The 288,358-nt window shown below is 47.0% G+C and overlaps 3 protein-coding genes across 3 annotated transcripts; all 3 read left to right on the top strand.

The window, feature by feature from the left end:
* The first annotated feature begins 184,447 nt into the window (after positions 1 to 184,447).
* On the top strand, positions 184,448 to 185,593 carry LOC141022813 (uncharacterized). Its single transcript, XM_073499083.1, has one exon. It carries the CDS (start codon positions 184,448 to 184,450, stop codon positions 185,591 to 185,593), a length of 1,146 nt encoding a protein of 381 aa, XP_073355184.1.
* Positions 185,594 to 197,845: 12,252 nt separating this feature from the next.
* On the top strand, positions 197,846 to 198,307 carry LOC141022812 (uncharacterized). Its single transcript, XM_073499082.1, has one exon. It carries the CDS (start codon positions 197,846 to 197,848, stop codon positions 198,305 to 198,307), a length of 462 nt encoding a protein of 153 aa, XP_073355183.1.
* A 293-nt stretch (positions 198,308 to 198,600) lies between these two features.
* Positions 198,601 to 200,633, top strand: LOC109759131 (F-box protein At3g57590). The gene is made up of 3 exons (XM_020317964.4): positions 198,601 to 198,806; positions 198,913 to 199,187; positions 199,276 to 200,633. The coding sequence occupies exon 3, from the start codon at positions 199,335 to 199,337 to the stop codon at positions 200,469 to 200,471; it is 1,137 nt and encodes a 378-aa protein (XP_020173553.1). The 5' UTR covers positions 198,601 to 198,806; positions 198,913 to 199,187; positions 199,276 to 199,334; the 3' UTR covers positions 200,472 to 200,633.
* The last annotated feature ends 87,725 nt before the right edge of the window (positions 200,634 to 288,358 follow it).

Raw genomic sequence — 288,358 nt, 5'->3', positions numbered from 1 at the left:
ACTGCCTTTGAGGATTTGAAGAAGCAGCTGGCAGAGCCCCCAGTCCTTGCTGCTCCGGTTGATAAGGAGCCCTTATTGCTGTACGTGGCTGCTAACGCACGAGCCGTCAGTGTGGCCGTGGTGGTGGAGTGCAAGGAAGAGGGTAAGGAGCATCCGGTTCAGCGGCCGGTTTATTATGTCAGCGAAGTGCTCATTGAGTCCAAGCAGCGGTATCCACATTGGCAGAAGCTTGTTTACGGTGTGTTCATGGCAAGCCGGAAACTTAAGCATTATTTCCAGGGTCATCCCATCACTGTGGTCAGTGCTGCCCCTCTTGGTGATATCATTAAAAACAGAGAGGCCACAGGAAGAGTGGCTAAGTGGGCTATAGAACTCGGACCCCATGGTCTGAAATACGTACCACGCACTGCCGTTAAGTGTCAGGCCTTGGTGGATTTCATCAATGATTGGACAGAGTCACAAGTGCCCGAGCAAAAGCCGGATAACACATCTTGGACTATTCACTTTGATGGGTCCAGGCAGTTGGAGGGCTCGGGGGCTGGAGTCGTGTTAGCTTCCCCTAAGGGGGATAAGTTCCATTATGTGCTACAATTGATGTTTCCTTGTACCAACAACGCAGCTGAGTATGAGGCCTTGCTCCATGGTCTTCGGATGGCTAAGGAGATGAGCTTGAGCCGGGTAAGGTGTTTCACTGACTCAGACTTAGTGGCTCAACAAGTATCAGGCAAGTGGGACTCTAAGGACCCTCTTATGGCGGCTTATCGTCACGAAGTTGATGCCATTGCTGGGCACTTTCAAGGCTACCAAGTAGAGCACATTGATCGCAGGAAGAACGAGGCAGCTGATGCCCTAAGCCGGCTGGGCTCTCAGCGAAAGCCGGTGCCGCCTAATACTTTCCTGGATGTCCTGTATAACCCTTCTGTTAAGTTGCCTACAGAGGAAGACTTGGCTGTCCCTGACCCGGAGGCACGACTGGTGGCGGCTCTCCATATCATACCGGACTGGACAATGCCCTATCTGGCTTACATGACCCGGGGAGAATTACCTGAGGATGAAACTTTGGCCAGACAAATAACCCGGCGAGTTAAGTCAATGATTGTTATCAATGGCGAGTTGCATCACCGCAGTGTTTCAGGAGCATTTCAGCGTTGTGTTTCCCCTGAGGAAGGTCAAGAGATCTTGCGTGAGATTCATGAAGGGGATTGTGGCCATCACGCCGGCTCAAAGTCTCTTGTGGCCAAGGCTTTTCGTCATTGTTTTTATTGGCTGACGGCTCATGCTGATGCGGAGGACTTGGTCAGTAAATGTGATGGTTGCCAAAGGTTCTCACGACGGGCTCATGTGCCGGCTCAAGAGCTGAGGATGATCCCAATTACTTGGCCCTTTGCGGTCTGGGGGCTGGATATGGTTGGGCCTTTTAAAAGGTCCAAGGATAAGAAGACCCACCTTTTGGTGGCAGTTGACAAATTTACCAAGTGGGTTGAAGCAGAGCCAGTTAGCAAGTGTGATGCAGCCACGGCAGTTCAGTTTATGAAAAAGGTGATCTTTCGCTTTGGTTTTCCACACATCATTATAACTGACAATGGCACCAATTTATCCAAAGGCGCCATGGAGGAGTTTTGTCAACGAGAGCATATCCGACCTGATGTTTCGTCGGTGGCTCATCCTCAATCCAATGGTCAAGCTGAGAGAGATAATCAGGAGATTCTGAAGGACATCAAGCCCCGGCTTTTGGTCCCTTTGCAACGGACGCCGGGTTGTTGGGTGGAGGAGTTACCCTCCGTGTTATGGAGCATCAATACTACTCCTAACAGGTCTACGGGATTCACCCCTTTCTTCATGGTTTATGGAGCAGAAAAAGTCCTCCCCAGTGACATTCGTCATGACTCGCCTCGAGTGGCGGCTTATATCGAAGCGGATAATGAACAGGCGCGCCAAGATGCTCTTGACTTGTTGGACGAACAGCGTGATGTGGCAGCAGCTCGATCAACGATTTACCAACAAGACCTGCGTCGTTATCACAGTCGCCGGGTTAAGTCCCGGGTCTGACTCGGAGCTGTCGCTTAGTTGCATCAGCTCCGAAGCAGTTGGCCTACTTCCCTTCTTACGGGGAGCGGCTTTCTTGGCGGCTTTCTTCGCCTTTCTGGCCTTCTTGGCCGCCTCATGGTCATATTTGACCCGCCAGAACTTGTCGTCAGCCTGAAAAATACAATGATGATTTTCTTAAAACGATTCAGATGAAAGTTATATACAGAAGAAGATAAGATGTTCAGATTGGCGGCTTACCACTGGGGCTGGGTTGGTCTTGCAGAAGGGGGCTAACCCGGTCCTTCCGCAGTCTGCCAGGCTCTTGTTTAAAAGAGCCTTGGTCATCTCCTCTGCAACATCTTCAGGAAGATCGTTGCGGCTGTGTCTCTGAGGGTCATCCTTTCGGCCCGTGTACTCGCACATTAAGCCGGGGCGGCGGCTCAATGGGATCACCCACCAGGAGATCCAGACCCGGACCAGATCGATTCCGTTGAGACCATTGCCCAGGAGAGCCTTGATCTTGTTTATGGTGGGGAGCAGAGGCTGGCGCTCCGCTTGAGTCAGCTTGTCTGAAAGTGGGTGTGTTGACTCCAGACGCGATGGGCGAAAGCCGGGCAGCGGACTTTCATCAGCCGGTGACGTGTCTTGGCAATAGAACCAAGTCATGTTCCAGTCCTTTGGGTGACTCGGCGGCTCGGCATAAGGGAAAAGACAGTCTCTCCGTCTCTGAATGGAGATGCCACCTAGCTCCAGACTTGGCCCGTTGGCGCACTCGTTCTGGCGATTCAAGTAAAAAAGCTCTCTGAAGAGCAGCAGACTAGGTTCTTCTCCAAGATCGAAGAAATTCAGAACGTCTCTGAAAAACTTTGAGCCGGGCGGTGCGAAGCCCCGGCTCATGTGATCCGGAAAAATGATCACCTCCCCGTCCTTTGGCTGTGGTCTCTCTTCTGACGGGTCAGGGGCACGGTAGGACATGACATCCTTCTTTGGCAGGTGGCCTGACTTGACAAACTCTACTAGCGTCTCGTTGGTGACATTGGACCTCATCCAATTGCAAGTGATAGAGGCTTTAGGAGCTTTGGGAGGCATGGTGAAAGTTGGCAGCCTATGATAAAAGGAAACGTCTGGTTTAAGTATAAGCCGGAGGAAAGTTGTATTTCAGTGTTAAGTGGCGGCTTACGGAGGGGACTAATGACATATATCTAAGTGCACCGGGTTATTAAGCCGCCCGAGGTATTGAGAGTAACTCGATTGTCTACGGCCTTATCACAGATGAGCCGGAAAAATTCTACGGCGCATGGTCTCCTTTGAGTCGGAAGATTCTACGACGCGTGGTTTCTTTAAACCGGAAATGTAACCCGCCATGAGTCCATTAGTGCAGTTTTTTACTAAGTGTGGTGAAAACAGATTTCACACATTGCGGTAAATATTTTGGATCAAAATGGTCGGGCAAAAGAAAGGTTTCTAGACCTAAAAACAGACGCAGTGGAGTTCTTGAGCTCGAACGAGGCCTTTATGCAGTGAAAAGAGACCTACTTACATTTGGAATGAATACTAAACAGCCGCCGCACTAGTTCTATACTGTACTAAGATCAAAAGGAGGCAGTAAGAATCAAATCTACTGAAGGCCACGATGAACTACGAAGAACAGAGGAAGAACTACGGAGCCCTAGTACGGATCTGCCCTATGGAGTGGCAAGTACTCACCGGTGCTGGAGAGTCGCAGAGGTCGTCGCGTTTTCTCTGGTCAAATCAGGGTGATGCAGCGGCCTGAGCTGGTGACGACGAGAAGACCCGCGGCGGCGACTGCGGCGGAGCTCGAGCAGCACGGGAACAGTGAGAGGAAGGAGACGACAGAGAAGAGAGGAGTGGCTGAAGGCCCGTCGGGCCGGCCTATTTATAAGGGCGAGCTCATAAGTGGGCGCGAGAATCAAGGAAACCACGGTGTGGTTATCTCCCCATGAAACGCCTCGATTTTTGGGATGGCAGTAAAGATAAGATCCGTTGCGGATCTGGTGGAGTAAAAAACGGGCTTAATGGAAGATGACGTCACGGCGGATTACCCGGAGTCCAGAGAATGACGTCACGCCAGGTTATGGCCTTCACACAAATGGTAAGCCGGAGATTTTTTCTGTCGAAAGAATTGAAGATTGACATGAGCCGGCTCAAATCAATCTGGGGCCTAATGTTGAGGATATAGACCTTAGAGTCACCCGCCAGGAGGGGCCGGGTTACTCATATGGTCACTGCCAGAAGCCCGGCGCCAAGCAAGAAGACGGTGGGCCAAAGATGGGTTTAAGACCCGGATATGGCTTAAGGCCCGTAGTCACAATCATCATTATGGTAGAACTTGTAGTGCAAGGCAAGAATAGTTGAGAGTCCGAGCCGGACACTTTTATGAGCCGGCCGGGACTCTGAGAGCTGTTGGGCGTCAGCCTCCCTATATAAAGGGACGACCCGGCAGCGGTTTAGGGACAAGCAAGATCTCATCGAGAGCCAGGCATAGCAGTTTAGCTCCCTGGTCATCGAAACCCTAATCAATACCACCTCAACTGGACGTAGGCTTTTACCTTCACCGTAAGGGGCCGAACCAGTATAAACCCTCGTGTTCCTTGTCCCGCTTAACCCCTTCAAGCTTCCTAGCTGCGATGGCTCCACGACTAAGTCCGAGCTCAAGGACAGCTGCCGTGACAATTCCACGACACATTGGCTACGTTGCCATGCCGAAGACTACACGTCATCGAGCTAGCGTATTAATGTATCTCAGGAAAGCTGGCTACGACATCAAGCTTGTCGACAGCGACGGCTTCACGCGGGCCATGTCACAGGTTAAGTGGTCCATCCCCAACCCCTCTGGTTCAACCGTCGTCGATCTCTTCGACGGCCCTGCGACTGATCTCCTCCGCCACGCGATCAAGGATTTGCGATCCTTGTACGCCATCGAGCCCATTTTGTCATTTCTGAAGGACATGTTCTATGGCGGCGGCTTGGGATCCTCAATTGCCAAGTCAGATCTCATCAACCACGACCACGAGGAGGGCACCCACAAAGGTTCTTCCAAGGTGAAACAACTCATCTGTGACATCAGAGAGCGCACCATGGGTATGTGCTCTTCCAACTGGAAGGATCTCGTCCATGACATGTGAGGCATCATCCTATCAGCAAATCTTACCTTTTCTAGCTTGCCAACCCGTACCCTTTGTTATACTAGATTTTGCCATTAAGTGTTTAACTGTGCTGTGTTTAATTATTTTAGTTATGCAAAAATGTAATGTTCAATAGGGCTATGTGATGTTTAAGTATGAATTGTCCACTTCAATTTCACGAATGGCTATATTTGGTTGTTTATAGTGAGTAGATGCCTTGTTTATCTGTATTTGGTTGTTAGGTTGGTTGTAGTGAGCATTTGTCCAGTTATCAAGCAGATGCCTTGTTTATCTCTATTTGGTTGTTAGGTTGGTTGCAGTGAGCATTTGTCCAGTTATCAAGTAGATGCCTTGTTTATCTGTATTTGGTTGTTAGGTTGGTTGCAGTGAGCATTTGTCTAGTTTTCAAGCAGACACCTTGTTTATCTGTATGTGCTTGTTAGGTTGGTTGCAGTGAGCATTTGTCCAGTTTTCTAGCATATGCCCTATTTATCTGTATTTCCTTGTTAGGATGTTTACGGTTAGACCCTGTCCAGTTTTCAATAGCTATATTTGGTTGTTTAACTGATCATTTATGCCTGGTTTATTTCATTCATGCATAATGTGATGTTCATTTTGTGCAAGTCAGAACTGTGCCGCTTGATTTCATCAATACCAGTTTGAACGGCTATATTTGGTTCCAGTTATGCCTGGTGTAGTTAACACATGCCCTTCATTTCAGTTTTACACATTTATCTAGTGTGATGTTTAAGCATGACCTACGTTCTATTCATTTTCAACAATACTAGTTTGAATTGCAATATTTGATGGCTGTTAAGCCTGTTGTAGGTAACATTCCATTCCATTTTATATCTGCTTTTAACAACATGCTGAAAACAACACATTCAAGCTATCATTTGGAGATGATGTTGTTTACCTTTGCTATATTTGTTTGATGTTAAGGTTGTTGTGCTCATCCTGCCTTTCCACTGCTTATGCGGGACAACAATGGGAGTGGCCAGCATTTTCCGATGAGGTTAGTTTCATCACTCGGCTTGTACTCCCCTCGTCGTTCCATAATGTAGTGCATATAGATCCAGACATAGACACTTGTTAGCTTCTAATATTGACTTGTTGCTTGTAGGTACATATCCCCTTGGCAAAGATCCACGCATCGACCCTTTTTGCGTATGGGGCAATGAGATATTCATGAACAAGCATCAAGTGAGGAAACTGATAAGGATTATTAGCAAAAAGATACGAATAGTGGCAACAATTTATTTGTTTATGCTCTATCCAACACAACAGTGAGCTGTAGGATGGTAACTACAAACTCTGTAGCCTTCTCTTTTTACTGCCCATAATGAGTTGTTAGACAACAATGTCTGAATCCTTTTCGTTTGCAGTGGTTCCCGAAGCAGTTTACTCAAGATTACCTCGCAAATTACATGATTGGTGGACACGCAATGAAGGTTAAAGTATTTCATCCAGGCTACAATGAGCATCGAGAAGTTCTAATGAAGACATTGAAGGATGGACGGGCAACCATCACAAGGGGTTGGCCTAGAGCCGTGCGCGCATTATGCATGGAGGAGGGCACAATATGGGCATTCCGCTTTACCTTCTCCAACAACCAGAATGCCTTTCGCCTCTCTCTTTACAGTCTTTAATACAACTGTGGTTCATCATTCTTTACTTGGTGCTTCCGTAGTTCTTCAGTATATGTACATGTGCATCGAATTATGCACTCGTGGTTGAACCTATATTTGTAATAAACATGGTTCGATACAAAATAAGTGATTGCATACTTTCAAATTCAAAGTCTGTGATTTTTAAATTAGGGACTAAATTAGGGATAAATTAGGGATTACACTTGTCACGCCCAATATGCGACCCTATCCGAGAGGAACTCGAAGGTCCCACCAAGGATAGACCCGCATATTGAAACGCTTTTGCAAGGTGGATATCATTACATCAACATTACATAATAGATGGGGAAACATACAAAAGGCACAAACGCCCCAAGAATACATCATACATAAGATCAACATCCGACTACGGATGAAACACAAACAGAAACTCAAACGACATCCACCCTGCTAGCCCAGGCTGCCGACCAGGAACCTAACCCCTGATCAAAGAAGAAGCAGAAGAAGAACTCCAAAACAAGTAACATCGCTCTCGCGTCATGATCATCGCAAAACCTGTACCTGCAACTAGTGTTGTAGTAATCTGTGAGCCACGAGGACTCAGCAATCCCATTACCATGGGTATCAAGACTAGCAAAGCTTAATGGGTATGGAAAGGATAAGTGGTGAGGTTGCAGCAGCGACTAAGCATGTATGGTGGCTAACATACACAAATAAGAGCGAGAAGAGAAGCAACGGAACGGTCGTGAAACTAGCAATGATCAAGAAGTGATCCTGAACTCCTACTTACGTCAAACATAACCCAGAAACCGTCTTCTCTTCCCGGACTCCGTCGAGAAGAGACCATGACGGCTACACACGCGGTTGATGCGTTTTAATTAAGTCAAGTGTCAAGTTCTCTACAACCGGACATTAACAAATTCCCATCTGCCACATAACCGCGGGCACGGCTCTCGAAAGTTCATACCCTGCAGGGGTGTCCCAACTTAGCCCATTATAAGCTCCCACGGTCAACGAAGGATATTCCTTCTCCCGGGAAGACCCGATCAGTCTCGGAATCCCGGTTTACAAGACTTTTCGACAATGATGAAACAAGACCAGCAAGACCGCCCGGATGTGCCGACAAATCCCGATAGGAGCTGCACATATCTCTTTCTCAGGGCAAACCGGATGAGCCAGGCGTCGGGTTGGCATAGACCATGGTTGCCCAGGGGGCGCCAGACATCGCTCGGTTTGGACCAGCACTTGGAGAAGCACTGGCCCGGGGGGGTTAAAATAAAGATGACCCTCGGGAGCACGACTCCCAAGGGAAAAGAAGTAGGTGATAGGCAAATGGTAAAACCAAGGTTGGGCCTTGCTGGAGGAGTTTTATTCAAAGCAAACTGTCAAGGGGTCCCCATAACACCGAACCGCGTTAGGAACGCAAAATCAAGCAACATAACACCGGTATGTCGGAAACTAGGGCGGCAAGAGTGGAACAAAACACCAGGCATAAGGCCGAGCCTTCCACCCTTTACCAAGTATATAGATGCATTAATTAAATAATAGATATTGTGATATCCCAACAAAGTTCATGATATCCATGTTCCAAAATGGAACAAACTTCTTCATCTTCACCTGCAACTAGCAACACTATAAGAGGGGCTGAGCAAAAGCGGTAACATAGCCAAACAACGGTTTGCTAGGAAGGGTGAAAAAGGTTAGAGGCTGACATGGCAATTTGGGAGGCTTGAAGAGCAAGTGATAGGTAGCGCAGCATAGCGATAGAACGAAGCAACTAGCATAGCAATGATAGTAGTGAGATCCAGGGTAACGGTCATCTTGCCTGAAATCCCGCTAGGAAGAAGAACGACTCTATGAAGAAGATGAAGCCACGAAGACGAACCAAGCGTAGAAGAACGAATCCTCACGATCGCAACGAAACGGGAACTATCGAGAAGAAGCACACAACATGGTAAACACACCACACATGAACAAGGCATGATGCTCAACCAAGTATGATGCATGACAAGGCTACAAGAGGCTCCTCATGGCAAGAGATGGTGCATACAAGAGCAACACATCAAAGCAAGTTTAAATGAGGCCGGAAACAACATATAACAATTCCGGTAAGTCCTCATATGCAAGTTTCGAAATTGGTCCAGATCTGAATAAGCCTTATGTTCAAGTTGTTAAACAGCAAGTTAAGATGCACCAAGATGATCTACACGAAATTCTAGTCAAGTTACATATAAAATTCGTTTAATTCGGAGCTACGGCCTAGAAGATATGAGCAAAACAAGTTAAACATGGCATTGATGCAAAATGCATTCAAACATCAAGCAAACACCTCAAAACAAGGATGCAACAAGGTAAGATGAAACTACATGCAATTCTAAGCAAGTTTCAAATAGAGCATGCTAAAAACGGAGCAACGGTGCAACACATACACTCCAAACAAGATATAGCAACAATCTGTCCAAAACAGCAACTAGGCATCTTGCAAGCATCAAAACATATGCTACAACATCCTAACATGAGAGGAAAAGGCATGGACGTGATGTACAGGTAAAACATGACAAAACATGAACACTGAGCTATCTCCAGAAACCACCAGAACATGCTCAGAAGGACATGGCAAGATTGCAAATAATAACAGTTTCACAGACTTGGCAGAAATCACTGGACATGGCAGAAATAACATCAGGTTGAAAAGTTTAGAGCTATCAAACAACATTCCACAGGAACATATCATAGCAAAAAAAGGCATGGCATGAATCTACTAATTGCATAGAACAAAAATCCCTTACTGATCATGACCCAAAAAGGCATAGAAGATATGATGACAGCCATGTAAACATAGCAAGTTTCATAAACAGATTCAGACTTAGCAGAAAAACTGAGCATGGCAGGAACAACGATAAGTAGGCATGTTGGTGAGCTTGTACCACTCACCACAGAGAATTACATGATATGTGAAGGCAACCAGCAGTAAGATGGCATGTTCAGGAAGCTAAGAATGGCAATATCAAGTTCATAGGGTGCATGGATCACTAGCAAAACACATGGCAAAACTGAACTTAATGTTAACAGGCTGACAGCAACATTATTTAGCAAGTTGAGATCAAGATAACAACAAGCTATAGTAGGCTATGAATGGAAACAAAGGCATGGATGGATAGATCATAACATTTATAACACAACATCCTTAGTGAACATCTCCAGATTATGCGTAGAACTCATGGTGGCAGCATGGCAACATAGCAACAAAATATGACAGACTCAGACTTAGCAGAAATGACACAGAAATCAGCAACATCATGGAGGCTACTTTTCATGCTTGTTCTAGTCACCACATAGATCACAAAAATACAGGACAAGCACCCCTGTAAAGATGGCATGATGTAGTTCAAAACACATGTAGAGCTCATGCTAATAGAATGCACACTCAAAATGCAATGAAAAAGACAAATCCCCAAGTTCTGTTAATAGGCAGCAGTTAACATCATATCGCACTCTTGCAACGATGATAGAGGCATCAAGATGGACTCTAACAGGCATGACCCAATGGAACAAAATGAATAGCATCAGATGATTAACATTTTAATATATTACACGCACGAAACAGAGCAGCACACACAAAGTTATAGCATGATGAATAGTGCACCAGAATGTATTAAAAAGACTTGGGAAAATTCGGGGGGGGGGGGGGGGCGACCTGCGGATCTGGATCTGGATCCAGATCGGGCCGGCGTTGGAGCTCACCGGAAAGGAAGAGGAAGGCGGGCGGAGGCTGCCGGCGACGAGGCGGCGACGGCCGGGGGCGCCGCCGGGTGGGCGACGAGGCGGCGAAGGGCGGCGGCGACCGGCGTGGAGGCGGCGGCGGAGGGGCTCTCGGGTGCGGGGGAGGCACGGTCGGCGGTCGGGCCTCGCGGGCTCGCTGCGGGCTCGCGGGCCGGCGGCGCGGGGTGGCCGCGGTCACCACGTGGCGCGCCCCGATTGGTGCTGTCGGCGGCGGGGGCTTTGTCCGGTGAGGCCGGACGTGTCCGGCGGCGGAGTGGGGGCGATGGCTAGGGTTTACCTGCGAATTTGAAAGGGGATGCCTATTTATAGGTAGAGGGAGTTAGGAGTGTCCAAATGAGGTGCGGTTTTCGCCCACACGATCGTGATCCAACGACGGAGAGCATGGAGGGGGCTTAGATGGGCTAGGTGGGCTGATTTGGAGGGGTGTTGGGCTGCAAGACAAAAGGGGTTTTCGGGGTACGCGGTTAGCCGTTGGGGCATCAAACGATCTCCAAATGGAACGAAATTTGATGGGCGGCCTGCCGGTGATATACCAAGGCCACTCGGCAAATCTCGGCCCATTCCGAGAACGTTTTTCTCCCGCTCACGAAACAAGGTCTGAGAGGGGCGACGGGCGCGTGCGAGAGTGTCGGATCGCGAAACGGACAACGGGGAAAAGGACCGGATGCATGTTTTGAAAAACATGATGATGCAATGCATATGATGACATGGCAAAATGCAACACGCAAGCAAATGACATGGCAACGACGGCGAATAACTGAATGACACCTGGCGCATCGAATCCGGGGCTTTACAACACTACACACGGTTTGCGAAAGAGAAACGTCTGCGATAGACGTGGAGATCAGACACGTTTCTCAGATCCACTACGTGTGCGATCAATCTCTACTGCACACACGATCAGCCAAGAAAAAATGTGTGCGATTAAAAAAGCATCTCATACAGTTCCTTCTTATTAAATGTTTGCGAAAGACACCTTATCACACATGCTTGGCAATTATGGACTGTTTATGATGTTGTGCGCATCGCAAACATTTGGTCATAGAAGAACGTGTGTGATAGGTCTTCATCCGACACGGCTACGACAGATGAATCATGTGGGATGTATTCAAGCTTCACATACAGTTTTATAGGGACAACTGTATGCGCTCTTAGATTGAATCGCATACAGTCGAGGAAAAGTAAATGTGTGTGATTGTCTGCTTATCGTACACGTTCTATAATCGTGAACTGTTTGTGATGGGTCGCGCATCGTAAACGTAGCACCACAGAATACCGACTGCGATGGCAATGCGAGCACAAACGATTTGCAAGGATGAAGCATTTGGGATAGTCGAGATATCAGAAACAGTTTTATAGGGACAATTGTATGCATGAAGGCTCCCTATCCCTGACGGTTTCTGGGTCATGTGGGAAGGACCCCCCTATCGCACACACTCATTTGGCGACGGTTCAAAATGCCGTCGCAAAAGGGGTTAAAAACCGTTTGTATAGCACCTCGTTGTACTAGTATAAATCAATCTAGGTGGCCAAACCAAGTCAATAGATCATAGAGAAATACGAAGCTGTAGTAATCATGCATAAAAGAGTTGAGAGAAAACTCAAATAATAGTCATGGATAGATCTGATCATAAACTCACAATTCATTGGATCCCAACAAACACACCGCAAAAAGTGATTACATCGGATAGAACTCCAAGAACACCAAGGGGAACATTGTATTGAAGATCAAATAGAGAGAAGAAGCCATCTAGCTACTAACTATGGACCTGTAGGTTTGTGGTAAAATACTCACGCATCATCGGAAGGGCAGCAAGGATGATGTAGAGCCCCTCCGTGATCAAATCCCTCTCCGGCAGAGTGCCGGAAAAGGCCTCCAGATGGGATCTCATGGTTCTGGAACTTGCGGCAGTGGAAAATGTATTTCATGGAATCCTCTGTTGGTTTCCCGATTTTAGAGAATTCATAGAGGCGGATTAGGTCGAACGGAGCCGCGTGGGCCCTACAAGCCACCAGGGCACGCCCTATCCCCCTAGGCGCGCCCTCGTGCCTCGTGGGACACTGCTCCATCTTCGTGTCCCCTCCCAAAGCTTCCAGGGTCTCTTATGTCCTAAAAAATCACCAAAAAGTTTTGTGGCATTTGGACTTCGTTTGGTGCTGATATTATGAAAAACCAAAAACAAGCAAAAAAACTAGCAACTCGCACTGGACAGTAAGTTAATAGGTTAGTCCCAAAAAATGATATATAATTGCTTGTAAATGTATATAAAACATCCAAGATTGGTATTATAATAGCATGGAACAATAAAAAATAATAGATACGTTGGAGAGGTATCACAACTTTGATTTGTTCAGTGGGTCTAGGTGTTCTAATATTACTTTTAGCTTTAGCATGTTCCTTAATTCTAATGGGAAAAGGAGGTTTCTCAATATAAGTAGTAGGCACAAGTGGATCAACATCGTAAATGATTGTTTCGTCTTTAGCTATAACGGGTCCTCAATTATTTCATCAATAGGTGGATGATATTTAAACCACTTCTCCTTAGGGAGATCAACATGAGTAGCAAAAGATTCACAAAATGTAGCGACTATCTCAGAGTCAAGTCCATATTTAGTACTAAACTTATGAAAAGCATTAGTTTCCATAAAAGATTTAACACAATCAAAATCAAGATTTATACCTGACTCGTTATCTTTGTCGAATTCCCAGTCTTCAGAGTTGTGTTTAATTCTTTCCAAGAGATTCCACTTGAATTCAATAGTTTTCTTCATAAAAGAACCAATAGAAGAAGAATCAAGCATGGATCGATCATTATCAGAAAGCCGAGCATAAAAATTATGAATAATAATTTCTCTTGAGAGCTCATAATTGGGGCATGTGCGCATCATGTACTTAATCCTCCCCCAAGCTTCAGCGATACTTTCTCCTTCACGAGGCCAATATATATATATATATATAATTCCGATCACGATGAACTAGATGCATAGGATAAAATTTCTGATGAAATTCCAATTTCAGCCGGTTCCAAACCCATGTTCCAGTATCATCCAATAGCTTATACCATGTCAAGGACTTTCCCTCCAAAGATAAAGGGAATACCTTCTTCTTAACTCCATCCTCGGATAAACCTACAAGCTTAAACAAACCGCAAATTTCATCTATATATATCAAGTGCATATCAGGATGTACCGAACAAACACGAAGAAATCCCATAATAAATATTTTCAGTAGGTTCAGTTTCTAGGAGCAACCCTTATTTCTTCCGGTTAAGGTGAAGATACCCTGAACAAACCCCTCAAAGGATTACTTTCCATAGTGACAAGTGATAGTAAATTTCAGCATGTAACACAAAATGTTTCCTTACCAAAGGCGCTTCACTCCCCAGCAACAGCGCCAGAAAAGAGTCTTGATAACCAACAAGTATAGGGGATCAATCGTAGTCATTTCAATAATTAAGAGTGTCGAACCCAACAAGGAGCACAAGTAAATACCACTAAAGGAAGCAACAACATACATATCATCAAAATATCGAAGGAATACCAAATTCACACGATTACTTATAACTAGACTTCTCCCATGTCCTCAAGAACAAAAGTAACTACTCACAAATCATATTCATGTGCAAGATCAGAGGGGTATTGAATATCATTCAGGATCTGAACATATAATCTTCCACAAAATAAACCAACCAGCATCAACTACAAGATGTAATCAACACTACTAGCAACCCATAGGTACCAATCTGAGGGTTTGCGACAAAGATTGTATACACGACATGAACTAGGATTCAAGATGAGATGGTGCTGGTAAAGATGTTCATGAATATTGGTCCTCCCACGATGAGAGGATCATTGGTGATGTCGATGGCTTCGATTTCCCCCTCCCAGAGGGAAGTTTTCCCTGGCAGAATTGCTCGTCGTAAAGCAAAAGTGCTCCTACCCAAGTTCCACCCCGAGACGGCGGCGCTTCGTCCCGAAACCTTCTTCTTTATTTTTTTTCTAGGTCAAATGGAATCATATAGCAGAAGATAGGCTTCGGAGGCCTGCCAGGGACCCCACAAGCTCGGGAGGGCGCCCTGGGAGGTAGTGCGTGCCCCAGGCTTCTGGTTGTCTGGTGGGTCCCCCTCTGGTAATTCTTTCGCCAATATTTTTTATATAATCCAAAATAAATCTCCATAAAATTTTAGGTCATTTGGAGTTGTGCAGAATAGCTATCTCTCTTGCACCCCTTTCTGGACCAGAAATCCAGCTGCCGACAATCTGCCTCTTCATGTGAAACCTGCAAAATAAGAGAGAAAAGGCATAAAAATAGTATCATAAAGTGAAATAACAGTCCAAATTGCAACGAATATCAACAAGAAAACATGATGCAAAATGGACGTATCAGTGGCGTCCTTGGTAACGCCACCGCCACCCCTAGCAAACGGTTAGATCCAACCCCATACCCCTTTTACTCTGCCATCTGCATTTACGCACGCCAGCTAGCTCCTCACTGGACTGGGTCAGGCTCACCCCTCTATTATTTTCCCTGTGTTTATGGGGGGAATTCCACGACTCTGGAAGGTCCTCTATGAGTGGTACTTTGAGATGTTTGGCATACCCAATGCGTACTTGGTGTCCATGGCCTCATTCAATTTTTTGGGGCCAACCTCGGTCTGGCTGCAGTTAATTCAGAAAAACTCGCTGAATTCAATTTGGACTCTTTAACGACACTACTCTATACTCGTTTTGGGCGAGACCGCCACCAACTGTTAATTCGACAATTCTACACCATACATCAGACCTCTACTGTTACCGATTACATAGAAAAATTTGAAGTGATTATTAACAATTTGAATTCCTATTCAGATTCTATACATCCATATTACTTCCTTCCTCATTTTGTGGAAGGTTTGCGTTTGGACATCCGGGCGGTGGTTCTGGTGCAGCCCCCGCTGGATTTGGAAACAGCCTGTTCTGTGGCGTTGCTCTAGGACGAGGTGATCCATGGTGCGTTTGGCGACGCGCGGCTGCCATCTTCATCTCAGCCTCTAGATCCTCTGCCATGAGGGGGACCCGCGTTGCCACTACCACCTCCACCACTGAGGCCGGCGGCATCCACTATAGCTACTAATCATTGTGGCATCGAAGGCGCGCGCGCCGACACCACGCACGGCAGCGACACACGTGTGGACTCGGCCAAGATAAAGGCGCTCCGCGACTACTGTCGTGCTCGCGGTCTCTACTTGAAATTTGAAGAGCATCGGGGGCATGATCACATATGTACACCTCAGTTCAGCTCCATGTTGTGGAGCAACGTCTGGAGCTCTTCGGGATCAACACTGTTTTCGACAGCAATGAGCAAGTACCAGGACCAGAAATCACTGAGGAAGTTTGCACGATCTCGCGACCGACTCTTACTGGAGGCGTGTCTTCTAAAGCTTTCCAGCTGAGAGCATGCACTGGTATGCGTCGGTCCTATACAAACGGTTTTTAACCCCTTTCCGCGACGGCATTTGAGACCGTCGCCATGTGAGTGAGTGCGATAGGGTGTCCCTTCCACACGACCCAGAAACCGTTGGGCATATGGAGCAGTGATCCAGAGGCCTTCCAAAATGTAATCGTGTGCGATGCAGCACACACTAAATTCTTTCGCACGTGTGGTGTCGGTGATTAAGCGTTTCTAATGACTCGGTGAAACCATACGGTCTGTCGTAATGAACCGTTTGGGAAACAGTATGTAAGGCACACGGGCCAACATATGAACTGTGTGCGATTTGTGCCCCATCACACACGAGTTTTCTGCGTAACCCGTCTGCCATGCTAGACTCCATCACACGCGTTTTCCTACAATTACCGTCTGCGATAATGTTCTATCACAAATGGTTCAGGAGCCCCTTAGCACACATACAAGTGTTGCAGACCGTTTGTGATTTGTTCGGTATCACCGACGGTTGCCGCAAGAGTGACGTGTGCTTTTCATTTGGGATCCCACACGTTTCCTGAAAAAATTACGTCTGGGATTGTATTTTGCATTAGGCACGGTTTACTCCCAGTTCCCGTGTGCGATAACTTGGTATGACAAACGGTTCCGGAGACCCTACGCACACGTAGTAGTGCTACAAATCGTTTGCGATCTGCTGTGTATCACCGACGGTTCCGCTATGATTGACGTATGCTTTCCGATGTGGATCGCACACACTCATTTAGTTGAACCGTGTGCGGAGCAATTGCCAGGTTAAAACAAAAATATCCCATTTTGAATCGGCACGCAAAAAGAAAATTCGCCACAATATTCAATTGAACAAATAAACAAAAATATCCAATGTTGAATCGGCACGCAAAAAGAAAATTCGCCACAATATTCAATTGAAAAAATAGTGTCCACAGGAAGAACATTCATCAGATTTCACAACAATTGCAATTGAACATATGGTAGCTAAATTCCAATGATTTGTCCACACATATATGCATTACATAATTAATCATAGTGTACGAAATACGAAGACCTCATCAGATGGAAAACAATGGATCCATGCGTCATATGTTTAGCGGCTAACTCTTACTCAATGTTTCAGGAGAACACATGCTGAAATCTTCATTATCACCAGTGGGATTGATGTAGTAATATGGGAAGAAGTCGTTGATAAATCTCCGAACCATCAGCAATTCACCAGCCGGGAGCGGTTTAGGGGTCCTCGGTTGAGCTGCAGTATTTTTAAGATCAGAATGTACCATATGAGTGGAGTAGAAGATATTAATTTAGATAGACTTACTAGTACTAATTCGCGAGGATCGTCACAACTACACTACAAAAAAAGACAATTCCGTGATGATACGTGTTTGTCACAGTAGGTCACGTTTTCTGTCATGCATGTACATCCATGACAAATTTATGACAGAATCAAGATAGTCAAACCTGTCCTATCGTAGAAGTGTTCCATGACATTACCAAAATTATCATCACAGAAGTGTCCACTTCCATGACGATAAATCACGCGTCATAGAAGTGCTTTTGTCAAGGGTGACCGACACGTGGCATCCACCGTAACGGGACGCCGTTAAGCTATCGGGTCCGGTTTTGGATCCGATAACCCGTTAACAGCCTGGACCAATGGGAATTTTCCACGTGTAAAGTTCTCATTGCCGGAGGAAACACGTGTCGGCTCAACGTTTGGACATATGTCATCCACTCATTGGACAGGAGGCGCCTATGATACGTCGACACGTGGCACGGCCCAACAGAGGCCCATTCCGGTGAAAAGGTCGACCCGTTTGACTTGGTCAAAAGGTAACGGGCTAGCCCACGGAAAGCCTGTTAACGACCTGTTCGTATAGAGCCCATTTACGGCCCGCTTACACCGGCCAGTTACGGCCTATCAGAATTAAGCCTAGTAGCTTCATCTGGGCCATCCAATATGATTCCAGCCCATTGTAACTTCCGGCCCATGTATGGCCCATGATGTCTTTCGGCCCATGTGAGGCCCTTTGTAACTCTTGGCCCATTAAAGGCCCGAGATGAAACTGGCCCATAATGAACAGTGTATCGCTTCATACCCATTAACGGCCCATTATTCCGTCGGCTGTTTCCAGCCCGTGTTAACTTTCGGCCTTCTAAGGGGCCATTTATTCTTGGGCTCATTTCTAGAATTCGGTTAGATACGGTCCGTTACTGGCCTGTTCCGTTTGTGGGCCAAATACAGCAAGTGGTTACATTCGGCCTGTTTGTGGCCCGTTAACCCGTGGGCTGTTTTCATAGCGTTATCAAATACGGCCTATTAACGGCCCGTAGAAGGCCCATGGATCATACGGCCCGTAGAATGTCCATGGATCCTACGGCCCGTAAAAGGCCCATGGTTCCTACGGCCCGTAGAAGGCCCACGGATCCTACGGCCCGCAGGAGGCCCATGCTTACAACAGTCCGTGTGTTGTCGTGATTATTGTGGCCTAGTTACGAAAACTAGGATATTGTGGCCACTAAAAAAACGCGGAAAAAGAACTGCAGTGACTACAAGCAAACAACTAAACAAGACAATAAGGAAATAAATAAGCAAGCAACTAACGCTAGCCTGTTACAGCTATTACACATATTACATCCACTGGGCATCAAAGTTCGCCACCAGTGCAAATATAGGGATCAAAGCAGCATATTACATACACTGGCCGTCAAAATTGGCCACCGGTGCAAAAAAACGCAGCAGCAAAACAAGTCCGTAACTGAAACAACTTCAGAAGAGCTCAAGAAACGTTATCCTGGGTATTAACCATGTTGGCAATAAGCTTAGCAAGCTTATTAGCTTTGTCCTGTTTGGCGCTAAAATCCTCCAATGCTTGTTGTTGCACCTGAAAGTATGCATCTAAATGCTCCAGGGACTTCCGCAGTCCTTCCGCTTCTTGTCGCAGCACAGCTGATCGATGTCTTTCAGCTTGTAGTTGAGACTCAAGAAACCGAACTGATTCAGACAGTGAGTTTGAATAGCTTGTGCAAGCGGTAGTGGCCAGTAACTCGAACAGTAAACCAAGACAGGACTTTGGGGTTGCCTCACTGTCTTCAAGATAGTTTTCCTTAGCTGTTTTATCAGCTTTGTTGGAGACCAACAAGGATGTCTCACGATCCTGAACCTTATCTGCATTACTTCCTTTATCATTGCTTAATAAGGCACTCTTCCCCAATATTCTATCAGCATTCTAAAAGAAGAAACAAGCAGACACATAACAGGTTTGGCATGTACTAGTATATGAAACTCATTTCGGTGAACCAATTCATTAGTAAGGTGGACAAGATTAAACTACCAAGTCTTCTATTGCCAAGTAGTACATTATAAAAGCATCAAACAAACATATATCTATGTCCTATGGTCACTTCATTGTCTTGCCAAATCAAAATAGGGACACGGTTCAAATCATACCAGTTCAAGAGAAAGCAGCACTGAAAGAATACAAAGCGTGGGAAACTAAACGACACAACAGATTTCAGATGGGTACCATGGGTCTACATGCATAACAACACTATTCGCCCTGTTATGATGCTAGTAATGTGCATGATATGAGAAGTCAACTATATACACAATTGAAATTCAAATCAACAGAGCTATTTATAGGAGCAAACCTATTAAAGAAACATGCGTAAACATACCTGTTGTGCCATTGGAGTTTCCATTGGATAGTTAAATTTAAAAATAAGTTTGTATGAGTAAATACAGTGATACAAGAGCAAAGCAGTATGCACGATAGCAATGGAATCTTAAATGAGAACAATTGTTCTTCAGGTTTAAGCACTTGTTCTACATGAACAGAGTACAATAAGACGCAAGCATATAGTACTTAAAATAAAATGAGCTCATAGACCTTACCACATTCTTGGTTCGGGACTAGTAAAGAACAAGGCGTTCCCAGTCATCGTCCAGTAAATGTGTTTCAGGAGAACGTAAGGGAATTTGATGAGTTTCTTTGCCAGTGAAGTATGTTTCCTTTAGGTAATTCCGATACTGCCACCAAGCATTCTTGAAGATAGCAGAGGTATTAGCACAGGTTACCTCATCCTGAGTTTCCAAATCGGTCCTTCTCTATAGAGAAAAATGGGAAAATTGTTGTATTATAACCATCATGGAGGTAGGATGTATGGGACAAAGCAAAGTAATTGCCAGGAATAACATTACTTACACATAACTCCTGGACAAACACCTGCAACTGGCATTTTCCTTCATCTTGAGAATAATATTTCCATGATGGGAAGATACGCACATATGATTTAGAAACAACAAATGTGATAGATGCTAAATTATGAATGGCTGGTTGTGCTTCCTCCACAGGAATAGGTGTACTAACTGGTGGAGTTGGGGTTCGCCGTGGTAGTACTGGCGCTTTGGGCACTGGAGCTGCCTTACTAACTGCTCTTGTTTGGGAGCTCTGTGGTGGATATGGTGTTGTATCAACAGGAACTGGGTTACTATCTGCTGGGGTTGGGGTTAGATTGGGTGAAGCTGGTTCTCTATCCATCGCAGTAGGGGTAAAATCTGCGAGAGTCTAGGTTATGTGTGGTAGGGCTGCTTCTCGTGCATGTACAACCGGGGTGCTATCTCCCCCAAGAGGTGAAGGAAATATGCCCTAGAGGCAATAATAAAGTTTTTATTTATATTTCCTTATATCATGATAAATGTTTATTATTCATGCTAGAATTGTATTAACCGGAAACTTAGTACATGTGTGGACACATAGACAAACAGAATGTCACTAGTATGCCTCTACTTGACTAGCTCGTTGAATCAAAGATGGTTAAGTTTCCTAGCCATAGACATGAGTTGTCATTTGATTAATGGGATCACGTCATTAGAGAATGAGCTGATTGACTTGGCCCATTCCGTTAGCTTAGTATTTGATCGTTTAGTATATTTCTATTGCTTTCTTCATGACTTATACATGTTCCATTGACTATGAGATTATGCAACTCCCGAATATCGGAGGAACACTTTGTGTGCTACCAAACGTCACAACGTAACTGGGTGATTATAAAGGTGCTCTACAGGTGTCTCCGATGGTACTTGTTGAGTTGGCATAGATCAAGATTAGGATTTGTCACTCCGATTGTCGGAGAGGTATCTCTGGGCCCTCTCGGTAATGCACATCACTATAAGCCTTGCCAGCGATGAAACTAATGAGTTAGTTGTGGGATGATGCATTACGGAACGAGTAAAGAGACTTGCCTGTAACGAGATTGAACTAGGTATTGAGATACCGACGATCGAATCTTGGGCATGTAACATACTGATGACAAAGGGAACAACGTATGTTGTTATGCGGTTTGACCGATAAAGATCTTCGTAGAATAGTAGGAGCCAATATGAGCATTCAGGTTCCGCTATTGGTTATTGACCGGAGATGAGTCTCGGTCATGTCTACATAGTTCTCGAACCCGTAGGGTCCGCACGCTTAACGTTCGTTGACGGTCGGTATTATGAGTTTATGTGTTTTGATGTATCGAAGGTTGTTTGGAGTCCCGGATGAGATCAGGGACATGATGAGGAGTCTCTAAATGTTCGAGACGTAAAGATTGATATATTGGAAGGCTATATTCGGACATCGGAAAGGTTAGGAGTGGTTCGGGTATTTATCGGAGTACCGGAGAGTTACGGGAATTCGCCGGGGAGTATATGGGCCTTATTGGGCTTTAGGGGAGAGAGAGGGGCTGCCTAGGGCAGGCCACGCGCCCCCCAAGGCCTAGTCCGAATTGGACTAGGGGAAGGAACGGCGCTCCCTCCTTCCTTCTCTGCTCTCTTCCCCTTCCTTCTCTCCTACTCCTACTACTTGGAAGGGGGGAAACCTACTCCCGGTGCGAGTAGGACTCCCCAGGGCGCGCCATAGTAGAGGGCCGGCCCTCCCCCTCCTCCACTCCTTTATATACGGGGGAGGGGGCATCCCATAGACACACAAGTTGATCAGTTGATCTTTTAGCCGTGTGCGGTGCCCCCTCCACCATAATCCACCTCGGTTATATCGTAGCGGTGCTTAGGCGAAGCCCTGCGTCGGTACCATCATCATCACCATCATCACAATGTCGTGCAGACGGTACTCTCCCTCGAAGCTCTACTAGATCGTGAGTTCGTGGGATGTCACCGAGCTCAACGTGTGCAGATGAGGTGCCGTACGTTCGGTACTAGGATCGGTCGATCGTGAAGACGTACGACTACATAAACCACGTTTTCATAACGCTTCCACTTTCGGCCCACGAGGGTACGTGGACGACACTCTCCCCTATCGTTGCTATGCATCACCATGATCTTGCGTGTGCGTAGGAAAATTTTGAAATTACTACATTCCCTAACAGTGGCATCCGAGCCAGGTTTATGCATAGATGTTATATGCACGAGTAGAACACAAGTGACTTGTGCGCAATACTAGTCATACTTCTTACGAGCATGTCATACTTTGATTCGGCGGTATTGTTGGATGAAGCGGCCTGGACCGACATTGCGCGTACGCTTACGCGAGATTGGTTCTACCGACGTGCTTCGCACACAAGTGGCTGGCGGGTGTCAGTTTCTCCAACTTTAGTTGAATCGAGTGTAGCTACGCCTGGTCCTTGTCAAGGTTAAAACATCACATACTTGACGAAATATCATTGTGGTTTTGATGCGTAGGTAAGAACAGTTCTTTCTTAGCTCGTAGCAGCCACGTAAAACTTGCAACAACAAAGTAGAGGACGTCTAAGTTGTTTTTGCAGGGCATGCTGTGATGTGATATGGTCAAGACATGATGCTAAATTTTATTGTATGAGATGATCATGTTTTGTAACGAAGTTATCGACAACTGGTAGGAGCCATATGGTTGTCACTTTATTGTATGAAATGCAATCGCCATGTAATTGCTTTACTTTATCACTAAGCGGTAGCGATAGTCGTAGAAGCAATAGTTGGCGAGATGACAACGATGCTACGATGGAGATCAAGGTGTCGCGCCGGTGACGATGGTGATCATGACGGTGCTTTGGAGATGGAGATCAAAGGCACAAGATGATGATGGCCATATCATATCACGTATATTGATTGCATGTGATGTTTATCCTTTATGCATCTTATTTTGCTTAGTTCCGCGGTAGCATTATAAGATGAGCTCTCACTAAATTTCAAGGTACAAGTGTTCTCTCTGAGTATGCACCGTTGCGAAATTTTGTCATGCCGAGACACCACATGATGATCGGGTGTGATAAGCTCTACGTTCACATACAACAGGTGCAAGCCAGTTTTGCACACGCAGAATACTCGGGTTAAACTTGACGAGCCTAGCATACGCAGATATGGCCTCGGAACACTGGAGACCGAAAGTTCGAGCGTGAATTATATAGAAGAGATGCAGACGTTATGAATGTTTGGCAAGCTCGATATGATGACTTCTTGATAGTTTAGTGCACCATGATTTATGGCTTAGAATCGGGGCTTCAAAGACGTTTTTGAAATGCCACGGAGCATATGAGATGTTCCAAGAGTTGAAATTAGTATTTTAGACTCATGCCCATGTCGAAAGGTATGAGGCCTTTGACAAGTACTTTGCCTACAGAATGGAGGAGAATAGCTCAGCTAGTGAGCATGTGCTCAGAATGTCTGAGTACTACAATCACTTGAATCAAGTGGGAGTTAATCTTCCAGATAAGATAGTGGTTGACAGAGTTCTCTAGTCACTATCACCAAGTTACTAGAACTTCGTGATGAACTATAATATGCAAGGGATAACGAAAACGATTCCCAAGTTCTTCGTGATGCTGAAATCGACGAAGGTAGAAATCAAGAAAAGCATCAAGTGTTGATGGTTGACAAGACCACTAGTTTCAAGAAAAGGGCACTGGGAAGAAGGTGAACTTCAAAAAGAACGGCAAACAAGTTGCTGCTCAAGTGAAGAAGCCCAAGTCTGGACCTAAGCCTGAGACTAAGTGCTTCTACTGCAAACGGACTGGTCACATGAAGCGGAACTGCCCCAAGTATTTGGCGGATAAGAAGGATGGCAATGTGAACAAACGTATATTTGATATACTTCTTATTGATGTGTACTTTACTAGTGTTTATAACAACCCCTCAGTATTTGATACTAGTTCAGTTGCTAAGATTAGTAACTCGAAACGGGAGTTGCGGAATGAACATAGACTAGTTAAGGGTGAAGTGACAATGTGTGTTGGAAGTGGTTCCAAGATTGATATGATCATCATCGCACACTCCCTATACTTTCGGGATTAGTGTTGAACATAAATAAATGTTATTTGGTGTTTGCGTTGAGCATGAATATGATTTGATCATGTTTATTGCAATACGGTTATTCATTTAAGTCAAAGAATAATTGTTATTCTGTTTACGTGAATAAAACCTTCTGTGGTCATACACCCAAGGTGCATGGTTTATTGAATCTCGATCTAGTGATACACATATTCATAATATTGATGCCAAAACATGCAAAGTTAATAATGATAGTGCAACTTATTTGTGCCACTGCCGTTTAGGTCATATTGGTGTAAAACGCATGAAGAAACTCCATACTGATGGGTTTTTGGAATCACTTGATTATGAATCACTTAATGGTTGCGAACCATGCCTCGTGGGGAAGATGACCAAGACTCCGTTCTCCGGAAAAATGGAGCGAGCAACTGACTTATTGGAAAGAATACATACTGATGTATGCGATCCGATGAGTGTTGAGGCTCACGGCGGGTATCGTTATTTTTTGACCTTCACAGATGATTTGAGCAGATATGGGTATATCTACTTGATGAAGCATAAGTCTGAAACATTTCAAAAGTTCAAAGAATTTCAGAGTGGAGTGGAAAATCATCATAACAAGAAAATAGAGTTTCTACGATCTGATCGCGGAGACGAATATTTGAAGTTACGAGTTTGGTCTTCATTTGAAACAATGCGGAATAGTTTCGCAACTCACGCCACCTGGAACACCACAGCGTAATGGTGTGTCCGAACGTCATAACCATACTTTATTAGATATGGTAAGATCTATGATGTCTCTTACCGATTTACCACTATCGTTTTGGGGTTATGCATTAGAGACAGCTGCATTCACGTTAAATAGGGCACCATCTAAATCCGTTGAGACGACACCATATGAACTATGGTTTGGCAAGAAACCAAAGTTGTCGTTTCTTAAAGTTTGGGGCTGCGATGCTTATGTGAAAAAGCTTCAACCTGATAAGCTCGAACCCAAATTGGAGAAATGTGTCTTCATAGGATACCCAAAGGAGACTGTTGGGTGACATTTTATCACGGATCCGAAGGCAAGATATTCGCTGCTAAGAATGGATCCTTTCTGGAGAAGGAGTTTCTCTCGAAAGAAGTGAGTGGGAGGAAAGTAGAACTTGATGAGGTAATTGTACCTTCTCCCGAATTGGAAAGTAGTTAATCACATAAATCAATTCCAGTGATTCCTACACCATTTAGTGAGGAAGCTAATGATGATGATCATGAAACTTCTAATCAAGTTACTACCGAACCTTGTAGGTCAACCAGAGTAAGATCCGCACCAGAGTAGTATGGTAATCCTGTTCTGAAGGTCATGTTACTTGACCAAGACGAACCTACTGTCGGTGTCAAAACCGGCGGATCTCGGGTAGGGGGTCCCGAACTGTGCGTCTAAGGTCGATGGTAACAGGAGACAGGGGACACGATGTTTACCCAGGTTCGGGCCCTCTCTATGGAGGTAATACCCTACTTCCTGCTTGATTGATCTTGATGAATATGAGTATTACAAGAGTTGGTCTACCACGAGATCGTAATGGCTAAACCCTAGAAGTCTAGCCTGTATGACTATGATAATGAATATATCTCCCTCCGGACTAAGTCCTCCGGTTTATATAGACACCGGGAGGACCTAGGGTTACACAAGGTCGGTTACAAAGAAAGGAATCTACATATTTGGTCGCCAAGCTTGCCTTCCACGCCAAGGAGAGTCCCATCCGGACACGGGTGCAGTCTTCGGTCTTCGTATCTTCACAGCCCATCAGTCCGGCCCATGGCTAACAGGCCGAACGCCCGAGGACCCCTTAGTCTAGGACTCCCTCAGTAGCCCCCGAACCAGTCTTCAATGATGAGGTGTTCGGCGCATAGATTGTCTTCGGCATTGCAAGGCAGGTTCCTCCATCGATGACTCCCAAGTAGTATGTTCGGCCTTCCATTTAATGTTGCTCCCCTCGGCTTCTGTGTATCAACAACTTCAGTTTCCACGTGTCGAGCGAATGCGAGAGGTCAGGGTATTTTTGCACATAACACCCCAGCCATGCGAGGGACAACGTCTACTTAACGAGATTGGATCCTAGATCCATTCAACATCTCGCGGAGAAAATCCTCAAAGGTTGCTAGGAAAGAACACTCCAGCATGTCTAGCTTCCCCAGCATCTCCTCCCGTCCCTGCGGCCCAGAGAGAGGCAAGTGGGAGAAGTGCTCCGTATCCCATGGTCAACTGGAGAAGCTGCAAACGCATGGGTTTCTCCCCCTCTGGATCTGGTCCCTGTTCGAGCAGGGTTGGCTTCCTTCAACGGCAAAACCCACGCGGAGGATTTCCCCAATCCATCTGCGGGGGAACGAGTGTGCTTCGTCCCCTATCTGCTAAGGGGCGTGGGATTTCCAATTCACCCATTCCTCCGAGGGCTTATTTAATATTATGGCCTCCAGCTGCACAACTTTACCCCAGCCTCCATCCTGCATATTGCGAGTTATGTCGCTTTATGCGAACTATTCCTGGGTTGTGAGCCCCATTTTGACCTGTGTAGAAGGTTATTTTGTCTTGTCCCGCGTAACCACGAGGGGTCGATATTTGAAGTGGGCGGAGCCGAAATATGGCGCATTGCTGAGACCGGATACCTATCCGGCACACCGAAGAAAGCTTCCGAAGAGTGGACCACTGAGTGGTTTTATATCGAGGACGTCGTACTTCCAGATCCAGTCCAGAGGGGTCTCCCCGAGTTTACAAGTGTTCCTCTGAAGAAACGCCACAGCTGGCGTCCTCGGAGCCTCGAGGAGGAAGATAGTGCGGAAGTCCGCCAACTCCTGAGCAAGATCAGGACGCTTGCCCAGTCCGGATATACGATAGTCGAAGTGATGGCGACCTCCATAGTGCGGGCGGTCCAGCCACTCCAATACAGAGGACTTCCCATGTGGAACCACAATGGGGAAGATGACACCTCCCACTGCGGCAGGAAAGGTCAGGACACCCCTGCCGCCCTAGCCCAAATATTGGCCAAAATGTTCAAGGGTGAGGAAGGGGAGTTCCTGCGCATCACGCACAGAGAAGGATATTCCATGTACAGTCCTCCTAGCTGGGTAAGCCCCCAGCTCTCCTGCTCTACTCATTCCACTCCCTAAGCTTCGTTCAGTGAATATTAACCCGTCCATTTATAACAGCACTAGCGAAAGATTTCCGAGGGGCTTCACAGCCCAGCCCCGCAGCCCGAGGGCCACAATCGAGACCTTGACCCCGGATTCAAAGAGGATCCAGATATATTTGTGGTGCTCGAGAATGGGATGTTTTACCAAATGAGCTATGATGGCACAAAGGTGGCCATCATCGCCGACTATCCCGGTCTTCTCCCCACTTCACATGTAAGTAATCAGGAGACACTTTGTCCAAGAGGGTTTTTCTCATTCTTCCTCACCCATCGCACCATCCTGTGCTCAGAAGGGGAGGCGTTCGGCGCGTCGTGCTGCCCCAGGGCCATCTCCAAAGAGAGCGGCTCCCACGCCGGGCAGGCCTTCGAAGAGGAAGACAAACAGAGATACGGTCGGGCCTTCCTTGAAGAGGTATGGGTTCGCAACTATGCTCTTTTAGCAATCGCGTCCGACTATGACTCCTATGTTCGTCTTGTATCAGGGAAAAGGTTTGACGGACTGTGCCCGGGGACCCGGCCAGTCGTACTCCTAATAGCCAGGATTCGGTCCCAGGCGAAGAGACGGGGCCCTATATGGGAGTGGCGCCGGACTGTCCTTCTGCCGAGGGTTCGGAAAATATGTCTGTCACCAATTCGGAAGTGGAGAGCGCCATGAATCACTGGCGCTGGAGGGTCGTTTTACGAAATCCTCGCTTCTCAAAAGAGGCATTCGGTGCCTTCAGCTCGGCTGATGCATACATCCGGGCTGCTCGAGATGGGCTTAACAGAGCCACAGAGCAGCATTTGAAAGATGTGCGGGTAAGTTTACCTTGTCCGAATTTGATAACCATGTGCTAGTAGCCCCCGAGACTTGAAGCAGTTGGGACAAATGTTTTAAGGATCATTGTATAACCAGGTTCTTACGGAGAAGAACAACCTGCTAGCCCAAGAGCTGGAGCAGTGCCGGACACAGCTAACTGCTGCTACCACCGAACTGGAAAAGTTCAAGAAGCCGTCCTCTGGTAATATGTCCCTCCATCGAGAAACAAAAATGATATGCCAGCTATGTTGAAACTGATGCTTGTCTCATAACAGGATCATCGGACCAACTGGAAGAGAAACTGAAGGCCGCTCAAACGAGCGAAAAAGAGGCGAAGAGACAACATGCTGCAGGCGAGCGCGTTCTGACCCGAGTGAGAGAGGAGAAAAATAAACTCCAGGATTCCAACACCAAACTGGGCGAAGAACTGAAAGATGTGCGAGCCCAGCTAGCCGACTCCGTGAAGGAGAACAAAAAGTTGCGACGGGGCATATTCAGTACGTGGCCGAATTTACCTTATACTAGTTTGGAGGTAAAAGTAGCTGATATATCTATGATTGCAGGTATGTTGATGGGCCGTCCCGAAGAGGAGGTGTCTGGATCATCAAGTGATCTTCTGCAAGGGCTATCGCAATTGCACGAGCAAGCTCGGTAGGCAATGCAGAGTGTAGCCAAGGCCTTATGGCCATCCGCCTCCCCTCCAGGGAGTATGGAGGAGCTTGTAGAGCTGTTCAAGTGAGCGCGGTGGCGTACCCGACTATGGAAGATATCGGCCTGCCGAGAGGGTGTGCGAGAGGCCTGGGCCATGGTGAAAACGCGGTAAACCATGCTGGATCCAAATCACATGGCCCGGGTCAGACCGCTAGGGTCAAATGGGGAAGAAATTCCTGTTAGTTTAGTATATGACCAAGTAGAGGTGGCCACTAGATATTCCCAACAGGATTGTAAGTTAGACCGCCTGTTGGACGGTATAGAGGAGGAAGTTTTTGAGTCCTAAGTGACTATGTACTTTCCTTCTAGCTGGATTGTAAAATGATTGTCATGGCCGACCTTTTCGCTTCGACCTCTCGACCCGAAGGTGCGGAGTGTTTTCCAAATACCTGAGCGGCAAAATAAACCGGGGTATGCGGGAAAACAAGGCGTAGGGGTCATAGTTTCTTAAACAGACAAGTTGTATCCGGCTAGTTATGTTATATTACATTAAAATTGTAAGAAACATCTTCCAGAGAGAATAGTTTCATTAAGGGTTCCTTTCCCTGGGTGTGCATGCATCGATGTGCATGTCCGGACTGTGATGAAGAAATCACAATGTGTATAGCTTCTGGGGGTTCACGATGGAACGAATGCAAAAACACCTTTAGTTCACCGACCGAATATTACCTTAAGAACGCTAGCTTTCGGCTTCACCCAGTCTGAGGTACACGTCCGGATGACCCGGCAGTAACAATCGCAGAGGTGCTCCCTTTATTCCCTAGCCGAACTAGTGGGAACGTAGGGCATAAGCACAGGAGCGAGGCAACCCAGCTTGGCCAATACTTAAGTCATATCGATGCATGTAATGGCGAAGAAAAGGTACATATGGGAGAAAACGCATATGTGATGAGCTTGATGCTCGGAAAATAATAATAGCAAGCTTCTGACCAAGAAGCCCCTAGGTATGATAGACGTACATACTTGAAGATGTATGCGTCGGGGGTGCGTGGTCAAACCGCACGAAAGCTTTCAAGGCTAAAGAGAAAAAACGAAAAGAGAAAAAATGATGGAAACAATAGGGGGAAGGAGACGAACAAAGAGTTCGGCGCTAGGCATAGAATCTTCGGAGTCTGGCCACGTTCCAGGGGTTCGGCTCTAGTCGATTGTCTGACGCATCACGCAAGCGGTACGCCCCTCCGGTGGGAACTTCATCGATGATGAAGGGACCCTCGCACTTGGGCTTGAGTTTGTCCTTTTTCTTCTCCGGCAGGCGTAGAAGGAGTTCGCCGATGTTATAAGTTTTGGCCCGCACTTCTCTGCTTTCATACCTGCGAGCCTGCTGTTGATAAAATGCAAAACGGGCTTTTGCGACATTGCGCTCCTCCTCCAGGGCATCTAAGTTGTCCTGCCGGTCGAGCTCGGCCTCTCTCTCTTCGTACATGCGCACTCGAGGTGAGTCATGAATAATGTCGCAGGGTAGCACTGCCTCTGTGCCGTACACCATGAAGAAATGTGTGTATCCGGTAGTGCGATTGGGCATGGTCCGTCGCCCCCAGAGTACAGAGTCGAGCTCCTCAACCCAGTGCTTGTCTGATTCTTTCAAAAAACGCACTAGTCTAGGCTTAATGCCGCTCATAATAAGACCATTGGCTCTTTCGACTTGACCGTTTGTCTGTGGATGATAGACAGAGGCGTAATCGAGCTTGATGCCCAGATTAGCGCACCAGGTTTTCACTTTGTCGGCTGTGAATTTGGAGCCGTTATCAGTGATGATGCTGTGTGGAACACCATAACGGTGTACGACGCCGGATATAAAGTCTATTACTGGCCCGGACTCGGCCGTTTTAACTGGTTTGGCCTCTATCCACTTAGTGAATTTATCCACCATGACCAGCAGATATATTTTCTTATGGCTTCCTCCTTTAAGGGGTCCAACCATATCCAGTCCCCAGACCGCAAAAGGCCAAGTGATGGGGATTGTTTGTAGGGCGGTGGGGGGCATATGGCTTTGGTTGGCAAAGAGTTGGCATCTGACGCAACGTTGGACAAGGTCTTGTGCATCTGCTTGGGCCATCGGCCAATAGAACCCTGTACGGAAGGCCTTGCTAACAAGGGCCTGAGCTGCGGCGTGGTGCCCGCCAAGACCAGCATGAATCTCAGCCAGGAGCTGCTGCCCCTCCTCCTCGGAGATACATCTTTGAAGGACTCCGGTAGCGCTTTTCTTATAGAGCTCTCCGTCGTGAACCTTGTAGGCCTTCGAACGCCGTACAGCGCAGCGGGCCTCATTCCGATCCTCAGGAAGTTCCTTCCTGTTGAGGTAGGCCAAGAAGGGTTCGGTCCATTGGGCAATGACTGCCATAATGAGATGCGCCGACGGTGTTATTTCGGTGGCTGAGCCTCCGATGATATCGCTGTGTTCCGAATCTGGGGTTGTGTTCGGATCCGGACTAGTGTTGCCGCTTTCCCCCCGCCACACCACGGATGGCTTAAAAAGCCTTTCCAAAAAGATATTAGGTGGGACGGGGTCGCGCTTGGCGCTGATACGAGCAAGAACGTCCGCCGCTTGATTACTTTCTCGAGCCACGTGATGGAATCGAGCCCCTCGAACCGAGCCGACATTTTTAGGACGACATTACGATAAGCTGCCATCTTCGGATCTTTGGCATCAAAATCTCCATTTATTTGAGATATTGCAAGGTTTGAGTCCCCGCGCACTTCTAGGTGATATATGCCCATGGAGACAGCCATCCGTAGACCGTGCAATAAGGCCTCGTATTCGGCTGCCTTATTGGAGTCTGTGTATAGTATTTGGAGTACGTACTGAACAACATCTCCAGTGGGGGACGTTAAAACGACGCCCGCTCCTAGCCCTGCCAGCATTTTGGAGCCATCGAAATACATAACCCAATTGGAATATGTGCCGTACTCTTTAGGGAGTTCGGCCTCTGTCCATTCGGCGACGAAGTCGGCCAGTACTTGGGATTTAATAGCTCGACGTGGTTTGTATGTAATATCAAATGGAAGGAGCTCAATGGCCCATTTGGCAATCCGGCCCGTGGCATCGCGGTTTTCTATTATGTCATTGAGTGGTACTTCGGAAGCCACCGTGATCGAACACTCCAGGAAGTAGTGTCGTAGCTTTCGGGATGCCATGAAGACCGCGTATGCTATCTTTTGATAATGGGGGTACCGGGATTTGCATGGTGTAAGGACAGTGGATACGTAGTATACTGGCTTCCGAAGCGGGAATTTGTGTCTATCCTGTTCTCGTTCAACGACGAGTACGGCGCTCACCACCTGATGTGTTGCCGATATGTATAGTAACATGGGTTCGCCGACGTTTGGCGCGGCCATGATTGGGTTACTCGCTAGGAGGGTTTTTATTTCTTCTAGTCCGGCTGTTGGCGCGTCCGTCCACTCGAAGTGATCAGTCCGCCGTAGAACGCGATAGAGTGGCAGTGCCTTTTCTCCCAATCTGGAGATAAAGCGGCTTAGAGCTGCCACGCAACCCGCGAGTTTTTGGACTTGTTTGAGGTCTGTTGGCGTAGAAAATTATGACAGGCTCGGATTTTTGCTGGATTTGCTTCAATTCCTCTATTGGAAATGATGAAGCCCAGCAGCTTTCCTGCGGGGACGCCAAAAACACACTTTTCCAGATTGAGCTTAATGTCATATGCGCCGAGATTGTCAAACGTGAGACGTAAGTCATCTATTAGTGTTTCGATGTGCTTTATTTTGATTATGACGTCGTCCACATAGGCTTCAACTGTTTTCCGATCTGTTTCTCCAGGCATATTTGGATCATGCGTTAGTAGGTGGCGTCGGCGTTCTTGAGCCCGAAGGGCATGGTGTTGAAGCAGAATGGCCCATATGGGGTGATGAATGTTGTTGCAGCTTGATCAGATTCCTTCATTTTGATTTGATGGTATCCAGAATATTTGTCGAGGAAACACAGTGAGTCGTGTCCTGCGGTAGCGTCAATGATTTGATCAATGCGGGGGAGGGGGAAGGGATCCTTAGGGCAAGCCTTATTGAGGTCCTTAAAATTGACGCACACGCGCCAGGATTTATCCTTTTTTGGTCCATCACCAGGTTTGCCAGCCAGTCCGGATGTTTTATTTCTCTAATGAATCCGGCCTCGATTAGCTTGGCTAGCTCCTCTCCCATGGCATGGCGTTTGGGTTCGGAAAGCGCCGCAGTGTTTGTTTGACCGGTTTATATCCCTTTAATATGTTGAGGCTGTGTTCGGCCAGCTTGCGCGGGATTCCTCGCATGTCAGAAGGGTGCGAGGCGAATATATCCCAGTTTTCGCAAAGAAAATCACGTAGCGCGGCGTCGACCGTTGGGTCTAGTTGTGCCCCAATAGATGTTGTCTTCTTGGGGTCCGCTGGATGGACCTGGAATTTGACTATTTCTTCCGCTGGCTTGAAGGAGGTGGATTTGGGGCGTTTGTCTAAGATCACATCGTCCCTGTCCACCGTGGAGCGCAGTGCGGTTAACTCTTTGGTCGTGAGGGCTCCAGATAATGCCTCAAGGGCCTGGGATGCGGTTTTACTTTCGATGCGGAGTGCTATGTCCGGATCACTGGCGAGAGTGATTATGCCATTGGGCCTGGGTATCTTAAGCTTCATGTACCCGTAATGAGGTACAGCTTGGAAGCATGTGAATGCCTCTCGCCCCAAGAGGGCGTGATATCCGCTGTTGAAAGAGGCCACTTGGAAGGTTATTTCTTCGGACCGATAATTCTCCGGCGTGCCGAATACCACGTCGAGTGTTATCTTTCCCACACACCGCGCCTCCCGACTAGGAATGATTCCTCGGAAGGTCGTGCTGCTTTGCTCGATGCGGCTCCTGTCTATCTCCATTTTGTGGAGTGTATCTTCATAGATGAGTTTTAGTCCGCTGCCGCCGTCCATGAGGACCTTGGTGAGCCGAAAGCTGTCCACGATTGGACTGAGGACCTAGACGGCTGGTGCTCGGACTCTCCTGTATTTTGGTTCGTCACCGGCATTAAAAGTTGTAGCCGTGTCGTTCCAAGGGTTTATTGCTGCTATTTGACAGACCTTGGCGAGTCCGCAGAGTGCCCTTTTGCGCCTATTGTTTGAGGCGAATGTCTCGAAGACCGTTAGTACTTTGGGGTCGTCGTCTTCTGTGGGGGGTGTTGTTCTGGGGTATTCTTGATGAGGATATCCTCGCCACTCTTGGCCACTTGCCGGAGTATCCAACATGCTCTAAGGCTATGTGTTGGTATGTTATCCGGTGTTGCGTGTATTTTGCATGGCCCATCGAGCCATCTTTCCAGAACGGTTCTGCGCCCCGTAATGGACTTATATTTCTTTACTATTAGACCGGGCTTGTTACAAGGGTGCGCCCTTTTCGCCTGAATGAGGGGTTGAGTGGGGACCGATGGTTCCCAACGGGCTGCCTGAGTTTTCCAGGCGCTTTCCATTGCGCTGTACTTCTGTACGATAGTTGCCAAGTCAGCGAAGTGTGATATGTGACGGCGGTTGATGGCGTTGAGGATTCCTTCATCCATGCAATTATTGCAGAACGCTGAGATCTCTTCCTCGTCGCGACAATCTTTAATCTTGTCTTGACAAGAAGGAATCTGGCCCAGAAGTGGTGGACCGTTTCCTGAGATTGCTGTTGTATACTCATGAGAGCGCTTATATTTGGGTGGGTGGGTGGTTTTGAATCCGAACCCTGACCCAATTTTGGATCCAGAGTCTGAAGGTCCTGCGAATTTAAAAGATCGGGCTCCGAGATATCCATCGATTTCTTAGGCCCGTCGTCCGATTCTATGTTCGGAGGGCAGGGTACATCTCCTCGCAGGTGGGTGTCCGGCTCTTCGAAACTGGAGATCCGGATATAGTCCGTCCTTAGTATGGGGGAAGAGTCATCGTTTTGCTCCTCGACTACCGCTATCTGTTGGGTGCTCGGTGGAGATTTGATTTCACTATGATCGGGTTTAAGCCCAACTCGATCGTAGTCTGTAGCAACCCCCGGGGTGGCGATGCGATCTAGGAGCTCGATTAAAGACGAAAGCTCTGCTGGATCCATCTGCTTGGAGTGTCGGAGTTGATACGAAGGGGATTTTCGATGACCCGGGAGGTCATCGTCGGCTCGACAACCGAATGGGCGGTCACGGTAAAGGCGCCTAGCCGGAGGGTTTGGCCTGGGGCCAGTGCTCCTCCAGCGGTGATGTTGTCCTTGAGAACAAGGCGAGCCATCGATGCTGTTGTCGACGTCATAGTGGAACTCTCAATGAAAGCACCAATGTCGGTGTCAAAACCGGCGGATCTCGGGTAGGGGGTCTCGAACTGTGCGTCTAAGGTTGATGGTAACAGGAGACAAGGGACACGATGTTTAGCCAGGTTCGGGCCCTCTCTATGCAGGTAATACCCTACTTCCTGCTTGATTGATCTTGATGAATATGAGTATTACAAGAGTTGATCTACCACGAGATCGTAATGGCTAAACCCTGTAAGTCTAGCCTGTATGACTATGATAATGAATATATCTCCCTCCGGACTAAGTCCTCCGGTTTATATAGACACCGGGAGGACCTAGGGTTACAGAAGGTCGGTTACAAAAATGGAATCTACATATTTGGTCGCCAAGCTTGCCTTCCACGCCAAGGAGAGTCCCATCCGGACATGGGTGCAGTCTTCGGTCTTCGTATCTTCACAGCCCATCAGTCCAGCCCATGGTTAATAGGCCGGACGCCCGAGGACCCCTTAGTCCAGGACTCCCTCACCTACGAACTATGAGGAAGCGATGATGAGCCCAGATTCCACAAAATGGCTTAAGGCCAAGAAATCTGAGATGGGATCCATGTATGAGAACAAAGTATGGACTTTGATTGACTTGCCCGATGATCGGCAAGCCATTGAGAATAAATGGATCTTCAAGAGGAAGACGGACGCTGATAGTAGTGTTACTATCTACAAAGCACGAATTGTCGAAAAAGGTTTTCAACATGTTCAAGGTGTTGACTACGATAAGATTTTCTCACTCGTAGCGATGCTTAAGTCTGTCCGAATCATGTTAGCAATTGCCACATTTTATGAAATCTAGCAAATGGATGTCAAAACTACATTCCTTACCGGATATCTTAAAGAAGAATTGTATATGATACAACAAGAAGGTTTTGTCGATCCAAAAGGTGCTAACAAAGTGTGCAAGCTCCAGCAATCCATTTATAGACTGGTACAAGCCTCTCGGAGTTGGAATATACGCTTTGATAGTGTGATCAAAGCATATGGTTTTATATAGACTTTTGGAGAAGTCTGTATTTACAAGAAAGTGAGTGGGAGCACTACAGCCGTTCTGATAAGTATATGTAAATGACATATTGTCAATCGGAAATGATGTAGAATTTTCTGGAAAGCATAATGGAGTGTTTGAAAGGAGTTTTTCAACGAAAGACCTCGGTGAAGCTGCTTACATATTGAGCATCAAGATCTATAGAGATAGATCAAGACGCTTGATAAGTTTTTTCAATGAGTACATACCTTGACAAGTTTTTGAAGTAGTTCAAAATGGAACAGTCAAATAAACAGTTCTTGCCTGTGTTGCAAGGTGTGAAGTTGAGTAAGACTCAAAGCCCGACCACGGCAAAAAATAGAAAGAGAATGAAAGTCATTCCCTATGCCTCAGCCATAGGTTCTATAAAGTATGCCATGTTGTGTACTTGGCCTATTGTATACCCTGCCCTGAGTTTGGCAAGAAAGTACAATTTTGATCTAGGAGTAGATCACTGGACAACGGTCAAAAATTATCCTTAGAGGACTAAGGAAATATTTCTCGGTTATGGAGGTGATAAGGAGTTTGTCGCAAAGAGTTACGTCGATGCAAGCTTTGACACCAATCTGGATGACTCTAAGTCACAATCCAGATACATATTGAAAGTGGGAGCAATTAGCTAAAGTAGCTCCGTGCAGAGCATTGTAGACATAGAAATTTGCAAAATACATACGGATCTGAATTTGACAGACCCGTTGACTAAACTTCTCTCACAAGCAAAACATGATCACACCTTAGTACTCTTTGAGTGTTAATCACATGGCGATGTAAACTAGATTACTGACTCTAGTAAACCCTTTGAGTGTTGGTCACATGGCGATGTGAACTATGGGTGTTAATCACATGGTAATGTGAACTATTCGTGTTAAATCACGTGGCAATGTGAACTAGATTATTGACTCTAGTGCAAGTGGGAGACTGAAGGAAATATGCCCTAGAGGCAATAATAAAGTTGTTATTTATATTTCCTTATATCAGGATAAATGTTTACTATTCATGCTAGAATTGTATTAACCGGAAACTTAGTAAATGTGTGTGGATACATAGACAAATAGAGTGTCACTAGTATGCCTCTACTTGACTAGCTCGTTGAATCAAAGATGGTTAAGTTTCCTAGCCATAGACATGAGTTGTCATTTGATTAACGGGATCACATCATTAGAGAATGATGTGATTGACTTGACCCATTCTGTTAGCTTAGCATTTGATCGTTTAGTATATTGCTATTGCTTTCTTCATGACTTATACATGTTCCTATGACTGAGATTATGCAACTCCCGAATACCGGAGGAACACTTTGTGTGCTACAAAACGTCACAATGTAACTGGGTGATTATAAAGGTGCTCTACAGGTGTCTCCGATGATACTTGTTGAGTTGGCATAGATCAAGATTAGGATTTGTCACTCCGATTGTCGGAGAGGTATCTCTGGGCCCTCTCGGTAATGCACATCACTATAAGACTTGCAAGAAGTGAAACTAATGAGTGGGATGATGCATTACGGAACGAGTAAAGAGACTTGTCGGTAACGAGATTGAACTAGGTATTGAGATACCGATGATCGAATCTCGGGCATGTAACATACCGATGACAAAGGGAACAACGTATGTTGTTATGCGGTTTGACCGATAAAGATCTTCGTAGAATATGTAGGAGCCAATATGAGCATCCAGGTTCCGATGTTGGTTATTGACCGGAGATGAGTCTCGGTCAAGTCTACATAGTTCTCGAACCCGTAGGGTCCGCACGCTTAACGTTCGGTGACGATCGGTATTATCAGTTTATGTGTTTTGCTATACCGAAGTTTGTTCAGAGTCCCAGATGAGATCAGGTACATGACGAGGAGTCTCGAAATGTTTGAGACGTAAAGATCGATATATTGGAAGGCTATATTCGGACATCGGAAAGGTTCTGAGTGGTTATGAGTTAAGGGAATTCGCTGGGGAGTATATGGGCCTTATTGGGCTTTAGGGGTGAGAGAGAGGGGCTGCCTAGGGCAGGCCACGCGCCCCCCAAGGCCTAGTCCGAATTGGACTAGGGGGAGGTGCGGTGCCCCCACCTTCGTTCTCTTCTCTCTTCCCCTTCCTTCTCTCCTACTCCTACTACTTGGAAGGGGGGAATCCTACTCCCGGTGGGAGTAGGAGGCCAGGGCGCGCCATAGTAGATAGTCGGCCCTCCCCCTCCTCCACTCCTTTATATACGGGGGAGGGGGCACCCCATAGACACACAAGTTTATCAGTTGATCTTTTAGCCGTGTGCGGTGCCCCCCTCCACCATAATCCACCTCGGTTATATCATAGCGGAGCTTAGGCGAAGCCCTGCGTCGGTAGCACCATCATCACCGTCACGCCGTCGTGCTGACGGAGCTCTCCCTCAAAGCTCTACTAGATCGTGAGTTCGTGGGACTTTACCGAGCTGAACGTGTGTAGATCGCGGAGGTGCGGTACGTTCGGTACTAGGATCGGTCGATCGTGAAGACGTACGACTACATCAACCGCGTTGTCATAACGCTTCCGCTTTCGGTCCACGAGGGTACGTGGACGACACTCTCCCCTGTCATTGCTATGCATCACCATGATCTTGCGTGTGCGTAGGAATTTTTTTGAAATTACTACGTTCCCCAACAAGAGGTAGCACTGTTTTATTTGAAGACTGTGTTTTTACTCTGCTAGATACTGCCATCACCCGCTCCAATTCAAATAGCTGATAAACGGGAAACATAATTAAATGTACAGACATTGTATGAGAGACAGATGCAATAGATAGTGTGGAAAAAAGAGGGATTTAAATAATTGACATGTATATTGTTTAACTAAAACGGATAGCATGACATAATTTCACATATATGATGTCTATCTAAACTCGATAGCATAGCATAACATAATTCAAAGATATGATGACTAACTAAATAAGATCGCATGACATAATTCACATACATGTTATCTAAGTAACCAGGATCGCATGAATTAATTCACATATGTGATTTATATGCTAAGCGGAGGGCATTCGCACATATGATGTCTGAACTAAGAACAGGGTGTTGAATAATGTGTATATGATGTCTAAACTATGCAATGTAAGACACCATATGCATGATATGAGCAATATAACCGTGCCAAGTTGGAGCATACACCTCGGTGGGGAAATAGGACTGGTCATCTCTCTCTGAATCCATGTCTGAGGAGCTATCGGGACCCAGCAAGAGATCTGCTTTGACAGGTAGCACTGTCTGCTCCGAAGGCCTTGTTTTCGCTCCAGATTTTTCCATCACCCACTCAAATGGCTGATTCATAGGAAGAGTAGTTTAATGTACAAACATTGTCGACAAATGGAAATTTAATGAAGAAAAGGATGTGCCAGATATCATTCAAATATATGATGCCTGGTTAAATAGGATGGCATTGCATAATTCCCATATATGATATTGAAACTAAACAGGTGGCATTACAGAATATGTCTAAACTAAGCAGATGACATATATGATGTCGAAAGTAGGCATTGCAAGGAAACATATGCATGATATGACTAACATCATCATGCCAAGTTAGAGAAAACACCTTGGGGGGTAAATAGGAGTGGTCAGCTGCGTCTGAATCCGCCTCAGAACAGATATCTTCCTCTGGATTAGAATCTGGAGAGGGGGGTTTGCCATTGAACCTACCATGGAGCGATGTCTGCATGACATTGTATTGCCACGCAAAACTCTTCTCTTTTTCTCTACATGTTCAGCATGACTGTGTACAATATCTGACATCCATACAAAAAAATGTAGTGAGATTATGTAAGGAGAGCATGCAGAAATCTAGAGTAATGGTAACAACAAGTGGATGGATCCAAAAATAATGGTAACAGGCTGATGATTGCTTTAATTTAATAAAAAAATAGATGATGATTGGTTTACTATTTGTTTCCTACCCAAGATGAACAACATAGGCATACCCCGGGTGAACCAGATATTAGACGGAGATACTATTCATTGCTGCCTCGATATGTGCCCCACAACTAATTTAGAACTCAAGTTTGAACATAAATTTGGACCTGACTTGGAGTCTAAGAGGTGAACATGACAATAAAGTAGCAGGTAATATTAAGCAATGCATAACATAAGCAGAAACAAAAGAGTGCGACCTCTCTTGTGGACCCGTGCTCCTCAGGTTCATGTGCTGAGTTGATGATGGTGATGCCGTTGCGGTGGGTGCCGGTGGCAAGGAAGGAGATCTGAGGCGGCGAAAGACAGACATGAGTCATGATGTCTGGTTTGGTGGATGCTTCTGTCGATGGAGCATCTCAGGTGAGGTGGACGACGTCGTGGCAGGAGCAGGACAAACCACACAAAGTTTTCTTCGACACCTACCTGTAACTGAAGTAATTCTGTAAGGGCTCATTTGGCTTGCATGATTCTTAAAACGCAGGGATAGGACGAAAAACATCGGAATAGGATAGGAATGCACATGGGAAACAGAGCATTTGTGAATACAGGATTTTTGTCAACTTGGGTGTTTGGTTCACAGGAAAAGGAGGAGCAGAGGAATGCAAAGAAACATCGCCAAAATAAAGTGAAACCATATGAAAGCGTGTACAGTTAGAATGTTATTCTGCCACTAACGCACTGGGTCTTGTTTTCATGCATAGGATTTTGAAAAGTAGGTCCAGGTGGATGTTTTGCTCCATTCCTTTCAACAAAATGCATGAATAATTGAATAGTAGAGTGCCACAGGAAAATTTCCTATTGCTATGTTTTTCCGTTGAACCACAATAGCCCTAATGGATCGACATGAATGTAGAGTAATAAGTGATGCAACAAGTGTACAACATCTTTGCCGTAGCTGTGTCGACCTCAGCATCATTGGGTTGGTCGCTGAGGAAGTTGAGGTAGAGGTGGCAGTCGGAGGTGTGGAGGAAGATCTGAGGAATCTGTAGATGGCGTCCAGGGCACTGCTCTGTTGTGATGGATTGTTCCATCCTTGGAGCAGCTCCGGTGAGCCGTAAGACGTCAAGCCTGAAGCAGCACAAGACAGACATCGTTAATCTCAAGTGGGATTCTAATAGCATCTCCAATAGATGATGTAAAATGCATTACCAAAAAGTGATAGATGTAAAATTTACATCACCAAAAACCACCTGACTACAACAGATGAGGTAAAAAATGTTGATTCTGAACTTAACTGTTGAAACTGAGCTTTACTGTGGAATCTAAATGTTACTGTTGAAACTGAACACAATGGTAGCAGAGAGGCACTTCAGTTCATCTTCAGCCTGCACCCCCCTGAGCCGCCAGCCACCACCGGCCGAACCCCGCGCCGCCTCGCCGCCCCGAAACAACTCCCCACCGCCGGTGCACCGCCGCCTCGCCGCCCCGAAACAACTCCCCAACGATGGTCCACCGCCGCCTCGCCGCCCAGAAACAACTCCCCACCGTCGGTCCGCCGCCGCCCCGGCCAGCCCTCTAGCCCCCCCCCCCCCCCCGCGCCAAGCTTTTTCTCCGGTGATCCCCACGCCACCACCGCGCCCCCACCGCCGGCGAGCAGCGCCCCACCCAGAACCCTAAGATAGATAGTGGGGTACCTCTCCGGCGAGCCCCCCTCTCCGCTGCGGGTGGTTCTTCCTTAACTCCGGCGAGACCCACCACCCCCTGAAAATCGACTGACCCAATAGTTGATTCAGTCGACTAAAGTGTAGCTAAATCGGAGCAGAGCAGCAGCACGAGTGAAGGGGAGAGCCGCAGCGCGAGTGAGCGAGCGAGAGCCGGAGCAGCAGCAACAGTGCGAGCGAGTTAGAGCCGGAGTAGCAACAGCAGTAGCGCAAGCGACCGAGCGACAGCCGGAGCAGCAGCAGCAGATCCGGCTGGTATGGACAGTGCCGCCGAAGGGGCCGCCGTGGAGATGTCGCCCGCGGCGCTGGCTTCGAGGTAGCCGCTCCATGGGGGTGCGGGATGGAGCACCGTTGGCGTCGGGAGGTTGAGTTAAGGAGAAGGTGCGATGCGATGAGTGTAAAACCTCTTTGGTGGCACCGAGTAGGCCTCGGCTTCGTCCGAGGAGTCGGTGAGGATGCTGCAGTTCTGGTGGAGCAGGTTAAGGCGGCGCTGTAGGGATGGAGCAGCCGCGATAGACGAGGCGATTTTCGGAGCAGCTCCTTGGAGGTGGAGGACGGGGCGGCTGAACCGGCGGGACGACAGGATGGACGACGGATCATCATCCGGGGAAGCGGATGAGGGACGTCGAGCTGTTGCGGTGGACAACGTCGTCGGGGAAGAGGCTCCGGCTGGGCAGCGGTGAGGTGGCGGACGGAGGAGGGTGGGGTTCGCGGCTGGAGCGGAGAGGTTATGGCAGCCAGATTTGGAATGGCGAAAAGGAATCGATGGGAGGGGGAACCATGACTTAGGGACACGCTTGTCAAAAATGTAGGGTGTGTTACAAAAGTACCCCCACCGATTTGAACTAGCGGCCCTTTCGGCTCACGGTTAGAAGGAGGATTTCGCGTGTCAGGATTTGGCAGCTGGAGGGAGTTTTTGCGCGCGTTGTAATTTCGGGATAGCAAGGCGCGGGTTGTGAAGGCGCCAGTTTTGGGAGCACGATATCAGAATTTTCGGGATATAACAAGGCGCGGGTTGAATTTTAGGGACAAGCCTAACGTGTAATATTGTACTTGTACGTACCAAATCAATTCGCACTTCCCTCAACAACAAAAAACGAAAAAAAATAAAACTATTACACCACACAAAGAGAGAGTCTTGTCCCGTTTTACTATACAAATGCTATTCAAAGCTACACAAAGAGAGAGTATGAATCTATGTTAGCAATTAAATTTTTTCGATGGCTGTATAATGCATGTAACCTACTCACACCAACATTTTAGTGCATTCCAAATGTTTATACTACCGCTGCAATTCGAACTGAATTTGAATTCGTTTCTCTATTTCAATAAGAATCTACAATCATGATTGTTGCCAACTTCAACCATCATTCGGGTATTACCTTAACAACACACCACATGATTACTATTGAGATAGATATGAACTATGTGTACTATATGAACTCGAATTCAATCTTTTGAATACACTTGATGTTGATTCCAAATAATAGTACATTTGATGTGCTAACTATATATTCATAATCTAAACCATGTTCCATACGTACACCGTGTTTATCACACAAAGTATAGTGCCCCGCCCCCTACATTATGACAAGTATTTAGCTTTGAGCTGCAAAAGCCACACATTAGCCCAAATTATAATCAATGTTCTATATATTATATGTAGTGCTAGCAAGATGCCCATGCGTTCCATGGAACATCAACATGATCAAGGGGAGGCCTTATTTGCAAATATGAAGAGGGGTGTGGGTATCTTTTTTCAAAAATGTCATAGTTTCCTTCCTATCCGTCAGATATAAATAGGACGACCTATATTGCAGGATGGCAGGCACACCATCATCAACAACTCTGTTTTTTATAAGAGTAGAGATAAAATATATTATATGTAGTATAACATGTTCATAACCACACCATGTGTATGACCGTTATATATATATATTCACGCATGTGTTGGTTTAAAACACTATGATAAATTCTTCAAATATCCGAATTCGCTTTTTATAATGAATTATGATCTCTATTCGTCTTTAACACCCACACAATCCTCTTATCTTTGTAGCTAGCGCTAACTTTCTCTCGTGCATGCACACGCCCACATCCCTCTCACCCTCCCTCAGCATTCTCTAGCTCCATCAGGAAAATTCGTCTTTTCACTTTAGGTCGTTCACCCATGGTGTGTGTAGGCCCCCCAGCTCCTTCTTTACGGCACACATCGATTGATATGCCTCTCTAGCCAGGTGTGCCTACCACAAACACAAGCTTCCCCTCTTCTCTTCTCACCGTCCATGCCTCACTCCCACCACTCTATTCATCGATCTCGTACTCGCACACTCCTTCCCCCTCGATATAGTATGCCTCTCGCACCACCTCTTAGATGCATCCCTCTCTCTCTATCCTTCTCCCCTGACCTTACTTGCTTCTAACACATACATGCATGTATACCGATCGATCTCCCTATATATACCTAGGTCGACTTTAACTATTTTTCCCCCACCAATTGATCGACGTACCTCACAAGTTATGTCTCTCCTTTCTCTGACAGAGGATGATTGGTCTTCCTATGTAGTTATGTCTACTTACCACAGCCATATCGTCCCCCCTCATCATTCGTGCATGCCTCCTGACCCACCTCTCACACATACGCGCACAGACAAGCAGCCATCCCCTCTCTTATTGATATTGCAGGGGTGCCCTCCGTTTGTCTAGCAAGCCTCTCCCACAATTTGTTAGAAGCAACTCCACTACCACCCCCTCCAACACTCTAGCTCTGTCTCTCTCCCAACCTTATTCCTCTCCTACACATATGGATGGATGCCGATCGATCTCCCTTAATACATAAGGTAGGCCTCTCTCCTCCTCCACACATATACCAGCCATTGTACCTCTATAGTTTATAAGGCCTCCCCCCACCACACACCGATAGTCGAGCGTTGTAGGTAGGTATCCATGCCACAGAGACAAATTGCACCTGTCCCCTCTCACGTTCCAGTAGGCCAGCCACCCTATATCTTTGACGTGGGCACACACAAATTCGATGGCACTCTTTATCGATCGCGCGCGCACACACACACACACATCATCCCTCTCTTCGATTCTATGGATACCTCAAGCCGATGATACCTCCACTCTCTTCTCGTGATCGCCCCCTCTATATATATGATACATCCAGGACTCTATTTTCACACACATTGCATATGTTACATTTTTCATTGACACCCCCCCCCAAAAACACTCACGAACCCACACACTATATCTCTCTACGTTTGTATCTCTCTCACACACCCCCACGTAGGTGGTGTATGTACATGAATAGAATAGGTGCACGTACTCACGCTTCGTGCCCAGCCACACCCGCGTGGGTACATGGTGGGGCTCATTTCTGTACGAAATGGCAGCCCACGTGCTAATTTGAACGTGTGTAGCGGTTGTTTACCTGCAGAGGTCGTGTACCATGCGTGCACGAAACAAAGTTCGACTTGATGCGTTGGCCCGTTATTTTTAGATAAAGTTATATCGCTCAATGGCACGTACACAGAATATAAAACGATTTTTATGGAGAAAAAAGGTAGTCCGCTCCACTATATACAATGGAGCCTACCTGCCTGGGTTTGTCTCTCTTCAGAGTATCTCACACAAGGCGCGGTGGCCTCTCTCTCTCTCACCGTTGGTCACGGATCCGGCCGCATCCCGTCCACCAGCGGAAAGGGAGGATGTGCGTCATTTCTCCGTTCGACGGCGCCGAGGCAGCATGTCCCGATCTGCGGTACCCGCCATTTGCTCTAACCAAGCTCCGGCGCGGTAGGGCCTACGCCACCTGCTCGCTGCCGCAGTATGGGCAGATCCCACCCGCCGTCGGTCACCTAGTTACATCCCGAAGACCCCCAGGTATCTCCTCCGGCCTTGCTCCACTATCCGTCTTCCCACGTCGCTGCATGTGGATCTAACATAGTTCTTTGCCCAAAACGTAGCTCGTCCGATGTACTTTCCATATTGCAATCTCGTCCTCACACCGCTTTAGACAAACACAACCGGGTTGTTATCTTCCCTTAGGACATGGAATATGCTTCTTTTTTGTCGTCGCATCTGTCATCAACTGTTATTGGCCAGTAATTGTTTCCTTTCTACCACGTTTTTGCAAACAGGGCTATCCATTTCACCTCATTGTTATTGCGACGTTTTGGTGAACAGCACAAATCACTTTTTCTTAAGAGTATTTTGTGCAGTTGTACCAAAATGTCAAATGGGCAACGTCTACATTTCAGTGCGACTGCACAAAGGGAGATTGGTTTTGCTCTATCCTCCTCATCCAACTCCGAGCCTAATCTTCTCCAACTATTTGCTTAATCTTCTCCAACTAGTTAGTCTTAAGAGAGACTGCAAAGGTGACCGGCTTCTATTTGTGTGTTTATTGTTTCATCAGCAGTCCTCTATTATCGTAATCACACTTAATATCTTTGGAACAGGGACGCTCAGCTCTATTTTAGTGGAACTGCACAAAATGATCGGAATGTTTTATGCTCAAGACATCTACTTTTTTCCCAACATGCCTTGTTGATTTAGACAGAGATGGGGGGACGTTCCTATGAAAGCATGGATCAATTTTAATTTAACACCTTCTCACAACTTTGTCTTCAGTTGTGATGTAAATATTAGCTCTGATCTGCTAATCATTGGATGCATTAGCAAGGAAGTTAGTTTTTTATTGTTTCCGAAAGAGCATCGATGGCAAGACAGACGAAACAAAAGCTGAAAGCTCAGAGCATTGTACAACTTCATGTCGCTGGAAAATTATTTGTATGGTACGTCAATTATGTAAACAAATGCTGGAATCTTGATAGGTTTGCCCGAAGCCTCTTCAGCATCCGAGCCCATGTGCCATGCACAAAATTATACTTCCTCCGTTCCTAAATATTTTTCTTTTTACAAATTTCAAATGGACATATTTTAGAGTGTAAATTCACTCAGTTTGCTTCGTATGTAGTCACTCGTTGAAATCTCAAGAAAGACAAATACTCCATAGTATACTTAAGAACGGAGGGAGTAGTGCACAACCGCATGGGAGACTCAGCCCGGTTGTTGCGCCGCACTAATAGTGAATAGTAATGAGCAGTCAAATCATAAGCCCCACCTTTCCCACTATAAGTTGCTCGGAACAAGCAACCATCAATACGCTCTAAAGTCTCGCTGGTGCTGGAAATGCATGGAGAGAAATGCATCAAAATGAAGTGCGCCCTCTAAACTGTGACGGAGGGAGGAGTAGTATGAGGCCCTGTTTGGATCACCATTTCTATTTTGAATACACTTGTAAAAAATAAACACCTGCGCCCATCGTTTCAATTCCGGCTGGAATTTGCACAACGGCCAGTAACTTACAGGTGTAAGTTATACGCCTCCGTATTGAAGTACAACCATTCCAAGCATGGCCTGAAGGTGCAAAACCAAGTACGCGTATGGCCAGTCGGTCAATGCACTTCCTCTTGGCATATCACTGACATGTGGGACCGGAGTGTGAGCAAACCGGTCTCAATTGACGGCAAAATGGCCAACCCGCCGTTCCTTGAGAGAGACGAGGAGCGAGAACACACAGACGGGCTCGCACGGAGGCCAAGATATATTCGAGCATGGTTGGTCGATATCATCATTACATGTTCGATGTTTTTTAACACTACCATTGGTTGCCGTATTCCGCCCTTCTCCCGAATAAATGTGTACTTTATCAGAGATTAAAATAAAATAAGAGTACAGACGCTCCACCATGCGGTTCTAGTAGTAGTACTACTTGTACAACTATAAACCTTGCGCTTGGCTCTTCGCCTCTTGTGAAGTCGAACAATGATGGTACTCCGCATGTTGGGTACTACAGTGTATGCCTGTGGAAATCTGACACCGAACGAACTGCTACATGTCCACCGCCTGGGCGAGGGTAGGTTGCATTAGTCAGAAGGCGTAAGCGAGCTTCACCTTGTCCAGCAAGCTTCTCCTTGTTCTGCGAGTTGACGGGACACACCAAAAAGTAGTGCTAGTCCATACTCCCTCCTGAAGGAAATATGTCCTAGAGGCAATAATAAAGTTGTTATTTATATTTCCTTATATCATGATAAATGTCTATTATTCATGCTAGAATTGTATTAACCGGAAACATAGTACATGTGTGAATACATAGACAAACAGAGTGTCACTAGTATGCCTCTACTTGACTAGCTCGTTGCATCAAAGATGGTTAAGTTTCCTAGCCATAGACATGAGTTGTCATTTGATTAATGGGATCACATCATTAGAGAATGATGTGATTGACTTGACCCATTCCGTTACCTTAGCACTTGATAGTTTAGTATGTTCTATTGCTTTCTTCATGACTTATACATATTCCTATGACTATGAGATTGTGAAACTCCCGAATACCGGAGGAACACTTAGTGTGCTACCAAACGTCACAACATAACTGGGTGCTGATAAAGGTGCTCTACAGGTGTCTCCAATGGTACTTGTTGAGTTGGCATAGATCGAGATTAGGATTTGTCACTCCGATTGCCGGAGAGGTATCTCTGGGCCCTCTCGGTAATGCACATCACTATAAGCCTTGCAAGCAATTTGACTAATGAATTAGTTGCGTGATGATGCATTACGGAACGAGTAAAGAGACTTGCCGGTAATGAGATTGAACTAGGTATTGAGATACCGACGATCGAATCTCGGGCAAGTAACATACCGATGACAAAGGGAACAACGTATGTTGTTATGCGGTTTAAACAATAAAGATCTTTGTAGAATATGTGGGAGCCAATATGAGCATCCAGGTTCCGCTATTGGTTATTGATCGGAGACGTGTCTCGGTTATGTCTACATAGTTCTTGAACCCATAGGGTCCGCATGCTTAACGTTCGATGACGATCGGTATTATGAGTTTATGTGTTTAGATGTACCGAAGGTAGTTCGAAGTCCCGGATATGATCACGGACATGACGAGGAGTCTCGAAATGGTCGAGACATGAAGATCGATATATTGGATGACTATGTTTGGACATCGGAAAGGTTTTGAGAGAGTTCGGGCAGATACCGGAGTACCGGGGGGTTATCGGAACCCCCCGGGAAGTCAATGGGCGTTAATGGGCCATAGTGGAAAGGACGAGGAGGCGGGCAAGGTGGGGGCGCCCCCCCATCAAGCCCAATCCGAATTGGGAGGGGGTCGGCCCCCCTTTCCTTCTCTTCTTCTCCCCCTTCCTTCCCTCTCCTACTCCAACTAGGGAAGGGGGAATCCTACTCCCACCGGGAGTAGGACTCCCCCCTTGGGCGCGCCTAGGAGGCCGGCCCTCTCCCCCTCCTCCACTCCTTTATATACGGGGGAGGGGGCACCCCATAGACACAAGTTGATCATTGATCTCTTAGCCGTGTGCGGTGCCCCCTACACCATAATCCACTGTCGGCGTTCTGGGAACGGGTGTCCACAGACTTGCCTGCCTGCGGCCCACGGCGTGGCTATGCCAGCAGGCCGTACGGCCCATCTGCATCAACAAGGCATCCGAGACCCTCGCGAGGGTCCAAGCCTCGCGAAGCGGACGACGCAAGACCTCCTCTGGAGTGGCCTATCCAGACAAGCTCAGGAGGAGCGGAGATATCAAGGCGGGGCAAACCTCACGAGGCTCTCGTGACGTGAGCCATGACGAATGACACCAGGCGGGCGCCAGCGCGTGCAGCGTCCTTATTTCCTCTTTGGTGCTAAGCAGGCCAGCGCAGGAGAAGAGTACCGAGTAATCAAGCAAAGGTTGCTATATTGGTGCAACGAGACCAAGACCAGGAGGACGGCAAGACGGGGGTCATCGTGGAGCCCAAGACGGCGTCACCACCAGAGCTTTTCGCAGGCGAAGACCACTTTTGTCAGGATAGCTTGTACTAGCTCCCTTCCCGCTCGATATTTGGGAAGAGGACCAGTGCCTATATAAGTAGAGCTAGCCACCATAGTAGAGATATCTCATCTTAGCTTGATCCAACACGATCGAGAGCCTACCCTAGCCACAACAACACCTCAACCTCAGGAGGCTGTTCTTCCCTTGTACTGTTCTTCATCAGCCAAAGAGGCAATCCACCACCACCACACTGGAGTAGGGTATTACACCACAACGGTGGCCCGAACCAGTATAAACCTCGTGTCTTCTGTGTTGCGAATTCGTCGAGTTCGTCCGCGAGATCTTAGCGAGCTAGGGCATAGATCGGTAGAGGGGAAAGACTTCGCGCGCACCCCAGTGTTTGAACCTTAAGGGTTTGCCGGAACCCCACATCCAACATTTGGCGCGCCAGGTAGGGGTGTGCCGGAGCTCCTCTCCACCAACCTGCGCCCCGCGCCGCCGCACTTCGCTCCCATGGTGGGTGCCCCGCCATCCACCTCTGCGACCGACGTCGGCAGCGGGGCATCTCGGTACCGAGCCCTGGCCCCCGCTCTGCGCTGAGTGTGGTGGCCAACCAAGTTCAAGCCAGAGATGCCGCCGCGTTACGACGGCGCGGCAGACCCGACGTCGTTCCTGCTGGCGTACGAGGAGGCTGTCCTCAAAGCCGGAGGCAACGACAAGATCATGGCCAACTGGTTCCCCATGGCCCTTGCCGGCCAGCCGCGTGCCTGGCTGCTCAACCTCCCGGGATCCATGGCGGCTTCCTGGGGGGAACTCCATGACCTCTTGACCGATCGCTACGCGGTGCCAGTGCACCACGCGGTCGCGGCCCTGCTGGGCGGCTCTCAAGCACCGCCTTAAGATTGCCACGTCAGACCGTTCCTCCGTCAGATCGGGGACGCCTCCAAGCGCCCGGGGGCTCCGCCAGGTTGGGCTGCCCCAGAGGCCGACCTCACCTTCAGCTCAGAAGACCACCCCGACTCCACCGCCAGCTCCGGCATGCTCCCAATGCTCTGCACGCCCACCATCTACAACGTGGCTATCACCAAGACCTTCATCGACAGCGGTGCCGGCCTCAATTTGCTCTCCGTAGAAGCCTTCCGCCTTCTTCACGTGCCGCTCGAGCGGCTCAACCTCAGCAAGCCCTTTTCGGGAGTGGGTGGTGGAGCTGCCCACTCTCTAGGGCAGATCCGCCTCCCTGTCACCTTCGGCACACGTGACAACTACCGCACTGAGCTGGTGGGCTTCGACATCGCCCGCATCAGTCTCCCATACAACGCCAACCTCGGGTTCCTGGCCCTCGCCCAGTTCATGGCGGCGACCCATCTGGCCTACAACCTCATGAAGATGCCAGGAAGCAAGGGCGTCCTCACCATCAAGGGGGACACTAAGGAGGCCGTGATGACGCTCAGGCTTGCCTTCAAGACCGCGGCGGCAGAACAACCGGCCGGCGCCGGTACCCACGAGGCCAAGGAGGCCGCGCCTACCAAGAAGAAGCAGCTATTCACCCAAGACAAGGCGGAAACCAAGCAGGTGCCGGTCAACGAGGACGGGTCTTCGGGGGCCACCTTCACCATAGGAGCCGGCCTTGAACTAGGACAAGAGGAAGCCTTGGTGAGGTTCTTGCGCGCGAACAAGGAGATATTCGCGTGGGAGCCCAATCAGCTGGTAGGGGTCCCGAGAGAGGTGATCCTGCATCATCTAAGGGTATGCCCCAACATACGCCCCGTGAAGCAGCGAGCCAGACGACAGTCCACTAAGAAGCAGGCCTTCATCGTCCAAGAGATACGCAAGCTGGAGGCGGCAGGCGCCATCCGGGAAGTTCGATATCCCGAATGGCTGGCAAACCCTGTCGTAGTGCCAAAGAAAGGCGGGAAGGAGCGGATGTGCGTCGACTTCACCAACCTTAACAAAGCCTGCCCCCAAGATCCGTTCCCGCTCCTGCGCATCGTGCAGATTGTCGACTCCACCGCCGAGTGCGACTTGCTGTGCTTCCTGGACGCGTTCTCAGGGTATCATCAGATCAAGATGGCAGTGGAAGATGTGGAGAAGACAGCTTTCCTAACACCATGTGGGGTGTACTGCTACACCTGCATGCCCTTCGGGCTGCACAATGCAGGCGCCACCTTCCAGCGGTTGATGCACATCGCCCTGGAGCGACAGCTCGGGAGGAACACAGAGGCCTACGTCGACGACATAGTGGTAAAGTCTGGCGAGGCGAGGACATTGATTCAAGATTTGGAGGAAACCTTCGAGAGCCTGCGCCGAGTGAACTTGAGGCTTAACCCAGAGAAGTGCCTGTTCGGTGTCCCCTCTGGCAAGCTGCTGGGATTCCTCGTGTCCCACAGAGGGATCGAGGCGAACCCAGAGAACATCAAGGCCATCGAGGACATGAGCCCGCCATAGACCCTCAAAGAGATGCAAAAGCTAGCGGGGCGGGTGACCGCATTAGGCCGTTTCATCTCAAAGCTGGGAGAGCGCGCCTTACCCTTCTTCAAGCTCATGAAGAAGAAAGGCCCGTTCGAGTTGACCTCGGAGGCCGATCAGGCCTTCCAAGACCTCAAGAAATACCTTACCAGTCCCCCGGTGATGGTGGCACCACGGCCTCTCGAGCCTCTGGTACTCTACCTTGCCGCCACCCCGTACTCCACCAGCGCGGCGCTGGTGGTGGATAGGGAGGAACGCCAAGCCAAGGACACGCCACGCCAAGCCGGAGCTAAAGTGGCGCAGGGTCAGGAAGATGCAGCAAAGGCATCAGCTGGGGTAGACAAAGCTCGGCAGGACAACGTCGCAGAAGCTCCTGAGGACGGCCAAGTCTCAGGAAACCCTCCACCTCAGGAGATGCACCAATCTCCACAGGACCCCAGCCTCGATAGTGCGCCAGCCCTCGTCGAACACCCGGTGTACTTCGTCAGCACCGTACTGAGAGACGCGAGGGCACGCTACCCCATGTCTCAGAAGCTCCTGCTCGCACTTTTGGTGGCCTCACGCAAGCTGCGACACTACTTCCAGGGGCACCTGATCAAGGTTGTCTCAGCGTACCCATTGGGGAGGGTACTCAGGAGCCCAAATTCAGCTGGAAGGGTCGCTGAGTGGAATATCGAGCTGCAAGCATTCCAGTTGGAGTTCAGCACTACCAGGGTCATCAAGGGGGCTGCGCTCGCTGACTTTGTGGCAGAATGGACAGATGCCCCGATACTTGAAGAAGGGGAAGACCGGTCCACCTCCCCAGGGAGCGAGGCTCAGGACGGCTGGGTCATGTATTTCGATGGCGCTTTCACGCACCCGGGCGTGGGAGCTGGAGCAGTGCTCATCTCGCCCACCCAGGACAAGCTCTACTATGCCGTGCAACTCTGCTTTCAGCACGGCGAAAAGGTCTCCAACAATATCGTAGAATATGAAGGCCTCATAGCTGGTGTGAAGGCTGCGTCAGCTCTAGGGGTGAAGCGCCTTACCGTCAGAGGCGACTTGCAACTCCTCGTCAACTTCTCCAACAAGGTGTACGAGCCGAAGGACGAGCACATGCAGGTCTACCTCGCGGAGGTGCGCAAGATGGAAAAGCAGTTCTCAGGTCTTGAGCTGCAGCACGTGCCCCGGGGCACCAACAAAGAAGCCGACGACATCGCCAGGAGAGCATCCAAGCGGCAACCACAAGAGCCTGGTGTCTTTGAGGAGCGGCTCTTCAAGCCATCAGCTACGCCACCTCTTTCAAGCACTACTCAACCTCGGGAGGAGCTCCCACAGCCTCCAGCCACGGGAGCCCCGGCTTGTGGCCCGACCTCAGGAGCTCGGCTGCTCTTGGCGCTCGAGCCCCAGGAGGAATGCTGGACCAAGGAATTCAAGGAGTACCTGACACACGGGGTGCTACCGGAGAAGGAAGAGGACGCGGAGCGTGTGGCCCGGCAAGCCACGGCATACTGCATCCAAGACGGCGAGTTATACAGGAAACGGGCGAACGATGTGACGCTGCGCTGCATCTCCAGCGATCAAGGAAGGGAGCTGCTGATTGACATACACGGCGGGGACTGCGGGCACCACTCGTCGTCACGGACCCTCGTCGGCAAGGTGTTCCGCAGTGGATTTTACTGGCCTACAGCACTCAACGACGCAGCCGAGCTGGTGAAGTCTTGCGAAGCTTGCCAATTCCACGCCAAGCAAATCCATCAGCCTGCTCAGGGCCTCCAAACCATCCCTCACACATGGCCGTTCGCAGTCTAGGGGCTGGACATCTTAGGCCCATTCCCACGGGCGCTAGGGGGCTATCGCTATCTCTACATCGCCATCGACAAGTTCACCAAGTGGGCGGAAGTGGAAGCCGTCCGTACCATCCCGGCCGGCTCTGCCGTCAAGTTCCTCAAGGGCCTCGTGAGCCGCTTCGGGGTCCCCAACCGCATCATCACAGATAACGGCTCGCAGTTTACTAGTAACCTCTTCAAAACCTACTGTGCTAACCTTGGAACGCAGATCTGCTACACTTCGGTGGCCCACCCCAGGAGCAATGGTCAGGCTGAGCGTGCCAATGCAGAGGTCCCGAGGGGCCTCAAGAACAGGACCTTCAATAAGAAGCTGGAGGCCTGCGGCAGGGGCTGGCACGACGAGCTCCAGTCCGTGTTGTGGTCTATCCACACCACCGCTACCAAGCAAACGGGCGAGACTCCATTCTTCCTCGTCTACGGAGCCGAAGCACTCCTTCCTCACGAGGTCAACCATCGCTCCGCACGGGTCCTGGCGTTCGACGAAACGCAGCAGGACGCCATGCGGGGGATGGATCTCGTGCTGGGGGAGGAACGTCGTCGCGAAGCTGCATTAAGGGCGGCAAAGTACCAGCAAGCGCTACGGCGATACCACTGCCGCAACGTTCGCTCCAAGACGCTCGAGACGGGTGACCTGGTCCTGAGGCAGGTCCTCTCCAGGGAAGGGTTGCATAAGCTTTCACCCATGTGGGAGGGCCCGTTCAGGGTCATCCACATCTCCAGGCCTGGTGCCGTGCGCCTGGAGACCAAAGAAGGGACACCTATCCAAAACGCCTGGAACATCCAGCACCTCCGGAAGTTCTACCCATGAAGCAAGGCCCAGAGCCTATGAAGCAAGGCCCAGAGCCTGTGAAGAAAGGCCCAGAGCCTGTGAAGAAGGCCCGGTGCCTGTGAAGAATCGCCGCCCGTGACACTCTCACATAATAATAAGTTGGGGTTGTACACGCCCCAGAGTCTCAGGAGCACCGGCCTCAGGCCCTGGGGCTCCCGCCCACGCCTAGTGGCAGCACTTAGCTCCGCACTGGTGAGAAGACTTGAAGACTAGATTAGGTGCCGGACGCGGCTTTTCATTTGCTTTCCATAGTTGGCTCGCTTTTCCTTAATCGAAGTTGCTCATGGTGTTCATTGCTGATTTGATTCCCTAGCCTCTTACCGCATTTTTCGGCTCTGGTTTGCTCGTGTTCTCTCTCTCGCATACCTCGCGAGGGGGCTAGGCAGGTGCCCTCGCGAGCATTTTTCTTCTCTCTGCCTTCTCGCGAGCCACCCTCGTTCGAGCCTGAAAGCTGGCGCGTCTCTCCTAATCCGTGGCCCTCGGGTACCGCGATACAAAGCGCCAAGTCAAGGCTTGGGTGGACGGCAAATCCTCTAGCGCACCCCCTAACGAATTTTTGCAGTTTCCGAGCAAGCACAGACCACCAGGTCCAGATGGACGCGAGGAAACAAACGCCTCGTGAGTAAGAGGACGTCCTGGACGCACCAGGTTAAGTCATCTTTGCGCAAAAATAACAACACGGCATGAGGATAACACGCACAGTGCGATAACTAAGGAACCACTGTTTGATACACGCCCCTCTGGGCCCATACTGGTTTAATTTTTTGATGCAGGAAAAACAGCAAAACAAAGCGGCATTGCCGCAATCCGTGGAGGCAGGTCATTAGCGACGCCCCGAGCCTAGCCGGACCTTTCCTCACGCTTCACGGAGGCACGGCGATGAGATGACCCGCTGCCTCCTTCGAAGCGGGCGCGGTGGCGCGGCGGCTGGTCGTAGCCCCCATTGCTGGAGCCGTCGCCGGAGGAAGAGCCGCCGTAGCTGGAGGAGACACGGTCGCCACCGAGGGTAGGCTCACCCTCGTCCTCGTCGCGACCGTCACCAAGGCCGAGCACCTCCTCACCGTCGTTCATCTCGGGGCAGCACCTGGCGCGGCGACCATCTTCCCCAAACACCCTCACATAGAGGGTCGACCCACCGTCATACCTAAAGTGGAGTGTGCACCGCCTGCCCAGACCGTGCGCGCGGGCAAACGTCTGCCAGCCGCGGGCAAGGGCTATGTTGCCCGCGGCAGAAGTCTCGACCGCGACCCAAGAGGCCTTGCTGCAGCAACCATCCGCCTGCAACCAGAGCCCGCCTGGACTAGGGGCCGGCAGTTCATCGACGAAGAAGCGCGGAAGCTGGAGCCAGTTGCCGTTCGGGTTCTCCGACCAGATGACGAACTCCGGCGACACTTCCGCTGAGTGGAAGCGCGGACGGGGAGGCCACGCCACCATTGCACGCCTCCCTTCGTCAGCTTGACCGCCATGGCTGGGACGATCCCCTCCGCGTGGTGCGGCGCCGCCATGATGGTGGGCCACGGCGGGGGTCGCGGCATGCTTGCGCGGACGGCCGCGACCGCGCTTCGGCGCCGGGGAGCCGGGTCCCTCGCGAGGATCCTTTCCCTTCTCGACGGCAGAGAACTTCCTTCGTGGCGCCATCGGTGGCGCTGCAAGCAGTGGAGCAAGGAGGAAGAAGCAAGCAAGCAATGAAGAGATGAGCGACGGGGGCTCCGCCCCCTCCTCCCCATTTATAGCGGAAGAAGGCCAACCGGCGTCTCGCACGATCGCAGGTAATGATGGTTTTCCTTGCATGTCGCAGGGACTTGTCAAGTCGTGCAGTTGCCGAGGCAGCGTCGGGAAGCGGAGACGCCCAAGTTCAGTCAACCGCCACGCGTTAACCGAGGCCACAGGCTTTTGAGGCCCGCGGTGCTCCGAAATTGACCTTTGGATTCGCCGCGAAGCCAAGCCCGAGCGCACCTTGGGCCCGGGGGCTACTGTCGGCGTTCTGGGAACGGGGGTCCCCAGACTTGCCTGCCTGCGGCCCACGGCGTGGCTAACCCAGCAGGTCGTACGGCCCATCTTCATCAACAAGGCATCCGAGACCCTCGTGAGGGTCCAAGCCTCGCGAGGCAGACGACGCAAGACCTCCTCTGGAGTGGCCTAGCCAGGCAGGCTCACGAGGAGCGGAGATATCAAGGCGGGACAAACCTCACAAGGCTCTCGTGACGTGAGCCATGACGAACGACACCAGGCGGGCGCCAGCGCGTGCAGTGTCCTTATTTCCTCTTTGGTGCTAAGGAGGCCAGCGCAGGCGAAGAGTACCGAGGCATCAGGCAAAGGTTGCTATATTGGTGCAACGAGACCAAGACCAGGAGGATGGCAAGATGGAGGTCATCGTGGAGCCCAAGACGGTGTCACCACCAGAGCTTTTCGCAGGCGAAGACCACTTTTGTCAGGATAGCTTGTACTAGTTGTCCCCCTTCAAATTTGCCCGTCGTTGTCGGCTCCCTTCCCGCTCGATATTTGGGAAGAGGACCAGGGCTATATAAGTAGAGCTAGCCACCATAGTAGAGATATCTCATCTTAGCTTGATCCAACCCGATCGAGAGCCTACCCTAGCCACAACAACACCTCAACCTCAGGAGGCTGTTCTTCCCTTGTACTGTTCTTCATCAGCCCAAGAGGCAATCCACCACCACCACACTGGAGTAGGGTATTACACCACAATGGTGGCCCGAACCAGTATAAACCTCGTGTCCTTCTGTGTTGCGAGTTCGTCGAGTTCGTCCGCGAGATCTTAGCGAGCTAGGGCGTAGATTGGTAGAGGGGAAAGACTTCGCGCGCACCCCAGTGTTCGAACCTTAAGGGTTTGCCGGAACCCCACATCCGACATCCACCTCGGTCATGTCGTTGCAGTGCTTAGGTGAAGCCCTGCGCCGGTAGCTTCATCATCACCGTCATCACGCCGTCGTGCTGATGAAGCTCTCCCTCAACACTCGGCTGGATCGAGAGTTCGTGGTGTTGGGGAACATAGCAGAAATTCAAAATTTTCTACGCATCACCAAGATCAATCTATGGAGTAATCTAGCAACGAGGGGAAGGGGAGTGCATCTACATACCATTGTAGATCGCGATGCGGAAGCGTTGCAAGAACGCGGATGAAGGAGTCGTACTCGTAGCGATTCAGATCGCAGTTGATTCCGATCTAAGCACCGAAGAACGGTGCCTCCGCATTCAACACACGTGCAGCCCGGTGACGTCTCCCATGCCTTGATCCAGCAAGGAGAGAGGGAGAGGTTGGGGAAGTCTCCATCCTGCAGCAGCACGACGGCGTGGTGGTGATGGAGGAGCATGGCAATCCTGCAGGGCTTCGCCAAGCACCGCGGGAGAGGAGGAGGAGGGAGAGGGGTAGGGCTGCGCCGAAAGAGAGACGTTCTCCTGTCTTGGGCAGCCCCAAACCTCAACTATATATAGGGGGGGAGGGGGCTGCGCCTCCTCTAGGGTTTCCACCCCAAGGGCTGGCGGCCAGCCCTAGATCCCATCAAGGGGGGCGGCCAAGGGGAGGAGAGGGGGGCGCCCCACTAGATGGGCCCTAAGGCCCATCTGGACCTAGGGTTTGCCCCCTCCCACTCTCCCATGCGCCTTGGGCCTTGGTGGGGGGGCGCACCAGCCCACCTGGGGCTGGTCCCCTCCCACACTTGGCCCACGCAGCCGTCTGGGGCTGGTGGCCCCACTTGGTGGACCCCCGGGACCCTCCCGGTGGTCCCGGTACATTACCGATAACACCCGAAACTTTTCCGGTGACCAAAACAGGACTTCCCATATATAAATCTTTACCTCCGGACCATTCCGGAACTCCTCGTGACGTCCGGGATCTCATCCGGGACTCCGAACAACATTCGGTAACCACGTACATACTTTCCCTATAACCCTAGCGTCATCGAACCTTAAGTGTGTAGACCCTACGGGTTCGGGAACCATGCAGACATGACCGAGACGTTCTTCGGTCAATAACCAACAGCGGGATCTGGATACCCATGTTGGCTCCCACATGTTCCACGATGATCTCATCGGATGAACCATGATGTCGGGGATTCAATCAATCCCGTATTCAATTCCTTTTGTCTATCGATATGTTACTTGCCCGAGATTCGATCGTCGGTATCCCTATACCTTGTTCAATCTCGTTACCGGCAAGTCTCTTTACTCGTTCCGTAACTCACATCATCTCGTGATCAACTCCTTGGTCACATTGTGCACATTATGATGACGTCCTACCGAGTGGGCCCAGAGATACCTCTCCGTTTACACGGGGTGACAAATCCCAGTCTCGATTCGTGCCAACCCAATAGACACTTTCAGAGATACCTGTAGCGCACCTTTATAGCCACCCAGTTACGTTGTGACGTTTGGTGCACCCAAAGCATTCCTATGGTATCCGGGAGTTGCACAATCTCATGGTCTAAGGAATTGATACTTGACATTAGAAAAGCTCTGAGTAAACGAACTACACGATCTTGTGCTAGGCTTAGGATTGGGTCTTGTCCATCACATCATTCTCCTAATGATGTGATCCCGTTATCAACGACATCCAATGGCCATGGTCAGGAAACCGTAACCATCTATTGATCAACGAGCTAGTCTCCTAGAGGCTTACTAGGGACATGGTGTTGTCTATGTATCCACACATGCATCTGAGTTTCCTATCAATAAAATTCTAGCATGGATAATAAACGATTATCATGAACTAGGAAATATAATAATAACCTATTTATTATTGCCTCTAGGGCATATTTCCAACAGTCTCCCACTTGCACTAGAGTCAATAATCTAGTTCACATCACCATGTGATTAACACTGACAGGTCACATCACCATGTGACCAACATCTAAAGAGTTTACTAGAGTCAACAATCTAGTTCACATCACTATGTGATTAACACTCAATGAGTTCTGGTTTGATCATGTTATGCTTGTGAGAGAGGTTATTAGTCAACGGGTCTGAACCTTTCAGATCCGTGTGTGCTTTACGAATATCTATGTCATCTTGTGGATGCTACCATGCGCTATTTGGAGCCATTTCAAATAATTGCTCTGCTATACGAATCCGGTTTACTACTCAGAGTCATCCGGATTAGTGTCAAAGTTCGCATCGACATAACCCTTTACGACGAACTCCTTTTCACCTCCATAATCCAGAAAATTCCTTAGTCCACTAGATACTAAGGATAAGTTCGACCACTGTCATGTGATCCATTCCCGGATCACTATTGTACCCCTTGACCAACTCACGGCAAGGCACACTTCATGTGCGGTACACAGCAAGCATACTGTAGAGCCTACGTCTGAAGCATAGGGGACGACCTTCGTCCTTTCTCTCTCTTCTGCTGTGGTCAGGTCTTGAGTCTTACTCAATACTCACACCTTGTAACACAGCCAAGAACTCCTTCTTTGCTGATCTATTTTGAACTCTTTCAAAATCATGTCAAGGTGTGCGTTCTTTGAAAGTATCATCAGGCGTCTTGATCTATCTCTATAGATCTTGATTCCCAATACGTAAGCAGCTTTATCCAGGTCTTCCTTTGAAAAACTCCTTTCAAACAACCCTTTATGCTTTCCAGAAATTTCACATCATTTCGGATCAACAATATGTCATTCACATATACTTATCAGAAATGTTGTAGCGCTCCCACTCACTTTATTGTAAATACAAGTTTCTAACAAACTTTATATAAACCCAAAAACTTTGATCACTCTATCAAAGCGTATATTCTGACTCCGAGATGCTTGCTCTAGTCCATGGAAGGATCGCTGGAGCTAGCATACCTTTTAGCATCCTTAGGATCGACAAAACCTTTCTGATTGTATCACATACAACCTTTCCTTACGAAAACTGGTAAGGAAACTTGTTTTGACATCCGTCTGCCAGATTTCATAAATGCAGCTAATGCTAATATGATTCCGACAGACTTAAGCATCGCTACGGATGAGAAAATCTCATCGTAGTCAACTCCTTGAACTTGTGGAAATACTCTTTGCCACAAGTCGAGCTTCATGGACGGTAACATTACCGTACACGTCCGTCTTCTTCTCAAAGATCCATTTATCTCGGATTTCATGGCTTCTAACCATTTGTCGGAATATGGGCCCACCATCGATTCTCCATAGCTCGTAGGTTCAGTATTGTCCAACAACATGATATCCCAGACAGGATCACGTACCACTCTGAAGTAGCACGCATCCTCCTCGTCCTACGAGGTTTGGTAGTGACTTGATCCGAGGTTTCATGATCACTATCATAAGCTTACACTTCAATTGGTGTAGGTGCCACAGGAACAACTTCCTGTGCCCTGCTACACACTAGTTGAAGCGACGGTTCAATAACCTTATCAAGTATCCACCATCCTCCCACTCAATTCTTTCGAGAGAAACTTTTCCTCGAGAAAGGACTCGTTTCTAGAAGCAATTACTTTTGCTTCCAGATCTGAAATAGGAGGTATACCCAACTGTTTTGGGTTTTCTATGAAGATGCATTTATCCGCTTTGGGTTCGAGCTTATCAGCCTGAAACATTTTTCACATAAGCGTCGCAGCCCCAAACTTTTAAGAAATGACAACTTAGGTTTCTCTAAACGGTGTCGTCTCAACGGAATTGCGTGGTGCCCCTTTTAAAGTGAATGCGGTTGTCTCTAATGCCTAACCCATAAACGATAGTGGTAATTCGATAAGAGACATCATGGTATGCACCATATCCTATAGGGTGCAGTTATGATGTTCGGACACACCATCACACTGTGATGTTCCAGGCGGTATTAATTGTGAAACACTTTCCAAAATGTCTTAATTGTGTGCCAAACTCGTAACTCAGATACTCATCTCTATGATCATATCACAGACATTTTATCCTCTTGTCACGACGATCTTCAACTTCACTCTGAAATTACTTGAACCTTTCAATAATTCAGACTTGTGTTTCATCAAGTAAATACACTCAGCATCTACTCAAATCATCTGTGAAGTAAGAACATAACGATATCCACTGCGTGCCTCAGCACTCATTGGACTGCACACATCAAATGTATTACTTCCAACAAGTTGCTCTCTTGTTCCATTTTACTGAAAAACGAGGCCTTTCAGTCATCTTGCCCATGTGGTATGATTTGCATGTCTCACGTGATTCAAAATCAAGTGAGTCCAAACGTTCCATCTGCATGGAGTTTCTTCATGCATATATACCAATAGACATGGTTCGCATGTCTCAATCTTTTCAAAAACGAGTGAGTCCAAAGATCTATCTACATGGAGCTTCTTCATGTGTTCTATACCAATATGACTCAAATGGCAGTGCCACAAGTATGTGGTACTATCATTACTATTTTATGTCTTTTGGCACGAACATGTGTATCACTGCGATCGAGATTCATTTTAGGTGCAAGACCATTGAAGGTATTATTCAAATAAATACAGTAACCATTATTCTCCTTAAATGAATAACCGTATTGCGATAAACATAATCCAATCATGCTCAACGCAAACACCAAATCTCGATGGTAGAGGGAGCATGCGATGCTTGATCACATCAACCTTGGAAACACTTCCAACACACATAGTCATCTCACCTTTAGCCAGTCTCCATTTATTCCGCAGCTTTTATTTCGAGTTACTAACACTTAGCAACCGAACTGGTATCTAATACCCTGGTGCTGCTAGGAGTACTAGTAAAGTACACATTCATATAATGTATATCCAATATGCTTCTGTCGACCTTGCCTGCCTTCTCATCTATCAAGTATCTAGGGTAGCTCCGCTTCAGTGACCGTTCCCCTCATTACAGAAGCACTTAGTCTTGGGTTTGGGTTCAACCTTGGGATTCTTCACTAGAGCAGCAAATGACTTGCTGTTTCATGAAGTATCCCTTTTGCCCTTGCCCTTCTAGAAACTAGTGGTTTTACTAACCATCAACAATTGGTGCTCCTTCTTGATTTCTACTTTCGCGGTGTCAAACATCGCGAGTTCCTCAAGGATCATCATCTATCCTTGATATGTTATAGTTCATCACGAAGCTCTAATAGCTTGGTGGCAGTGACTATGGAGAACCATCACTATCTCATTTGGAAGATTAACTCCCACTCGATTCAAGCGATTGTGGCACTCAGACAATCTGAGCACATGCTCAACGATTGAGCTTTTCTCCCTTAGTCTTCAGGCTTAAGAAACTTGTCAGAGGTCTCATACCTCTTGACGTGGGCACTAGTCTGAAATCCCAATTTCAGTCTTCGGAACATCTCATATGTTCTGCGACGTTTCAAAAACGTCTTTGGTGCCACAATTCTAAACCGTTAGCATTACGCACTGAACTATCACGTAGTCATCAAAACGTGTATGCCAGATGTTTCGCAACATCTACAGACGACGCTGAGGTTCAGCACACCGAGCGGTGCATTAAGGACATAAGCCTTCTGTGCAGCAATGAGGACAATCCTTAGTTTATGGACCCAATCCGCATAATTGCTACTACCAACTTTCAACTAAATTTTCTCTAGGAACATATCTTAAACAGTAGAACTAAAGCGCGAGCTATGACATAATTTGCAAAGACCTTTTGACTATGTTCATGATAATGAAGTTCATCTGATTACGAACTCCCACTCAGATAGACATCCCTCTAGTCATCTAAGTGATACATGATCCGAGTCAAACTAGGCCGTGTCCGATCATCACGTGAGACGGACTAATCATCATCGGTGAACATCTCCATGTTGATCGTATCTTCTATACGACTCATGCTCGACCTTTCGGTCTCTTGTGTTCCGAGGCCATGTCTGTACATGCTAGGCTCAACAAGTCAACCTAAGTGTTTCGCATGTGTTCCGAGGCCATGTCTGTCCATGCTAGGCTCGTCAACACCCGTTGTATTCGAACGTTAGAATCTATCACACCCGATCATCACATGGTGCTTCGAAACAACGAACCTTCGCAACGGTGCACAGTTAGGGGGAACACTTCTCTTGAAATTTTAGTGAGGGATCATCTTACTTACTACCGTCGTTCTAAGAAAATAAGATGCATAACATGATAAACATCACATGCAATCAAATAGTGACATGATATGGCCAATATCATTTTGCTCCTTTGATCTGCATCTTCGGGGCACCATGATCATCTTTGTCACCGGCATGACACCATGATCTCCATCATCATGATCTCCATCATTGTGTCTTCATGAAATTGTCACGCCAATGATTACTTCTACTTCTCTGGCTAACGCGCTTAGCAATAAAGTAAAGTAATTTACATGGCGTTATTCAATGACACGCAGGTCATACAAAAATAAAGACAAGTCCTATGGCTCCTGCAGGTTGTCATACTCATCGACATGCAAGTCGTGATTCCTATTACAAGAATATGATCAATCTCATACATCACATATATTATTCATCACATCTTCTGGCCATATCACATCACATAGCACATGCTGCAAAAACAAGTTAGACGTCCTCTAATTGTTGTTGCAAGTTTTTTACGTGGCTTGTATAGGTTTCTAGCAAGAACGTTTCTTACCTACGTAAAACCACAACGTGATATGCCAATTTCTATTTACCCTTCATAAGGACCCTTTTCATCGAATCCGTTCCGACTAAAGTGGGAGAGACAGACACCCGCTAGCCACCTTATGCAACAAGTGCATGTCAGTCGGTGGAACCTGTCTCACGTAAGCGTACGTGTAAGGTCGGTCCGGGCCGCTTAATCCCACAATGCCGCCGAAACAAGATGAGACTAGTAGCGGCAAGCATCGACGCCCACAACTACTTTGTGTTCTACTCGTGCATAGAAACTACGCATAGACCTAGCTCATGATGCCACTGTTGGGGAACGTAGCAGAAATTCAAAATTTTCTACGCATCACCAAGATCAATCTATGGACTAATCTAGCAACAAGGGGAAGGGGAGTGCATCTACATACCATTGTAGATCGCGATGCGGAAGCGTTGCAAGAATGCGGATGAAGGAGTCGTACTCGTAGCGATTCAGATCACGGTTGATTCCGATCTAAGCACCAAAGAACGGTGCCTCCGCGTTCAACACACGTGCAGCCCGGTGACGTCTCCCATGCCTTGATCCAGCAAGGAGAGAGGGAGAGGATGGGGAAGACTCCATCCATCAGCAGCACGACGGCGTGGTGGTGATGGAGGAGCATGGCAATCCCGCAGGGCTTCGCCAAGCACCGTGGGAGAGGAGGAGGAGGGAGAGGGGTAGGGCTGCGCCGAAAGAGAGACGTTCTCCTGTCTTGGGCAGCCCCAAACCTCAACTATATATAGGGGGGGGAGGGGGCTGCGCCCCCTCTAGGGTTTCCACCCCAAGGGCTGGCGGCCAGCCCTAGATCCCATCAAGGGGGGCGGCCAAGGGGAGGAGAGGGGGGCGCCCCACTAGATGGGCCCTAAGGCCCATCTGGACCTAGGGTTTGCCCCCTCCCACTCTCCCATGCGCCTTGGGCCTTGGTGGGGGGGCGCACCAGCCCACCTGGGGCTGGTCCCCTCCCACACTTGGCCCACACAGCCTTCTGGGGCTGGTGGCCCCACTTGGTGGACCCCCGGGACCCTCCCGGTGGTCCCGGTACATTACCGATAACACCCGAAACTTTTCCGGTGACCAAAACAGGACTTCCCATATATAAATCTTTACCTCCGGACCATTCCGGAACTCCTCGCGACGTCCGGGATCTCATCCGGGACTCCGAACAACATTTGGTAACCACGTACAAACTTTCCCTATAACCCTAGCGTCATCGAACCTTAAGTGTGTAGACCCTACGGGTTCGGGAACCATGCAGACATGACCGAGACGTTCTTCGGTCAATAACCAACAGCGTGATCTGGATACCCATGTTGGCTCCCACATGTTCCACGATGATCTCATCGGATGAACCACGATGTCGGGGATTCAATCAATCCCGTATTCAATTCCTTTTGTCTATCGATATGTTACTTGCCCGAGATTCGATCGTCGGTATCCCTATACCTTGTTCAATCTCGTTACCGGCAAGTCTCTTTACTCGTTCCGTAACTCACATCATCCCGTGATCAACTCCTTGGTCACATTGTGCACATTATGATGACGTCCTACCGAGTGGGCCCAGAGATACCTCTCCGTTTACACGGAGTGACAAATCCCAGTCTCGATTCGTGCCAACCCAACGGACACTTTCGGAGATACCTGTAGTGCACCTTTATAGCCACCAAGTTACGTTGTGACGTTTGGTGCACCCAAAGCATTCCTACGGTATCCGGGAGTTGCACAATCTCATGGTCTAAGGAACTGATACTTGACATTAGAAAAGCTCTGAGTAAACGAACTACACGATCTTGTGCTAGGCTTAGGATTGGGTCTTGTCCATCACATCATTCTCCTAATGATGTGATCCCGTTATCAACGACATCCAATGTCCATGGTCAGGAAACCGTAACCATCTATTGATCAACGAGCTAGTCTCCTAGAGGCTTACTAGGGACATGGTGTTGTCTATGTATCCACACATGCATCTGAGTTTCCTATCAATACAATTCTAGCATGGATAATAAATGATTATCATGAACAAGGAAATATAATAATAACCTATTTATTATTGCCTCTAGGGCATATTTCCAACACGTGGGACGTCACCGAGCCGAACGTGTACAGATCGTGAAGGTGTCATTCTTTCGGTACTAGGATCGGTCGATCGTGAAGACGTACTACTACATCAACCGTGTTGTCATAACGCTTCCGCTTTCGGTCTACGAGGGTACGTGGACAACACTCTCCCCTCTCATTGCTATGCATCACCATGATCTTGCGTGTGCGTAGGAATTTTTTGAAATTACTACATTCCCCAACAGTGGCATCGGAGCCAGGTTTATGCGTGGATGTTATATGCACGAGTAGAACACAAGTGAGTTGTGGGCTATAATAGTCATACTACTTACCAGCATGTCATACTTTGATTCAGCGGTATTGTTGGATGAAGCGGCCCGGACCGACATTACGCGTACGCTTACGCGAGACTGGTTCTACCGACGTGCTTCGCACATAGCTGGCTGGCGGGTGTCAGTTTCTCCAACTTTAGTTGAATCGAGTGTGGCTACGCCCGGTCCTTGTTGAAAGTTAAAACAGCACATACTTGACGAAAAATCATTGTGGTTTTGATGCGTAGGTAAGAACGGTTCTTGATCAGCCCGTAGTAGCCATGTAAAACTTGCAACAACAAAGTAGAGGACGTCTAACTTGTTTTTGCAGGGCATGTTGTGATGTGATATGGTCAAGACATGATGCTAAATTTTATTGTATGAGATGATCATATTTTGTAACGGAGTTATCGGCAACTCGCAGGAGCCATATGGTTGTCGCTTTATTGTATGAAATGCAATCGCCTTGTAATTGCTTTACTTTATCACTAAGCAGTAGCGATAGTCGTAGAAGCAATAGTTGGCGAGACGACAAAGTTGCTATGATGGAGATCAAGGTGTCGCACCGGTGACGATGGTGATCATGACGGTGCTTTGGAGATGGAGATCAAAGGCACAAGATGATGATGGCCATATCATATCACTTATATTGATTGCATGTGATGTTTATCCTTTATGCATCTTATTTTGCGTAGTTCAACGGTAGCATTATAAGATGATCTCTCACTAAATTTCAAGGTACAAGTTTTCTCCCTGAGTATGCACCGTTGCGAAAGTTTGTCGTGTCGAGACACCACGTGATGATCGGGTGTGATAAGCTCTACATTCACATACAACAGGTGCAAGCCAGTTTTGCACACATAGAATACTCGGGTTAAACTTGACGAGCCTAGCATATGCAGATATGGCCTCGGAACACTGAGACCGAAAGGTCGAGCGTGAATCATGTAGTAGATATGATCAACATAGTGATGTTCACCATTGAAAACTACTCCATCTCACGTGATGATCGGACATGGTTTAGTTGATTTGGATCACGTGATCACTTAGATGATTAGAGGGATGTCTATCTAAGTGGGAATTCTTAAGTAATTTGATTAATTGAACTTTAATTTATCATGAACTTAGTACCTGGTAGTATTTTGCATGTCTATGTTGTTGTAGAAAGATGGCCCGTGATGTTGTTCCGTTTAATTCTAATGTGTTCCAAGAGAAAGCTAAGTTGAAAGATGATGGTAGCAACTACACGGACTGGGTCCGTAACTTGAGGATTATCCTCATTGCTGCACAGAAGAATTACGTTCTGGAAGCACCGCTAGGTGCCAGACCCGCTGCAGGAGCAACGCCAGATGTGATGAACGTCTAGCAGAGCAAAGCTGATGACTACTCGATAGTTCAGTGTGCCATGCTTTACGGCTTAGAACCGGGACTTTAACAACGTTTTGAATGTCATGGAAACTATGAGATGTTCCAGGAGTTGAAGTTAATATTTCAAGCAAATGCCCGGATTGAGAGATATGAAGTCTCCAATAAGTTCTACAGCTGCAAAATGGAGGAGAACAGTTCTATCAGTGAACATATACTCAAAATGTCTAGGTATAACAATCACTTGATTCAATTGGGACTTAATCTTCCTAATGATAGTGTCATTGACAGAATTCTTCAATCACTTCACCAAGCTACAAGAGCTTCATGATGAACTATAATATGCAAGGGATGGATAAGAAAATTCCCGAGCTCTTCGCAATGCTAAAGGCTGCGGACGTAGAAATCAAGAAGGAGCATCAAGTGTTGATGGTCAACAAGACCACCAGTTTCAAGAAAAAGGGTAGAGGGAAGAAGGGGAACTTCAAGAAGAACGGCAAGCAAGTTGCTGCTCAAGTGAAGAAGCCCAAGTCTGGACCTAAGCCTGAGACTAAGTGCTTCTACTCCAAAGGAACTGGTCACTAGAAGCGGAACTGCCCCAAGTATTTGGCGGATAAGAAGGATGGCAAGGTGAACAAAGGTATGTGATATACATGTTATTGATGTGTACCTTACTAATGCTCGCAGTAGCAGCTGGTTATTTGATACTGGTTCTGTGGCTAATATTTGCAACTCGAAACAGGGACTACAGATTAAGCGAAGATTGGCTAAGGACGAGGTGACGATGTGCGTGGGAAATGGTTCCAAAGTCGATGTGATCACCGTCGGCACGCTACCTCTACATCTACCTTCGGGATTAGTTTTAGACCTGAATAATTGTTATTTGGTGCCAGCATTGAGCATGAACATTATATCTGGATCTTGTTTGATGCGAGACAGTTATTCATTTAAATCTGGGAATAATGGTTGTTCTATTTATATGAGTAATATCTTTTATGGTCATGCACCCTTAATGAGTGGTCTATTTTTGTTGAATCTCGATAGTAGTGACACACATATTCATAATATGAAACCAAAGATGCAGAGTTGATAATGATAGTGCAACCTATTTATGGGACTGCCGTTTGGGTCATATTGGTATAAAGCGCATGAAGAAACTCCATTCTGATGGACTTTTGGAATCACTTGATTATGAATCACTTGGTACTTGCGAACCATGCCTCATGGGCAAGATGACTAAAACTCCGTTCTCCGGAAGAATGGAGCGAGCAACTGATTTGTTGGAAATCATACATACATATGTATGTGGTCCAATGAATATTGAGACTCGCGGCGGGTATCGTTATTTTCTCACCTTCACAGATTATTTGAGCAGATCTAGGTATATCTACTTGATGAAGCATAACTCTGAAACATTTGAAAAGTTCAAAGAATTTCATAATGAAGTGGAAAATCATCGTAACAAGAAAATAAAGTTTCTACGAGCTGATCGTGGAGGAGAATATTTGAGTTACGAGTTTGGTCTTCATTTGAAACAATGCGGAATAGTTTCGCAACCCAGGCCACCCAGAACACCACAACATAGTGGTGTCCGAACGCCGTAATCGTACTTTACTAGATATGGTGCGATCTATGGTGTCTCTTACTGATTTACCGCTATCGTTTTGGGGTTATGCTTTAGAGACGGCTGCATTCATGTTAAATAGGACACCATTTAAATCCGTTGAGACGACACCTTATGAACTGTGGTTTGGCAAGAAACCCAAGTCGTCGTTTCTTAAAGTTTGGGGCTGCAATGCTTATGTGAAAAAGCTTCAACCTGATAAGCTCAAACGCAAATCAGAGAAATGTGTCTTCATAGGATCCAAAGGAGACTGTTGGGTACACCTTCTAGCACAGATCCGAAGGGAAGACATTCGTTGCTAAGAATGGATCCTTTCTAGAGAAGGAGTTTCTCTCGAAAGAAGTGAGTGGGAGGAGAGTAGAACTTGATGAGGTAAATGTACCCGCTCCCTTATTGGAAAGTAGTTCATCACAGAAATCTGTTCCTATGACTCCTACACCAATTAGTGAGGAAGCTAATGATGATGATCATATAACTTCAGATCAAGTTACTATCATACCTCGTAGGTCAACCAGAGTAAGATCCGCACCAGAGTGGTACGGTAATCCTGTTCTGGAGGTCATGTTACTTAACCATGACGAACCTACGAACTACGAGGAAGCGATGATGAGCCCAGATTCCGCAAAATGGCTTGAGGCCATGAAATCTGAGATGGGATCCATGTATGAGAACAAAGTGTGGACTTTGGTTGACTTGCCCGATGATCGGCAAGCCATCGAGAATAAATGGATCTACAAGAAGAAGATTGACGCTCACGGTAATGTTACTGTCTACAAAGCTTGACTTGTTGCGAAAGGTTTTCGACAAGTTCAAGGATTTGACTATGATGAGACATTCTCACCCGTAGCGATGCTTAAGCCCGTCCGAATCATGTTAGCAATTGCTGCATTTTATAATTATGAAATTTTGCAAATGGATGTAAAGACTGCATTCCTGAATGGATTTCTGGAAGAAGAGTTGTATATGATGCAACCTGAAGGTTTTATTGATCCAATGGATGCTAACAAAGTGTGCAAGCTCCAGCGATCCATTTATGGACTGCTGCAAGCATCTCAGAGTTGGAATAAATGTTTTGATAGTGTGATCAAAGCATATGGTTTTATACAGACTTTTGGAGAAGCCTGTATTTACAAGAAAGTGAGTGGGAGCTCTGTAGCATTTCTAATATTATATGTGGATGACATATTGTTGATTGGAAATGATATAGAATTTCTGGAAAGCATAAAAGGATATTTGAATAAGAGTTTTTCAATGAAAGACCTCGGTGAAGTTGATTATATATTGGGCATTAAGATCTATAGAGATAGATCAAGACGCTTAATTGGACTTTCACAGAGCACATACCTTGACAAAGTTTTGAAGAAGATCAAAATGGATCATGCAAAGAAAGGGTTCTTGCCTGTGTTACGAGCTGTGAAGTTGAGTCAGACTCAATGCCCGACCACTTCAGAAGATAGAGAGAAAATGAAAGTCATTCCCTATGCTTCAGCCATAGGTTCTATCATGTATGCATTGCTGTGTACCTGACCTGATGTGTGCCTTCCTATTAGTTTAGCAGGGAGGTACCAAAGTAATCCAGGAGTGGATCACTGGACAGCGGTCAAGAACATCCTGAAATACATGAAAAGGACTAAGGATATGTTTCTCGTTTATGGAGGTGACGAAGAGCTCGTCGTAAATGGTTATGTTGATGCAAGTTTTCACACTGATCCGGATGACTCTAAGTCAAAAAACGGATACGTATTTATATTTAACGATGGAGCTGTCAGTTGGTGCAGTTCTAAGCAAAGCGTCGTGGTGGGATCTACGTGTGAAGCGGAGTACATAGCCGCTTCAGAAGCAGCAAATGAAGGAGTCTGGATGAAGGAGTTCATATCCGATCTAGGTCTCATACCTAGTGCATCGGGTCCAATGGAAATCTTTTGTGACAATACTGGTGCAATTGCCTTGGCAAAGGAATCCAGATTTCACAAGAGAACCAAGCACATCAAGAGACACATCAATTCCATCCGTGACCAAGTCAAGGAGTGAGACATAGAGATTTGCAAGATACATACGGATCTGAATGTTGAAGACCCGTTGACTAAGCCTCTCTCACGAGCAAAACAAGATCAACACCAAGACTCCATGGGTGTTAGAATCATTACTGTGTAATCTAGATTATTGACTCTAGTGCAAGTGGGAGACTGAAGGAAATATGCCCTAGAGGCAATAATAAAGTTGTTATTTATATTTCCTTATATCATGATAAATGTTTATTATTCATGCTAGAATTGTATTAACCGGAAACTTAGTACATGTGTGAATTGTTGGGGAACGTAGCAATAATTCAAAATTTTCCTACGTGTCACCAAGACCAACTAGGAGATGCTAGCAATGAGAGAGAGGGAGTGCATCTTCATACCCTTGAAGATCGCTAAGCGGAAGCGTTACAAGAACGCGGTTGATGGAGTCGTACTTGCAGCGATTCAAATCGCGGAAGATCCGATCTAGCGCCGAACGGACGGCGCCTCCGTGTTTAACACACGTACAGAGCGGTGACGTCTCCCATGCCTTGATCCAGCAAGGAGGAGGGAGAGGTTGAGGAAGAAGGCACCAACAACAGCACGACGACGTGGTGGTGGTGGAGTGACAGTTCTCCGGCAGGGCTTCGCCAAGCACACGCGGAGGAGGAGGTGTTGGGGTGGGTAGGGGCTGCGCCTTGGGAAAGGTGTGGCTGCCCTCCCACCCCTCCACTATATATAGGGGCAAGGGAGAGAGGGGCCGGCCCCCTAAGATCCCATCTGGTGGGAGGGGCGGCGGCCAGGGGAAGGTGGCTTGCCCCCCAAGCAAGGGGGGGCGCCCCCCTTTAGGGTTTCCCCCAAACCCTAGGCGCATGGGCCCTAGGGGGGTTGGCGCCCAGCCCACTAAGGGCTGGTTCCCTTCCACCTACAGCCCATAAGGCCCTCCGGGGAAGGTGGACCCTCCCGGTGGACCCCCGGAACCCCTCCGGTGGTCCCGTTACAATACCGGTATACCCCCGAATATTTCCGGTGACCGTATGGTGACTTCCCATATATAAATCTTTACCTCCGGACCATTCTGGAACTCCTCGTGACGTCCGGGATCTGATCCGGGACTCCGAACAACATTCGGTAATCACATACAAACCTTCCTTATAACCCTAGCGTCATCGAACCTTAAGTGTGTAGACCCTACGGGTTCGGGAATCATGCAGACATGACCGAGACACCTCTCTAGCCAATAACCAACAGCGGGATCTGGATACCCATGTTGGCTCCCACATGTTCCACGATGATCTCATCGGATGAACCACGATGTCGAGGATTCAAGCAATCCCGTATACAATTCCCTTTGTCAATCGGTACGTTACTTGACTGAGATTCGATCGTCGGTATCCCAATACCTCATTCAATCTCGTTACCGGCAAGTAACTTTACTCGTTACGTAATGCATGATCCCGTGACTAACTAGTTAGTCACATTGAGCTCATTATGATGATGCAATACCGAGTGGGCCCAGAGATACCTCTCCGTCATACGGAGTGACAAATCCCAGTCTTGATTCATGCCAACCCAACCATAACCATCTATTGATCAATGAGCTAGTCAACTAGAGGCTTACTAGGGACATGTTGTGGTCTATGTATTCACACATGTATTACGGTTTCCAGTTAATACAATTATAGCATGAACAATAGACAATTATCATGAACAAGGAAATACAATAATAACCATTTTATTATTGCCTCCAGGGCATATTTCCAACAGTCTCCCACTTGCACTAGAGTCAATAATCTAGTTCACATCACTATGTGATTGTAATGAATCCAACACCCATGGGGTTTGTTCATATCTCGCTTGTGAGAGAGGTTATTAGTCAACAGGTCTGAACCTTACAGATCCGTGTGTGCTTTACAAATCTCTATGTCATCTTGTAGATGCAGCTACCACGCGCTACTTGGAGCTATTCCAAATAATTGCTCTACTATACGAATCCGGTTTACGATTCAGAGTCATCCGGATTAGTGTCAAAGTTTGCATCGACGTAACCCTTTACGACGAACTCTTTTACCACCTCCATAATCGAGAAAATTCCATAGTCCACTAGTTACTAAGGATAAGTTCGACCGCTGTCATGTGATCCATTCCCGGATCACTATTGTACCCCTCGACTAACTCATGGCAAGGCACACTTCAGGTGCAGTACACAGCATAGCATACTGTAGAGCCTACGTCTAAAGCATAGGGGACGACCTTCGTCCTTTCTCTCTCTTCTGCCGTGGTCAGGTCTTGAGTCTTACTCAATACTCTCACCTTGTAACACAGCCAAGAACTCCTTCTTTGCCGATCTATTTTGAACTCCTTCAAAATCCTGTCACGGTATGCATTCATTTGAAAGTACTATTAAGCGTTTTTGATCTATCCTTATAGATCTTGATGCTCAATGTTCAAGTAGCTTAATCCAGGTTTTGCATTGAAAAACACTTTTCAAATAACCCTGTATGTTTTCCAGAAATTCTACATCATTTCTGATCAACAAAATGTCAACAACATATACTCATCAGAAATTCTATAGTGCTCCCACTCACTTCTTTGGAAATACAAGTTTCTCATAAACTTTGTATAAACCCAAAATCTTTGATCATCTCATCAAAGCGTACATTCCAACTCCGAGATGCTTACTCCAATCCTTAGAAGGATTGCTGGAGCTTTGCATACTTATTAGCATCTTTCAGGATTGACAAAACCTTCTAGTTGTATCACATAGAACCTTTCCTCAAGAAAATCGTCGAGGAAACAATGTTTTGACATCCTATCTGCAAGATTTCATAAATAATGCAGTAACTGCTAATATAATTCCAACAGACTATTAGCATCGCTACGAGTGAGAAAATCTCATCGCAGTCAACTCCTTGAACTTGCCGGAAAACATCTTAACGATAAGTAAAGCTTTATTAATGGTGACACTTACCATCATTGTCTGTCTTCCTTTTAAAATCCATCTGCACCCAACAGCCTTACGACCATCAAGTAGTTCTTCCAAAGTCTACACTTTGTTTTTATACATGGATCCTCTCTCGGATTTTATGGCCTCGAGCCATTCGTCGGAATCCGGACCCATCATCGCTTCTCCATAGCTCGTAGGTTCATTGTTGTCTAGCAACATGCCTTCCAAGACAGGATTACGTACCACTCTGAAGTAGCATGCATCCTTGCCGTCCTACGAGGTTTGGTAGTGACTTGGTCCGAAGTTTCATGATCACTATCATAAGCTTCCACTTCAATTGGTGTAGGTGCCACAGGAACAACTTCCTGTGCCCTGCTACACTAGTTGAAGTGACGGTTCAATAACCTCATCAAGTCTCCACCATCCTCCCACTCAATTCTTTTGAGAGAAACTTTTCCTCGAGAAAGGACCTGTTTCTAGAAACAATCACTTTGCTTTCGGATCTGAAATAGGAGGTATACCCAACAGTTTTTGGGTATTCTATGAAGATGCATTTATCCGCTTTGGGTTCGAGCTTATCAGCCTGAAACTTTTCCACATAAGCGTCGCAGCCCCAAACTTTTAAGAAACGACAGCTTAGGTTTCTCTAAACCATAGTTCATACGGTGTCGTCTCAACGGAATTGCGTGGTGCCCTATTTAAAGTGAATGCGGTTGTCTCTAATGCCTAACCCATTAACGATAGTGTAAGTCGAAAAGAGACATCATGGTATGCACCATATCCAATAGGGTGCAGTTATGATGTTCGGACACACCATCACACTATGGTGTTCCAGGCGGTATTAGTTGTGAAACAATTTCCACAATGTCTTAATTGTATGCCAAACTCGTAACTCAGATATTCATCTCTATGATCATATCATAGACATTTTATCCTCTTGTCATGACGATCTTCAACTTCACTCTGAAATTACTTGAACCTTTCAATAATTCAGACTTGTGTTTCATCAAGTAAACATACTTAGCATCTATTCAAATCATCTGTGAAGTAAGAGCATAATGATATTCACTGCATGCCTCAACACTCATTGGATTGCACACATCAAAATGTATTACTTCCAACAAGTTGCTCTCTTGTTCCATCTCACTGAAAACGAGGCCTTTCAGTCATCTTGCCCATGTGAGTCCAAACGATCCATCTGTATGGACTTTCTTCATGCATATATACTAATAGACATGGTTCGCATGTCTCAATCTTTTCAAAAATGAGTGAGTCCAAAGATCCATCAACATGGAGCTTCTTCATGCGTTTTATACCAATATGACTCAAGTGGAAGTGCCACAAGTATGTGGTACTATCATTACTATCTTATATATTTTGGCATGAACATGTGTATCACTACGATCGAGATTCAATAAACCATTCATTTTAGGTGGAAGACCATTGAAGGTATTATTCAAATAAACAGAGTAACCATTATTCTCCTTAAATGAATAACCGTATTGGATAAACATAATCCAATCATGTCTATGCTCAACGCAAACACCAAATAACAATTATTTAGGTTTAATACCAATCCCGATGGTAGAGGGAGCGTACGATCTTTGATTACATCAACCATGGAAACACTTCCAACACATATCGTCATCTCACCTTTAGCTAGTCTCCGTTTATTCCGTAGCCTTTTATTTCGAGTTACCAACACTTAGCAACTGAACCGGTATCTAATACCCTGGTGCTACTAGGACTACTAGTAAAGTACACATTAATATAATGTATATCCAATATACTTCTGTCGACCTTGCCTGCCTTCTCATCTACCAAGTATCTAGGGTAGTTCTGCTTCAGTGACCGTTCCCCTCATTACAGAAGCACTTAGTCTCGGGTTTGGGTTCAACCTTGGGTTTCTTCACTAGAGCAGCAACTGATTTGCCGTTTCATGAAGTATCCCTTCTTTCCCTTGCCCTTCTTGAAACTAGTGGTTTTACTAACCATCAACAATTGATGCTCCTACTTGATTTCTACTTTCGTGGTGTCAAACATCGTGAATAGCTCAAGGATCATCATATCTATCCCTGATTTGTTATAGTTCATCACGAAGCTCTAGTAGCTTGGTGGCAGTGACTTTGGAGAACCATCACTATATCATCTAGAAGATTAACTCCCACTCGATTCAAGCGATTGTAGTACTCAGACAATCTGAGCACATGCTCAACGGTTGAGCTTTTCTCCCTTAGTTTGCAGGCTTAAGAAACTTGTCAGAGGTCTCATACCTCTTGACGTGGGCACGAGCCTAAAATCCCAATTTCGGCTCTTGGAACATCTCATATGTTCCGCGACGTTTCAAAATGTCTTCGGTGCCTCAATTCTAAACCGTTCAACATTACGCACTGAACTATCACGTAGTCATCAAAACGTTTATGTCAGATGTTCGCAACATCCACAAACAACACTCGAGGTTCAGCACACCGAGCGGTGCATTAAGGACATAAGCCTTCTATGCAGCAATGAGGACAATCCTCAGTTTACGGACCCAGTCCACATAATTGCTACTACCAACTTTCAACTAAATTTTCTCTAGGAACATATCTTAAACAGTAGAACTAAAGCGTAAGCTACGACATAATTTGCAAAGACCTTTTGACTATGTTCATGATAATTAAGTTCATCTAATCAAATTATTTAATGAACTCCCACTCAGATAGACATCCCTCTAGTCATCTAAGTGATACATGATCCGAGTCAACTAGGCCGTGTCCGATCATCACGTGAGATGGACTAGTCATCATCGGTGAACATCTCCATGTTGATCGTATCTACTATACGACTCATGTTCGACCTTTCGGTCTCTTGTGTTCCGAGGCCATGTCTGTACATGCTAGGCTCGTCAAGTCAACCTAAGTGTTTCGCATGTGTAAATCTGGCTTACACCCGTTGTATGCGAATGTTAGAATCTATCACACCCGATCATCACGTGGTGCTTCGAAACAACGAACCTTCGCAACGGTGCACAGTTAGGGGGAACACGTCTCTTGAAATTTTAGTGAGGGATCATCTTATTTATGCTACCGTCTTTCTAAGCAAATAAGATGTAAACATGACAAACATCACATGAAAATCATAAAGTGACATGATATGGCCAATATCATCTTGCGCCTTTTGATCTCCATCTTCGAGGCGCGGCATGATCACCTTCGTCACCGGCATGACACCATGATCTCCATCATCATGATCTCCATCATCATGTCTTCATGAAGTTGTCTCGCCAACTATTACTTCTACTACTATGGCTAATGGTTAGCAATAAAGTAAAGTAATTACCTGGCGTTTTTCGTTGACACGCAGGTCATACAATAAATTAAGACAACTCCTATGGCTCCTGCCGGTTGTCATACTCATCGACATGTAAGTCGTGATTCCTATTACAAGAACATGATCAATCTCATACATCACATATATCATTCATCACATCCTTTTGGCCATATCACATCACATAGCATACCCTGCAAAAACAAGTTAGACGTCCTCTAATTGTTGTTGCATGTTTTACGTGGCTGCTATGGGTTTCTAGCAAGAACGTTTCTTACCTACGCAAAAGCCACAACGGTGGTATGCCAATTGCTATTTACCCTTCATAAGGAACCTCTTCATCGAATCCGATCCGACTAAAGTGGGAGAGACAGACACCCGCTAGCCACCTTATGCATCAAGTGCATGTCAGTCGGTGGAACCTGTCTCACGTAAGAATACGTGTAAGGTTGGTCCGGGCTGCTTCATCCCACAATGCCGCCGAATCAAGATAAGACTAGTAACGGCAAGCAAATTGAACAAATCATCACCCACAACTACTTTGTGTTCTACTCGTGCATAGAATCTACGCATAGACCTAGCTCATGATGCCACTGTTGGGGAACGTAGCAATAATTCAAAATTTTCCTACGTGTCACCAAGACCAATCTAGGAGATGCTAGCAACGAGAGAGAGGGAGTGCATCTTCATACCCTTGAAGATCGCTAAGCGGAAGCGTTACAAGAACGCGGTTGATGGAGTCGTACTTGCAGCGATTCAAATCGCGGAAGATCCGATCTAGCGCCGAACGGATGGCACCTCCGCGTTCAACACACGTACAGAGCGGTGACGTCTCCCACACCTTGATCCAGCAAGGAGGAGGGAGAGGTTGAGGAAGAAGGCTCCAACAGCAGCACGACGGCGTGGTGGTGCTGGAGTGACAGTTCTCCGGCAGGGCTTCGCCAAGCACACGCGGAGGAGGAGGTGTTGGGGAGGGGAGGGGCTGCGCCTTGGGAAAGGTGTGGCTGCCCTCCCACCCCTCCACTATATATAGGGGCAAGGGAGAGGGGGGCCGTCCCCCTCAGATCCCATCTGGTGGGAGGGGCGGCGGCTAGGGGAAGGTGGCTTGCCCCCCAAGCAAGGGGGGGCGCTCCCCTTTAGGGTTTCCCCCAAACCCTAGGCGCATGGGCCCTAGGGGGGTTGGCACCCAGCTCACTAGGGCTGGTTCCCTTCCACCTACAGCCCATAAGGCCCTCCGGGGCAGGTGGACCCTCCCGGAGGACCCCCGGAACCCCTCCGGTGGTCCCGTTACAATACCGGTATACCCCCGAATATTTCCGGTGACCGTATGGTGACTTCCCATATATAAATCTTTACCTCTGGACCATTCCGGAACTCCTCGTGACGTCTGGGATCTCATCCGGGACTCCGAACAACATTCGGTAATCACATACAAACCTTCCTTATAACCCTAGCGTCATCGAACCTTAAGTGTGTAGACGCTACGGGTTCGGGAATCATGCAGACATGACCGAGACACCTCTCTAGCCAATAACCAACAGCGGGATCTGGATACCCATGTTGGCTCCCACATGTTCCACGATGATCTCATCGGATGAACCACGATGTCGAGGATTCAAGCAATCCCGTATACAATTCCCTTTGTCAATCGGTACGTTACTTGACCGAGATTCGATCGTCGGTATCCCAATACCTCATTCAATCTCGTTACCGGCAAGTCACTTTACTCGTTCCGTAATGCATGATCCCGTGACTAACTAGTTAGTCACATTGAGCTCATTATGATGATGCAATACCGAGTGGGCCCAGAGATACCTCTCCGTCATACGGAGTGACAAATCCCAGTGTTGATTCATGCCAACCCAACAGACACTTTCGGAGATACCTGTAGTGCACCTTTATAGCCACCCAGTTACGTTGTGACGTTTGGTACACCCAAAGCATTCCTACAGTATCCGGGAGTTGCACAATCTCATGGTCTAAGGAAACGATACTTGACATTAGAAAAGCTCTTAGCAAACGAACTACACGATCTTGTGCTATGCTTAGGATTGGGTCTTGTCCATCACATCATTCTCCTAATGATGTGATCCCGTTATCAATGACATCCAATGTCCATGGTCAGGAAACCATAACCATCTATTGATCAACGAGCTAGTCTACTAGAGGCTTACTAGGGATATGTTGTGGTCTATGTATTCACACATGTATTACGGTTTCCAGTTAATACAATTATAGCATGAACAATAGACAATTATCATGAACAAGGAAATACAATAATAACCATTTTATTATTTCCTCTAGGGCATATTTCCAACATGAATACATAGACAAACAGAGTGTCACTAGTATGCCTCTACTTGACTAGCTCGTTGAATCAAAGATGGTTAAGTTTCCTAGCCATAGACATGAGTTGTGATTTGATTAACGGGATCACATCATTAGAGAATGATGTGATTGACTTGACCCATTCCGTTAGCTTAGCACTTGATCGTTTAGTATGTTGCTATCGCTTTCTTCATGACTTATACATGTTCCTATGACTATGAGATTGTGCAACTCCCGAATACCGGAGGAACACTTAGTGTGCTACCAAATGTCACAACATTACTGGGTGATTAAAGGTGCTCTGTAGGTGTCTCCAATGGTACTTGTTGAGTTGGCATAGATCGAGATTAGGATTTGTCACTCCGATTGTCGGAGAGGTATCTCTGGGCCCTCTCGGTAATGCACATCACTATAAGCCTTGCAAGCAATGTGACTAATGAGTTAGTTGGGGGATGATGCATTACGGAGCGAGTAAAGAGACTTGCCGGTAACGAGATTGAACTAAGTATTGAGATACCGACGATTCAATCTCGGGCAAGTAACATACCGATGACAAAGGGAACAACGTATGTTGTTATGAGGTTTGACCGATAAAGATCTTCGTAGAATATGTGGGAGCCAATATTAGCATCCAGGTTCCGCTATTGGTTATTGACCGGAGACGTGTCTCTGTCATGTCTACATAGTTCTTGAACCCGTAGGATCCGCATGCTTAACGTTCGGTGACGATCGGTATTATGTATGTGTTTTGATGTACCGAAGGTAGTTCAGAGTCCCGTATATGATCATGGACATGACGAGGAGTCTCGAAATGGTCGAGACATAAAGATCGATATATTGGATGACTATATTTGGACATCGAAAAGGTTTCGAGAGAGAGTTCGGGCATATACCGGAGTACCGGGGGGTTACCGGAACCCCCCGGGGAGTCAATGGGCCTTAATGGGCCATAGTGGTAAGGAGGAGGAGGCGGCCAAGGTGGAGGCGCCCCCCCAAGCCCAATCCGAATTGGGAGGGGGCCGGGCCCCCTTTCCTTCTCTTCTTCTCACCCTTCCTTCCCTCTCCTACTCCAACTAGGGAAGGGGGAATCCTACTCCCACCGGGAGTATGACTCCCCCCTTCGGCGCGCCTAGGAGGCCGGCCCGCTCCCCCTCCTCCACTCCTTTATATACGGGGGAGGGGGCACCCCATAGACACAAGTTGATCATTGATCTCTTAGCCGTGTGCGGTGCCCCGTCCACCATAATCCACCTCGGTCATATCCTTGCAGTGCTTAGGCGAAGCCCTGCGCCGGTAGCTTCATCATCACTGTCATCACGCCGTCGTGCTGACGAAGCTCTCCCTCAACACTCAGCTGGATCGAGAGTTCGTGGGACGTCACCGAGCCCAACATGTGCAGATTGCGGAGGTGCCGTACTTTCGGTACTAGGATCGGTCGATCGTGAAGACGTACGACTACATCAACCGCGTTGTCATAAGGCTTCCGCTTTTGGTCTACGAGGGTACGTGGACAACACTCTCCCCTCTCATTGCTATGCATCACCACGATCTTGCGTGTGCGTAGGAATTTTTTTGAAATAACTACGTTCCCCAACACCTCCTTTGCGATTAATATGGCTTAATCTTTTTTGCGGGTAAATGAGAGAGCTTTATTCATATATAAGCATTCTTAGGATGATCAGCCAAGAGAATGGTCACTAGGAAGCGAGGTACCCCGCAAAAAAATAAGAAGGAAGCGAGGTGTTTCATCAAGCCAGCTCTCGCCCACATTCAAAGTGCAGCAAGCATGGTTCGCACAAAGATGCGTCGCAAGGTTTGCTGACCTGTTTACATGATGAATAACAAAAAAGAGGAGATATTACCGAGCGCTCCTATTTGTAAAAGGATCTGATCCAGAATTAAGCAAGAATTGTGGCGAGTGTTCCATGCAATCTACTTCCATTATCACATGCGATAACCCTCGAAGAGAACCAAATGTGTTGGAGATTGCTTTATTACATTTTTTATATTTAATAAGAGTGCAGACGCTCCTCCATCCGGTTCCTAGTATAGTATGGTACATACCTCTATAGTAGTATTACTAGTACTAGTAAACTTTGCGCTTGGCTGTTTGCCTCTTCGGGAAGTCGAACAATAATACTAGTACTAGTATAGTGTATGCTTCTGGCAATCTGTCACCGAATTAACTGTTGCACGTCCACCGCCTGAGCGAGGGAGAGCGTGCATTAGTCAAAAGTTTCTCCTTGTCCTGCGAGCCACCGCGCGCAAGCTTCTCCCGTCCTGCAAGCTTCTCCTCGTTCGGCAAGTTGACGGGACACAGCAAAGTAATGCTAGTCCATACTGCCTCCTTTCCGGTTAATATAGCTTAACTTCAAATGAGATAAATACACTGTCTGTCACTGTATATTTGTAAAAATATGGTCAGCGGACTTCATAATACGTCATTGCGCTCAATACATACATTTTCCGGTGTTTATACGGTCACTAGCTCACCCTGGCTGAGTATGTGTGTGCATGCACGTGTAGGTTGAGCACTTGAGCGTGACCGTGTGTGTTCCGTCGTGTGCTCCGACATGCATGCATTAGGGCGTCGCGCGCGTTTTTGCGTCCATGTGTACGTGTGACTGTTGCATGCATGCACGAGGTTGTAGTCGTCCCTTACATTCACATGTTCATAAGTCAATGCTTTGTCAAAACGTTGCATGCAAGGTTTAATCATTCATTGTTCACGCATGCATTCCCGATATTAATACGTTGGTAAAGACAATTTATTGAGGAAAACGAGCCCATGAATTGAGTACAAAGGGGACCAATAAGCCAGGACAGAGGGAGTAACAGTAGTGAACCGGAAGGAGGGAGTAGGTACTAGTAGTATAGTACTACATAACAACATGCAATAACAAAATTCCTCTATGCGCATCCTATCTGCTCATGTGTCATGCAAGAAAATAGAGATAAGTACAAGTGAGACTCAGGAACAGTCATACACGTAGGGGGAATGCGTGTAGGGGCTACTAAGGAGCAGTCAAATCACACATTAAGTTAGTCGGAAGAAGCAACCATCATTTCACTCTTCAATGACACGTACGCAATATAAAATGGTTGATATGGAGAGAAAAAGAAAACCACTATATATACACTAGCAGGTGCCTAAGCTACAAGCCTGCTTTCTTGGGTTGCTCTCTTGAAAAGCATAGAACAACGGTGGCCACACCGCTGGTCACATATCCGGCCTGATCCCGCCACTGGGGGAAGGGAACAATGTTCTGTGTAGACGCGGTCGACATCGGCGAGGGAGAAAACCCACAGTCGGTGCGTCCCAATCGGGGGTCCCCGCGGTATGGGCTGATGCCGTGTCCCAACCGCCCTTCTAGCTACAGCCCGACGTCCCAGGTAGTAAATCTTCCTTTTGGAGCCGGCTTGCTCCACTGCCGCAGCTCCCCATGTAGCTCCATCTCCATGTCGATCTTTCTCTACTTCTACCGGCTTCTATTTGTGATGAGTATATGTCTCATGAACTAATGCCAGTACTATTATTCTAATCACACTTCTTCAATATCTTTGCCATCAGGGATGCTCAGCTCGATTTTAGTGGAACTGCACAAAAGCATCGTATGATCCGAGGGTGCCAGCCGTCTTTCCTTCAACAGTTTCTACCTAGCCAAGAAATTAAATCTTGTTTAGGGTTTAGGGTTTAAGTCATAGTGACCCCATCAGTAGTTTTTCTTTTGTAAACGCTCTCACAACTTTTGTCTTTAGTTGTGAAGTAAATATTGGCCATTATCTGTGAATCATTGAGATGCATCAGCATGCGTGTTAGTTTTCCTTTATATTTAATGGAATGTTGTAACGGGGCAACCTTGGAGTAGGAATGAAAATGGAGTGGAAAGTTTCCATTTTTCCGGAGAAAAAAAGGAAATGGAGAGAAACCAACGTTTCGTTTCGTTGGATCATGCCATCGAGCAAAACCAATGTTTAAATCACATCTGTCGCGTTCGTGTCTCACCGTCCTCCACGACTTGACCCCACACGTTTGCTCACCATGCCACTCACCGCAAATCGAGCATACGGTAACTTTCCCGCCTTCTTGTCGATGGATCGCGCCATGGAGTACTAGCACTACTGGAAGAGATTGACGAGTTGGGGGAGGACAGCTAGCTGTAGCACGGACTCCCAAGAACTTTTTACATGCATGTTGTGGCCGGCTATTGCGACCTTTGAACGCAGAGCAGTCGCGTGCATCAGGAAGCGGCACGGGCGACGCTCTCTCGGCCGGCGCGCCGCTTCAATGCCGGTGCCAGTGAGAGGTCGCGTCCGCTCTGGCCGGGCATGAATGCGGCACTGATCGTTTCGGCCAGGAAGCACGCGCGGGTGATGAGGAGGGTTTGGGTTGGTCAGGAGCAGGTGTGGCAGCGGTCCGGACGCCCGCAAACAAGAGATGTTGTACGTTAATATTGCTGCGTATATAATTAACAACGTAAATAATGTGCCAGTTGGAAAAATATGATTAGAGATGGAGATGGAATTTTACATAAACACGGATATGCATGTCTATATCTTTTTTTTGCGGGAACAAACTTGTATTACTCACGTAGCCAGGCTACACTCGGAGTTACAAAGTTCGACAATGCCATCAGGGCCTGAACCTAGCCAAACAGTGATACGGCCACTAGTCCTACCATAATGAGCTAAAGTATGATTGACAATGTTGTTGTTTCGTCAAACATTGAGCAATACAAGTATTTCGGAGTGCCATAAGCGATCTAATCTCACGCACCAAAAAACCAAGCCAAAATCTACCAAGATCTTCATTCCTAATACTCACCATATTTGTAGCTTCAAGGCAGTCGGTCTCGAAATTGATATTTGGAGCTTAGACTCCCCAGTACTTTATTATATTAATATAATTTACCATAGAAATACGGTGTGTGGGTCAAAAAAAGGATTACTCCAATGCAATGCGAGCGACAAACCCTCTTTGATGGCCAACAATTCTGCTTCCAGTGCGTTTGTGCAATAACACAAGCTTCGACATGAAGAGAAAATTATAGCACCCCCATGATCCCTTAGTATCATGCATGTATCAGCAGTTCCGTTCTCTGGCAAGAAGGAACCATCCGTATTCAGTTTTACCCAACCATCCTCAGATGCATGTCTATGTCTATGTGTGTGTGCGCGACGACTCTCGCGACCTGGAAGCGGGGGCGTGTTTTTGATCGAGTTTTCTTTCTTGGTACGTTAAAAACTTGTCCGCCAGTTTTCGTTTCTTTTTTCCGGGAATGCGCGTATTCTATTTAAAACCACTGCTATGGAGAGATTTTTTTACTCCATTATATATATAGCCTCTTGTTTGATAGGGTTTCTCACGTCTCGCTCTCTCACCCTCTCCATATCAAAACAAGATGACAGTGTCCACTCTATCTCTCTCCTCACCGATGGTCACAGATCCGGCCGAATCCCGTCTGTTGCGGGAGGTGAGGAGGTGCAGCGTTGACGTTGTCGCCATCGGCGATGGAGGAAGCCGATGCGCGCCGTCCTCTCGGAGCTGGCGCTGGCGCGGACGAAGGTCCTCTGCGCCCTTGTTCGCTGCCGTCGTGTGGGCAGATCCCACCCGCCCGCCTAAGCGACATCTCGCCCACCTGAGGTATAACTTCTTGTACTGGTCCAGCTCCCCAGGTCACTGCATGCGGGTTTTCTTCTATGCGACTACTCCCCAGCTCCCCATGTATAGTAGCTAGGGTTCGTCGGCTGGTCCAACATCACCTACTATTATAGAGGAAATGCCACTCGAAAAGTTGTCCTGATTTATGCCTCGGTGGAGGTATACATGTTGTTTCGACAAAAAGTACATGGTGGTTGTGCGGTCATTGTCCATATGCTCCTATTGCTGCTGCTAATCTAATACTATCAATGGTCAAATGAAGAAATGCTTTTTTTCTTGGGTATCCTGGTTTAGTTCCCATCAAGATAATCATGATGCTTCTGTTTGTTGGTGTACTTTTCATTAATTCTTATTGACAAATGAGATCTCGTTGTTAATCATGTACCACAGCCAAAACAAAGTAACAACACTATATCCCTTTTTAAATTTTTGCAAACAGCGATGCGTATCTCCATACCCGGGCATGTCTTCCTCAATTTTAGTGGAACTGCACAAAATTGGATGGCCATTGTTGTTCCGCCTCACTGTCCTCTGCCACGTGGTTCTTTCTTCCTCAAGCTTGATTAATGAGAAGAAACAGACCACAGTGAGGATTTGTCGAACTTCATAGGTTCCTCACCCAAACTTGATGCCAAATGGATGATGCATCACCACGATGACCTATCGATGCTCATGGTTGCACCTCATGGTTGTGTCGGCTGGTGAAGCTGATCGATTTTCCATGAAAAACAAGCTGTCTTCCATCAGTGCTCTTTGCTTGTTACCCACAAAGATGATACCGTTCATCAGTTCACCTTGGTTGCATTGGAGACGCAGTCATCTTTCACGTTGGTGCAATTTTATCACATAATTGTCTATGAACCAAATGTTTCCTCGAAGAAGGATCGACATTGGTACTACGAGCATAAGTTTTGTATTGATTTCTAAGCCTTCTCACAACTTTGTCTTCAGCTCCACTGTAATTTTATTTGTCCAGCTAACTTTGATTAAAAAAATGGTGTGGAGAAAAAACCCGGATGGACGTAGTGGCCCTCCATTTTTATTTACTCTGCATATTAGATTTGATTGAAGTCAAACTTTGTAAAGTTTGACCAAGTTTAGGCCGAACACAACAAACCATAATTATTGAGAGAGGGCAAATTGTACGTACTCTCCAACCTTTCCGATAATTGAAATTAAAATTCTTTATTTGTACACACTCTCACACGTTTCTGATAATTTGGCGCATGTGTGGTTGTTCACTTAAGGGAGGGTAGTGTACCGCACGTGAAGGACAGGAAGTGCGACCAGGATGCGTGGATCGTTAGTTCATCGGAAGTAGTAGTTTTCTTCACTAGTACGTTAAATAAAGAGTTTTGTTTCATATTTACACAATTTAAAACGATTGTTATGGAGAGAATAAGAAAACCACTCCGCTATATAATAGTAGTATACACGAGTACTATATGGACGCAGCTTCATTCACTTAGTGCACCTGCCTTTGGGTGTATGACAGGTGGGCCCAAAATGTGGCTGGCCCACCTGTCATACAGCCAAAGGCACGTGCAGTTAAGGCACCGGAGCTCAGTCCGTAATACAGTATATATGTAGTACACTATATAAGCTGGAGCCTCAGTGCTTGTTCGCTAGGGTTTGCACTCTCCACACTCTCGCCGCACTACATATATATACACGCTGGAGGCTCAGCGTTCCTTTGCTAGGGTTTGCTATATTCACAGTCTCTCACCCTCTTCACCAGATCTAAACAAGACTACATTGTGGCCTCTATCTCTCTCACCCCCCCTCACAGCTCGTGAAGGAGGCGTCCGGATCCCGTCGCACCGGGAAGGGGAGGAGGTGCAGCGTTCACTCTATCGCCTTCGGTGAGGGAGGCAGTCCACTGCCGGCTGCGCTTTTCTCTTTCACCCAGCGCCTGTGCGGGAGGGCCACCGACCCCTTCTTCCTCGCTGTCGTACGTACTGTGGGCAGATCCAGCCTCCCGCCGCACGCCTTGCCACATCCCGACGACCCGAAGGTATAAGTTTCTTTGAAACCGTCATTGCTCTAGCTGCATGCGGATCTTTTTCGATTCTGTAGTCGAATCTAGGTCTTGGTTCAAAGAGGAAAGAAGGGTGCGGTGGGGTGGAGCATGAGTCTAGGACATGGTTCAATGAAGAAAGGAGGGAGGGAAAGTAGTATAGACTAGCTATCCAGCTGCTTTGTTGGTCGAAAGGGGAAAAACGGGGTAACCTAGTACACACATCTGTAAGGAACCGATCTCTTTGTTGAAAAGGGAAACAAACTGGGGGGTCCGGTAGTTTGTGCAGGACTAGATTTGCTGCCCTCACATAGGAAAAAGTTTCAAAGAGAACAAATATGGGACAAACGCAGATATGCTGATTGGCTACATACTCTGCATCACCCATTTATACGTGTGGACGCACATGGTGCTGGCATGTCCCATGTCCCATGTCATGTCCCATACAACTATTTTGCTGTTGTTAATCTAAGAATGTTGCTGGAAAATTGAAGCAATGCCACTGTTAAAAGTAAATTACATTCTTAACGAATGTTGTTTTAAGAGAATGTCTCTGTTAATATGAATCAATGCAGCCGTTTTAGAAATGCTACTGTCCTAATTTGTTTTCCATCAAGATAAGTTAGATGCATATTTTTGTCACCGTTTGTTTCATCCTCCTTTATTGGCTAGTAATTGTTTCCCTTTTTGCCTCTGTTAAAACAGGGATATCTATTCAACTTGTTGCCTAGCAAACTTAAACATCACACCGGCGACTTTGCTTGATGTCAATGCAACTGCACAAAACAAGATTGGATTTCCTATTCGTGTTGGCAGATTCGTAGGTGATCTTGTGTGCATCATGACAGGTTGGAACTTGCCTTCATCCACATGATTGTGCAGTGTGTTTTGAGATGTTGTGCTACTTGTATTGGTACTATTTTAAATAAATGTTGAATTGAAGCTATTGTATTGCTCTCTTTTCCCATTATGTAGTGAACAAAAATAGTACCAACCCAGACATGATGCTTGTTGCTTTGTTACAACAAACTCTGCATCACCCCCTTTATAAGTAGATGGAAGCACATGGTGTTGTTGCGCCCACTCTCCCCTGGAACTGTTTATGCTTTTTCTTAATCTAATGCTGATGGTAAAATTAAGCAATGCCACTCTCGGAATTAACTACTGAACTATTTTAAGAGAATCTCTCTGTTAATATGAATCAATGCAACCGTTTTAGAAATGCTATTGTCCTATACTTTGTTTTCCATCAAGATAAGGTAGATGCTTCTTTTTGTGGCCGCATGTTTCATCCTCCTTTATTGGCAGTAATTGTTTCCTTTTTTGCCCCTGTTAAATCAGGGATATCTATTCAACTTGTTGCTATAGCAAACTTAAATGTCACACCGGCGACTTTGCTTGATTTCAGTGCAACTGCACAAAACGAGATTGGATTTCCTATTCCTCTTTGCAGATTCGTACATGATCTTGTGTGCGTCATGACAGGTTGGTACTTGCCTTCATCCACATGATCGTGTAGTGTCACTACAAAAAAAATACACTTCCGTGATGATACGTGTTTGTCACAGTAGGTCGCGTTTTTTGTCATGCATGTACATCCATTACAATTTTATGACAGAATCAAGATAGTCATACCTATGCTGTCATAGAAGTGTTCCATGACATTACCAAAATTATCATCACGGAAGTGTCCACTTCCATGACGATAAATCGCGTGTCACAGAAGTGCTTTCGTCAAGGGTGACCGACACGTGGCATCCACCGTAACGGAACGTCGTTAAGCTATCGGGTCCGGTTTTGGATCCGATAAACCGATAACAGCCCCGACCAATGGGGATTTTCCACGTGTAAAATCATCATTAGCTGGAGGAAACACGTGTCGGCTCACCGTTGGGACAGATGTCATCCACTCATTGGACCAAAGGCGCCTATGATACGTCGACACATGGCACGGCCGAACAGAGGACCATTCCTGTGAAAAGGCCGGCCCGTTTGACTTGGTCAAAAGGTGGCGGGCCGGCCCACGGAAAGCCTGTTAACGGCCTATTCGCATATAGCCCATTTACAGCCCGCTAACCCAGGGCCCGTTACGACCTATCCGAATTAGGCCCAGTAGCGTCATCTGGGCCGTCCAATATGATTCCAGCCCATTTTAAGTTCCGGCCCATGTATGGCCCATGATGTCTTTCGGCCCATATGAGGCCCTTTGTAACTCTTGGCCCATTAACGGCCCGTGGTGAAACTGGCCCGTAATGAACAGTGTATCACTTTATACCCATTAATGGCCCATTAATCCATTGGGCCGTTTGCAGCCCATGTTATCTTTCGGCCTTCTCAGGGCCCATTTATTCTTGGGCTCATTTCCAGCATTCGGTTACTTACGGCCCGTTACTGCCATTTTCTGCTTGTGGGCCAAATTCAGCCCATGGTTACAGTCGGCCCGTTTGTGGCCCATTAATACGTTGGTCCATTTTCATAGCGTCATCAAATACGGCCTATTAACGACGGCCCGTTATGGTCGGCCCATGAACGGACAACTCCAACTCTAGCCCGTTTACGGCCATAATGCGGTCTGTTTTTGGCCCATGTTTGGCCAATCGATCATACGGCCCGTCTAAGGCCCATTGATGATACGGCCCGTAGAAGGCCCATTGTTTCTACGGCCCGCAGAAGGCCCATTGTTTCTACGGACCATAGAAGGCCCATTGTTTCTATGACCCGTAGGAAGCCCAATGTCACTACAGTAAATATGTAGCCCATGGCATGTTAAAGGCGGGAAACTACTATAGGTTTAGACCTGCTAATGGCCCAAGATGATTATAGGCCCACGTTTTGGCCCATATGAGTAACGGGCCGGCCTGAGGACCGACAACACTGAGATCCACTGAACCTTCCGGCCTAAATTACAGCATACTGACCAAAGAATAAACCTAGACTATACAACAAAGAAATTATGGCATATTACATCCACTGGGAATCAAAGTTCACTACCGGTGATAATAAAGCGCAACATGACCGTGGATTACATACACTGGGTATCAAAGGTCGCCACCAGTGCATATAAACGCGCCGACAAAAGAATATACAAAACTGAGAGCACTTCAGAAGGCACTAGACCTGGCAAGCTCGGGCCCCGCAAGCAGCCGAACAAGTTGATGAGACCTCAGTTGTGTCAACGATAGATGCTTCATCCCTAGCTGTATGGCACCATAGTGCGCAAGGCAGTCCCCTGACATCTTCATTACATCTTTGACTTCAAGTCGGAGCTGAGCTGAAGCAAGCCTTTCCGCTTTAAGTTGAGACTGAAGAAGTCGAACTGATTGAGGCAGCGACTGCACAGAGGTTGTCTCACACCTGCTGGTGAGTAGCTTCAACTCACTGTCTTCATCAAGACAGGACCTTGGGGTCATCTCGATGTCCTCAAGATGGTTTGGCTCACTATCTTTCCTAAAGTTCTACCTGGCATAAGAGATACACTCTGAAAGAGAAACAAGGAGACATGTAACATGTTTCACAATTATATAGGCAAATAAATGGATCTGTTCTGCATAAGGAACATGTTTTTACAACTACAATTTAAAACTGGTAGTTGTTGCAAACATCCAATCAGATGTAAACAGCAGTGGAGGAAATGATGCCTATCCAGATCTATACTAGAACAAATTTGAAGGCTGGAGAAGGATCAACTTACATTACATGTTAACACAGGCTGGACAAAGCCCTTCTCCATGTTGATGTTAAGATAATTCAATAAATTCCCCAAAGAAAATTCTTTATAAGCGTTGCCATTATTCTACATTTTGCAAATAGTAAATATAGATCAAATAATATTGGAAGAAATAGAGGATAATGAAGCTCAGGTGCAGACTAATGATACATAATCAAATAGCAATTAATTAAGTACAGCGTTACAAGGCAAAAGGTACTGACAAGAGGAATGCAGACATCAATGTGTGCAGTGGCATTGGCTTTATTCAACATTTTGGTAAGAGTAAATGTAGATATGATAATTTGGAGAAAGTGGAGGGCAGGGCAGATAAGATGCAGAGTAATGCTAGACAATTAACTATCTCGCGATGCATGTACAGTAATACCACCACCGTCCGTTATTAGTTGTCGCTCAAATGGATGTATCTAGCACTATTAAGTTCTAAATACATCCAATTGATCAACAATTAATTCGATGCAGAGGGAGTACATGACAACAGGTACTTACATGAGCAATCCAAAACTTCATAACCTTTGTGTTAATTCTACATTTATCTAAGAGTAAATATAGATCTTATAATTTCAAGCAAAGGGAGGATAAAGAAGCGAACATTTACAGTGATGCTACATAATCAAACAGCAATGAGTGTAAGTATGCTGACAAAGGGCAAGAGGTACTGACAAGAGCAATGCAGAGCCCAGTATTGTCGTGAGATCCTATGATCCTTTGAGCAAGGAGATTCATCTGAAATTATTTTTCATACAAGAGAGAAGGTAAGGCACTTGCAGAAATTTAGGAGTTCAAATTTTGAATTGATATCATAGATAGTACCTGACGCTGGGCTGTCAGCAGTTCTAATAGGGGTTTGGCCACTAGAGTAGGGGTAAAGTCTGTTACAGTTGGGCCTATGTTTTCTGTGGCTGCTGATCTATCTGATTTAACGAGTATCACTACCTTTTCCAAATACCTAGTTTGTACTCCTTGAGGATCTGCAATCACCCTCTTCCTTTTGGACATCTATTACGAAAGAACAACATTTGACTGGAAAAACATAGTATGACGACACATGGAATAGGTACAGAAAATGGATAGGTATGGCATATACTCATATATGATGCTTAAACTAAGCAGATGGTGTAACAAAGTAGAAGTAATGCAAGAGGTCAGATGCAAAATATGTGCGACCAATACAACCTTGCTAAGTTAGAGCATGCACCTTGATGGGTGAATAAGATAGGCCATCCTCCACCATGCCAAGTTTGTCAGCCAGTGGATTGTTCCGCAATATTCCTCTTGTGCGCCCATTCTCATATTCATTTTGATAATGTTCAATACCTGACATGCATGAAAACATAAAAACAAGTGAGATTATCTTTGTAATGCAGAAGTGATTCTAATCCAATACTTCCTCCCTGTAAACCCCTTTGTGCTATCTCTGCAATTCTTCTAAGAGGTGCCATGCATGTTGTAATTTGGTGTGTGCATTAATATAATGTGGCCTACTACTCAAAATATGAGAGCTCCAGAAGTGATGATACTTCGCAGATGACAGCTTCACCATATAGTAAAGAAGAACAAGTCGACCTGACCTGACAGATTCAAAATATACTAAGGGAGAATAACTCAACCTGACCAGTCGACCGCAAGAGAAGAGGATCATCTTAAAGAAGAGCAGAAGAGCAAGTAGATTGAAGATATTACAAGTCTTTCTATACAATGTCGGTTGGCCACCCATGATGAACCAGAGCGCACAGAGAAATACTATTCCTTCCGGTCTCTCCATATGTGGCTCACATGCATTTCGAAACTAAAGTAGGAATAGTTAGCTGACCAATTAAACATCTCTCAGTTTTACTAATATTAGCATAATATCAGATTTGAATTTGTATAACTAAGCTTGTTTAGCTCGATGGGTGGAGCAGTGCTATTACGACACGAACCACGTAGGCTGATCGTGGTCATCATAAAATGGGGAAACCGTAAGCATGATGAGTATAGTGTTGACCGTAGCAGTGGGATGGAAGATCTGAAGCTGCAAACCGCGCAAAGGGTAGTTAGCAACCGATATTTACTTTGAAATAACAACTAATATTTGGTATGGACAAGAAAGTACAGTCAACAAGTGACAAAGAAATGCAATTCTGCTGTCTCTCTATATGTCGCGACATGCATTTGGAAACTCAAGTGTGGCCTTTAGCTAACCAATTAAATGTGTCTGTTAACTAATATCAGTATCATATCACAATAATATTTGAACAACTAAGCTTTGGAATTTTGAGTGTTGTGTTGTTTAGCTTGAAGGGTGGAGTAATGCTAGTATGACAGAAAGCACCTACACAGATCATAGTAGAGTAGATAAAAGGAGAAAACCCTAAGCATCAAGAGTAAAATCAGGAAAGTGGAACTAGCTGGACCAGTGGGTGGCGCACATGCTTTTCAAAACGAATATAGGAACATTAGGTGACCAATTAAACATTCTCTGCTTTAGTAATATGAGCATCATATCATATTCGTATTTCAACACGTAAGCTTTGGAATTATGAGTGGCATGTTGTTTCGCTTGATGGGTTGAGGCTTGAGGAGCAGTGCTAGCACGACACGAAGCAGTGAAGCACCTACGATGATGGTAGTGAATATAAAGGGGGGAAACCATAAGCTTTACGAGTATAGTGATCGTGACATGGCGGATCTGAAGGTGCAAACCGGACAAAGCTACTTCGCAACCAATGTTTGCATTCAACTAGCCACTACGATTTGGTACAGACAAGAAAAGTATTGTCAACAATTTAAGATCTATTTTCCAGGTGAGATCAATAACTTAAGCACATATGGAAGAGTACCACCTCTCTTGCGACGCCGTGTAGGCCCCTGCTGATATGTTGAGGGTGCTGCGGCTGCGATGGCTGTCGGCAGCGGGAAAGAATACTTTAGATGGCAGACGGCCGGGTTGGGGGATAAATCCTATTGCCGTGGATGAGGCGGTCGTAGGAGCGGCCACGGCAATGTGGACGAAGGCGCCGATGAAGCGAGACGACGCGATGAAAGGATCCTGGTCCGGCGCCGTGGATGTAAGACGTCCATCTCTTGCAGTGGACGACGGGGTAGGGGTAGCAGCTCCGGCAAGGTGGGGCGCCGTGGATGTAAGACGTCCATCTCTTGCAGTGGACGACGGGGTAGGGGTAGCAGCTCCGGCAAGGTGGAGGATGGGGTGGCGGACGGAGGAGGCTGGCCGCAGTGGGGAGGTTGTCGTGGCGCCGACGGTGTATGAATGGGGAAATGGAGGGGGAGGGGGGATCTCAAACTTTGGGACGCCCTTGTCTGAAATGTGGCGAAGTTACGAACTTATCCCCCGTTTAAAATTTCAGACATCACGTCGGTTGTGGATAGGACGGTAATCTCGCATCTCCCAAATATTTGCCGGCAACGATTTCGGGCGAGGAGAGGGTGTTTTTCCGCCCACGGTTGGCGCCCATGGTGTATGAATGGGGCTGACAGGTAGGGCGGTTGTGTCACGTCTGAGGGAAGTTACACATCTGCCCCTATTTAAAATATTACCCTACATCGATTTCGGACGAGGAGAGTTTGTTTTGCCGCCCACCGTGGATGGATGGGGAAATGGAGGGAGAGACACATGTCTTCCGGACGAGCTTGAATCAAATGTGTTTTGCCGCCCACGTTTGGCGCCCACCGTGTCTGAATGGGCTCAGACGCCGTCGTGTCACGTCTGATTGAAGTTACTAGTCTACCCCTATCGACATCAGTGTAAATCCGGTCGATAAGGATGTCAAGTGTCAGGGGTAGACAGTAATTTCCATCTCGCAAACACTTGCTTCGGCCAGCCCACAAATGATAGTGGGTGTTTAGGCGCTTCGTTCAAAACTTGGGAGAATTAGCATTCACGTTTGCCCTGGGCCCTGGCAACTGAATCCAAATCTAATTTTTATTCGATTACGCATATCCACAGAGAATTCTACGTTTTGTTATTTATTTCTTCAAAACCATAACAAAGATTTATTCCACCTTTATATATGATTATGATTTAGAAATGCCGTGATCTTCGAATTCAGTAGGTTGGATACACTTTGAGTCAAACAGTTATTTCATCCAATACAATATGCTCACACGAAAAACAGTTCACCTTATGTCAATCATACAACTACTAAGGATTACCTCGCCCAAAAACTTCGGATCATTACAACACATGGACAACATAGGGGGTCTTACAACATAATCCATTCAGAGACATGACACAACATGCAAGTAGAATAATCTAATGACAATTTCAACTACTATCTAAAGAAGAACTGGGATTACCCTGGGCTTCAGATAGGAGAAGCAGCAGGACCTCCTCTGTCTGCAAATGCAACATTCTTACTTCCTTCAATTCTTGGGTTGATTGCATAATGTGTGCAGCTAATTGCATAATTTCCAGCTTCAAGATCGAGATTACCTCATTCATGGCAGCCACACCATCTCTTTCTGCCTCTAGTAGAGCCTCAAGAACTATAATATCTATGCTCAGACTGCTCTCCGGCGGTGTTGCCTCTGAACTGCTACCATCTGGTAACATGGATGGTGCACTGCTTACACAAATAGATTTAGGGGTTGTACATTGTGTCCTAGTGTGAACGGCGTCCTGAAAGGTTTCCGCTGGACAAAGTAAGAGATAGTTATCGCATGATCCAGGCAGTAAGCTTACATGGTAAACGACATACGAATTATTGCCGAGCATGGCAAGCTATATTTAAATGGTTCGAAGCAGCATCAGTCGAAAAGAAATTAAAATGGTAAGATGAAACTAGGGATGTGAGTGGCAAATAAACGACATCCGCCAGTCCCATCTAGTTAGTTTTTGCTAGCTCCCTTGTTCATTTTCCTCAAAAAACAAAAACTATTTTGAACTATCATACCACTAGTGGACTTTAATCGGGATTAAACGGGACCCAGTTGACATCCCTAGTTGAAAGGGAGTGTACCACCGCTATATTTAAGTTGCCAAGGCATCTAAGCAGTTGAAATAATATGAGAAAGCACTTAACAGTGTGGCCTCATATAAATTACGAAGACAGTCTTGTGATGAAGTTCAGAGGAAAAGTGAAGGACTGAAATGAACTAGGCATGCATTTCCTTACGATAGTACAGCAGGCACTGCTGACATATTGGCCAACTCAGGTATAGCGTAACAAGTAACAAACAAGCATTCGAATCAAGCAATACAACAAAGCAGACAACTGAACTATTTGTTATTCTGTAGGATTACAGGTTGAGGGCACAAGCCAAGAAAGCAGCCCACACGCATTACATTTCACATGTACTCAAACACACTGGCTTACCATATGTTGCTGTGAAGCCTCGCTGCTGTTGCAATGCTCTTTGAAGATATCGTCAGCATCCCGTGGTTGCAAATCTACTTGTTGTAGTTTATTCTGCACCCTCTATTTAGGTAAAATTAATTTTAATCGCATGCACTAGTTCGAATTGATGATCAATGGTTCATCTAAACTAATGAAAGAAGGGTGTGTGCATACACGACAATATATCTGCTTCCCTCTATTTTTATGCTTGTTCGAGGTGCCAGCCCCAAAAGAACAAATATTTTGCTTGATGGGGTTGGCAACTCCATAATTAATAGAAGCATCAAATTAGTCATGCAACTTGGGAAGATCAAGAACACACACAAAAGTAATGAACAGAGGCTCGTAGCAGTGATGTAATAGCTAGCATCAGAAAATGTAGGGTAAAACGAACAAAAACCAGCGGAACCACATGCTAGTTTGCTGATGTGTAATTAAGCATAGAGAACATGAAGCAGTCTGATGGAACCAACAGGTGGCATCAGAACAACACCATTATCATAAATATAGCATGCAAGAAGTAAAATAGTAGGCAGTGATATCTAGGAAGTACAGTAATACTTAGGACAAAACTAAAGCATATTAACAATATGTGCACTGGTATGTAATTTAGCACATGTAACATGTTCACTGCCAGAAGTATGGCCCTACAGGTGCAAGCAGAATAACGCGTCTCATGAAAAACTGAATGATGCCCTGAAGAAATTCAAATGTGCGGTGCTTATGCTAAGAAAATGAACGTAGGCCCCGGCCGTTGGATAATAGTACCTGATTCTCGGCGGCGTATGGGTATCGTTGGCATACTTGATAGCTAGGGATCGTCGATGGTGCTCGTGTTGCGGTTGAGTTTGGGCCGGCTGTCGCCATCGCTGAAGCGGCTCCGGTGCTACGGTTGCGGTGCCTGTCGACATACAAGAAAGCTCATCTGTGGTAAGTGAACAGTTGCACGATAAAGAGAAAAACTGAAGGAGTACAGATCGAAATAACCTGAAGTGGCTGCGGCGTCGGTAAAGCAGGGCCGGTGGAGTTGAATATGGCGTCCGTGGAGCTGGTCTGGTGCAGTGGACAAAGGCTTCGGCGGGCACGTTGTACAGTGCTTTCGGTGAGGCGGATCTGTTGCGGCGGACGAGGGCTTGTATGAAGGGCCAGCGAAGGGACGGACGAGGGAGTCAGTGAAGGGCCTACACTGTGGTGGACGAGGGCGCCGGTTAAGCAGATCCGGTGCGGTAGACCATGATGGCGGTCAAGGAGATCTGGAGCGGTGTAAAAGCCAGTCGCTGAAGCGGCTCCGGTGAAGTGGTGAGTTGGCAGTTGGGGGTTCCAAGGTGCGGAAGGTAGATTCGTCGGGGTGTGAGGTCCACCGCTGCGGCGGAGGACTAGATTCGGCGGCTTGCCGTGGTTGGGGGGCGGGGAGGGGAAGGGGAGGGGCTCTGGGGAAGAATGTCGGGGGCAAAGAGGGGAAAACAATGGAGTTACCAAAGTAGCCCTTTTCCGTTCATGTGGCAGGAGTAAAATAGGAATATCGCAGGGCTAAACTTTCGGGCGCGAGATATTTTGATGTGAGCGGGAAGTTTGAAAGCTTTTGGCACCTGAAATTATATTCTGCTCTTGTACGGCCGACTATGGTATCATGGCCAAGAATTTGTTTGTTTTGCACGCAAAAAAGTGCAAGTTTTGAAAATCAATGTCTCCAACTCGAAACTTAGATTGTCCATTCAATTCAAATATGGATCATTGAGCTACTACAAGCAAATACCATCATATGGTCCAATTCAAATGAAATTCCAAATGTGTTTATCCTTAATATGATGACAAAAGCAAAAATGTGTATGTGTATGAATAAAGTGGACGATTATAAAGTTTGAACATGCCCGTATGTGTATATCTCTAGGTTTGATATATGAATTTGAAATCACGAAATCCCGGCTTAAAAACGTACCTCCGTTTAAATGAATTACAAAAGCTAATGATGGAGTCGAATTTCAAAATTCCAATCTTAGGTTTGTAATTATGGTACATCAAAGTATATCACGCATGTTCAAAAGTATCGTTATCTCATAGTCCAAACTGGGAAACAAATTGATCAACCTTGAGTGCACACACTATTGACCATGTATATCTCAATTACGCTAAAGTCCCTCAAATATAGATACCTCACTGTTTATCTAAAGCCAACCCCCCCCCCTCGTCCCCCCCCCCACACACACACACAGAGAAGTCGTTCTCTTCCCCAAACACCAACACACGAGCACATTAACACCCCTTCTTCTAAAGTCCGGACCCCAATATAGGTCTCTATCACTTTGTCTCTTGGGCATGCACACATCTCTTCCCCCACTCTCTAGCTAGGTCTCCCGGCATCTCTCTTTCCCAAGCACTTATGTAGAGTGTATCTTTCCCATACACACAAAACGTCGCCCCCAAACGTATATCTCCCTAGTTATGTGGTTCACGCACACTCACCTCACACACCACCCCCACTGCAAAACAAGCACACTTTGTCTCCTTGTGCACCACTCTCCTCTTTCTATCTCTCCCACATGCAGACCCGCCCCAGCTCCTCCCTGTATACATATATGTCGTGACTCTTTCCATAGCTCCCTAATGTATCATCGTTCTCGATCTCGCACATTATTCTCTACACCATCTATTCTAGATATCTCATGAAGTCCCTATCACACACACGATGACTCGCTTCCCTTGCGTCTCCGTACATAGGCCAATTTGAAACAACATCAACATTGTCTCCCTATCTATACGCCATTTATGGACACAAACGCCCCCTCTCTCGCACCCTCTCTTCCTCTCTCACTCTCTCTCTCCGTCGCTAGCTCTCTCTCTCTCGCTCTCACACCCCTCTCCCACACACAATCGATGTCTCTTCCAAATAGTCTGCTCCCCCCGCCCGCACCCATGCTATCCCGCTACTACACATGTCACACCATTCCCCCTTCCCTTATACTGGGTTTACATCATTAGTGGTCTCTCTACTCCACATACACACACTCCCTCTCACACACAAACGCGCGCACAAACACACACAGACACGCACAAACACCCATTAATCTGGATCCTCATCTCTCCCCATGTCCGCATGTGTATCTCGCACACTCACTCTCTAATTATGTATATGTGTCTCCACGTTACACAACACAAAGCCGCATGTACATGTCTCTCTCTATCCTCCACACACATAGACACAAAGAATCTGTTATCATTGCCTCAGTCTCTAGACATATCACACATGCACACTGTCTCTCTCTCTCGCAAACACGCTCAACAAGGGTTTCCCCGTGAATAACTTACCGTCTATTCATCAACAGTCGTGGCAGTACAGCGAACACGAGACGTGAAAAAGAATAAATATACACGTGCTTAGACCACCTAGTATGACTACTAGGACTAGAGCAAGCCAAAAAGCGCGCCGCCGTCACCCCCTCCTTATCGGCGACGAGAAAACCTTTGTTTTACACAGTCGAGAAGTCATTGTGCTAAGGCCTCACATGCTGAGGCGTTGAATAGAATGTAGATGCTAGTTTACGGAAACAAGTATCGATAGTACGTTTGTATCTCCATACTTATATTTCTTCTCTTATAAAAAACCGAGTTGGTGATGATGGTACGCGTGCCATCTTGCAATGTAGACCGTCCGATCTATATCTGACTGATGGAAATTAAACTAAAAGATACCCGCACCCCTCTCCACATTTGCAGACAAGGCCTTCCCTCGTTCATCCTTATCTCCAACAACCTCATTGTTGAGCAAATAAGAAAGGAAGCCTCTGGAACAAACTGGCCCGGTGGCCGCTGCCGGCGTCGTCAATCCCCATGCCTCCGCTCAGTCCGACCACCAATCACCACCACGCCCCACTCCTCTTCACCTTATCTCCTATTTCTCGAGATATCATTAGTTTTTACACATGGGATTACTCTCGCATGGGTCAATCACAACAAGTGTTTTTATAAAAAATGCATCTTGATATTCCGTGCAATGCACGGATCTTGCTAGTACTCCTACAGAAGACTAAGTTGGTGATGATGGTGTGTCTGCCATCCGTCGTTTGTGACCATTAGATCTACATCTAACGACTGTGAGGTAAGTTGTTGCCTTTTCTCACAAACATCCCACTTGTCTACCAATTTGCAGAAAAACCCATAATTAGTATCTTAAAACCAACCACATCCCTCCCTGACCTCACCAAAACAGCCCAAGGAATATATTCTAATTGAAACATAATATATCTCTAGTGATATAAGTATATCAAAATTAGAGTGTTTTGTATCAAGTTTGTGAATAAGTATTATTCTAATTATGATTCGTTGCAACGCACATGAACATTGCTAGTATTTCCAACCATGCAAATATTTTCCCTAGTATTCCATAGTTTCGAGTTTTCCATCAAGATATTAGTCACTCATGGTTGATATTTACTTTCAATCATGTACACATATGCACTATGTAACTAGCCTTGCTTATTGGGTTCCAAAGCTTAACTTTCACTCCTACTTACAATATCTAGAGTATTTAAGAAAAAACTACCACTTTCAACCAGCCCTAGGAAGAATCTATTGTACAAAAAATAGCAAAAACATACCCAAAATTTCTTAATCCACGCCAAAAACTACTACCTACCGATTAGGTAAGTTTAAACCCATTTATGATAGGGTTGGCCCACACGTCCGTGCTGACGAGGCAGCTTAAACCAACACATTTTATTTGACCGTTGACACGAGGGACCCACATCTGACCTTCTATCCTGTTATTCCCCCTCAAATCATTATTTTTCCTGAACATTACTTCAAACAGTACTGATGCGTGTTCGTCGGTGGCGCCGGTGATGAGCGAGTTGGCCGCCGCTCCGCCGGACGGGCCGGACGCCGCGCTGGCCTCCGCACGGGTTGGCAGGCTGGCCCGAGCGTGACTCACGAGCGAGCAAGTCGCCGCGCTGGCCTTCGCTCGAGCCAGATGGCTGGCCTTAGCGCGGCGCGTGCGAGCAAGCCGCCGCGCCGCCGTGCCAATCTAGCTAGCAAACCTTGCAGACAAGCAGCTAGACGGAGCTATCTTGGCTAGCTAGCGGCCGCGAGCGCCGGATGGAGCTGGTATCTGGGCTGCCGCAAGATGGGCTCCGCACCACCGACGGTTTTGACCTCGCCTTCCGGCGGTAGCTGCGTCCCATGGCCGAGGATGACTAGGTGGACAGGCCGGAGGTAGGAGGTCACTCGGGGATTTTTGTGCAGACTGACATGTAGGTCCCACAAGTCATAACGCCCGGTCGAATAGAAGGCGTTGACTTAATGGGCGACATGGGCCCTGTTTGGATACTCTAAGTCAGAGGTTAGATTCTAACCCTGAACTAACTCTAACCAAAGTGGTGTTTGGATGGCAGGGTTAGATTGACAACAAATGTATCCAAACAGGGCCATGGGTTGAAACGTGCCTATAACGACACTTTGTAGAGTAGTCGTTCCTTGGTAGGGCTGGTTGGTAAGAGCATGTGCAATGGTTGATAAGGTAGTCGTATCTTAAGTCTACCACGTATGCAAGTGGTAGTAGTTTCTTGGCATTATTAGTGGTTTCTTGCATTATTAGGGGTTTCTTGTAAGGAACAATGTACTACTAGCGACAAAAGGCGATTCTAGGTTGCGTTGTACTCCAACGAGTACTACTAGTGGTCGCGGGAGTGTATACCTCATTTTGTGGGTTCGATCCCGGCCGAACGCACGGTGGCCTTTTTTTTAAATAGTAACTTCGCTGCGAGCCAATATTTTACACGGGTTGTTCGAGTTTTGAAGTCAAACGGACGTGCGGCACCACAATCTAGGTGCACTGGATAGCCTAGCCACGTGAACGGGTTTTCCTTCCCAGCATCTCGTGGCTCATGTGCTCGCCCTAGCCGCACCTCGCTTGCAGCTTCCTCATCAACTAGTAGCATATTTAAACTAGCGCCTCCCAATTAAGCCCGAGGAGACGGAAAAGCCTGGCGAGGCATTGGGAACTGTGCAATATGGCTCTGTACGTAAAGTGCTCTACTACTACTCTGTAGCTTGTGGCATTGCACGGATGGACTTCACTCCATTATCAGCTCTACTATAAAAGAAATTCCTCTTGACATGTTTTTTTGAAACGGAGGCAAAAACTTTGCTTCATCTCATTCATAAAGAAGGAACTACTAACAAAGTTCGACGAGATCCATTACACCTCCACAAATGGAAGCGAAAATCCTAGTCTCGCTGTATCAAATAACTCAAATGTTCTGCCCCCACAGTAACAGTCGCTGATAAACAAGCTGCTAGTGTGTGCGTGAGAGGAGCGGCTGAGTAGGCCAGCTACGTGAGAGGAACGGCTGAATAGAGCACCGAGAGTACCCACTAGGCCACTACGCAGGTGTACTTTCCCTGCATTGATAGTACATCGATGGTTCTAGAGAACAGTAGTACCCTCCACTTCCAACTGTAGCTCCTTGGCCCTGAGATTCAAGAGTTCAAAACTGGTGCACTATACTAGAAGTACAGTACATAGAACTAGTAGTACCCTCGCACTACTAGTTGAGAAAGTAGTACTAGTACTGCTAGAGTACGAGTACATACTCCTCCGTCACATAATGTAAGACGTTTTTTGACACTAGTTGGCGTGTACAAAAAATAGCAAAAACATACCCAAAATTTCTTAATACACGCCAAAAACTACTAGCTAGTGCCAAAAATTTCCTACTAGTGCTATTATTTATAGTATAATGCAATCCCATAACGTCCCATAATGCTAGTACTAGTAGTAAATAATAGCCTCACCCCTTCGCTACAGTTGGAAGGAACGATCTACAGTTGGAAGGGACGAGGCCCTGCGGTTATTATGCTCTTATCTCCTCCTCGACAGTTCCCCTCCCCCCGAAGAGAAGGCAGTTCGTCGCTGCTCCCATGGATTCGCCAGGCGGTTCTCCTCCTCGTCGGGGCTGGGAGAACTTGGATGACGATCCTCTGGGAGAAATCGCACGCTGCTTCGACGTCCTCACCGCCGCAAGACTCGGTGCTTCCCGCACCAACTATTTGAAGACGGTGCTTAAAATGGCTTGGGAAAAGGCCATGCTTGTTGGTCTTCCATGCGTCCTCGAGGAGAAGGTTCTTCTATGGGACAATCCTTCGAACAGTCCACCGCTCCCTGGCCATGGTTGCACGTTGACTCCACTAGAGTTGCCGACGTTGAGAGGTAGTCGGATTTTGTCCGATGAGCAGGTCAGTAATGGAGTTTGATCATGTAGTACTTAATTATTCCATTTCCATCCCGTAATTTCTCCGCTGCCCACCGTCTTATATATAGGTCTGGTCGGTGCCAACGAAGATTCGCTTGCATACCTCTGGCCGGATACCACCATCATTTTGCACAACATCCACAGCAGTGCGGCCGTTCCGGTAGACCCCTTCTCCACCATTGGGATCGGCCTTCCGGACTGGCTGGGCTTGAATATGTATGATGATGCCTACATGAGATTGAAGAAGATAGCAATTGCGGACCTGCCGACAAAGCGACGCGGCTATGACGATTACTATCTCATCGCGGTGTTCGACATAAGGATTGCCATCAATGCAAGAGGCAGTAATGGCAGAGGCTGGCGCATGTTGGCGGCGGCAGATTTGTACCCCTACACGTTCGAAGACGTCGTGCGCCATCTAGGCCGCATCTTCGCGGTGACAAGCCAGGGGACTTGTTTCATCTGGTTGCCATCCTACAGTACGGGAGATTACAAACGGAATGCACAAACCATCATTTGCATCCCTAATGGTACTCCATTATTTTTGCAGGGACCAGTCATCCCGCGATCAAAATAAGATCGCCGATCCTGGATGTGCATTTGCATCCGCGATTCGGTCTAACCTGGAACCTTGTAGCTGACTTTGGCATATTGGGATCAACTATCTTAGCAGTCGTTACCCATGGTACCACTGATGTGCAACATGGTCACACAATCTACCACGATAGGACCGTCACCATCTACCCAGGTATTCCATTTTTTAACCCTCTCACCTTCTCTTTCATTGTTGTACTAGTACTCTACTTACGTACTAGTAGGAGTACTTTTTACCTTGGAGGACGCGTATATCTAGCTAGGCCCTTGAAGACTTGAACCCACTAGCTGCCACCATTTTTGTTTTTCCATGTCTTACTATCTCATCCATGTAGCCAAGAGTGGCTATATATAATAAGCCGGTTATTTTACTTCCTCTATACCGGAGTAGTACTATTTGCTACACAGTATTACTGACCGCCATATTTGAGCACAACATTATTATGCATGGACCTTGACTATGTACGTCACCATGTGTCCAGATCTGAGATGTCGCATGTACCAGATGAACGGCGCCGAGTTCGACCCCCGTGATGCTACATGGGTGCCGAGGAACACTCCTGGAGAGTACTCGCTTTTCATTGGGGACAGCTACCCCATTGTGAAGCGGATACCACCTTTCGTGCACAACACGGAAGGCCTGCCGTTCATGAAGCATCGTTGTGTCTTCAGTGTGCACCGCCGGATGAACGACATGCTAGGACACGCTGTCCCTCATTTATGCCGCTTCAGCTTGGATGAGTCTCCATCTTGTGGAACCGGACTAGAAAGCTGCGACAATGATTCCCGTTGCCCACCGCTATGGATCGTGCCATCCATGAAGAACACCTGGGACTGGAACCTGGAGGAGGACATGTAGCCCATCTATAACGTGTAAGTGGAGTACGGTAAATTGTGAACGGTAGCGCTGTGAATATATGTAGACTAGTCGTGCACAAATTTATCACATGAATTGGAGATGAACTTGTTATGTGTATGTGCAACTTGTGTGGTTGTTGCACGGGCTCCAACACGCTCTTTGAGAAAAAAAAAAGGTGGCACAACTTTGGATATACGTGACGTGGCGGCATCATACAGTAACATCGTTCGCTATAGTTGTAGTACGCTCCTACTAGGACGACAACTCCTATAAAACCTTGCGCTTGGCTCTTTGCCTCTTCGAGAGGTTCAACAGTTCGTACTCGTGTGAACCTTGCACTTGGCTCTTCACCTCTTCGGAAGGTCCAACAATGATGATACTACAGTACACATTATGCTTCTGGCAATCTGACACTGATTGAACTGCTGCACGTCCACCGCGAGGGCGAGGGAGAGGGAGAGGGAGAGGGCGCTGTAGTCAAAACCCTCTCCTCGTCCTACGAACCACCGCGCGCGTGGGCGAGGGAGAAGCGTAGTAAGCAAGCTTCTCCTCATTCGGCGAGTTGACGGGACACATCAAAGCAGTACTAGTACTAGTCCATACTGAATCCTTTCCGGTTAATATGGCTTAATTTGAAACGAGAAAAATACACTGGCGGTCAACGTATGTAACAATATGCTCTTTACGGTCACTATATATAGTTTTGCGGTGATTATATGATCACTAGCTTATCGTAGAGCACCGTATTGCACCCTACTGACCGGCCACATAGTCGGCATGGCACTTTGTTGACTGGTTAAATTGTCACCTGGTTTCTAGGTCCCACCTCTCAGTTGGCAGAGCAAAGAAATCAGCTAAAAAACAAAGAGTGTAGTACATCTACACTTCCAATGCATTTAGCCTTTAATCTAAATCGATATTGATTGACTAATGCACCAACTTATGCTCTAGGTATAGGCTACATGTCTATCCTTAATTACACCATGCAACAACCTTCATTTAATCTTCTTCTCTCAATGGTCGCATGCACACATAAGTCTGCTACTTTTGGGCGTTAATTATCCCCTGGTCAATGTGTAAATATCTAAATGTACAGTCTTTCACGGACATAGGGAGTAGGTTGAGCACTTGAGCGTGAGCGTGTGTGTTGCGTCGTGTGCTGTGTGCCGCATGGGTGCGTGCGTGTTGCGTGCGTCCATGTGTACGTGTGAGTGTTGCATGTTGCATGCATGCATGGGGCTTACTCCCTCCCATTGACATGTTCATATTTCAAGCTTCCTCTGTTCCCTCCATATGGTGATACTCCCTCTGTTCCCAAATACGGAGTAAAATCCTCCCTCTGTTCCCAAATATGGAGTAAAATCCTCCCTCTGTTCCCAAATACGGAGTATTTGTCTTTCTAGAGATTTCAACAAGTGACTACGTACGGAGCAAAATGAGTGAAGTGAGCATCGAGGCATAGGGATAATGTAGAAAGGACGTCTTCGCGATCCATTATTCCCCATATCGGTCAGAGAGAACTATTCAACTAGTCTTCACAGTGAAGTGACAATACACGCTGCAGCAGATGGGACACATAATTAATAAGCCGAACCAGCGTGTTGGTGTTACTAAATCAGCCTTACCCAGTACTGCCATCATGTTTGCCAGTAGAGCACGCTTTTGTCCTCCATTAACTGACATATGGGCCCTCTTGTGGTAGACACATATGTCATAGGTGTAACTATTTACACTCTGAAGGACGGTATATCCTGGTAGTAGTAGTAGAATTGAGATTTAATGCACTTTCTGCCCCGTCTTCCATTCTTCTTCCTCCTCTCTTCCCCATCGTCGGCGGCACACCATTTCCCCCCGCTCTCTGCTCGCACGCCCGCGCTATCTTCCTTGGTAGCTCACGCGTACCATATCCCCCCGCTCACTGCTCGGCCACACGAGGAGAAACTTCTTCGCTCGCCCGCCCGAATCCACTTCCCCGCTGGCTCGCAGGCACCGAAAACCCCAATGGCAGAACTGATTGACACGCAGAGCCGCGATTGGAATACTCTCCCCGATGTTCTCTTGGAGCAGATCTGTAATCGTATGGACCTACTCAGCACCGTCCGTCTGGCCGCATGCTCGGTGTCTTTGTACCGTCTACTCGTCTGCAACCGGCCGGCTCTTTTCAAGACACCCTGCTTGCTGATGCCTGATCCTCGCAGGTGGCCCAGACACCGACTTGACGATCCTACGGAGGTTGTCGTGGTGCCCCTCGACATGCTACCACTACCCGTCCACCTGTCCTTCATGCGCGGCCACTACTGGGCGGGCATGAAGGCCAATTGGATCGTCCTCATCCACCAATCCGGTAGTCCGTGGCGTCTCGTGGATATCTACACCCAGCAAGAGATCACCCTTCCATCTTTGGATACCGCCACCATCGAGCCTCGCGGCCCGCCGGACACTCCTGCCTACTACGCACGAGACGCGTCGAGCTTTTGGCTCGACCTCTGTTTGCTGAAGGTTGTAATCTGCGAAGTGCCCACACCATCAGAAGACTACATGGATTACAAGCTCATTGCCATGTTCAACATGGGATTAGTCTATCTGGAATCCGGTCGCCATACATGGTTATGGCTCATCGTCGATCCTCTTTACCCAACACTTCTGTCTGATACTATAGTGCATGATGGCATCGTTTATGCGGTCGGCGCACAGATTGGGTGCCTATACTGGTGGAATCTATCGTCGTGTAATTGTTCTATCTCATCTCATCTTTACCTTAAGAATACGATTGCCTGTTCATTGTTACAAATTTAGAATTATAGTATGTCTATAACCACATCATTGCTATATGTTCCTCTCATTTCCTAGATTTTTATTACCACACATGTTATTGTTAGAGTTGATATGAGAACAATTGGTATCTAATGATTGTGAGAATAGATATTATGAGTATAACCTCATGATTGCTATATGTTACTCTTATTTCCAGGATTTTTATAACAACGCATGTTATTGCTTAGAGTTGATATGATAACTGTAGTAAGTGCTATGGTAGAATATGAGTAGGCCCAGTCATATCTGTTTTCCTCTCATTGTTACATGATGTTTGAACCATGATATATTGCTAGAATACGAAAGCCATTGGCTTATTTTTTTTAACTTGGGGTATGATTATGACCACGGCATTGAAATTCTCTGTCTATGATATGTGTCACTGTTATAATAATCTTAATTCCACACATACTCTGAACATAATTGTTTATTTTTGTCCTTTTGGTCTCCAATTTGAATTGTTGTAGCAGACGCAAATGCGCCGGCCATCATGATTCCAGGACCTGGAATCATACCAGCCGATGGGTGGTGGTTTATCACTCATTCAGCTGACGGTGGTGATTTGATGCTCATTTGCACGTACCAAATTGACCAAACCATTTCATCAAACCACATGCGGTACAATGCCTGGGGCGTTCGTGACATTGATGGCTATGGCTGCTTCGTGTTCGAGAAAGATCCCAACTCCATTGGGCCAGGCGTATTCAACTGGAGGCGGTTTTACAGCCTCAGCAACCACTCCATGTTCCTCGGGCTCAATTATCCGATCATCCAACCAATCATCGATCATATCACCGGCGATGATTACCGTGCTATGCAACTTCCATTCGCCAGGGGGGACTGTGTTTACACATCATACCATGGTTTTCATGAATCACCCTATCCAGAGATTCGTCGACACAGCTTGTTGCCAGATAATCTTTAGTGTGTGAAAGGCATCAAGCTTCCATGCGATGGATGGCTTTTGCAAACCCGACATGCGGCGATGTGGTTCATGCCAACAACAAATATGCACAACTTGATTCGTACTGATATCTAGACTGAGCCATGTATTCTGCTGCTGTAGCACGACCCTCTTTTGTTGGATATTATGTACTATTGTTAGTTTGAAGCACTCCTCCGGTTTGAAGGATAGATACCTTTCTGGGATCAAGTGCATCCTAACTCACCTGCGCAGGATGTACTGATAATGATGATGGAGATGTTGTGCAGTATATATATATATATCACTTAAGCTTCAAGTGCGTACTTGTTAGTTAAACATGTGGTTAAAATGTGACACTAAATACGACTAGTAAGTAGTACAGTAGCAGTATTAGTATACGTCGGTCAAATTATTCATCATGTCCACACATTGAATTGACGTGACAACACGCTGCGCGTGAGGTGACACAAGAATCCCGGCGGCGTGTTCGGGTATTCTGGAGTTCAGATTTGGAGTACCACTTATCTGTCGAAATCTTTCATCATTCACTTAAAACAGTCGATTGATCATAAATTAAGTACCATATAACTAGAATTAACCCATGCAAGTCGAAGAAGGATTGGCCGGTGCTGCCGGCTGGCGTCAAGTTCGATCCCACGGATCAGGAGCTGATCGAGCACCTTGAGGCCAAAGTGAGTGCTGACAGCGCGAGATCTCACCCTCTCATCGATTTGTTCATACCAACCATCGACAGCGAGCACGGCATATGCTACACCCATCCTGAGAAACTTCCAGGTAAGACACCGATCGGTCGTCTACTTGCACAAACATATTCCTTTGTTTATAGCTCTATTTTTCTTTTTAGGCGCAGAACTGGTGAAGCAATTACAATTTGATGGTTAATAAAAAGTGAAACAAGTGACTGCAACATGCCAAAGATGTTATGAAAATGCCAACTACATACACTAAAACCTGTATTCGACAATACTGCAGGTATCACACTGAGTGGCCTAAGAAAGCATTTCTTCCGGCGCAATTCCAGGGCGTTCAAAAGGGCACGTGGGCGCGTTGCAAGATACAGTCGGAGTGCGGCATGCACGCGATGTGGCACAACACTGGCAATAGCTTGCCGATGATGGTCAACGGCCGGCAGACGGGCAGCAAAAAGGTTCTGGTGCTGCACACCAACAAGAACTTCGACCAGCAGAGGACCAACTGGGTGATGCACCAGTACCACCTCGGGGACCTGGAGCAAGAGAAGGAGCGGGAGCTGGTCCTCTGCAAGACTTTCTACCAGACGAACACTAGGGCCAGGAGTAAAAATATTATAAGTTAGTTTGGTATTGGTACTTGTACTACATTGTCATCCGCAAGTTGGTATTGTTGTTAACGATCTTTTGGTATGAACTTGGCATTTGCTTCCAACCATCATGCCGAGGGTCGACGTGGATATAAAGCTGAATCATTTCTTTCGAAACGAATTTTCAGGCACCTGATTTTTATTTGATGGGTAGCATAAGCACCTGTCGTTCGAATTCCCAGTTCTCCAGATTTTTTGAAACAAGTACATGCTCTTATTATCACGATGAAAAAACAATATCCCTGCTGCATCCCAGTTATCAGTCTGTACTTGCAGAATTCTCTCGTTTATTGAGCACGTATATTGTTTTTTCAGGTCGAGCAAGTTTCAACTGGGTTGTAGACTGCCCAGGCTTGGTTTTGTTTTAACAGGCCCAGCCCATGACGACAACAGGGCACAAAGATCCAGCAGGTATCTACTAGCCTCTGGCCCGCCAGCGTTAGTTATATTTTGTCTTACAACATCCGCAGGCACTTTTTTTACTGAATCAAACACACAACCCAGTTCTATTTTCCTCTTGAAACGCATGTCCTACATCCATTTTCTAATCTCTACCTATAGTTTTACTAGTTCATATACACGTATCATTATATTGAAAATACATAAAATTCACTTTTCATATTTACATCCTTATTTTTGTTGTTGTTTTCCCTCCCAGCGCTGATTTTTTTACCACTGGTTTTCCCTTAAACCAACTCAATTGTCCCACGTCTTATTTGCTTACAAAAACAAAACGATTTTTTTGGCAAATCAATAAGTTCTTAAAAAATGTTTATCATTTCGGGATTACAAAAGTTCGGACTCCACCGAAATATGCAAAATAAGGTTGAAATTTTTGACCATGGTCCTGGGCAGAAAATGGGCTGTAATAAATTATTTAAGAATTAGCAAATGGGCTGCAAATTATTAAAAAATAGCAAATGGGCTCTATGTTGTCTGCCACAGATTTGGAGGCTGACTTATGGGCCTACTAAGTTCATGTGTACACAAGGTTTATCAAAAAAGAAACTTACTCAACAATCGACTCTACCAGCGTCAAACCGTTAGATGTCAATCTAACGGCAATCGTGCTTCTTCAGTCTCTGATCTTCCTGCCCCAGCCGCCCAAACCAGCACCGTCGGAACCGCATGCTCCCGCCTCCCGTGGCCGTCTGTGCTGCCGGGCAGGCCTCACGGCCCCATCATATACTCGCATCCCTGGCCTGTCTATCCCTCTACTCAGCCACACCTCCTATTATTTTCCGGCGACGGCAGCCGAACCCGTCAACCTCGTACTCTCCACCGCGTGGGTAGCCACTGCCGTGTCTTCCCCGACTCCGTGTCATTCCCTTCGTAGGCCTCGCTGTCGTCCACCTCCCTGGTGCTCTCGGCGTGGCGTGGTCAACATGGTCAACGAACGACATCCATCGGAAGTGGACTGTACGTGGAGAGGCTGACAGCTGGGTCCACGGCCGCACACAAGGAAATGCCTCCTTATTACCTGCAAAATAATGATTCCTCCACCTGACATCTGGGACCCGCCGGAAGGGCCTCTGTATTTCGCGAAAAAACGTTCCCTCCGCTGACAGGTCGGACCCACTAACTATATCTTCGCACGCAAGGAAGTGCCTCCTTATTCCGCACAAAAAATGAATACCCCCTGCCAGCTGGGACCCACCACTGTGGGAGGCTGACTTGTGGGCCTACTAAGTTGACGGGGACGGAGGGCTTTGTCAACTTAGTCAATATGAACGATTCTAGCTCCAGTGACCGTACGATGTCCATCCAACGTCCTTAGTGCTTCTTCAACCTCTGGTCTTCTTGCTCCAGCCGCCCAAAGCAGCGCTGGTCGTGCCGCCTGCTCCTGCCTCCCGTGGTCGTCTGTGCTGCCGCGGAGGCCTCACCGCCCCAATACTACTCCCACCGCTAGCCAGGCCATCCCTCCACTCACCCACACCCCCTGTTATTCTGCAGCGACGGCAGCCTCACACCGCAGCCGAACCAGTGAACCCTCGTACTCCTCTCCGCGTGGGCATCCTCTCTCGCGTCTTCCCCGGCTTCACGTCATCCCCTTCCTAGGCCTCGCCGTCGTCCACTACCTTGGTGCTCTCGGGGCGGCGTGGTCAATGTGGTCAACGACCGACTTTCATCGGAAGAGTACTGTACGTGGAGAGGCTGACAGCTGGGTCCATGGCCACAACCCAGTTTTTTTGTGATTTGCCAAGTAAGTCGCTTTGTCAGGCCTGTTGGGCTGCAAATCTTTCAAGACGAGGAGAGCTTCATTTCGCTGGCCGAGAAAATGGCCTATCAGTAATGAGAAATGGGCTGTACATTTTTAAAACACATCAAACCGGCAATTAGTTTCAAATTTCTTTTTTTTTTCATTTTGAGATTTTAAATTGCATTGATTTTTATGCATGGACAATTTGTTGGATTTTATATTGATATACATTTATTTTTAAAATTAGTTTGAATGTGACTCGAAATTTCGGGATTAAAAACAGTTCGGACCACAACGAAATATGCAAAAATTCGTATAATTTTTTAACCGTGGCCACAATATGGGCTGTAATGCTACCAAAAAGAATATGGGCTCAAAAAAACCTTAAAAATTAGCAAATGGGCTGTAAATTATTAGAAATAATGCCAGATGGGTTGTATGATGTTTTCCACAAATTTGAGGCTTTCCTAAAAAAAAAGGTTGACGCACAAGCAGTGACTGTTGGATGTCCATCCAACGGCCGTCGAGCTTCTTCAATCTCTGCTCTTCCTGCTTCGGCCGCTCAAACAAGCGCCGGCGGGACTGCCTGCTCCCTCCTCCCCGCGGCCGGTTGTGCTGCCGCGCAGACCTCACCGCCCCACCGTACTCCCATCGCTGGCCTAGCCATCCCTCTACTCACCCACACCTGTTGTTATTCTCCGGCAACGGTAGACGAACCAGTAAACCCTCGTACAGTCGTATTCCCCTCCACATAGGAAACAACTGCCGAGTCTTCCCTGCCTCCATGTCGTTCCCTTCCTAGGCCTCGCCGTCGTCCACCGCCCTGGAGCTCTCGGCGCGGCCTGGTCAACGTGGTCAACGACCGACATGCATTTGAAGTGGACTGTACGTGGAGAGGCTGACAGCTGGGTCCACGGCCGCACGCAAGGAAATGCCTCCTTATTACGCGCAAAATAATGATTCCTCCACCTGACATCTGGGACCCACCGAAAGGGCCTTTGTATTTCGTGAAAAAAACGTTACCGCCGCTGACAGCTTGGACCCACCAGCTATATCTTCGCACTCAAGGAAGTGCCTCCTTATTACGCACACAAAAATGAATACTCCCCCTGCTAGCTGGGACCCAGTATAGTGGCAGGCTGACTTGTGGGCCTACTAAGTTGACGGGGACGGAGGGCTTTGTCAACTTAGTCAATATGCATGATTCTAGCTCCAGTGACCGTACGATGTCCATCCAACGGCCGTAGTGCTTCTTCAACCTCTAGTCTTCTTGCTCCAGCCGCCCAAACCAGCGTCGGTCGTGCCTCGTGGTCCTGCCTCCCATGGCCGGCTGCGATGCGGCGGAGGCCTCACCGCCCCCTACTACTCCCACTGCTGGCCAGGCCATCCCTCTACTCACCCACACCCCCTGTTATTCTGCGGCGACGGCAGCCTCACACCGCAGCGAGCCAGTGAACCCTCATACTACTCTCCGCGTGGGCATCCACTGTCGCGTCTTCCCCGGCTCCGCGTCGTCCCCTTCCTAGGGCTCGCCGTCGTCCACCGCCCTGGTGCTCTCAGTGCAGCGTGGTCAACATGGTCAAGGAACGGCTTCCATCGGACGTGGACTGTACGTGGAGAGGCTGACAGCTGGGTCCACGGCTGCAACAAGGAAGTGCCTCCTTATTACGCGCAAAATAATTATTCCTCCACCTGACAGCGGGGACCCACCGGACGGGCCACCGGACGGGCCACCGGATTTCATGAAAAAACGTTTCCCCCTGACTGCTGGGACCCACCAGCTACATCTTCGCACGCAAGGAAGTGCGTCCGGGCAAAAAAACGATTCGCCTCCCTGACTGCTGGGAGCCACCAGCTACATCTTCGCAGGCAAGGAAGTGCCTGACAGTCGGGACCCACCTGGTCGAAGCGTACGTAGCATTGTCATTCTGGTCGCGAACGTGTACGTACATACTAGTCAATGTAGAGGCGCGCACGTGTCGTAGTAGCGGCACGCACGTAGCATGTACACGTATGTATAGCGGCAAGTGTGCAAGAAAGAAAATACGGCCACGTACGTACATACGGGCAGGGTCTCGAACGCCAACTCGCGCATACATACGGCCAGGGCTCGTGTACACGGCTGGGTCGGAACGGAGAAACTGCGTCGTCGTCGTGTTCATGGGGAGCCAACCGGGTGGGTCGGAACGGAATGCGTTGTCGTGTTCATCGGGAGGGCTTGGACGGAACAGCCGATGGAAACGAGGCCTGGCGTACCGCAGAATGGAGGAAACGACCTTGTGTTCAACCGGCCACAGGTCGAAACAGGATCCTGTTCATCGGGAGGGGTCTGGCGTACCACAAAACGGAGGAAACAGACCTCCTACGGTCGAAACGGGGGTCCTGTTGATCAGGAGGGGTGTGGCGTACCGCAAAACGGAGGAAACGGACTTGTGTTGGAGCGCTACGGTCGAAACGGGGGTCCTGTTCATTGGGAGGGGTGTGGCGTACCGCAAAACGGGACTCCACGGGATACTATTCATCTCCACTGTCGACCCCCTCCAGCCTCCACAGGCTACTGTTCATCCACCGTCGACCTCCTCCTGCCTCCACCTGCGACTGTTCATCCACGTGCTCCTGTTCATCCAGCCTCCACTGCGCGCTACTCCACCGGCTACTATTCAACCAGCCCTCTCCATGGGCTCCTGTTCAACCACCCCTCCACGGGATACTGTTCATCCACCCCTCCACCGTCTACTGTCCATCCTACCTTCCACGGGGTGGTCCTATTCATCCAGCCCTCCACGGGGTCCTGTTCATCCAGCCCCAACCGGCTCTATCGATTGGGGTCTTGTTCATCCAGATGCAACACCACGGGGTCCTGTTCATCCACCCCCACCGGGAACTGTTCATCCAAATCCCCCAGCAACACTCACTATTCATCCAGAGGCAGCATCGATCGGCTTCAGTTAGCAGCAGTAGTGAAGGAATCGCTCGATCGGGTTCAGTTAACAGCCATCGATCGATCGCTCGGATTCAGTAACGCGTAGCCTGCAGTGCAATCGCTCGGGTTCAGTTAGAGTCCAATGCCTCGCTCGGGTTCAGTTAGAGCCCAACGCCTCGCACCCACACGCGTGCGTGTACGAGAGAAACGTGCATCGCTTGGCCCCGACCACCCACCGTAACCGGGAACACCCCGATATTTTCCTCGCCCTCGCTTCTACCATGGTTTTTTCCGTCATGGACGGCCCAAAGAATGTCATGCAGCTATGTCTCTGGCCCGCCTAGGACGAAAAGCCTATTTTCTATCATGATTTTTTGTCATAGAAGTAGGACCCCACCACATCTATGGTAATACCGGGTTTGGTCACAATTATCATCATAAGTATGACAGAAATTTTTTTCCTTCGGCCCAAAATGTCACGGATGTGTCTTTTTTTGTAGTGTGTGTCTTGAGATGTTGTGCTACTTGTATTGGTACTATTTTAAATAAATGTTGAATTGAAGATATTGTATTGCTCTCTTTTCCCATTAAGTAGTGAACAAAAATGGGTCCAACCCAGACATGATGCTTGTTGCTTTGTTACAACAAACTCTGCATCACCCCCTTTATAAGTAGATGGAAGCACATGTTGTTGTTGCGCCCACTCTCCCCTAGAACTGTTTATGCTTTTTGCTAATGTAATGCCGCTGGTAAAATTAAGCAATGCCACTCTCAGAATTAATACTGAATCTTAGTTCAAAATTGCAACACTTGTTAGGGATTGGCGGGATTACCATTTTTGTGGCCGCATGTTTCATCCTCCTTTATGGGCCAGTAATTGATTCCTTTTTGGCCTCTGTTAAAACAGGGATATCAATTCAACTTGTTGCCATTGCGACATTTTGCTTCGCTTAATTTTGGTGGAACTGCACAAAAGGAGACCGGATTTCCATATATGTGTTGAGATCTCTTTGTTTCAAATCTTGGTCTTGGAAGGTCAGTACCGACTTTCCTCAGAATTAACTACTGAATCTTAGTTCAAAACTGCAACACTTGTTAGGGATCGGCGGGAGTACCATTTCTGTTAGGGATCGGCCGGAGTACATGTTTAAGAAATGTATTGTTCAGATAATGTCACTGTTATTATATATCAGTTACAGTGTTTTACAAATGGTACTATCCTTCTTTGTAGTTCTTTCTACATGTTTAACCAAGGTATTGTTAAGATAATGTCTGTGTTAAAATGAATCAGTTGCATTGTTTTAGGAATGGTACTTTTCTGCTTTGTCGTTCTTTATACATGTTGAAACAAGGCATTGTTAAGATAATGTCTCAGTTAATATGTGTAAGTGCATCTAGTGCCCCTTAGTGATTTTGGTGTATTGAAGACTTATAGGTTAAGGGACTAATGCATTTGTTAGTGTACACAGATCTATAAGTCTATGAGGAGTTTGATAATTACAGAGAAAGTCGACCCCTAAAAATGAAGTTCTTCGACTGAAGACTTTGGATTTCTGAAGACTTTGAAGGTGAAGAAATTAGTGTGACCTTGAAGACTTGGTATTCATTTGAGGAATATGAAGCATCAAGACTTTTGTTTTCGTAGTTTCATTTTCTCTTTCTTGAGTCATAGGAAACACCGTACTGTTAAAGGGGATCGAGGAAATACTAAGGAAAATTTTCCATGTGATGCTCAACTCAAAATTCTACACCTACCAATCCCTTCGAGTGAAGCCATTGGAAAAATCATACAGTTCACTCATATTCTTCAGTGACAGAGACGAAGTTCTTCTGGTCTCTGAGGAATTTGTTCTGACTGAGGAGTTAGGAATTCGCCAGTGCGGATTGCCTACACAGTGAGGAACATGATAGCCCTGAGGAATTTGAACCTCAAATTTCCGACCATTGTTGTGCTATGCGCCAGCTGTCCCAAAATATCTACCCACCTAACGGTCATATCATTGAAGGGCATTTATGTCTTATCATGCGGGCTGCTCCCTAGGCTATAAATAGCCGCCCCCTACACGCACTAGCTGGTTGGCTGCTCCAAGAGAAACTGACACTTGTCATTTGAGAGCATCCCATCCTCCGAGGACTTTGAGCGAAAATCATCAAGTGAGGAAAAACCCCAAACCCAAACACCTACAAACCCAAAGTGATTGAGCATCACTGAAGAGATTGATCCTGCGTGGATCCGATGCTTGTCACCTTTGAAGACTGTGCTTCTTCCAGACGGTTAGGCGTCATGGTCTAGAGCATCCAAGAGGAAATTGTGGATCGCCGAGTGACCGAGTTTGTGAAGGTTCGGAAGTCACCTGAAGACTTACCACGAGTGATTGGACGAGGTCTGTGTGACCATAGTTCAAGGAGAATACGGTGAGGACTGTGTGTCCGGGACTGGGTGTCCTCAGGTTTAAATACCTAGCCGCTCCAACCAGACGTACAACTGAGACAGCAGTTGGAACTGGTCTACCAAATCATTGTCTTCACCTAGGCAACTGGTTCTATTTCCTCAACTCTTTCATTTCCTCATTCCTGTGTTGTGCAATTGTTCATATCTGTGTTTGAAGACTTTGACTCAAGACTTTCTCAATTTCCTCAGTTTGTTTGTCTTCATCCTGTGTTATCCTGTGTTTACGCTTTCTGTACTCTGTTGCTTGTTTTCATTTCATCATGATGACTATGCTTGTGTTCTGCTATGCATACTTTTGAGTACTTATTCTGCTGCAAGTAGTTCTTCGCTAAGGAATTTCCTCACCCACAAATTCCTCAGTGAAGAATTTATAAAAATCGCCTATTCACCCCCCTCTAGTCGATATAACGCACTTTCAATTGGTATCAGAGCAAGGTACTCCCTTGTTCTGTGTGATTTTGGTTTAACCGCCTGGAGTTTTAGTTATGTCGACCACAGGTATGAAGAAAGTGACATGTCCCATCTTTGACGGTCATGATTATCACAAGTGGAAGGCCATGATGAAGAAGCGCCTCATGGCGATGAACAGCGAACTATGGACCGTCACTGAGATTGGTCTTACCGATCTATGCAAGACGGCGCAAGCTGATGGCATTCGCAAGTACACTCTTCTCAACCTCACGGCGAAGGGCGTCATCTGCTCCTGTCTGTCTCAAAATCAGTTCAGGAACGTTATGCATCTCGATCATGCGAAGCTTATCTGGGACCGTCTCTCTGATGTCTATGAAGGTCATCGAACCCGTCATGATCCTTGGTTTGAGGACTTCAAGGAATCTCTCAAATCAATGACATTCGAACCAGAATCATCATCCTCCTCACCATGCCTTATGGCAGATGGTGAAAAGGTAACTGAATGCTATCTATCTGAATCTAGTGATGATGAATCTGATGATGAATTAGGACCCAGTTATGTCAAGCTTGTTTCCCTTGGCGCTAAACAACAAAGAGCTTTGGAAAAGGTTCAAAACATGCTTAGTAAGAGCGATGATATGTTGGGTGAAGAAATGGATCAGTCAAAAGCTTTGGCTGAAAGTCTTCAGAGACTTCATACTAAGTATGACACCCTTCAAGATCAACATAACACTCTCTTATCTGATCATGAGAAGCTTTCTTATGAATTTCTTCAAAGAAAGCAAGATCTTGAGAAGCTAAGAGTGAGTTATGAAGATCTTCAGAAGGAGCACGATTCATTACTTGCTCAACAAATCAGCGTTGCTCAGGAAGAATTTGTTCCTCCATGTTTGAAATGCATTGAACGTGAATCTGCTAATTCTTCACCTGAATGTTCAAATGCTCCTAATGCTACAAATTCCTCAACTGTCTCTGCAATCATTAATTACTCATCTGAGGACATTGCTAGTATCACTAACGATGCAGGGCTGAAGGAATTGTACATGACAAGCATGTACAAAAGTCTCAAAGGGGATCAGACTCTTTGTGATGTGCTTAAAAAGCAGATCCTCAACAGAAACCCTCGGAAAGAGGGTATTGCCTTTCAGAGAAAACTCAATGCTGATGGTACATATTGGAAGCCTGAGCAGTACCCCAAAACCTCATGGGTTGCTGCAAAGGGACCTCCAGTTGATCCATCTAACTTATCTGGCTTTACATGTGAATCTCCTCATTCTTCTGATGAGTCATTTGACTCCAACTATAAACTGTTCAAAAATCAGAATGGTGAAGTATTTGCTAGATATGTTGGCACTAACTGCAGGAACGGTTCTCCTATGAAGAAAATCTAGGTTCCCAAAAGATGCCTTGAAAGTCTTCAGGTGAATGTCCTCATGACACCACCTGTGAGGAATAGGAACCCCAGATCAAATCCTTCATATGGACCAAATTCTTCATATGGATCCAAGTCCTCATACAGACCAAATTCCTCACATGGATCAAATTCCTCAAGAGGATCAAAGTCCTCATATGAACATCATCATGCTAACAACTCTGTTTCGCAGGGAGGAGCCAAGGGCTATGAATATGAGCATTATTCTTCTAATCATTATGTTCATAAGTCCTCGAAGAATTTCTCTGCTTATTCATATGCTTACCCTAACTTCTCTTATGTGAAACGAAACGGATTGGCTTCTATGCCACCTTTCTCATATGGAGCTCGCAGAGTGATGAACTCTTTGCCACCCCTTCAGATGTGGGTGGTGAAGAAAAAGAACTAATCTCTTCTGCAGGGTGAGGTCTCCAGATGTACTTGAACGTCTGAAGAATTTGCTGGAGACCTGAAGTTTGCCTGAAAGGACGCAGGCTAATCATGAAGAAACGAACTTTCATTTCTCACGTCCTCATACTACTTTATCTGTTCTATTGCTTGATGAAATTGATCTGATGAATTGATGTCATATTCTTCATAGATGAAGTATATGAAGTTCATAAGCTGCACTAATTCATCTGCAGGATGATCAACCCAAAGCCACTAAGTGGGTCCTCGATAGTGGATGTACAAATCACATGACTGGTGACAAGAATCTATTGATTGATGCTCCCTTATCACCATCGCATCTGAAGCATATCATCTTCGCTGACAAAGGCAAAAGTCAGGTATTGGGTCTAGGTAAGGTTGCGATCACAAAGGATCGACACATGGACAAAGTCATGCTTGTTGAGTCCTTAGGATACAACCTCATGTCTGTCTCAATGCTTTGTGATCTTGATATGGTAGTTGTCTTTGGCAAATATCGTTGTGTTGTGGTTATGGAAGCTGACAATTCCAAAGTCTTCGAAGGCTTTAGGAGAGGAGACTTGTATATTATTGATTTCTCTACAGGACTGCAACCAGCCGTGTGCCTACTTGCAAAAGCTTCAGAAGGATGGCTATGGCATCGACGACTTATTCATGCAGGCATGAGGAATTTGCACACGCTTGCGAAGAAGAAGCATGTCATTGGCATTGAGAATGTCAAATTCCTCAAGGATCACCTATGTGGAGCTTGTGAAGCTGGAAAGATGACCAAGGCTAAGCATCCAGCGAAGACTATCATGACCACTACTCGACCATTCGAATTGTTGGGCTTGTTATTGTTGATGATTACTCTCGTTAAACATGGGTACACATTGTTACTTACAAACATGATGTGCAGGAAGTCTTCAAACGATTTTCCTCGAGGGCTTCAACCAACTTTGGTGTGAAGATCAAGCACATCAGAAGTGACAATGGAACTGAGTTCAAGAATTCTGGTCTTGATGACTATCTTGATGAACTTGGTATTACTCATGAGTTATCTGCTCCTTCCACTCCTCAGCAAAATGGCGTCGTGGAGCGCAAGAACAGAACTCTTGTTGAGATGGCTCGCACTATGCTTGATGAGTACAAGACGCCTCGTCATTTCTGGATTGAGGCAATTTATACTGCGTGCCACATCATCAACAGGGTATATCTTCACAAATTCTTCAAGAAGACTGCCTATGAACTCCTCACTGACAAGAAACCCAATGTAAGTTATTTCAAAGTCTTCGGTGCTAAATGTTGGATTAGAGATCCTCATCACAATGCTAAATTTGCACCGAAAGCACATGACGGTTTTATGCTTGGTTACGGAAAGGACTCGCACACCTACAGAGTCTTCAACACCATTCTTCACAAGGTTGTTGAAACTGTAGATGTGCGGTTCGATGAAACTAATGGCTCGCAAAGAGAGCACCTACCCTCTGTGATAGATGAACCAACACCTGAGGAAACTATCAAGTTCAAGGCTACTGAGGATGCCATTCCTACCGAAGAATCTGCTGAAGAATTCATTCCAGAACGTGAAGAACGTCGAGCTAATGCACCTGAAGAAATTGCTGAAGAAAATGGTGCTGAAGAAAATGCTGATCAATTTCCTCGACGACAACCTATTCATCCTCGCGTTGCAAAAGAAGTGCAAGTTGAGAAGATCATCGATGACATTGAAGCACCAGGTCCTCTCACACGCTCAAAAGCTTCACATTTATCTAACTTTTGTGGGCACTATGCTTTTGTCTCTATCTCAGAGCCCACTAAGGTAGATGAAGCATTTCTGGAGCCTGAGTGGATTCAGGCCATGCAAGAAGAATTACATCAGTTCGAGCTCAACAACGTTTGGGAACTGGTCAATCGTCCAGATCCTCGCAAACACAATATCATTGGCACAAAGTGGATCTACCGCAACAAGCAAGATGAAAATGGCCTTGTGGTGAGGAATAAGGCACGGCTAGTAGCTCAAGGCTACACATAGGTCGAAGGAATTGATTTCGATGAAACTTTTGCACATGTTGCTAGACTTGAAGCTATTCGCATATTACATGCTTATGCTAACCATCATGATATCACTTTATATCAAATGGATGTGAAAAGTGCATTCCTCAATGGTAAGCTTGAGGAAGAAGTATATGTTGCTCAACCCCCAGGTTTTGAAGATCCTAAGCATCCTGACAAAGTCTTCAGACTAAATAAGGCCCTCTATGGCCTCAAGCACGCCCCTCCGGCGTGGTATGATACTTTGAAGGAATTCCTCATGAAGAAAGGCTTCAAACCCGGTTCACTCGACCCTACTCTTTTCACTAAATCATATGATGATGAATTGTTTGTATGCCAAATATATGTTGATGACATCATCTTTGGCTGTACTGACCAACGTTATAGTGATGAATTTGCCTATATGATGAGTGAAGAATATCAAATGCCTATGATGGGAGAGTTGAAATTCTTCTTAGGTCTTCAAATTCATCAACAGCGCAATGGCATATTCATATCTCAGGAGAAATACCTCAAGGATGTACTGAGGAAATTCGGCATGCAAGATTGCAAAGGCGTCAAAATTCCTATGCCCACAAATGGCCATCTGTGCACTGATGAAAATGGTATTGACTTCGATCAAAAGGTATACCGCTCCATGATTGGTTCTTTATTGTACTTATGTGCATCTAGGCCAGATATTATGCTTAGTGTTTGCATGTGTGCCCGATTTCAAGCTACACCGAAGGAATCACACCATAAGGCTGTGAAGCATATTCTTCGATATCTAGCTCACACACCAACACTAGGATTATGGTACCCCAAGGGCTCGGCTTTTGATCTCGTTGGATATTCTGACTCTGACTATGCTGGTGATCGTGTGGATCGCAAGTCAACATCTGGTACATGTCATTTCCTCGGACGATCTTTGGTCTGTTGGTCCTCGAAGAAACAGAACTGCGTATCACTGTCTACTGCTGAAGCAGAGTACATTGCTGCTGGTTCTTGCTGTGCTCAATTGCTGTGGATGAAGCAAACTCTCAAGGACTACGACGTCAACGTGAAGAATGTGCCTCTCTTCTGTGACAATGAGAGTGCCATCAAGATTTCTCACAACCCAGTTCAGCACTCAAAGACAAAGCACATTCAGATTCGTCATCATTTTCTTCGCGATCATGTGTTGAAGGGCGACATTTCTATTGAGCATGTGAAGACTGAAGAACAGCTAGCCGATATCTTCACAAAGCCCTTGGATGAGAAGAGATTTAGCAAGTTGCGGTGTGAGCTAAATATCTTAGAATCTTCGAATGTTCTTTGAAAAGGACACTCATCCTAACACTTATGCAAAATTGATGACTTAGATGTGCAACACATGAAGAAACATTTTTCTTCAATCAATGAAGAATAACACTCTAAGTGTGAAGAAATTAATGAAGAATTTGATTCTCAGAACCCTACGACAATTGTACGCGGTGTCTGAAATCATCATTGTTATACGTTTGGTCGCGCGACCACAAAAGTTGAAAATCTTCAATTTGAGTTTTTCCTCAGTTTTGAAATTCCTCAGTTGTTCATATTCTTCAACTTTGCAAAATCTTCACTGTTTCCGTCGTTTCTCTTCATTGGCTATATATATATATATATATGAGTTTATGTCCTCTACAGCATTCAGTTATGGCTAATTCTTCAAGTTTGTTTTTCTGCTAAGTGAATGTGATCGGACCCTTCCCCCTCTATGCTATACTCAACCCAATCTATTCACAAATTCTTCATGTGCGTTCTATTTGAAACTCATTCAAAATCTTCACTGCGTCCTTGTCAGCTGAAGAATTTGCGAACGAAACTTTTAACTTATCCAAATTTTCAGCTTTGCCGCTCAAACCGTTCTGCTTCCCACGATATAATTATCTATTCACCCACGATCTAACACGATCTCCACTTCTCAGTACGTGGGTGACACATGTCATGCGAATGAGAATGGTCAGGGGCACGTTCGTCCAATTTCTTCGGGCGAACCATTTTTCACCGTGGCTATAAATACCCCCTCTCCCCTTCCTCACTTCTTTTACTCCGCTCGACCTCTCTCCAAGCTCGAGCTTCTCAAACCCTAGCGCCGCTGCTACATCATCGTCGCCGGTGAGGAAGAGCTTCACTGCCTTGACCTCGTCGCCGCCGTACTCACGCCGGCCGCAGAAATCTTCACTCCGCCACCGACGTAGCCGTCTTCCTCCGCCAAGTTAGGGCGTGCACGATCTGCACAGACGAGCTTCACTTCTCCACATCCCAGTTTGTCGTGTTCTTCGTTCAGGGTAATTAAAAGTTACTTTTACTGCCCACTTTTATTTAAATGTTTACTACAAAATCTTCAAAGGTGTTTTTCTTCAAATCCTCACACACTAAACACCTCACATGTCATCTGCTCTTGATTCGTTTCTCTAAGCATCACTTTTCTTCAAGATTCCTCAATTGTGTGGATTCGATCTATACAACTCTAGAACCTAAGACAAAGAACGCTTAGTGAAATTCTTCAAGACTCATCTGGTCAAATTCCTCAAACATGTTCTTATTGAAAAACCTTCTGAGAACGCATATGACCTCTCCAAATTCCTTGCAACTATACTCTGTTCACGGGTACTCATGTCCGCTACTGAATCACTAGGTTCTCATCAACTTAACTCATTTGCAGCGTTCCTTGAAGAAAAGTTGCATACTTCTTCAGAGAGTTCAATTGTTCAAATTCCTCAACTAATGAAAATGGTTAATGAAAAGAGGCCACAGAAAGGAGGAAAGAGGCCTGAGGTCAATACTGCCTTTGAAATCCCTGAGGACATTTATGTTGGGTACTGCACACCCCCTGAGGAAGATAAAAATCAGTGCAAGGAGCACATTCAGAGGATAGAAAGGAGATGGGCAAAAGAGTGGAGGGACTACAGGTATATGACTCCAAAATACATGAAGAAATTCGCTGTTACTCCTCCATGCTCAAGACCTCCATTGGCACCTAGCCAAGAGGCAGATCCCACTAGCATCAAGCGCGGTGAGGATTTTCCTGAAGAATGGGCCAAGCGCTAGGCCAAGTTGGCCAAACAGGCAAAAGATGCAGTGAGAAAATTCAACGAAGATTCCACTGCTGCTGCTGCTGAGGCCTCTGTAAGGCCGAAGAAATCCATGGCAAAGAAGCCTGCGCACAAGCCAAGTGCCTCTTCTTCAATGCCCTCACAGCCAACTTCCTCAGCTAAGCCCTCACGGCCAATTCCTCAAGCCGCTCCTGCTCCTCCAAATTCCTCAACTGCTTCGACAAAATCCTCAGCACCTGTGCATCTTGCCACGTGCCAAAGGACTACATGCATCTCCATTGCCTCAGGAGCTTCAGCTAGTTCCTCAGCTGCACCATATTCTTCAACAGGACCCTCTCTGCTGAAGACTAAGACCACTGCAGGACGAGGCTCTCGCCCAAGTCCTCAGAAGAAGCAGGTCGCCTTCCAAGTACCGTCTGAAGATGATGAAGCTGATGATGAAGAACTTGCTAAGATCATCAGAGACAGGCAAGTCAGGGCTGCTAGAGCCAAGGGCACAGAAGTGTCACTGCTTTTGGATCCAAAGCTGATCCTCGACTATATTGATCTCTGGCACAAGGACCCAAACACTCCTATGCCTGATTTCAAGTTGACACCTGGCCAAAGTCACATGCTGACCCATTTCATCAATGAAGAAAAATGGAAATATGAGAAGGCCAGGCAACTCAAGAAAGCACAGTACAGGAAGGAGAAGTTTCTGAAGAACAACGTTGTCTCTATGACAACTGATGAACTCGTAAAGCTCTAGTCTGAAATCAAAGTCCTCAGCGATAATTTTAACGCTTACTATGCTGATTGGAAAGGAGCCAAGGTCAGGTTCATCAATCTGATGAAGACACTCACTTCAAGTGCCACTGCCCCTGTGCATATTGAAGTCACTCCGGCTGAAGCATCTGCGCAGCAAACTGAAGAACATGCCAGCACCACTGATGACAATCAGGCTGCTGAAGATAATGTGAGTTCCAGGGCTGATGACTGCATTCCAGCCACTGATGAAATTCCCAGGGCACCCACTTGTGGTGCGCCTGAAGAAAATGAAGAGGTCAGGGCAACTACATCAGTTGTGCCTGAAGAAACTGCACCAAATTCCTCTGCTCCACCTGCGCGAACTCCAACTCCAATCTTCCATCTGCATCAGATGTGAAGAAGACCAAGGCTGCAGAGCGTGCAGCAGTGAAGAAAAGGAAGGCATCATCTTCTTCAGATTCTTCTGCTCCGAAGAAAATGAAGCCTATGACCAACTCTTTTGCAAACCCGATTGATGCTGTTCCAATCTCAACCATGCCATCAAAGGACCTTGTTCCTTTTGATGAAGAATATGTGATCCCTAGCGGATCTGATGAAGAAACTCCTTCTGCTGCTACGTCAGAGCAGATGGATGAAGAAATTGAAGTGGATGAAATCCCTTCAACCCAGTTGTTTCCTCGCCTGTGCCTCAGTTTACTGCTGAAGAGGCCGACGTTGAAGAAATTGAAGATGAAGATGTGGACATTGGCTGTACCACACCTGTGATGAATGATGACTTTTGGGAAAGTCAGCACCCCAATTCTCCACTCTTCACTCCACTGCAACAAATTCCTCAGTCCCCAGTCACTATAGTTCAAATGGGATCTGATGAAGCTCATGAAGACATTCCAGCCGCTAGTGCTGAAGAAACTAAAAATGAAGAATTCAAGAACCAGGCTGCCACTGAAGAGGAACCAGAAATTCCTCAGCCTGAAGAACATGAGATTGCGATTCCTGAGGTTGTGATGCAACTCACTGACACTCCTCTACCCAAACCAAAGGATCCATTCTCCAGGAAGCAAAAATTCAAGACTGATGCCTTCTTTGGTGAGCATGTATTCTTCACTGATTACAACCCTTATGACTCTGCTCGCATAAGGAAGAGGCGTTTCTGGACTGCCAGCCAGGCAAATTTCTATTCCTCAGTGCTGTTCGACAAAGACAAAGTCTTCGATCATGAGCACATTCCTCATGTGGACATGGAATCTCTGCCGTGCTTCGAGCCAGTCCTCAGTGTTCTTCAAGGCGCTGGACTGTTAAATTTCTGCACTGGCATCTGTGATTGGAATGAAGAACTTATTCTTCAATTCTATGCAACGCTGCACATCACCAGAAATTATGAAGATGTGAATTCATGGGTGCTGGACTGGATGTCTGAAAACACTCACTACAAAGCACCAGCTACTGAATTGCTTCGTACCTTACCTCTCAGTCCGCCCCTTGAAGGTGCTTGTTGCGTCTACAATGAACCTGAGCTAACCGATCACTACATGCAAGTGCTGATGAAGCCTTTGAAGCCAGGTCAGACCTCAAGAACAAAATTCCTTGTGAAGGAATTGCTGTATGTGCCTCGGACTGTCTATCGCATTCTGACGAAGACATTGAGTCCAATCAAGGGCCATGACTCAAATGAAGAAGAAGTCGTTGGCATAATGAAGACTCTTCTTTTCAATATCATTCATGACATTCCCATCAACTTCCATGATTTCTTCATGAGAACTCTGGCTAATGTCGCCATGTCACCATTTGAGTTGAAGCCTTATGCACCTTGGATTATGAGATTCATCAGGACAAGGACTTCACTCAACTATAAAGCTGATACACTGAACCATTGCAGCTACTTGCCCCCAATTAAAGTCCTCAAACGGACATTTTCCTTAGCTGATGAAGAGGGCAAGGCTACTGCTGTAATTAATGAAGGCATTCGTCCATTGGATGGACAATTTCGCAAGGCTGTATCCTACTCCACCAATGATGACTCTGCCACCCATGACTCTGCCGCCAACGCACCCTAGCAAAATCCTCAAGGCACAGCACCCAGGGTGATGACTGACCGTGAGCTTCTCCTCAGTCTTCACCAGAAGGTTGATCGCAATCATAAATGGGTCAAGCGTCAGTTTGGTTCAATTCGTCACAACATGAATGCTACCCACAATGCAGTGAAGAAAAACCACTACTACCTTCATGAAATCCTCAACCGCACCTGGGCTGTTCTGTCTCAAGTCTATAGTGAAGAAGATCTGAAGACAATGGGTCTCAAGGACGATCTTGACTGGGTTGCACCTCCTCCGAAGAAGTACAAGAAGGTCAAGGTTCCTTCCTTGGTGGCCAGCTCCTATTCTTCATCACGTGACACTGATGAACATGAAGATTTGGACGACACTGCGGCAGGCCCTACTCCAACAACCGACCCCAACAACGCTGACGCTCCTTCATCACCTTGATATTCTTCAGGGCGTTAGTCCTCATTTTCGACCCTTTGGTCGTTTGATGACAAAGGGGGAGAAATTTGAGTTAGTCTTCAAGCGGGTCTATCTTAAATGGGTGTTTTTTTAAGTTGCAACTCTCGTTCTTTTGAAGACTTTGCTGGATCGAGTTGTAAACTTAAACTCTATGGTGACCTGATACTTTTGCCGTTTCTTCCGCATTCCTCGTTAATGTTATTGCACGCATGCTGAATTACATCAGTCACCATATTTCATCATGCATTTCAAATTCTTCATATATTATGTCTAATGCGTGTATGAATTACAAGATATAGGGGGAGATCTCGATGATTCCATTCTTCAAGTGTGCATTGCTTCAAAAGAAAATTCCTCACTATGCACATCTTCAGGGGGAGTTCTTCTATATCTTGCAATCAAATTCCTCAATATCAGTATTTACACTTCATATGTTTATCCCCGTTGAAAACTTAACCTATATTGTCATCAATCACCAAAAAGGGGGAGATTGTAAGTGCATCTAGTGCCCCTTAGTGATTTTGGTGTATTGAAGACTTATAGGTTAAGGGACTAATGCGTTTGTGAGTGTACACAGATCTATAAGTCTATGAGGAGTTTGATAATTACAGAGAAAGTTGACCCCTAAAAATAAAGTTCTTCGACTGAAGACTTTGGATTTCTGAAGACTTTGAAGGAGAAGAAATTGGTGTGACCTTGAAGACTTGGTATTCATTTGAGGAATATGAAGCGTGAAGACTTTTGTTTTCGTAGTTTCATTTTCTCTTTCTTGAGTCATTGGAAACACCATACTGTTAAAGGGGTCGAGGAAATACTAAGGAAAAATTTCCATGCGATGCTCAACTCAAAATCCTACACCTACCAATCCCGTCGAGTGAAGCCATTGGAAATCTCATACAGTTCAGTCATATTCTTCAGTGACAGAGACGAAGTTCTTCAGGTCTCTGAGGAATTTGTTCTGACTGAGGAGTTAGGAATTCGCCAGTGCGGATTGCCTAAACAGTGAGGAACATGATAGCCCTGAGGAATTTGAACCTCAAATTTCCGACCATTGTTGTGCTATGCGCCAGCTGTCCCAAAATATCTACCCACCTAACAGTCATATCATTGAAGGGCATTTATGTCTTATCATGCGGGCTGCTCCCTAGGCTATAAATAGCCGCCCCCTACAACCACTAGCTGGTTGGCTGCTCCGAGAGAAACTGACACTTGTCATTTGAGAGCATCCCATCCTCCGAGGACTTTGAGCGAAAATCATCAAGGGAGGAAAAACCCCAAACCCAAACACCTACAAACCGAAAGTGATTGAGCATCACTGAAGAGATTGATCCTGCGTGGATCCGACGGTTGTTACCTTTGAAGACTGTGCTTCTTCCAGACGGTTAGGCGTCATGGTCTAGAGCATCCAAGAGGAAATTGTGGATCGCCGAGTGACCGAGTTTGTGAAGGTTTGGAAGTCACCTGAAGACTTACCACGAGTGATTGGACGAGGTCTGTGTGACCTTAGTTCAAGGAGAATACGGTGAGGACTGTGTGTCCGGGACTGGGTGTCCTCAGTTTTAAATACCTAGCCCCTCCAACCAGACGTACAACTGAGACAGCAGTTGGAACTGGTCTACCAAATCATTGTCTTCACCAAGCCAACTGGTTCTATTTCCTCAACTCTTTCATTTCCTCATTCCTGTGTTGTGCAATTGTTCATATCTGTGTTTGAAGACTTTGACTCAAGACTTTCTCAATTTCCTCAGTCTCTTTGTCTTCATCCTGTGTTATCCTGTGTTTACGCTTTCTGTACTCTGTGCTTGTTTTCATTTCATCATGATGACTATGCTTGTGTTCTGCTATGCATACTTTTGAGTACTTATTCCGCTGCAAGTAGTTATTCGCTAAGGAATTTCCTCACCCACAAATTCCTCAGTGAAGAATTTCTAAAAATCGCCTATTCACCCCCCCCCCCTCTAGTCGATATAACGCACTTTCAATATGAATGAATCACACTGATTGGGAATTGCTACTCTCTTGCTTTGTTTCCCATTAAGGTAAGGTAGATCAGTAGATGTTTTTCTTCTGGGAGTACAAGTCATCAACCGTTATTTCTCAGTAATTCTTTCCCGTATACCTATTGTTGCTTACAGGGATATCAAAATTAAAGCTCGGTTTTATTCCGACTTTGATTTTAGTTGAACTGCACAAAAGGAGCCAATGTGTCTAAGGCAAACTACTGCATTAGTAGGTCCAGTTGGTCTTACCACTTTGCAGAAAGAAGCAGTCACTGTTTGCGCTACATTACACAAGGAATAATCGAGAAGCTTTACAGAGTATTAGTAGACGCTGGTGACATGACTAGTCTGCAGAGAGCATAGGAAACTCTACAACACGTGGAGTGCACCGGGCAAAAAGTGCCCAAACAAGTACAAGAAGCCAGGAAAGGACTCCAAATCTGTCGATGTCATTCTAAGCAACAATGATGGGGCATCTGGGTATGGTAATCTGTTTACCGTACTTTCAGTTTGTTAGTCCATCGATTGGTGGGTTGACATTGGGGCCAATATTCATGTGTGTGCTGTTGTGTCTTTGTTTTCTTGCAGCATATAAATATGATATCCACTGGGATGCTCAGCTTGATTTTAGTGAAACTGTACAAAATGTCCAGATGGTTTGTGTCCTCCATAATACTTCATCATGCACAACACATCGAATGGTTCTCTAATCATTCGTCGTCACCTTGAGCCACTGGACTATATGTTTTGAATGGTGCTGCCAGCGTCGGCCATTAAGAAGGGTAAGAAGAAAGACAAAAGGGAGATGGCTGCTTTACTTGTGGTTCGGAGGAACACTGGGTAAACAAGTGCCCAAACAAGTACCAAGAAGCCAGGACAGGACTCCAAGTCTGTCAATGTCACTCTAAGCAACAATGATGGGGCATCTGGGTATGGTAATCTGTTTACCGTACTTTCAGTTTGTTAGTCCACCGATTGGAGGGTTGACACTGGGGCCAATATTCATGTGTGTGTTGATGTGTCTTTGTTTTCTGGCAGCATATAAATACAAAATCCACAGGGATGCTCAACTTGATTTTAGTGGAACTGCACAAAATCTTCAGATGGTTCGTGTCCTCCATAATACTTCATCATGCACATTACATCGAATGGTTCTCTAATCATTCGTCGTCACCTTGAGCCACCGGACTATCAGATGACAAACTGATGACAAACCTTGCCCGTTCCACAATCATAGGCATTACATATTTTGAATGGGAAAAGCTTGTCAAAGTTTAATCAATTATGTTAGCAAGAAGACATTAGTTTAATATATTGGAACTAGAAAACCTTGTCAATTTTGCTCATTGATGTTAGCCAGAAGACATGCATTTGATATTTTTGAGTGGGACGCCGTTTGCTGTGAGCAACGTCGATCATTTTTTCCTATTCCTGTCTTTAGTTCAGAAGTAAATATTTACTCTGCTGAGATGCATAGTCACATAAATGTTGACTTATGTAAGGTATTTTAAGAGTTTGTTCTGAATGTTTTCTATGTAATGCCAGACCTTGTGAGTTTGATTGCAAACTTGAGCTTGGAATGCTGTGGCATGCGGCATCACGAGCTGTTCACTATGCCTCCTGAGAATAATGCTTCATATTGTTTTGCTTGTTGATCTAATGCCCGTGATTTGCGTGTTAAGAAGATCATCCTCTTCTGTTGTTTCTATGCTTAAGAAGTTCATTGTATTATGTTTCATTCATAGCCTATACGACAACTCGGGTAGGTTAGAGGTGAAACCATATGATCTTCCAACAAACTCATCATCTTAGGCCGTGGTTGGATCGTCGTTTTCCAACCTAAACCGCTTGTAAAACTGACGCTTATAAATAAAAGCAGATGGTCCCGGGCGAAGCACTTGGTTGGTCGATTTCGACTAATAAAATATACACTGGTCTCTCAAATTACACGCGTGACCCGCCGGTTTTACTTACAGACCTCGGGCCCTCTGTTTCATTACGCCTGTATTTTACGCGTTGTTTCTAATGATGAGTAAACTACACTTGTATCTTAATACAGGTGTAAAATAAACCAGAGCTCCCAAGTGCGGCCTTACCGTTTCATGCCGTCTTAGTCTCTCGAAGGTGCTCATAGGTGTCCGATGATCCTGGCTTCCTAAATGAGCAGCGGACACTGTATCAGACCATCTGTAGGGCCCGCGAGACCCTCTCCGTCGTCCTTCGAGTTGTTGCGCTCGCCGTGGTGCCGAGCATTGTCAACATGGTCAACGAACATGAGGATTCAGGAGATGACTTTATTTTGACTGGATGACAGTAGGGACCCACTAGGGCCATAGCCATATGTACGCAAGTGCCTCTATTTTTTTGCTTCCTCTTGGTTTCCTGACATCACGGTCCCACACCATTGTCAACCTATGTAGTCAATAAACGAGAGAATTGCACAAGGAACGGTCGACGGCTGGGACCAAGCAGCTCAAGTAGTATTTGTGTTTTTGAGGTGTGAGCACTGTAGAGTTTTTCTTGAGCGATGTTTTCATTGTTGTTCAAAGGAGAACAAGGTATTAACTGGGCGGGCTGTGGCCCGTCTAGCCCAGGCCAGATATCCAGCCCAGATATTAAATTTTTTCAAGCTAAAAATGGCTAGCCCATCTATACTTTTTTTTAGGAATACCCAGGCAAGGTCAACTTGTTATTCTCCGCCCCGCTGGGCAGCAAATCTTTCCTAGGAGGGATGCATTAGGCTTAACAGGAAAATGGGCTTTAAGAAATAATAAATGGGATGTAATTATAAAAACTTGGCAGTAACTATAAAAAAATGCACCAAACACGTAATTACTTTATAAAATATTATTTCTGGATTTTGAAAATTTTAATTTCATTAATTGTTGCACGCGCAATGTTTCGTTGGATTCTTACGTAATACAAATTTATATTGAAATTGTATTTAATCTGACTAGAAATTTCAGGATAAAAAAATTCGGATCCCATCAAAATGTGGGAAATTTTATTGAATTCTGTTTTGAACGGTTGGTTGAAATTATTAATCGTTGTCCTAGCTAGAAAATGGGTTGTACTTTTAAGAAACTATAATGGGCTGTAGTAAATTCCATTAGAATTCAAAAATGGGCTGTACATTCTTACAAATCTCAAATGGGCTATAAGTTCTCTGCCACACACTTGTGGGCCTACTAAGTTGACGCGTCCCCTCAAAAAAAATAGTTGACGCGTATGCAAGGCTTTGTCCACTTATAGTCAACACACGGTTCTAGCAGAAGTGGCCGTTGGATGTCCATCCAACGGATATCGTGCTTCTTCTTCAATCTCGGATATTCTAGCTTCACCCACCCAAAAAATGATTCCTCCCCGTGACATCTGGGGCGCACCGTTTCGGAAGCTGCCCTGTGGGCCTACTAAGTTGACGCTTACCAAGGGCTTTGTCAACTTAGTCAATATAAACGATTCTAGCTACAGTTACCGTATGATGTCCACCCAACGGCCGTCGTGCTTCTTCAACCTCTGGTCTTCTTGCTCCACCCGCCCAAAGCAGCGCCGGTCATGCCGCATGCTCCTGCCTCCCGTGGTTGGATGTGCTGCCGCGGAGGCCTCACCGCCCCCTACTACTCCCACCGCTGGCCAGGCCATCCGTCTACTCACCCACACCCCCTGTTATTATGCGGCGACGGCAGCCTCACACCGCAGCCGAACTAGTGAACCCTTGTACTCCTCTCTGCGTGGGCATCCACTGCCGTGTCTTCCCCGGCTCCGCGTCGTCCCCTTCCTAGGCCTCACCGTCGCCCATCGCCTTGGTGCTCTCGGCGCGGCGTGGTCAACGTGGTCAAAAACCGACTTCCATCGGAAGAGTACTGTACGTGGAGAGGCTGACAGCTGGGTCCACAGCTGCAGCAAGGAAGTGCCTCCTTATTACACAGAAAATTATGATTCCTCCACCTGACAGCAAGGACCCACCGGACGGGCCACCGTATTCCGTGAAAAAAACGTTTCCCCTCTGACTGCTGGGACCCACCAGCTACATCTTCACACGCAAAGAAGTGCGTCGATATTACGGGCAAAAAAATGATTTGCCCCCCTGACTGCTGGGACCCACCAGCTACATCTTCGCACGCAAGGAAGTGCCTGATAGTCGGGACCCACCAGGTCGAAGCATACGTAGCGTTGTCATTCTGGTCGCGAACGTGTACGTACATACTGGTCGATCGGTCTGTCTGCAGGCTGCAACGATGAACCGTGGCTGTGCAAGGAAGGGCACGTGTCATAGTAGAGGTGCGCACGTAGCATGTACACGTACGTATAGCGGCTAGGGTGCAAGAAAGTAAATACGGCCACGTACGTACATACGGGCAGGGTCTCGAACGCCTACTCGCGCATACGTACGGCCAGGGCTCGTGTACATGGCTGGGTCAGAACGGAGAAACTGCGTCGTCGTCTTGTTCATGGGGAGGCAATGGAATGCGTCGTGTTCATCGGGCGGCAACGGAACGCATCTGTTCATCGGGAGCCAACCGGTTTGGATGGAACAGTCGATGGAAACGAGGCCTGGCGTACCGCAGACCAGAGGAAACGGCCTTGTGTTTGACTGGCCACGGTCGAAACGGGATCTTGTTCATCGGGAGGGGTCTGGCGTATCGCAAAATGGAGGAAATGGACCTCCTACGGTCGAAACGGGGTCATGTTGATCGGGAGGGGTGTGGCGTACCGCAAAACGGAGGAAACAGACTTGTGTTGGAGCGCTACGGTCGAAACGGGGGTCCTGTTCATCGGGAGGGGTGTGGCGTACCGCAAAACGGGACTCCACGGGATACTGTTCATCTCCAACGTTGACCTCCTCCAGCCTCCACAGGCTCCTGTTCATCCACCCTCGACCTCCTCCACCCTCCACCTGCGACTGTTCATCCAGCCTCCACCGCGCGCTCCTCCACCGGCTACTGTTCAACCAGCCCTCTCCACGGGGGTCCTGTTCAACCACCCCTCCACGGGCTACTGTTCATCCTGCCCTCCACCGGCTACTGTTCAACCAGCCCTCCACGGGGTCCTGTTCATCCAGCCCTCCACGGGGTCCTGTTCATCCACCGGCTCGATCGATCGGGGTACTGTTCATCCAGCGGCAACGGCCTCTACTACCACGGGTTCCTGTTCATCCAACCCCCACCGGGAACTGTTCATCCAACCCCCAACAACGCTCATTGTTCATCTAGAGGCAGCATCGAACGGCTTCAGTTAGCAGCAGTAGCGAAGGAATCACTCGATCGGGTTCAGTTAACAGCAAGGGATCGATCGATCGCTCGGGTTAAGTAACGCGTAGTGATACGTCTCCAACGTATCTATAATTTATGAAGTATTCATGCTATTATATTATCCATCTTAGATGTTTAATGGGCTTTACTAAGCACTTTTATATGATTTTTGGGACTAACCTATTAACCCAGAGCCCAGTGCCAGTTTCTGTTTTTTCCTTGTTTCATTGTTTCGCGGAAAAGGAATATCAAACGGAGTCCAAAGGGAATGAAACCTTCGGGAGTTATTTTTTGAACGGAAGCAATCTGAGAGACTTGGAGTGCACGTCAGGGTATCAACGAGGAAGGCACGAGGCAGGGGGCGCGCCCACCCCCCTGGGCGCGCCCTCCACCCTCATGGGACCCTCGTGGCTCCCCTGACGTATTTCTTCCTCCTATATATACCAATATACCCTAAAACCATCAGGGAACAGAATAGATCGGGAGTTCTGCCGCCGCAAGCCTCTGTAGCCACCAAAAACCAATCGGGACCCTGTTCCGGCACCCTGCCGGAGGGGGATCCCTCACCGGTGGCCATCTTCATCATCCCAGTGCTCTCCATGACAAGGAGGGAGTAGTTCACCCTCGGGGCTGAGGGTATGTACCAGTAGCTATGTGTTTGATCTCTCTCTCTCTCGTGTTCTTGAGGTGATACGATCTTGATGTATCGCGATCTTTGCTATTATAGTTGGATCTTATGATGTTTCTCCCCCTCTACTCTCTTGTAATGGATTGAGTTTTCCCTTTGAAGTTATCATATCGGATTGAGTCTTTAATGACTTGAGAACACTTGATGTATGTCTTGCGTGGGATACCCGTGGTGACAATGGGGTATTCTATTGATCCACTTGATGTATGTTTTGGTGATCAACTTGCGCGTTCCGCCCATGAACCTACGCATAGGGGTTGGCACACGTTTTTGTCTTGATTCTCCGGTAGAAACTTTGGGGCACTCTTTGAGGTTCTATGTGTTGGTTGAATAGATGAATCTGAGATTGTGTGATGCATATCGTATAATCATACCCACGGATACTTGAGGTGACATTGGAGTATCTAGGTGACATTAGGGTTTTGGTTGATGTGTGTCTTAAGGTGTTATTTTACTATGAACTCTAGGGCTGTTTGTGACACTTATAGGAATAGCCCAATGGATTGATCGGAAAGAATAACTTTGAGGTGGTTTCGTACCCTACCATAATCTCTTCGTTTGTTCTCCGCTATTAGTTACTTTGGAGTGACTCTTTGTTGCATGTGAGGGATAGTTATATGATCCAATTATGTTATTATTGTTGAGAGAACTTGCACTAGTGAAAGTATGAACCCTAGGCCTTGTTTCCTAGCATTGCAATACCGTTTACGCTCACGTTTATCGCTTGCTACCTTGCTGTTTTTATATTTTCAGATTACAAATACCCATATCTACCATCCATATTGCACTTGTATCACCATCTCTTCGCCGAACTAGTGCACCTATACAATTTACCATTGTATTGGGTGTGTTGGGGACACAAGAGACTCTTTGTTATTTGGTTGCAGGGTTGTTTGAGAGAGGCCATCTTCAACCTACGCCTCCCACGATTGATAAACCTTAGGTCATCCACTTGAGGGAAATTTCTACTGTCATACAAACCTCTGCACTTGGAGGCCCAACAACGTCTACAAGAAGAAGGTTGTGTAGTAGACATCACGTAGCTTGTAGTGCAATCGCTCGGGTTCAGTTAGAGCCCAACGCCTCGCACACACGTGCGTACGTACGAGAGAAACGCGCATCGCTCGGCCCGTGACCAGCCACCCTAACCGGGAACTCCCCGATATTTTCCTCGCCCTCGCTTCTACCACGGTTTTTAAGTCATGGACGGCCCAAAGAATGTCACGCGGCTGTGTCTCCAGCCCGCCCAGGACGAAAAGCCCATTTTTTGTCATGATTTTTTGTCATAGAAGTAGGACCCCACCACATCTATGATGATACCGGGTTTTGTCACAATTATCGTCATAGAAGTGTTATAAGTATGACAGAAAAAAGTTTCGTTCGGCCCAAAATGTCACGGATGTGTCTTTTTTGTAGTGCTATCAGCAGATTTGCAGATGGAGATCATGTGTCTGCAAACATAGTATCCACAAAGGTTGGTCCCAGCTTCTTGCTGAGGACACTGAAATTTTTTGTCCAAAATTAGTCATGTATTTGTCCTGTTAGGAACAACCTAACCAGTGTTAGATGTATTATTTTTTCTTTGGACAAAATAGAAAGAGGTTTATTTAGAAGCTTGAACACTTGACTAGCGTAAGGAAAGGTATTTGCAGACTGTTGGATATTTTTTTTGAAAATAATGGATTTCGGTGTGTTACCGGAGAAACGATCTCATGCTGCAGAGGTAGTTCCCTCTTGAACAGGTTCCCTGGTTTAGTTTGCCACAATGCGAGCACACTGCAAATGATGATGAATTTTGACAACATCAATTATTGAACCAGATATGAATGCAAATTAATTTCAACATCATAGAATTCAATACCGATCCAAGAATTGCTGAACATGTGTCAGATCCTGAGCGTTTGTTGACTCTCTGAGAGAATCGATGTAGTAAACTGTGTTCTTGTTTGGAACAATGAATACCAATATCCAGTGATTGCTACATATTAAGAAAGCCATGAAATTACGAATGATGTCGAAATCTGAAAGACAATCAGTGTATGCGTGGTTGTTTACTTGACTTACCGTTCATGATATGGCCAGAGAAATGATTCTGCATGGGACGTGTTTTCGAAGATACGGATGACTGTGTTAACGGCCCAGTCCCGGCGGTCCTTACCATCTAATGTTGTGCCACTTTCTAATGCAGGATCTATGAAATACACACTCTCCCTTTTTCTTCTCTACGCGTTCAATCCCCTGAGAGGAATAAAATGCAGTTAGTTGTTTATCATTTACAGCTTTGCATGGAGAAGTTGATCAGAGTTTGTTAAGTACTTACAAAATCAGGCATCTAACAAGAGTGGCATCGAGCACGTTGAAGTTGAAGAAGAGATGTAAGTCCTTGAAACTCACATTGATGGAACCAGCATCGTGTCAAAAATCATTTCTATTGTAGTGGACTAGCAAAGCATGATGACCTACTGACATTTGATTCATGCAATATTCATGTAACTCGCGGCAATTGGAGCTGCACTCATCAAAGTATTCGCCAACAAGAAATGGCTGGCCATGGACGTAATTGCATGCTTCAAGTACATTTGCTTTACTTTTAGCAAGCAACAATTCTACTTCTTCATCATCCATGGCGTCAGAAATAATATTACTCCCCGATTCGAACAAGCTGCTGTTAATTTGGTTCTGGGCGATGAGTGCTTTAAGTAAGAGGCAATCATTCTCTTTCCTCTTCACTCTCCTGCTGCGCTTCCTCGTGGTCGTGGGTGTAGCCTTTTTGGCCACTTCGTTCTTGGTACTTGAAGCATTTCTGGCAGAACGTCTGGTTGGATGCAAGGTAGACTGCCGAGCAGACAGTGAAGCTTGGACGGACTGCTTAGCAGACGGTTTATCTATGCCGGACCGCTAAGCTGGCGGTGCTGCTATGATGGACTACTGGGCTGTAGGAGCAGAGGCATCAGACTGCTGACCATGCGTTGAAGCTATGTCGGGTTTCTGGGCAGTTGGTGCCAACTTGTCGATGGCTGAGGAGGCCGTGCCAACGCGTTGGTTTGCTAAGCAGGAAGTGCTGACGCATTGGCATGCTGATCACGCGCCTGCGGACCGACGGACTGATGAGCAGTCGGTTCTGGACATACAGACTACTTAGCAGGTGGTTCTAAAGCATCAGACTGCTTAGCAGTGTGTTCCATCAGGCTGGTCTGCTGAGCATGTGCTGCAGTTGGTTCTCCCCCCGCTGCTTCAACGGCCGGCATCTGAACCGGTGGTGCATCATCAGCAGTTGTAAGCCTTGCCACTGGCTGCTTTGGGCATTTGAACCGGTGGTGCGTCATCACTAGTTGAGGGGCGACAGTGGTTGCTCTTGGCGGGGCTTCGGGAATCTCATTGATGAACTCTATTTCCTTTCGTGGCCACTGGATGTGATGTAACAGTGTTTCTCCCAAGGTCCTTTGCTCATCGAAGTCTCCTAGGACATTCTTCAGGGCAAATTCATTGAATCTAGGCTTCACTTCAGTCATGTAGCACTTCACATAGCCCGGCTTCAATGGCACATTGTGCAAGAAGAGGCCATCTTCCAAGAAGGGTGGGCAAACCTAGGCTGTTGCACATTTTAATGTACCTTCACAATGTGTAAGCACGCCCTTCAGTCTGTCTTTCATTCCAGATAGATCAGTTGCAGTCTCAGTGTCGCTGGGGTCAGCTGATGCACTGCTACTCTTGTGCAGTGTTGTCGCGCAATAAGCAGCATCCTCCATGCCCGCCTCCCCTCCCATCTACTGGCTATCTGTCAGTGTTAGAGTCTTCTGCATCATCAGTGACTCCTCAACATCCTTTCGAACAGCCGGATAAATCTCCTTCTTCAACCTTTCATACAATGCATTCTGCTTCATTTCACTCCTCGCTTTTTTCATGCCGAGCCTCTCTTCTTTGCTGAGTGTGAAAGCCCTCTTGTGCGGGACATTAACACCTATACCCCTTGCACGGCCAGGAGCTCTTTTGTTTCCAGAGCAATGGATAGAATGTCATATGGCCCTGAGTTCCTGTAGAACTTTCCAGGGATCTTGGAAGCCTCTAACATCACTTCATCAGTTTGGCGTCACGTGCGTTTTCAAAGTAATAAGTTCCATCATCATGCCTCTTTGCACGTGCCCGCAAGTAGTCTCTGGCGCGTTCGCCCCTGATTTCACTAAAGGCCGGATTCCCACCCGCCACTACTACTTCTTTGTCCTGTTGTTCCCATATCAGTTTCATGTCATAGTATCCTACCACACCCATACGGTGGGGGTGTATGTTCTTCTTCTGAAGTTCCGATTGGTTGAAACTCTTCTCAGCAAACTCTGTAGTTTCCCTGACCCTTTTGAATTCTGCCCAGTCTGCCTTTGTAATTTGGGGGATGCGGGGATTGGGTCCTTGCCTTCACTCAAGTACTTCTTGTACAGCATGTGCTTCTAGTATCTCCAAGCATCCCTAGCCTTCTTTAGTGCAGCGTGTTCCACCTGCATTCTCCACTGCTCTGGAACGGTGAAGTGATCCATGATCTCCCGGACTATCCTTCGTCATGTTTCTGTGTCAGCCTTTCGAAACCCCGGCAGATTAATGTTGAGCCTTGCCCTGCCAACAAATCCACACACACTCCTGAACCTCATGCGTGCTTTATCTGGTTTAGTTGGAGCCCAGGACTTCAAATCAATCTCGGTTACTTCATATACACCTTTAGGCTGGTGTGTGGGCTTCCTTGGTGCATTCCTCCGTGTCCTGACCGGAAGGGTAATTGCTGCAGCTCTATCCCGTTCAAGACTACTTGATCCCTCACAATCTGCTGAAGACCTAGGGTTGTCTGAATCAGATGAAGATACATGGCCTGAATGAGTGATGTCGCTGCTACTCGGCATCTACAGAGAACACATGCGAAACTCAGGAAAGGAGGATAAGCATAAAACTAACAACTTGGTATCAAGATTTCTAAACATGCCATGCAATAATTTAGAAAATGTACGGCTAATTTGTTAAGTTTGTGTGACTCGGGCGCCCGCAATCTGTAAATAGGCAGTAACTTATTGGAACGAATACAGCTTATATGTAGTAAGGAAGGTAGATAATGAACATATATACGCTCTCCGTTATTTTACAGCCAATTTGGGAACATACGAAACGAAATTGGAAGAGGGATTGCGAGGAAATATGCCTCACCGGGATGGAGAGCAGTAATTAACAGGCTTCTTAATGCAAACCCGGTCAGGCCACAGGAGAGGCGAGGGTTACTGCATCGATATGCTCGAGGGTGGCTGGCAAGCAAACGAAGACGGCGAGGCGCGGGCCACCGCGTGTTGGGAACGGCAGTGGAGGTAGGCTTGACGCCGAAGAGCGGGCACACGGCCGGGGTGAGCACGGCGGCGCCGGAGAGGGTTCTCCTGTGGATCTGGGGGAGGGGGAGCTAGCGAAGGAGATTGGGTGGACTAGTTGAGTGAAACGCGAGCGGACGGTGGGGGGTGTTGGGGACTCTGGGTGTTGGCGGCCTAGGTGAAAAGGGTGAAAAATATCCCCGGTCGCCGCGCGCGCGGGAAGGCATATGCAAACGGTTGCCTCTAAGCGCTCGTGTGCACAAACAGAATAATTTTGTTTCAAATGAAGACATGCTAATTTTGAAATGAAGACGTGAGTTCATCGTTTGGCCTCTAAATTTTTCCCACGTAAACCAATCACAATTTTACCACGGGTTTGATTTGCTAACGCATTTCAGGTCTCGTGTGCTATATGTAAGACATTTTTTGGCATTTACCGTGCATGTTGGCATATAAATCAATTCCTAGCCGGACTACATTTCCTGTCGAAAGGGATGAGGATTGTCGTTCGATCTGGGAGCATCCAACGGTGCACACTACGATCCATGGGGTTTGGGTTCTGGCCAATCAGAACGCACGACTCAGATCGCGCGCGCAGCAAGGGGGACATCGGCCACGGTTTGGTAGGCACACGGCTTTCGTGTGTGAACCATGTGCTATTTGAAAACATTTTTTTGGGAGGGGCTATTTTAAAACATGTACATGTGTTATCGAAAGGAATGAGGATCGCCGTTCGATCAAGGAGAATCCAACGGTGCAGACGTACGCTCCGTGGGGTTTGGGTTCTTGCCAATCAGAACGCATGACTCAGATCGCGTGCGTGGCAGAGGGGTGGGGGGTGCATCGGCCACGGTTTAGTGGACACACGGCTTTCGTGAGTGAACCGTGTGCTCTTTGAAAACATTTACATTACCTAACATCATATTTTTGTCCGAATGAAAACATGAGTTCATCGTTTCGCCTCCAATTTTTTTTCCATGGTATGAAATCACGAGTATAGTGGAGAGTGTCATATACTAGTATCATGAATATACAGTATATATGATACTAGTGTATGACACTACCTTTAATTAATTATAGCGCATAGTATAATACATAGAGTATAGTATCATATATAGATCATATTTATTGCCATGCATGACACAAATTAGCATCGCATTTAGCATGATACGGTATCTACCTCTATGTTACTCTAACTCTATTTATATATATTTAATTCTTTGCCACATCAGCATACTTGCTATTTCCGAGTGCATGACATCATCGGCTATGATACCACCACTATGGCCAGCCTTATATAGTGGGGAATATCATATACTATATATATAGTATCATGCATATGATACTAGTGTATGATACTACGTACGTACCTTCATAGTGCATATATAGTATCATAGAGTAGTACTAGCTCCCTCTGTAAACTAATATAAGAGTGTTTAGATTACTAAAATAGTGACTGTCGGTGTCAAAACCGTCGGATCTCGGGTAGGGGGTCCCGAACTGTGCGTCTAAGGTCGATGGTAACAGGAGACAGGGGACACGATGTTTACCCAGGTTCGGGCCCTCTCTATGGAGGTAATACCCTATTTCCTGCTTGATTGATCTTGATGGATATGAGTATTACAAGAGTTGATCTACCACGAGATCATAATGGCTAAAAACCCTAGAAGTCTAGCCTGTATGACTATGGTAATCGATCTCCCCGCCGGACTAAGTCCTCCGGTTTATATAGACACTGGGAGGATCTAGGGTTACAGAAGGTCGGTTACAAATAAAGGAATCTACATATCCGGTCACCAAGCTTGCCTTCCACGCCAAGGAGAGTCCCATCCGGACATGGGTGCAGTCTTCGGTCTTCGTATCTTCACGGCCCATCAGTCCGGCCCGTAGCTAATAGGCCTGACGCCCGAGGACCCCTTAGTCCAGGACTCCCTCAGTAGCCCCTGAACCTGGCTTCAATGACGAGGAGTCCGGCGCGCAGATTTGTCTTCGGCATTGCAAGGCGGGTTCCCTCCTTTCCGCACTCCAAGATAGTCTCCGGACGCGATGATGGTATTCGGACCTGTCACACACCATATAAAACCGCAGAGAGAATATAATACTCCACGAGTCCAATCCGCTGACAACTTTTTACAGCGTGACATCACGTCCGCCCGGTCATAATTTCTAACCGTTTTATGTCTGCCGTTCCACGTTCCGAGACGCGGTTGCCATTGGCACGTCTTGTCGAAGTAGAGATCGTGTCCCCTTATTGCGGGATTCTCATCAATATGGGTATGGGTAGCTCAACCGTGCCGTTTACATAGCCCTTGGGAATAGGCGAGTTTTAGAGCGAGTGGGGGCGCTTGACATTCGCCCCTTTATAAGGGGATAAGGATTTGTCCCCATTTCACCCACGCCTTCTCCTTCCTCTGCCCATCCATTCTCGAGCTCTAGCGCCCAAGCTCTAGCTTTCCCCGTCCGTGAAAGCATTCAACAATGTCCGGATCCGGAGCTGGAGGCAAGTGGATGGCCTCCTCCGTTAAGAAGAAAGATATCAAGGAGCTCCGAGAGGCCGGATACCTGTCCAAGGAGATCGTTCACCGACTCCCGGCCAAGGGACAGATCGTTCCTACCCCTGAACCTCAAGAGAGGGTGTTGTTCCTTGCTCATTTTGTCCACGGGTTGGGATTCCCTCTCCACCCGTTCGTTCGTGGACTGATGTTTTACTACGGGCTGGACTTCCATGATCTAGCCCCCAACTTCATCCTCAACATATCAGCATTTATAGTTGTATGCGAGGCCTTTCCCGGCATCCCGCCTCACTTCAGCCTATGGCTGAAGACCTTCAACGTGAAGCCGAAGGTGGTGAGCGGCCAACAAGCAGAGTGCGGAGGTGCCATGGTGGGCAAGATGCCCAATGTCACCTGGCTCCAAGGCTCCTTTGTGGAGACAGTGAAGGGGTGGCAATCGGGGTGGTTCTACATCACCGAGCCGCGGGATACCAACTGGGCGGCGGCCCCTGAATTCCGATCCAGAGTTCCAATGCGGCTCACCCCCTGGCAGGAGAAGGGCCCGACCTGGGGATCTTTGAACGAGCTAACTGGGCTCCAGATGTGCGTCCAGAACATGATAACCAAGAAGATCAAACTTGTCGATGTGATCCTGGTCATGCTCATTCGCCAGATCCTTCCATGCCACCGCCGGACCTGCTATTTGTGGGAGTTTGACCCGGCCAAGCACCAGACAGTGCTAGAGCTCTTCGGCACGACGTACGAAGACATCTGGAAAGTGCTCTTCAAGGCCGGCGAGACACCACCACCTACGACCGAGGATCCTGGGCTTAGCTTAAAGCTCTAGGCTAGTTCGGTAAGCTTTTTCAAATTTTCAAGGTATAGCCTTTACCGGCATATTTTGAGGAAGGGGACTGAGCCTTCCTATCAATTCTTTTTAGGCCTGGGCCGACATAGCGGGGCGGATTAATTGTCCAGCTGCGCTACCCGAAGACGAAGAAACCCCACTCCTGGCGAAGATGCTGTTTCCGGCGCCTTACGATGTGCCGGAGAAGAAGGCCAAGAAGACGGCCCGAGGGACCAGATGTGGCCTTCGCCGAAAGGGTGCTTCGGACATGTCATCCGAAGACAGGACTGACTATTCGGCCACCGATGATGATGGAGAGGAAGAAAGCGACTCCCCCCCCCCCTCTGAGGGGGGAAGGAAGAAAAGGGCGGCCTCCATGAATCTGGAGGCGAAGGCGCCCAAGAGGGGGAAGGGCTCCCTCGCGGATAACTCCGCGTGGGATGTTGATAGTAGTCCGGAGCGATCTCCCCGGACCAAGCCTCGGGCTGCATTGTGAGTACTAAAAACTTTATGCGCGTCCAGATGCCTGGCCTCTCCCCTTTGTAGTATTAATATATTTTAAATTATGCCATTGCAGTCCGGCCCGCGATGGCTCCCCGCGATCCTCAACCGAGGGTTCGCTGGACTCAAAGGAGATGGCTAGCATGTCTCATCCACCTGCACACTCTGTCTCGCCCAAGGGCGGTGACGAGGCGGTGTCCCAAAGGACCTTCCCCGACCGGGAGGAGGTTCCGGAGATCGTCAGGGTGGCGCCCCAGGATGACTCCTCGGCCGCCGGACACATGGGGGAAAAAGCCCCCATGGGGACTGGTGATGGGGGCCAAGGCCCATCCGGCCCCCAGCCGAATACCATTCCGGAGACGTACACAGCTCCGGAGTCTAGTGAACGGCCTTCCCCGAAAGGAGTAAGTGTACCGGTGACCTCTGTCCAACCAGAGGCACCGGATAATCTGTTGGAAGCGCTGCGAGGCGCCTCCATTGTGGATGAGCAACGTGTCCTTATGGGTGCGGTGATCGAAAATGTTCAGTCCGCCAAAAGCAGACTGACTGAGGCCTGCGCTAGCCTTTTAACAGGCTTTGAGGTAATAATTGTAGAAAGAACATCACGGTGTGGACAGTAGCCCCTGATGCTCTGTTCGGTGTTCGGAAAGAAAAAGCCGAATAGAGGATCAAAACAATTTTTGCAGGAGTCTAACATAAGATGTCTATGTGAATAAGCAGGCGTTGTTGCTAGCTACTGCCTCTCATACTGTAGACGTCTCCAACCTAAAGCAGAGCCTGGAGTGGGCCAACGAAGAGCTCGGCCTCGTAAAGAAGCAGCTGGAGGATAGCCAAGGTATGAAGTAGCCTGCGTGTATATTTTAGGAAGGGTTAATGTTTCGTGTTGACTAAAGCGTCATGAACTTTGTTAGGGGCCACGACCGAGGTGGCGGCCCTCAAGAAGGCGTTGGCCGAGGCCAAGGACAAAGCGGCCAAGGAGCGCTCCCCGCGCGAGAAGCATGAGGCCCGGGTCGGCGTGGTCCAGCAAGAGCTCCAGGACGCCGTCAAGAAGTATGAGTCCTTGGAGCGTGATTCGAAGACGCCAAGCGTCCGAACTTGGGAACGCCTGTCAGAGCACGCAAGAGGCTCGAGCCGAGGCCCAGAGCGCCCTTCAGGAAATCCAAGCGGCCAAGAAGATCGCGGCGGGTAAGGCTTTCCTTATGCAAAGCAAATCTATGAAGGAAGCGTTCCTTTTACTTACCCGAATTTGGAGATCTCCAGGGGCGTTTACGGATTTGCCGCGCGGCGTATCGGATGCTGCCGAGTTCTATTGAGCCGAAGAAGGGAGTTCTACGGAGAAGCTATTCCGGTCTCAGTATCTTGGACCAGAACATACGTTGTCCTTCAGCGACCAGCTGAAACAGCTGGTCGAGCCGCATAAGGCGGCCGAGCTAGCCATGAAGGAGCTGATAGTCCGACTATGGCCTGCCGCGCCAATACCCAGCAGGTACTTCAGACTTGTGGAGCGGCTTGTTGATTCCTGCCCATGGCTTGAGGTTATAAAGCGGTCGGTCTGTATCGAAGGTGCGCGGATGGCCTTTGCCCGCGTCAAGACGCACTAGGCGAAGATGGATGCCAAGAAGCTGATGACCGAGGGGCCGCCTGAGGGTAAGGAGCATCGCCGCCCCGAGTTATATTTTGATGGTGTCCCGGAGGGATCCCGCCTTGTGGCGGACCAATGTTCGAAGGATGTTATATTCCCATGAAAACATTACTATTATCCTATCCTGTAATAGGGAACAATGATGTTATCTAATATAATGCTTGTGATTTTTAAAATTTCACCTCCTGTGCGTCCGTTTATGAAATCTGAGGGTTAGCCAGTCTTCAGCTTCTGCCCCCACGTAGATAGTACGGGGGTATTCGGGATAAATGTAAACACTCTTTACTCCATATTTTGGTCCTTAAAGGAGGTGTTTAGCGCAACGAACAAGGCAATCAGACTATACGGCCTTTATCGCCCTCACTTAGCCATATGAGTTTGACAATGAGAATTCTGGCGAAGCCCCTTGTATTAGGAAGGCCGAACTTGGGGCGTTACACGCACCTGATCGGATAAGAAACCGATTCCTCGCAATAAGCGGAAAAAATCTCTACGGATTTGAGACCTCTCGAACAGCTGACCGGCTCACGCTGCATCATGACAGTCAGTTTTCGGCTTTCTCTACTGAGGTGCTCGCCCGGAAGAACCGGGACACAATCGTAGTAGTTCTCCCTTTACTACCCTAGACGATATAGCGGAACGTAAGGTAGTAAGCACAGGAGCCGGGCAACCCAACTATTGACCAAAGACATGATTCGGAGCCGATGTATATAATGTTATAAGTTCGGGGTGCCGAACTGCACTGAAAAAGGTGTTCAGACTTTATTGTCGTACTACGGGGCGCGAAAGCCCCTAGTGAAGTAATATGTACCAGAGTGTACGTGTGCAATGAGTAATAAATACAAAGGTAAGGAAAAAGGGAAAATTAAGTAATAAGCTGACGCTACCATTTATTTACCATTGTAATGTGATTAATACGTCGAGCCATACTTATACAAATAATGCGATAAGCAAGTAAGGCTATTTTAACATGCCATGACCAAGAGCGAGCTGCGTGTGGGTATTTAAAACAGGTCATGACCAAGAGACCACCTGGGGATTCCCTTGTACGCCAAAGCTCCTTGCCTCCTTGGTATGTCCAGCAAACGGGTTGTCAGCAGAGACCTCGAAAGGAGAAAAACCCAAAATGAAAAGGGAAAGTGAAGGTGTGCGAATCCTAGGGTCGGTCGAGCCGCACTATGGATCGCAAGCAAGCTAGCTATGCCTCCATCGATACCCATGGGATTTTGAGTGCGTAGTTATGTACGCGTGGTACGAATGCCGCTGTTTGATCGGGACTTGGACGGAGGCCAAATTGCTAGTTAAGCTCTTGACGAGCTCGGCTGTCTTGCTGCGAAATAGTCCGGACTCTTTTAATGGTGTCCGGGGGCTTGGCCGCTGAACTAAAGTTCTGCTGGAAAAGGTCGCGCTGTGTTTCTGCTGCTAAGGCCGTTGTGTGCTCCTCGGTACGAAGGGAGCGTTCCGTATTTCCACTGATTGTTATGACGCCACGTGGTCCGGGCATCTTGAGCTTGAGGTAAGCGTAGTGAGGTACCGCATTGAATCGAGCGAATGTGGTTCGTCCGAGCAGTGCATGATAGCCGCTGCGAAAGGGGACGATATCGAAGATTAACTCCTCGCTTTGGAAGTTACCCGAAGATCCGAAGACGACCTCTAGTGTGATTGAGCCCGTACAGCGGGCCTCTACGCCTGGTATGACTCCTTTAAAGGTGGTCCTTGTGGGTTTGATTCGTGATGGGTTAATGCCCATTTTGCGTACCGTGTCCTGATAGAGCAGATTGAGGCTGCTGCCACCGTCCATGAGGACTCGCGTTAGGTGGAATCCGTCGATGATTGGGTCTAGGATTAGTGCGGCTGATCCGCCGTGCCGGATACTGGTCGGATGATCTCGACGGTCAAAGGTGATCGGGTATGATGACCATGGATTGAATTTTGGGGCGACTGGCTCTATCGCATAGACGTCCCTTAGTGCGCGCTTGTGCTCCCTCTTGGGGATGTGTGTAGCATATATCATGTTCACCGTTTTGACTTGAGGGGGAAACTTCTTCTGTCTCCCTATGGTTGGCTACAGGGGCTCCTCGTCTTCGTCCTCGCTCTGCGATCCCTTTTCCTTATTCTGGGTGTTTAACTTGCCGTCTTGCTTAAAAACCCAGCAATCTCTGTTGGTATGATTGGCTGGCTTGTGCGGGGTGCCATGGATTTGGCACCGATGATCGAGTATGCAGTCCATGCTAGATGGTCCCTGATTGTTTCTTTGATACGGCGTTTTCCGCTGACCGGAGTTGGAGCCGCTGAATCTGGCATTTACAGCAGTTTCATCGGTGTTGTCGCCATTGCTTCGGCGTTTGTGTATGCTGTGTCGGAGCTTGCTGTTGTTATTATTGGCCTCAGAGGGGCCTGCTTCGCTGGCCGTATTTTTACTACGAGCCAGCCAGCTGTCCTAGCCCGCACAAAAGCGGGTCATGAGGGCCGTGAGGGCGGCCATAGATTTTGGCTTTTCTTGGCCGAGGTGGCGGGCGAGCCATTCATCGCGGATGCTATGTTTAAAGGCCGCTAGGGCTTCGGCATCCGGACAGTCGACGATTTGGTTCTTTTTAGTTAGGAACCTAGTCTAGAACTTCCTGGCGGATTCCCCCGGCTGTTGAACTATGTGGCTTAAGTCATCGGCGTCTGGTGGCCGGACATATGTACCTTGGAAGTTATCGAGGAAGGCCTCTTCCAAGTCCTCCCAGCCGCCAATAGAATTTTCAGGCAGGCTGTTTAACCAGTGCCAAGCTGGTCCTTTAAGCTTTAGTGGGAGGTACTTGATAGCGTGGAGGTCATCTCCCCGGGCCATGTGGATGTGGAGGATAAAGTCCTCGATCCATACCGCGGGATTAGTTGTCCCGTCGTATGATTCAATGTTCACGGGTTTGAACCCTTCGGGGAATTCGTGATCCATTACTTCATCCGTGAAGCAAAGAGGGTGTGTGGCGCCTCTGTATCTGGCCGCACTGCGCCGTAGCTCCGATGGAGTTCGTCTGCGGTTATCAGCTCGAGGGTGACTAGGTTTGTCACGTCCGAATAGGTAGCCATCATCATGTTTCGAGGGACGTCCTCTCGATCCATAAATAGATCGTGTATGTCCTACTCTGCTATCCAGGGTCTGCCGGAGGTCGTATGTATGGCCCCGAGATGTGTTATCCCTGTCTTTACGGTGAGGTGGGACAGACTGTTTTTTGCCTTGGTTGCCGTTTTATCCCGGCCACGCGGTGGCCGATCAACCGCATTACGTGATGCTGGTGCGGGGTCTGGCGCCTTGTCATCGAATTGAGGTAGTAATTTGCGCTTCGGGTAACTTTTGGTTGGTCGTTTAAGGCCGTATTCCTCGGCTGCCAGGACATCGGTCCATCTGTTATTGAGCAGGTCTTGATCAGCTTCAAGTTGTTGCTGCTTCTTTTTCAGGCTCCTTGCAGTGGCTATTAGCTGAAGCTTAAAGCGCTCCTGCTCCAGAGGCTCCTCAGGCATGATGAAATCTTCGTTGCCGAGGCTTGCCTCCTCCTCGGAGGGTGCATGGTAACTGCCGTCCTCCGAGTCTTCTTCTATGGCATGTTCGTCAGGGCTGACTTGCCCATCTTCCCGATGGTCTCGTTCGACAGTTTGTTCATCGGGTTCTTCTGTGTCTTCGGCACCATCCGGAGTGTTATCGTCTCTTGTGTCGGTGTTGTTGTCCCTGCTGTGGCGAGATCTAGAGCAGCACTGCTGACGCCGACGTTTTGGTTGCTTTTTAGGAGGGTCCTCCTTTGTTGGGTTTTCCTTGTCATCGCCGCTATTATTTTTCGGCGTATCCACCATGTAGACGTTATATGAGGAAGTGGCCGTCCAACTCCAGTGAATGGCGGGTCTTGGCCTTGCTCCCCGTCAGCATCATCGTCCATGCCGTCGATGTCTTCGAGTCGTAATCAAGCATGTCGATTAAGTCCTCGACAGTGGCTATGAAGTGGGTGGTGGGTGGGAAGCGAAATTCTCCTTCATCATCGTCCTCCAGTTCGAACCGGACATAATTCGGCTATGAGTTCCCCGCCAAGCACAGATTCCTCAACGAATTTAGCACATCGCCCAAGGGCGAGTGTTGGAAGATGTATGCGGCGCTGAATTCAAAGATCGATAAACGATTAAGTTCGGCGTCCGCAGGCTCACATGGTTCAGAACCAATAGCCAGAGACGAGTCTGGATTTCCCGTAACACAGATATTGTGTGAGGTTAACTCCCAAATCCTTGGATGTCGCAGTGCGCTCTGGATCTAAGGCTGGAGTGGTCACAGGAGCTATCTCCTGGATGCGGTCTGACGACAGATTCAGGTCATGTTCGTCAAGATGACCGGGAGCGGTCGCCGCGGTCTCGAATCCGGCGAAGATCAGATCTCCACGGATGTCCACAACGTAGTTCAAACTCCCAAATCAGGCGTGATGGCCAGGGGCGTAGCTATCGATCTGCTCCAGGTGGCCAAACGAGTTGGCCCGCAGTGTGAAGCCGCCGAATACGAAGATCTGTCCGGAGAGGAAGGTTTCTCCTTGAACAGGGTCACTATCGACGATTGAAGGGGCCATCAAACCTTCCGTCGACGGCACAGTGGAACTCTCAATGAAAGCACCAATGTCGGTGTCAAAACCGGCGGATCTCGGGTAGGGGGTCCCAAACTGTGCGTCTAAGGTCGATGGTAACATGAGACAGGGGACACGATATTTACCCAGGTTCGGGCTATCTCTATGGAGGTAATACCCTACTTCATGCTTGATTGATCTTGATGGATATGAGTATTACAAGAGTTGATCTACCACGAGATCGTAATGGCTAAAAACCCTAGAAGTCTAGCTTGTATGACTATGGTAATCGATCTCCCCACCGGACAAAGTCCTCCGGTTTATATAGACACCGGGAGGATCTAGGGATACACAAGGTCGGTTACAAATAAAGGAATCTACATATCCGGTCGCCAAGCTTGCCTTCCACGCCAAGGAGAGTCCCATCCGGACATGGGTGCAGTCTTCGGTCTTCGTATCTTCATGGCCCATCACTCCGGCCTATAGCTAACATGCCGGACGCCCGAGGACCCCTTAGTCCAGGAGTCCCTCAGTGACCTAAACGCTCATATATTAGTTTACGGAGGGAGTATATATCATAAATGATCGTATTTATGGCCATGCATGAGACAAAGTAGTATAGCATTTATTATATATATATATATGTATATGTTACAGTATCTACCTATGTTACTGCTTTTTTGCCACATCATATTTTCTATTCCCGAGTGCATGATACCGGCTATGATACCCCCACTATGGCCACCCTAATAAGGCTGGTCGTAATGTGGGAGTATCAAGCGGTATGATGCATGCCAACTAGACTTTTTGCATGATGTGGCACACAGTTAAATGATGAAAGAGAGGGTGTGGTATCATATCATGATACCGTATCATATTAAATGTGTACTACTTTCTGTCATGCATGGCAATTAATAAGGAACCTAAGATACTAACTTATGATACTATGCATGCGCACATTACGGAGGTATTGCCGATCATATACTAGTATCATGCATATATACTCCCTCCTTTCCGGTTTATAGGCTTATCTCAAAATTTTAGTTTTTCCATTTTATAAGGCTCAATTTGGTTGTTCCCCATCACATGTCCAGATTCCAAGGTGCATTAAATCATTGCATGCAAGTATTAAGAGAAAGTTGACCAATGCATGTACTTTATATATGCATGCATGTATTGCAATTAATACATTGGAAAACATAATTTTTTGAGGAAAACAAAAGCATTAATTGGGTGTTTTTGCAAAGTACAAAAAGTATTCCACCACTCACCATCTACCTTGGTTGGTGAGACTTATGAATTGAGCCCTATAAGGCTGGTTGTAATGGGGAGTATTGTATATACTAGTATCATCCATATGATACTGTCGGATACTACTTCCGTAATGCATAGTATCATAAGGTAGCATCTTAGGTTGCCTTACTAATTGTCATGCATCACACAAAGTAGTAGTACAACATTTGATATGACACGGTATCATGATATGATACCACATCCTCTCTTTCCTCATTTAATTGTGTGCCACATCATCCAGAAAGTCTAGTTCGCATGCATGATACCGCTTATGACAATACCATTACAACCAGCCTAAATCGGAAAGGAGGGAGTATGAGACTAGCCACAATGGAGAGTACACTAGTAACATACACATATCCCTAGACTATATATGCTACTACGTTCATAGTGGGTAGTAACATAAGTGTAGTGTCATGCAAAGCTTCATTTATTAGGTTATAGACTCATATTGCATTGGGACATGTGATGTTACAGTAACTAGCTAAGTTACTAAAACTATCTCTCTCCTCATTAACTTATTGCCACATAAGCAGGTTTGTTGAGTTGGAGTCGATGTTACTGCTGAAGTTACTCCCACTGTGGCTAGTCTGATACTAGCTACTTGTCTATGATATACTAGCTACCTCACTAAGAGCATGATTAATAATACAGCCAAGGGTCGGCTACAAGAAGTTGCCATGTCATATACAGCCAACCTCTTAGCGGGCATGTACAATAATAAGTTTATCAATAGTTGGCCCACCTTACATCCTCACAAAGTGTCTTGGGTCTCGTGTTGCAGCTGGCTCTACTAAGCAAGAGCTCGCTTCTCTTCTCTTTCCTCCAACTAATAAGCACATATATATTATTCTATTCCTTATAGCCTGCTTAGACAACCCACGGTGGGAGTAACAAAGGTAGTAACATCACACGTATGTATCTAGATAAAATAGATGATGTGGCAAGCAATGAATGAAGAAAGAGAGGAAAGTGGTAGCATAGCTAGTTAGACTGGCCACAATGGGTAGTAACATAGACTAGTAACATAGTAGTATGAGTAACATCACACATCTCAAGGCAAGATGAGTCTATAGCCTAATAAATTAAGTGTTGCATGTTACTACACATATGTTACTCCCCACTATAGAGGTAGTAACATAGACTAGTAACATTCTATGTTACTACCCATTGTGGCTAGTCTTATGTCACTCTATTGTGTACTTGCTCAAATGCATAGTATCATAGAGTAGCTAGTATCATATGTAGTACTTTATTTATATTGTCATGCATGACACATAGTAGCATAGCATTTATTATGATACGGTTTCATGATATGATACTTAACCCTCTCTTTCTTCATTTAATTAATTCTATAACAACTCATCAAAATTTCCTAGTTGGCATGCATGATACTAGCTATGATACCCCCTTACTATCAGCCTAGCAAAGGTGTACAAATCAATTGTGCGTTGCTTTGTGAGTTTTCATCCGTTTGTTCGAGAAGCGGGGAGAAGTTTCAAACATTTCGGCCGCGAGGTGCGGCCACTGGCGTAGGCCTAGTTGGTATTTTAATTACAGGAAATTCAGATGGAGTTCGGACATCATCAAAATTGATGTGTGCCTGTGGCGTTCTCTCACGACCCCATGGAAAAAAATTGGTAAAGTTCGGCACAAGTTTTGATGACCGCTCCTTCCAAACCGGAGCATCTCACATGTAGGATCATGGTTTTCCAAAAGGAGACGTGTCAATTCAAACTCCTATGGCCGGTGACTTCATCGTTTGGCCTCATAAAAATTTCCACGGTACGCAATCACCATTACACCACGGGTTTGATTTTCTGGCGCATTTCAAGTATCGTTAGCTATATTTAAGACATTTTCTGAGATTAACATGCATTTTGTGCATACAAATAAAATTACAACCGGAACTGCATGTGCTGTCGAAAGGGATGAGGATCGCCGTTCGATCTGGGAGCATCCAACGGTGCAGACGTACGATCCGTGGGGTTTGGGTTCTGGCCAATTAGAAAGCACGACTTAGATCGTGGGCGAGGTGGCGGGGTTTGGTCGGCACATGGCTTTCATCAACGAACCATGTGCTATTCGCAAACCAGATTGCATATTTTTGTTCACACATACTATAGTGAGATCAACTGAGTGTGCTACCTCTATGACATAATAATAATAATAACAAGAAAAAACAGTTCATATTCATTGCCTGAGCTGACAGCATATCAAGGTCAACATATTAACAGTTCTTACATCAACAGAAAACCGGGCATAACTCACGAATTCAGTACACGCGACAGTTCTAAATTGAACAAATTAAGTTGCAGGGTAGACATAAAGACTAGTCTTACGGCTTAATTCCCATGTACATGGGGGAACTGGGATCATTAAGTTGACCCCGAATGAACTTGGGGCTTTTGATGATTTTACACTGCTCTGTTACACGGGTGCGTGATTCCTTGGCTGGCAACTCATCAAATTCATCGTACTCGTCGTCATCGGCAACATCGTCGACACCCAGTACCCTTCTCTTCCCATGCATCGCTAAATGGCCGTTCTTATGCAAGGGGTCTTCCACAAAGAAAATCTGGGTAACATCGCTGGCAAGAATGAATGGGTCCGCGTGATATGCCATTGTTGTCCTGTTAACACAGGTCTTCATGTACTCATCAATCCTTACCTAACCAAGAGGGATCCATGCGCACCTGAATAATGCCACCTTAACTTTCACATAGTCAAGCTCCCAAATCTCTTTGATGGTTCCATAGTATACCCTTTTATCAGCTTCATTTACAGTCATGCATTCTTTTCGAACAGAGTTGTTCTGATACGAGGTCTTCTTATCACGTTCCTCAGTGTAGAATGTGTATCCATTTATGGCATATGCTTGGTACGTCAACACCGTAGGTGATGGCTTTTGTGCCAACCACGTAGCAATGTCATTGATGGATCCTTGTGCCAAACGATTCTTCAGCCATTCGGCGTAGTTCTTAGTGTGCTCCTTCATCTCTACATCTGATGAAGGCACCATTGGTAAGAACCTTTGGCGTATCTCCGCCAAGTGTTCTTCGGCATAAGCGATGAGAACTGGGCTGTTAAGCAGTACCGTCAAATGGGCTTTCTCTGCCAATTCTCCAGGTGCAGCCATTTGCGTGCCAGCAAGGACCGGCTTACCTTTCAACCTTCCCTCGTGGCAAGAGAGGGGCAAACCTATAGGTCTTTGTTTCATGTATTCGGTGCAAAACTCAACCACCTCCTCCGCGGTATAACCTTTGTTGGATGCTTGCCTCTGGATGGTTTCGGTTCCGACAAAAGCGCTTCAGTATTCCCATGAACCGCTCGAAGGGATACATGTTGCGAAGAAACACAGGACCACAATACTTTATCTTGTCGACAAGGTGCACAGTGAGATGGACCATGACATCAAAGAATGACGGTGGGAAAAACATCTCTAGGTTGGACAATATTCTTGCAATATCATCTTGCATATGATCCAACTCTTCAAGATTTACAACTTTCTACCATAGTTGGTTGAAGAAATCACAGAGGTCAATGAGTGTGTTTCTTATATCTTTATCCATCAGATTCCTGATGGCCACCGGCAGGATTTGTGTCAACATTACGTGGCAATCATGTGACTTCATGTGTCCCAACTTCATTTTACCTGAGCTCACATCCATGAGACTTCTGATGTTTGCGCAGTAGGAAGAGGGTGTCTTAACTAACAACAAATAGGTGAAGAACTATGTTGCTTCTTTTGTGCTGAAATTGTAACTCTGGCGAGCTTTGATGAATTTGTCATCATCTTCTGCTTCACTCTTGCGTTGTGATTGATCAGCAAGCATATCGAGCTATGAACCGCCACCATCCTTTCTTTTACCTTTAATCTTGAGCAGAGTACCAAGGATGCTTTCACATACGTTCTTCTCTACGTGCATGACATCGATGCAGTGACGTACACGTAGAATCTCCCAGTAAGGTAATTTCTAGAACACCGATTTCTTCTTAAACACTTGATCCTTGGGTGTTAGTTTCACTATCAAAGGGCGGTTCTTGCCAAGCACAACATTAATTTTTTAGCCATTGTGGACCACCTCCCCTTCATAGGGTCTTGGGCCTGCACCTGCCTCTGCCGTACCATCAAATTCAGCTTTCATCTTTCGGTATGGGTGATTTTTTCCGTAAGAACCTACGATAACGCAAATACACTGTTTTGCGCGAGTTGGGAAGTCTTCTGCTAGCTGTCCTATCCATGCATGTGACACACCCTACATCTCCCCTTGTTTTCTGCACTGATGTGTTGCCTAATGCCGGCATATCTTGAATGGTGTGCACTAGCATCCCATGTAGATCGAAAATCTCCTTTCTGTAAGCATCATAACATTTTACAGCGGGCGCATCTATCCACACTGTTAGCAGTTCTTCTACAAGTAGCTAAAAGTAAATGTCGATGTCATTTCCAGGTTGCTTCGGGCCTTGGATAATCATTGACATCATAATGTATTTTTTTTCTTCATACACAACCAAGGAGCTAGGTTATATATGCACAGAAGCACCGGCCATGTGTTGTGATTGTTGCTCATATCGCCAAAAGGATTCATCCCGTCAGTACACTCCCCGAGCCTTATACTTCTAGGATCCTTGGCAAATTTTTCAAATTTTTGTCGATTAATTCCCACTGATCCCATCTTTTGGGTGCCTCATAAACCTATCCGCAATTCGCTCATCCTGATGCCACCGCAACCTCTTTGCCTTTCTAGGGTTTGCAAACAAACGCCTCAACCTTGGAATTAAAAGCAAGTACCAAACAACCTTGAACGGGATTCCTGTGATCACGTCGTCCAATTTGTACTTGTCCTTTGCTCTCCTGCGCTTGTATCATGCATGCTTGCATGTGGGACATGCACGCAAATCTTTGTACTCACCACGGTACGATATACAATCATTCACACAAGCGTGTATCTTCTGTACTTCTAGTTCCAATGGGCAAACAATTTTCTTCGCTTCATTCGTGCTTCTGGGGAGCACATTATCTTCCAGAAGAATTTCTTTGAAAAGACCTAACATCTCTGTGAAGCCCTTGTTTGATAGACCGTTTGCTGCTTTAAATCTGAGAAGCGCCAGGGTGGCACTCAACCTGGAATATTTCTTTTTGCAACCTGGATACAATTCTTTCTTGGAGTCCGCATCAATGGTTGGCAGATCCTTGTACCCAATCATATCCTTTCCTGGGCCCTCGAAATCTGCAATCATAGTAGCAAAATCTGGCATATCAAGATCGTCGTCATCTGCATCGACGTCTTGGTTTTCTAGTGGGCGTTTCGGCTTTCCGGTGTTCCATTGGTAGCTTGACGCCTCTGCCCCGATGTTAGATTCAACATCCATGTGACACTGATCGGGGTTTGGCATCTCGCTGCCCTAGGTATCTTCATCCATGACCTCCTCTTCATCGTGTCTGGTCCAACGTGTATATCCATCCATGAATCCCCTAGAGACTAAGTGCATCTGGACATCTGCAACTTCATGTGACTCTATATTGGCACAATCAGTACATGGACACAGGATGTAATCCGCATCACCAATTCTCCTCTTTGTACTTTCAGCCAAATTCATGAACTCTGTCATGCCACTGATAAAATCTGCGGTTTTCCGATTCTTCATCCATCGAGATCGTTCCATCTGCAGCACATGAATGGTAATTAACAACAAAACAACAACATTAATACACGGATTAACTGCTGCCCAAAGATGCGTGCATAAATCACAAGGTTTTATTTTGATAATTACTGAGGGCGCTCCATGTTGTTATCTAGACGTGCAATGACAAAAATTAATGGCAGAAAATTTACACGCAGAGTACTAGTACAACACTACACTTAGGAATTGAATACCTTAATTAAGCCACTCACAAAAAGAATACCTTAATTAATTAGCCATGCGGCGACCTCCACCCAGCAGACAGACAAGCGCGATGCAGCGGCATGCCGAGACAGCAGGGTCGAGGAGCAAAGCTTAGTGCGGCTGCCGCCTGAAGTTCGACCTCCACTATCCCGCCATCGACCGCGATGGATGTGCTCGAATCACGCCGCTGCCGACCTCGATGGTTGAGCTCCTCCTATCTCCCACCGCAGACCGAGGATTGACCTCCTATGATGCCGCCACCGCCCACCGACCGAGGGTTGACCTCTTCTCCGGTAGCCGCTGCCTAGGCAGCCGCCGCCATCTCTATATGCAGAGCGGCTTTTTTTTACGGATATCCGCGGAGCGGCTGTTTACACGGTATCTCACTGTAACTCAATTAAATGGACAGGGTAGTACATCACATACGGTTATGTAATGGCAACCGTGTCTAACCTACATTGTATTCTCACACGGTTTGGTGCGGAAATCGTGTGTGACGTTGTAATACCTAACACAAACAACATGTACAAACAGTGTGCCGTATACAACATATATATAGTGCGATTAGTAGTTCCCAACCATTAGCTTATCTCCACAGTTTCCCCATTTCCCCCAAATCCCTACATAGCCTCCAAATTCCCTCGCGTGGTGCTGACATTGGGGTGCGGACGAGTGGTGCTGATGGTTTCGGTGCGGCTGCTCCTGCATGTATCGCCGCCACGACGACGGTCGTCGCCAAGCACTTGCCTAGGGTCATTAGAAGGCAGGTGTACTACGAATCCGAATCGTCCTGTCAGGTTCCAATCTATTACGATCTTTTTTAGCATGTCCAAAGTATAGCTCCTTGCTGAATCCGTCCTGAATGACCCCCCCCCCCCCCCCCAGGAAAACGATCTGCCGCCGGATCCGGAGCTTGACTCCAGACTCCCACAACACGAGTTTGACTCCGAGTTTTGCGCCACCGAGAAGTACCAAAAGTTGAGTTGCGTGCACGGGCACACTCCCGCTCGACATGTATGCACAGAGGGATTCAACATTGGCAGGCGGTTTCTCAGTTGCCCCTTAGAGGTTAGTGCTAATTAAGTTCATCATTTTACTTCAGTTAATGCCACGGCTCATCCAGAATACTATTTAACATTGGCAGGGATACGAGGCTTGTGCCTTTGTTAACTGGCTGGATGAAGAATGCATGGCATGGCAGGGCTCAGAGTGTTATCACCAAGCTCACAGAAGATAACGTAAAGCTGAAGAAGAAACTGGCTGATCTGGAATGTACAATTAGTACGATGAAGCAAGAAAGAATCAATCACAGGCAACAAATGAAAGCAAGAGACAAGAAGGAACTAGCATGTGTAGTTGTGGTTGTCGCATTAGCCATGTTCTATGCGTTGTTTGCAATGATGATTAGGGGTTTTGTTTGACAGTATTGCTAAAGCACATCTAGATGTGCTCTAAGAAATGCACATCTAGGTCCTATGCCATTGATGTTACGCGAAGATCCTTGCAGATATTTTTCTTTGCCTTTTTTCTTTTCCTTTCTAGTTTGATTATTACAGGCTTTATCAACAAGAAGAGCTCAATGTATTGCTTGTCAACTGTCCTACTCCGTTCGTACCGATACCGGTGCATAATCCCAAAACTCGTTCCTTGTTTTTGTCCTGAAAAAGGAAACTAGCCAAATAGCCAATAGGAGTCCTGCGCAACCCCAGGAATTTGGAGCGACTGGGTACAAATAATTGCGGTTGATTATATCAGCGGTTAGATAATACGTCAACCCCCGCTTCAATTGGCAGTTCCTCCTCTCTGCATACCCCGCTTAAGTGGCCACCATCTTCATCGTCCCCGGCAGGCCGCGCTACACACTGGCACACACTCTGCAGCCATGTCGAGCGACAGCGAGGACGACAGTTCGGCTAGCAGTCTGGTGCCCGATGATAGGTCAACATCGAAATCATCCCGCTCGTCTTCCATGAGTCCGACATTGAGCCCAGACCTCGATTATATCCGGTTCATGGAAGGGACGCCGCCTCCGGAGTCGTCAGACGACAACCAGACGGATGAGGAGCCGTCAGAGGATGATGATGAGGAGGAGGAATGCTCGAACAAGGAGGAGGAAGACGACGACAGCAATGACGATTACGACGGCGGCGGCGATTAAAAGCCAACGGTCAGCGGCAAGAATCGTCCTCGCCAAGACGATGTCGCGGGGCCATCCAACAAGAACAATAAGAAGAAGAATGACTAAATTAAGCAGACTGTATATATCTCTGTTTATCCTGTCAATCTCATCGCAGACGGTTAGTAATATGTATTCGACAGAGATCTTCTACATTATCGCCAACAGGTTGGTTTGTTGAACTGTGTGCCCTGACGAGCACACAATTCACGAAAAAAGGACCGTATGGGCTGTCTATAATGATCGCACACAATTCTAATTACCGACATGTTTGTCGGGTATCACACACATCTTGTTACGCCGAATTGTCTGTGTTCACCTCACTCATCGCAAACGGTTCATCGGAGTGAATTGTATGTCGTATATCGCACACACCTTGATCTGGCTGCCCGTTTCTGTTGTTCTGTCTCATTGCAAATAGTTCTCATAGATCAACCGTATCCCCCTCATCACACACGCAACTAAAATCTGAACTGTGTTTGATGTATCATTCATCGCAAACGTTTGCATCTTTTTTGACGGTTTTTACATCACCGTTTGCGATTAATGCATCGCACACAGTTTCGTCAAAGGTTCCCTGATCGTAGTGTCGCGTTAGCAGCATCCAGCAGTAGTGATGGATCCAAGGACACGAGGTCCTCATTCTCGTCGACTCTGGTAGCTCGACGTTGATGTCTACTATGCAACTTTTATTCTTGTAGACATTGTTGGGCCTCCAAATGCAGAGTTTTGCAGGACATCAGCAAATTTCCCCACAAGTGGATGATCTAAGATTTATCAATCTGTGGGAGGTGTGGGATGAAGATGGTCTCTCTCAAACAACCCTGCAATCAAATACAAGAAATATCTTGTGTCCCCAACCCATCCAATACAATGGTAAATTGTATAGGTGCACTAGTTCGGCGAAGAGATGGTGATACAAGTGTAGCATCTCTGCTACTTAAAAAGAACGTAAGGTTGCCATTTCACCTTTCTTCCCACCACCCCTTCGTCCAACCTTCCATGTACATGATAATCAATCACCTTACTTACCTTCTGAACCAATTCCACTTTAATTTACTTACCAAACTTCTGATCAAAATATAAGGTAATTCACGGTCTGAATTTGATGAACATTTATTTACACAATCACATTATTATTGACACGTAAATCACAAGCTATCGTACTGGAATATTTATATCCCATTGCAACGCACGAGCATTGTTCTAGTGGATAGTAGATATAGGTTTTTGTACAATATTAAAACGGCAAGGCAGTAATCTCTACTACTTAAAAAGAACGAAAGGTTCCCATTTCACCTTTCTTCCCACCACCCCTTCGTCCAACGTTCCATGTATATGATAATCAATCACCTTACTTAGCTTCTAAACCAATTCCACTTTAATTTACTTATCAAACTTCTAATCAAAATATAAGGTAATTCACGGTCTGAATTTGATGAACATTTATTTACAGAATCGCATTATTATTGACAGGTAAATCACAAGCTAACGTACTGGAATATTTATATCCCATTGCAATGCACGGGCATTGTTCTAGTGGATAGTAGATATAGGTTTTTGTAATCTAAACATATAAAAACAGCAAGGCAGTAATCTCTACTACTTAAAAAGAACGTAAGGTTCCCATTTCACCTTTCTTCCCACCGCCCCTTCGTCCAACCTTTCATGTATATGATAATCAATCACCTTACTTACCTTCTGAACCAATTCCACTTTAATTTACTTACCAAACTTCTAACCAAAATATAAGGTAATTCGCGGTCTAAATTTGATGAACATTTATTTACACAATCGCTATTGACAGGTAAATCACAAGCTAACGTACTGGAATATTTATGTCCCATTGCAACACACGGCCATTGTTCTAGTGGACGGGCATTGTTCTAGTGGATACTAGATATAGGTTTTTGTAATCTAAAATATAAAAATAGCAAGGCAGTAAGTGATAAAATGAAGCACAAACGGTATTGGAATGCTTGGAAACAAGGCCTACGATTCATACTTTCACTAGAGCAATCTCTCAACAGTACTAACATAATTGAATCATATAACAATCCCTCAATGTGCGACAAACAATCACTCCAAAGTTCTTACCTAGCGCAGAACATAAGATGAAATTGTTGTAGGTAGCAAACCACCTCAAAGTTATCATTTTTGATCAATCTATCGAGTTGTTCCTATAAGTGTCACAAACAGCCCTAGAGTTCATACTAAAATAACACCATATGATATGCATCAATCAACTCTATTGTCACCTAGATACTCCAATGTCACCACAAGTATCCGTGAGTCAATTATATGATATGGATCAAACAACTTCAGATTCATAATATTCAATCCAACACAAAGAACTTCACAGAGTGCCCCAAAGTTTCTACCGGAGAAAGTAGGGCGAAAACATGTATCAACCCATATGCATAGATTACCCCAATGTCACTATAATCCGCAAGTTGAATACGAAAACATACATTAAGTGAATCAATAAAACACCCCATTGTTACCACGGGTATCCACATGCAAGACATACATCAAGTGTTCTCAAATCCAAAAAATATTCAATCTGATAATAGTGAAACCTCAAAGGTAGAAACTCAACTCATCACAACAAGATAGAGAGGGAAAAACACCATATGATCCAACTATACTAACACAAGCCCATGGTTGCATCAAGGTCATGCTGGATCAAGAACACGAGAGAGAGAGAGAGAGAGAGAGAGAGAGATCAAACACATAGCAACTGGTACATACCCTCGGCCCCGAGGGTGAACTACTCCCTCCTCATCATGGAGACCCCCGGGATGATGAAGATGGCCTCCGCTTACGATTTCCCCCTCTGGCAGGGTGCCAGAGAAGGCCTCTAGATGAGATTGCTTCCAGAGGCTTGCGGCGGCGGAGCGGAATTTCTAGGTTTCTTTCTCAGATTTTTGGTATTTATAGGAATTTTTGGCGTTGGTTTCACGTCAAGGGGGCCCATGGGGAACCGACAAGCTAAAGGGGCGCCCCCTGGGGGGAGGGCGTGCCCCCAGGCTCGCCGCTTCCTCATGAGTCCTCTGATCCTTCCTCGGAGCTTCGGGAGTCTGTTTTTGTCTGCTACCTCTTGAGCATGCGTTGGTTTTCCCTTGAAGAGGAAAGAGTGATGCAGCAAAGTAGCGTAAGTATTTCCCTCAGTTTTTGAGAACCAAGGTATCAATCTAGTAGGAGATAACACGCAAGTCACCTAGTACCTGCACAAACAATCAAGAACCTTGCAACCAACGTGATAAAGGGGTTGTCAATCCCTTCACGGTCACTCACAAAAGTGAGATCTAATAAAGATAATAAGATAAATATTTTTGGTATTTTTGTTGTATAGATTGGAAAGTAAAGATTGCAAAATAAAATAAATAGGAAATTAGAATTGTAGATCGGAAATTTATATGATGTAAAATAGAAGATTATATGATGGAAAATAGACCCGGGGGTCATAGGTTTTGTAACATCCCAGTTTTCAATTTGGATGTTATACATAGGTCATCATATGCATATCATATTTTATTTGCATTTTGGTTGGGATCCTAGAAATCATAAGCAACTCAAGGACCCAAGGAGAGAGTTGGAGATTTCATAAATTTTCATATTTGAATTTTTCTCAAATTTGAAAAGAGGATCATTTTGGTTTTAATATTTTTCTCTCCGAATATTTGTAATATTAAAATAAAATAGATAAGATAATATTAATTCTTTAAAAAGAGAGGAATATTGGAGGAAAATTTTTAAAATCAAATAAATATTTTATTTGCTATTTTATTTGAATTAGGAAAAATATGCATTTTTGAAAATTGCATCTCAGGCCAGAAAAATGTTCACTTTGTTCTAAATATTTTATATAGACGGTGAAAATTGTTTTTGGCATTTTTAGAATTTTTTTTATTTTAATAGGATTTTTCTTCGGCGGAATTTATTTAAAAAAAGTTTCCGCCCGACTGGGCTAAAGGCCTAGCCGAGCCGGGCCGAAGCCCACTCCCGCCGCCGCCTTCCTCGTGCCGTCTCCGTCTCTGGCACGGACACCGAGAAGGAGTCCGAGCCGTACTCCACCTCAGGCCGGCCCCTCCTCCAAGCCGCCCCCTCTTTAAATACCCCGCCACCCCGCCGCCTCTCCACCTCGTCCCCAAGCCGCGCCACAGCCGCCGCCTTCCACCGCAGCCGCCGCCTGCAACGCCGTCCCCCCTCACCGGATCTCGTCTCCGCCGGTTTTCTTTGTCGAACCGGTAAAACCAACAAAACCGTCGCCCGGTTTTTTTTCGTTAGATCGGTTCGGTTTGGTTTTTTTTGGTTTCGCTAATTAGCGAACGTTCACTCGAACGTCTCTGTTCGCGAACATTTTCATTCGTTTGTCTCTGATAGCGAACGTTCGTTCGATAGTCTTTTTCTTTTTATTTTATTTTCAGCCAGGGACCTATCCGCGATTCTTTTTATCGCAGATTAGCCCCTGATCTTCAAACTCTCGCAACTTTTTGCTCGTTTATCCAAATTCAGTGAAACCAACGCTAAAATCTTCGTCTCAAAACCCACTTTCCAGTTAATCAACTTGAACATGGTTTTTACAAATTTAAAATTTGGTTGCAAGCAGATTTGAATTCGAACTTCTTTTGATCGCAGTTTCAGTTCCGTAGCTCCGATTCGATTGATTCTTTTTGCAAATCGTAGCTCTTCAGTTGAACTTTCAGATTGGATCTTTTATTTGAGTTTTACCCTTGTATCTATGCCTGATTGCTTATGTATGCTATTGTTTGTTTGCGATAGAATTTTCGGAGTGCGAAGCGTGCTACTACGAGTCATTAGGGTTTAGATCGTCAGCCAGGCAAGTAACACTTTGATCATATCCCTTATTACCCAGTTTTTATGCATTAGATTCAACCCTAAAACATTGCATGAGTAGGATTGATAACACGTGGGTATTGGGAAGTAATTGATGATGGTAGAACCTATTGCCCTTCATTTCAAACCCTGGGAGTTACTTCCACGTTATGCTTACACTACTATGCTATGCTCGTAGACGTGGTTTGGTTTGAGTGATTCATGACAGATGTGATAGATTATTATGAACTAAGGATTTATTTAAGGTGGCTACTTTAATACACATCTGGGTGGATTGTTTGTGGGCACCTGGGGAATCCAGTGTTGTCCAAGGAGATCCCGAGGAATCCGTGTGATCATCCTATGGTTCGCCACCCAGGCTCAAAGGGATCATAAGATTATTCATGCTAGAAACTTCCGTGTGCAGCCACAAGCCATTATGGGCTCTGGCATAGTTGAGTATGTTGTGTGACCTTTTTAGTGGTAAACTAGCAGATGTAGGGGATGTAGGTGGTACGGTTTACCCGTCGAAAGAGTTAATGCTTCTAAAAGACTGTGTTTCAGTCATCCGTTTCTCAAACACCGTGTAGTGCGAGAAATTCAACGGAGGAGATCGAGTCTTGTGGGGAAAAGTGCGCAAACCTCTGCAGAGTGTATAAACTAATCATGGTTAGCCGTGTCCGCGGTTATGGATATCTTGAGTATCTGGTGCTTGAATTATTATGTTGATCTCATCACTCTTAATTAATTGTTGGGTTATTGATTATTAATTTGGGATTGAGATGGAGTTTCCATTCTCAATGTTTTCAACAAACTTTGTAGTTAAATAAAACATATTCCTTTGTAGTAGGGAAAAATTGGCTTTACGCAAAAACAATAACCATAGAGCCTCCACCAGCCATATATGCATGTAGATTTAGCGGTTATCCTGTTCATTGCTCTACAGTGTTATTTTGCCAACATATTCCATGTGCTGACCCGTTTTGGGCTGCAACGTATTATGTTGCAGACTTTTCAGACAAAGAGTAAGGTGCGCTAGGTCATTGTCGTGCACTCAGCTATGCCGTTGGAGTTGATGGACTCATTTATCTTCGATGCTTCCGCAGTTGTCTTATTTAGATGGCCTTAAGCCATATTATTGTAATAAGTTCTATTTTGAGACATTCAATGTAATAAGTGTGTGATTGCACTCTGTTATAAATCCTTCCAGTACTGTGTGTGTCAGCATTACCGATCCAGGGATGACACTTATGCATAGAGATTTGACCGTTTGAGGTCAGATCGCTACAAGATGGTATCAGAGCACACGCTGACTGTAGGACGTGACCACTAAGATAAGCCATAGGTCGCTCTTCTCTACTCATTTCTGACTCCTCCATTTTCCACTGTATAGATGGCGGACCCGACGAACAAGTTTTCTCAACCGAATGAAGACACACCATTTGGACGACACTTGAAGGAAGTCACTAGGTACCTGAACATCGGAATACCAAGCTTCGTCGGGACCTACACCGCCACTTTAGCAGAAGAGGAGCGTTGGATGATTCGCGTTCATGTTCCAAGAAGGACATTCACACCAGTTACTGAGCCCATAGAGTTTTCCTTTGATGCACCGACCTGGAGTCTAGGAAAGAGCATGGCAGCCCACATCGCCATGGGACACATCGGCGAAGTCTACAACAAGGATCTAAAGGACACCATCTACCAGATATGTGGGCGCCGAGATGAGCAATGGGAGATGATCAGCACCAGGAGGGACAAATCCATTGCAACCTTCATCCAGGAGTTAAACCAGCACATTCGCCGCCAGGAGAACCAAATGTGCGCCTACATGATAGATTTGAAGAAGGTGATGACCAGGAACATGGAGCTTGAAGAGGAACTCAGGTCTACACGCGATGGATATGAGGAGGAAATTGTAGTGTTACTGGAGAAGAATGAAGACCTAAAGAAGAAGCTAGGAGTATTCATGGGAGACCCCGCACCAGGAGATGACGACCATCCCAAGGACTACATCATCATCGACGACACCGACTCTGACCCCGACAGTAGTGATGATGATTACGAAGATGAAGCTAGAGCAGATATCATGGAGTCTTCCACCGATCAAAATTTCTAGCCGACCACCATATTATCAGTAGTATTTCCCCCATGTATATAGTAGTAGTCCGAGTACTTTGTAACGGTAGTTAGATCATTTGTATGCCCTTCTTTGAATTGAGTGGTGTGATATGAATGTGTTTGTCTCATGTGCATATGGGTAGTGCTTTCTCTTCAAACCTCATTCTATTCTAATCTCTCCCTCTAAAACAACAACAACAACAACAACAACCACCCACCGCCACCACCTACAGTTGACAACTTAGCCCGTTTTCTGAGGTTGAAACCGCTGGTGTTTTCCAGTAGCACCGAGCCGGTAGTTGCAGATGATTGGCTCCGCAGGATTGGAAGGGAGTTGACCACCGCAGGTTGCACAGATGCTGAGAAGGTGCGCTTTTCTGCACACCAACTGGATGGACCCGCAGGCTCATGGTGGGAGAATTACACAGCCACTTTCCCCATAGCCACAGCCCATGTCTCAACTGGAGCTATGATCATGAAGAAGCATGAGTTTCGCAACTTACGCCAAGGAAATCGTACTGTGGGGCAGTACGTGGATGAGTTCGGCAAGTTAGCTTGTTATGCCCCGGATGATGTGGCCACAGATGCCGTGAAGCAGGAGAAGTTTGTGGAAGGGCTGAATGATGAGCTGAGCATGCAGCTGATGGTAGCTACATTTGCTAACTACCAGGAGTTGGTAGACAGGGCTCTTATGATTGAAGGGAAGCAGCAGCAGATAGAGAGCCGCAAAAGGAAGTATGGACAAGGGAAGTATAATTCTGGTGCTCAGCAGAAGCCTCGCTTTACCCCGAACTCGGGAGGATACACCCATAATCATGGAGGCCACACTCACAATGGGGGAAGTTCGCATAACCATAGTGGCCCCAAGAATGGAAATGGGAATGGAGCAAGCAGCAACCAGAACCGTTCCAACCCAGCAACACCCGCTAAGAAGGATCTGAGTCATGTCACCTGTTACAAGTGCGGGAATACTGGGCACTATGCCAACGATTGTTCTGAGTTGAAGAATGGAAACGGCAATGGAAGCTCTGGGAAGAAGCCCAATCCCTTCAACAGAGGTCAAGTGAACCACATCAACGTGGAGGAGGTTGAAGATCAGCTTGACGCAGTGATTGGTAAGTTTTTGGTTAAGTCGTTTACCGCTCTTGTTCTTTTTGATACTGGTTCATCGCATTCATACATATCAAGGGGATTTGTGGATAAGTTTAAATTGCCAACCCTAGCCCTTAGGTCACCCATGTTAGTAAGCTCCCCAGGAGCAGAGTATATGGCCAGCCGATGGTGTGATCGGTTACCCTTAACCATTGGTAGCCATGTTTTCCCCTCAGACCTAATAATTTTGGTGTCAAAAGGATTGGATATAATACTAGGCATGGATTGGTTATCGAAGTATGGAGGAAACATTGACTGTGCTAGTAAGTCGATACTTCTCACCACCCCTGAGGGAAAAAGGATTAAGTATGTATCTAGGCATGCGTCGAGGAGAACCCAAGTGAATTCCCTCTCAGGAGTTGTTCAGGAGGAAGTGCATGTAGTGAAGGATTACCCAGATGTATTTCCAGAGGAACTACCAGGCATGCCGCCGGATCGAGACATTGAGTTTTTGATAGAGTTGTTGCCAGGCATCGGACCAATATCAAAGAGGCCATACGGATGCCCGCAAATGATCTGGAGGAAATTAGGAAGCAGATTAAGGAGTTATTGGAGAAAGGTTACATTCAACGAAGTTCGTCACCGTGGGGAGCCCCAGTGCTCTTGGTTGAGAAGAAGGATGGATCTTTGAGAATGGTTGTTGATTATCGTGCACTGAATGAAGTAACGATCAAGAACAAGTACCCACTACTGATGATCAATGATTTGTTTGACCAGCTGCAAGGAGCTAAAGTATTTTCCAAGATCGATCTGCGATCAGGATACCACCAGCTGAAGATCCGAGAACAGGATATACCTAAGACAGCTTTCACCACACAAGGTACGGGCTGTATGAGTACACGGTCATGTCATTTGGATTGACTAATGCCCCCGCCTATTTCATGATTATGATGAATAAGGTGTTCATGGAGTTCTTGGATAAGTTTGTTGTGGTGTTCATTGATGATATTTTGGTATACTCGAAGAATGAAGAGGAGCACAAGGAGCATTTGCGTTTAGTTCTCGAGAAGCTCGGGGAACATCAGCTATATGCCAAGTTCAGCAAATGTGAGTTCTGGTTGAAGGAAGTTGGATTCCTTGGACATGTTATATCAGGAGAGGGTATAGCGGTAGACCCTACCAAGGTTCAGTCAGTCACTATTTGGTTGTCACCCACCTCAGTAGGAGAGATCCGCAGTTTTCTTGGACTCGCGGGATATTACCGGAGATTCATCGAATTTTTTTCCAAGATTGCGAAGCCCATGACAGAGTTGTTGAAGAAGGACACCAAGTTCAAGTGGACCGAAGAATGTGAGGCTAATTTTCAGGAATTGAAGAAACATTTGGTTATAGCCCCAATGCTAATTCTTCCGGATATACGCAAGGATTTCCAAGTATATTGCGACACTTCTCGCCAAGGACTTCGAGGTGTACTTATGCAGGACGGAAGAGTTGTTTCATATGCCTCATGTCAGCTTCGACCGCATGAGTTGAATTATGCCACGCATGATTTGGAGTTAGCAGCCGTAGTGCATGTGCTCAAGACCTGGAGACATTTTTTATTGGAAACCGTTGTGATGTGTACACGGATCACAAGAGTTTGAAGTACATTTTCACACAGAAGGAGCTGAATCTCAGGCAAAGGAGATGGTTGGAGCTTATAAAGGATTATGATATGAAGTTGCATTATCATCCAGGAAAGCCAATGTCGTAGCAGACGCTTTGAGCCGGAAGAGTTATGTCAATACCCTTGTAATCGGAGGATTACCGCAGGAGTTAGTTGACGATCTCAAGGAACTCCGTTTGGAGATAGTTCCAAGAGGTTTTGTTGCAGCAATGGAGGTTCAGTCTATGTTATTGGCAAAGATTCGAGAAGCTCAGAAGGATGATAAGGAGATTGCTGAGATAAAGGAGAAGATGAGGAAAGGAAAATCCAAATTTTTGTGAGGATGAGCACGAAACTTTATCGTTTGAGGATCGTGTTTATGTGCCCAATAATGCGGAGATCCGGAAGTTAATACTTCAGGAGGCCCATGACTCACCATACTCGATTCACCCCGGAAACACCAAGATGTATTTGGATTTGAAGGAGCGTTTCTGGTGGACAGGTATGAAGGAGGATATTGCCGAGTATGTAGCCGTGTGTGATGTATGTCAGAGAGCGAAGGCAGAACATCATAAGCCAGCAGGATTACTGCAGCCTATGCCGATACCCGAATGGAAGTGGGACAAGCTTGGCATGGATTTTATCACAGGATTACCCAGGACCCGATCAAGATATGATTCTATCTGGGTAGTAGTCGGTCGCTTGACCAAAGTGGCTCACTTTATCCTAGTGAAAACCACATATACAAGCGCGAAGTTGGCCAAGATATATATGACCAGGATCATATGTCTGCATGGAGTTCCGAGGACCATCATATCATATAGAGGAACACACTTTACCTCGAAGTTTTGGAATCAGCTGCACCAGACTTTGGGTACCAGGCTAGAGTTCAGTACAGCCTTTCATCCGCAGACAGATGGACAGACCGAGAGGGTCAATCAGATTCTGGAGGACATGTTGAGAGCTTGTGCATTAGATTATGGATCCAGTTGGGATGATAATTTGCCTTATGCGGAGTTCTCATACAACAACAGTTATCAAGCTAGTTTGAAGATGGCACCTTTCAAAGCCTTATATGGGAGAAGGTGCAGGACACCGTTAATGTGGGATGAAGTTGGAGACCGTCAGTTGTTTGGACCAGATTTAATTAAGGAGTCCGAAGAGAAGGTCAAGTTGATTCGAGATAGACTAAAGGTAGCTCAGTCCAGGCAGAAGAGTTATGCGGATACAAAACGCAAGGAGGTAGTCTATGAAATCGGAGACAGAGCATATCTTCGGGTGTCACCTCTGCGAGGAGTTAAACAATTTGGAGTTAAGGGAAAGTTAGCCCCGAGATTTGTAGGACCATACCGAGTTTTGGAGCATATGGGAGAAGTGGCCTACAAATTGGAGTTACCCGAAGGATTGTGAGGAGTTCATGATGTGTTTCACGTTTCCTAGTTGAAGAAGTTCCATGATGAGATGGTCGATATTCCTCTGAGAGATACAGTGCCCCTGGAAGCAATTCAGTTGGATAGTGATCTGACCTAGGAGGAGAAACCCGTCAAGATTCTCGAGTTTGCCAGCCGAGTTACACGCAGCAAGGTTATCAAGTTTTGCAAAGTTTAGTGGAGCCACCATAACGAGGATGAAGCCACCTGGGAACGAGAGAAAGACCTACGGAAAGACCACCCACACCTATTTTCTAGCCAACCCGAATCTCGAGGGCGAGATTCATCTTAAGGGGGGTAGGTTTGTAACATCCCAATTTTTAATTTGGATGTTATACATAGGTCATCATATGCATATCATATTTTATTTGCATTTTGGTTGGGATCCTAGAAATCTTAAGCAACTCAAGGACCCAAGGAGAGAGTTGGAGATTTCATAAATTTTCATATTTGAATTTTTCTCAAATTTCAAAAGAGGATCATTTTGGTTTTAATATTTTTCTCTCCGAATATTTCTAATATTAAAATAAAAGAGAGAAGATAATATGACTTCTTCAAAAAGAGAGGAATATTGGAGGAAAAAATTTATAATCAAATAAATATTTTATTTGGATTTTATTTGAATTAGAAAAAATATGCATTTTTGAAAATTGCATCTTAGGCCAGAAAAATGTTCACTTTGTTCTAAATATTTTATTTAGATGGTGAAAATTGTTTTTGGCATTTTTAGAATTTTTTTATATTTTATTAGGATTTTTCTTCGGCGGAATTTTTTTTAAAAGTTTCCGCCCTACTGGGCCAAAGGCCCAGCCGAGCCAGGCCGAAGCCCAATCCCGCCGCCGCCTTCCTCGCGCCATCGTCGTCTCTGGCACGGACGCCGTGGAGGAGTCCGAGCCGGACTCCACCTCGGTCCGGCCCCTCCTCCAAGCCGCCCCCTCTTTAAATACCCCGCCACCCCGCCGCCTCTCCACCTCGTCCCAAAGCAGCACCGCGCCGCCGCGGCCGCTGCTCGCCGCCGCACCGCGCCGACGCCGCCGCCCTGCCCCACTGTTGCCTCGCCGGAGCCCCGCCTCGCCTTATCTCGTCGCCGCCGGTTTTCTTTGTCGAACCGGTAAAACCAACAAAATCGTCGCCCGGTTTTTTTTCGTTAGATCGGCTTGGTTTGGTTTTTTTTCGGTTTCGCTAATTAGCAAACGTTCACTCGAACGTCTCTATTCGCGAATGTTTTTGTTCGTTTGTCTCTGATAGCGAACGTTCGTTCGATAGTCTTTTTCTTTTTATTTTATTTTCGGCTAGGGACCTATCCGCGATTATTTTTATCGCACATTAGCCCCTGATCTTCAAACTCTCGCAACTTTTTGCTCGTTTATCCAAATCCAGTGAAACCAATGCCAAAATCTTCATCTCGAACCCCTCTTTCCATCTAAACAACTTGAACATGGTTTTACAAATTTAAAATTTGGTTGCAGGCAGATTTGAATTCGAACTTCTTTTGATCGTAGTTTCAGTTCCGTAGCTCCGATTCGATTGATTCTTTTTGCAAATCGAGGCTCTTCAGTTGAACTTTCAGATTGGATCTTTTTATTGAGTTTTACCCTTGCATCTATGCCTGATTGCTTATGTATGCTATTATTTGTTTGCGATAGAATTTCCGGAGTGCGAAGCGTGCTACTACGAGTCACTAGGGTTTTCAGATCGTCAGCAAGGCAAGTAACACTTTGATCATATCCCTTATTACCCAGTTTTTATGCATTAGATTCAACCCTCAAACATTGCATGAGTAGGATTGATAACATGTGGGTATTGGGAAGTAGTTGATGATGGTAGAACCTATTGCCCTTCATTTCAAACCCTGGGAGTTACTTCTACGTTATGCTTACACTGCTATGCTATGCTCATAGACGTGGTTTGGTTTGAGTGATTCATGAAAGATGTGAGAGATTATTATGAACTATGGGTTTATTTAAGGTGGCTACTTTAATACACATCTGGGTGGATTGTTTGTGGGCACCTGGGGAATCCAGTGTTGTCCAAGGAGATCCCGGGGAATCCGTGTGATCATCCTATGGTTCGCCACCCAGGCTCAAAGGGATCATAAGATTATTCATGCTAGAAACTTTCGTGTGCAGCCACAAGCCATTATGGGCTCTGGCATAGTTGAGTATGTTGTGTGACCTCTTTTAGTGGTAAACTAGCATATGTAGGGGATGTAGGTGGTACGGTTTACCCGTCGAAAGAGTTAATGATTCTGCAAGACTGTGTCCCGGTCATCCGTTTCTCAAACACCATGTAGTGCGAGAAATTCAACGGAGGAGATCGAGTCTTGTGGGGAAAAGTGCGGAAACCTCTGCAGAGTGTACAAACTAATCATGGTTAGCCGTGTCCCGGGTTATGGACATCTTGAGTATCTGGTGCTTGAATTATTATGTTGATCTCATCACTCTTAATTAATTGTTGGGTTATTGATTATTAATTTGGGATTGAGATGGGGTTTCCATTCTCAATGTTTTCAACAAACTTTGTAGTTAAATAAAACATATTCCTTTGCAGTAGGGAAAATTGTCTTTACGCAAAAATAATAACCATAGAGCCTCCACTAGCCATATATGCATGTAGATTTAGCTGTTATCCTGTTCATTGCACTACAGTGTTATTTTGCCAGCATATTCCATGTGCTGACCCGTTTCGGGCTGCAACGTACTATGTTGCAGACTTTTCAGACGAAGAGTAAGGTGCGCTAGGTCGTTGTCGTGCACTCAGCTATGCCGTTAGAGTTGATAGACTCATTTATCTTCGATGCTTCCGCAGTTATCTTATTTAGATGGCCTTAAGCCATATTATTGTAATAAGATCTCTTTTGAGACATTCGATGTAATAAGTGTGTGATTGCACTCTGTTATAAATCCTTCCAGTACTGTGTGTGTCAGCATTACCGATCCAGGGATGACACTTATGCACAGAGGTTTGACCGTTTGAGGTCGGATCGCTACAGGTTTCACTAGTGACTTCTCTCAAGATAGCATATATTACTGTGGGTGAACAAATTACTGCCGAGCAATTGATACAAGAGTGCATAGTTATGAGAATATCTAGGCAATGATCATGAATATAGGCATCACGTCCGTGTCGAGTAGACTGAAACGATTCTGCATCTACTACTATTACTCCAGACATCGACCGCTATCCAGCATGCATCTAGAGTATTAAGTTCATAAGAACAGAGTAATGCATTAAGCAAGATGACATGATGTAGAGGGATAAACTCAAGAAATATGATATAAACCCCATATTTTTATCCTCGATGGCAACAATACAATACATGCCTTGCTGCCCCTACTGTCACTGGGAAAGGACACCACGGGATTGAACCCAAAGCTAAGCACTTCTCCCATTGCAAGAAAGATCAATCTAGTAGGCCAAACTAAACCGATAATTCGAAGAGACTTGCAAAGATATCAATCATGCATATAAGAATTCAGAGAAGAACCAAATATTATTCATAGATAAACTTGATCATAAATCCACAATTCATCGGACCTCGGCAAACACATCGCAAAAAGTATTACATCGAATAGATCTCCAAGAACATCGAGGAGAACTTTGTATTGAGAACCAAAGACAGAGTAGAAGCCATCTAGCTAATAACTATGGACCTGAAGGTCTGTGGTAAACTACTCACACATCATCGGAGAAGCTATGGTGTTGATGTAGAAGCCCTCCGTGATCGATTCCCACTCCGGCAGATCACCGGAAAAGGCCCCAAGATGGGATCTCACGGGTAGAGAAGGTTGCGGCGGTGGAAAAGTGGTTTCGTGGCTCCCCCTGATGTTTTTAGGGTATAAGAGTATATATAGGCGAAAGAAGTACGTCAGTGGAGCTCCGTGGGGCCCACGAGGGTGGGGGCGCGCCTACCCCCCTAGGCGCGTCCTCCTGCCTCGTGGCCGCCTCGCGGAGTTCCAGACTTCAACTCCAAGTCTTCTGGATTGCTTTCGTTCCAAGAAAGATCATCGCGAAGGTTTCATTCCGTTTGGTATTCCTTTTCTGCAAAACACTGAAATAGGCAAAAAAAAAACTGGCACTGGGCCTTCGGTTAATAGGTTAGTCCCAAAAATAATATAAAAGAGCATATTAAAGCCCATTAAACATCCAAAACAGATAATGTAATAGCATGGAACAATCAAAAATTATAGGTACGTTGGAGACGTATCAAGCATCCCCAAGCTTAATTCCTGCTCGTCCTCGAGTGGGTAAATGATAGAAACAGAATTTTTGATGTGGAATGCTACCTAACATATTTTTCAATGTATTTTTCTTTATTGTGGCATGATGTTCAGATCCAAAAGATTCAAGACAAAAGTTTAATACTGACATAAAAATAATAATACTTCAAGCATGCTAACCAAGCAACTATGTCTTCTCAAAATAACATAGCCAAATAAAGCTCATCCCTACAAAATCATATAGTTTGGCTATGCTTCATTTTCGTCACACAAAATGCTCCAACCATGCACAACCCCGATGACAAGCCAAGCAATTGTTTCATACTTTAGTATTCTCAAACTTTTTCAATTTTCACGTAGTATATGAGTGCGAGCCATGGACATAGCACTATAGGTGGAATAGAATGGTGGTTGTGGAGAAGACAAAAAAGAGGAAGATAGTCTCACATCAACTAGGCGTATCAATGGGCTATGGAGATGCCCATCAATAGATATCAATGTGAGTGAGTAGGGATTGCCATGCAACGGATGCACTAGAGCTATAAGTGTATGAAAGCTCAACAAAAAAAACTAAGTGGGTGTGCATCCAACTTGCTTGCTCACGAAGACCTAGGGAAATTTGAGGAAGCCCATCATTGCAATATACAAGCCAAGTTCTATAATGAAAAATTCCCACTAGTATATGAAAGTGACAACATAAGAGACTCTCTATCATGAAGATAATGGTGCTACTTTGAAGCACAAGTGTGGAAAAAGGATAGTAACGTTGTCCCTTCACTCTTTTTCTCTCATCTATTTTTTTGTTTGGGCCTTCTCTTTTTTTTATGGCCTCTTTTTTTCTCTTTTTTTTATTTTCATCCGGAGTCTCAACCCGACTTGTGGGGGAATCATAGTCTCCATCATCCTTTCCTCACATGGGACAATGCTCTAATAATCAAGATCATCACACTTTTATTTACTTACAACTCAAGAATTACAACTCGATACTTAGAACAAAATATGACTCTATGTGAATACCTCCGGCGGTGTACCGGGATGTGCAATGAATCAAGAGTGACATGTATGAAAAATTATGAATGGTGTCCATGCCACAAATACGATGTCAACTACATGATCATGCAAAGCAATATGACTATGATAAAGCGTGTCAAAATAAATGGAACGGTGGAAAGTTGCATGGTAATATATCTCGGAATGGCTATGGAAATGCCATAATAGGTAGGTATGGTGGCTGTTTTGAGAAAGGTAAATGATGGGTTTATGGTACCGGCGAAAGTTGCGTGGCACGAGAGAGGCTAGCAATGGTGGAAGGGTGAGAGTGCGTATAACCCATGGACTCAACCTTAGTCATAAAGAACTCACATACTTATTGCAAAAATCTACAAGTCATCAAAACCAAGCACTACGCGCATGCTCCTAGGGGGATAGATTGGTAGGAAAATACCATCGCTCCTCCCCGACCGCCACTCATAAGGAAGGCAATCAAAGAAACACCTCATGCTTCAAATTTGTCACACAACGGTTACCATACGTGCATGCTACGAGACTTGCAAACCTCAACACAAGTATTTCTCAATTTCACAATTACTCAACTAGCACGACTCTAATATCACCATCTTCATATCTCAAAACAATCATCAAGTATCAAACTTCTCATAGTATTCAATGCACTCTATATGAAAGTTTTTATTATACCCATCTTGAATGCCCATCATATTAGGACTAATTTTATAACCAAAGCAATTTACCATGCTGTTCTAAAAGACTCTCAAAATAATATAAGTGAAGCATGAGAGATTAATAATTCCTATAAAATAAAACCACCACCATGCTCTAAAAAGATATAAGTGAAGCACTAGAGCAAAATTATCTAGCTCAAAAGATATAAGTGAAGCACATAGAGTATTCTAATAAATTCCGATTCATGTGTGTCTCTCCCAAAAGGTGTGTACAGAAAGGATGATTGTGGTAAAATAAAAAGCAAAGACTCAAACCATACAAGACGCTCCAAGCAAAACACATATCATGTGGTGAATAAAAATATAGCCTCAAGTAAAGTTACCGATAGACAAAGACGAAAGAGGGGATGCCTTCCGGGGCATACCCAAGATTAGGCTTTTGGTTGTCCTTGAATTTTACCTTGGGGTGCCTTGGGCATCCCCAAGCTTAGGCTCTTGCCACTCGTTATTACAAAATCCATCAAATCTTTACCCAAAAACTTGAAAACTTCACAACACAAAACTTAATAGAAAATCTCATGAGCTCCGTTAGTATAAGAAAACAAACCACCACTTTACTGTACTGTAATGAACTCATTATTTATTTATATTGGTGTTAAACCTACTGTATTCCAACTTCTCTCTGGTTCATACCCCCCGATACTACTTATAGATTCATTAAAATAAGCAAACAACACACGAAAAACAGAATCTGTCAAAACAGAACAGTCTGTAGCAATCTGACTCATACGCATACTTCTGTAACTCCAAAAATTCTGGAAAAATAGGACGACCTAGATAATTTGTTTATTGATCTACTGCAATTGGAATCAGTATTTTATCACTCTCTGGTGATTTTTAACAATTGTTTTCGTGAGCACAAAGTTTCTGTCTTTTTCAGCAAGATCAAATCATCATCACCCAAGAAGATCCTATAGGTTTTACTTGGCACAAACACTAATTAAAACATTAAACCACATCTAAACAGAGGCTAGATGAATTATTTATTAGTAAACAGGAACAAAAAGAAAAAAATAAAAATAAAATTGGGTTGCCTCCCAACAAGCGCTATCGTTTAACGCCCTAAGCTAGGCATTGAGATTTCGATGATGCTCACATGAAAGACAAGAATTGAAGCGCAAAGAGAGCATCATGAAACACGTGACAAACACATCTAAGTATAACATACTTCCTATGCATAGGCATCTTATAGGCAAACAAATTATCAAGGCAAGCAAAAACTAGCATATGCAAGGAGGTGGAAAGAAACAATAGCAATCTCAACATAATGAGAGGTAATTTAGTAACATGAAAATTTCTACAACCATATTTTCCTCTCTCATAATAATTACATGTAGGATCATAAGCAAATTCAACAATATAGCTATCACAAAACATATTCTTAACACGATCCATATGTATGCAAAGTTGACACTCTTCCAAAATAGTGGGATTAACATTAACTAAAGTCATGACCTCTCCAAACCCACTTTTCTAAAAAAAATCATAAGATTGAACATTCTCCAAATATGTGGGATCTAAAGTTGACACTCTTCCAAACCCACTTTCAATAATATTGCAAACACTATTATCAATCTCATATTCGTCATGGGGCTTAAATAAATTTTCAAGATCATAAGAAGCACTATCACCCCAATCATGATCATTGCAACAAGTAGAGGACATAGCAAAACTAGCATCTCCAAGCTTAGGTTTTTGCATATTATTAGCACAATTTACATCAATATAATTTATAATAAAATCATTGCAATCATGCTTTTTATTCAAAGATCTATCGTGAATCGCTTCATAAAGTACTTCATCACAATTTTCAGATTCACGAATTTCAAGCAAAACCTCATAAAGATAATCTAGTGCACTCAACTCACTAGCAATAGGTTCATCATAATTGGATCTCTTAAAGAGATTAGCAAGTGGATGAGGATCCATAAACTTTTAGCAAGCGAAGATGCAAGCAAAAAGAAGGTACATGGTAACACAAGATCGAACGGAAGGAGGGCGAAGAAAAGGCAAATATTTTTGAAAATTGTTTTAGAAGTGGGGGAGAGGAAAACGAGAGGCGAATGGCAAATAATGTAATGGGGGAGGTGAATGGCTCCCGCGACTGTACGCTCGGGCGACCCGCCCGCGCCCCCGCCGGACGAGGCCTCCTCCGCCGCCGCCCCTCTCCCCGCTCCGGCCCCTGCCTCGCCGCCGACCCCTGGTCCCGTGCCGGCCCCTGAGCTCTCCCATCCGAGCCCTTCCCCGCCGCCGCTCTGGTGGTCGGACCTCGCGGACGACGATACGGATCCCGAGCCGCCCCGCTCCCCTGCCCCGCCGTCCCCGCCCCGCTGCCTAGCCCTAGCCGCCGTGGCCGCACCGTCCAGCGTGGCCCCCTGTCCAGCCTCCCTCGTGCGAGGCTCTGCCTCGGGCTCGTGGAGGTTGCCGCCGCGGTGGCCAGGGACCGGTGCCAAAGCTCGGGCCTTGGGGCATTGTGGGGCTCGCCGGAGCCGTCGCTGCTCGTGGGGCGTTGCCGGCCGGTCCAACCTTGGCCCTGCCCGTGCCTCGTGGCAGTCCTCCCCGTCTCCCCCCTCCCCATCACCTCCGGCCGCTGGCCCATTGGTTGCCTGCCCGAGCACTTCGCTCGTGGTCCTCGGCTCAGCTCTCCCCGCCCGCAGCTCCCCGTTCCGGTCGTTCATCGCGCGATTTGGGTCGTCCGGTCTCCAGTTCCAGGCTTCATGACCGCTCCGTCGCGTCCATCCGTTCACTCCATGACCCCACCCCCCCCCCCCCCCCCGCGGCCGCGGAGCCGGCGGCGGCGGCGCCTGCTCGTCGAGGGGAAACCCTCCAAGCGGGTACCCCGCCCCGCTCCCTGGGCCCTGGCGTCTTGGGCCGTGGCCCGGTGGCCCGTTTGGGGGGTGGCTTGTCCAGCCCGTCGCGCCCTGGATCCGGTCCCGGCTGGCGAATCCCTAGCGGGCCGGCCCACCAATACTGGGTCGCTGCCTTGCCCTAGGCCCACCCCCTCCGCATCCAACATCTGGCTGCCCTATGGGTTTCCCCTTCGTCCTCAATCCTCCCTAGCCTCCACCAACATTCCCCCGACCGAACCCTTGCTCCCGCCCGAACCTGCGTCCTCTTCCCTCCTCCCCAGCTCCGCTGCCGCCCCTTCCCGCTCTCGCCCTTGGCCATGACGCGGGATTGGGAGGACGGGGAGGCCCGGCGCAAGCGCCGGTACGACGATCTCCGCGACGCCCCTCGCCCCTTCCCGGATGCCCTCCGGCGCGAGGAGGACCTCCGCCGTGAGCTATGTGGCCGGGACCACGAAGCTCCCCGCCCGTTCGGCCGGGATGACCGTCGCGAGACGCACCGCTCGCCTAGTCGTTCCAATTGGCGCGGTCGGTCGCGCTCCCCCCTCCCCGCCGCCACTCCCCCTCTCCTTCGCGTCGTCGGGCGCACTCTCCTTCGCCCCGGCACCAGCGCCCCCCCTCTCCTCGTCCCGCGGCTCCGGTGGACGCTGCCCCTTCGCGCAAGTACATTCCCCCCAACGCCACTTCGGCTACTCCGCCGGCTTCGGGGGCTGTGGGTGGGGGGCAGCAGCGCGGTCGCCAGGGCCCTTCTAAGAAGAAGAAGAAGAAGAGACGAGGCCAGGGGCGCGCCGCGCAGAATCAGGCCGGCCGCGTGAACCCCCCGCCTCCGGTTCCTGTGTCCGACACCACCCGGCCCACCTGCTTCAACTGTGGCACTGTTGGCCGCTCTCAGGTTGACTGCTCCAACTCTGCCTGCTACTTCATTTGCAAGGATCCCGGCCACCCCGCCCTGCTCTGCCCAGACAAGCCGGTCCCCGACAAGCTACAGATGTACGGGCATGGGATTGAGGGGTTGGGGTTCTTCCACATCGAGGTCCCCGACGACTCACCCCCGCCCCCTTCCCTCCAGGCCGTGGTCACGGTGATTGATGGTGTGGCCTCCCCAGAGATGATCGAAGTGGAGCTCAACCATCTGTACCGCCGGTAGTGGGAGTGCGCGGTCACCCCTATCTCCGACACCGAGTTCTCTGTGGTCTTCCCCGACGCTCTCAGCCACGGATACGCCACCCGCAGCGACCAGATCACTCTCGCCCTCAACAAGCTCATCGTCGACATCTCCGAGCGGATCCTCGACCCGAAGGTTGTGGCCGTCCTTGACACGGCATGGATCCTCATCTCTGGGCTCCCAGACATTGCGAGGTCTGAGCGTACCATCCGTCGCATGTCCCGGATCCTGGGTAAGGTGGTTGTGGTCGATGAGCTCTCCCTCCGCAAGGAGGAGGAGGTTCGGGTCAAGGTCAAGTGCCTCGACTCTACCAAGCTTCGTGCCATGGTCCGGGTATTCTTCAATGATCAAGGGTTCGACCTTCGCATCGCCCCCGAGCCGCCCAACCATGTGGGGCGTCCCCGCTTCTCCGACGACGGCCCCCCTGGTGGCCACCCAGGCCCGCAGGACGACTACAACGGACGCCATCACCCCCGCACCGATCACTCTGATGATGATGACGGATCAGAGGACAGCCCCTCCCGCTCTCCCTCGCCTCTGCCCCCACCCTCTTCCTCGATCCTGGGTGGGCGACAGGCCGGGAGGTCCTTCGCTGCTCTGCCGGAGGGGCTGCTCCCGCTGCCTCCGTCGCCCCCCGCCGGGTAGACTGAGCCTAGCGACACGTCCAGTGTGGGGCTCGTGGTCATCCCGGCCTCCTCCTCACGCTCGCTGATTGCTCAGCCTGTGTCCTCCCCCTCTGCCCAGCTGCCGACATCGCCGTCCAGGGACCCTCCAGACTCCCTCTGCGCCTCGGGGTCAGTCCTGCCTCTCGCGCTCCTCAACGCGCGGGCCTCATCTCCACCTCCCGTGACGCCTCCGGCTCCTCCTTCCGTGGTCCTGCCTTCGCCGCTGCCCGGTCTGCTGGTGGCTCCCCTGCTCACCTCGAGCTGCTGCCGTCGGCCTCCACAGACGCACCGCTGGGGGCGGCCTCCCCGCCGGCCTCGCCTCGGCGTGCCTCCACTCCCACCCCCCAGTCGATGGGTGGGTGCGTGCTGGACGCTGCCTTGGCGACTCCGCTGGCCGCTCCGCCTCTCCCGCCTTGCTCCTCGACCTACGCCAGGCGGGGCCGCTCGACGTCGACCCCTGTGACGTCGTCTCGGCGCAGCGCCCGCATCGACGCCTCGCGACCCGCGGGCTCCGAGCGGGCTGAGCTCCGCGTCGTGGCGCGCAACCTCAAGCCAGGTACTCCAGTCATTCCCGCCAGTTCTGCTACATGTTCGTTCTCTGCTTTGGAGTCTATTCCTCTCGGGCATCTCGCCAAAGTCGCGGCAGATTCCGATATAGTGTTTAGGGGGGAGGTCGATCCCCCCTTAGTCCAAATCGCGGCAATCCAGGCGCAGGAGGTCCTCGATGGGCGGTTGGCCGAAACCCGTGCCCGCCTAGCTACTCCCGCATCGGTGGCGGGCGGCCCCACCTCCCAGCCGTCCGGCCAGGCCGCGCCCGCTCCCCTGGAGATCCGCGGCCGCACCCAGTCTCGCACCGCCGCTCTCCGCGCCCAAAGCGCCTCCCGTGTCCTGGGGTCAAGCAGCCCCTCCATGGTGGTTTAATGCGGACCCTTTTTTGGATCATCCGCGGTTTTGGCCAGGATGGCCGACGCCGCCAGCTCATCGAGTACATGCGCGATGAGCGGATCGACATTGTAGCAATCCAAGAGACCATGCGAACTGAGTTCGCCTTGTCTGAGCTTAACCGCCTTAGTCCTCACCTGTTTGCCTGGCATTGGCTCCCTTCTAGTGGGATCGCCGGGCACTCTGGTGGCATCCTGTTAGGTGTCAAGGATGCCACCTTTGAGGTGGGTAGCATGGACTGGGGGGAGTTCTTTGTTAGCATGGAGCTTTTCGACAGGGCGCTGAACTTCAAATGGGAGATCATCATAGTCTATGGCCCTGCCGACCACCGTCGTTCAGCGACATTTCTTGATGAGCTCAAGAATAAGGTGTCTGCCGCCCACTTCCCGGTCGTCGTGGGCGGCGACTTCAACCTCCTCCGATTTGCGGAGGACAAAAACAACGACCTAGTGAACTTCCCGCGGATGCAGATGTTCGATGACTGCATTGTTGACCTCAGTCTGCGGGAATTAGATAGGATTGGTGCCAGATTCACCTGGACCAATCGCCAGGCCGACCCGACCCGCTCCGTCCTGGACCGCGTCTTGGTCTCGCCTGAGTGGGAGATGCGGTGTCCCCTTGCCTACCTCCGCGCCATTACTCGTATTGGCTCGGACCACGTTCCCCTGCTGCTCTCTTCTCAGGACGAACGCCCTCCCGTCGCCCCTAGGTTCCGCTTCGAGACGTTCTGGCTTAACCAGAACGGCTTCTCGGAGGCCGTCCGTGGCCGTTGGCTGGAGGCCCGCAGCTCTCCTCACATATCCATTTCTGCGGTGGATGATTGGCATTTCTGCGCCAAGTGCTCCCGCCAATTCATGAAGGGCTGGGGTGCCAACTTGGGGCGCGATCTCCGGGACCGCAAGCAGGCCCTCCTCTCCTCTATCCAGGCGCTTGACCTCCGGGCTGACTCGATTGTCCTATCCGCTGATGAGTGGATGCAGCGGTACGACCTGGAGGACCAGCTCATGGTCATCTATACAGACGAGGAGGCTTACTGGAGACTCAGGGGGACCCAAAAGTGGGTTCTCAAGGGGGATGCTAACACCGCATACTTCCAGGCCATCGCCAATGGTTGTCGTCGTCGCAATACCATCCCACTTCTGTGGGATGGCGAGACCCTCCTGCAGCGCCGGCCGAGCTTCGCGCTCATGTAGATGGCTTTTATAAAGCCCTTTTTACGGCTCCCCCACGTGGGGGCTTGGCTCTTGCACCCACCTTCTGGGTGGGCGCCCAATGTGTGTCGGACGCGGAGAATGCGGCCCTCACGGCTCCGTTCTCGGAGGAGGAAGTTTGGCTTGCGATTAAGGGCATGAACCCGTCGTTCGCCCGGGGCCTGACGGCTTGCTAGTTAAGTTCTTTCAGACCTTCTGGCACGCTATCAAGCCAGAGATCATGGCTCTCTTTGAGGAGTTCTATGTGGGCACCATTGACCTCCACCACCTTAACTACGGGATCATTACCTTGATCCCCAAGGTCCCGGGCGCCTTCGACATTCGCCAGTTCCGCCCCATTATGGTAATCAATGTGATCTTCCGCATCCTTGCAAAGGGGTACGCCAATAGGGTGGCCCCTTTGGCTGACCGCATCACCCATCCAGACCAATCCGCCTTCATTCAGGGTCGCTATATTCTTGATGGGGTCTTGGTCTTCCACGAAGTCCTTCACGAGGTCGAATCCAAAAACCTCAAAGCAGTGTTCCTGAAGATTGACTTCCATAAGCATACGACACCGTTAGCTGGCCCTTCCTTTGGGAAGTATTTCTTCGGAAAGGCTTTGACGATCGTTGGGTCTGTCGGGTCATGCAGTTGGTGTCGTCGGACCACACCGCGGTGAACATCAATGGAGAGATCGGCCCATACTTCCCCACCTTTTGTGGGGTTAGGCAGGGTGACCCCTTCTCTCCGTTCCTGTTCAACATGGTGGTCGATGCCTTGGCATCTATCCTGGATAAAGCCAAGGCCGCCGGCCACATCCTCGGCATCACCCCGCACCTAGTGGAGGGAGGGGGTGTCTCCCTCCTCCAATATGCTGACGGCACCATCATTATGATGCAGGGTTCAGAGGCTGAGATCGCGAACATCAAATTTCTCCTGCTTTGCTTCCAACAGCTGTCGGGCCTCAAAATTAACTTTGCTAAAAGCGAGGTGATGGTCTTGGGCTATTCCCCCTCTGAGAGCCAGAGTATCGCTAACCGCCTGAACTGTCTGCTGGGGTCCTTCCCCACTACTTACCTGGGGATCCCCATTAGTGACTCGCGCCTAACTATGGCCGGCCTGCATCCCTCGGTCCACAAGCTGCAGCACCGCATCGAGCCGTGGCAGGGCAGGTGGCTCTCTAAGGCAGTCCGCACGATCCTCATCAACTCGTCCCTCTGCAGTCTTCTCCTATTCATCATAAGCTTCTACAGCCTCCCCGAAACGCTCCACCACGAGATTGGCTCGGTCCAAGCTAGGTTCTTCTGGGCTGGCGAGGGCGATAAGCAGAAATACCACATGATCTGCTGGACTGACATCTGCAAGCCCCGGGACCAGGGTGGTCTCGGCATCATGTCCATCAAATACCTGCGCGACCATCCGCTGGACTGACATCTGCAAGCCCCTCCTCACTCGTTGGCTGTGGCGCATTGCAAACGGCGATGGTGGCTTGTGGCTGCAGATCATCCGCCGCAAATACCTGCGCGACCAGCCCCTCGCTTTCTGCGTTAGGACGGGCGGTTCCCATTTTTAGCAGTCTGTCGTTCAGTTCCTCCCGGTCCTTCGCATTGGGACCTCCATCGCGGTTGGCACTGGATCGGCCACGCTATTTTGGTTATACCGTTGGGCTCGTGATCTCCCTTTCGTGGCCCGGTTCCCTGACCTCTTTTCCATAGCGGTCGAACCTAGGATCTCCGTCGAGTCGGCCCTTATTGACTTAGGGTGTCTCGCGTTCCGGAGGCCATTTGGGCCGCCAGAGGTTGCCGCTTGGCATGAGCTCCTTGATTCGGTGGCTCTCCATGAGCCGGACTTGTCGCCACACCACTACGACCGCCTGTCCTGGCATCTCGAGCCCTCTGGCCGCTTCTCCACGAAGTCTCTTTACCGCGCCATCGCGCCCTCTCCCGGACCGGGCGTCCTCGACTCTATATGGTCTATCCGCGTGCCCCTCAAAATTAGAATCTTCATGTGGCAATGGATCCGTGGCCGGCTCCCCTCGGGCGTGGAGGTCCTGAAGTGCCAGGGTCCCGGTGATGGTATCTGCCCCCTATGTGGGCCGGTGGAAACCTCGAATCACATCTTCTTCTCGTGCGTGTCCGCACGGTTTCTTTGGGGTTGTCTCCGAGAGGTCATCGGTGGCAATTGGTGTCACACTAACTTCCCTGATCTCCTCTCTGAGGTTCAGTCCTCCCCCTTGACAGGCCGCCACATTAGGTGGTTGCTCATTGGGGTGCTCGCCTGGACGCTGTGGACCGTACGAAATAAGCTTGTCATTCAACGGGTCCCCCTTCGACGTGCTACTGACGCTGTGTTCAAAATGTGTGGCTTCTTGCAGCTTTGGCGGCCGCTTAGCTGTCACCAGGATCGCGACGCCATCACCTCCGTCATCGCCGACCTTCGCTCGATGGCTCTCCGCTTCGCACCGCCGCTCCCTCCGCCACCTCCCGAGCCAGATTAGTTCCTTTGTTGCTGTTTCGAACGCTGCGGTTGACCCGCCTCCTTTGTTTATTTCCAGGGCTTGTTGAGTTGTGCCCTCAGCAGAACCCCTTGTACTTTGTGTTGTGGTACTGTGTGTGTGTATGTGGGTGAACCTTGTTGTATTGTGTGGCTCTGGTGGTTTGCTTTATTTATAAAGCGGGGTGAAAGCCTTTTTCGGTAATAATGTAATGCGAGGGAGAAGAGTTTATGATGGGTACTTGGTATGTCTTGACTTGGCATAGATCTCCCCGACAACAGCGCCAGAAATCCTTCTTGCTACCTCTTCAGCATGCGTCGGTTTTCCCTTGAAGAGGAAAGGGTGATGCAGCAAAGTAGCGTAAGTATTTCCCTCAGTTTTTGAGAACCAAGGTATCAATCCCGTAGGAGATAGCACGCAAGTCACCTAGTACCTGCACAAAAAATCAAGAACCTTGCAACCAACGCGATAAAGGGGTTGTCAATCCCTTCACGGTCACTCGCAAAAGTGAGATCTAATAAAGATAATAAGATAAATATTTTTGGTATTTTTGTTGTATAGATTGGAAAGTAAAGATTGCAAAATAAATAAATATGAAACTAGAATTGTAGATCGGAAACTTATATGATGTAAAATAGAAGATTATATAATGGAAAATAGACCCGGGGGCCATAGGTTTCACCAGTGACTTCTCTCAAGATAGCATATATTACGGTGGGTGAACAAATTACTGCCGAGCAATCGATAGAAGAGCGCATAGTTATGAGAATATCTAGGCAATGATCATGAATATAGGCATACAAGTAGACCGAAATGATTCTGCATCTACTACTATTACTCCACACATTGACCGCTATCCAGCATGCATCTAGAGTATTAAGTTCATAAGAACAGAGTAATGCATTAAACAAGATGACATGATGTAGAGGGATAAACTCAAGCAATATGATATAAACCCCATCTTTTTATCCTCGATGGCAACAATACAATAAATGCCTTGCTGCCCCTACTATCACTGGGAAAGGACACCGCAAGATTGAACCCAAAGCTAAGCACTTCTCCCATGCAAGAAAGATCAATCTAGTAGGCCAAACTAAACCGATAATTCGAAGAGACTCGCAAAGATATCAAATCATGCATATGAGAATTCAGAGAAGAATCAAATATTATTCATAGATAAACTTGATCATAAGTCCACAATTCATCGGATCTCGGCAAACACACCGCAAAAAGTATTACATCGAATAGATCTCCAAGAACATCGAGGAGAACTTTGTATTGAGAACCAAAGAGAGAGAAGAAGCCATCTAGCTAATAACTATGGACCTGAAGGTCTGTGGTAAACTACTCACACATCATCGGAGAAGCTATGGTGTTGATGTAGAAGCCCTCCATGATTGATTCCCCTCCGGCAGATCACCGGAAAAGGCCCCAAGATGGGATCTCACGGGTACAGAAGGTTGCGGCGGTGGAAAAGTGGTTTCGTGGCTCCCCCTGATGTTTTTAGGGTATAAGAGTATATATAGGCGAAAGAAGTACGTTGGTGGAGCTCCGTGGGGCCCACGAGGGTGGGGGCGCGCCTACCCCCCTGGGCGCGTCCTCCTGCCTCGTGGCCGCCTCGTGGAGTTCCAGACTTCAACTCCAAGTCTTCTGGATTGCTTTCGTTCCAAGAAAGGTCATCGCGAAGGTTTCATTCCGTTTGGTATTCCTTTTCTGCAAAACACTGAAATAGGCAAAAAAACAGAAACTGGCACTGGGCCTTCGGTTAATAGGTTAGTCCCAAAAATAATATAAAAGAGCATATTAAAGCCCATTAAACATCCAAAACAGATAATATAATAGCATGGAACAATAAAAAATTATAGATACGTTGGAGACGTATCATTGTCCATAAAAATCACTGTAAATTTTCAGCTCATTCCGCGAACTTTTATTTCTGCACAAAAATAACACCACGGTAGTTCTGCTGAAAACAACGTCAGTCCGAGTTACTTCCATTTAAATCATATAAAAGTGCACCAAAACCTTATAAAATTGTTGTAAACATGGCATGAATACTTCATAAATTATAGGTATATTGGAGACATATCAGATGTCGTTTGTCAACCAACGTTTGTTCGAGTAGCTTGAGGGGATGCCAAGGGCGTGCAAGGTCAAGGTGGCAGATGGTGGCGAGCTAATCTGCTCCGCGATGGTTCATTAGTGCCGCTGGTACACACAGGGTTGTGAATTTGAGACGGACATGAAGATCTTGTAGCTAGGTACGTATGATGCGATCCTCGGAATGGATTGGTTAGAAGCACACAGCCCCATGACCATGGATTGGCGCGCCAAGCACTTGGAATTCAAGACTGCTGCAGGAACAACGTGTTTGCAAGGCCACGACTCCAACTCTGCTACTTGTTACACCATCAACAGTGTTCAGTTGCAAGGGTTATGCAAGCAACAAGCATTGTCACGCATGGTGCAAGTTTAGTGCAGTTCAAATAGAGCAGGAACCACACGGCGTAATAACCCCGGTTATTCAACAACTTCTTAATGATTTCTCTGATGTCTTTGGAGAGCTAGTTTGGTTGGCACCCAGGCACGCTTGTGACCATTATATCCATCTTCTTCTAGGAGTGCAACTAGTTAATATCTGGCCTTATCGTCATAAGCCAGATCACAAGGATGAAATCGAGAGACAGGTAGCAGAATTGTTGCGAACAGGGGTTATTCAGCACAACACCAACCCTTTCTCCTCCCGATTGATCTTGGTCAAGAAAAAAGATGGGACGTGGTGCCTCTGTATTGACTACAGGCACCTCAATGCGCTCACTCGCATCAGCAAGTACCTAGTCCCGGTCATCGAAGAACTGTTGGATGAGTTGCATGGTGCAAAGTAGTTCTCCAAGCTCGACCTCCGCGCGGGATACAATCAAATCAGGCTAGCAGAAGGAGAGGAATACAAGACAACTTTTCCAGACCCACTCTGGCCATTTTGAGTTCAAGGTTTTATCATTTGGTTTGGCAAGAGCTCCTCCCACCTTCCTTGGCGCCATGAATGTCACTTTGAAACCAGGGCTCCGCAAGTACGTCCTAGTTTTCTTTGGCGATATCCTGGTTTACACTGCGACCTTGGAGGACCACAAGGAGCATTTGCGCGAGATTCTAACACTGCTCCGTCATGATCACTGGAAAGTCAATCTAGCCAGGTGTGCTTTTGGGCAGCAAGAAATCTCCTATTTGGGGCACGTCATTAGCGCTTAAGGGGTTGCTACCAATCCAAACAAAATAAAAGCGGTAGCAAAATGAAAAACACCCACGGACACTAAAATAGTGAGAAGCTTCCTCGGACTCGCAAGGTACTACCGACGATTTGTGCGCAACTTTGGTCTGATTGCCCAACCACTGTTCAATCTCGTGAAGAAGGGCGTACCATTTCTCCTAGCTATTTGCCACTGAAATTGATGCCAGTGGGAAGGGCATAGGAGCAGTCCTACAACAACACGGTCACCCCATCGCTTTCATGAGCAAAGCTCTTTCTCCGAGATACCAGGGACTGTCCACCTATGAGAAGGAATACTTGGCAATGGCAGTCGCCGTGGAACAATGGCGTCCCTATTTGCAGCATGCTGTATTCATCATCTACATGGACCAACGTAGCCTCATACACCTGGAAGAGCAGAGCCTTACAACCACTTGGTAGCAAAAGGCTTTCACTAAGCTTCTAGGATTGCAGTATCAAATCAGATACAAGAAAGGATCGGAGAACAATGTAGCAGATTCCCTTTCACGCACCGAGCCATCCGAGACACTATCAGCTATCACATCTTGTCAGCCAGCCTGGATCAAAGATGTCGTCACAAGTTATAACTCCAGCCCACAAGCACTTCGGCTATTAGAACAGATAGCACTCAGGGACGATCCCAAAGGGCGGTTCTCACTTCAACAAGGACTGTTGCGTTTCAGGAGCCGCATCTGGCTAGGTGGTTCCATTGCATTGCAGCAGAAGATCATGTCCATGTTTCATGATAGCGCGCTTGGGGGGGGCATTCTGGGGCACCGCCACTTACAAAAGAATCAAAAGGCTTTTCGCATGGCCCAAGATGAAGGCTCATATTTTGTAGTACGTTCAGTGTTGCCAAACTTGTCAGCAGGCGAAGCCAAACAGGTCAGCCTCCCCGGGATTGCTCATACCACTTCCTATACCAGAAGTATCCTGGGATATGATTACTATGGATTTTATTGATGGTCTACCGCAGTCCGGACGTTCAATTGTGTTTATGTAATCGTGGATAAGCGTACCAAATTCGCTTACTTCCTACCATTGGCACATCCCTACACGACAGCAAAGGTGGCCCAACTGTACATGGCACATATATACAACGTTCATGGTCTGCCAGGGGCTATTGTGCCAGACCATGACCCGGTCTTTACAAGCAAGTTTTGGCGAGGTTTTTTATTATGTAGGGACGGAATTGAGGATGAGCACCGTGAACCACCCATAGACGAACGGTCAAACCGAGCGTGTCAACCGGTGCTTGGAGACCTTCCTCCGCTACTTTACTCAGGCGTGTCCCAGGAAATGGAGCTTCTGGCTGCCGCTAGCTCAATACTGGCACAACACAGCTCATCACGCTGCCATTGGGATGCCACCTTTCAAGGTCATGTTTGGCAGGGACCCAAGGCACTGGGGGATTACAACATCAACCGCATGCTCAGTTCCCTCCCCGCAATCTTGGTTGGAGGAAAGAACAGTGATACAAGATCTGCTTCAGCAACATTTGAGCAGAGCACAACAGCTGATGAAGACGCAAGCTGACAAGAAGCATTCATTTCGTCAGTTCACAGTGGGTAACATGGTCTTTCTCAAGCTCCAGCCGTACATACAGACATCGGTGGCACCGTGTGCAAATCACAAGCTGGTCTTCAAGTTCTTCGGGCCATTCCCCATCCTGGAACGCATCAACGACGTCGCCTACAAACTGCAGCTACCTCCGCAAGCAACTATGCACCTGGTGTTTTTCATGTCTAACTCCGCCGTGGAGTGCTCCCTCGTACGTCAGTTAGCACCGAACTTCCAATTTTCTCTAATGAACTTGCTGTATCTGTCAAGATCCTGCAAACAAGATGGCCCAAGAGCAGTGGGGCGACGATCGAGGAAGTCACGGCAACTCCAACGTGCGACCCATCCTGTTCGCGTTTGTCCATTTGGGCCAAAATGGACGAATGGCTCGGCCCAACGCGCGTGTAACACCCCGGATGTAACTTTCCATATTTGTAACTCCAACTCTTGCCATTTTCGGCCATGTGTTATGATATTCCCTTCGTGGTCGGGTTTTTTTTTCGTTTTGTATTTTTGTTCATGTCATGCATCCCGTATCATGTCATCATGTGCATTGCATTTGCATACGTGTTCGTCTCTTGCATCCGAGCATTTTCCCCGTTGTCCGTTTTGCAATCCGGCGCTCCCACCTCCTCCGGTGCACCCCTCTTGTTTTCTTTTTGTGAGCGGGTGTTGAATGTTCTCGGAATGGACCGAGGCTTGTCAAGTGGCCTTGGTATACCACCGGTCAAGTTTCGTTCCATTTGGAGGTCGTTTGGTACTCCAACGGTTAACCAGGTAACCGCAAAGTCCGTTTGTGTGTTGCAGCAAAACCCCCCTCAAAACCAGCCCAAAACCCATCTAACTCACCTCCATGCTCTAGGTCGTTCGATCACGATCGTGTGGGCGAAAACCGCACCTCATTTGGAGCCTCCTAGCTCCCTCTACCTATATATTTGCATCCCTTCCCGAAAACATTCGCAGTCCAACCCTAGCCCCGCTCCCTCTCCGCCGCCGGACGCGTCTGGTCCGCGCCGGACAAATCCCCACCGACGGCCGCAGCGAACCAGCCCCGGCCACCGCCCGTACGCCGCGGCCCGCCGAGGCCCGTAGCCGGCCCCCGCGGGCCCGTGCGCTCCGCCGCCGCCGCCCTTGGTCCCCGCGCACGCGCCCTCCTGCGCCGCCGCCGCCGCCGCACCCCGAGGCGCCGCCCTCGACGCCGGCCGCCGCCGCCCGCCGTCCTCGCCCCCTTCTCCGACCCGAGCGCCTCCTCTCCGTCCCGACACCGGCCGCTGTCGTCCCCTCCTCTCCCGTCGCCGGCGAGCAGAGCTCCCTCGAGCCGATCCAGATCTGGTCAAACGAAGGTTGACCCCGAGATTCCCTGAAATTATCCCAAGTCTGAGATTTTCTACATTATGTTGCATACTTCCTCATGTCATAACTCTCTGCATATAGCTCCGTTTCGCGCATGTAATATATCGAAATGTTCGTGTCGTGATGCTCTTAATTTTGTTCCATTGCACCATGTTCATTTGAGTCCGTCTTGATGCCCAAATCTCTGGTGCAAGAGTGCTAGTTGCTGTTATCTGCTGTTACTTAGCAGAACTTGGTGATTTGTTATTTTTGTTGCTTTTATTCTGTGCATCTTATGGGCATGACCTCTACATGTGTTTTGTTGTATGCCATGCCATCTTTCCATTGGTATATGCCATGTATTTTTGTGATCTCTATGGTGACTAGCACAAGCATGCAAACTAGGCTCCGTAATGTTTCTGATTTCAGGGACTTAGTAATTTCTCTAAGTCTTTGTCTGTTGTTATTTTGTTGCCATGTAAACTTGATGCTACAGAGAGATCCATGCATATTTTGGAGATGTTCAGTAAGGATGTTTTGTATCTATTATTGTAATTGATCCATTCCTGTGCTTGCTTGCAATTATGGAGTGCCATAGCATGACTCAATCTTGCTCTACTTTTGCTATAAAATATTTCTGGCAGATTGTTTACGTGTTATTCAATTTTGCCAAGCTTGTTGTAGTTGTTTCATATATGCTATGTACTTGATCTTGCCAGGGATAGCTTTATAAACATGCCATCTTGCTGTAGGTATGCTTTTTTTGTCATGCATTGCTTTGTGTTGAGTGCATCAAGCTCACCAAGATGCCTTCATATTATTGTTTATGCCATGCTCTGTTTTCTGCCAAGTCTGAAACCTGTTAACGAAACTTGCTATGTTTACATGGTTGCCATCATATCTTCTGGTCCTTTTTGGCTTATGGTCAGTAAGGGACTTTTGTCATATGCATTTAGGAGAATACTACCATGCCTTGTTTTGCCACGTTAAGTTCCTGTAGCAAGTTCATTTCATACTCTGAACATTGCTACCTGATGCTGTTTCAGGCATGTCCAGTAATTTCACCAAGTCTGTGAACCTGTTATCTTTTGCACTTTTGCCATGCTTGTTTGAGCTTCTTATGTTGTGATCTAGCCGTAGCTCAGTGTTCATATTTTGTCAAGCATCTCCTGTAGATTACTGTCATATACTTTGTTGCTATGTTGGGGTGCTGTAGCATTGTTACTTGTTGCATTCTAAGTGCTATCATGCTGTTAATCGCAGATTCGTGTCATTCTTGTTTTGCTTACCATTTGCAAACCGGGCATCCGTTTCCGGTGATCTTTATATCGATTTCGACCGAAATCATCTCATCTTTCCAGTGGCATGCTTGGTTTGCCAAGTTACTGCCTTGTTCATCATTTTCCTTCCGGAGCACGCATATGCATCGCATATCATATCTTGCATATCATTCTTGTTTTGCATCATGTTGCTTGTGCATTTCTCGTGGTTGATTGTGGTTCCGTTTACTTGTGTTCTTATTTGGGTAGAGCCGGGAGACGAGTTCATGAACGAGGAACCTGTTGAGTACGTTTACGTGGATCAAGCTTTCGACAACTCTGAGAACCTTGCAGGCAAGATGACCATACCCTCGAAATCACTTCTATCTTTGCTTTGCTAGTTGTTCGCTCTATTGCCATGCTGCGCTACCTACCACTTGCTATATTATGCCTCCCATATTGCCATGTTAGCCTCTAACCATCCTTTCCTAGCAAACCGTTGTTTGGCTAAGTTACCGCTTTTGCTCAGCCCTTCTTATAGCGTTGCTAGTTGCAGGTGAAGTTGAAGTTGGTTCCATGTTGGAACATGGATATTATGTTGGGATATCACAATATCTCTTATTTAATTAATGCATCTATATATTTGGTAAAGGGTGGAAGGCTTGGCCTTATGCCTGGTGTTTTGTTCCGCTCTTGCCGCCCCAGTTTCCGTCATACCGGTATTATGTTCCTTGAGTTTGCGTTCCTTACGTGGTTGGGTGATTTATGGGACCCCCTTGACAGTTCGCCTTGAATAAAACTCCTCCAGCAAGGCCCAACCTTGGTTTTACCATTTGTCACCCAAGCCTTTTCCCCCGGGTTTTCGCGAGCCCGAGGGTCATCCTTATTTAAACCCCCGGGCCAGTGTTCCTCTGAGTGCTGGTCCAAACTTGAGCCCTTTGCAGCGCCACCTTGGGGAAACTCGAGGATTGGTTTTAGTTGTACGGATTGCTCATCCGGTGTGCCCTGAGAACGAGATATGTGCAGCTCCTATCGGGATTTGTCGGCACATTCGGGCGGGTTTGCTGGTCTTGTTTTACCATTGTCGAAATGTCTTGTAAACCGGGATTCCGAGACTGATCGGGTCTTTCCGGGAGAAGGTTTATCCTTCGTTGACCGTGAGAGCTTATAATGGGCTAAGTTGGGACACCCCTGCAGGGTATTATCTTTCGAAAGCCGTGCCCGCGGTTATGAGGCAGATGGGAATTTGTTAATGTCCGATTGTAGAGAACTTGTCACTTGACCCAATTAAAATACATCAACCGTGTGTGTAGCCGTGATGGTCTCTTCTCGGCGGAGTCCGGGAAGTGAACACGGTTTGAGTTATGAATGACGTAAGTAGGAGTTCAGGATCACTTCTTGGTCATTACTAGATGACGGCCGTTCCGTTGCTTCTCTTCTCGCTCTCTTTTGCGTATGTCAGCCACCATATATGCTTATTGCCTGCTGCAGCTCCACCTCATTACTCCATCCTTTCCTATAAGCTTAAATAGTCTTGATCTCGCGGGTGTGAGATTGCTGAGTCCTCGTGACTCACAGATTCTACCAAAACAGTTGCAGGTGCCTACGATGCCATTGCAGATGATGGGATCGACCTCAAGTGGGAGTTCGACGAGGAACGTGGTCGTTACTATGTGTCTTTTCCTGATGATCAGTAGTGGAGCCCAGTTGGTACGATCGGGGATCTAGCATTTGGGGTTCTCTTATTTTCATTTGGATTTGACCGTAGTCGGTCTATGTGTGTATTTTGGATGATGTATGAATTATTTATGTATTGTGTGAAGTGGCGATTGTAAGCCTACTCTCGTTATCCCATTCTTGTTCATTACATGGGATTGTGTGAAGATGACCCTTCTTGCGACAAAACCACAATGCGGTTATGCCTCTAAGTCGTGCCTCGACACGTGGGAGATATAGCCGCATCGTGGGCGTTACAGCGCGGCCGCATCCACATTTTGTGTCCATTTGGCGTCCGGCCCGCCCCATTTCCGGCGCAAACATGCGCCCCGTTTGCATCCACGCGGACGTTGAACGGACGGGCACGCGCTTGCTCGTTGCCCGCCTCGCGGACGCGTGGCGGCCATCCACCTACCTCCACCGCTCAAAATTAATGCACACGCGTGGCGGGCCTTGGCTGTCATTCACACGGGAGGAGGGTCGTCATCCTTCTTAATGTGGAAGCCGCGGACCGGCCAGTCCACAGCTTCCACTTCCTGACCGGCCTGCCTCCTCGAGCCCCGACACGAGAAAACCCTGCCACCGCCGTTGCATCCCCACTTGCCCACCTCCCCGCCGGCACCATGGGCTGGCATTGGATCAGCAAGGGGAAGCACGACCACGAGGTCGGTTCCTCCTCTGACCGACGCCGCTCTAGCAGTTTCGCACTGCCCGCACCACCATCTCTGCCCGCACCACCTGCTCCGCCAGCTTTCCAGATCGCGCCGCCGACCGCCGGGCAACGCGACAGGCCGTACATCCACGTCGATGTCTGCCGACGCTACTGCGAGATCGGGACGCCATTACCGTGGGGAGATGTCCACCTGCTGAACAACTGGCATCTCTCCGCCGACCGCGTGCCCATCACAACGGTGCCCGTGAGCGGCCGCGCCCGCCGCGCGGAGATCAACCGACCCCGCACCCGCCTGCCACCGGATCTGCTGGAGGACGCCAGGTACGCCATGGGTTCGCCGTTGTGGGATATGTGGCTCCGCGACGAGCACGACCAGATACGAAGGGAGTACTACTTCAGTGAGCTGCACTAGATCGATTGCCTACTACTGTATCCCTCACATTCCGTATAAAAAGAAGATTGCAAATCGTTTTGACATTACTATGAGCTCATGGATTTATTCACTGTCCAATGCTAAAAGGAAAAAGTGTCCCATGCTACGGCGGTCGCCGTCGGCGTTGCCATGATTGCGACTCGGAGAGCGACGGCCCGAAACGTCCGGCCCACTGCGGCTCCACACCCACCCCCGTCCGCCCCCACTCCGCGTCTCAACTCTCAACGGCCCCGCCGCCCTGGCACCCACTCGAGTCGACACGCACGAGACGGCAGCGACCGAGGCAAAGCACCCTATACATCCATCCCCCCTGCTCCGTCCTCCAAAACTAAACAAGGACGAAAGCAACCGACGAAGAGGGAGGAGCGGGCGGAGAAGAGAGAAAAGTCGCCGGCTCGCCGCCGCCGTCGTCGTCGGTGAGGCCACAGTCGCCGCCCTCCGCTCCCGATCGAGGGCCTGCTTCGTTCGCACCGTAGAGGTACCTCGTCCGTTTCCCGCCATCTCGTTGTTTCCTTAGCCGCCGGATTCGGCGCGGTGGTTCATTGATTTGATTGACTGATTGGTTGTGTTGGTTCGGCCGGTAGGTTTGGTTCGTTGGCCTCTTCAGTCTACAAGAACTCGACAGCTCGCCGCCACCCACCTACCATGTGGTGCGAGTTCCTTGGGGGCGTAATTGAAACCTCCGGGCGGCAGGTGGTGTGAGAGGTCCTTCTTGGAAGCCTCAATGCAGCTTCTGCATCTGCTGGTGAGCCCTGTTTGGTGGACTTCGTCGTGCTGAGATTGGGCGCTTGTTTCTTGGATTCAAGAGGTTGAAGTTGAACCCTGCGTGGCCGTGGCTAGTCCGGGCTGGATCATGGAGGTATGTAAAGCTAATAATTGGGTTTGCAGATTGTTGTAATTGTTGTGTTTCTTGTGTTGATATTTGTGATTGTTTCATCAATTTGCAGCAACCAGGGCAGATCGCTTTTGCTCAAGCCTGATCAGTAGTGATTGATCTCCAGTGAGCATGTCCTCGCCTAGCAAGATTTTGATGGGAGGGAAGAAAGCAAAGGTAGTAGAGGGGAATGCTCAGCTGCTCTGCAGTGATGCGCTCACCGAGGTCTTCCACAGGCTGCCTGCCCGCACGCTCGGCTCTTGCAGGATGGTATGCAAATCCTGGATGTCATTGCTTTCCGATGTGCATTTTGTTCACGAGCACCTGAACCGAAGCCAGCAGAAGTTGCTGCTCTTTGCAAATGACCGAGCAAATGATAGGTCTCTTGCCATGGTGCTCGCAGACGCCAATGGATACATGTACCAGCTGTCTAGGCCCTTGGTTGCTCAGAGCCTGTTTGTGCACAACTCTTGCAACGGCCTGCTCTGCCTAGGTGACAGTAAAGGAGCAGTGGAGTTGCTCAACCCGACAACCGGTGAATCTGTTGTGTTGCCGAAGCCAATGTACACTGCAGGAAGCAGCCAATTCTCATCATGCAACTGGCACTGCTTGGGGTTTTGCCCGTCAACTAAGCAACACAAAATTGCGCATTTTTATCCGGGAGCTCATGCTGGTTCTCTCGAGGTGCTCTGCGAGATATACACAATTGGAGATAGAATCTGGAGACAAATTGGGAGTCTCCGTGGGGCGCCAATTGATAGAGGTATACATGTGAATGGTTCGGTGTATTATTTGACAAGGTTCCGTTATATCTCTTCATCACGTATCAATTGTTTGAATCTTCAAAGTGAAAAGTTTGACGTCTTGATGCTTCCTCCACGCAAGACCTATGGAGGGCATTGTTCTTTGTCCGAGCTCGAGGGAAAACTATGTTTGTTAGTTGTGGATGGTGCGCTTGAAGGTATACCTCGTACAATGGACATATTAATGCTCGATAACGATGATAAGCAGAGTTGGACTCATAGATACCACATATCTTTGCCTCTGTTGATGCAATCATGTTATTTCACTCCAAGACACACACTTTTTCATGATTCCAAAATTTGGGTGCAGTTGTTTGCTCGGAACTTATATTGTTATGATCCAAATTCAAACTCTGGGGAATTGGAGATTGCCTGTCCAGAATCTGAGTTTCCTTTCAGCATTCATACGTTTGTTGAAAGTATAGTTCCTCTGCGTCAAGATAATTTCATCAAGAAGATACAGTGATGTTGGTCTTCTTTATTCTTGAAGATAGATTTCAGCTTACAGATTTACATTATCTTTGTTGTTTTTTCTCTTAAAAACTGGACTTGTTAACTGCCTTAATTTGGCCTACTTTATCACTCTTTGTGATTAGTTATAAGAACAATCTTGAAAATTTCCTAACAACTCACTTTGTCTTGATTCTGAGAGTTGCGTTAATTGTAATTTCATAATGCACGGAAGACTTTATAGTCCAAGTTAGGAAGAATATTTTGTTCTTTTACATTTTGCTTTCTGTAATTGCTCAGGGAACAGCTTGGTTGAGATATTCGCTCCAGCTTGTGAACCTGGATGAGTAAAGTCTGAAAAAAACCTTGAACTCGTAGAGCCGGTCGAAATCAAACCTCGAACTCCTAATCCCTGAGATTGACACCCTGTACTTAAGAATCCCGGTCAATCTCAACCCTAAATTGAGCCTAGACTGTTTGTCGCGCTGGGAAAAGGTCGATCCTGGCCGGGATCAGTGACTTCTATCACTGACTATGTGGCCCACATGTCATCTCTATCTTCTTCCTCCCTCTCTCAGGTGCAGACCCAATAACATGCACCTGGACAATATTAATGGCTTGTTGCCGTGGTCTGTGTTACCAACTAGAAGTGGCTTAGACAGAGGACAAGATTAGCATGCTTGTTACAGGGATATCCATGTCGAATACATCAGGTGCCCTTCAATAGCACTACAAATATGCACGACCTCGTCATTTCCAGCTCCGGAGATTCTCATGCGTGCCTCCACTATTGCCGTTGCTAATCAACATCATCCGGTTGTGCCCGTCGTTCTACTTGGCGCCCCATGCGCATCGCCGATACAAAGAGATGTGTGAGACCCTGCTTCAACCATCGGTACTTAATCAAACACATTATGTGTGTAATCATACAACCCCAGATTTCAGTCAAAATCATCTCATGCTCCACGGAGCTGGGACGGGATCTATCGCGCTTCGTCTGACTCCGCAGTCCGCACTGTGACTCATGTTGCGATGCCCATGGCTGCAAAGTGTGCACGGGCTGGAATGCTTGGAAAAAATTGCACTAGTGTGAGTTTGTGACGACGTGTGCTCGTCTTGAGAAGAACACGATTGTTGCGATTCTAGAGGTTGTGAAGGTGGGGCATTCCAGGGACAGTAATGGAGGATCTCCTCGCGAATATTCTATCATCGTGCTATGCCGGTTTGACGGTGCCTCTCTGGCCGCGCTCGGGCGCAGGGCTCCAGCTTCCACAACCTTGCCACAGACCCCCACGGATGGCGTGGGTTCAGACTCACCTTGGGGCCGTTCGTCACCGGCTTCGATCGTCGAGCCTACATGCTGCTGCCGTACCAGTGACAGCTTTCACCAGGAGCTCCTCGTCGATCCGTTCCCAAATCCCAATCCGAACCATGTTAAGGACGATGGCAACAGCAACGGTCAGCCTTCCTAGCTGACTCGTCTCGGCTGTGGACATTCGCCACAACAGGGTCTGCATCACGCGGGAGAGGAGAGAGATCGAAGGGAGAAGATGAATATGACAAGTAGGGCCGCATAGTCAGTGAAAGAAGCTATAATCCCGGCCAGGATTAACCTTTTCCTGGTGCGACAAACAGTCTAGGGTCGAATCAGGGTTCAAATTGACTGGGATAGCTAAGTACAGGGTGTCAATTTCAGGGATTAGAAGTTCGAGGTTCAATTCCGACTGGCTCTACGAGTTTGAGGTTTTTTTCAGACTTTACTCAACCTGGATGGCTAGTCTGGCTTTGTGGCATGTAAAATCAGACTAATGGATTTCCGTTACGGAGCTGCTCATGACTAGTCTGGCTTTGTGGCATATAAAAGCTTGGTTGCCTCCTTTTTGCATGATAAAGGCCTAGCTAGCTGGTTTGCATAGTCTGGTTTTCTGAAATTGGCGCATGGTTGTGGGTGCACCCGTTTTTGCGTGTTTTGAAATTGATGCAGATTGTTCACATGATACTATCGTTTTTATCTTCGTAATGTTTTAAATGCAGTCTCAGGCCTCAAGCTGGCCATAGAGAGTAGTTGCCCATGTTGTGCGAGAGCTAGATTTTCCAAGCCCTGTACGCTAGGAAATAATGTTTGGCTCGAAGGAAATTTTTGATGATAACAGGAATCGCTCCCCGGCTCCATTTTGCATCAAGAAAAGAAACCACAGCGTTCAGTCTTATATCAGCTCAGTTCAAACACAAAACAAGAGATAGGCTCTCTACAGGATTCGAAACTAGAACAGACTTGAGTTATGCATTACATAGCTGAAGCAGCGACATGTTAAGGCCAGGCCATGTGATGTGCATCCTGATAGAACTTTAGATCGGAGTAGGCTAGTAGATCCGGTGAACCTACCTTGTGCAGCAGTAGATGAACTCGAGCTGGAGGCCATCGTGGTGCTGGGGCGCACGGCGATGGCGGAGAGTGGGCAAGGTGGAGGTGGCGGCGATGTGTAGGCAGTGGCGGCCGGCGGAGCTTCCCGTCACTGTCAGCGCTAGACCTAGATCGGGTCGGGGTTTTCTGTGGGGAGACTGGCAACGCGGTGAACCTCGTACTGCGTGCCGCCGGCCCCCACCTCTTTATGTAGCGCTGCGTGACAGGGGCCCGTCAACCATATTGCGGTTGGGCGCCCCCGATCAGGGCGCGGATCAGGGGCCCGGTGGGCCGTTGGGCCCACACGGAAAGAGATCAACCTAACATTCTCCCCCTTGATCTCAACTTTTACTTTTAACCTTATACTTTCTAGTTTATTTGTTTCATCGCATATTGGTACATAGAGCATGTTTCATCGTCACGGCTTAATTGCCGTTAGAATCATACAGCTACAACATACGTTATGTTCAGAAACAAATTCTGTTCCTTTTGGGCCTATCGAGGAATCATAAGGCTTTCCCTTAAACCCATGCCGGCTAAGTGTTCCTTGAACACATTGGGTGGTAAGCCTTTCGTTAGCGGATCCGCAAGCATATCTTTTGTCCTTATATGCTCGAGACTTATAGTTTGATCCTGGATTTTATCTTTCACAACATAATACCTTATCTCTATTGTTTTGGCAGCATTACTCGACTTGTTGTTGTGAGCGTAAAATACCACGGACTGGTTGTCGCAGTACATCTTTAGTGGTTTGTGAATACAATCTACCACTTTCAAGTCGGGTACAAATTTCTTTAGCCATATCGCCTGCCCCGTGGCTTCAAAGCATGCTATGAATTCTGCATACATCATGGATGATGCAACTATCGACTGTTTGGAGCTTTTCCACGAAATAGCTCCCCCAGCGAGGGTGAATATGTATCCTGACGTGGATTTTCTATCATCTCTGTCCCCCGCAAAATCTGCGTCTGAATACCCTTTTATCTCTAGGGAATCACTTCTCCTGTATATTAGCATGTAGTCCTTCGTGCCTTGCGCATAACGCAATGCTTTCTTTACCATCTTCCAGTGCTCTAGGCCTGTATTCTCTTGATATCTACCGAGTACCCCGGTGATAAAAGCTAAGTCAGGGCGAGTGCACACTTGTGCATACTGTAAGCTGCCAACTGCCGAAGCATATGGTACTGCTTTCATTTGATCGATCTCATACTGGTTCTTGGGACATTGAAATTTCCCAAAACTATCGCCCTTGACTATTGGAGCAGGTGTGGCTTTACTCGCATGCATATTATACTTTTTAAGAACCTTTTCTAAATATGCTTGCCGAGATAGTCCTAAGACTCCATTGTTCCTATCTCGGTGAATTTCTATGCCCAAAACATATGATGCTTCACCAAGATCTGTTATGTCAAAATTTGAGGATAAGTATTTCTTTGTTTCTTGTAGTAGACTAACATCACTACTAGCAAGCAGGATATCATCCACATACAAGATTAGGAAAATATATTTCCCATTTTTAAACATTGCATAAATGCAATTATCCTCAATATTTTCTTTAAATCCAAAACTTTTAATCGTTTGATTAAACTTTAGATACCACTGCCGAGAGGCTTGTCTTAATCCATAAATGGATTTCTTCAGGCGGCATCCCATATTTTCCTTGCCTTCCATGATAAAACCCTTGGGTTGTTTCATGTAGACCTTTTCTTTTAAATCACCATTCAGAAATGTTGTCTTAACATCCATTTGATGTAACTCTAAATCAAAATGAGCAACTAATGCCATTATGATTCTGAAGGAATCCTTACATGAGACTGGAGAAAATGTCTCATTGTAATCTATCCCTTCTCTTTGTGTAAATCCTTTTGCCACGAGTCGTGCTTTATACTTTTCTATATTCCCTTTAGAGTCATACTTAATTTTATAGACCCATTTACAGCCTACTGTTTTGGCTCCTTTAGGAATTTCCTCTAAGTCCCAAACATCTTTGGAACTCATCGATTTCATCTCGTCTTCCATTGCCTTCATCCACTTCGATGAATGAGGGCTTCTCATGGCTTCTTCATATGAGGTGGGATCTTTTTCCATATGAACCATTTCTGTGTTATAAACTTTAAAGTCAGTAGAAATAGCTGACTTTCTTGGTCTTGTAGACCTTCTAAGGGCCTCAGTTTCTGGCACATTTTGTGCCTCAACTTCCGGCACTTCTACTAAAATTTGCTGTTGCACCTCCCTTTCATGCTCAACAACGGGTTCAGTCAGCTCCTGACGGACAGGTTCCGGGTCTTCCCCCATAGCTGTCATGGGTGGAGTTGCAACTGGTAGTGAGAAAAATGGCTCCTGAATCATCGGATTAGGTGCATGCACCCTCTTTTCCTCAAGATCAATTTTCCGAGCTACCAAGCTCCCCCTCATCATTTCGTCCTCTAAGAAGACTGCATGCCTCGTTTCTACAAACTTTGTATATCTGTCAGGGCAGTAGAAACGAAAACCTTTTGATCTGTCTAGATAGCCAATGAAGTGGCAACTTACTGTTTTGGGATCTAACTTTGCAATGTTTGGATTAAACATTTTAGCCTCAGCAGGGCACCCCCACACCCTGAAGTGTTGTAGGGAGGGCATCCTTCCTGTCCATAGCTCGTACGGTGTTTTGGGCACCGACTTGCTTGGTACTCTGTTGAGAATGTGAATGGCGGTTTTAAGCGCCTCCATCAATAATCCCAATGGCAAGTTGGAATAACTCATCATGCTGCGCACCATATCCATAAGGGTACGGTTGCGCCTTTCAGCTACTCCATTTTGCTGAGGCTCGCCCGGCATTGAATACTGGGCTACTATGCCAGTCTCCTGCAAGAACTTCGCAAAAGGTCCAGGGACTTGGCCATATGGAGTGTGTCGACCGTAGTACTCTCCCCCACGGTCGGACCTTACTATCTTTATTCTTTTATCGTGCTGATTTTCAACTTCAGCTTTGAATATTTTAAATTTATCCAACGCTTCCGATCTTTCTTTGATTGGATAAATATAACCATAGCGAGAGTAATCATTTGTGAATGTTATGAACGAGTCATATCCATCCACACTTTTCACCGGAAATGGTCCACAAATATCAGTGTGAATGATTTCTAGTGTGTCTGTGCTATGGATTGCACCTTTTTTGATTTGTTTTACGTACTTTCCTTTAATGCAATCTATGCATTGTTCTAAGTCTGGAAATTCTAACGGAGGAAGAATTTCACTTTTGACTAATCTTTCTATTCTCCCCTTCGAAATATGGCCCAAGCGACAGTGCCATAATTTCGATGAGTCAAATGTTCTTTTCCTTTTCTTTTGTTCTTTATTCGACGCAGAAACATGTTCTTTCACATTGCAAACGGAATAAACTTTTTCACGAAGTGATAACAAATAAAGCTCATCATGTAGTAAAGCATCACCCACATAAGCATTATTTAACCAAATGGCACACTTGCCGTGTCCAAAATAACATTCATAATTATCTTTGGCCAAGCAAGAAACACTTATTAAGTTTCTATTACATGATGGAACAAATAAAACATCTCGAAGTAGAAGATTGAATCCATCAGCTAACTCCAAGGAGATATCACCGACAGCTTCAACTTCTGCTTCAACTCCGTTCGCCACTTCAATGCGTCTTTCGCTTCTTAGCGTAGTCCGCGTCGGATGGAATCCCTGTAAAGAATTTGCAACATGAACAGTTGCTCCTGAGTCAATCCACCAAGTGAATTTTGAAAACTGTGCATACAGGGATTCATTGACAGATGAAACTATATTGTTACCTCTTTTTGCCATGATTGACTTTAGCCAAACAGGACTGTCTTTCTTGTAATGCCCGGTCTTCTTACAGTGGAGACAAGTGTCTTTGTCCACTGAGAAAGGTTGTTGCTGACGCTGATGCTGATAGGAAACTTTTCCTTGTGGCTTTGAAGGGGAACTTTTGTTGTTTTGATTGTAATTCTTTCTTTTGTGACCATGCACATAGTTGAGTGTACCACCATGTGAGGCTTTTAGTCTCTCCTCTTCTTGAACACACATTGCTATTGTCTTTTCTACGTCCCATGTTCCAGGTGACATATTATAGTTCACAACAAAAGCTTCAAACTCCTTCGGCAGTGAAGCCATGACAAGGTGGACCAGGAGCGCTGGTTTGATCTCCAGATCCGCATCCATGGGTTTGAGCTTTGCTGCCATATTGCTCACCCTGAGGATGTGCTCTCTTATGCCATGACTACCACCTGTGTATTTTTCTGTCACCAGTTGCTCTAACACCTGTGTGGCATATATCTTTGAAGAGCCAGTGAACTGGCTCTTTATCTTTGAGAGTAACTCCCCTGCGGAAGTGCACTCTGCAATGGAGCCCACAATGGCGCTCTCAATGGTGTTCTTTATAAAGGCCATGCATTTTTTATTTGCATTGACCCACTTTTGATTATCTATGAGGTAGGACTGCTCCAAAGGAGCATAGTCCCCTTTCTTTTAAGCCCATGCAGCATCATCATCAGTAGCCTCTCTTACTGGCTCTGTGGGTCTGACCGGCTGTGGTTTCTCCACAACCCAGTCAAGATCAGCACAAACAAACGCCAGTTCAACTTTCTTCCTCCACTCAGTGTGGTTGTCACCTCTGAGTGTCGGAACTTCTTTTAGGCAACTCATCAAATGAAAGCCTCCTGAAATTACAATTTAAGTGACATCAATATAACAATCATATGTATTAATCTAACATTGGTCAAATTAAACATATAATTGTCTATGCAATTAAATCTATATTACCGTTGGGCAAAAATTAGAAATAAATGCACCTTTAAGTTTCAATAATAAAACATGATCATGTTATTAACAACGTTGGTCATAAAAATAACATAATCATATTTATTTTAATAATCACTTTAACATGCTCTCAAAAACTTAATACTATGTAAACTTTTATTTTCTTTGTAAAAGAGCTTTAATTATTTACGCAGCGGAAAATCATGAATAAAAATTCACGAACTTTTACTCTTTACAGAAACTTTTTCTTTGACAGAATAAACAATTATGAACTTTTTAATTTTCTTTATAAAATTCATGAACATTTCTTTTTCTGGACAACAATTTCTTTGGATTAATTTGAACAGAAAGACTATATATATATAAAATAGCCAGCGCTAGCCGGTCTCGGCCTGGCGCAGCGGCCCACGGCCTGCTCCCCCGCGCGCTCGCGCAAGCCGAGCCGCCTCGACCCGGCCTGGGCCGCCCGCAGCTGCAGCCTCGGCCCAGCGCCTGCGCGGCTCCGCCCGCGGTAGCTGGCCGCGGCCCAGCACGTGGCTGCGCCCAGCTCCTCTTTCGGCCCGACAGGCCCAGCGCCGAGCTAGGTTTTCGATCTGCACCGTCCGTGGAGATCCGACGGTGGAGCATCGTTTTCGCTGGATCAAAACCAGCTGCGATCGGACTCCTGATCGAACCCTAGCGTCATTCGGTCGCTCACGCGCCTCTCTCTGCCTCTCCCGCAGCGCTCGCTCCGGCCGTCCAGCCACCGCGCGAGAGCGCCGGCCGCCGGCGACGGCTCCACCACCGCGCCGCGCGAGCCCGGCCACCGTCTCTTCCTGTCCCCCTCCATTTCTTATTCTCTTCTCCATCCCCGCAGCCTACAGGCAAGAGTGATAGAGAGAGAGGCTCTGCAGCCCCCGGCTGTTCCCTTCCGCCCCTGTGTGCTCGCGCCCGGCGACGAACCACCGCGGCTGCGGAGCACCAGACGGCGAATGGCGGCGCCCCTACAATTCCCCTTGCCGGCGTGCGCGAACTCCCGCCGGAGAGCGCGCCGCTGTCAAGTGGTCCTGTGGAGGTGCCCTTTGCCCCGAAGGGTTGTGTTCTTCTTCCCGATCGCCTCGGCTTGCCGGTGCGCGACGGAATCGAGAGGAACGGCGCGGCCGAAGCGGCGGCACAACTTTGCTTTGAGATTTCTTTGCCCTCTTTTTGCTGTTAGGGTTCTTTGGGGGAAGGGGATCTCTTTTTCTTTTTCTTTTTCTGTTGTTGTTTCTTTGTACCGAAATCAAACTAGCCCGATCTGGCTGATACCATTGATAGAACTTTAGATCGGAGTAGGCTAGTAGATCCGGTGAACCTACCTTGTGCAGCAGTAGATGAACTCGAGCTGGAGGCCATCGTGGTGCTGGGGCGCACGGCGATGGCGGAGAGTGGGCAAGGTGGAGGTGGCGGCGATGTGTAGGCAGTTGCGGCCGGCGGAGCTTCCCGTCACTGTCAGCGCTAGACCTAGATCGGGTCAGGGTTTTCGGTGGGGAGACTGGCAACGCGGTGAACCTCGTACTGCGTGCCGCCGGCCCCCACCTCTTTATGTAGCGCTGCGTGACAGGGACCCGTCAACCATATTGCGGTTGGGCGCCCCCGATCAGGGCGCGGATCAGGGGCCCGGTGGGCCGTTGGGCCCACACGGAAAGAGATCAACCTAACACATCCACCTGAGGCATTTCTTCTACATCAGCCTGGTGCAGAATCAGAGAACCTGAACTGCCGAACGTCAGGCATCACAGGTTTCTTCTGGCGAGAGCGGTTGATTGCCGCTCCGCATTACCATTTCCTCAGCATCCATCTTAGCTCTAGTTTCTTATGTAGGCTGAGTCGACGATTGCCTGCATCGAAGTCGGAGTCGTTTGCTCAGAGTGTAGGGAGGGCGATGACGCCTCTAGAGAAGGAGTGATGATGATGCCTGTGTGTTGTCTTGCCGGGGCCCTCTTTGTTGCGGTGTGCGTGGGGTTTCTTATGTGTGTCGCTCGGCGGTTGTGATGGTTTTCGCCTGGTTCTCCATAATTAATTAGGCAATCTAGTGTTTGCTCGGTTTTCCCAAGTTAACAAAGCAACTCTTTTTTTTTAATGAACGCAGGATAACTGCCATTTCGAAAAAAAAAGACTAGTTTCCTAGACAGGTCGCCTTCACAATCGAGCTGCATCGCTGTCGGCGTGGAGCCGCCGATCCCCACCTTCTTCTGCTTCGACGGCACCTTTGCCCGCGTCTCCAGCGGGTAAGGTACTCGTTGGAGAGGAGGGCATGCCGCTCTAGCTCACGGCGTAGGTGAAGGTTGACACGCTGTGGCCGTACAGGTACTGCGACCAAACCACATGTATCGTGACACGCTGAGGATATGGCTTCATCTTGCCACGGCGTGGAGGTCCTGCGCTCAACGTACCGCAGGGCGGACATGCTCAGGGACAGAGCACCTGAACTGAAACGTAGAATAATTTCGACATCTTTGCGTTCTTGCAGTACCCAAACTATGTGGTTGCTTTGACCATCGGCAATTTCTGAATGTCTTTATGATTGGTGAACAATGCAATATCCCAATGATGCAAACGAGGATGATCTGATCCTTAAATGCCATTTTTTTAGAGGAATGCCAATGTTGGGAGGGTTCGAACTTGAAAAATTCTTAGAAATGCCACGGTCCCTTGTGCTGGATGAATGCCATGTTGAAAAACCGTCGAAGTGGCCGCTGCATGAAGATCAACAGATCCAAGCTCTCAAGTCCCAAATGAGAACAAAAACACAGGGCTTTACGCTGGCATCAAAGGCCACAACAACACAACGAAGAAGAGGCTGGCGGACCAAACTGCAAAAGTAAGTCACCGCTACCACCCCGACAAACCTTGCAAACCTAGTCTAACTGGCTAGAGAGCCCGGCTAAAATCTACACCAACGAGCCATCAAGCCACCGCTCGACTCCATCGAGATAGGGGGGCTCAAGAAATTTTATTTACCAGATTTCCGTGTAACTCACCTAAAAGCCCCAAAACAAGGAAAGATATGTCTCCATTTGGTAGATCGGTATCTCCCCTCACTCCACACCGGCAGAGCGGTGGAGGAGGAGAAGGGTGACGACATAGGAAGGGTGGCGTCTCACTCACCTTTGGAGAGGACATGGTGATTTGTTGTCTTTTCTACACAAAGAAAGGCACGGCTAAGAATACTTTATCTCTAAGAAATTTTACTTTCGACATGATTCATAAGTATGCCAAGCCTTGTGTAAGAAAGATAATTGAAAAAGCATAAAAATTTAGTTTTTTCATAATTTATCATCAAAGGTTCTCCAATTGCTAAGCATCCACGTCAGGCTTGACCAATTACTCGTCAAAACGACATCATCCAAAACAATTTTGGATCAAACTTTGTAATTTGCTGGAGACTGCGGAGGTAATGTGCAAACTCGGATTCTCCAAAACCGTGTCCTCCATAATTTTCTAGCTCCCATTTCTCTTATATTTGTGCAAATAATCGAGCTGATCCTCAGTTTCACATAGAAAAAAGTCTTTTCGCTATTCGCATTGATGGTTGCAGAGGCATGTCGAAGTACTGAGTCAATGTTGATAACGACGGTGGACGGTTGTTAACCAGTGCACACGCGTCGCTGATGTCCAAGCTGACGAGGTGCTGGCCAAGGCAGCGACAGAATGAGAAGGCAGGCGGTGCACGAGGCTCATGATTCCTACGAGACACTTGCGGAATGGACTCGAGGGTTGGGGCGGAGTCCATGGTGTCGTCAGTAGGGTTGCAGACGTCCGAGGCATCGCTGCAGCGAGGAGTGAGCGGTGGCGGCACAGGCGGGAAGAAGGAACATGAGTGAAAATGTCTCTCGCGTCAAGTCATTGTTAGAAGGAACATGAATTCTTACTCCTACAAATGTAGGCACGAGGGATCATGTTGGATCCGATTTCTAGCTATAAAGTACGGGTTGTCGATGACGATGACATGTACCTAGGGTAGGGTCATAAGCCTGACCTAGACGCCCTACCCAAGGACACTGCCCTAGAGTCAAGGACATTTAAAGTACAACAGAAGATACCGACTGAAATCACCCTGGAGAGCAATCCACTCGACCAGCTATCCCACTCGGATAGCCCAATTCCACTCGACCAAGATAGAGTCACTCGACCATACGAAGAACCACTCGGATTACAGAAGATTTAAAGCCATCCCAGGATGGCAACAGTATGGCGTTCACTCCCTAGTCATAAAGATCATTAATAGCTGGCGTTACCAGTAACGCCCCTGTCTTAACTTACATTGAACCATGTGTAACCGAGGGTTGGAGGGGCCTGGCGCACTCTATATAAGCCACCCCCTCCTCTGGCACAAGGGTTCACACCCCCTGTAACTCACACGCATATTACAGTCGAATAGCCTCCGGGCACCGAGACATAGGGTTGTTACCTCCTCCGAGAGGGGCCTGAACTCGTAAACTCGCGTGTACAACCTTGCTGTAGCTAGGGCCTTGCCTCCTCCTATGTACCTCCTATTCTTACTGTCAGACTTATTTCCACAACAGTTGGTGCCCACCGTGGGGCAGGCGTCTTAGCGACTTCTGGCGAGGTTGCATTTTTTTCCGATCTCCATCAACATGGTTTCCGGCGGTGGTTTGGCTTTGGGCCACGAGATCCGTCTCGGGGCGCTCGTTTTCATCGTCGACGACTCCGCCTGGCTCCAACAGGCCTCCCTCGACGTCGAGATGCTCCCCATCCGCGGGGCGACGCACTTTCGCGCATGCGCTCGCGGCGTCCTCTTGCGGCAGCCGTCGACTCAGTATCGGTCGGTTCCCGCGGCATCCGCACTCCCCCTGTACACCGCCGCAAACGATCCGGTCGGTCACGGCTCCAGCGGTGGGTGAAGCACGCGGTGGCTCGCTAGTCGGCCACCCTGTCGGTGTGAAAACCGGCCGATCTCGGGTAGGGGGTCCCGAACTGTGCGTATGAGGATCAAAGGTAATAGGAGACAAAGGACACGATGTTTACCCAGGTTCGGGCCATCTTAATGGATGTAATAGCCTACTTCCTGCTTGATTGACTTTGATGAGTATAGGGGTTACAAGAGTTGATCTACCTCGAGATCATAATGGCTAAACCCTAGACGTCTAGCCTGTATGATTATGATTGCCTCTACGGACTAAACCCTCTGGGTTATATAGACACTGGAGGGGCCTAGGGTTGTACAGAGTCGGTTTGCAGAGAAAGGAATCTTCACATCCGAACGCCAAGCTTGCCATCCACGCAAAGGAGAGTCCCATCCGGACACGGGGAAGGCCTTCTATCTTGTATCTTCACATCCCATCAGTCTGGCCCATGTCACATAGCCCGGACGCCCGGGGACCCCCTAATCCAGGACTCCCTCAGTAGCCCCTGAACCAGGCTTCAATGACGATGTGTCCGGCGCGCAAATTGTCTTTAGCATTGCAAGGCGGGTTCCTCCTCCGAATACTCCAAAGCAGATGAACAAAAGAACTATATCCGGCTATGTATAATATTTACAACCCTGAACCACGAGGGTGAAATACTTAAACAAAATAACTCATGTCTACTGACAGCTCTTTCGGCGAGAAGTTATGTTCTGGCCTTATTATTATTTCAAACCATTTTTCAGCCTCCCGCTTCGCGTTTCGAGGCAAGGTCTTCATCGGCACGTCTTGTCAAGGCAGAGATCGTGTCCCCTTATTGCGGGATTCTCATCAATACGGGTTTGGGTAATCCAACCGTGCCGTTTGCACACCCCCTTGGGAATAGGCAAATTTTAAGGCTCATGAGGGGGCGCTTGATATTCACTGCCTTTATAAGAGGATAAGTATCCATCTCTTCACCCCACGCCTTCTCCTTCCTCAGCCCATTCGCCCTCGAGCTCTAGCGCCCAAGTTCCGATCTTTTCTGTCCCCACCAAACACTCCAGCCATGTCTGGATCTGGCGCGCAGGGCAAGTGGATGGCCTCCTCCGTCACGGAGGAGAACGTCAAGGAACTCCGGGAAGCGGGGTACTTGGCCGCGGACATCGCCCACCGGCTTCCTGCCAAAAAGCAGATCATTCCCACCCCGGAGCCTAATGAGAGGGTAGTGTTCATCCCCCACTTCCTTCGCGGACTTGGGTTTCCTCTCCACCCTTTTGTCCGCGGGCTCATGTTCTATTACGGGCTAGACTTTCACGATCTAGCCCCAAATTCCTTCCTCCACATCTCGGCGTCCATCGTCGTGTGTGAGGCGTTCCTCCACATCCCCCCCACTTCGGATTATGGCTCAAGGTCTTCAATGTGAAGCCGAAAGTGGTCGATGGTCAACATGCGGAGTGCGGCGGCGCCATGGTGAGAAAGCTCCCCAACGTTACTTGGCCCCAGGGGGGCTTTGTGGAGACCGTGAAGGGATGGCAACAGGAGTGGTTCTATATCACAGAACCTCGCGACGCCACATGGGCTGACACTCCTGAGGTCAAATCCGGGCCTCCAATGCGGCTCACATCGTGGGTTAAAAAGGGCCTGGACTGGGCACCGTCCGACGAGGTGATGACGCTGCACAAGCGCGTCAAGGGTATGATAGAGAAGAACACCAGTCTTGCCGATGTGATCCAGGTGATGCTTTTTCACCGGACTCTCCATATGTGGGAGTTCAATCCGGCCGGCCCTCGGACCTTGCAGCGGTTCTTCGGCACGACGCACGAAGAAATCTGGAAGCTACTTTTCAAGGCCGAGAAGTCGTGGCCGGGAACGACCGAAGACCTCGGCCTCGACTGCGCTCACCCGGCCACTCTAGTAAGTTTTCAGATTTCCAAACATAACCTCCACTTGTAGATCCGAAGAGTATGCTAAGCCTTCCCCTTCTCCTTCAGGGCTGGACGAAGAAGGCGGAGCGGATCAAATGTCCGGCTCCGCTGCCCGAAGACCCAGCTATTCCTCTACTAACGAAAATGCTGGTTCCGGCGCTGTACCAGGCGCCGGAGAAGAAGTCCAAGAAGAAAGGCAAGGAGGCCAGAAGTGGCCTTCACCGTAAAGGTACTTCGGACATTGCGTCCGAAGACACCGAAGTTCTCTCCTCCCACGAGGGAAATGAAGATGAAGAGGAAGAGGAGGAGAGCAATTCTCCCCTTAAGGGGGGGGGAGAAAAGGGTGGCGTCCGCGGACCTGGAGGCGGAGGCGTCCAAGAAGGGGAAGATCTCCCTTTCGGACGATTCGGATTCGGGCACCGAAGTTATCCCCGAGCGGCGCCTCAGGCCGAAGCCCCCGGCCGAATTGTAAGTATTCGAAGATACTATACATATATGTGGCCCTTTACAAATTGTAGGATAACATATTATTTGCGTATTTTAGTCCGGCCCGTGATCTCCCCCAACAATCGTCGTCTTCGGGGAACTCGTTGGCGCCGGAGATGATGGAAAGCGAAACTCCTCCGCGAGCCTCTCCACCACACGCCGCGGATGACACCGAGGTGTTGTCCCAAAGGACTTTTCCCGGCTAGGGAGAGATGCGGAAGGCCACTGAAACGGCGCCAGAGTGTAATGCCTCGGCTGCCGAAAACATGGGGGGTACAACCCCCATGGGAACTGACGACGGGGGCCTGGATCAGTCCGGCCCCCAGCCGAATACCACTCCGGAGACCCACATGGCTCCGGAGTCGAGCGAACAGCCCCCTTTAAGGGAAGGGGAGTGCCGACTCCACCGGCGACCTCTAATCCGGAGGCGCCGGATATGTTGAGGGAAGCACTTCAACATGCTTCCGTCAAGGAAGAGCACCATACCTTGATGGGTACGGTGGTTGAAAAGGTTCAGTCCGCGAAAAGCGGACTGAAGGAAGCTTTCACTAGCCTGTTAACAGGTTTTGAGGTACGTGATATAACATGCTTAGCCGCTTTTCATATTGGAAGAATATGCCTGGATATAGATAGTAGCCCCTGAGACTCTGTTTGGCTCTTTGGAAAAAGGAGCCAGACAGAGGATCAAATGTCCGCCGGAGATAACACGCTTATCTGCTTTTGATAAACAGGCGTCACTGTTGCCGGCTTCAGCCAAGGACGCTGAAGTTTCCGAACTCCAGCGGAAACTGAAGCTGGCTGATGATGAGATCGACCATATTAACAAGCGGTTTGATGAGGCTCAAGGTATGCTTTTAGAAGACCCCTTATAAGCCTGAATTGTAATGCAGACTCAGAGTTTAAGCTCATGTGCTGCTATGTATACAGTTGTAGGCAGCGTGACCGAGGTCGAGGCCCTCAAGAGTGCCCTTGCCGAAGCCAAGGAGGAGGCGAGGGCGAGCAAGGCAGCCGCAGACAAAGCGGTTGTGAATGTAGAGGCCGAGAAGGTCGCTCGCTGCAAGTATGAGGCGAGGGTGACCGAAGTGGAGCAAGCGCTCCAGGATGCCGCCAACAAGTGTGAGTCCTTGGAGGAGAGTAACAAGGCCCAAGCGGCCGAACTCACCAAGGCTCTTCAAGAGGCGAAGGAGGCGCGGTCCGAGTCACGGGCGGCTCGCGAGGAGATCAAGCAAGCCGAACAGATAGCGGCTGGTAAGCCTTTTCTTTTACATAGTATATTCGGCGGTCGAAGATATGCTTTGCTAAATCGACTATGGAGTGCTCCAGATGCTTTTGCGGATCTCCCGAGGAGTGCTGCCGACGCCGCCCAATATTTCCGGGCCCAAGAAGGGAACGCGACAGAGAAGTTCTTTTGGTTGCAGTACTTGGCGCCGTAGCGGCCAGCGCTACTAAACAACCAGATGATGCAGTTGGCGGAGCTACATAGGATGTCTGATTTGGCCATGAAGGACATCATAGTCCGGCTATGGCCAACTAGACCCATTCCGAGTAGCTACTTCGGCCTGGTCAAGCGGCTTGGCGATGCCTTGCCCCGAGTATAGGCAGTGAAGCGCTCGGCGTGTATAGAAGGTGCGCGGATGGCCTTTGCCCGTGTCAAGATGCACTGGGCGAAGATGAAGGCCGTCGTCATGGCGGTTGAGGGTCCGCTTGGAGGCAAGGACCACCACAAGCCTGAGCGCTATTTCGAAGATGTTCTTGAGGGTGCCCGTTTGATAAAGGGTCAATGCTCGAAGGATATTATGTTCGAGTAAATGTATCCAGGCTATCCAGACAATGTATTATAAATCAAGGCTATGTAATATATTTATGTTGTTTATCTTGAAGTGTTTTTCCTCCTATGCGGCCATTTGTATCCCTGAGAGTTTGCCAGTCATCGGCTTCAGCCCCCACGTAGATACTACTGGGGTGTTCGGAATAGCACATGACCACACGTTAACCCAACATCTTGGTCCGTAAAGGAGGTGTCAGTGCAGCGAACCAGGCAATCAGACTATGCGGCTTTACCACTCTCACTTAGCAATAGGAGTTTGACAATGGGGTTGTAAGGTAGCCCCTGGTGTGTATGCGGCTATCCGAACTTGGGTGCCTTACGTGTGTGACTGGAAGATAGCCAGTCCTTCGTGTAATACGAAAGAAATCGCTAGAGATTTAGTAAGTCGCCGAATCGCTGACCAGCTCTCCCCACATCATGACAGCCAGTTTTCGGCTTTCTCTACTAAGGTGCTTGACCGGACAAACCGGATACACAATCACAGTAGTTCTCCCTTTACAACCTTAGCCGAACACGCAGAACGTAAGGTGGTAATCACAGGAGCCGGGCAACCCAACTATTGACCAAAGACATGATTTGGAGCTGATGCATATAATGCCATATTCGTGATGCCGAAGTACGCTATAAAGGTGTTCAGACTTTTTATTTTCGGAAATGTATACGGCTGAATAAAGCCCCTGGAGATTTAAGTCGTACCGAGGTGTATACGCCAATCTAACGTAAAGGAGGAAAACAGATTAAAAAATAAACCAATACCGAACAAGGTTGGGCGAAACTGTTTCCATTATAGTCTGATTGATATGTCAAAACATAGTTCTACAGAGGATGTGATAAGCATCTGGGCTATTTTACATGTCGGGCACAAGGGAAAGCAGTATACAGGTCCTAAAAAGGAGAGGATGATCTTGAAGATCCTTTGGATACTCTGCCGCACATTTGCGCTGCTTGTCGCCTTGGTGTGTGATCCTTTGAGAGGATATACGATCGAGCATACATGAGGGGCCTGTAATAAGGGGCCTTGGTATCATCGAAAAGTGATGTGGGTTTCAAAGAACCTGAAAAATAAAAATAAGCAGAAGAAAATGAAGAATATGATGGTCCGGATAGGGTTGAACCGTATTGTGGACTTTATTTTTAGTAGGCCTCCATGCTAGCCCATGGTATCTTTAGTGCTTAGTTATGTACGCGTGATACATATGCCGCTATCAGGTTGGGGCTTTGACAGAGGCCAAATTGCTAGTCTCGCTCTGGACGAGCCGGACTTCCATTCTGCAGGGTAGACCAGACTCGTTTGACAGTGTCCGGGGGCTTGACTGTCAGTGTAGTATTCGGCTTAACGAGGCCACCCTGCACTTCGGCTGCGAGGGCCGCGGTATGCTCCTCAGTGCGGAGGGAGCGCTCCATGTTTCCATTGGCTGTTATAACGCCTCGTGGTCCGGACATCTTGAGCTTTAGATAAGCGTAATGCGGGAGTGCATTGAAACGGGCGAAAGCGGTCCGTCCGAGCACTGCATGATAGCCACTGCGGAAGGGGACGATGTCGAAGATCAAGTCTTCGCTACGGAAATTATTCGGTGAACCGAATACTACTTCCAGCGTTATGAATCCTGTACAACAGGCCTCTACGCCGGGTATTACTCCTTTAAAGGTAGTTTTAGTGGGCTTGATCCTTGATGAATCGATACCCATCTTGCGGACGGTGTCCTGATAAAGCAGATTAAGGCTGCTACCGCCATCCATGAGGACGCGCGTGAGATGGAATCCGTCGATAATTGGGTCAAGGACCAATGTTGCCAAACCTCCATGACTGATACTGGTCGGGTGGTCTCTGTGATCGAAAGTGACCAGATAGGCTGACCATGCGTTAAATTTTGGGGCGACTGGCAATATGGCATAGACGTCCCTTAGTGCGCGCTCGCGCTCCCTTTTGGGGATATGTGTAGCGTATATCATATTCACCATTTTTACCTCGGGGGGAATTTCTTCTGTCCCCCTGTGTTCGGTGAGCGAGGCTCTTCATCATCGTCCTCGCTGGGCGGCCCCTTCCCCTTATGTTCGGCGTTTAGCTTGCCGGCCTGTTTAAAGACCCAACAATTTCTGTTGGTATGATTGGCAGGCTTGTCAGGAGTGCCATGAATCTGGCAAGGCCGATCGAGTATTCTGTCCAAACTAGATGGACCATCCTTGTTTCCTTTGAATGGCTTCTTCCACTGATAGGGTTTAGAGCCACTTGAATCCGGCGTTGACCGCCGTGTCTTCCGTATCTTCGTTATTGCTTCGACGCTTGTGTTTGTTGCATCGTGGCTTGCCATTGCCATCCCTGACTTCGGAGGTGCCAGGGTCGCTGGTGCTGTTGCTTCTACGAGCGAGCCAGCTGTCTTCTCCCGTGCAAAAGCGGGTCATAAGTGTAGTAAGGGCTGCCATGGACTTCAGCTTTTCTTGGCTGAGGTGTTGGGCGAGCCATTCGTCCCGGACGCTGTGTTTAAAGGCCGCGAGGGCTTCGGCGTCCGGACAGTCCATAATTTGGTTCTTTTTAATTAAGAACCTAGTCCATAGCTTCCGGGCTGATTCTCCAGGTTGCTGGACTATGTGACTAAGGTCATCGGCGTCTGGAGGCCGAACATAGGTACCTTGGAAGTTGTCTCTAAAGGCATCCTCCAAGTCTTCCCAGCTGCCAATAGAGTTTTCTGGGAGGCTGTTTAACCAGTGTCGTGCTGGTCCCTTGAGTTTTAGGGGAAGGTACTTGATGGCATGGAGGTCGTCGCCGCGAGCCATGTGAATGTGGAGAAGAAAATCTTCGACCCATACTGCGGGATCCGTCGTACCATCGTATGATTCAATGTTCACGGGTTTAAACCCTTCTGGGAGCTGGTGCTCCATCACCTCCTCGGTGAAGCATAAGGGGTGTGCGGCGCCTATGTATTGGGCGATGTCGCGGCGCAGTTCGGATGAAGTCTGTATGCGGTTTTTGGCCCGGGTGAGGTTGTGCATGTCGCGCCAGGCCTGATGGCTGTCCTCTCACGTTGGAGCGCGCCCCCTTGATCCATAGATTGATCTTGTCTGACCGGCTCTATTGTCCAGGTCCTTGCGTAGGTCATAGGTATAGCCCGGGGCCGCTACCTCCTTGACTCGACGGCGGGGTGGCGCGGGCTGGTGTTCGGCGTAAGTAGCCGGTCTGTCCCGTCCATGTGGTGGTCAGTCAGGTTCGTTAGCGGGTTTATACTTTGGCGGTATTGGCTCAAGGGCCTCGTCGTCAAATTGTGGTAGCAGCTTGTGCTTAGGGTAGCTCTTGGTTGGGCGTTCGAGGCCATATTCCTCGGCTATCAAGACTTTAGTCCATCTGTCATTGAGCGTATCCTATTCGGCTTGGAGTTGCTGCTGCTTCTTTTTTAGGATTCTTGCATTGGCGATTAGCCGGCGCTTAAAGCGCTCTTGTTTGAGGGGTTCCTCCGGCACGATGAAGTCTTCGTCGCCGAGGCTCACATCCTCCTAGGAGATTGGTAGGTAGTTACTATCCTCCGAGTCCTTGTTCCTGACCGGATCGTCGGGGTTAACTTGCCCATCCTCCCAATCATCCTATTCGGATGTTGGCTCGACAGGGACTTCAGGGTCTTCGGCATTCTCTGGAGTGTTATTGTCCCCGGTGCCGGTATTGCTGTCTTTTTCGTGACACAATTTTAAGCGGCACCGCTGACGTCGACGCTTTGGAGGTGCTTCAGCAGGCTTGTCCTCAACCGGATCCTTCTTGTCATCGTCGTCATCCTCTTTGGGTGTGTCCACCATATACACTTCATATGTGGAGGTGGCCGTCCAACATCCGGTAAACGGCGGGTCTTCGCCGTGTTCGTCTCCGGCATCGTAGTCCATGTCATCGATGTCTTCAGAGGCATAGTCCAGCATGTCGGTTAAATCTTTGACAGTGGCTATGAAGTGGGTGGCGGGTGGGACGTAAAATTCCCCGCTCTCAGCCCCTAGTCCGGGTTGGGCGTAGTTCTGAGGTGATTCCTCTGAAATAGCGAGGGATCGCATTAAATCCAGAGCCTCGTTTAAGAGCGAGGTTTGGATGTGGAAGCGAGAGTCCGCGGGGCTGGCCGGGGTGAGAGCTTCCTGGCTATGCCTGCTTGGCGCGGGCCTCGAGAGTTCGGATCTAGAGTCCGGGGGCGAGTCCGGCCTTTCAATGATAGGGGGAACCTAGACAGATTCCGTGTTCCCCGTGGACACGATCGCCTCCGGATCCTCGATAATGCGGTTTGTAGCAGAGAGTCCGGTGGGCTCCAGACTCCCATCTTTGGACCTGGTAGTTTGCTCCGGATCTAGGGCCAGAGCCGTGGTCGGGGCCGCGAACCCTTCGAAGATCAAGTCTCCTCGGATATCAGCGATATAATTTAGGTTCCCGAAACTGATCTGATGACCAGGGGCATAGCTGTCGATCTGCTCAAGGTGGCTGATCGAGTTGGCATGCAGTGCGAAGCCACCGAATATGAAAATTTGGCCGGGGAGGAAAGTCTCCCCCGAAACAGCATCATTGTAGATGATCGATCGAGCCATCGAACCTTCTGTCGACATCACAGTGGAACTCTCAATGAAAGCACCAATGCCGGTGTCAAAACCGGCCGATCTCGGGTAGGGGGTCCCGAACTGTGCATCTGAGGATCAAAGGTAACTTGAGACAAGAGACACGATGTTTACCCAGGTTCGGGCCCTCTTAATGGAGGCAATACCCTACTTCCTGCTTGATTGACTTTGATGAGTAGAGGGGTTACAAGAGTTGATCTACCTTGAGATCGTAATGGCTAAACCCTAGACGCCAAGCCTATATGATTATGATTGCCTCTACGGACTAAATCCTCCGTTTTATATAGACACCGGAGGGGCCTAGGGTTGTACATAGTCGGTTTACAGAGAAAGGAATCTTCACATCCGAACGCCAAGCTTGCCATCCACGCAAAGCAGAGTCCCATCCGGACACGGGGGAAGGCCTTCCATCTTATATCTTCACAGCCCATCAGTCCAGCCCATGTCACATAGCCCGGACGCCCGGGGACCCCCTAATCCGGGACTCCCTCACACCCCTCAAGTTGAGGCTATCGAGCCCGACGAATCTCTCTACAGACTATTGAAATGGCTCCGTGGAGACTCTTTCCGAGTGCGGAAGCAGCGACCCTGCGGCGGAAGTCCTCATGGTCGACACGCCGCGCAGGCCGCCTGGGTTCCGTCGCGGCGGCAGCGGTGATGGCAGCAATGACCCGTCACATGGTCACGACGAATATCATCCCCAAGCCCTCATTTCGGAGCAGAGGGAAGAGCTACATCGTCGCAATGTGGAGGCGCTCCATACCCCCATCATAGGGGATACTTCTCGGGCTCGGGCCTTAGCAGCTGCGCGCCTGGCTACCTAAGTTGAGTGCACGCGTCTGGAAAATCTCCAGCACTAACTCGATGAATGTGCCCGTCGTCAGATCCCCGAATCCAGTCGACGGCCACGACAACTTTGTCCACCTGAACCTTAGGTATATCCCACTCCGGTCCAAAATCTTGCAGCTGCAGCACTGTTGGGGGACGTAGTATTTCAACTTTTTTGCCTACGATCACACAAGATCTATCTAGGAGAAGTATAGCAATGAGCGGGGAGAGTGTGTCTACGTACCCTCGTAGACCGAAAGCGGAAGCATTTAGTAACGTGGTTGATGTAGTCGAACGTCTTTGCGATCCAACCGATCCAAGTACCGAACACACGGCACCTCCGCGATCTGCACACGTTCAGCTCGGTGACGTCCCTCGTACTCTTGATCCAGTTGAGGCCGAGGGAGAGTTTCGTTAGCATGACGGCGTGGTGACGGTGATGATGAAGTTACCGACGCAGGGCTTCGCCTAAGCACTACGACAATATGACCGAGGTGTAAAACTGTGGAGGGGGGCAACACACACGGCTAAAGATCAACTTGTGTGTCTATGGGGTGCCCCCTCCCCCGTATATAAAGGAGGGGGAGGAGGAGGCCAGCCAAGAGGGGAGGCGCGCCATGGGGGGGAGTCCTACTAGGACTCCAAACCTAGTAGGATTCGGCCCCCCCTTTCCTATTCCAAGTGGGAGAAGGGGGGAAGGAGGAGGAGGAGAGAAGGAAGGAGGGGGTGAGGGAGTCCTGGATTAATGGGTCCCCGGGCGTCTGGACTGTGTAGCATGGCCGGACTGTTGGGCCGTGAAGATACAAGATAGAAGACTCTCTCCCGTGTCGAGATGGGACTCCCCTTGGCGTGGAAGGCAAGCTTGGCGCCCGGATATGAAGATTCCCTTCTCTGTAACCGACATTGTACAACCCTAGTCCCCTCCAGTGTCTATATAAACCGGAGGGTTTAGTCCATAGAAAAAGAATAATCATAGTCATACAGGCTAGACTTCTAGGGTTCTAGCCGTTACGATTCCGAGGTAGATCAACTCTTGTAATACTCATATTCATCAACATCAATCAAGCAGGAAGTAGGGTATTACCTGGGCCCGAACCTGGGTAAACATCGTGTCCCCCGTCTCCTGTTACCATCAACCTTAGACGCACAGTTCGGGACCCCCTACCCGAGATCCGTCGGTTTTGACACCGACATTGGTGCTTTCATTGAGAGTTCCGCTGCGTCGTCTTCAAATGGTTCGATGGCCCCGTAAATCATCTACAACAATGCTGTCCAGGGGGAAAGTCTTCCTTCCCGGACAGATCTTCGTATTCGGCGGCTTCGCACTGCGGGCCAACTCGCTTGGACATCTAGAGCGGATCGACAGCTACGCCCCTGGCCATCAAGTCAGTTTTGGAAGCTTAAACTACGTCGCTGATATCCGCGGAGACTTGATCTTCGATGGATTCGCGCCCACGGCAGCCGCTCCCTGCCACCGCGATGAACATGACTTAAATCTGTCATCGGACCACACCCAGGAGATAGCGCCTGTAACTGCTCTGGCCCTAAATCCGGAGCAGGTCGTGCCATCCGAGGACGGGAAGCTCAACCCCGCCACGGAAGCCGTAGACTCAGCGGCGTTGGAGCCGCACACAGACCCAACCTCGGGTGGAATCTGTGCCACCGGAACCTCGGACTCATTTCCGGCTACAGGTTCTGAACCACGTGCGTCCGCGTACGTCGAGCTCGATCGGTCATCGATCATCGAATTCAGCTCCGCGGACATCTTCCGGCACTCACCTTTAGGCGATGTGCTAAACTCATTAAAAACACTCTCCTTAGCGGGGGACTCACAGCCGAATTATATCCGGTTCGAACTGGAGACTGAAGATGGAGAATTTCGCTTCCCACCCACCGCCCACTTCATAGCCACTGTCGAAGACTTAACCGACATGCTCGATTACGGCTCCGAAGACATCGACGGTATGGACGATGATGCCGAAGAGGGGCAGGGCCAAAACCCACCGTTTACCGGGCGATGGACAGCCACTTCTTCGTACGACGTGTACATGGTGGATACACCTAAAGAGAACAATGGCGACAACGAGAAGGATCCAGTCAAGGATAAACCTCCTAAGACACAGCTAAAACGGCGACTTCAGCAGCGCCGCTCTAAATCACGTCGTGGAAAAAACAGCAATACCGGCACAGGAGAAGATATCACTCCGGCCGGTGCCAAAGACAGAAGCCCCCGACGAGGAAACTGCCAAACAGGACGATCGGGAAGATGGGCTAGTTAGCCCTGATGAACAGGCCATAAACGAAGACTCGGAGGACAGCAATTATCTACCACTCTCCGAGGATGAGGTGAGCCTCGGTAATGAAGACTTCATTGTACCTGAGGAACCTCTCGAGCAGGAGCGCTTTAAGCACCGGCTAATCGCCACTGCAAGGAGCCTGAAAAAGAGGCAGCAGCAGCTTCAAGCTGATCAGGATTTGCTCAATGACAGGTGGACTAATGTCCTGGCAGCCGAGGAATCCGGCCTCGAGCGCCCAACCAAAAGTTACCCGAAGCGCCAATTGCTACCTCAGTTCGATGACGAGGCGCTGGAGCCCGTACCATCATCATGCAATGCGGCTGACCGACCACCACGTGGCCGGGACAAAGCGGCAACTCAGGCCGAACACCAGCCCGCACTACCCCACCATAAAGGCAGAGATAAAACAGCTCGGGGACATGCATATGACCTGCAGCAAAACTTGGACAGTAGAGCAGGGCCGAACAGATCGATTTATGGCTCACGGGGGCGTGCCCCTACACGCAACAATGGCTACCTAGCCGGGCGCAACATTCATAATCACGCCCGGGCCGAGAACCGCAGATGGACTCCATCCGAGCTACATCGCGGCATGGGCCGATATAGAGGCGCCGCACACCCCCTTTGCTTCACTGATGAGGTAATGGAGCACGAATTCCCAAAAGGGTTTTAACCAATGAATATCGAATCATATGATGGAACAACAGATCCCGCGGTATGGATTGAAGATTTTCTTCTCCATATCCACACGGCCCGCAGTGATGATCTCCACGCCATCAAATACCTCCCACTAAAACTAAAGGGGCCAGCGCGGCACTGGCTAAACAGCCTTCCAGAGAACTCCGTTGGCAGCTGGGAAGACCTGGAAGACGCCTTTCGCGATAACTTCCAAGGTACATATGTCCGGCCACCAGATGACGATGACTTAAGTCACATCATCCAGCAGCCCAGAGAGTCAGCCAGGAAGCTCTGGACTAGGTTCTTAATTAAAAAGAACCAAATTGTCGATTGTCCGGACGCCAAAGCCCTCGCGGCCTTCAAACAAAGTGTCCGGGTTGAGTGGCTCGCCCGCCGCCTCGGTCAAGAAAAAACAAAATCCATTGCAGCCCTTACTGCTCTAATGACCCGCTTTTGCGTGGGAGAAGACAGCTGGCTCGCTCGTAGAAGCAACAGCGCCAGCGATCTGAGCACTTCCGAAGTCCGAGATGGCAATGGCAAGCCACGACGCAATAAACACAAGCGTCGCAATAATAATGAAAGAACGCAAGACATGGCGGTCAACGCTGGATTCAGCGGCTCCAAACCCGGTCAACGGAAAAAGTCATTTAAGGCAAATAGAGACGAACCATCCAATTTAGACAAGATACTGGATCGGCCCTGCCAGATTCATGGCACCCCCGATAAACCAGCTACTCACACCAACAGAAGCTGCTGGGTCTTCAAACAAGCCAGCAAGCTTAATGCCGAACACAAGGGGAAGGGGCCGCCTAGTGACAGCGATGACGAAGAGACTCGCCAGCCGAATACCGGGATTCGGAAGCAATTTCCCCCCAAAGTGAAAACTGTAAACATGGTATACGTGACGCACACCCCTACAGGGGAGCACAGGCGCGCACTATGGGACGCATACGCCATAGAGCGAGTCCCCCCAAAATTTAGCCATATCCGTTCCGAGGGTTCGGCAGCTCTGATCATCGATCCAATCATCGATGGGTTCCATCTCACAAAAGTCCTTATGGACGGCGGCAGTAGCCTTAATCTACTCTACCAAGACACGGTCCGCAAAATGGGCATCGATCCTTCAAGAATCAAGCCCACCACAACTACCCTCAGGGGAGCAGTACCCGGCGTAGAAGCTCACTGCACGGGCTCCATCACATTGGAAGTCGTTTTCAGTTCACCGAACAACTTCCGAAGTGAAGGCTTGGCCTTTGATATTGCCCCGTTCCGCAGTAGCTACCATGCACTTCTGGGACATACCGCTTTTGCTCATTTTAACGCGGTCCCACTCTACGCCCGTGCAAAGCTTAAGATGCCCGGTCCACGCGGCGTCATAACAATAGATGGAAATATGGAACACTCCCTCTGTACAGAGGATCATACTACGGCTATTACAGCCGGAGTACAAAGCGGCCTCATCAAGCCGCATATCTCATCAGCCCATAAGCCGCCGATCTCTATTAAATGGAACCGATCAATTTCAGAGCTGGATTAGCAGTTTGGCCTCCGTCGTTCGCCTCATATACCCGCGAACTTTGTACCGCGTATACATAATTATGTACTTAAAATACCCTGGTCGTCGGCGGAGGCACAATACGGACAGGCCGACAAGCACTCCCATAGCCTCCTTTTCTTTTCTAACTATTTTTTATCTTTTCTCACAGGTGGCTCAAAGACGGGTCGTCTCACGGACTTTTTCGGAGTTCGGCTTCGTACACTTACCCAAAGGCTATTCGCGTTAAGGAGTCCTTTCACCGAGGCAAGGGGCTACTAAGGGAGTCCTAGATTAGGGGGTCCCGAGGCGTCCGGACTGTGTAGCATGGGCCGAACTGTTGGGCCGTGAAGATACAAGATAGAAGACTCTCTCCCGTGTCCGGATGGGACTCCCCTTGGCATGGAAGGCAAGCTTGGCACCCAGATATGAAGATTCCCTTCTCTGTAACCGACATTGTACAACCCTAGTCCCCTCCGGTGTCTATATAAACGGGAGGGTTTAGTCCATAGAAAAAGAATAATCATAGTCATACAGGCTAGACTTCTAGGGTTCTAGCCGTTACGATCTCGAGGTAGACCAACTCTTGTAATACTCATATTCATCAAGATCAATCAAGCAGGAAGTAGGGTATTACCTCCATAGAGAGGGCCCGAACCTAGGTAAACATTGTGTCCCCCGTCTCCTGTTACCATCAACCTTAGACGCACAGTTCGGGACCCCCTACCCGAGATCCGCCGGTTTTGACACCGACAAGGGGCGCCGCCCCCTCCCCTTATCCAATTCGGATTGGGGCAAGGGGGCGCGCGCCACCTCCTGGCCGGCCCTCTCTCTTCTCCACTAAGGCCCATGAGGCCCAATAGCTTCCCGGGGGGTTATGGTAACCCCCGGTACTCCGAAGCTTTATCTGAAACAACCTGAACCATTCCGGTGTCCGAATATCACCTTCCAATATATGAATCTTTATGTCTCGACCATTTCGAGACTCCTCGTCACGTCCGTGATCTCATCCGGGTCTCCGAACAACCTTCGGTCATCAAATCACATAAACTCATAATACAAATCGTCATCGAACGTTAAGCGTGCGGACCCTACGGGTTCGAGAACGATGTAGACATGACCGAGACACATCTCCGATCAATAACCAATAGCTGAACCTGGATGCTCATATTGGCTCCTACATATTCTATGATGATCTTTATCGGTTAAACCGCACGACAACATACGTTGTTCCCTTTGTCATCAGTATGTTACTTGCCCGAGATTCGATCGTCGGTATCATCATACCTAGTTCAATCTCATTACCGGAAAGTCTCTTTACTTGTTCCGTAATGCATCATCCCGCAACTAACTCATTAGTCACATTGCTTGCAAGGCTTATAGTGATGTGCATTACCGAGAGGGCCCAGAGATACCTCTCCGACAATCGGAGTGACAAATCCTAATCTCGAGCTATGCCAACTCAACAAACACCATCGGAGACACGTGTAGAGCATCTTTATAATCACCCAGTGATGTTGTGACGTTTGATAGCACACTAAGTGTTCCTCCGATATTCGGGAGTTGCATAATCTCATAGTCATAGGAACATGTATAAGTCATGAATAAAGCTATAGCAATAAACTAAACAATCATAGTGCTAAGCTAACGGATGGGTCTTGTCCATCACATCATTCTCTAATGATGTGATCCCGTTCATCAAATAACAACACATGTCTATGGCTAGGAAACTTAACCATCTTTGATTAACGAGCTAGTCTAGTAGAGGCATACTACGGACACTCTGTTTGTCTATGTATTCACACATGTACTAAGTTTCCGGTTAATACAATTCTAGCATGAATAATAAACATTTATCATGATATAAGGAAATATAAATAACAACTTTATTATAGCCTTTAGGGCATATTTCCTTCAGTCTCCCACTTGCACTAGAGTCAATAATCTAGATTACATTGTCTATCATGATACCTCCCTTTCTTTGCTTGATCCATTTTGAACTTCTTCAAAACTTTATCAAGGTATGTGCTTTGTCAAAGTCCAATTAAGCGTCTTGATCTATCTCTATAGATCTTGATGCCTAATATATAAGCAGCTTCACCGAGGTCTTTCATTGAAAAATTCTTATTCAAGTATCCTTTTATGCTATCGAGAAATTCAGTATCATTTCCGATCAACAATATGTCATCCACATATCATATCAGAAATGCTAAAGAGCTCCCACTCACTTTCTTGTAAATACAGGCTTCTCCAAAAGTCTGTATAAAACCATATGCTTTGATCACACTATCAAAGCGTATATTCCAACTCTGAGATGCTTGCACCAGTCCATAAATGGATCGCTGGAGCTTGCACACTTTGTTAGCACCTTTTGGATCGACAAAACCTTCTGGTTGCATCATATACAACTCATCTTTAAGATATCCATTAAGGAATGCAGTTTTGACATCCATTTGCCAAATTTCATAATCATAAAATGCGGCAATTGCTAACATGATTCGGACGGACTTAAGCATCGCTATGGGTGAGAAAGTCTCATCGTAGTCAACTCCTTGAACTTGTCGAAAACCTTTCGCAACAAGTCGAGCTTTGTAGACAGTGACATTATCGTTAGCGTCAGTCTTCTTCTTGAAGATCCATTTATTCTCTATGGCTTGCCGATCATCGGGCAAGTCAACCAAAGTGCACACTTTGTTCTCATACATGGATCCCATCTTAGATTTCATGGCTTCGAGCCATTTCGCGGAATTTGGGCTCATCATCGCTTCCTCGTAGTTCGTAGGTTCGTCATGGTCAAGTAACATGACTTCTAGAACAGGATTAGCGTACCACTCTGGTGTGGATCTTACTTTCGTTGACCTACGAGGTTCGGTAGTAACTTGATCAGAAGTTTCATGATCATCATCATTAGCTTCCTCACTAATTGGTGTAGGAATCACTGGAACTGATTTCTGTGATGAACTACTTTCCAATAAGGGAGCAGGTACAATTACCTCATCAAGTTCTACCTTCCTCCCACTCACTTCTTTCGAGAGAAACTCCTTCTCTAGAAAGGATCCATTCTTAGCAACGAATATCTTGCCTTCGGATATGTGATAGAAGCTGTACCCAACAGTCTCCTTTGGGTATCCTATGAAGATACATTTCTCCGATTTGGGTTTGAGCTTATCAGGTTGAAGCTTTTTCACATAAGCATCGCAGCCCCACACTTTAAGAAACGACAACTTGGGTTTCTTGCCAAACCACAGTTCATATGGTGTCGTTTCAATGGATTTAGATGGTGCCCTATTTAACGTGAATGCAGCCGTCTCTAAAGCATAACCCCAAAACGATAGCGGTAAATCAGTAAGAGACATCATAGATCGCACCATATCTAATAAAGTACGATTACGACGTTCGGACACACCATTACGTTGTGGTGTTCCGGGTGGTGTGAGTTGCGAAACTATTCCGCATTGTTTCAAATGAAGAAAAAACTCGTAACTCAAATATTCACCTCCACGATCAGATCGTAGAAACTTTATTTTCTTGTTACGATGATTTTCCACTTCACTATGAAATTCTCTGAACTTTTCAAATGTTTCAGACTTATATTTCATTAAGTAGATATACCCATATCTGCTCAAATCATCTATGAAGGTTAGAAAATAACGATACCCGCCGCGAGCATCAACACTCATCGGACCGCATACATCAGTACGTATTATTTCCAATAAGTCTGTTGCTCGCTCCATTGTTCCAGAGAACGGAGTCTTAGTCATCTTGCCCATGAGGCATGGTTCGCAAGCATCAAGTGATTCATAATCAAGTGATTCCAAAAGCCCATCAGCATGGAGTTTCTTCGTGTGCTTTACACCAATATGACCTAAACGGCGGTGCCATAAATAAGTTGCACTATCATTATTAAACTTATATCTTTTGGCTTCAATACTATGAATATGTGTATCACTACTATCGAGATTCAACAAAAATAGACCACTCATCAAGGGTGCATGACCATAAATGATATTACTCATATAAATAGAACAAGCATTATTCTCTGATTTAAATGAATAACCGTCTCGCATCAAACAAGATCCAGATATAATGTTCATGCTTAACGCTGGCACCAAATTACAATTATTTAGGTATAAAATTAATCTTGAAGGTAGATGTAGAGGTAGCGTGCCGACGGCGATCACATCGACTTTGGAACCATTTCCCACGCGCATCGTCACCTCGTCCTTAGCCAATCTTCGCTTAATCCGTAGCCCCTATTTCGAGTTGCAAATATGAGCAACAGAACTAGTATCAAATACCCAGGCGCTACTACGAGCATTAGTAAGGTACACATCAATAACATGTATATCAAATATACCTTTCACTTTACCATCCTTCTTATCTGCCAAATACTTGGGGCAGTTCCGCTTCCAGTGACCAGTCCCTTTGCAGTAGAAGAACTCAGTCTCAGGCTTAGGTCCAGACTTGGGCTTCTTCACTTGAGCAGCAACTTGCTTGCCTTTTTCTTGAAGTTCCCCTTCTTCCCTTTGCCCTTCTTCTTGAAACTAGTGGTCTTGTTAACCATCAACACTTGACGCTCCTTCTTGATTTCTACCTCCGCAGCCTTTAGCATTGCGAAGAGCTCGGGAATTGTCTATCCATCCCTTGCATATTATAGTTCATCATGAAGCTTTTGTAGCTTGGTGGCAGTGATTGAAGGACTCTGTCAATGACACTATCAACCAGAAGATTGACTCCCAGCTGAGTCAAGTGATTGTGGTACCCAGACATTCTGAGTATATGTTCACTGACAGAACTATCCTCCTCCATTTTACAGCTGTAGAACTTATTGGAGACTTCATATCTCTCATTCCGGGAATTTGCTTGAAATATTAACTTCAACTCCTGGAACATCTCATATGCTCCATGATGTTCAAAACGTCATTGAAGTCCCGGTTCTAAGCCAAAGCATGGCACACTGAACTATCAAGTAGTCATCAGCTTTGCTCTGCCAGGCGTTCACAACGTCTAGTGTTGCTCCTGCAGCGGGTCTTGCACCTAGCGGTGCTTCCAGGACGTAATTCTTCTATGCAGCAATGAGGATAATCCTCAAGTTATGGACCCAGTCCGTGTAGTTGCTACCATCATCTTTCAACTTAGCTTTATCTAGGAACGCATTAAAATTCAACGGAATAGTAGCATGGGCCATTAATCTACAACAACATAGACATGCAAAACACTATAGGGTACTAATCTCATGATAAATTAAAGTTCAATTAATCACATTACTTAAGAACTCCCACTTAGATAGACATCCCTCTAATCATCTAAGTGATCACGTGATCCATATCAACTAAACCATGTCCGATCATCACGTGAGATGGAGTAGCTTTCAATGGTGAACATCACTATGTTGATCATATCTACTATATGATTCACGCTCGACCTTTCGGTCTCAGTGTTCCGAGGCCATATCTGCATATGCTAGGCTCGTCAAGTTTAACCCGAGTATTCTGCGTGTGCAAAACTGGCTTGCGCCCGTTGTATGTGAACGTAGAGCTTATCACACCCGATCATCACGTGGTGTCTCGGCACGACGAACTATCGCAACGGTGCATACTCAGGGAGAACACTTGTACCTTGAAATTTAGTGAGAGATCATCTTATAATGCTACCGTCGTACTAAGCAAAATAAGATGCATAAAGGATAAACATCACATGCAATCAATATAAGTGATATGATATGGCCATCATCATCTTGTGCCTTTGATCTCCATCTCCAAAGCACCGTCATGATCACCATCGTCACCGGGTTGACACCTTGATCTCCATCGAAGCATCGTTGTCGTCTCGCCAAAGTATTGCTACTACGATTATCGCTATCGCTTAGTGATAAAGTAAAGCAATTACATGGTGATTGCACTTCATACAATAAAGCGACAACCATATGGCTCCTGCCAGTTGCCGATAACTGTTACAAAACATGATCATCTCATACAACAATTTATATATCATCACGCCTTGACCATATCACATCACAGCAAGCCCTACAAAAACAAGTTAAACGTCCTCTACTTTGTTGTTGCAAGTTTTACGTGGCTGCTACAGGCTTAGCAAGAACCGTTCTTAGCTACGCATCAAAACCACAATGATTTTTTGTCAAGTGTGCTGCACTACTAGGAAAAGGCCTACTAATGGCGCACCTAATTTGGCCATTAATGGCGCATTAGTGGTGCGCCATTAGTGCCACGCCATTAGTATATTTTACTAATGGCGCACCACTGGTGCGCCATTAGTATCTGGTATACTAATGGCGCACCCCAGATGCGCCATTAGTATATACAACAGTGCGCCATTAGTATGCCTCCCAGGGGGCCATGTATACCCAGGTGCTTTGGCATACTAATGGCGCACAACAACAGGATGCGCCATTAGTAACTTCGGCATACTAATGGCGCACTATTTAGTGATGCGCCATTAGTATCCTTTGGCATACTAATGGCGCACTATGATGTGATGCGCCATTAGTATGAATATTAGGTTTTTATTATTTTTAATTTTCTGTTTTTTGCACAGGTTACAAAATGTATAATTGGACAAAATATAGACAGCACACATCAACAACAGATTCATCGAATACAATAGAAGATTAGTCTCTGAATACAATTCATCATTTTAGTCTCCGAATACAATTCATCATATTAGTCTCCGAATTGAAAAGACCGAACAAAGATAGAACATTATATTACAAGTCTAGAGACCGCGAGTTTGTCTTCACATTACAAGTCGATATCGATCATCTAAACTACCATCACATAGAAGAGAGCTGCGGTCATCACGATGAGCATCATCACGATGAAACTCGTCTTCATCCGGTTCCTCCAACGCTCCCTCCCCTCTCCCGCTAGATAGCGGGCGTATCTAGATTCGGCCTCGGCCCTAGTGGCGTACCCTTTGTAACTGTTACCGCTGAATCGGTGAACCTGTCTCCGACACTCCTCCCAGTCGTCGTAGACTCCAGGAACCTTACCCTTGTACACGACATACCACGGCATCGCTATGTAGTAGCCAAACGAAACGTTAGTACCAATTCACAGACAATACATAAGCAATATATAAGTATGCAACAGAACAATCGGAAGAGAAAAGCAAGACATTAATAGCATCGATTACATCTAAGTTGAACGACTCTCGAAACCAAAGAGACATACTACAAGTTCATTAAAGTTTAATTACAACATGAGCCAATCGATGTTTCAGAACTAGTCACAGCATCACTGCTTTCGACTCGACTCAAGGGACCGGAGCGTGGATGAAGCCGCCGTCTATCGTGGGAGTCATGAAACAACGGGCGTTGTCAGCCTGCATTTGTAGGATTGTGTCGATGTCACTGTTGGACGGTTGATTTCTGAGGTAGAACTGCCCCGAGGTACGAAGGACATCTTGATGGATGATTTCTGCAAACTCCGACTGGATGCGAAAGAATTCTTGTCTGATGTCCGCGTCCTGGATTGCCGACACGCTCGCGGCCCAATCTTTGAGTCTACTCGGTAGCAGAAGTTGATGATGGTCCCGTACGATCGCCCGCATGTGATGGATGGCGTAGTAGGCACCCTTCTGACCGCCAGGCGGCTGCTTGACGCAGCAGAACGTCGTATTGTGGGAGAACACGTGCTTGCCGTACTTACGAATAGGCCTGGTGAAGGTGCCTCCAGATTTGACGTAGCCGGGGAGAACATCATCAAGAACCTTCTTGACATTTGTGTAGTCTACGTTCGACTGACGGTCCGGGTCGAAATACGTGGCCATGGAATATTTGGGGCTTAGGAGGATGAGCGTGCAATGTGTGTCACTGCAGAAAACACGGAATGTTAAAAGAAAAACGATCGAAATCTAAGAATTCATATGTTACGGGGCGGTTGAGGGGAGGACTTACTCGGGAAAGTAAGGCACGAGGAAGTTATCCTTATATTGGTTTGCCAGAATGACGCCTTCGAGGTAAGAACTCGCGACTTGCCGGTCCCCAGCGCTGCCCAAGATCTTGGCACGCATGTAGAAGGGGTCGACTATCACGATGTCCGGGGTCTTGTCGCGAATGATCCGCATCTCCATACTCAGCGAAAATAGCCGAACGAAGGTGTAGTGCAGCGGATGAAGGTTCAACATAGCGTGGATGTCATCAAACCGCAGGACGATCGTACCCCCGATGGAGTTATCCACAAAGCCCTTGCCCTCTGGCACCTTGGCCGCGAAAACCGGGTATGCCACATCCTTCTCTCCGAGACGCCGCTTCTCCAAAGAAAGAACACTGTCATGCAGACTCCGCATAGCACCGGTTACAGCATCGAGCATATTTCTCGATAGCATCGGCCTACCCGCCACATGCACCCTCCTCGAGATATCCTCAGTTGAAGGTGGCCCGTCCTGAGCACGGATCGTACTCGGTGCCGGCTGGCCCGCACCCTTGTTAGTCTTTCTTTTGCGTGCCTTCTTCTTCTCCTGTAATGGGACCGAGTTCTGCTCACAGACCGCCTTCTTGAGTGTGTTGGGGCTGATCATATTTCGCACCTCGCCTATCTGAGGCTCGGTGAAGTCGGCAGCTGGAGGCGTCTCCTGAGAGCTGAACTGCAGACGATGCCTGTTGCAACTTGGCTTCTCCACGGTACCAGCTAGATCGCACACGTCTTTTGTTGGGTTGGGTTCTTGAGAAGGAGGCCCCGTGAAGTCGCCACCGTACCCATGATCGGCAAAGTACTGATCGACGTTGGAAAATGTATCGTCGTCGTCGTCGTTCTGATCCTATGCCATATGCATGTTTGGATCCAGTGGCATAGGGATGTCCGGCACCGTTGCGGCGGTCTTGCCATGGGGCCGACTTGGCGCCGGCACGACTGGCGGTGTTGTCTTTGGGGTGGTGTCCCCCACCCCCAAACGAATCTGGCTCTTCGGCCAAAGCAGGGGCCAGCTCAGGCAGGCGCTGAGGGTCATCACGTCATCATCGTCGGCCCCGATGGGTCGAATCGGAGGTAACAACTCGTCGCAGCCTGGCAGCACCCGAACTAGTTGAACCCTAAACAAGTTGGGTGGCATCTGGGTACCGTGGAACAAGGGGTTGCCCGGTTGAACGATTTTGCCCTTGGCGACATCGACCAACTCGTTGTTCACGAAGTGCAGGAGAGTGCACGGAACGTCGGCGGTGCCCTGCGAAAACATGTAGGGCGTTAGGGATGCCCAGTCAAAGGCAAGGAGATGAAGTCCTCGGCCGAGAGAGGCTTAATTAGTTACCGTGATGATGGCGTCGAGCTCGGCTAATGTCGAGGCACCGCCAACGGCGGGCGTGCAGTTGACGGAGGGGCCGCTTGCTGCAGAGGTGCCGGCCGGTGTACACCCGGGTGCATTAAGCTCCCGTGCCGGCGTCGGAGACACCAATGCCGCCTCCGCCGGAAACACCAATGGCCCCGCCATCGCGTTCTGCGAGTTGCTGGCCGTGAAGCTAGGAATCGGGGGCGGCCCCTGTTGGCCGCCCGCAATCCACGCACTAATCCCCTGGATCAAGGTAGGCACAATGGCGGTGATCGTCGCTCCGAGTTGTTGTTGCACTTGCTCTTGGACAATCTCCGGAATCCGCGCCACCTGTGCCCTGAGTTCTTGAACCTCGCGCGCCTGGCTTTCCGAGCTGGTCTTTTTCTCCTTTCGCCCACCAGTGTTATAGTATGACGACCATTTTGTCGACAAGCCTTTGCCGGCCACACGACCAGCTGACGTCGGCTTACTGAGCTTATCCTTGTTCTTCATTACATTCAACACCCTATTTAGAGTGGTGTCCCAAGGGTTGCTCTTAGTCGACCCCGCGCTACTGCTTTCAGTCGCCTGCGGAAGGAATGTGAACCATTTAGAAATTTGGCTTCATTAATTAGAATGCAACCATATGGAGCTAATTACGCGGGGGTGTATTCCTTACCAGAACAAGCTCAAGCGCCCTGGTCTTCGGATCCGTGGTAAGCTCCTTTGTTTTCGGGTCCTTCTTGTACCGGGCCCTGACAAAGTTCCTGGTCTGCTTGTCACCGTATTTATCGAAGAGGGGCGGTAGGCCTTGCTAGGCACGGTCCGCCTCCTCCTTGTCCCATATAGGCTCCGCCACTCTGTAACCGCCGGGACCGAGTGTGTGTTCCCCTAAGTTCAGCTCCCGCATTTCTTTCCCCCACTTACTTGATTCGGAGTTTGCGGTGCTCGAGCAATTGATCTTGAAGTCGTTGTAGTCATCTTCGGTGATCGAAGGATTTTTCTCCTTGATCTTCTCATAACTCTCACCTTTCTCGATCATTCTCTTCACATTGCTTTTCCAAGTAGACAGGGCCTTGCTCATCTTCGTGAGGGCAGCATTGTTCACTTTATTCCCTTTGAGGCTTGTGTTTTCAAATTCAGCGGGGAACTTGTATCGTTCGTGCAGCTTCGTGAAGAGGAGGTTGCGCAAATTCCCTCGGTCAGGATGCCTCAGGTTCTCGGTGTTGATCGAGACGGTGCTCCGGAGAATGCACCCGAGCTGAAGCGAGTACCCCTTGACTATTCGTTCGGGCGCCGTTGGATTCCCGTCGGAGTCCACTTCAGTAACTTCCTCCTTGAGGGTGCGGAGCACGGTCGGGCGCCGGTCCTTCCGTTGCCTCTTCGGTTGGCTGCCATCTGTGCGTGCGCCGCCATCATCAGTGGTGGCATCCTCGGCAGCACCATGGTGGCATCAGTGGGGTCATCCTCGGCGGTACCATCAGTGGTCTCAGGATCGGTGGGGAAGGCGGCGTCCTCATACAAGTGAGGTTGTTCCTCCATCTCCTGGGACAGCTTCCAGAATGCCTTGACGCCCGAACCCCCGGCCTCATCTTTGTTGGCCATGTTTCTCTCTAAATAGGAACAAAGTTTGGTCAAAAAGTTGGTTATTGTCAAGGAACAAGATCATGGTCTCATCATTTAGGGTTTGTCGACACCGAGGCATCCTAAAAGCTAAGCTTTTATCATTGAGGGTTTTTCGACGCCGAGGCACCCTAAAAGCCTAAGCTTTCATCATTTCGGTTTTTATCGACACCGAGGCACCCTAAAAGCCATGCATTAGTCACAAGTACGCCGGGGCACTTGATCCTACTTAATTAACTACTAAGATACCCCGGCCCATGCATTAGTCACAAGTACCCCATATGTCCTATTTTTAGCAAAGTCATGCTAAAATTCACGGAAAATTTCAGCATGACCTTTGCTGAAAATAGGACATATGGAGTACCCGAATTTGCCGGAACGGAAGTTAATCGACATTCCGACAAACTCAAGAGCCTCTCGGGTGGACAAGGCAAAAAAGGCCTCCATCACAACATGGAAAATACATTGGCATGTGAAGAGGTGAAACAATATATGCATCTCCAAGCGGTATCATTCAACATTTTGGACAAAACACTACAAGCAACATGAGACACTGAAAACAATTGCTACCAATGAATCTACACTTCTATAACAAAATAAATCAGAAACTTAGTCTGTCATCATTAGGCAGCCACCATTAGTTATTCCGTTATGTTAAAGCAGAAATAGAAAATTAGACTGAAAACACTAAAATCAGAAACAAATCCAACTGTACAGGCCAATGCATATAGGAAAAGTGAGGGGTTGAACTTCATCTTTTTTCAGGTTTTCTTGGGTGTATGAGGTCTGCTCTAATTTGTTTTGAAAAGTGAACCTGCTGTACTGGCCAATGCATATAGGAAAAGTGAACCTGCTGTACAGGCCAATGCATATAGGAAAATTAAGTCATGGAGAGTTGTTCATGATGTTCCTTGCCTTTTTTGTGATACATAAGGTAAGGTTCAACAGCTTCAGAACTTTTTCTGTGATACAAATACTGCTTCAGTTTAAGAACATGTCTTAGTTTTGAATTCTCTTAGTGAAAACCTACTTCAGAGCATCAACACAAGTTGGGATACACAGCCAGACAGACGCACATGAACATAAATGGCTAGTTTAAGCGTGAACCGCATCATACAAAATAGAAGAACTTCACTACACAACTGAAACTCAATTAAGCTAGTTAAATGGAGTTCATTTACTCACTAGCAGTACTACTAACTGGCAGTACTTAAACAAGTTAAGCTACTCACTACAGTATTGGCTACTCACTTAAGCTAGAAGCTACAAGTTAAACACATTTTACCAAAGGTATCTCCTTTAGAATGAATGCTTTTACGTAGAGACATAGTTCTGTTAGAATGCATGATTATACTTCATGTAGTGGTAGAGATACCTTTTTAGTTTAATGTATGTACATAAAAGCTGAAACTCTAAAAAGAATGCCATTTTATAAAAAAATATCAGAAAGCCCCAATTCATTGGATGCAGAAGTCTGACAAGTGACAAAGTGAAGTCCACGTAGTCATATTCAATATATCAGTTGGATTGGTAAGTCTGGCTGTTACTATGTTAACAAAAGAAGTTGTAAATATAAACATCTAAATAGAAGGTGCTAATTTTAGGTTGCACTGGGCATGAGCCTGTGTTGGTCTTTCTTATTGGAGTGGTCCCTAAATCTGTGTATCTTCTGTTGGACTGCAGCAACAGTTGCAACTATGCCGTAATAATTTATACAACATGCCATCTTGCCTAAACAATGAAAATGAATTGCTGCAGCCTCCTGTGTCACCTACTTCCTGTATGAAACAATGAAACAGATGAGCTTACTTCTGTGCACTTTATTTTAGTGTGCAAGGTTGATGCGCTTTAAATTTTGATTCTGCTAGATGAAACATCTGATTTTTTGACTTTGTTTGAACACCAGATTTTATTTAATTCCGCTTGTCTTACGCCGTGTGTACAATGCAATATGCTTAGAGTGGTGCTTGTAAAAATAAACATGTTTAAGCTTAAGTACCGGCGCTTGTTTCCATAGCAGAGGTGCCTAACTAAGCATTTGTGCTATACAAATAAGCACTGGTCCTTGAGGACAAACCGGTTTGTTTTCCCTGTCCCAGCTTTTTTAATTATCTTCATAGTTAAGGGCAAGACAGCATGTCTAGGAAGGGTAAATAATAGTGGGTAATATTCCTAGTTTCAGTGTCATTAATCTAGTGATCTTTTATCAAAGCAGGGAAACTAAAGGAAGTGTCTAGCATGATGAGATTGTCATATATAGACTGTCAGTTTGCACACCAAGGACCACTCCAAATAGTACTAGCATTGCCATTACGGATTTGAATAGAGCAGATTTAGGGGTACTAGCATTGCTAATTTTAGGCTGCACTGGAACTATCTACAGTCCATGTGTTGAAAATGCAGTGACATTCAGATCACTGTTGTGCGAAAATTCAGTTAACACACTGTCAAAAAAATTCAGTTACAAACATACATTTAGTTTGAATTAATCTCTCATATTCCCTTCACATTGCTAACCATATGGCCAAAATATTGTCCCTAGACATCTCCTGGTCCTACCCAAGATAAACCCTAGTTACAAAAATGCAGTGCGAAAATTCAGTTAACACACTGTCAATACATTCAGTTTGAATTATTTCTCATGGCGATCCTCAACGAAATCTTATGACAGAACTACCAACTTTATAAACCCAAGATAAACCCTAGGAAGAATTAGAGAGGGAGAGGTCAAGGAGGGAGGAGCAGAGAGGGAGAGGTGGGAAATGGAGGCGGGGGTGATTTGGATGGAGTACCTGCAGGCGTAGAAGACGGGGGCGTCGTCGGGGACGAAGACGTCGACGCTGTGGATGTTGGTGGTGGTGCGACGAGGTCCGGGAGGCGACGAGGTCCGGGTGGTGGTGGTGCTCCGAGGAGACGAGGAGAGCGGCGCCGAGGAGACGAGGACGACGGGGCGGCGGCGTCGGGAGAGGAGAGGGCGGCGTCGCGGCGTCGGGGTGTCGGGGCGGAGACGAGGACGACGGGGCGGCGTCGAGGCGGCGGGGCAGCGGCGTCGGGAGAGGAGAGGGGAAGGGGATCGAGGGCGAGGGCACAATACTAATGGCGCACCACCCCTCGGTGCGCCATAAGTACATCCATACTAATGGCGCACCTCACCCTGGTGCGCCATTAGTATTTTTTTTTTGATTTCTGCTCGAGCCAACAGGTTATCTTCCACCTGACCTGATCCACACCAAGTTCCCTCTACTAGCTCGACTGGTCAGTAGCCAGTTCTCACACCAGGAGGTCCTGGGTTCGATTCCCAGGCTCCACAATTTTTTTTATGCATTTAAAATGCTGTTTGATATTTATTTGTGTTTGAATATGTTCGAACTTGTTTAAATCATAACAGTAATAATTTTTTAAAAAATATGATCAAACAGTAATGCCGGTGGAGCGGGGGAGGGTGCGCGGGGTGCGGGGGGCCGGTGGACCGGGGGGTGCTCGGCGGCGAGGGGGACCGGATCTGGCGAGGTGGGATAGCGATCGAGATGGAGGGGGATCGAGATCGAGTGTCCATGAAATTTAAAAATATTCATGATAGTTCAAAAAGTGCCCATGAAATACAATCGAGAAATAAAGGCTACGATTTAAATACAATCGATCTTAGCTAGCTATTTGTTCACAATCTTCTTGCCCTTCTTTTTCGCAAATGGAGTTCTTCTGTGGAACGGACGTCCTTTAGGTAGGGTGGTCCTGCTTCTTTTTGTGGTGTATGCTGCTACTTCATCATCGTCGTCATGTTCGATTCTCGGTTCGCCGTACTTGTCGAAGTCTTGCTCATTGGCTACTCCATCCATTCCGATGATCTTCCTTTTGCCTCTCCTCACGACAACACGACTGGGCTTTGACGGGTCGGTAATGAAGAAGCATTGGTCCACTTGGGAAGCCAGTACCCATGGCTCATTTTTCGCGGTGAAATTTGCGCCTGCGGTCTTGGATTTGGCTTCGGGTATAACCATGGTGGTGAAATACCGGTCTTCTTTTAGGACGCTCTTGGCCCATCTGACACGGAACATCGGGACCTTCTCTCCAGCGTAGCTCAGCTCCCAGATCTCCTCGATCCTTCCGTAGTATCTGTCCTTGTCGTTACTGGTGTAGGATTCCATCGTTACCCCGGAGTTCTGATAACCATCGCTCTTCATGTCCTTGGCCTCGGTGTAGAATGTGTAGCCGTTGATATCGTACGCCTCATAGGTCATCAGGTTGTGCTCGGCGCCCTGTGACAAGGCGAATATGAGTTGTTCTTCCGCGGAAGAATCCTCATGTAAAGGGTACGACAGAAGCTTCTGCTTGAACCAACGCGTGAAACATGAGTTGTGCTCTTTGAGTATATCTCCGTCCGTCCTCTGTTGGCCTCGGTCATTGTACGTCTTCTTAATAAAGGTTTTGTGCTCTACCACCCAAAGATCGACCACGTCTATGTGTTGTAGCGCGACTAGGTTTGCTCTTTCAAAGTCGGCGAGTCGACCCTCGAAGTCGACATGCATTTTGCGGCGACCCTCACGGTGACCCCATCCAGCGAGCCTGCCGAGGTGCCTGTTGATGGGCAGACCAACGGGGTTCTCGATGCCTAGATAATTCGTGCAGTAGGAGATGCACTCTTCGGTCAGAAAGCCCCTGGCTATGCTTCCCTCTGGACGTGACATGTTGCGAACGTATCCTTTGATGACACCATTCATCCTTTCGAACGGCATCATGCTGTGCAGGAACGTCGGCCCGAGTTGGATGATATCGTCCACGATATGGACCAGCAGATGCACCATAACGTCGAAGAATGCGGGCGGGAAGTACATCTCAAGCTCGCATAGTATCACCATGATCTCTTCCTGTAGCCTTCTGAGTTGCCTCACGCCAACAGACTTCCGAGAGATGACGTCGAAAAAGTTGCATAGGCCAAATAGCGTTTCACGGACGTGCGCGTCCATGATCCCACGGATTGCAACTGGAAGTATCTGCGTCATCAGCACGTGACAGTCGTGAGACTTCATCCCGCTGAACTTCAGCTTCGCTAGGTCTAGGTATCTGCTTATCTTCCCCGCGTAACCGTAAGGAAGTTTTACTCCTACGAGGCAGGTGAAAAACTGCTCGATCTCCTCCTGACTTAGAGTGAAGCACGCGGGAGGGTAGTCATTTCCGGTCTTCTTGGCCTTTTTGCCTTTGCGACGACTTTCCGTGTCCTGCTTCGCCTCATCATCATCATCATCATCATCATCATATATAGCGTGAAGCTCCTGCCTGATGCCCATTGATTTCAAGTCTGCCCTTGCTTTCGGCCCATCTTTGGTCCTCTCTGGCATGTTGAGCAGGGTACCAAGCAGACTCTCGCACACGTTCTTCGTGATATGCATGACATCAAGGCTGTGAGGCACACGGTGGATCTTCCAGTACGGCAAGTCCCAGAAAACAGACCTCGTTTTCCATACCTTCAGCAGCGGCTCTAGCGCCTTTCGCTTCTTTCCCGGCTCTGGCGCCTTTTGCTTCTTTCCCGGCAGTGGGCAGTCTTTCCAATTTTTCAACAGCTCGTCTATTTCCTCGCCGCTCCTCGTACGCAGGCGTCCTCGGGGTTCGGTTTCACCATCGAATAGATCCTTGCGTTTTCTCCACGGGTCATCGTCGCGAAGCCACCTTCGATGTCCCATGAACACGGTTTTCGAAGACCCGGGATCTCTATCTAGCTGGCGATACGTTGTGTCATCCATGCACCTGACGCATCCAGAAAATCCGTGGACCACCTGCCCCGCGACATATCCGTAACCGAGATAGTCGTGCACCGTCGTGAGCAGCGCGGCTCTCATAGGGAAATATTCTTTCTCTGCGGCGTCCCACGTATTGGCTGGCATTTTCCACAGCGTGTCAAGCTCCTCTTTCAGCAGCCCCAGATACAGATTGATGTCGTTCCCTGGTTGTTTCGGTCCTTCAATTAGCATACTCATGTGAATGTACTTCCTCTTCATGCACAACCAGGGGGGAAGGTTGTACATCCACACAAACACAGGCCAGGTGCTATGTGTGCTTCTCTGGCTGCCAAACGGATTGACTCCATCGGTGCTCGCGCCCAGCACGATGTTCCTTGGATCGTTCCCAAATTCTAGGTCTTCGAAGTTCAACGCTTGCCACTGGCTCGCGTCCTTAGGGTGACTCAGCATCTTGTCTTTTTTATCTATCTCCGGATCATTTGCGTCATCTTCTCGCTTCTTCTCCTCCCTATCTGCGTGCCAACGCAGGAGCTTTGCTACCTTAGGGTCCGCGAAATACCGCTGCAGACGAGGAGTGATCGGAAAATACCACACCACTTTTCGAGGAGCTTTCTTCCTCTTCTTGTATCGAGTGACGCCGCACACCGGACATATGGTAGACTCCGCGTGCTCGTCCCGATAAATGATGCAATTGTTCATGCACACATGGTATTTCACGTGCGGTAAATCCAGAGGACACACGATTTTCTTCGCCTCCTCCAAACTGGTCGGGCACTTGTTCCCCTTGGGAAGACGTTCGTGCCAGAATGACATGTTCTCGTCGAAGCATGCGTCGGTCATTTTGTGTTTTACCTTCATCTCCAGAGCCATGAGCGTTACTTTCAGGCGGGTATCCTCGGGCCTGCATCCTTCATACAATGGAGTAACCGCGTCTAACTCAAGTTGATCCATCTTGGCTTTCTCTCGGGCGGCAGCTCTTGCGTTATCCGTCTGCTTGAGAAGCAGCTCTTGAATATGAGGGTCCTGCACCCAGCCCATCGATGGTCCAGCGTCGTCTGCTCCGCCGGCATCATCATCTTCATGATCATGCCCGTCGTCTGCTCCGGCATCTTCCTCATCATCATGTCCTGCATCTTCTACATGATGACTGTGTACAGCATCACCGTCGTGATCATCTCCTGGGGATTCTTCGTCTTCTCGCCCGCCCGAGCCGCGGTGGTTGTCTTGCTGCCCTTCCTCATTTCTTGCCCGGCCCCCATGGACGACTTCGTAGTCATCTTCATCACCTTGCCACCGATAGCCATCCATGAAACCACGCAAGACCAGGTGGTCCCGCACCTGCCCGGATTCCGGGTCCGCAATAAGGCTCTTCAGCTTGCATCTTCGACACGGACATCTTATCTCCGTCTCGTTCTTTTGAAGCATCTCGGCCTTCGCGGACCTCAAAAACCTATTCACGATGCCTTCGGTCATCATGCGGACCATGGTCGCCTGCGGGGTAGAGCAAAACGATATTTTAGAACCAAGAAAAAATTTGGCATGACTTTCCCTAAAAATAGGACAAAAAAGAATGCTTAATGCCAAAATTCTCGCCGAAACGGAAATGAATCAACATTCCGGCAAAATATTGGCAACTATCGCATTTCAAATACCGGTACACCTCCAAACACAAACACATATGCAACACCACAAACATATGCAACACCACGAACATACATAGATCTAGCTAGGCCATAAAAAGTGCATGTGCACATTGTTGTAGGGAGAACAACATAAATATAGCTTCCCCCCTTACTTACCTATCAAAACAAGGTAATTTAACCACTTAAATTGAATGAATCTATGGTGGAAATGAGGTGAAAAAGAGGAGGCACCCGAGACAAGGAAGAGGTGGAGAGAATGAAGTGGGGAGAAAGTGAGTGTGGGTAGGAGAGGCTGTCCAAAATATCTTGTTGCTGCCCACTTACTAATGGCGCACCAACTCTAAATGCGCCATTAGTAATCCAGGTTACTAATGGCGCACCTTCTGGTGGTGCGCCATTAGTAGTTTTGCAAAAAAAAAACATACTAATGGCGCACTGTTCCACAGTGCGCCATTACTAGTTTAAACTAGTAATGGCGCACGGTGGAACAGTGCGCCATTAGTAGTTTTGCAAAAAAGGGAATAAAAAATATAATAGAAAAAACAACATTAGTGGCGCACTTTCCGGCAGGTGCGCCATTACTAGTTACAACTAGTAATGGCGCACTGTGTCTGGATGCGCCATTAGTATGTTTGGACAGGCGCACTAGTTAAAAAAATGATACTAATGGCACACCCTGGGCCGGGTGCGCCATTAGTAGTTTCAACTCTAATGGCGTATCAGAAGGTGGTGCGCCATTAGTATATACTAATGGCGCACCGCTTGTCTGGTGCGCCATTAGTGTCAATCCCATCTATAGCCCTTTTTCTAGTAGTGCTGTTTTAACCTTCAACAAGGACCGGGTGTAGTCACACTCGATTCAACTAAAGTTGGAGAAACAGACACCCACTAGCCACTTGTGTGCAAAGCACAGCGGTAGAACCAGTCTCATGAACGCGGTCATGTAATGTCGGTCTGGGCCGCTTCATCCAACAATACCACCGAATCAAAGTATGACACGCTGGTAAGCAGTATGACTATTATCACCCACAACTCTTTGTGTTCTACTCGTGCATATAACATCTACGCATAGACCTGGCTCTGATACCACTGTTGGGGAACATAGTATTTCAAAAAATTGCCTATGATCAGACAAGATCTATCTAGGAGAAGTATAGCAACGAGCGGGGAGAGTGTGTCTACGTACCCTCATAGACCGAAAGCGGAAGCATTTAGTAACGCGGTTGATGTAGTCGAACGTCTTCGCAATCCAACCGCTCCAAGTACCGAACGCACGACACCTTCGCGATCTGCACACGTTCAGCTCGGTGACGTCCCTCGTACTCTTGATCCATTTGAGGCCGAGGGAGAGTTTCGTCAGCACAATGGCGTGGTGACGGTGATGATGAAGTTACCGATGTAGGGCTTCGCCTAAGCACTATGACAATATGACCGAGGTGGAAAACTGTGGAGGGGGGCACCGCACATGGCTAAAGATCAACTTGTGTGTCTATGGGGTGCCCCCTCCCCCGTATATAAAGGAAGGGGAGGAGGAGGCCCGCCAAGAGGGGAGGCGCACCATGGGGGGAGTCCTACTATGACTCCAAACCTAGTAGGATTTGCCCCCCTTCCTATTCCAAGTGGGAGAAGGGGGGAAGGAGGAGGAGGAGAGAAGGAAGGAGGGGGCGCCGCCCCCTCTCCTTGTCCAATTCGGATTGGGGAAAGGGGGCGCGTGCCACCTCCTGTCCAGGCCTCTCTCTTCTCCACTAAGGGCCATGAGGCCCAATAGCTTCCGGGGAGTTCCGGTAACCCCCGGTACTCCGAAACTTTATCCGAAACGACCTGAACCATTCCGGTGTCCGAATATAACCTTCCAATATATGAATCTTTATGTCTCGACCATTTTGAGACTCCTCTTCACATCCGTGATCTCATCCGGGACTCCGAATAACCTCCGGTCATCAAATCACATAAACTCATAATACAAATCTTCATCGAACGTTAAGCGTGCGGACCCTACAGGTTCGAGAACTATGTAGACATGACCGAGACACATCTCCGGTAAATAACCAATAGAGGAAAATGGATGCTCATATTGGCTCCTACATATTCTACGAAGATGTTTATCGGTCAAACCACACAACAACATACGTTGTTCCCTTTGTCATCGGTATGTTACTTGGCTGAGATTCGATCATCGGTATCATCATACCTAGTTCAATCTCGTTACCGGCAAGTCTCTTTACTCGTTCCGTAATGCATCATCCCGCAACTAACTCATTAGTCACACTGCTTGCAAGGCTTATAGTGATGTGGATTACCGAGAGGGCCCAGAGATACCTCTCCGACAATCGGAGTGACAAATCCTAATCTCGATCTATGCCAACTCAACAAACACCATAAGAGACACCTGTAGAGCATCTTTATAATCACCCAGTTACGTTGTGACGTTTGACAGCACACTAAGTGTTCCTCCGGTATTCCGGAGTTGCATAATCTCATAATCATAGGAACATGTATAAGTCATGAAGAAAGCAATAGCAATAAACTAAACGATCATAGTGCTAAGCTAACGGATGGGTCTTGTCCATCACATCATTCTCTAATGATGTGATCCCGTTCATCAAATGACAACACATGTCTATGACTAGGAAACTTAACCATCTTTGATTAACGAGCTAGTCTAGTAGAGGCATACTAGGGACACTCTGTTTGTCTATGTATTCACACATGTACTAAGTTTCCGGTTAATACAATTCTAGCATGAATAATAAAAATTTATCATGATATAAAGAAATATAAATAACAACTTTATTATTGCCTCTAGGGCATATTTCCTTCAAGCACATATAGCAGAGTCAATTCAGCCATCTCGTTCAGAAGCTGGTAGAGGTTTGCTGCAGATCCGGGCGCTGCTTCGAGCAGCGGGTGAACAAAACTCGGTTGTTTCTTGATACGTCTCCAACGTATCTATATTTTATGAAGTATTCATGCTATTATATTATCTATTTTGGATGTTTATGGGCTTTATTATGCACTTTTATATTATTTTTGGGACTAACCTATTAACCGGAGGCCTAGCGCAAATTGTTGTTTTCTTGCCTATTTCAGTGTTTCGAAGAAAAGGAATATCAAACGGAGTCCAAACGGAATGAAACCTTCGGGATAGTTATTTTTGGAACGGAAGCAATCCAGGAGACTTGGAGTATAAGTCAGGGAAGCAACGAGGAAGCCACGAGGCAGGGAGGGGCGCCCTACCCCCCTGGGCGCACCCCCCACCCTCGTGGGCCCCTCATGGCTCTCCTGACCGACTTCTTTCGCCTATATATATCCGTATACCCTAAAAACATCAGGGAACTTAATAGATCGGGAGTTCCGCCGCCGCAAGCCTCTGTAGCCACCAAAAACCAATCGGGACCCTGTTCCGGCACCCTGCCGGATGGGGGATCCCTCACCAGTGGCATCTTCATCATCCCGGCGCTCTCCATGAGGAGGAGGGAGTAGTTCACCCTCGGGGCTGAGGGTATGTACCAGTAGCTATGTGTTTGATCGGTCTCTCTCTCTCGTGTTCTTGAGGTGGTACGATCTTGATGTATCGCAAGCTTTGCTATTATAGTTGGATCTTATGATGTTTCTCCCCCTCTACTCTCTTGTAATGGATTGAGTTTTCCCTTTGAAGTTATTTTATCGGATTAAGTCTTTAAGGATTTGAGAACACTTGATGCATGTCTTGCATGTGCGTATCTGTGGTGACAATGGGATATCACGTGATTCACTTGATGTATGTTTTGGTGATCAACTTGCGGGTTCCGCTCATGAACTTATGCATAGGAGTTGGCACATGTTTTTGTCTTGATTCTCCGGTAGAAACTTTGGGGCACTCTTTGAAGTTCTTTGTGTTGGTTGAATAGATGAATCTGAGATTGTGTGATGCATATCATATAATCATACCCACGGATACTTGAGGTGACATTGGAGTATCTAGGTGACATTCGGGTTTTGGTTGATTTGTGTCTTAAGGTGTTATTCTAGTACGAAGTCTATGATAGATCGAACGAAAAGAATAGCTTCGTGTTATTTTACTACGGACTCTTGAATAGATCGATCCGAAAGAATAACTTTGAGGTGGTTTCGTACCCTACCATAATCTCTTCGTTGATTCTCCGCTATTAGTGACTTTGGAGTGACTCTTTGTTGCATGTTGAGGGATAGTTATATGATCCAATTATGTTATTATTGTTGAGAGAACTTGCACTAGTGCAAGTATGAACCCTAGGCCTTGTTTCCTAGCATTGCAATACCGTTTATGCTCACTTTTATCACTTGTTACCTTGCTGTTTTTATATTTTCAGATTACAAAAACCTATATCTACTATCCATATTGCACTTGTATCACCATCTCTTCGCCGAACTAGTGCACCTATACAATTTACCATTGTATTGGGTGTGTTGGGGACACAAGAGACTCTTTGTTATTTGGTTGCAGGGTTGTTTGAGAGAGACCATCTTCAACCTACACCTCCCATGGATTGATAAACCTTAGGTCATCCACTTGAGGGAAATTTGCTACTGTCCTACAAACCTCTGCACTTGGAGGCCCAACAACGTCTACAAGAAGAAGGTTGCGTAGTAGACATCAAGCTCTTTTCTGGCGCCGTTGCCGGGGAGGTGAGTGCTTGAAGGTATATCTTTAGATCTTGCAATCGAATCTTTTAGTTTCTTGTTTTATCACTAGTTTAGTCTATAAAGGAAAGCTACAAAAAAATGGAATTGAGTTTGCCTCATACACTTCGTCTTTTTAATATCTTTCGCACAAAAAATGGAATTGAGTATGATGGAAAGGAAAATTGGGCCAAAGTGTTAGAAGAAGAATGCATTAAAATGTTTGGCACTAAATCTTTGAATGATGAGCATGATTGCAATGTTGTTAGTATGAACTCTTTGAATATCCATAGTACTAATGATGATTGCACTAGTAAGCATGTTGACTTTTGTGGAGTGCATAGAGCTTGCAAGTACACTCCAATTAGGGAAAATAGATTTTGCAAGAGGCATAAGTATTTGGAAACTAAATGGTTGCAAGAAAGGCTAGATGTTTGTGCTGAAAATTTAAACATTCTTAGCCCTACTTGTGAACTTTGCAATGAACGTGATCATTTCAATAACCAATGCAAATTGTTTCATGATCGTATCGTGTCCAAAAATTGTGATGACTTGATTTCCCTTGCACATCATAATGAACTTAGTTTGCACTTGGGTTATGAAGAAATGAAACGTGTAACTAAGGATCTTCCAGAAATTGTCCTTGATAAAGTTCTTGATTTTGATCTAGAAGCAATTTTTATGTATTGTGCGGTGAATTGCATTGAAAATCCTTATATTGCCAATTACATAAAGAAAAGAAAACAAATAGAAGATGATGAGAATACTAATGAAAGGGAAGAGACTTCCCAATATCCTCCTATTATTTCTTATGATGAATCATGTAACCAGGAGGAGCCTTCTATTCAACCAATCTCATCAATAAGGAGCTCAAAAAAGAGGGTTAAACCCACACATGATGTGAAGAATAAAAAGAAAAGACGGAGAAGCAAAGGTAGAAAGGTATCCCTCCCAAATGATGTTGCTCCTATTACTCATTGTGATGATGATAATTGCTATACTATTGGTGCTATCCATACTATTAATGATGAGAGTGATTATGCTTATGATATGAAAAGGACCAAGCTTGGGGATGCTATGTTTGATGAGAATGACATGTTTGAGAATATATTTGCTGCAATTAATGTTTGTCCCAAGCTTGGGGATGCTATGTTTAATGAAGATGATATTTTTAGCCTCCCAAGTTTTGATATGCAAGTTTGTTATGATGATAGCATGCCTCTTACTTATGATGAATATATTGATGAAAGTGGGTTTGGAAGAGTGTCAACTTTAGGAAGTAATGATCCCACTATTTTGGAGGATGTTGAATCTTATTGTGACAATTATGAAAGTGGATTTGGAGCATGACTTTATTTAGTAATGATTCCACTATCTTGGAAGAGGTTTCAATCGATTATGATGAGAACAAAGTTGCTATCTATGATGATTATTGTGATGATACTTATGCTATAAAAAGAAGTGATGATTATATTTATAAAACTTGTCATGATTATGATTACCCTTTTTCTGAACTTTACTCTTTCAATGTGGAAACCATTTATAGTATTCGAGTCTCTTATGATACTCCCACTATTCCGAATGAGAAGAATTTTGCTTATGTGGAGAGTAGTAAATTTTCTATGCTTGTAGATCATGAAAAGAATGCTTTATGTGATGGTTATATTGTTGAATTCATTCATGATGCAACTGAAAACTATTATGAGGGAGGAATATATGCTTGTAGGAACACTTCTACGACAGCACATGTATGACTATCTTGGTTCTGTCATAAATTTGTCATGGATGTACATGCATGACAAAAAACGCGACCTACTATGACAAACACGTATCATCACGGAAGTGTATTTTTTTGTAGTGGAGACCGTGATATGAGAGGAATTAAGGAGACACAAAAGCTCAAGCTTGGGGATGCCCAAGGCATCCCAAGATAATATTTCAAGAAGTCTCCAGCGTCTAAGCTTGGGGATGCCCCGGTTGGCATCCCACCTTTCTTCTTCGACAACTATCGGTTAATATCGGTTGATCCTAAGTTTTTGCTTACTCATGTGATGTTTGCTATTCTTAGAATGTCATTTTATTTTGATTTGCTTGCTGATTGAATAAAATATCAAGATCTGGAATTCTTAAATGAGAGAGTCTTCACAAAGCTACATAATTATTTGACTACTCATTGATCTTCACTTATATCTTTTTGGAGTAGTTTGTCATTTACTCGTGTGCCTCACTTATATCCTATGAGTAAATGGTTGAATGATTTGAATGTCATAAATCTGAAATTATATATGTTTCATATGCTTATCCCATGGGGAGTAATGACTTCATATATAAGAAGTAGAGGTGGTAAATTTATTGAAGGTTAGCAAACATTGTATTGGTCACTTGAACAATTCATGAAAGAATATTGAAGGAAGAGAGATTTCACATATAAATATACTATCTTAGACATCTTTTGCAATTGTGAGCACTCATTAAAATATGACATGCTAAAAGGTTGATGTTGGATAAGGAAGACAACGTAATTGGTTATGTTTTCTTATATCCGAAATAAAGTATATTGTCATGGATCGCCCAACACGTTGAGCTTGCCTTTCCCCCTCATGCTAGCCAAATTCTTCGCACCAAGTAGAGATACTACTTGTGCTTCCAAACATCCCTTAAACCAGTATTGCCATGAGAGTCCACCATACCTACCTATGGATTGAGTAAGATCCTTCAAGTAAGTTGTCATCGGTGCAAGCAATAAAAATTGCTCTCTAAATATGTATGATCTTTTAGTGTGGAGAAAATAAGCTTTATACGATCTTGTGATACGGAAGCAATAAAAGCGATGGACTGCATAATAAAGGTCCCTATCACAAGTGGCAATATAAAGTGACGTTCCCTCGCATTAAGATTTTGTGCGTCCAACTATAAAAGCGCATGGCAACCTCTGCTTCCCTCTGCGAAGGGCCTATCTTTTATTCTTGTCTTTTACCTTATGCAAGAGTCATGGTGATCTTCACCTTTCCTTTTTACATTTTATCCTTTGGCAAGCACATTGTGTTGGAAAGATTCTGATATATATATATCCAATTGGATGCAAGGCATCATGAACTATTATTGTTGACATTACCCTTGAGGTAAAAGGTTGGGAGGCGAATCTATAAGCCCCAATCTTTCTCTGTGTCTAATTAAAACTTTGAACCCATAAATATCGCGTGAGTGTTAGAAATTGTGAAAGACTAAATGATAGTTGAGTATGTGGAGTTTGCTAAATCAAAGCTCTGACATAGACTCTTCCTGAAAATAAGATGAATTGTAATTGTTTGATGACTAATAACACGGTTTGTTAGTTTTCAAGAAAGTTTATGATCTATACTTTAACATGTGAATAGTTTGTTACTTGATCATGAAAAGTTTTATGAGATGAGCTACTGTTATGACATATGATGATGCTAGAAAAGGTGATTGAAATTATCATTGATCAAACTTGTGCACCTGCTAGCATTCACACTTCATAAATTATTTCTTTTATCATCTACCTACTCGAGGACGAGCAGGAATTAAGCTTGGGGATGCTGATACGTCTCCAACGTATCTATAATTTATGAAGTATTCATGCTATTATATTATCTGTTTTGGATGTTTATGGGCTTTATTATGCACTTTTATATTATTTTTGGGACTAACCTATTAACCGGAGGCCCAGCCCAAATTGTTGTTTTCTTTCCTATTTCAGTGTTTCGAAGAAAAGGAATATCAAACGGAGTCCAAACGGAATGAAACCTTCGGGAGAGTTATTTTTGGAACGGAAGCAATCCATGAGACTTGGAGTATACGTCAGGGAAGCAACGAGGAAGCCACGAGGCAGGGAGGCGCGCCCCCACCCTCGTGGCTCCCCTGACCGACTTCTTTCGCCTATATATATCCATATACCCTAAAAACATCGGGGAACAGAATAGATCGGGAGTTCCGCCGCCACAAGCCTCTGTAGCCACCAAAAACCAATCGGGACCCTGTTCCGGCACCCTGCCAGTGGGGGGATCCCTCACCGGTGGCCATCTTCATCATCCCAGCACTCTCCATGACGAGGAGGGAGTAGTTCACCCTCGGGGCTGAGGGTATGTACCAGTAGCTATGTGTTTGATCTCTCTCTCTCGTGTTCTTGAGGTGGTACGATCTTGATGTATCGCGAGCTTTGCTATTATAGTTGGATCTTATGATGTTTCTCCCCCTCTACTCTCTTGTAATGGATTGATTTTTCCATTTGAAGTTATTTTATCGGATTGAGTCTTTAAGGATTTGAGAACACTTGATGTATGTCTTGCATGTGCGTATCTGTGGTGACAATGGGATATCACGTGATTCACTTGATGTATGTTTTGGTGATCAACTTGTGGGTTCTGCTCGTGAACTTATGCATAGGAGTTGGCACATGTTTTCGTCTTGATTCTCCGGTAGAAACTTTGGGGCACTCTTTGAAGTTCTTTGTGTTGGTTGAATAGATGAATCTGAGATTGTGTGATGCATATCATATAATCATACCCACAGATACTTGAGGTGACATTGGAGTATCTAGGTGACATTAGGGTTTTGGTTGATTTGTGTCTTAAGGTGTTATTCTAGTACGAACTCTATGATAGATCGAACGGAAAGAATAGCTTCGTGTTATTTTACTACGGACTCTTGAATAGATCGATCCGAAAGAATAACTTTGAGGTGGTTTCGTACCCTACCATAATCTCTTCGTTTGTTCTCCGCTATTAGTGACTTTGGAGTGACTCTTTGTTGCATGTTGAGGGATAGTTATATGATCCAATTATGTTATTATTGTTGAGAGAACTTGCACTAGTGAAAGTATGAACCCTGGGCCTTGTTTCCTAGCATTGCAATACCATTTATGCTCACTTTTATCACTTGTTACCTTGCTGTTTTTATATTTTCAGATTACAAAAACCTATATCTACTATCCATATTGCACTTGTATCACCATCTCTTCGCCGAACTAGTGCACCTATACAATTTACCATTGTATTGGGTGTGTTGGGGACACAAGAGACTCTTTGTTATTTGGTTGCAGGGTTGTTTGAGAGAGACCATCTTCAACCTATGCCTCCCACGGATTGATAAACCTTAGGTCATCCACTTGAGGGAAATTTGCTACTGTCCTACAAACCTCTGCACTTGGAGGCCCAACAACGTCTACAACAGAATCCATAGCAGATCTGTGGTTGCAGACATAGTTTAGTTGGCGCATAGCCCAAGATCACCTCCGCGGCGTGAAGATCATGGTCACCGCCAGGACCAGTATTTGGGTCAACGTCATGGGCAGTATGATCGTCAATTTCCCCGTGATGACCATCTTCGAGTGCCTACGCCCCCTCCAAGGGGCGGATCGTACGTGCCCCGGCGGTATGATGACAGGGGCCCGTATGGTGACGAGCGTAGAGCTCCGATTGATCCCAGAGAACCTGGATTTGATGCAAGATTAGTTCTGGTCTAGGGTTTGGTTGACAAAGGCAGAGCACATAGAGAAGGGCAAGATAGAGATCGCCTAGTCGGCAACGGAGCATTTGTTTCTAGGCCCGAGTGTTTTAGTAGAGCCATCCGAGCCGCTGAAATCCCTCCCAACTTCAGGTTGGCAACAGGAGTAAGTAAGTTCACCGGTGAATTGAAGCCCGACACGTGGTTGGAAGATTACCGAGTGGTTGTGCATATTCGAGGAGGCAATGATGACGTAGCCATGAAGCACCCCCCTGATGCTTGAGGGCTCGGCCAGGGCCTGGTTGAATCAGTTGGCCCCTGGAAGTATTTTCTGTTGGGATGAGCTAGCCCGAGTGTTCATTAAGACATTCGAGGGCACTTGCAAGCGACCTGCCAGGCTGACTGAGCTGTAGCATTGCATCCAGAAGCCGAATGAAACTCTGAGAGATTTCATCCAGAGATGGACTACTCTCCATCATACAGTGGAGAAAGTGTCAGAGCACCAAGCAGTTTGCGCTTTCAAAGAAGGCGTACGATACCGAGAGCTTAATCTGAAGTTTGGCCATTCAGGAGATATGTCTCTAGGCCAAATGATGGAGATTGCCACTCGGTATGCCAATGGCGAAGAAGAAGATCGACTCCGCAGTGGCAAGGGGAAACCAGTCGGTCAAGGTCAGGACACTGGAGGTGGGAATTCCAATCAGAAACAGAAACGTAAGGTTGAAGTTGCAGGTCCCGCCGAGGCCGTAGTTCTAAATCAAGGAAAATTCAAAGGAAAACCTAAGGGGTCGTGGGTGCCCAAAAAGGTGAAGGATCAGTCCGGCAACGATGTTCTGGATTTACCGTGTCACATACACACGAAGAAAGATGAGGAGGGTAACTTGGTACTGCCCAAGCATACCACTCGACAGTGTCGGCTCCTGATTCAGCAGTTCCGAGAGGCTCGGCCCCCAGAAAAGGACTTTGATAAGGAGGAAGAGAAAGAAGAAGATGATGATTACCCCAATGTGAATCCTACTTTGGTGATTTTTGTTAACTTAGAGAGCAAAAGTCGACTGAAGGTCATTAACAGAGAAGTGAACATGGTTGCTCCAGCAACTACGATGTATTTGAAATGGTCGAAAACTCCTATTACATTTGACCAGTCCGATCACAAAGCGCATGTTGCTACCCCCGGGCGGCAAGCGTTGGTGGTCGACCCAGTCGTTGGGGGCACCCGACTGACCAAGGTTCTCATGGATGGTGGCAGTGGATTGAATATTCTGTACGCTGAGACCCTCCGAGGGATGGGCATTCTGATATCCAAGCTCAGTGGGAGCAACATGCGATTCCATGTAGTCATCCCAGGAAAGAAAGCAGATTCCCTCAATCAAATCACTCTTGATGTGGTTTTTGGTGACTCAAAGAATTACCGCAAGGAAAAGTTGACGTTTGAGGTGGTGGATTTTCACATTGCCTACCATGCTATTCTGGGCAGGCCCGCATATGCTTGTTTCATGGCTCGACCATGTTACATATACATCAAGTTGAAGATGCCTAGTCCCAGAGGCATGATCACAGTCACAGGGAATCGGCAAAGAGTGGAAGAGTGCCTCCAGAAGGGCTCAAAGATTGCCGACGAGTAGATGGCAATGGTGGAGATGGAAGAATATCAGAAGAATGCAGATCCGAGTGATTTGTTGCGAGCTAAGAAACCTGCTTCAGAGTCTACATTTCAGTCGGCCGGAGAGACAAAGCCTATACATATTCACCCGACTAATCCCAATGCTGCTCCGACCCGCATCTCAACAACACTCAACAGCAAATAGGAAGAAGCGCTCATCCAGTTCCTCCGTGAGAACTGGGACATCTTCGCATGGAAACCATCTGACATGCTGGGTGTACCCAGGGGACTGGCTGAGCACCGTTTGTGCATCGACCCAAAAGCAAAACCTGTCAAGGAACATCTCCGTCGGTCCACCGTGGAGAAGAGGAAGGCAATTGGCGAAGAGGTGGCTCGACTTCTGGCAGTTGAGTTCATCTGCGAGATATACCACTCTGAGTGGCTCGCCAATGTTGTCATGGTCCCTAAGAAAGATGATTCACTTCGTATGTGTATCGATTTCAAGCACATCAATCGGGCCTGCCCGAAAGATCACTTCCCTCTCCCCTGCATCGACCAGATTGTCGACTCAACTACGGGGTGTGAGCGTTTGTCCTTTTAGGATGCGTATTCAGGGTACCTTCATATCCGACTATATGGACCCGATGAGATACAAACGGCCTTCATCACCCCATTTGGGTGCTTTTGTTATGTTACCATGCCCTTCGGCCTCAAGAATGCTGGTGTCACGTTCATGCGCATGATTCAGAAGTGCCTGCTCACTCAAATCAGTCGGAACATGGAAGCATACATGGATGATATCGTGGTCAAGTCACGTAAAGGTTCCGACCTGCTGACTGACCTCGCTAAAACATTTGCCAACTTAAGAAGATATGATATCAAGCTCAATCCGTCAAAGTGCACATTTGGAGTCCCAGGCGGAAAATTACTCGGTTTTCTCATTTCCAAAGGAGGGATCGACGCAAACCCAGAAAAGATTGGAGCAATTCTCCGAATGAAACGCCCTGTGCGTGTGCATGATATTCAGAAGCTTACTAGTTGTTTGGCTGCATTGAGTCAATTCATCTCTCGTCTCGGTGAAAAGGCATTGCCTCTTTACTGACTGATGCAGAAGTCTGACAAGTTTGAGTGGACTCCCGAAGCCGAAGCAGCGTTTGTAGAGTTCAAAGCCCTGCTTTCCACCCAGCCGGTGCTTGCTGCCCCAGTCAGCAAAGAGCCTCTATTGTTATATATCGCAGCCACTGGAAAAGTTGTCAGCACAGTGCTCACAGTAGAGCGGGAAGAAGAAGGCAAAGCCTACGAAGTTCAACGCCCATTGTACTATATTTCTGAATTCTTGACTCCGTCCAAGCAAAGGTATCCGCATTACCAGAAGCTTGTCTACGGGATTTATTTGACCACGAAGAAAGTTGCACATTACTTTGCAGACCACTCGATTTCAGTCGTCGGCGACGCTCCATTATCAGAAATTGTGAACAATCGAGATGCAACCGGTCGAGTGGTCTAGTGGGCGATTGAACTCCTTCCTTTGGATATCAAGTTCGAAGCAAAGAAAGCAATCAAGTCTCAGGCAATAGCAGATTTTCTGGCCGAGTGGATTGAGCAGCAACAGCCGACTCAAGTTCACTCGAAACATTGGACTATGTTCTTTGATGGGTCTAAGATGTTGAACGGATCGGATGCTGGAGTGGTCCTGGTGTCCCCAAGAGGCGACAAGCTCTGTTATGTCCTCCAGATTCACTTCGACTCCTCAAACAATGAAGCTGAGTATGAGGCACTTCTGTATGGGTTGCGTATGGCCATCTCACTCGGCGTCCGTCGCCTGATGGTCTACGACGACTCAGATTTGGTGGTCAATTAGGTAATGAAGGAGTGGGACATCAGGAGCCCTGCCATGACTGGTTACTACAATGCAGTGAGAAAATTAGAGAAGAAGTTTGAAGGGTTGGAGCTCAAGCACATACCCTGACTCAAGAATCAAGCAGCTGATGATCTGGCGAAGATAGGTTCCACTCGGAAGCCTATTCCCAGTAATGTGTTCTTGGAGCATCTCCATACCCCATCAGTCCAAGAAGATCCCTTTACAGAGGAGCCCCCGCAACCGATAAGTTCAACCAATCCGACTGAGATTGAAGTTGCAGCAGTAGTCGACTTGATCATGGAGGTTTTAGTGATCACTCCTGACTAGACGGTGCCATATATTGCATATCTTCTCAGGCAAGAGATCCCAGAGGATGAAGATGAGGCCCGCCAGATCGTCCGCAGATCCAAAGCCTTCACGGTGATAAGTGGACAGCTTTACAGAGAAAGTGTTACTGGAGTGGCTCAACGTTGCATCTCTCCAAAAGAAGGTCGACTGATTTTAAATGAGATTCACGTAGGGACCTGTGGTCACCATGCATCCTCTCGGACCATCGTGGCCAAAGCAGACCGAGCGGGATTTTACTGGCCGCGTGCGAATGAGATGGCTAAAGATATAGTCGATAAGTGCGAAGGCTGCAATTTTACTCAAACATGTCTCACAAGCCTACATCTGCCTTGAAGACTATTCCACTCGGCTGGCCATTTGCAGTTTGGGGGTTGGACATTGTTGGACCTTTCAAGACCGGCAGAAGCAGTTTCACTCATTTGCTCGTAGTGGTCGACAAGTTCACCAAATGGATCGAGGCCAAGCCTATCAAGAATCTTGACTCAAGCACTGCCATTAGTTTCATCAGAGAGCTGATATTCTAATATGGAGTCCCTCACAGCATTATCAGAGATAATGGCTCCAACTTTGATTCTGATGAGTTCAGAGCATTATGCGCTTCCCAAGGCACTCGGGTCAATTACGCATCCATTGCGCACCCGCAGTCGAATGGGCAGATGGAAAGAGTGAATGGCCAGATCCTACAAGGGCTGAAACCCCAATTGATGCGCGACCTCAAGCACGCAGTTGGAGCTTGGGTGACTGAGTTGCCATCTGTCCTGTGGGGATTGAGAACGACTCCCAATAGGTCGACTGATCGAACCCCTTTCTTCATGGTATATGGTGTTGAAGCTGTACTTCCGAGTGATTTGCTGCACAATGCCCCCCGAGTGGAACTCTTCTCAGAAGCTGAAGCAGAACAGGCACGCCAGGACGCAGTTGATCTCCTATAGGAGGAACGAGAAATGGCTCTGATCCGGTCGACCATCTATCAACAAGACCTGCGTCGATTCCATGCTCGAAATGTCAGAGGACGGGCATTTCAGGAAGGAGACCTTGTGCTCCGAGTGCACCAGAAACGGCCTCACAAGCTCGCTCCGGCCTAGGAAGGGTCATTCATCATCACCAAGGTGCCCCACAATAGGGCGTATCACCTCTACAACGTAGCCAAGAAAGAAGACGAGCCACGCTCGTGGAATGCGAATCTGCTCCGCCGTTTTTATACCTAAACACTCGAATCAACGAGTTGTAATAAGAATCCTTCAGTTTGCTTATCAAAGACATGATTTTTGCAGTATCTTGAGCATTGTTTTCACATAAGCATGTGTGTTCAAATCCCCCAGTGGGTTGCTTAGCCGCGAACCCGATTCGCCTAAGTTTCAAAAACACTCCGAGTGAAGAGCAACCCTCTCACTCGGAGGCTTAGCCGCGAACCCGATTCGCCTAAGTTTCAAAAACACTCCGAGTGAAGAGCAACCCTCTCACTCGGGGGCTCAGCCGCGAACCTGATTCACCTAAGTTTCAAAAACACTCCGAGTGAAGAGAAACCCTCTCACTCGGGGGCTTAGCTATGATCCCGTACTCACCTAAGTTACAAAAACACTCCAGTGAAGAGCAACCCTCTCACTCGGGGCTTAGCTGCGACCCCGTACTCGCCTAAGTTACAAAAACACTCCGAGTGAAGAGCAACCCTCTCACTCGGGGGCTTAGCTGCGATCCCATACTCACCTAAGTTACAAAAACACTCCGAGTGAGGAGCAACCCTCTCACTCGGGGGCTTAGCCGCGAACCCGATTCGCCTAAGTTTCAAAAACACTCTGAGTGAAGAGCAACCCTCTCACTCGGGAGCTTAGCTACGATCCCGTACTCGCCTAAGTTACAAAAACACTCCGAGTGAAGAGCAACCCTCTCACTCGGGGGCTTAGCTACGACCCCGTACTCGCCTAAGTTACAAAAACACTCTGAGTGAAGAGCAACCCTCTCACTCGAGGGCTTAGCTGCGATCCCGTACTCGCCTAAGTTTCAAAAACACTCTGAGTGAAGAGCAATCCTCTCACTCGGGGGCTTAGCTGCGACCCTGTACTCGCCTAAGTTACAAAAACACTCCGAGTGAAGAGCAACCCTCTCACTCGGGAGCTTAGCTGCGACCCCGTACTCGCCTAAGTTTAAAAAACACTCCGAGTGAAGAGCGACCCTCTCACTCGGGGGCTTAGATGTGATCCTGTATTCGCCTAAGTTACAAAAACACTCCGAGTGAAGAGCAGCCCTCTCACTTGGGGGCTTAGCTGTGAGCCCATACTCGCCTAAGTTACAAAAACACTCCGAGTGAAGAGCAACCCTCTCACTCAGGGATTAGCTGCGACCCCGTACTCGCCTAAGTTACAAAAACACTTCGAGTGAAGAGCAACCCTCTCACTCGGGGGCTTAGCTGCGAACCCGATTCGCCTAAGTTCCAAAACATGCTCCGAGTGAAGAGCAACCCTCTCACTCGGAGGCTTGGCCATGCACTCTGAGCTATGCCACAAGTACAACGTCTGGTTGCACCCTGAGCTGCGCCACAAGTACAACGTATGGTTGCACTCTAAGCTGCGCCACAAGTACAACGTCTGGTTGCACTCTGAGCTGCGCCACAAGTACAACGTCTGGTTGCACTCTGAACGGCACCACAAGTACAACGTATGGTTGCACTCTGAGCCGCGCCACAAGTACAACGTCTGGTTGCACTCAGAGCTGCGCCACAAGTACAACATATGGTTGCACTCAGAGCTACGCCACAAGTACAACGTCTATTCCGAGTGAAGAGCGATCCTCTCACTTGGAGATTCAGCCGTGATTCTAAATTCGCCCGAGTCAAGAAATCTGAAGATGATAAAGACAAAGCAACTGCATTCCAAAGAAATAGCCAAGTTCAGATAAATCCGGCAAGGTTCATAATCACCAGCAGAAGTACTTGAGCACCAAGCCCGAAAGAGTTTAACAATTATAGAATCACTCGGCATTCCGAGGCAAATAAAATCAAGTTATCAAGTTTCACTCGGCAGGAGGAGGACTTGCTGGCTCGACGAAACTGTACAAGTCAATGCCATCTGTGATGCGAGTGGCTGCGTCGATGAAGGTCTCCATGAAAGATTGGAATTGAAGCTTCTTGGTGTTGGCAACCTTAAGAGCCGCCAGCTTCTCTTCTTTGACTTCCTTGCAATGAACGCGGACGAGTGATAAAGCCACGTCAGCACCGCAGCGGGCAGCTGACTTCTTCCATGCCTGCACTCGCTCCGAGATGCTGTTGGGTCGAGTCATCAGTGACTCGAGGTCATTCAGAAGCACATCCTCTGGCCTTAACTCCTTGTCAATCCGGGACAGCGCGACCTTCAGTCGAGCAATGTAATCCAAGACACTAGCAAGGCGAGATTCCAGTCGCAACACGTTCATTGCGGCTTCGTCCTTGATGGGAGAGTTGATAGGGTCCAAACCTGTCTCGATCCACCCAGTTTCTTCCTCGAAGTTTTGATAGAATTCTGCACGCACAGAAAGGTGTTGGATCAACGGTAACATAATGAAAAAGTTCTCTGCAGTCAGTCGGATAAAGAAAAGTACCTTCAAGCATGAGGAACATCTTCTTGGCAAGACCTCCCAGATAAGTTTCCAGATCATCTCTCTTCCGATTGAGAGTATCAACTCTGTCTGCCAAGGTCACCTTCTCCTCCTTCAGCTGCACGACTTCTTTTTCGTTTCATCAACAACAGTTTTCAACTTGGCGTTCTCTTCTTCCAACTTTTCGACTGAAGCCAGCTTCTTGTCGGCAAGTTCAGTCTTCTCCCGCGCCGTCTTCTGCGCCGCTGCAAGGTCAAGATCCTTCTGCTCCAGAGCCTGCTTCATTTTGTCTAAAGAAATAACATTCTTCAGACGAGCTTGGAGTTGATGATTTTCACTATGCACATCTGTTCGAGTGGAATCACTCGGTTCAAAAGATGACAAGGCGAGCAGTCGACAGATTGTTACCTCCCATGACAGCTGCTTCATCCCAGGCCTTCTTCAGGTTCTCCTTAGCCAACTCTAGGTCGAGATTGAGTTGGATCTGCTTCTTCTCCAAATTAGCAAACTTGGTTCCAAGCTCACAAGATTTCTGCAATCAACAACAAGACACGTCAATCGACAGAGACAAAGACCAGTCACACCGGAGTGATAAAGCGCAAGGTCAGATTATTATGACAAAAAGAGTTCTAAGACTACTGCCGAATTAAACATTCAACAGCAGTCTCGGGTACTGCACCCAGTGGGTGCACTTAGCGTGCCCCCACTGGTTTGATTTCCCACTCGACATGGTCCGCCCAGCACGAGTGGAAGGAGTAAAAAAAGAGAGATTAGACAGTTCTAAGACCGTCGACTACCAGCAGTTCACATCGGTCTCGGGGACTACACCTAGTGGGTGCACTCAGCGTGCCCCCACTGGACCAAAACTTCACTCGACACGACCTGTCCAATTCGAGTGAAAAGAGCTACACACAACTACATGACACACCCAGTGGGTGTAAGGATGCAAGAAACAGATTGACATCTTACGAATAATAAAGCAACAATTTTCAAGTAGCATATCCTAACAGAGCAAAGTTCAAGCTGGAAACCAATCGGAAATCAACTTACAATCCCACTTACTCGGACATTGGCTTGGAGGGCGGAGCTGGCGTCATAAGCAGCCTTGCTGGTGTCATACACCACTTTCATCCGGTCCATCATCAGACCTGCTTGAATCATGGCCTCCTTGGCAGCTCCTACTTGGTCCTCCGGGATGTGATGCAGAGCAAACGAAGATGGTGGAACTGACGACGTGGCCGGTGGGGCTGAAGCATGAACTTGCGCAATCGGAGCAGGAGCCTGAGTAGTCGACGCTCAAGGTTGCACTACTGCAGGATGCTGCTAACGCGACACTACGATCAGAGACCCTTCGAGAAACGGTGTGCGATGCCATAATCGCAAACGGTGCTGTATGAAAACCGTCAGAAATGTGTAAAACGTTTGCAATGACGGATGCACCAAACATTTCCGGTTTTAGTTGCGTGTGCGATGAAGGGCATACGGTTCAGTTCAATGAACTGTTTGCGATGAGGAGGAACAAAAGAAATGGGCAGCCAAATGGAGGCATGTGCGATACACATCATACGGTTCACTCGGATGAACTGTTTGTGATTAGGCAACACAAAAGAAACGGTCAGGCAGATGGAGGCATGTGTGATACACAGCATACAGTTCACTCGGATGAACTGTTTGTGATTAGGCAACACAAAAGAAACGGTCAGCCAGATCAAAGGTGTGTGCGATGTACAGCATATGGTTCACTCGGATGGACTGTTTGTGATTAGGCAAGAGAACAGAAACAGTTCAATATAACAAGATGTGTGTGGTACGCGGCAAACAAGTCTGTAATCAGAAATGTGTGCGAAGACCGATAATAACGCAGATGATTGCTTCCAATAAGACGTATGTGATATGCTCTGTCTACACAACATCTATTGGCCATTGTGGGACGGGCGGTCATCCGGATACGCCATAAGGATGCGAAGAGGCATTCCTATCAGCAAGGACTAGCTGTTCCACCAGTAGCTTATGTAAGAAAACTATCAAGTTAAGTGTGCTCAGGCTGGAGCAGCCATCGGATGGGTGACTGGATGCGAAGTTGTGTCGATGTTAAATTAGGTGACGGGATGGGTCATTTCGGTCAGATGACCGAAATGCCCCATTCCCTCAGCTAATTTAACCTCGAGGTCCTTGTTTTTTATTTTTTTAACACATGTTAAAGAAGTTCTACCGCATTACTTTTTGACAATGTGCGATACGTGGCATACTGTTGATCCATCCGACCTATTTGTGATGGAATAGGCCGTGTGTGTTGTGGGCAAACGCTTGCTAGTATTCAACCGTTTGGGATTGATGAATTCACCACCGACGGGATCCCTAGTGTGGTCCGTGTTCATCTGATCATCATCTACTTCTTGTGCTAGCTCGATGCTAAGTTTCCATTAATTGATGGCGTTTTATGAACACGCCACCATTTCCCGCCATTTCCTCACCTGTTTCCCGCCACCCTGCTATATTGCGCATAGGGGGCGCACGATGCACGGAGGCGACAAGCGCAGCCTGTAGCACATCCACCTTTTCCAAGCATGCCAACCCACCAAAGCGCCGCCTCTGCCATCAACCTCGTTGATGAGGAAAACGAGCAGGCGCCACGGCCCGTCGAGGCCGAGGCGCTCCCCGGCAACGCGATGGACGACGCTGTGATGCGCGTCATCGCCAGGGTTGAGCAGACCTTTGGCGCATTGTCACGACCGGATTTTTGGGATATAAATTCCCAGAAAAACGGCCGGTGTGCTCACCAGCCCCAGGATTACTGTTAGCTGATGAGGTACCAACTTGATACAAGAATTCCAAGCAAGAAACAAAAATATGTAGTACAAGACCATTGTGGCCTAGGGTACAACATTTGGTTTCTAATGGTTGAGGGCGGAAGCGATTGGGTACATCTGCGTCTATGGGACTCCATTTCCCACAAGAACAGCTGACCAGGATAACTCATATCTTCGCGAGGCTGCAAACGTCAACAGCGTGGGCTCCGAGGGTGTCACCGCGATGCATACCTCCACGCAAGGCAATCTGGCCAAGACAATAGCCAGGGACAAGCCAGTGAGTACGTTTGAATGTACTCGCAAACATTAAGAACACGGGTATAATATATCCAAAAATCTCCAGATTTAATAGACGATCATACATCCGTCACGAAAATATACGCAGAACCATGATGCACACATATGGATAAAAATATACCCAAATAAAATACTGGGTGCCAAACGAGTGTCTGAATGACTCCTCGAGCGGAAAAATACAGAATAGTAATGCTGGTGCCAAACGAGTGTCTGAATGACTCCTCGAGCGGAAAATGCAGAAATAATAATACTGGTGCCAAACGAGTGTCTGAATGACTCCTCGAGTGGAAAATGCAGAAATAATAATACTGGTGCCAAACGAGTGTCTGAATGACTCCTCGAGCGGAAAAATACAGAATAGTAATGTTGGTGCCAAACGAGTGTCTGAATGACTCCTCGAGCGGAAAATGCAGAAATAATAATACTGGTGCCAAACGAGTGTCTGAATGACTCCTCGAGCGGAAAAATACAGAATAGTAATGCTGGTGCCAAACGAGTGTCTGAATGACTCCTCGAGCGGAAAATGCAGAAATAATAATATTGGTGCCAAACGAGTGTCTGAATGACTCCTCGAGCGGAAAATGCAGAAAATAATAATGCCGCAGTCGGGCGTCGGGGCGACACCACAGAAAAGGGCCTATACGAGAATAATCACAGTGAATATCCAGGAGGTAGAACCGTCCCAGGGATACTCAATAATATACATAAAATAAATGGTTAGTCCATAATAATAAAGATTACAATCCAATACGAGCCACATTCATAAATAAAATTAAAGTACAGTCGTTCCTCCATCCGAAAACCGATAAACTAGTCAAGTCGTATCTCCATCCGAATACCGTTACTGAGCTCTAGTCAAACCGTTCTCCATCCGAATACCGTTACAGAGTTCTAGTTAAATCGTTCTCCATCCGAATACCGCTACTGAGTTCTAGTTAAATCGTTCTCCATCCGAATACCGCTATCAAGATTTAACCCAGACTGTGGTCTCTACTCAAGAACCTGACTGTCCAACAGGATGTATCCTCTGCAGAGGGAGTACCATTTTCCACGAGTAACGGGATTACTCAGTCCCTCGGGACTAATTCCGTCTACGGTCTTTTGATTGAAAACACGCCTGACCTGCACACACCAGCTTAACTCACCAGTGCCTGGAATCACCCACGACACCTGCCAAGCAAAACTCTAAGTGGGGAGGCTACAACCTCGAGTAGCATGGGATCACAATATTTATACCGCGCGCAAACTAGGGGAGCAACCCCCCTCGGCTCCAACCGGAAACACCCATGCCCCCGGACCGAATGACAGGCTTTAATCCGTGGCCACGGGACCTTCATCACGGCCTCTCTGTACGGTGTGTGCTTTGGAAAGGGGTTGACAACCTACTGAACCATACCCTGTCCCCTGCAGGGACAAGTGGTGGTACCGAAAAAAGGAAGCTACTGAACAAGACTCGGTCTACAACCGACTCAGGTGATCCAAGTATCCACCAACAACATTTCCACTAGTGAAATAAATCACCACTCCTCGAGCCTCACCATGCTATGCCGGGCATACTCGTCACAACGAGGGATTAGGGACAAGCTCGTGTCTACCCAAGACCACGACTTTCCCGCTTCCTACCGGTGTGCAAGAGAGCTCACGAGGGCGATCCAAATCCTTAAGGTATCCATTGCTGGCCACAAACAACTCCAAAGTGCACTCATGCACGAGACTACATCGATACATAAACTGTCACATATACTCCAAGTCAAAAGGTGCTGTGATCGTATCCAAACACCACAACAAATATTATGCCAGAGTTCAGAAATGCTTGCCTTCAAGAGTATGCAAAGGATGCACTTATTGGAAGCCTTCCTTTTCCTCCAAAAATCCTATTTTGCAAAATACACAAATACAAATATTTCAAACACAGTACCAAAACCTGTCTCAAATATTTTTGAAATAAATCTTAAAATAAACTAGATGAAGTTTGAGAGAGGTAGGAAAAAGAATCAACTCATTTGGAGTTATATTTTAAAAGTTATAGCCGGTCAAAGTTTGGTCAAATCTGTTTTTAAATAAAACCAGAAAAAAAGGAAAACGCTTCGAGGGAAATACGCTTACGCAGCAGGGAAAGCGCATCCGGGGTTTTGCGCCTCCACTTAAACAGAGAGAGGGTGGCTGCGCGAGTCACTGACAGTGGGTCCAGAGGGCCCACTGGTCAGGTTTGACTGGTCTTCCCTCCATCTCCTTTCTTCTGCCCGATGGTGGCGGGGCTCCGGCGATCACCGGCGATGAACGGCGGCACCTCGAGGGCATCTGCGGGCGGGGATGGAACGGCTAGACCGAGGCGGTCCTTTGGGTGGTTGAAGGGTCGGAGGAGGTGGCAGGAATCGCCGGCGGCGAGCTTCGCGGCGGAGGGAGGCTACGGTGGTGAAGTGACTTAGGTGCTCCGGTGGTCTCCGACCGCAGTTGGGTAGCTGGGCAGCTCCGCAAGACTACGGGGATGCTTCTGGTGGTGCTGGTTGGGCGAGAGGGTGGCCGGTTGCGACGAATCGCACCGGGGCTTGGCGGCGGCCGAGCTGGCCGGAGTTGAGGGAGGCGGCCACTACAGCTCGATTCACTACGCGGGAAGCTCTACGAGGAGTGTCTGAAGTCGCGTGAGTGCTCGGAGGGGCTCGGGGACCCTTTATATAGCGCTCGAGGCAGGTTCCCGCGGTGGCAGAGGATAAGATCGCCGACGACCGCTTTCCTGTAGTTGCAGGGCATCGTGGCGGCGACGAACGCGTTCCGACGAGCGGGGGGGATAAGCACGGCCTGTGCTCCGGGGCAGCTGTCATGCGCTGGTGGCTTGGGCGGCGCCGTCCGCGGCGGAATCTGCTGCCGACGCCGGCGTGCCGCCAAGGGCGCGGCCAGCGGCGCAGCAGGGTGCCAGAGCCATCGTGGAGCAGGGGGCGACTAGTGCGGGGCTCAGTGGTGCAGAAGGGGCCAGGGTCGGGTCACGTCGAGCGCGGCAGTGCGGCGTGTCGGCGTAGTGCGCGCGCGTGCAAAACGTGCGCTCTGGGCGCGCCCAGAGCACACACGGTAGGTGCTCGACGGAATGCCAGCGTGGTCTAGAGCGCGAGGGTGGAGCTGGCAAGGCACAGATCGAGGGTAGGGGTGGCTAGGCACTCTGTGGACAAGGTTGATAGGCCAGGGGTTCAAGTCCACAATGCAAACCAGAGCGCTTGCCAAAACTGACTGTGCACACCAGGTGTTCGGCAGAATGCCAGATGCACATAGGCAATTCTTGGAGTGGCCAAACTCTCCAGATCAGTGTCTCTTTAGACACAGAAGATGGTGGTGAGATTAGTTTGGCAAAAACAGAAAGTTGATAGTGCAAGTTTTGCAAAACTCCAGTTCTGGACAGAAAACAGAAGGGTTTAGAGCATGCACATCAAAACCTCCAATGAGCCCAATCTCCTGGACTTAAGAGTTTGGTAGGGAGGGCTACAAGTAGGAAAAAAGCTCAGGGTTACTAGAGCAAGGAAAATTAAGGTTGCAGTACAAATCATCAAATTGGACCAGAATGCAAAAGAGGTTGATCCACTCAAATTTTCCAAAGAACATCATTGTGTTTTTGCTTGAAGATGAGTTGTATGCATCCACTGTCATCTCCAAACACTTGGAAGAATTTTTGAAGAAATATTTAAATGGGTTGCAGTGCAAAAGTGCCTACTGGACCAGGTTGGAAAAATTGGTGTAGAGCTCAAAATCTCCAATGGCCAGAAGGTATCTTTGCATAAAAGTGATGTGGAAACATCACATGACATCCCCAAATTTTGGTGGAATTTTTAGGAGCATTTATCAAATGGTTGCAGTGCAAAAAGGGGCTCCAAATGCAAAAGGAATCATTTTAAAGAGATAAAGCTTTTTGAATAAATAAATCTTGCAACATTTGAATCCACTGAATAAATAATTGTTTTATTATGGAGAGAAATCAAGTCCAACAATACCCTTGAAGGTTTCTCCCACTAGAGGCAAAAATCCAAAATCACAAAAGGCAAAACTTGACAAATTGGAAAAGTTTTATTTCCTGGCAATATTTTAATAAACAAAACAAGGCCAAAAATTTGGGTGTCACACGCATGGCGCTTGAGTGCCGCGGATCAAGATAGGCATGTCAGCGCCGATAGGCTTCAGCTCGCCGCACAACATGATCGATGGCGCGCCGCAGAGCAAGCTAGGCGCATCCGCGCCGATAGGCTGCGGCTCACCGCATGGCGAGACCGTTGGAGCGCCGCAGAGCGAGAGGCGCGGCGCGCTGCACAACAAGAGCGGATCCATCGGCGCTTGCCTGCTGTCGACACGGCGTTGCAGCTGGGTACACATCCCGTCAGTACCCCCATTGCTCGCCAGGAGTGGGCAGAGGCCCTCAGCGCCGTACTTGCACCAGATGCCGGCCACGCCGTACTTGCACCAGACGCCTGCCGCGCCGTCCGCATGGGTGCTGTCGTTCGCCTTGTCCGCGGCCCGCAGGATGCCAACGCGCTGGTTCGTAGGCTCGACCGCCTCCTTGGCCCAGGTGTCCACCTGGGCGCAATAGAGGAACATGGCCGTCGCATCGTCGAGTTGGTGGTCTCCGATGAAATAGCCAACTTGGAGCTCGAGATCGCGCTCCAGATGTACCGCGAGCGTGTCGACTGCTTGGACGAACGCCTGCACGAGTTCAGGCAGAGCCAAGAGCTACACTAGGCAAGGGCTGCTGGTCATGGTCTCATGGACGCATTTTATTTTGAAAAGTTGTTTCGACATGGATAGCTTTGTATTCACAGCAATCATAGTATTGCTCTGTTTATTGCTCTGTTTCAATGTGTGTACTTTGTTTTCCATTCTTATATGTTCTGTTTCAATGTGTGTATATACGCTTTCCATTCTGTATATGTGGATGATAAGAGCTAGATTCAAATTAGTATACAAAAATAGATAGAAAATGGAATTTATAATATATATATATATTAATTGTTCATTAGATCATCACAGAATATATATATATATATACATATATAATATCATCACATATACGTGATGATACTTAACTACTAGGTACAATGCATAAAATTGAAAATGAACAATACTAAAACTAATAATCCCTCCTGGGGCTAGTATTCCTGCAGCCCCTCGCCAGCAGCTCCCTGGTGCGTGATAAGTCTCCAACGTATCTATAATTTATGAAGTACTCATGTTGTTATATTATCTATCTTGTATGTTTAATGGGCTTTATTATACACTTTTATATGATTTTTGGGACTAACCTATTAACCTAGAGCCATGTGCCAGTTTCTGTTTTCTCCTTGTTTTAGAGTTTTGCAGAAAAGGAATACCAAACGGAGTCCAATTGACGAGCCAATTTTTGATGATTTTTTATGGACCAAAAGAAGACCTCAGAGTAAAAGAGTTGGGCCAGGAGAGTCCCGAGGTGCCCACAAGGGTGGGGGGCGCGCCCACCCACCCCCCCCCCCCCAGGCGCGTGGGCCTGCCTCGTGGACACCTCGGGCACCTCCTTGATGTGAGACCGACGCCAAAAATTCCTATAAATACAGAAACCTCGGAAAATTAACCTAGATCGGGAGTTCCGCCACCGCAAGCCTCTGTAGACATGAGAGATCAATCTAGGCCCTCTCTGGCACCCTGCCGGAGGGGGCCATCATCACCGGTGGCCATGGAGGAGTATCCCGGAGGGGCCATCATCATCATGAAGGCCAAGGACCAGAGGGTGGAGGCCATGGAGGAGGAAGCACAAGGGGGAGAACCTCTCCTCCTCTCTCTTGGTGGCACCGGAGTGCCATCGGGAGGGGAATCATCGCCGCGGTGATCATCTTCATCAACATCAACATCCTCATCTCTTTTACGCGGTCCACTCTCCCGCACCCCGCTGTAATCCCTACTTGAACATGGTGCTTTATGCCACATATTATGATCCAATGATGTGTTGCCATCCTATGATGTTTTGAGTAGATATCTTTTGTCTTTGGGTTGATTGATGATCTAGATTGGTATGAGTTGTATGTTTTATTTCGGTGCTGTCCTATGGTGCCCTCCGTGTCGCGCAAGCGTGAGGGATTCCCGCTGTAGGGTGTTGCAATACGTTCATGATTCGCTTATAGTGGGTTGGTGAGTGACTGAAACACAAACCCGAGTAAGAGGGATTGTTGCGTATGGGAATAAAGAGGACTTGATGCTTTAATGCTATGCTTGGGTTTTACCTTAATGATCTTTAGTAGTTGCGGATGCTGTTGGGGAACGTAGCACTAATTCAAAATTTTCCTACGTGTCACCAAGATCAATCTAGGAGATGCTAGCAATGAGAGGGGAGGAGTGCATCTACATACCCTTGTAGATCGCGAGCGGAAGCGTTCAAGAGAACGGGGTTGATGGAGTCGTACTCGTCGTGATCCAAATCACCGATGATCCAAGCGCCGAACGGATGGCACCTCCGCATTCAACACACGTACGGAGCGGTGACGTCTCCCACGCCTTGATCCAGCAAGGAGGAGGGAGAGGTTGAGGAAGAAGGCTCCAACAGCAGCACGACGGCGTGGTGGTGGTGGAGTGACAGTTCTCCGGCAGGGCTTCGCCAAGAACACGCGGAGGAGGAGAGGTGTTGGGGAGGGGAGGGGCTGCGCCTTGGATGTGGTGCTGCAGCCCTCCCCTCACCCCTCTATTTATAGGGAGAAGGGGAAGGGGGCCGGCCCCTCTAGATGGGATCTAGAGGGGGGCGGCGGCCAAGGGGAAGGTGGCTTGCCCCCCAAGCAAGGGGGGGCGCCCCCCTTTAGGGTTTCCCCCAAACCCTAGGCGCATGGGCCCTAGGGGGGTTGGCGCCCAGCCCACTAAGGACTGGTTCCCTTCCACCTACAGCCCATAAGGCCCTCCGGGGCAGGTGGACCCTCCCGGTGGACCCCCGGAACCCCTCCGGTGGTCCCGGTACAATACCGGTATACCCCTGAATATTTCCCGTGACCGTATGGTGACTTCCCATATATAAATCTTTACCTCCGGACCATTCCGCAACTCCTCGTGACGTCCGGGATCTCATCCGGGACTCCGAACAACATTCGGTAATCACATACAAACCTTCCTTATAACCCTAGCGTCATCGAACCTTAAGTGTGTAGACCCTACGGGTTCGGGAATCATGCAGACATGACCGAGACACCTCTCTAGCCAATAACCAACAGCGGGATCTGGATACCCATGTTGGCTCCCACATGTTCCACGATGATCTCATCGGATGAACCACGATGTCGAGGATTCAAGCAATCCCGTATACAATTCCCTTTGTCAATCGGTATGTTACTTGCCCGAGATTCGATCGTCGGTATCCCAATACCTCGTTCAATCTCGTTACCGGCAAGTCACTTTACTCGTTCCGTAATGCATGATCCCGTGACTAACTACTTAGTCACATTGAGCTCATTATGATGATGCATTACCGAGTGGGCCCAGAGATACCTCTCCGTCATATGGAGTGACAAATCCCAGTCTCGATTCGTGCCAACCCAACAGACACTTTCGGAGATACCTGTAATGCACCTTTATAGCCACCCAGTTACGTTGTGACGTTTGGTACACCCAAAGCATTCCTACGGTATCCGGGAGTTGCACAATCTCATGGTCTAAGGAAACGATACTTGACATTAGAAAAGCTTTTAGCAAACGAACTACACGATCTTGTGCTATGCTTAGGATTGGGTCTTATCCATCACATCATTCTCCTAATGATGTGATCCCGTTATCAATGACATCCAATGTCCATGGTCAGGAAACCATAACCATCTATTGATCAACGAGCTAGTCAACTAGAGGCTTACTAGGGACATGTTGTGGTCTATGTATTCACACATGTATTACGGTTTCCAGTTAATACAATTATATCATGAACAATAGACAATTATCATGAACAAGGAAATAGAATAATAACCATTTTATTATTGCCTCTAGGGCATATTTCCAACAGTCTCCCACTTGTACTAGAGTCAATAATCTAGTTCACATCACCATGTGATTAACACTCAAAGTTCACATCGCCATGTGACTAATACCCAAGAGTTTACTAGAGTCAATAATCTAGTTCACATCACCATGTGATTAACACTCAATGAGTTCTAGGGTTTGATCATGTTTTGCTTACGACAGAGGTTTTAGTCAACGGGTCTGCAACATTCAGATCCGTGTGTGCTTTACAAATCTCTATGTCATCTTGTAGATGCAGCTACCACGCGCTACTTGGAGCTATTCCAAATAACTGCTCTACTATATGAATCCGGTTTACTACCCAGTGTCATCCGGATTAGTGTCAAAGTTTGCATCGACGTAACACTTTACGACGAACTCTTTTACCACCTCCATAATCGAGAAAATTCCTTAGTCCACTAGTTACTAAGGATAAGTTCGACCGCTGTCATGTGATCCATTCCTGGATCACTCTTGTACCCCTTGACTAATTCATGGCAAGGCACACTTCAGGTGCGGTACACAGCATAGCATACTGTAGAGCCTACGTCTAAAGCATAGGGGACGACCTTCGTCCTTGCTCTCTCTTTTGCCGTGGTCAGGTCTTGAGTCTTACTCAATACTCTCACCTTGTAACACAGCCAAGAACTCCTTCTTTGCTGATCTATTTTGAACTCCTTCAAAATCTTGTCACGGTATGTATTCATTTGAAAGTACTATTAAGCGTTTTTGATCTATCCTTATAGATCTTGATGCTCAATGTTCAAGTAGCTTAATCCAGGTTTTCCATTGAAAAACACTTTTCAAATAACCCTGGATGCTTTCCAGAAATTCTACATCATTTCTGATCAACAATATGTTAACAACATATACTCATCAAAAATTCTATAGTGCTCCCACTCACTTCTTTGGAAATATAAGTTTCTCATAAACTTTTTATAAACCCAAAATCTTTGATCATCTCATCAAAGCGTACATTCCAACTCCGAGATGCTTACTCCGGTCCTTAGAAGGATTGCTGGAGCTTTGCATACTTGTTAGCATCTTTCAGGATTGGCAAAACCTTCTGGTTGTATCACATACAACCTTTCCTCAAGAAAATCGTCGAGGAAACAATGTTTTGACATCCTATCTGCAAGATTTCATAAATAATATAGTAACTGCTAATATAATTCCAACAGACTCTTAGCATCGCTACGAGTGAGAAAGTCTCATCGCAGTCAACTCCTTGAACTTGCCGGAAAACATCTTAACGACAAGTCGAGCTTTCTTAATGGTGACACTTACTATCATTGTCTGTCTTCCTTTTAAAATCCATCTGCACCCAACAGCCTTACGACCATCAAGTAGTTCTTCCAAAGTCCATACTTTGTTTTTATACATGGATCCTCTCTCAGATTTTATGGCCTCGAGCCATTCGTCGGAATCCGGGCCCATCATCGCTTCTCCATAGCTCGTAGGTTCATTGTTGTCTAGCAACATGACTTCCAAGACAGGATTACGTACCACTCTGAAGTAGCATGCATCCTTGTCGTCCTACGAGGTTTGGTAGTGACTTTATCCGAAGTTTCATGATCACTATCATAAGCTTCCACTTCAATTGGTGTAGGTGCCACAGGAACAACTTCCTGTGCCCTGCTACACACTAGTTGAAGTGACGGTTCAATAACCTCATCAAGTCTCCACCATCCTCCCACTCAATTCTTTTGAGAGAAACTTTTCCTCGAGAAAGGACCCGTTTCTAGAAACAATCACTTTTGCTTCCAGATCTGAAATAGGAGGTATACCCAACTGTTTTGGGTATTCTATGAAGATGCATTTATCCGCTTTGGGTTCGAGCTTATCAGCCTGAAACTTTTCCACATATGCGTCGCAGCCCCAAACTTTTAAGAAATGACAGCTTAGGTTTCTCTAAACCATAGTTCATACGGTGTCGTCTCAACGGAATTGCGTGGTGCCCTATTTAAAGTGAATGCGGTTGTCTCTAATGCCTAACCCATAAACGATAGTGGTAATTCGATAAGAGACATCATGGTATGCACCATATCCAATAGGGTGCAGTTATGATGTTCGGACACACCATCACACTATGGTGTTCCAGGCGGTATTAGTCGTGAAACAATTTCCACAATTTCTTAATTGTGTGCCAAACTCGTAACTCAGATATTCATCTCTATGATCATATCACAGACATTTTATCCTCTTGTCACGACGATCTTCAACTTCACTCTGAAATTACTTGAACCTTTCAATAATTCAGACTTGTGTTTCATCAAGTAAATATACTCAGCATCTACTCAAATCATCTGTGAAGCAAGAACATAACGATATCCACTGCATGCCTCAGCGCTCATTGGACTGCACACATCAAAATGTATTACTTCCAACAAGTTGCTTTCTTGTTCCACCTTACTGAAAACGAGGCCTTTCAGTCATCTTGCCCATGTGGTATGATTTGCATGTCTCAAGTGATTCAAAATCAAGTGAGTCCAAACGATCCATCTATATGGACTTTCTTCATGCATATATACTAATAGACATGGTTCGCATGTCTCAATCTTTTCAAAAACGAGTGAGTCCAAAGATCCATCAACATGGAGCTTCTTCATGCGTTTTATACCAATATGACTCAAGTGGCAGTGCCACAAGTATGTGGTACTATCATTACTATCTTATATCTTTTGGCATGAACATGTGTATCACTACGATCGAGATTCAATAAACCATTCATTTTAGGTGCAAGACCATTGAAGGTATTATTCAAATAGACAGAGTAACCATTATTCTCCTTAAATGAATAACCGTATTGCGATAAACATAATCCAATCATGTCTATGCTCAACGCAAACACCAAATAACAATTATTTAGGTTTAACACCAATCTCGATGGTAGAGGGAGCATGCGATGCTTCATCACATCAACCTTGGAAACACTTCCAACACATATCGTCATCTCACCTTTAGCTAGTCTCCGTTTATTCCGTAGCCTTTTATTTCGAGTTACCAACACTTAGCAACCGAACCGGTATCTAATACCCTGGTGCTACTAGGAGTACTAGTAAAGTACACATTAATATAATGTATATCCAATATACTTCTGTCGACCTTGCCTACCTTCTCCTCTACCAAGTATCTAGGGTAGTTCTGCTTCAGTGACCGTTCCCCTCATTACAGAAGCATTTAGTCTCGGGTTTGGGTTCAACCTTGGGTTTCTTCACTAGAGCAGCAACTGATTTGCCGTTTCATGAAGTATCCCTTCTTTCCCTTGCCCTTCTTGAAACTAGTGGTTTTACTGACCATCAACAATTGATGCTCCTACTTGATTTCTACTTTCATGGTGTCAAACATCGCGAATAGCTCAAGGATCATCATATATATCCCCGATTTGTTATAGTTCATCACGAAGCTCTAGTAGCTTGGTGGCAGTGACTTTGGAGAACCATCACTATCTCATCTGGAAGATTAACTCCCACTCGATTCAAGCGATTGTAGTACTCAGACAATCTGAGCACATGCTCAACGGTTGAGCTTTTCTCCCTTAGTTTGCAGGCTTAAGAAACTTGTCAGAGGTCTCATACCTCTTGACGTGGGCACGAGCCTAAAATCCCAATTTCAGCTCTTGGAACATCTCATATGTTCCGCGACGTTTCAAAATGTCTTCGGTGCCTCAATTCTAAACCGTTCAACATTACGCACTGAACTATCACGTAGTCATCAAAACGTGTATGTCAGATGTTCGCAACATCCACAAACGACGCTCGAGGTTCAGCACACTGAGCGGTGCATTAAGGACATAAGCCTTCTGTGCAGCAATGAGGACAATCCTCAGTTTACGGACCCAGTCCGCATAATTGCTACTATCAACTTTCAACTAAATTTTCTCTAGGAACATATCTTAGTAGAACTAAAGCGTAAGCTACGACATAATTTGCAAAGACCTTTTGACTATGTTCATGATAATTAAGTTCATCTAATTATTTAATGAACTCCCACTCAGATAGACATCCCTCTAGTCATCTAAGTGATACATGATCCGAGTCAACTAGGCCGTGTCCGATCATCACGTGAGACGGACTAGTCAGCATCGGTGAACATCTCCATGTTGATCGTATCTACTATACGGCTCATGTTCGACCTTTCGGTCTCTTGTGTTCTGAGGCCATGTCTGTACATGCTAGGCTCGTCAAGTCAACCTAAGTGTTTCGCATGTGTAAATCTTGCTTACACCCGTTGTATGCGAACATTAGAATCTATCACACCCGATCATCATGTGGTGTTTCGAAACAACGAACCTTCGCAACGGTGCATAGTTAGGGGGAACACGTCTCTTGAAATTTTAGTGAGGGATCATCTTATTTATGCTACCGTCGTTCTAAGCAAATAAGATGTAAACATGACAAACATCACATGCAAATCATAAAGTGACATGATATGGCCAATATCATCTTGCGCCTTTGATCTCCATCTTCGAGGCACGGCATGATCACCTTCATCACCGGCATGACACCATGATCTCCATCATCATGATCTCCATCATCGTGTCTTCATGAAGTTGTCTCGCCAACTATTACTTCTACTACTATGGCTAACGGTTAGCAATAAAGTAAAGTAATTACATGGCATTTTCATTGACACGCAGGTCATACAATAAATTAAGACAACTCCTATGGCTCCAGCCGGTTGTCATACTCATCGACATGCAAGTCGTGATTCCTATTACAAGAACATGATCAATCTCATACATCACATATATAATTCATCACATCCTTTTGGCCATATCACATCACATAGCATACCCTGCAAAAACAAGTTAGACGTCCTCTAATTGTTGTTGCATGTTTTATGTGGCTGTTATGGGTTTCTAGCAAGAACGTTTCTTACCTACGCAAAAGCCACAACGGTGATATGCCAATTGCTATTTACCCTTCATAAGGACCCTCTTCATCGAATCCGATCTGACTAAAGTGGGAGAGACAGACACCCGCTAGCCACCTTATGCATCAAGTGCATGTCAGTCGGTGGAACCTGTCTCACGTAAGAGTTCGTGTAAGGTCGGTCTGGGCCACTTCATCCCACAATGCCGCCGAATCAAGATAAGACTAGTAACGGTAAGCAAATTGAACAAATCATCGCCCACAACTACTTTGTGTTCTACTCGTGCATAGAATCTACGCATAGACCTAGCTCATGATGCCACTGTTGGGGAACGTAGCAATAATTCAAAATTTTCCTACGTGTCACCAAGATCAATCTAGGAGATGCTAGCAACGAGAGGGGAGGAGTGCATCTACATACCCTTGTAGATCGCGAGCGGAAGCGTTCAAGAGAACGGGGTTGATGGAGTCGTACTCGTCGTGATCCAAATCACCGATGATCCAAGCGCCGAACGGACGACACCTCCGCATTCAACACACGTACGGAGCGGTGACGTCTCCCACGCCTTGATCCAGCAAGGAGGAGGGAGAGGTTGAGGAAGAAGGCTCCAACAGCAGCACGACGGTGTGGTGGTGGTGGAGTGACAGTTCTCCGGCAGGGCTTCGCCAAGCACACGCGGAGGAGGAGAGGTGTTGGGGAGGGGAGGGGCTGCGCCTTGGATGTGGTGCTGCAGCCCTCCCCTCACCCCTCCATTTATAGGGAGAAGGGGAAGGGGGCCGGCCCCTCTAGATGGGATCTAGAGGGGGGCGGCGGCCAAGGGGAAGGTGGCTTGCCCCCCAAGCAAGGGGGGGCGCCCCCCTTTAGGGTTTCCCCCAAACCCTAGGCGCATGGGCCCTAGGGGGGGTGGCGCCCAGCCCACCAAGGGCTGGTTCCCTTCCACCTACAGCCCATAAGGCCCTCCGGGGCAGGTGGACCCTCCCAGTGGTCCCGGTACAATACCGGTATACCCCCGAATATTTCCGGTGACCGTATGGTGACTTCCCATATATAAATCTTTACCTCCGGACCATTCCGGAACTCCTCGTGACGTCCGGGATCTCATCCGGGACTCCGAACAACATTCGGTAATCACATACAAACCTTCCTTATAACCCTAGCGTCATCGAACCTTAAGTGTGTAGACCCTACGGGTTCAGGAATCATGCAGACATGACCGAGACACCTCTCTAGCCAATAACCAACAGCGGGATCTGGATACCCATGTTGGCTCCCACATGTTCCACGATGATCTCATCGGATGAACCACGATGTCGAGGATTCAAGCAATCCCGTATACAATTCCCTTTGTCAATCGGTATGATACTTGCCCGAGATTCGATCGTCGGTATCCCAATACCTCGTTCAATCTTGTTACCGGCAAGTCACTTTACTCGTTCCGTAATGCATGATCCCGTGACTAACTACTTAGTCACATTGAGCTCATTATGATGATGCATTACCGAGTGGGCCCAGAGATACCTCTCCGTCATACGGAGTGACAAATCCCAGTCTCGATTCGTGCCAACCCAACAGACACTTTCGGAGATACCTGTAATGCACCTTTATAGCCACCCAGTTACGTTGTGACGTTTGGTACACCCAAAGAATTCCTACGGTATCCGGGAGTTGCATAATCTCATGGTCTAAGGAAACGATACTTGACATTAGAAAAGCTCTTAGCAAACGAACTACACGATCTTGTGCTATGCTTAGGATTGGGTCTTGTCCATCACATCATTCTCCTAATGATGTGATCCCGTTATCAATGACATCCAATGTCCATGGTCAGGAAACCATAACCATCTATTGATCAACGAGCTAGTCAACTAGAGGCTTACTAGGGACATGTTGTGGTCTATGTATTCACACATGTATTACGGTTTCCAGTTAATACAATTATAGCATGAACAATAGACAATTATCATGAACAAGGAAATACAATAATAACCATTTTATTATTGCCTCTAGGGCATATTTCGAACAGATGCTTGCTAGAGTTCCAATCATAAGTGCATATGATCCAAGTAGAGAAAGTATGTTAGCTTATGCCTCTCCCTCATATGAAACTGCAATAGTGATTACCGGTCTTGTTAACAATTGCCTAGGACAATTCCGCACACCGATCCATCATTATTCCACACTCGCTATTTATATTATTTAGTAATATATTCTAACTTTATGATAACAGCACCTAGTTTTATATGTTAGCTCTCCGATATCATACAAAGTTATCCTCTTCATACCCACAACGTAGTTTTATTTCTCGTTTCTAGTTGGAAGCAAACGTTCGGTGTACGTAGAGTCGTATCAGTGGCATATAGGGCTTGAGAGAATATTGATCTTACCTTTAGCTCCTTGTGGGTTCGACACTCCATACTTATCACTTCCACCTTTGGAAATTTCTACGATGATTCCCTGCACTTGGGGATTATCAAGCTCTTTTCTGGCGCCGTTGCCGGGGAGCAATAGCGTGGGGTTGATATTCTCGTGTGTGCTTGTTTGCTTTCTTCACTAAGTAGATTTTGTTTTTCCTTTTTGTTTCTGTTTAGTTGTGGGTGAAACATACCAAAAAAATTAAAAGAATGAAAATACAAAAAAAATACTTGTCTTTCATGCCTAAAAAGTTTTTCAAAAAGAGAAGTGATTGGAAAGTTATGCATTGAAGAAGTGAGGGTCGACCTTGAGCACTTGTGTTCATGCTCACGGAAACAATGTAGAATTTTTCATGGAAGTTTATCTGTAAATAATTATCCCCTTGTATATATCCATTGTATTATAAAAATAATGTGCCAAGCTTTGGTTTTAGGATGATTAGATTGCTTGTTTACTATGTGCAGAACAAAAACAGAAACTTTGGCTGTAGTGCATGAATTTACATTTTTTACTGGAGAGTCAAATGGGTCTGAAACTTTTTGAACATTACTTCTGTACAAATTGTTCAAATTTTCAAATTTAGTTCATAATTTTAGGAGTTACAGAAGTTTACCAAACTTCCAGATTACTACAGACTGTTCTGTTTTTAACAGATTCTGTTTTGCGTGTGTTGTTTGCTTATTTCGATGAATCTATGGCTAGTATCGGGGGGTATGAACCATACAGAAATTGGAATACAGTAGGTTTAGCACCAATATAAATAAATAATGAGTTCATTACAGTACCTAAAGGTAGTGATTTGCTTTATTACACTAACGGATCTCACAAGTTTTTGTTAAAGTTTTGTGTGGATGAAGTGTCCGAAGGTCGAGGAGCTATCAATATGAGAAGAATAAAGAGAGGCAAGAGTTCAAGATTAGGGATTCCCAAGGCACCCCAAGTAAATATTTCAAAGGATACTCAAGCATCTAAGCTTGGGGATGCCCCGGTTGGCATCCCATCTTTCTTCTTCAACAAATATCGGTATACCTCGGTTTTTGTTTTGTTCACATGATTTGTGTCCTTTGTGTTTTTGTTTTTCCTTTAAGAACCATGCTAGAATGAGATAGCCCTTCATTGATTTGTAGAATACTTCATGTGCTTCACTTAAATCTTTTAAGTATGATCTTATAGAATTGATCTTTGTGCTTCACTTAAATCTTTTGAGTATGGTTTTATAGAATGCTTCGTGTGCTTCACTTACACATTTTGAGCTTGGATATTGGTTAGTCTATGTTAATTGTAGAATGCTCCATGAACTTCACTTATATATTTTGGAGTATTAATAATAATATAATTTAAAGTGGGTTTGGAAGAGTGTCAACTTTAGGAATTAGTGATCCCACTATTTTGGAGGGTGTTGAATCTTAGTGTGATATTTATGAAAGTGGATTTGGAAGAGTGTCAACTTTAGTTAATAATGATTCCACTATTTCGGAAGAGGTTCCAATTGAGTATGAGAACAAAGTTGCTATCCATGATGGTACTGAAAATTATTATGAGGGAGGAATACATGCTTGTAGGAGTTGCAATAATATCAAGTTTCCTCTCTAAGTGCTTAAAGTTTTGAAGTTATACTTGTTTTGCCTTCCTATGCTAATTGATTCTTGTTCCCATAAGTTGTGTGCTCACAAAATCCCTAGGCATAGGAAGTGGGTTAGATTTAAATGTGCTAGTCATATTCTTCAAGATGCTCTCTTTGTGCTTCAATTCCTATCTTTTATGTGAGCATCATTGAAATCATCATGCCTAGCTAAAAGGCATTAAAGAAAAGCGCTTGTTGGGAGACAACCCAATATTTACCCTTACTGTTTTTGTGTGTTTACATGATTAAAATACTGTATTAATCATGTTGTATATCTTTTGTTTCAATAAAGTGCCAAGTAAGACCTTTGGGAAGACTTGGGTGAAAGTTAATGTGATCTTGCTGTAAAAAACAGAAACTTTGTGCTCACAAGAATAGATGTCATTTTTTACAGAAGAGTGATTTTGAGTTGATTCTTTTTGCATAAGATTAATAGAAAAATTCCTCACGTCCACCAATTTATTTCATAATTTTTGGAGTAGCAGAAGTATGTTTTATGTTCATATCATTACAGACTGTTCTGTTTCTGACAGATTCTGTTTTCTTCGCATAGTTTGCTTGTTTTCTAGTTTCTATGGCTTATATTTCTCAATATAAATTGTAGAAATGATATGGTACAGTAGGCGTTATGTGAGAACAATTATGAAACTTGTCCTTAACAGTACCAAAGTGAATGGTTTACTCTTTATCATACTAACCTATCTCACGAAGTTTCGTTAAGTTTTGTGTGATTGAAGTTTTCAAGCTTTGGGTGAGATATCGATATGAGGAGAATAAGGAGTGGAAAGACCCTAAGCCTGGGGATTCCCAAGGCACCCCAAGGTAATATTCAAGGAAGACTCAAGCGCCTAAGCTTGGGGATGCCCCGGAAGGCATCCCCTCTTTCATCTTCAAAACTAGCGGTATACCTTACTCGGAGCTATATTTTTATTCGTCACATGATATGTGTTTTGCTTGGAGCGTATTTTCAATTTTACTTGCTGTTTGAATAAAATCATTGGATCTGAAATATTGAATGAAAAAGAATCCTCCCATGGCTAGTTAATTATTTGACTACTCAGTGTTCTTCACTCATATCTTTTGGAGTAGTTTGTCATTTACTCATGTGCTTCACGTATATCCTATGAGTAAATGGTTGAATAAATTGAATGTCATAAACCTGAATTTATATATGTTTCATATACTTATAACATGGGGAGTAATGACTTCACACATAATAAGTATAGGTAGTAAACTTATTGAAAGTTAGCAAACATAGAATTGGTCACTTGAGCAATTCATGAAAGAATATTGAAGGAAGAGAGGTTTCACATATAAATATACTATCTTGGACATCTTTTATGATTGGGAGCACTCATTAAAATATGACATGCTAAAGAGTTGATGTTGGACAAGGAAGACAATGTAATGGGTTATGTTTTCTTATATCCGAAATAAAGTATATTGTCATGGATCATCCAACATGTTGAGCTTGCCTTTCCCCCTCATGCTAGCCAAATTCTTTGCACCAAGTAGAAATACTACTTGTGCTTCCAAATACCCTTAAAACCAGTTTTGCCATGAGAGTCCACCATATCTACCTATGGATTGAGTAAGATCCTTCAAGTAAGTTTTCATCGGTGCAAGCAATAAAAATTGCTCTCTAAATATGTATGATTGATTGGTGTTGAGGAAATAAGCTTTATACGATCTTGTGATGTGGAAGAAATAAAAGCAACGGATTGCATAATAAAGGTCCATAGCACAAGTGGCAATATAAAGTGACGTTCTTTCGCATTAAGATTGTGTGCATCCAACCCTGAAAGCGCATGGCAACCTCTGCTTCCCTCTGCGAAGGGACTATCTTTTACTTTTATCTTCTACCTTATGCAAGAGTCATGGTGATCTTCACCTTTCCTTTTTACATTTTATCCTTTGGCAAGCACAGGATGTTGGAAGGATCCTGATATATATATCTAATTGGATGTAAGTTAGCATGAGCTATTATTGTTGACATTACCCTTGAGGTAAAAGGTTGGGAGGCGAAACTATAAGCCCCTATCTTTCTCTGTGTCCGATTAAAACTCCATAACCACAAGTATTGCATGAGTGCTAGCAATTGTGAAAGACTAAATTATAGTTGATATGTGGACTTGCTAAATCAAAGCTCTGACATAGACTCTTCCTGAAAATAAGATGAATTGTAATTGTTTGATGACTGATAACACGGTTGTTAGTTTTCAAGAAAGTTTATGATCTATAGTTTAACATGTGAATAGCTTGTTACTTCATCATGAGAAGTTTTATGAGATGAGCTACTGTTATGACATATAATGATGCTAGAAAAGATGATTGAAATTATCATTGATCAAACTTGTGCACCTGCTAGCATTCACACTTCATAAATTATTTCTTTTATCATTTACCTACTCGAGGACGAGCAGGAATTAAGCTTGGGGATGCTGATACGTCTCTAACGTATCTATAATTTATGAAGTATTCATGCTGTTATATTATCTATCTTGGATGTTTAATGGGCTTTATTATACACTTTTATATGATTTTTGGGACTAACCTATTAACCTAGAGCCCAGTGCCAGTGCCAGTTTCTGTTTTCTCCTTGTTTTAGAGTTTTGCAGAAAAGGAATACCAAACGGAGTCCAATTGACGAGCCAATTTTTGATGATTTTTTATGGACCAAAAGAAGACCTCGGAGTAAAGGAGTTGGGCCAGGAGAGTCCCGGGGTGCCCACTAGGGTGGGGGCGCCGCCCCCCCCCCCCCCAGGCGCGTGGGCCTGCCTCGTGGACACCTCGGGCACCTCCTTGATGTGAGACCGACGCCAAAAATTCCTATAAATACAGAAACCTCGGAAAATTAACCTAGATCGGGAGTTCCGCCGCCGCAAGCCTCTGTAGCCATGAGTGATCAATCTAGGCCCTCTTTGGCACCCTGCCGGAGGGGGCCATCATCACCGGTGGCCATGGAGGAGTATCCCGAAGGGGCCATCATCATCATGAAGGCCAAGGACCAGAGGGTGGAGGCCATGGAGGAGGAATCACAAGGGGGAGAATCTCTCCTCCTCTCTCTTGGTGGCACCGGAGTGCCATCGGGAGGGAAATCATCGCCGCGGTGATCGTCTTCATCAACATCACCATCCTCATCTCTTTTACGCGGTCCACTCTCCCGCACCCCGCTGTAATCCCTACTTGAACATGGTGCTTTATGCCACATATTATGATCCAATGATGTGTTGCCATCCTATGATATTTTGAGTAGATATCTTTTGTCTTTGGGTTGATTGATGATCTAGATTGGTATGAGTTGTATGTTTTATTTCGGTGCTGTCCTATGGTGCCCTCCGTGTCGCGCAAGCGTGAGGGATTCCCGCTGTAGGGTGTTGCAATACGTTCATGATTCGCTTATGGTGGGTTGGTGAGTGACTGAAACACAAACCCGAGTAAGAGGGATTGTTGCGTATGGGAATAAAGAGGACTTGATGCTTTAATTCTATGGTTGGGTTTTACCTTAATGATCTTTAGTAGTTGCGGATGCTTGCTAGAGTTCCAATCATAAGTGCATATGATCCAAGTAGAGAAAGTATGTTAGCTTATGCCTCTCCCTCATATGAAACTGCAATAGTGATTACCGGTCTTGTTAACAATTGCCTAGGACAATTCCGCACACCGATCCGTCATTATTCCACACTCGTTATTTATATTATTTAGTAATATATTCTAACTTTATGATAACAGCACCTACTTTTATATGTTAGCTCCTCGATATCATACAAAGCACTACTAGAAAACAGGTTATTAATGGCGCACCTATTTTGGCTACTAATGGCGCACATTAGGTGCGCCATTACTAGCACGCCATTAGTAAGTTTTAGTAATGGTGCATCTAATAGTGCGCCATTACTATCCCAGACAGTAATGGTGCATCTAATAGTGCGCCATTACTAACCCTTAGGTGCCCCACTAGTAATAAAGCCAAGTGCGCCACTAGTAACCTTAGAGGTGCGCCACTAGCTAAAAAGCTAGGTGCGCCACCAATAAAGGCTGAAATGCGCCACTAATAGTATATTTGGAAAACAAAAAAATACAAATTTACAAAAAACAACCTATAAGGAAAAATAATTTAAAAACAAAAAATGAAATAGAACCATCATTTTTATTATAGCAAGAATATTACCATGTCTTTATAAGTATCCAATAAAAAGAAAATTGCACAGAAATAAAACAAAATCCTATAACTAATCTTCTACTCCCTTCGTCCAAGAATACCTCTCGCAAGGGGAGGAAATTTTGATCTGAAGTGCATTTTACATTACAACCCATCATATTTCAAATCAAAATCAATCGAGTCCACGTCCGATCGGCAACAGCGCCTCGTCCTGGCATCGAGGAGAGCCAGAACTCATCTCTTCGGTAGCTCGTCACCACCCTCCCGGCAGCCTCCGACATCACGTACCCACCCTCCCGGCGTCGATCAACTGCTTTGAGGTAGCAGATTCCTCCTCTGTGTCTGCTCCTACAATTAACACTTTGAATGCAATTAACAATTTGAATGTTAACATGGGGCAAAGACAAGATGGATCAGTATATAACAATGGAGTACATGCACAATTAGATGTTCAAGTTGTTTAATGTCACTCCCATCATCACAATTTCATCTCAGGAAATGGAGTAGAATAGATTTAATTGGATGTTTGAATGATATGGTTACTTACAAATGTCAGGGCTATTACGGTCAGTTAAGTTATTGCACCAGATTAAAGAGGAGCCAAAGAATTTACAAGTGGTCTAGTGCATATGCAAGTGCAAGTTACTCAGTTAAAATTCAGTACTCCATTGCCCAAAATAATTCAGTTAAAATTTTGTTAAAAGATCACTGAATTAACCAAGTACTCCAGGTCAGGTCCAGTTACTCAATGCATAATTTCTAAACCTATCATCAATGGAAGGTCACCAATTTTAATTGAGCAGTAGCTAATTGAGCAAACACACTGAGCTTATGCATAACACATTAGCTGCGGAAAGTACTCACCTTGCGGTGATTATTTCACAGGGATAAACCTCCAAATATAACCACTATACCACACTATATAAATTGTGAATCAAGGAACTGCTGCAATTGACATGAGAAGATCAACAATATATGCTCACCTCCAGGAACAAAGTCAGCTCCATATATATGCTAGCTCCAGGGTAAATATGCCACAATATCACACCTTGTGAAAAGAGCATCTTATTAAATAGTCGGTCACAAACATTCTAATTTCTTGACATAATTACAGTAAGTTACTTACTTGTGGTATACACAGGGGATAATTATCATATTAATTACCTTGTTTGAGGTAAATTAATTGCTAAAGTTAACATAAAAATGTAAATTAGATGAACTGTAAACTGTTCAAGGAAACAGAAAGTGCAAACCGCATAACAAACAAAAATAGCAAGATTAGCCTCTTGTTTACCATTAAGTTTGGACTTCGGACAAAACGTGTTTTGATTGATCATACAGTAGATTTACGGGGCATCTCGCTGAAGGACGGGTCCTTGGCGATCTGCTCCGCCATCTCCTTGATGCTCGGGTCCTGCGCCCACGCCACAACAAAATCCACGATTCAAGTTAATTGTCACAGAAATTCCCATGAAATCGAAACAAATTCACAGGAAATTCGAGCTTGTGTAAATAAATCTTCCCAAGAACTCAACTTTGACAATGGAGAGAACAGAGCAGAGTATTTCTAGTTTTGCAGAAACTGTAAAATGCTTCAGTAGAGCTTGGATCCGCGCCGATACGGAGCGGGGGAGGCCACCGTGGCTGGTGGCGGAGGGGGTGGCACCTGTGAAGCTCGTGGGGCGGATCTGGCCGGTTCCCGGCGAGTGGAGACGGCGGCGGCTCCACCACTGCCAGATCCAGCGCCGCCGCTGCCTTCCGATTCGTCGCCGCCGAGCTCGGGCTCC

The sequence above is a fragment of the Aegilops tauschii genome, chromosome 5 (assembly GCF_002575655.3).
Source record: "Aegilops tauschii subsp. strangulata cultivar AL8/78 chromosome 5, Aet v6.0, whole genome shotgun sequence".
Classification (NCBI taxonomy): domain Eukaryota; kingdom Viridiplantae; phylum Streptophyta; class Magnoliopsida; order Poales; family Poaceae; genus Aegilops; species Aegilops tauschii.
Note: the sequence above shows the minus strand (reverse complement) of the source record. Positions and strands in the feature narration are given on the sequence as shown.

Bases quoted from the DNA above. Each gene is read 5' to 3' on its own strand.
- LOC141022813 (XM_073499083.1), top strand. From the start codon at position 184,448: ATGCGCGATGAGCGGATCGACATTGTAGCAATCCAAGAGACCATGCGA.
- LOC141022812 (XM_073499082.1), top strand. From the start codon at position 197,846: ATGGGCTGGCATTGGATCAGCAAGGGGAAGCACGACCACGAGGTCGGT.
- LOC109759131 (XM_020317964.4), top strand. From the start codon at position 199,335: ATGTCCTCGCCTAGCAAGATTTTGATGGGAGGGAAGAAAGCAAAGGTA.